Source organism: Drosophila tropicalis, unplaced genomic scaffold (assembly GCF_018151085.1).
Source record: "Drosophila tropicalis isolate 14030-0801.00 unplaced genomic scaffold, ASM1815108v1 contig_593, whole genome shotgun sequence".
Taxonomy (NCBI): Eukaryota; Metazoa; Arthropoda; class Insecta; order Diptera; family Drosophilidae; genus Drosophila; species Drosophila tropicalis.
The window spans coordinates 5,775,165-6,050,121 of NW_027173070.1; the positions used below are offsets into that span (position 1 = coordinate 5,775,165).

General features: G+C 38.3%; 13 protein-coding genes and 2 long non-coding RNA genes across 29 annotated transcripts; 5 read left to right on the forward strand and 10 right to left on the reverse strand.

Annotated features, from left to right (window-relative positions):
- Positions 1 to 1,371: 1,371 nt before the first annotated feature.
- On the forward strand, positions 1,372 to 2,071 carry LOC137576988 (uncharacterized). The gene is made up of 3 exons (XR_011032354.1): positions 1,372 to 1,579; positions 1,643 to 1,874; positions 1,933 to 2,071. It is a non-coding gene; the product is annotated as an uncharacterized lncRNA (long non-coding RNA).
- Positions 2,072 to 2,078: 7 nt separating this feature from the next.
- LOC137576987 (zinc finger HIT domain-containing protein 3) lies at positions 2,079 to 3,256 on the reverse strand. The gene is made up of 3 exons (XM_068290342.1): positions 2,871 to 3,256; positions 2,640 to 2,812; positions 2,079 to 2,577 (listed from the first exon to the last, which is right to left on the reverse strand). Exons 1-3 carry the CDS (start codon positions 2,972 to 2,974, stop codon positions 2,375 to 2,377), a joined length of 480 nt encoding a protein of 159 aa, XP_068146443.1. The 5' UTR covers positions 2,975 to 3,256; the 3' UTR covers positions 2,079 to 2,374.
- A 21,542-nt stretch (positions 3,257 to 24,798) lies between these two features.
- LOC137577991 (uncharacterized) lies at positions 24,799 to 25,941 on the forward strand. The gene is made up of 2 exons (XM_068291590.1): positions 24,799 to 25,294; positions 25,889 to 25,941. Exons 1-2 carry the CDS (start codon positions 24,799 to 24,801, stop codon positions 25,939 to 25,941), a joined length of 549 nt encoding a protein of 182 aa, XP_068147691.1.
- A 33,422-nt stretch (positions 25,942 to 59,363) lies between these two features.
- LOC137578255 (uncharacterized) lies at positions 59,364 to 111,430 on the forward strand. Of its 2 annotated transcripts, none has more exons than XR_011032568.1 (5): positions 59,364 to 59,397; positions 81,335 to 81,395; positions 94,566 to 94,612; positions 102,310 to 102,377; positions 111,058 to 111,430. It is a non-coding gene; the product is annotated as an uncharacterized lncRNA (long non-coding RNA). The 2 variants fall into 2 exon arrangements; XR_011032567.1 differs by lacking the exon at positions 59,364 to 59,397 and adding an exon at positions 61,857 to 62,992.
- Positions 74,875 to 75,685, reverse strand: LOC137577719 (uncharacterized). Its single transcript, XM_068291265.1, has 2 exons — positions 75,402 to 75,685; positions 74,875 to 75,341 (listed from the first exon to the last, which is right to left on the reverse strand). Exons 1-2 carry the CDS (start codon positions 75,463 to 75,465, stop codon positions 74,875 to 74,877), a joined length of 531 nt encoding a protein of 176 aa, XP_068147366.1. The 5' UTR covers positions 75,466 to 75,685.
- A 1,477-nt stretch (positions 111,431 to 112,907) lies between the features above and the next one.
- On the reverse strand, positions 112,908 to 138,718 carry fus (fusilli). 8 transcript variants are annotated; one of them, XM_068291928.1, is made up of 13 exons: positions 137,227 to 138,161; positions 131,748 to 132,102; positions 125,495 to 125,794; positions 123,594 to 123,870; positions 123,437 to 123,526; positions 123,319 to 123,373; positions 121,178 to 121,288; positions 120,734 to 121,004; positions 120,347 to 120,670; positions 120,134 to 120,280; positions 119,826 to 120,066; positions 114,301 to 114,569; positions 112,908 to 114,237 (listed from the first exon to the last, which is right to left on the reverse strand). In XM_068291928.1, the coding sequence occupies exons 2-13, from the start codon at positions 131,874 to 131,876 to the stop codon at positions 113,731 to 113,733; spliced, it is 2,721 nt and encodes a 906-aa protein (XP_068148029.1). In that variant the 5' UTR covers positions 131,877 to 132,102; positions 137,227 to 138,161; the 3' UTR covers positions 112,908 to 113,730. The 8 variants fall into 8 exon arrangements, with proteins under 8 accessions (XP_068148029.1, XP_068148028.1, XP_068148027.1 ...); XM_068291927.1 differs by having other exon boundaries at positions 120,134 to 120,670; XM_068291926.1 differs by lacking the exons at positions 112,908 to 114,237; positions 114,301 to 114,569 and having other exon boundaries at positions 115,992 to 120,066; positions 137,227 to 138,176.
- Positions 138,719 to 139,312: 594 nt separating this feature from the next.
- On the reverse strand, positions 139,313 to 141,068 carry Gmppa (GDP-mannose pyrophosphorylase A). Its single transcript, XM_068289923.1, has 4 exons — positions 140,740 to 141,068; positions 139,983 to 140,673; positions 139,661 to 139,925; positions 139,313 to 139,597 (listed from the first exon to the last, which is right to left on the reverse strand). The coding sequence occupies exons 1-4, from the start codon at positions 140,985 to 140,987 to the stop codon at positions 139,497 to 139,499; spliced, it is 1,305 nt and encodes a 434-aa protein (XP_068146024.1). The 5' UTR covers positions 140,988 to 141,068; the 3' UTR covers positions 139,313 to 139,496.
- Positions 141,069 to 141,406: 338 nt separating this feature from the next.
- Positions 141,407 to 144,977, forward strand: Impbeta11 (importin beta11). The gene is made up of 2 exons (XM_068290311.1): positions 141,407 to 143,692; positions 143,751 to 144,977. Exons 1-2 carry the CDS (start codon positions 141,554 to 141,556, stop codon positions 144,879 to 144,881), a joined length of 3,270 nt encoding a protein of 1,089 aa, XP_068146412.1. The 5' UTR covers positions 141,407 to 141,553; the 3' UTR covers positions 144,882 to 144,977.
- A 27-nt stretch (positions 144,978 to 145,004) lies between these two features.
- Positions 145,005 to 146,779, reverse strand: Cep89 (Centrosomal protein 89kDa). Its single transcript, XM_068290313.1, has 3 exons — positions 146,552 to 146,779; positions 145,982 to 146,494; positions 145,005 to 145,926 (listed from the first exon to the last, which is right to left on the reverse strand). The coding sequence occupies exons 1-3, from the start codon at positions 146,777 to 146,779 to the stop codon at positions 145,207 to 145,209; spliced, it is 1,461 nt and encodes a 486-aa protein (XP_068146414.1). The 3' UTR covers positions 145,005 to 145,206.
- Positions 146,780 to 156,547: 9,768 nt separating this feature from the next.
- On the reverse strand, positions 156,548 to 165,679 carry Rgk2 (Rad, Gem/Kir family member 2). Of its 5 annotated transcripts, XM_068289748.1 has the most exons (7): positions 165,354 to 165,679; positions 165,123 to 165,217; positions 159,958 to 160,147; positions 158,295 to 159,883; positions 157,851 to 158,141; positions 157,638 to 157,738; positions 156,548 to 157,348 (listed from the first exon to the last, which is right to left on the reverse strand). In XM_068289748.1, exons 3-7 carry the CDS (start codon positions 160,119 to 160,121, stop codon positions 157,190 to 157,192), a joined length of 2,304 nt encoding a protein of 767 aa, XP_068145849.1. In that variant the 5' UTR covers positions 160,122 to 160,147; positions 165,123 to 165,217; positions 165,354 to 165,679; the 3' UTR covers positions 156,548 to 157,189. The 5 variants fall into 5 exon arrangements, with proteins under 5 accessions (XP_068145849.1, XP_068145853.1, XP_068145851.1 ...); XM_068289752.1 differs by lacking the exon at positions 165,123 to 165,217 and having other exon boundaries at positions 159,958 to 160,144; XM_068289750.1 differs by lacking the exon at positions 165,123 to 165,217.
- A 2,191-nt stretch (positions 165,680 to 167,870) lies between these two features.
- On the reverse strand, positions 167,871 to 170,649 carry Pepck1 (Phosphoenolpyruvate carboxykinase 1). The gene is made up of 2 exons (XM_068288685.1): positions 170,254 to 170,649; positions 167,871 to 170,080 (listed from the first exon to the last, which is right to left on the reverse strand). The coding sequence occupies exons 1-2, from the start codon at positions 170,283 to 170,285 to the stop codon at positions 168,169 to 168,171; spliced, it is 1,944 nt and encodes a 647-aa protein (XP_068144786.1). The 5' UTR covers positions 170,286 to 170,649; the 3' UTR covers positions 167,871 to 168,168.
- A 2,474-nt stretch (positions 170,650 to 173,123) lies between these two features.
- On the reverse strand, positions 173,124 to 183,251 carry Pepck2 (Phosphoenolpyruvate carboxykinase 2). 2 transcript variants are annotated; one of them, XM_068290095.1, is made up of 2 exons: positions 182,777 to 183,251; positions 173,124 to 175,082 (listed from the first exon to the last, which is right to left on the reverse strand). In XM_068290095.1, exons 1-2 carry the CDS (start codon positions 182,809 to 182,811, stop codon positions 173,192 to 173,194), a joined length of 1,926 nt encoding a protein of 641 aa, XP_068146196.1. In that variant the 5' UTR covers positions 182,812 to 183,251; the 3' UTR covers positions 173,124 to 173,191. The 2 variants fall into 2 exon arrangements, with proteins under 2 accessions (XP_068146196.1, XP_068146197.1); XM_068290096.1 differs by lacking the exon at positions 182,777 to 183,251 and adding an exon at positions 175,169 to 175,269.
- A 2,904-nt stretch (positions 183,252 to 186,155) lies between these two features.
- On the reverse strand, positions 186,156 to 197,109 carry LOC137576990 (sodium-dependent neutral amino acid transporter B(0)AT3). Of its 2 annotated transcripts, XR_011032355.1 has the most exons (11): positions 196,789 to 197,109; positions 191,266 to 191,581; positions 190,170 to 190,402; positions 189,532 to 190,112; positions 189,057 to 189,201; positions 188,627 to 188,988; positions 188,402 to 188,564; positions 188,133 to 188,336; positions 187,769 to 187,837; positions 187,046 to 187,612; positions 186,460 to 186,671 (listed from the first exon to the last, which is right to left on the reverse strand). XR_011032355.1 is itself a non-coding variant. In XM_068290345.1 (9 exons), the coding sequence occupies exons 2-9, from the start codon at positions 191,534 to 191,536 to the stop codon at positions 186,441 to 186,443; spliced, it is 2,190 nt and encodes a 729-aa protein (XP_068146446.1). In that variant the 5' UTR covers positions 191,537 to 191,581; positions 196,789 to 197,109; the 3' UTR covers positions 186,156 to 186,440. The 2 variants fall into 2 exon arrangements, 1 of the variants encoding a protein (XP_068146446.1); XM_068290345.1 differs by lacking the exons at positions 187,046 to 187,612; positions 187,769 to 187,837 and having other exon boundaries at positions 186,156 to 186,671.
- Positions 197,110 to 197,959: 850 nt separating this feature from the next.
- LOC137576161 (E3 ubiquitin-protein ligase RNF25) lies at positions 197,960 to 200,156 on the forward strand. Its single transcript, XM_068289088.1, is given in 4 exon segments — positions 197,960 to 198,100; positions 198,197 to 198,265; positions 198,334 to 198,367; positions 198,369 to 200,156. Coding segments are annotated over 4 exon segments (1,152 nt in total). The 5' UTR covers positions 197,960 to 198,092; the 3' UTR covers positions 199,410 to 200,156.
- A 1,864-nt stretch (positions 200,157 to 202,020) lies between these two features.
- shot (dystonin-like protein short stop) lies at positions 202,021 to 267,333 on the reverse strand. The gene is given in 32 exon segments (XM_068291695.1): positions 202,021 to 203,438; positions 204,473 to 204,659; positions 204,889 to 205,162; positions 206,054 to 206,244; positions 207,854 to 207,971; positions 208,035 to 208,264; positions 208,327 to 208,444; positions 208,509 to 208,683; positions 208,868 to 208,939; positions 209,397 to 209,441; positions 209,799 to 209,858; positions 210,138 to 210,312; positions 210,376 to 212,561; positions 213,030 to 220,507; positions 220,567 to 220,713; positions 222,281 to 230,683; positions 230,685 to 232,584; positions 232,823 to 232,953; positions 238,166 to 238,387; positions 239,040 to 239,123; positions 240,093 to 240,228; positions 240,334 to 240,964; positions 241,267 to 242,185; positions 242,310 to 242,333; positions 242,398 to 242,766; positions 242,831 to 243,744; positions 243,816 to 244,095; positions 256,533 to 256,703; positions 256,821 to 256,910; positions 258,391 to 258,452; positions 262,909 to 263,605; positions 267,285 to 267,333. Coding segments are annotated over 31 exon segments (26,403 nt in total). The 5' UTR covers positions 263,378 to 263,605; positions 267,285 to 267,333; the 3' UTR covers positions 202,021 to 203,296.
- Positions 267,334 to 274,957: the final 7,624 nt, after the last annotated feature.

Genomic DNA, 274,957 nt, shown 5'->3' on the forward strand with positions numbered 1-274,957 from the left:
TATCACTAAAAAATCACATAAATCAAGTGAATCGGGAAAACAAGGGGGCAATGAAGTTAACGCAATAATGTTTAGGGGATTAGAGCTTCAAGAATCATTGAACACAACTGACTTAAGTAATACTTTAAAATATCCTAGTGTGGTTAGAAGATCTGAAGAATTTAGACCTAACATTACAATTGGTCTGCTTTATCCACGTGAATCGGAGACACGAGAAGTGCGCAGTTTGGACGGAATATGGCAAATGCTCAAAGGCGAACCCCTTAGTCCTTTTCGGGGCGTCTTGCAAAAATGGTATGTGCATTCCCTGAAGCAAACAAAATTAAAGCTTATGAGTATGCCTGTGCCTTCTTCCTACAACGACATCACCACGGATAAAGAATTAAGGGATCATGTGGGAACAGTTTGGTACGAGCGAAACTTTTTTGTGCCCACCACTTGGCAAAAAGATCGTCACGTTTGGCTACGTTTTGGAAGTGTTAACTATGTGGCTTTAGCATGGGTAAATGGTAGACAAGTTGTTTTCCATGAGTTCGGACAATTACCCTTCGAAGCGGATGTAACGAGATATCTGAAATTTGGAGAAGAGAATCGTTTGACTGTAATGTGTGATAATCGACTTTCTAAGAGCAGCATTCCACCGGGTCAAGTTATCACCGAAGAAATACCTGGTTCTGGCAAAGTCTTAACTCAGAAAAGTAGATTGGATTTCTTTAATTATGCTGGCATCCAGAGATCCGTTCATCTCTATACGACTCCCTTGACATATATTTACGATATAGATGTAAGTACATTTTTAATTGACAATGGAACCAAGGGACGAATAGAATTGTGTGCTTTGATTGCCGACAACGAGAATGAATCCATTCCAAAATCCTTAATTGATGTCAAACTATTCAATCGCGAAGACAGTGAGGTAAAAATAAGAAAGATTCCGAATGCAAAATGTTCTCAGAATCTTGTGGGTATGGTTCTAATAGTAGACGATGTGAATCCTTGGTGGCCGTATCTTATGCATCCAGAACCTGGCTATCTTTATAAATTGAAAGTGGAATTATACGATAACAAAAATAAGCTACTTGATACATATAGACTGCCCGTGGGCATACGTCAGATCAATTGGAATAGAACTAGTTTGATGATCAATGGCAAACCTATATATTTACGTGGTTTTAGCAAGCATGAGGAGTCGGAGGTGAGTTGTATATTCTCTCCAACTTCAACTCTTTCTGAGATGTAGTGTCTTACTCTTTTTAAAGATACGTGGCAAGGGATTGGACTATCCTTTGATGACACGAGAATTTGATCTCTTAAAATGGATTGGAGCCAATGCCTATCGCACTTCCCATTATCCCCATTCGGAGGAATCAATGCAATTTGCCGATGAGCAAGGCATTATGGTCATAGATGAATGCCCGGCTGCAGATATGTACAATTTTGGCAGTGACAAAGTCTTGGGAAATCATTTGTATGCCTTGAAGCAATTGACTCATAGAGATCGGAATCATCCCAGTGTTATTGCCTGGTCCATAGCAAATGAAGCGACATCAAATATTAAAGGAGCTTCTGACTACTATAGGTTAAATCATATTTGTTGAGTTAAAAAACTGTTTTTTAGATTTTTATCTTTTTTTTTTGTTAGAGAATTGATTGCCTATATTCGTACCATTGCTCCAGATCGTCCCATAACCGCAGCAACAGATTGCGATACGGATCAACCAAGGAAGTGCCAATTGGCCCAATATTTGGATATCATTGGCCTTAATCGCGATGCGGGTAAATCAATTAAAACTGTCGAAAAATTGCATAAGGTCTTTAGGAAACCGGTTCTAACACTCGAATATGGTGTAGATAGTTTGGAAGGTTTATATATGGTAAGACGGAAGTTTCTCTTCAACGCCAATTAAAAGTTACTTATGTTTAAACTTGCAGTTGCCATGGTCTATAGGATCAGAGGAGTATCATGGTGAAATATTTATTCAGCATTTCAAAGCTTTTGATCAATTGCGTCAAAAGGGATGGTTTATCGGAGAATTTGTTGATAGTTTTGCTGATTTCAAGAAGGATAGAGGTACAAATTCTTTTTGAAATTTTCACATATATTTAATTTACTTATTGTTTTTATATTTTTTGCTTATCTGCAGCCTTCAATAAGAAGGGCGTCTTTACAAGTAATCGTCAACCCAAAATGGTGTCTCATCTTTTGCGACAACGTTACTTTGCCCTGGGCAAGGAGTTGGACAATTCTACTATACCCAATGATATTTATCCTTATGTTACTGCTACGGTCAGCAAACATGATGCAAGTGAATTGTAGAAACAATTCCTATTCCTATTTCTTATCTTACATGGAAAATAAAGTCTAGATACCATTTCATGTACACAATTCAAATTCAGCTCGTTCTGCTTCGGTAATAGGTTCCAGGACACGTAAACAGGCATTGGCGAATTCCACAAAGAGCGGCTCCTGCATGGCAGCCGTCATGGTCAAGGGCACATTGTGGGCCACATCAATTTGTTTTAGCAAATTTCTCAAATGTGGATTGTACAGCAGCTCACGCAGGGGTTCACATTGCTCTGCAAGGTAAAAGTGGAATGAATTAGGATTGAATTATTAATGTTTTTTGAGATTGCCTCACCTAATTGCTGCAGTTTCTCCAGCGGCACAGTGTCATCGGTGGTAAATGGAGCATGTACAGTGGGCTCCTCCTCTTCATGTCTGGCTAACTGTGGCTGCTTTGCCTGGGCGGCTTTCACCAGCTCCTCGCATTTGGGTGAATCTTTGTGGGTTTTGTAACAACTCACAGAGCAACTGAAAGGAGGAAGATATCTATTAAGGATTGGACTTCATCCTATTGGTAAACACTTACTAGGGAGCTGAGCATTTGCTGCATTTGTATTTTTTGGTAGTTTCCGCACAATTAATGCACTCCATTGCAAACAACGTCAAACAATCAGCTGTCCAACAAAACATGCGGTAGGACCCTTAGGACTACCACTCCCACCCTTAGCACTATTACTCGCAGCCTTAGGACCGCTGGTTAATTTGGCGGTTAATTTAAACCTTTTTGTTTTTCGTTCATGTGGGTTTGAAATAAGCTATCAATTTGTTAGCCTGCTCATTGAGATTACGTTGAGAAAAAACAATAAAATTTATGGTAAAATGCAGACAAAACAATATGAAAATGCGCAAGAGATCACCGGGATTCATTTTGAATCTTTTATTTAGAAAAAACTCGAATGTCAACAAACAATTTTGGAAAAGCTAATGGAAACAGAAAATAGAAATGCCAGCAAGATCAAAGAGAACTAAATTGAAAGTTTTTTTTGTGTGTTTTTGTTTACTTTCTGGCCTGGCACGTCATCTTTCGTGTGGCGGGCAGTTGGACAAACAATTGGCTTATCATGTATGAGAATTGGTTGAACGGCTTGCTTGAGCGTTTGGCCAAAAATTAAGCGGGCTAAAATCGACAATGGTCTTAGCAACAGAAAGCAAATGAAATGACGGTCAGGTCAGGTTAGGTAGACAGGTGGGCAGATGGGCAGGTGGGCAGGCACCAGGCGTGTCCACAAATTGCAAACACATCCTGCACACGAAACGGACCTCCTATTCTACATACATATGAACTAAGTACAGTTGGACAAAAAAAAAATGAGAAAAAAACTGCTGGTGGAATGGTGTGAGGGTAACACAACGCCAAACATTGGTGGCAATAAATGACTTCAATGACTGACTGCCCTGCCCTCCCTCCTTCACTCTCTGCCCTCTCCTAGTGGGTATATTTCGGTGGTTCCCCTTACCCACCGAAAAACAGATTGAAAAAATGCACAAAAAAAGAGGATGCCGACCAAAAAAGAAAAAAAAAGAGAAAAGAAAAAGCAAGGTAACATGATGGTGGCGCCTCTGCCGCTTCCGCTTTTCGTGCAACACAAGCGCGATAATTGCCAGCGTTATCCGCTCGGCCTGCCAGTCAAATAGGCCCAGGAACCCAGGCACAGAAAACGTTGGGGTGCCTTCGTGTGACTCGCCTACTTTTTGATTTACAACATTCGTGCAACAACAATTTTCAGTGTATCGCAAAAAGAAATGGCCAAACAAATGCAAACAACAACTCCGGCAGAAGCAAAAGCAGAAGTACTGAGGGCCACACGCTACCGCCAGCGACCAGGATGAGGACAAGGACCAAGCTCCAAGCACCTGCAATTGCACACTATGGGAAAGGGTTTGCCAGGTGTCGTTCGTTAGGAGTTTTCAGCGTTTTCCTTTTCGCTTGTTTTCTTCTTTTTTTTTTTTTTTTTTGCCACCAGCGAAAAAGCCAAAAGCGATACAAATAGATAGCGGCACTTTACTTTTCGCTTCGTTTTTATCGTACCAGAAAAAAAAACGAAACCAGAGACTAAGAGAAGAAATGAAGGAGTAGTAGGAGGAGGAGGAGGAGGGCAGAAGGCGGGTCTCAATTCGGCAGATTGACAGATCATGCAAACATAATGGCAGCATATTGTGCATATAATAAATATTAAATTACATGCTACAAAAACTGGCATTTAATATGCTGCGAAAATCGAGGTAACAAAAAACTGATTTGCATGCCAAAAATATATCTGTCACCGATTTACACAAGGAATATGGATGTAGGTATGTACATGGAGGATGATGGGCGTGAAAGTGACTAAATTCCAAATGCAAAAATCAATCTAAAAAGACAGGCACAAAAAAAAAGGAAAAAAAAAAAAAAAACAAATTAGGAATACAATAAGAAAATTAGATGTGGCCCTACGTTGGGCGCCAGTTTTTTTTTCTTCATCTTTTTTTTTTTCTGGGTTGAGGAAAATAACTTTAACGAGCCAGCCGCACCACAAAATTTGTAACAGCTAGTGGATAAGGGTAGTCCATGAATCCAATGGCTTGTAATTTATAACGCAATCACGTGCCACATTCGTAGAGCTCATCCCTCCGGGTCGAAAAACTATTGTAGACGACTCCAAGCGAAAAAAGGCGCCAAAAATATGAATATATATGAATGAATAGAAACACACAGAGAGGGAACAAGAGTGAGAGAGAGAGAGCAACTAAATAATTTGGAAATGATTTACAATATTGCCAGGCCGTGGAGCTTGAGGTACATAAATCTAACGCCATGACGAAAAGATGCAGTGCAGTGCACAAAATTATAGTCTCGAGTGCCGAAAGAATGATGCACGACAGTCCATGTGAAGTGGCGAATGGTGGCCCTAGCCTCAAAGCCCAAACCAAAACTTGTCATCAGCATATACATATATACATATATATATATGTATGTATAGTATAAAACCCTGCGGCGCTAATTCGGTTATATATTGTCAGTCAGGCCTAATCTAGCGGCAAACTAAATGGTAGAAAAAGTGTGGCGATAATTGCAATGGCACTGCCATTTCAATTTGCTTCCTGCCAGCCGCCCAATGATAGATGACAATGACTTTATCCAACAGGATCTCTCAGTGTTTATGTGTGTGTTTGTCGAAACATTTTTACGCGCCTTGGCCAATTTGTCTTGCCAATGGCTTTGTTTGTTAGCAGCAGAAAACAACAAGAGAAAAAAAAGGATAAGACAAAAGCATTTGCCTTTAATGGTGGTGGTGGCTAAGTTATCTATTTTATTTTGTTTAGAGTATCTAAAACCAAAAGAAAAGGGTTCATCGTATGTGATAGACAATTGAGGACGTTTGGGCAACTGCATCAACTGAGAGTAGTAACAAATTATCTTCTCTATGGGCTACTTAATAGAAGTTATTTGGCCTTAAAAGAGGTAGAAGTCAAAACCAGGTAAACTTTGAATTTGTAAGCTGATTCGTTCCTATTTTATGGTTGTAGTTCATAGACAAAGTAACACTTAAAAATTACCTTAGGTAATTAAAGTAATTGGTTCTCTAATGTGCTTGTTATTTTTAGCCTATTAAAACGATCTAGAAACTGCTTTTCTAAAAGTCTGTAGGTCGAAAAACATAAATTCTGAAGAAGATTATTATGTTTACATTTATATTTACTTTGACGTGTATTGAGCTACTAGTCGAACCCTACCGGGAGGGTTTTGGGTTTTGGGAGGAAAAATATTCAATAAGGACACTTATTTGTTTAAGTTTAAACAGCTTTGAATTCCCTTGAAATTCTTTAAAAAAAGAATTTACCCTCTTTTGCTTCAAAAAGTTTCGTAGACTTGAGGCTCCAAAGGTCCTTTCGCTGCTTTAAACTGATTAAATTCTAAAAATTTCATGGGCTTAAATTGTTACACAACTGGCTAATATTTCAGATATCTTAGATATATATCTTACATGATATCATGGTACCGTAATTGGTTCAAAAAGTTCTAAAGTTCAAGTCCAAACTCATAAGAAGCGATTTGGATGTTTGCCTGAAGTCATCTTTACAGCATTACAAAGATCACAGAATTCATTGCCATTCCGACTTACCTGTTCAACACTTGCTATCGATTGAGTGCCAATTACATTGGCTTTGGCAATATATTTTCTAACTGCTGCAGGGTATCATAAAGTTGATGACTTGCTCTCTATCGTTCGCTTAATTAAAAAGCGCTGCATCTTGTTTTTTTTCAGGCAAAAGTCTGCATTTCTGCAGCACTGGCTACTCTGCCGGGTATTTATGACTTGGCACGCAGAGTAGCTGAGCATGATTTACAGTTTATTGAAAGGAAACAAAACACACTGAGCAAAAACCAATAAAAAAAAAAAATAGAAAAGAAGCACCAAAAAAAAAAAGAGACAAAGCAAAGCAAAGCAATCGCCAAGAATTAGCCGCAGAGCCTCATCAATCATCCGACATGGTGGCCCAACTGTACATACCTTTGCCATACGTAATCCTTTTGCATCGGCGAGTACTTACAACTCTTGACTGGCTCGACTCGATTGGATTGGCTCGACTGGCTTTATGGCCGCATTATGCTTAATAAAGCCTGTCGCTAGCTCTTTTCGCTCGTTTTATCTCCATAGATCCCTCGGTGAAACAGAGGCACAGACTGCAAGAGATGGCCGAGGCAGAGGGATGGGGTAGGATGGAGTAGGGGGTTTCAGATAGAGGAAGCGAGTTTTATCTGAGAGTCATAATGGCGACGCTTTTACAGCGTTGCGTGATTTATGTGATTACTTCAATGCGGCGGCGTTGCGCCAAAAAAAAATCAAACACACACACGCAGCGAAATGGTGTGAGAGAGAGAGAAAAAAAAAATAATAATAAAAAAATAAACGGCCCAAACCGAAAAATTATAACGAAGCCAATAATTGTGCTCCATAAAATCGTCGCAAGTCCATTGACTGCAAACATTTTGCGGTTTTTCAGTGGCATCAGACGACCCAAAAATTGTCGTCTGTCAACAGTTAAATAAATATGCATTAATATGTATGTGTGTGTGTGTGTATGTAAGCGTATGTGTGCGAGTGTGTCTATGTGTGTGTTTATTGTGCAGTCTAATTTCGCCATTAACACTTGGCAGACGTTGGCCGCATGCAATTTTAATGCTCATCTGTATGCCCAAGCGAAATGTGCCCCGAAATGTAGGCAACGGCAAACCGCTAATGAGCCGCAGTTGATTTTCAATTTATATATTTAAAAAGCTCACACAAAAACACAAACAATGCGTGCACAAACAAAAACAGTGAAACCACACATTAAGCGACACCAGCAAATGCCAAACAAACAGATTCTAGATACACTCTCTCTTCAGGAAAAAATTGACTTTCTTTCTTTATCTCATTGAATTTCTGAAAGATTTCTGATTCCTCTCTCAGAAATGACTGACAAAAAGATACAGTTTCTGCAAACAATACTTAAAATTTGCTCATTTGTGTGCAGTGAAGAACATTTAAGCCTGCGGCGATTTCAATTAATGTCCATCGCCTCAAGTAGACAGAGTTAGGATTATAAACTAACGACTCAACAAAAATTACTTCATTTGGATTACATCTTGCCAATAACTTGTATAGATTAGATCACATTTTGAAATGGTTTTCATTGCAAGATTTAAACACACTTACATTTGAAAGTACTTATATATTGTTTATAGTTTTCTTAACGATCATGATAGAGAATGGATAAAAGACTGGAAAAACAACTTAAGCGATATCAACAGAGTAACAACTTAGAACAAGAAAAAGAGAAAAGACAGAAATGAACTTAAAAAAGATAATCTAATAAAAGTAAGTACGAAAATTGTTTCTGTTAAAAAGTTATATTCTTCAAAGAGTGGATTTAGTGAGACATTTTTGAATCCATTCTAACAAATTCTACAAAGATTTATGAACTGGGATCTCCATTGCTGTTTGGCTAAAAAGAGTCCTAAAAATTTCAGTGCTACAAAGCGCCAAGAGTCAAAGTGCCTAGATATTAAAGTCAGTTAATTTATCTATCTTTTAAACTGCCAAAATATGGTTTTATGATTTTTATACAACCTTTTGTTTGGTAATCTTGAGCTGGCAAAGAAAATGTTTGTTTCTGTTTATAAATAAATTGATACTATTTGAAAAAGGAATTCTGAATAGATTGGTCTCCTAGAATTCTTCCTTAGTTTCAGTGGAGTAATCAACCTAATCGTTTGCCAAAAGCAGATCCTGTGACTAGTATTCGTTAAGACATCAAAAAACTAACATTTCCTGCTACATTTTCTGTTTCTTTATAATTTCAAGCCAAATTTCATGACTTTCTTGTAAGCTTCTTTCACTGTAAATATATTATTAAAAATAATAGCTTTATTATCTATATATAGAAGAATATATGTACATACATATATATTAAGTGCATATGGAAGTGAGTATATATTTTTATTTCTCTGCCGCAGTGGCACAAAATAATTTTCCCAATTGGGCATAAGTCCTGCGGCTTCCTCTCTTTTGAGTGCCCCCCCTTTTCTCTTACCCTCTGAATGTAAGTGTGTATGTGTTGGTTCGTAAGGGTGTATGTGAGTGTGCGTGCTTGTGTAAATTGAAACACTCGCAGATCCCATTTATGTCCTGTTGGCATTTATGCAGTCCACTCATTCATGAATGCATTTACATGGCCTAGGCAATGACTTGGTCCAGAAGTAGAGCCAAGCATTCGTAGAGAGATGGTGCTGCGGGTGGAAAGGACGAGCTGGGGAGGGGAGATGGGTGCGGGGGTTTTTTGGTGTGGGGCAATTTAACAGCATTTACTGTAACACGTGTAATTATTTCATGAGATTTATCTGCAGAGCCGAAGCAACAGAAAACAGCCCAACTCTTTGGGTAAATGCGACAAAAATTCCAATTCGTCGTTTGCCGTTGCTGGGGCAACCGCAGCGCAAACAAAAAAAAAAAAAAAGAAAATGTTGCACACGGAAGTGGCAGAGAGACGGCGAAGCGGAGGCATGCCACAAGTGACCGCAGGCCGTCGCAACAAATGCATAAACCAGAGCATCTTACGATAGCACACGGTCAGCACCGTTCGGTAGCTCGCTTGTTCTCTGCTGTTGTGATAAGCTGCCCATGTGGCATCCATTAAATGAGTGTGCAACGTCTAGGCACAGGTCCATGGGTTGTCTGTCAGTTGTCCCCACCCCCCTTACCGTCAGCATGCATCGGACTTTCGCGTCTACTCGTGCGTCAACTTACAAGGCACACGCAGCGCCATCTGTTGTGGTTTATTTGCGTTAAAATGATTGGATGCACGTCATATCTATAGGCGTACTCTCTCTGCGTTCTTTTATCCTGGGTCCTTGCCGGCTCGTAATTCTTTTGCGATAGGCACAAAGTTGATGTTGTTGCCTCTCGTTTGTCTGGTGTGTTGTCCCAGGTACTTTATGGCCTTGTCGTGGTTGAGCTGAGCTCTGCGCGTGCTTCACTTGCATATTTAATATGCAAAGCCATGGTGCCCGGATGGATGGATGGATAGATGGTTGGATAGCTGGATTGTTGGCTGAATGCAGCCGCCCCGAGATGGCACCAGCTGCAGTTGGCATTTGTGGTGGGCCACGGCCAGGACGAGTGTGTTATCAGCTTTTTTTCCCCCACTCTTTTTTTTTTTTTTGGTTTGGTTGGAAAAAAAGCAATAGGCTATATTGAAGAGTTTGCCTGAGCTGCACTGCTATAAAGTGTCGCAGTATTAGCAAAAAGAAACTGTTTTCCATTATTTGAGATGCACTTTTGGTTTTCTTGCAGTGTAATCCCGAAGTCCCTATGCCTATCATGGCCAAAGTTTCTTGGCGTCCCAAACGCGTTCGCATGCAAAATCTTCGCTGGTCTCTAAGCCGGACCAACAAGTTGGGCATCTGTAACTGTCACCTGGTCCACACACACACACAGGGAGAGGAAGAGGGAAGAAGATGGTGATAGAGAAGATACACCTGGCTTCATCTCGTCGCTATGCCCGGGAGGATTTTCAATTTTACTGCATCATAAATTAAATTACCTCTTTCGATGTGCGATGTGCGAGACCTGGTTTCCCTCTCCTCCCTAGCTACCATATTTTGTGCCCAGAAACAAGCTGGCTCCCATTTTATTACCGCAAAAGAAAACGCAACAAGAAAGTGGTCAGGTCTAAAGGGTTGAGAGGGAAGCTTTTGGCCTTTGACTTTGCCAAAAATGCCAAAGGTAGGTATGCGCAAAAATGCACAAAACAGTCAGTCCAAAAGGAGAGCAAGAAGAGCCAAGGCAGCAGCAGCAGCAGGGGGAGAAGAAACATTAAGTAAGAAGGGGAAATGCGGGGGAATGATAGGGGAGGTCAGTTAGGGGTTAAGACTGGGACAACCAATTCCCAAACTGCAGCAAAAATGTACAACAACAGCCACAGACAACGACGACACGACGAGCACTAAAAATGCAACATTACGTATACGCAGTGGTGCACCGCCAACAAAATACCCAAAAAAAAAAAAAAAAAGCAACAGAACCCCCAATGTAGAGACGTACAAGAGAATACATCTACCAAAAAACCATCATGAGCTAAATGGAGAATGGGATGGCCAACACCATCGCGCCAGCCCATGGATTCTAATGAAATCAGTAATAGTAATGTAAGGGGCAACAAAAAAAGAACATTTCCACGATGTCTCCCTCTCTCTCTCTCTCTCTCACTCGCTCACTCTATATCGCTCTTTGATGGCATACAAAACGAAAATTGAATACTCTCCAAAGTTTTAGAGGTGAAACAAGGAAGGATAATGTTGGTAACCTGGGCGCTGGCATTTGTATTTGTATTTGCATTATATAATCATTATGATGATCAGTTCCAAGAAAGGACACAGGGACATATTGAGGTCTTTGAAGTTGATTAGGGATACGGGTACAGGTATCACTTACCACAATATCAAAAACTTATAATTAAACTTTCTTATTTCCTTATAAGATAGTTGATTTAAATATATATAAGAAAGGAAACAGATCAAACAACTTTAAGAAAATGGGCATCATAAAGATGGGATAAGAAAAGTAAAGCTTTGAGGTATTGCAGCAACTTTTATACTTTACGCTCTTTGGTTCTTGAAATATTATTAAACACAACTTGCTCTTCTTTTTGACTCTGAGATAGCACTTTTGAATAGTTTGTAGATCCATTTTGTAGTATAGAGTATCAAACAATTTTGGCCGCACATTTTTGGCTAGCTCAAAAGTATCACGTATTCCCTTGGCCAAGTCCCGCTCCTGTTCTCGGCGATTTTGTTGTTTGTTTTGTTTTTCGATGCGTCCTTTTCAAATCTTTTACACAGGAGTCCATTAAATTTTTGTAGCTTTGATTTGAAGGGTGGTAACAAACAAACAAACAATCACACACACACACACAAACGGAACAAACCAACAACAAACGTTTGTTTCTCGCAAAAAAATAAAACAGACGAAAAAATAAAAAGTACGCAGCTAATTTATGTAATTTGGCTAAGAGGCAAACCCACAAAAATGGAAAATGGACCAACTGGCCAACCAACCAACAAACCAACCAAACAGTAGCAATTGGTCCAGAGTCCCAGTCCTGTCCATGAGGATATCCAATGATGCCGGAGGCATGCTGATGAATCAAGGAAGCGACATCGACATCGACTCTAGGCTTGGCTCCAAATGTGGCCATAATTAAAATTACCTCGTTTACCTGTCATGTGTGCTATAGTGTGTGTGTGTGTGTGTGTGTGTATGTGAGTGTGGTTGTGAGTTAGCTACTCCTTGCTCCACTTCAGAGTTTTTGGTTTTTGGCCTCTTTGTTGACGTATTTTTGGTTTATTACCTTGCATTGCGGATGTGCCCACACCTGTCCTGCATCTGGCTGCCAAATTGTAATGTGTGTTTTATGTGTCTCCCTTTCTCTCTTTGTGCAAAAGAGTGTGTGTGTGTGCTTGCCAGGAGATGTGTCCTTAATGTGCGTCCTAGTCCTAGGAGACGCTCCTCTTACTCTCTTCTTGGCTACAACAGAATGAAAAATGTTTGACCAGTTTTAGTTTGGTTATTTTTTCCGGTTTGTTTTTTTGGGGGAACATTTGGCTTTTTATTTTATTGCTGTCTATTTTGTCATTTTGGCCTTTTGTTTTGATAAAATATGATTGTGTTTTCTCTCTGCTGCAGTAAGATCGTTTCAAAAAAAAAAAAAAACACTTGAAAGCCAAACAGGTAAAGGCCATTTGTAGGGATTTTCTAGTCTTAGTTTGAAAAGCCAGTTGGTTGCTTAAATTATTACTTTGGGAGTAAATTTATGCATCAGTCTCTGCAATCAAAAAGATTTTTAAGTATTTTAAAAAAGACAACTTTTAGCTGTAGTTTAAGTAGAAATCTAAATCCCTCTAATAATAAAATGGGATAGAAGGTGACTTTAGTCGACCAAAATTACAAAAACTTATTGAATTTAAAGCTTGAAAGACTTCAAATAATTTCTCCTAGTTTACTAGACTTAAAAAATCTGCGGATCTACGGATCTTTGCTTTACTCAATCTTAGACCAAAAACTGCTACAATCAAGTCTTTCTTCAATCTATATATTTCTGCTCCATTTCTTATATAAAATTCAAAAAACATTTCATTTATCTTTGTTCTATTTTGTGTAGAATAGAATATTTCCTTCTATTTGATTTATAACATCTAAATGTTTTTGGAATTTGGTTTTTGGGCAACATTTTGAATAACATTTATGGAAACTGACAAAAAGTTTGAGGAAAAATATTTTGCTATGTATGCAATGTGCGTTTTAAAAAATTGTTTTACTAATATTTTGTAGTCATAAATTAAAATTGCAAAAGAAAAAGCAAAAAACTTATCAGTAAAGCCCAAAAAAGTAGGCAACAAAAAAAGGTGTCACAGAAGTATTTTGATAGCCTTCGTTTTACTTATTGCCGGGATTCCCACAGTTGAGTGTGTGTGCGTGTGTGAGTTAGTGTGTGTTTTCGAGTGGTTCATAACTCAAACCAAATCGCCTTGGCCATTGCCAGCACGTGTGCCGCTGCCGTTGCCGCTGCCATCTCCATTGCCTGTTTGCCGCGTTGAGCCTGCCAACAGCTCCACAGCTGTGGTTGCTGCTATAGCTACTGTCCTGGCCTGCTCTGTCCTGTCCTATTCTGGCCTGGCCTGGCCTGGCCTATTCTATCCCTTGTGCCCTGTGCCTCAACTGTGCCCAGTTCCTGCAGCCTAAAGCTGCTGCTCGTATTTGCAACAAAATGGAATGGAATATGGGTCAAAGTGCAGTTGAATGTCCTGAACATCCGCATTGCTGTAGTTTGACTTTTTCCACACACACACACACACACACACACACTTGTACATATAGAAAGTGTGTGAGACCTCGGCCTCAGCCTCGTATCCTCATCCTTATCCTCATTCTCATACCTCCCCCTTTTGCATCGTGTTGGATTTTTGCATGGGAATTGCATTCAGGAATATTTTACGTTTTACGTTACATTTTCTGTGTGTGTGTGTGTGAGGATTTTTGCGTTACTTATTCGCTGTCGTTGAGAGCGGGGTGGTGAAGGGGGGAGGTGAGTAAAGGTTTCATTTTTTTTTTGTAACTCTTTTGTTAGGGATTTGTGCGATTTTGGGCTTGCAAAAGTTGTGTAGCCTGTCAGGCATTGGAGTCTGAGCCGATCTGTCTGGATCGGGGCGGAATAGTTTATCCACATAGTTCTCAAAATGAAACAATTTCCATTCTCTATTTCTGTGTGTGTTTGAATTTGAAACTTGTACTTTAATTTCATTACATGTCTTTCTCTCTCTATGTTACTTGAGGGACTTGGGACAAATGCCAAAAAAAAAAAAAAAAAAAAAAAAAAAAAAGAATTGAAAAAATATAAAAGTTCCTTCTGCCTTTTCCTATCCAAATAGCCTTCAATTAGTATGTCTAACGACCGACACATGTGCCCAAGCAATCAGAGAGTGGACCCTTTCCTATGCCTGATGCAGTTTGGCCTTTGATCAAAAGTCCAACTACAAATTAGCTGTGTCGCCAATTTTCCACAAAACTTTCACGGATAATTTTAAAGATTTGTGTGCTGCAATCCATTAGAAATGAAGGATGTAGGCAATCTTTATCCTTGGCACAACTACTACTTGAAATGCGCAATAAATAAAACGCTAAATGAATATGTAGCTCTCAAAGTCTCTCAGTCTCTGGCTTATACACTCGGTTTTAGTTTTCTTTCCCTGTTTCGTCCTTTTTCGAGCAGGCCTTGCGCTTCCCTGAACAAACAAGCGCATAAATTTACTTTATTTTACCCTCTTTCGACTCTTATGTCTGTCCACCGTCCACCTCTCTTGCTCTCTCTCACTGCCTGTCGCCTGTAATTTTGCCTCTTATATAGAAAATCGTTTGTCATTCGCATAGGGGCAAATGAATTGATATGTACAGGAAGTAGCCCTGAATGAAATATGCATGAGCTGATTGACTGAAAGGCTAAAAGAGGCAGCATTTAATGGCTTCAGGAACTACAAATCTAAAATACTTACTTGCAAAATGTATTCAACTTACTTATCATTCATTACTCAATGCAACACCAAGCACCACGTTAGGCTTTTTGGGGTTCTAATACAAATTGATATGAATTCAATTTGTCATTTCGTCGAAATTTCACTATGATCTTGCAAATTGATTGTTTTGTAAGGAGCTTAGGAGATGACGATTTCTTACTGTACCATTGATTTCTCTTTTAAACTTTGTGGCCATCATTTGAGAAAATATTTAAACATTCAATTTTCTAATAGATCAATTCTGATAATCTTGTCTTTTAGGCATAAATCTTTATAAAAACACATCCTACATATCACAGATACTTAAAAAAGTAATCATCTTGCATTAAGAATGCTTTTAGTTGCCATTTCTCTACCTCTCTAAGTATGCAATCTATCCAATACTCAATTGTTTTTTCGAAGATACATTATAGATTACGAACTAATACTTCATAAAGCTTTGTTTGTTTCTTCAACCTGTGGTAATTTGCTTTTAAAGACTTTCAATATATTTTGAACCAGTAAGATGAGGACTTCAACCTTAATCCTTTTAAGTTTAAGTTAAAGGTCGTAGTAGTAGTCGTAGATCTTTTGCTTTCAGCTTTTTTATTGATTCTTTCAAAACTCGGATCGAGCATTATCACAGTTTAAAGTGTATCACCTAGAAGCTGGGCTGTTAAATCTATTAGATCATTCGAACGTCTCTGAAACTTATAAGAAAACTAGCCTAACTAATCAAAGTTAAAGAACTAGATAAAAGCAGTTCCAAAGTAATTTGTAAAGTTTTTAATAAGAACACAATCTGTTCAATAAGTCAAAAAAAATAACCACAAGAGCAAGTCAGATTGTTGCTGTCAATGCTAGGGTTAAAAAACAGTTTATATATGTATTATTTGGCTATTTAAATTATATACAACCAACAATCTATCGATTAGCTAAGTGCCTCTAACACAAACTGTGCTCAACTATTTCCGCTGGCGTCGAAAAACTATGCATCTGAGATGCATTTTATTGATGTGAAAGTATTTAAAGCATTTGAATTCTGCACTCGGTCGGCAGACGAGCGGCGAGAATGTTTGACAAATCTGACAAGAGCGACAAAGCGTCGCCTTAACTGGGGATGATTCCTCATTCCCACCTCCTTTTCCCATATTAGCCCTGGTCCCCCCCTTGCCCAACTTAGCTGCACTTCATTCACGCCTGGTAAATGGTAAAATGGCATGCTTTTAGCATATTTTACATGCCAATCTCTAGCGCCATCTCTCTCTCGACCTCTCACTCATCTATCTCTCTCTCTCTCTTAGTGTCTTTTTGGTGTCTTCCATTTTTGGTCTTGGACTGCAGTTGTAGAAGCTATGGCTGCATTTATGCAAGTCGTAAGTAAAACTTTTCGCACGCAAAACGCAACTCGTAAAGTAAACACACTCGAAAACTAAGTTCTCACTGCCGCGGCAGGGCAAATAACAGATGAAGACGGGGAAAGAAAACTGGAAAAAAGAACCAAGACGAAGCAAGGGCTTTGGGTCTTTTGCGCTGGCTTGCGCTCAATTTGCGCATTTTTTGCGCGCAATTACTCAGCGAGGCTTAAAGGCGAGGCCGAAGCGAAGACTGTTGTTCTCCCCTTCACCTCTCCCATTACAGTCTGTGCTGGCAGCGTACCAAAACGCTGAAGCATTGGCCCAAAGTTGGCTTCGATGTCGGCCTTCGGTTTCTCGCACTGGTTTGGCTTCCATGCGGCGTCTCCTCCTGCTCCGGCTGTTTCTGTTGGTTTTGATCTGACCTGTACCTAAGCTGACTAAAAAGGTGCAAAGTAACTGCCATAAGCCGCTTGCTGCTTACCCTTGGCCATATCATGCACTTCTTCTCTTTGCCATTCTACTCTTCCGCTTTTTTCTTGTCATTTTTTATGTCTGTTGACATTTGCCGTTGCTTAGACTTGAATTACGTCTTTGCCTTGGTGTCGCACACTGCGTATGCGTAATTTTTGCGAACCAAACTTTGCATTTTCATTAAGTGCATTTTAATTGCCTGCCAACGCTTAGCCCTTTGCCACACAGACTCACCGACAGACAGACAACCTTTTGTTTCCTTTTGTTTTATATTGGGGTTTTTCTTTTCCTTTTTCCTTTCTTTGTAATACACTTGCAAAAGGGATTTATTTATTTTGATCAAAAGCATTGAAGATAGAATTTTTTGTTACTACGAATTTGCTAATTGGAACTTTTTACGTATTTAATTGTTTGGTTTATGTTTTCCTTCTAAGGTTTGAGGAATTCTTAGTTAAAGATTCGAGAATAGGCTTGGTGGGGTTTCCGTTCCTACTAATTTGATGAAGTACTTAGCAAGTTTTTGGGGGATGTCTTGCTTGCTTTATAAAGTCATTCCAAACCCAAAGTTCTTAAGAAGTTAATCAAATGTTTTCAGAACTCTCGGCTCTACGGATTTACTTCAAGTAGTATTGTCATGAAGTAGTTTCTAGTGAATATGTCTATAATCATCTTGATGTCTGCAGTCTGATAAAGTATTTGTGTTAAAAATTTGTTTTTTCATGTGCTAAATATAAAATCTTTTATATTGGTAAAATGTCAAGAGCATAGCATCTGACGATTGTTTCGATCTTTGTTTTGATGGTAAGTGCCTGAAAAGTTTTGATAGCAGGACTCCTGCTCTGGCTGTTTGAGATATAACCACCTTTCTATTTATTTCCACTAAGAAGTTTGCAGGTTCTTTGTTCAAAGAGGTCCTTGCTACAAAGCATATAGTTGTAATTGGGAAAACTTAATTTAAGCTTTCAGATAGAGTAAACTTTGGCTTCTGCTTATAAAAATGCGAGTGTTTGGGTAAGTACCAAACATTTGTGTAGCAATCTCTGAATCTAGCATACATTTTCTTGGGTAACTCAACTCTTTTACACCATCTTTGCAAAAATTTCCATCTAATAACCACAAAGGATGATTCTTTTGACCAACGATTTTCTCCATTCTGACCATTAACAAGGGTATACAAATTTCTTTGCAACCAAAGTTAGTCCCCTTTGGGGTTTTTGTCCTTTTTGTTGAGTGCACTTCACACAGCTTGTCAAATCGACTTTTAATCTGCTGCATATGGCCAAGAATCAAGTGACCAACAGCAAAGGAGGCAAAGAAAAAACTGCTGAGCCACACAAAATTGTGTTTTTTTTTTTTTCTGGGGTGTGGGCACAAAGATTTATGCGATGGCCATTTGATGTTGTGTAGGTGTAGAATGGAAATCCTCCTACTTACTTTAGCCAATTAAAGTTGTTAAATTTTGGTTCAAGTAAAACATAAGATGGCAATCGTAAATCAATGCCCAAGCATGCAGCACCTGGGCATATATCCGTTTTCCTTTTAAATTATGTTATCATTGAGCAAAATGCAATTAAGCGCCGATAGCCTACGGTGTGTCAATCAACGGCAAATAAAGCCATGGCAGGGCAGGACCGTAGCCAAACCAAGCCAAGGCAAGCCAAGCCAAGGCATGGCAAGGCTCAATGTTTAAGCAGATAATAAAGCAGACAGAGACAGGTTGGTTGGTTGGTTGGTAGGCAGAAACAGGAGCCGGGAACCCAGGCACAACAGACTCACGCAGTCTGTAGCATGTGCGAAGAGGGGTTATCATTTTGCGGTAACCAACGACAAGCAGACACACACTCACACACACACATACATATTGGCAGGATACCCATCCTGCCTGACAAGCGGAGATGCCTGGAGTGCGCAAATTGACTTTTGCCATTCCTCAATGCAGTTTTCAGGATTTTGCCTCAGTTCAGAAGGATTTAACTGCCGTTGCAATTGCCACGAAGACCACGACACATTGGCGACAACTTGCAGAGGGGCTCGTTGGTGAAGAGAAGGGACTGAGGGAGAGGGGTGAGAGATAGTTGCCCCACGCACTCGAGTGTAACGTGATAATTTGTCTGACGTTACGTTGATGCCGCCGCCATTCTCTCTCGTACTCGAGATTGCCTTGCCATCATCATCATCATCATCATCATCATTGGAATCGGCATTGGAGGGAGACTTGTTTTGGTTTTCGGTTTTCCTTGGCATCCTTGCCATCCTTACGTCTCCATTCATGCCTCATGTCATTTGCCGTTACCATTGCCGTTGTCGCTGGCTGCCATTCAGCAATCTGTCACCTGAGTAACAATTATAGCTGCTGGCATTTTAAGTGTGTGATTGTAAAGGCATTGCAAAAAGGATCTTATATATAGGTATCTCTCTGACTCTGTCCTGTGCCCGTGAGTGTGTGTGTGTATCTCTGTGTGTATTCGTTAACTGCAGCACTTGACTTGTCTTGTATCTGGGTGTGTGCCCTGCATGGAAATCAATCAGCTTCCAGCTGAGTTCAAAAGTCACTCCATGCAACGAAAATTCAGTTTATTAAATGCATCCCAGAATCCCGAAGAAGAAGAGGAAGAAGAAGAAAAAAGAGAAACTGAAAGGAGATACGACGATTAAGTAAATCGGCATTTTCCGTTTATGTAAATCCCAAATTGCCAATTAATTGAAGAAAATTGACCAAAGAAAAGGCAAAGATAATCTAATTGATATTCATGAAAGAAATTATTATAAAGAAAAATAAATGTTAAATCGACGAAGGTGAGTGAGAAGGACATCAAAATAAACATAAGGACATCAAAACATATGACTGGCAAGATATAATAAGGAGTAAAATGGACCCATCCTTTCAAGGTAGCTACTTATAAATATGTTATCGAAATCCATAATCTATGTAAAATAATAGAAAGTCCAAGTTTTATCTTAAAGTGATGGATAACACAGGCCGACATGATTTTTGCTGACGTTAACTTGAGAGGTGTTCTTAACTAATTCGGGTACGCTGATTCTAACTGCATACTTGGTTTTTGTCCATCACGTCTAGATTTTGTGAAATCTGGCGATCTGGGGTTGAAAAATAGGCACCCAAAAGTATACTATAGAAAGTTTGAAACAAAAATTTTCAACTTTTTTTACGGATTTTAGAATATTTTGTGTAAGAAAATTAGTTCTTGTTTGCACATACAACTAATATACAATTTGTAAGACGCAGCAAATTCCCACAATTCTTTAAAATTTAAAAGCAGACAATTCTTGAAATCCCTATAGCATACTTTTTGGTTGAAATGTTACTCATAGAACTATATCCGGAGTGTAAGATATTATCCATTATAACAAAGAAATAACTCTTTGATATTTTGTAAATTCCTTTTTAATCAAGCCTAATATATTAATAGGATAAAATAATAATGTTTTTAGTACAATATTATGCTTATATCATGCAAAAATATATTGCAAATTAGGTCATTTTGAATAATTTGAACGCATTTTTTTCGAAATCCTGACGTGATGGAGAAAAACTAAGTACAGGGCCGTGATTAGCAGCCCCCAATTACTATAGGAGACCTATGGAACTTCAAACACTTTTTCATGACCTCAAAAATGTCGGCCTGTGTAATTGATTCATTAATATTGCAATATGCTTGACTTATATATACATTACCAGATCATTAATTTGCAACGATTTGAAATCCATTTAGTTGGTCGTTTATCATTCGCATAAGAAAGTAGAAACAGAAAGAAAAGTTAATGTAAATTAAAAACTAATTGTTTCTAAAGCTGCACTCATTCATTTTGTGTGACCAATGAGATAAAGAGGTGAATGAGGGGGTGGAGGGGTAGTGGGGTTTGTAAGTAGAATGTATCTGAACTGCAGTAACTTTTCTCTTGAGCACAAAACCATAAATTTTGGTCTAAAATGGTGTGACTGACTTGAGCTCATTTGTTAGTCTCTGACCAAAAGCTTCGCTCATGTGTGATAATTAGCTTCAAGCTGTGCCACGTCAGCAGAAATACAGCCCCCTTGCCCCACAGCATCTACTTGCCACCAAAAGTCCAGTTATTGTTGCTGTTAATAGTGAGAGGTTCTCATTATGCAGCCACAACAGCATCGACTTTAGCTATAGCATCATAGAGCCATTGGCACAATAACAATGCTCTGGCACCTCTCATCCCTGTACAAGCACTCCTTTTCGTCCTCCTCAGCCCTGCGCCCTCCTTTAGTCAAGCATCATGCATAGTTAATCGGCCAGGCATTGTAATTACTTAAGCATTAACCACGAAAGCAACACTTGAGCGGCAATGGCGCCATAACAATAACAATGGACCCAAGCCCAAACCCAAGCCATGTCGCCTGCTCACTTCCGGTTGAGGTTGGTCCTGGACCAGGACTTGATTGTTAGCTGACTGGCTGCCTGCCTGCCTGGTTGGCTCCTGGCTTAATTAGGTTTTTCGGGCAACGACCATAGCGTAGAATTTGTCGTCATTCTTGGTCAAATGAAGCAGCTCCAACTTCCTGTTTCATCCTACCTACTCACTCACTTCCCCTAACTCTGCCTCTCGCTCCCCTATAATTTATGATCAAAAACGCGTTTTTGGTTTCGGTTTTCAACCACTTCTCTCTGTCGTTCTTTGGTATTAAAACCAATTGATTTATGTCTTCTGTCTGTCTATTGGTTGTGCGTGTGATTTAATCGACTTATCGAGCCTATGAAATGCTCTAAATGCCATTGATATTGATTGTTAACAAGAATGCCACAAGAGAGAGAGTGTGAGGAGGCCTAAACATTTTATTAAGGCCACAAATAAAGTGATGGCAAGTTACTTTAATATGCGGTAGGTTAGCTTCAATTGATTTGTAGTTTAGATTAAGTTGTAAGCGAAGGCAGAGAGATAATTAAGCTTAGAGTTCAAATAAAGATAAAAGAATCCAGACAAGTCTAAAGAAAAAGGCATTAGATTCATGTTTCAGTAGAAGGGAGGGTTAAGGGAGTTTCAGTGTAGACATTTGGTAGGATTCGAGTTTCCGAAAATGCCATAAAAACTACTTTCACTTAAGGCACAATTAACATTTGCTTAAAGTACGGATTTCAAATGGTTTTGCTTTGGGCACTTTAATAGTCTCTTGCTAATCTATTTCAAGGATTTTAAAACAAAATTTAAATTTTAATTTGATTAATTTTATAGTTAGTTAGCATTACGAATACTTGAACAATTGAAAATTTCTACATTATATATTGCTTATGAAAGCCAAGAAGACGAATTTCTTTTACATTATCCTGGCACATTTTACAGATACGAAAATTTTCGTTCTACCTTTAATATTTGAAAATTTCTAATGTTTTCTTTTAAAATGTGTTGAAAAATGTATATAAAAAAACATCAATCCATCAACAATTACTCACAAATCCTTTGATTAATCCTGATTAAAGTGATATTAAAAAACTTCTCTAAGGAAAGCCAAACGTCATTCTAAAGAACATCCTGTTAGTCCCTCAACAATGTCTACAAAAATTTCCTAAAATAAAACAACTTTTTGTCTACTAACAATTAGTAAAAACCGATAACTTAGCAACCGATTATGTTCCTTAATACAATCAAAAGGAAATCCATTTGCAAGTGTAAAATTAAAGTTTTCTATAACTTTCTTTTGACAGTTTTCATTTTTTGCTTGAATTGGAATTTTCGCACCTATTATTTATTATTACTCATACGACACATTAGCTAGAGGCAAAAAAAAAAAAAAAAAAAAAAAAGGAAAAGGAAAATTTTATGGAAATTTATGATATGAACTTATCAATAGATCTTTCGTTTCCTTCTCTTATATTCTATGCATTTTGAGTTCTGGCCTTGTTGGCCGTTGATTGATTGGCGGTCTGCGTGAGCTTCATGCCAAACAAATTTTTAAGGAAACGATTTTTGCCGCAGACTTTCTGACGCTGTAAAGCGAGTTGCGTGTGTGTGTGTTGGCCCATTATATGATTATTTTTCATGCACATCGCATTTTTATGGGTGTTGGTTTGTAGTCGTGGTGGGGGTGTCGGTTTTTGCGGTGGCGTTTGCTTTGTGGACCAACGCATAAGCCACTTAAGTTTTTGTAGGACACGCGTCTTGGCCGCAATTTAGCGCCAAGACTTATGCTCCTTTTTGGTGATGTTGTTGGTGCTGGTGTTGTTCCTGTTATTGTTGTTGGGGCGTCATCGAAGCGCCAAGAGCGAAAACTTCGTTTTGCCTGCCAAACGCATTTGCAAGCAACAAAACCATTGCATACTTTAAGGAACTTTTGCCAAGGCAACACACAGCCCCATGACCACAAACATACATATATACATACATAAATTGCGCTGGGGGCTGTAAAGCGGCTTAAACGAATTGCTGCTGTTGCTGCTGACTCCCTCGCCGCCTTCGTCCAAGTCCCTTTCATTCAACGCTCCACGCGTTTTTCTCACAACAAAAAAGAATATAGACTCACAACAACAACAAAATGAAGAAGAACTTGGCCAGCAATTGCAACTTGCTACAATTTGCAGCAGTAGCAACACCAAGAGCTACTTCTTCTTCATCATCCTACGCAGTTGTGGAATGGGTAAAGTTTCTGTTGGTCTTAAGTTTTTGGCACAATTTATAAATTGTTTGCTTAGTTGCCTTAAAGTTTCTGGCTCATAGCACTGGACCGCACTGCGTTGCCAGTTGCCTACTTCAGCTATTCCTGCTCCTGCCGCTGCTTAGACATTATCTGGGCAAAGAAACTTTTCAGATACTCACCAAAATTAACTTCAAAAGGAATTTATTGGCTTTTCATATATATCCACAACATTAGTGGCCAATAATTTAACTAATTGCAGCAAACAGAAAGTCCAAGGCAGAAATTTTCTTTTGTGTCACTTTTAAATTAAATAAGCGAATTGTCTAATGTGATTATAGCTTAATTTTATGAAAGAAATGTTTAAATAATTGTTTGATTTCGTGAGTTTTAGATATTTATGAGACAGTTTTTGGTAAACGTTTTTCGTTGACTACTCCAATGTTGCAGTGTTGGCTAAGCGGCGCGAAGTGGTAGATCTACTCAGAGTTCTTAAACGTAATAGCAAATTATAAAGTAATCATTATTACTAAGTTGTCACAACCTTTTATCATCATACTCCTTATCATTATCTTAAGATGTCTTAAATTCAAGTGTTGAACAAGGCGAAGCTTCACGCAATTCTCACTTTTCGGTGTTGGGAAGTGCTATGGAATGTAACTTCGATTTTTGCCGAATTGTTAAAGTAGTTCGTTTCAATGAGTTTGTAAGACTTTCATAAATACTTAACATTCTTAACATTATTTCCTTCAATAAAACCGTTCAATATTTGGCTACTAATGTCCATTCAATTAAGAAACCATTTTGTAAATATGAAATAGCCAATTATGGAATGCAAATGTCTATACGAGAAATGTCCTAAATTTGCTTTAATGTCCCGTAGGGCAAGTACTTCTTTTAATATCAATTGAATTAATTGAAACTATCCATTATCTGAGCCAAATTACTTTTGGGAAAATTTCATACCCCTCACCCTAAGATGCCAGTATATAAGAAAGAAAATACCAATAATAGTTGGTTATTTTCTATTTAGCCATCAAAATGGAAAGCTGGCAGCTGTATATCTCAAATTTGCTCTTTCTAGTATTCGTACTTGGTAAATATTTGCATATCGAATTATAATGAAATGGTAAAATTTTTCTTTTTAGTGACTCAAGTGTATTCCAATTGCCATATAACCAAAGCGCAATTCAATGAAACTAAAGCTGTTATAACCATGAATGGAAAATATTTACGAACTTCACATATAAACACGAATGCAATTTTGGATATTTATCCTTTATCAGGTAGAAAAACTTCTGTTCGATGCATGGCTAGTGGTAATTTCACACCAGGATTTCCAAGTTTTGCCAGGAAATTAAATGCTGAAGCATTTTGTCCTATGATCAATGACGTTGTTGTTCGGCCCTTATTATTTCATTCCCATTGCCAAGGAGAAATGTATCAGGTTGGTTATAGGATCGATGGAACATTTTTAGAACTATATCGTTCTTGCTATGACAAAGTAAACTATATAACTCGCTATGCGGAGGCCTATATCTATCCTTCGGAAAATATCATCAATGCGGATCGTCCCAAATGTACATTTACCAAAGATGGTATCATGAGTGGTGGTGTGGAAAAAAGTATACATAAAATAAACGTAACCAACACATTCTCCTTACTGTACAAAGGTAAATATGATCATGAAATGCAAAACAACCAAATGGATCGAGGTCATTTAATAGCAGCCGATGATTTTCTCACTTATGATCAAAAAGTGGCTACATTCAAAATGGTCAATGTGATTCCACAATTTAATAGCATTCAAGCAACTGGAAATTGGGTTAAAATTGAGAAATTCGTACGGTCTTTGGCAGACCAACAGAACAATTTGCCATGCATTTATGTTCAAACCGGAAGCTATGGTGTCCTTAAACTGACTGATACCTCAGGTAATCTAGTTGAGGCAAATCTTTTTCAAAGAACAAAATTCCCAGTACCCGCTTGGATGTACAAAGTGGTTAAAATTATGCCGAATACGCCAATATTTGCCATCATAACGTCAAATAATCCGTTTGCAAGTCCAAAACCACCAAGGCCTGACATTTGCAAAAAGTTGGATTGTCCGCAGAACTTGGAATTGAATGACATTGCAGAAAAAGGCTATTACTATTGCTGTGATCCAAAATCATTTGATCCATATCCTGTTCAAGCAACTACTACTACAATTCAACCACCTACTTATAACGTTAATTGTGTTTAAAAATGCGATCATTGACAAAGATTCAAGATGTTCTCGAACTCAGCTTTATGTATCAATAAAATAAATTCATGTCTCTTGAAAACATTTTTTCATTTTTTGTTATTCATGAAATCCAATTAAGACCAATATACATAGCCATCAGATGTATGTACCTGTTTAAATATCTAAATTTTTTTAACGAAATTGATTTAAAAAAATAAGTCTAGAATAAGTTCCATAAGTTCAAAACAAAGTTTAAATACTTTCCCAATAATATGTTAATCAAATATTGTCTGATCTTAAGGAATTCCTACTCCAACCATAATGCTAAATCCCTCAAGAGCCATCAACAGATAAGCTTTAATCTATGCTTTACCATTTTCAAAGAGTTAAACAGAATTGCTCAAATTGTTCGATTTATCACTTTGTTCAAATGTTTTGGTTGTCTACAAAAAAAAAATTGAAACAATGTTTTGCTATGGCAAACGCTAAAACGATTATCGCGCCAATTCCATTTGATAGCCTTTGCGTCAAACTTCTCCACCTCGTGTTCCTAGCTCCAACTCCCACTCCTTTATCTGTCCCTGCTGCTGCTGCTGCTGCTCATTTTGTGTCTTCTTCCCACGCCCGCTGGCACCAATCACGGCTTGCCACCATCAATTAAGTGTCAACGTGGTAAGAAAAAACAAAAACAATCCCCAAAAATGGAGGAAAAATGTTGTAATAAAAGTTGACAATTCGTTTTTTTTTTTTCTGTTCGTTGTGCTGGTGCCATGCATCCAACCAGCCAAGAGCAGCAGCAGCAAACAATGCAAAAAACTTTTGTTACCGATTTTTATATTTGTGCACAAATTTTTAATTTGCTAGCCTCGCGACGTTAGCCCAGCATTTGGCATGGGGTTTGTTTATGGCATGCGGGAGGCAGTTGCCCATTGGTTTGAGGGGGAAAATTGGTGGGGGAAAGCGCTTTGGCCTAAACTATTGCCTGAAATTAAACAAAACTGCTGTCATCGTAGTCGTCGTTTGTTGTCATCGTCTCTTGGCCAACTTGTGCTGTGGCAAGTGAAAAGTAAACAATTGACGGGCATGACGTTGGGGCTTGGATGGGACCATGTCAACTTCGTGTGACTGACTGCGAACTGTCAACAAATTTTTGTGACAACCAAACCAACTTCCCTCTCCTCTCTTTTCCCTTTTTTGCCATTATCCTAAATACCCATTCTTTTACTCTTCCTCTCTGGAATGAATATTCTCAATTTCTTGGGCTGAATGCAAATTTAATGTTGCCTACTTTTGTGTGTTCTCTCTCTCTTTGTTTTTTTTTTCGACATCGTCTTTTTCTTCCTGTTTTGCATGTTGACTGCCATTCTGAGTTGGCCAAGTAGTTTCTGGCTTGATGAAGAGAAGCAGCCAAAGACGAAGCTCCTTTGGGTAAGTCAACGTTGTCATTACATAATGACAGTCATTAACTGTTTGTTGTTTTACCAGCAACAGGGGCGGGTCGGTGCAAACCAAGGCGCATTGGAAAAAAAGGGTACATCAAATTATATTTGTATTTGCCATAAAAGTGCCGAAGTTTCTATACCCTTGAAAGGTATAGGACACAAGGAACTGCAACACTCAACGAAAATTAGGAGAAGTTGTGTTTCTTCTTTTCTCTCTACCAAATATTTTGATATAATAATGTATTGAATCAACAGGCTTCTATCGAAAAAGGTTGATTCATATATATATTCTCAGTATCGACAGTGTAGAGGATAGCGAATCAATTGCCCAAGTTAATAATTATAACAAACTAAACTAAGATTGAAATTCTTTTCCACTGCGACATGTAGTTTTCTAGTTTTCTAAGGGAGTCTTATCTCAAGATACCAGCTTGAAATTAATTATAAATTAAACATACAGAATGTAGGAACAAATTTTGAAAAGTGTCCCGTTCCCAATGACAAAGAACAGGCAAAATGTACAGATAACTCACAATAAAGATAAAAAAAAGTGTTTCCATTTCTTTTAGTAAAATTTTCGATCAACCCATCAATAGTTGAGAAAGTAGCCTTAGCATCATTATAACTACAAAGTTTCATTATGTTCCACTGAGTCTTAAGGACAGAGTTTTTCTATACGTTCTCACAGTGTAATGCAAAAGCAAACTGCTAATTCATTTCATACTTTTTCGTTTGCTTTGTTCTATGCGAATTCAATTAAATTTTTGGTACATGAACTTACTTACTGTGCAGTCCTATAGACCCTTTTGATAACCGACCAGGGTATAATTAGCATAATCAATTTGCTCACTGGCATTTGCCTACTACATTTGCGTCTCGCTTGATAAATTGTTGCGGCAAGTCGCCAGAGAGAGGACAAGAGAGAGATGGAAGAGTGATAGAGGAAGTGGGAGGAAGAGGTAGCTTTTGGTGCCTTTTTGAGTTTCTTTTTTGGTTTTTTGGGTAATGGACAACATCAGTTGAAAGTTGTACTTGGTATCTTCGTTGCCTTCGTCTCTCTATACTCTCTCTCCTTCTCTTTCTCTTGTTTTTGGCATGTGCATCCTTAACGCCTCAGTGGTCCCATCCTGGGGCCCTACCAAAAAAGTCGAATGGCGTGGAATTGAGTAGAGTGTCGTTCTGGTTGTTGTAGTGTCCTGTACAGGACACAAAGTCGACCCACTTAACGCTGCAGATACGCCGCCAATTTCGCATGCAGCAAGGAGTTAGTTGTTCCATTTGCGTGGCGCATGTTGCACATAGTCTAAAGCAAATGGTGTCTTTAGAGAGGGGAGGCCGCAAAATGGCAAATGGAGGGCAACAAAGGGGGGCGTAGTAGTAGTAGTAGTTGGTTCGTGTTTACTTTGGCATTTTTTAGTGCATCTGCAGCACATAACTAAAGGCGGCAAAACAAAAGGCAAGTCAAGCAACAAGAGAAGAAAACGTGGCAGCCCATAAAACTAGCCAGGTCAGGCAAAAAAAGTCAAGCAAACAAAAAAAAATTTGTTAAACTGTCGCGGAGAAAGAGAAAAAGATAGATAGAAGATTTTTGTCAGTTTTGGAATTTAACAATTGATGGCAATAAAGGAGAAGAAATTGTCGTCACTTTAAATTGTTCACTTGCTAACCAGAGGAGAGTTAAACAGAGAACAAAACTGAACAGAACAAATTCATTTGCATAAATAACAAATATTACTCATACGCCGCATTGTGCGGCCTCAGCTGCTGCACATTAAAAACGACCAAAACGACGCACAGTGGCTCGTTTAAGAAATGTGTTAATGGCATTCCATTTGCTAACAATCAAAGTATCAAATTGTGAAACATTTCAAAATTTTGATGTTCTTATGATTTCTTTCTAGTTCAAAAGAACAAAGAATCATTTATTTTTGTAACAACTAAACAAAACAGCTAAGAAACATTATCTTTTCAGTCATATTCGTTAAAATTTTAAATGAAAATAAAATAGATTAAAAGTCAGTTCCTTTAGATAAAGGACATTTCACTTTTTGCTTATCCCAGTCGTTGTCAATAAAAGTCTCCATTAGGCTAGAGGTCAGCTAGAAGGCTAAAAAACTCTCATATTTCTTATGTTTAATTTATTTTTTTGACATTCTTATCTATTCATTTTAAAGCTTAAGCTCACATTCTGGCATCGTTTTTATTAATTTTAAAAACTTTAGCACAATTTTTGAATGATAAACACCATGAAATATTGATGAAACAATTAACAATATTAAATATTCAGACAATCCTTAATTTCTTAATGCCTTTTTCCCCCATCTAAGAGCTATCTTTTCTTGGACAATATTCAACTAATTATAATATAAATAAGAATAAGATGCATTCTTTGAAATATAGGAAATGAAGGGTGTAGGGTCAACTGGTTAGGCTCTAAGCATTCTATCCAAATATGAAAATCGGTTGTGCCCATCTTCTTAAATCTACATTCAAAATTTGTGACCCTAGTCTATTCTATTAGTCCGCGAAATCCTTAGGTTTATACAGGAGAAAGACATTTTGGTGAATTTAATGTATTCAGACACTTTATTTTTCTTCATTTTCATTAAGTTTCTTATAAAGTTAGAATGAATTTTATGTTAAAACTATTCCTTGAATGTTTCGTCAAGACTTAAGTCGATTAATGTGGTATTTTTGATACCAGTGATAAACAAACGACACACTGTGCGGCAAAAGTGGAAAATTATTTAAAATCGTATTGTATGTGTGCGTGTGTGTGGGGCGCCAGTAAGTATGCTATCGATATGCGTTGTGCTTTCTCCCGCTGCTGCTTGATTTTATTTTTTTGCGCCGTTTTTGGCGCAGGGTCTCGCAAAAATTCCAATCAACATTTTTATAAATCACATGCTCGACGGCAAATTTACAGCTGCGTTTTGCCCAGCCCAGCACAGTACAGCAGATCCCAGTCAGGCAGCCAGCCATTGCCAAAGAAATTTATGAACTTGCGGCCATGTTTTACCCATTGAACACTCTGACTTTAAAGATAAATTGGTCATCTTCTGCTTCTTCTCATGCAAACAGTAAATGAGTTTACCAGCCAAAACTGTTTACTAATTGCCCTCAGAGCCAGAGCTGGAGCCCAGAACTGGAGCCAATTGTCATGGCAGACACGTGAAAAATTGCCACTCATTACAAAAGAAAAATAAAACACGCGTGACAAACTTTTTAATAAATGAAACTTTTTGCCTCTAAAAACTGACCACAAACTGTTGTTAACCGCAAACATTTTCGTGTATGGGACGACAACAGTAACAGTAACAACAACAATAACAACAACAGCAACAATGGAAGCAATGGCCCATCCAATGGCAAATGCCAAATGGCCAAAAAGCTTAAACAAGCTGCCAATATTTTGTGTCTATTTCCGCGTTTAACCCTCACTCTCATTCCCATTACCAACACTTGACTTTACTTTACTTTCACCCATCTATCCCCCGCCCCACCAGTCAGCCGTCTCCTCGTCTATCGGTTTTGGCCATTGTCGTTACTTACACTTTATTGGGTTTTTTGTAATGTTTATACTTTTGTGTGTATGACTGTTTGTCTGTTTGGTTTGGTTCTTTTCCCCTTTTTTTTTTGAGTGTATTTATATGTCTTCACTTATTGTCAGATCTATTTATACTCTCTCTCAACCCCAAAATCGTTGCCAATGCTAACTGAGCTGAAATTTATATCCTTTTGATAGTTAATGTTTATTGAAGGAAACTTTATTCTCAAAAACAGTTCGAAATATTGAAAATTTTGAAGGACTTTTAGTCTGTATTGAGCGGAGTATGAAATTCTTTAAATTTTCGAAGTTTTCTCTTCAGTATTTTTAGTTTACAGTTGATTTAGTGGGTGTCAAATGCTAAAAGGATACTTTAGGATTATTCGCAAATAGTTTTCTGATAATTTTACTACTCACAACATTTTGATATCGATCAAAGAATAGGTTATAATCTAACAGGCAAATCTATATATCCCTGAATCGATAAAGCCATTTCAGAACTATTTGGATACGACTAAGACCACAACTAAACCATGATTTCCGTTTAGTTTCGGTAATTCCTTACTGAAGTTTATTTGAATATCAATTTTATTTGATTATAAAGGACTACACTCTAAGAAAAATTCAAATGTAAGTCTAATAGTTTACCAACCACAGATTGACTAATCATATTTTGAAAACTAATTAAAAACCAAAAGTTTCTATACTTTTAAAGAGTATTAAATGTTCGTCTAGCTGCAGCTAATCAACCATTACGTTTATGTTATTTATTTTCAAGCCTTTCTTTTTTATGGATTTTCTGGACACTCACACATACACACACGCACACACTTGGACACACACATTTATGGCTCTTTTCATGTTTATTGTCGCACATAAAGCAGCCAAAAAATATCAAAAAAGGATATGGGTGGGGGGTACAAAAAAGATGAAAGGACACTCATGTCAGGCTTGTTCAATTTTCTCTCAACTATTTTTACGGCCAGTTGGCAAATGTGTCCCGTTTTTTTTTCTTCGTTTTGTTTTTTTGAGCTTGGCAGCTTTAAATTCTATTAAATCAAGTGGGTATGCCCAGAGACCACCCAAAACCCATGCCATGCTCCTACCCCAAGCAACTAGGGGTAGCCAATGTCCCCTAAAACCCAAAAAAAAAAAAAAAACAAAAATCTTCCAATTCCTGACACAACGCAAAACGCTTACCACAACAAGAAATAAACTCACAGAAGGAAACACACACACAAAGGAAGGGAGGAAGAGGGGGGCAAAAGCCAACTACATTTACAACAAAACAAATGCAAACAATGATCTACCACCCCTCTAGTTGACCCTTGGCCCCTTCCGCCCTCCCTTCTGCCATTCTCTAGAGAGTTTTGTGCGCGCGTTGACAAAAAATCGCTTAAACGCAGGCCAAGGCACGTTTCCTAAACACAATTGCTGGTGGGTAAACTTCATTAGAATGCGGCCAGGCTACAACAAAAATTTTCACAAGTGACATACAAGTCTCCTAGAACGACCAAAGGAGCAAAAGGGAGAGAAACAGAGTCAACTTTCCAAGTCTCTAACAACAAAAATGAATAAACCAAAAAAAAAAGAAAACAAAAAAAGGAAAATTAATAACAAGCCGACCGAAAAAAAAAAAAAATGCTTCCAGGCACTTGTAGATGACCTTTTTTTTGTCGTTACCCATCCCATTCTTCGGTCCTCTTGGCCAATAACAAACCAAAAGAAATGCCATTTGTACTAAATGTTGGTCTTGTTGTTGCCCCTGTGGTTGTTGTTCTTGTTGGGTGTTGCTTTTGGCCTCTTGGTTGACCAACGCGAAATGCGCGCGAATTTTAATTAGTGGACCAATTTTTTTCTTCTCTTCTTACCAGCTGTGACCCCTTTTGGACTATGGGATAATTTGACAATAATTTGTTTAACTAAATGCACAAAATTTGTATATAAGCTAGAATTTCTGGATCTTTCCAGCACTGTTTATTTAAACTATGGAAAAAAGTTTCGTAGAAAAGTCGCAGAAAGTTTGAGCGTGATTCAAATGAGTTTTATTTTTGGTATTTTCCAACACTGTTCAGTTGATTGTAAGCTGCTTTTATCGCCTACTTTCAGAGCGGATATTCGAAAATCTCGTTTCAATTTATTTTTTGGAGCATTTTTAGAGAACAAAAAGTTGTTCAATAGATCATAAATATAATTTTTCGAATAATTATGGCCTGATTTCCCATTGTGCATGGTGACTTGGACTCCTGTGTGTATGTGACTGAGTGTTCCTGTGAATGTGTGTTTCGCAACAACAAGCAAACAATTAAAAGTTTTTAACCGTAATGCGGATATGTTTGTTAAATTGCCAACAAGAGCCAGTAGACAAAGAATAGGAGAGCAAAAAAAAAAAAAAAAAAACTAGGCAACAGCTTGGCCAACAAACAGAAACATGCTCAGAGAAAAGAAACAAAAGAAGAGTTAAAGCAAACAAGATGAATTTATAGCAGACTTTTAGGCGTCAGCAACCGTAATAAAGACACACAGACACATCAATAAATATGGAACCACAATTAACCATTGAACCACTCGAACCACAAATCAAAAGTTAATCACATTTCATTGGCCATTCATTGGTCTGCAAAACCACAAAAATTATGTGTCAAATTGTTTGAAAATTTTGTATATTTTGCTGCAGTTGCAGTTGCAATTGCCATTTAGCATTTCAATTGCAATTGCATCGATGCAGTTGCACACACACAAACACCCACACACACACCGATGCACCTTTAAATCTATATGCATTGGCTGTCAAATTTATTGTTCTTCAATGACTTTTGAGTGGGTGGACCGATGGACAAATGGGGTAAAAAGCTTATGCTGCATTTGCTTAGTGGCTTTTGCTAATTTCGTATTCTTCAAAGCCCCAAACTTCACTTAACAGTGGCACAAAAGCATTAATTAATCAAGTGCATATTAAAGTTTAGATAAAATTTGCAAAATTATGTTTCAATTTGTCTAAAATGTGGCCAGTCAATTGAAATTCTACTCAAGCCACAAGCAAGGACAAAATCATTTGTCACTAATCAGAACTAATATAGACATGATTTCTGATTTATGTGACTGATTATGATGACGAAGCAGGAAATCAATATTGAGAAGGACTCTTGATTCTGCGGTAGCTAATCAGAGAAAAAGAGGTACTCTTATATGACTAATGAGGCAATGTAGTTGAAGTTTATCTGCAAATGAGATATAAAACGAATCGAATAGAGTGTCACGGGATGACCTAAATAAAATTTAATAAGTTTTAAAATCAGGGTTCAGTTGGGGGGATATAGAGAATAACTAACTTAAACTAAATGCTCATAGCCTTACAAGATGCCTTCTGCTAATTACTCACTTTAAAAGTTAGATGCAGTCAAAAATCAATGAACAACTTGAAACTACTTCAGGAAGGATTAATAGTTTGATTACATCTGTGTAAGGTTTAATAAAGTCAGGGGCGGATTGGGAAAACACAGCTTGGGATAGTTGTAAACGGCCTGTGGACGAAGGGATTTAAGCTTTTTCATACCTTAATTTGCTGCCTTGCCATTACTATTTTCGAAGACAAAAATTGACTTTCCAATGAGCTTACATTAAAACGTCTTAAGCTAGAGAGTCGCAAGGAACGAAAGCTTCTAACATTTATGTGGACGACGACTCTAAAACCGAATTCAAAATGTAGTCGGAACCTGCAGTTTGCCAGTATTTAAGCCCTTATTTCATAGAACTTTTACCACTGTGCCATCAATTTCAATATGCCGACAATTGTTTTGAAGAAAACTTCAACAAACAGGCTAGGCTTAAAATCTCTCTAAGCATTCCCTTAACATTTGTACATGGCTAAATGCTAAACTTTGCTTATGAAAAGCACTTCAAAACTGAGCTAAACATTATGTCAAATAAACCCTCCGTGAAAGTAAGTCCCCCCCCGTTTACCTCTTTCAACACACACACACTCACAGACACTCTTGCTTAAATGAAAAGGATCTACCGAAAATTGCATTTCCCCCATTTCAAAACTCGAAAAACAAAAGACACAAAACTAAATGCAATTACACAACTGCTCTGGCTCTAGATTCTCGTCCTGGTCGTGCTTCAGCTACAACTGCTGTTGTCCTTTAGATTCCTCCCGCCCCACTTAGAAGGAAACCTCTAATGTAATCTAACTGCAGTTCGTTTCGTTACCCCCCGCCCTTAAGCGCCTTGCCCACGGGGGGCAGACAAGCTGCAACAAATAAACATATCAAAATTGCATATTGTTTTAATTGTTTTGTTACCAGGTTGATGCCAAAACTGAAGATTAACGCATTTACACTGCAAATCCAGGCTCTTGCCACACAGCATACATATGTATTTGTATGCGTGTGTATGTGTGTAGATTCCTGTAACGCCCACATACCTACTCCTATGCCCATGCCCTCCTTCTCTGGTCGGAACCCACTGTTAGCACAATTCTGGTTTATGTACGCATAAATTTTGTGTGGCACCCGTAAAGATGTCTGTCGTCTGTATGCAGAGAAGCACAAAGTACTGACTACTAGCTGACTCTGTGGTTTATGTTGCAAATTCATGGTGTATCTGTGTACCAACCCACCTGCCTAACTATACGCTAAGGGGCGTCACCTTTCGATAAACAATTATGCATATTAAGCGTATGTATTTATCCGATTAAAGCCAAACCAGGAAAATTTTCACCAAGGGCGTAAGAAGACATGCATTTAGTTTGGCCCATGGCAAATTTTGTTTATGCAAACACCTTCAAAATTGCTTAAACTGGTTTTAAATATGATTTTATGGTGTGCAATTACAAATTCTAGGAGTTTACAGATCTTCTTTTGAAATTAACGCTGTTTGGCAGCATAAGTGGTTTTCCAGCACTTTAAATTACCCAACCCAACATACACTACAGAAAACTGACTTACAGACAAGCGAATTTTGGAAAAAAAGAAATAAATTATTAACCTATTTGATTATTAATTTTGATTTGAAACGTTAAATATTAAGAAAAATAACTGCTTTTCAAAAAACAGTGTTAAAAATTTCACAGTGAGTCAAAAGCTGATTAAATAGATAAGGAGATTTCTGTTTTCAATTCCTAACCAAATCCAATACGTAAAAGAATGTTATCAGATAGAACAGTATGAGTAAATTATACTTGAATGACTAACGACGGCTACTCATTTCGATATTTTAGTCATGATTCCCAACACTACAGTTTGCAACGGTTTAATCTAACACCTTTTTGAAACATCTAGATGCTTAGCAAATAGCTTATAACAAAAAGCTTCAAAGTGATGTTTAGCCAAGTATACGTGTTTAGGTTAACATACCCTTCTTATCGACCTCATGTCGTTTTCCAACACTGTAACTTTATGTGTATAGAGAGATAATTTTTACTAAATTAAACATCAAGTTTAATTTAAACAGTAAATATTCTAAAATGTTGGTGTTGAGTGTTAATATCTCAAAAATAAATGTACCATATTGATGTAATGTTTCCTCTTTTGAAATAGTCTGGTGAGTTTTTAAAGAGATAAACATCACAATGGCCTTTGGCTGGCGCTGTCTTTGTTTCCTTTTTGTGGCTTTAAGTTTGTTAGGGCTGTAAAACATAAAGAAAACTCATAAAATGAACATAAAATAAAATCAAATAACAAAAGGTCAAAGTGAAGAACCTTTTTTTTCATTGTCTGTGTGGGTGTTGGTATGTGTATGTGTGTGTGCGAATTGGGTTATGAAGACTTTCTGGATGGAGTTGTTCAAATTGGCTAAAAGCAAAGTGTATAGAAAGTCAACTTGAAAATCGAAAAATTGTAAGGGCAACCAACAGCAGACAATTGTATATAAATATTTTCTTTTGGTCAGTTGATTTTTTTTTTTATGGGCCTCCCCTCCCCTTCTTTGTGCATTCTTTCTTTCTGACTGGGTGGCTGTAAGGGGGAAAGGAAGAGGAAAGGGGGCGGGTCATTTGGGGCACTCATGGCGCCGCTGCCAGGGCAATTGAAAATTTATTTTGTGTGCTCATTTTGCACCTAATTTTCTTTTCGTTTGGTTGTTTCTTTTGCTTTTGCGAAACAAGCCTTGAGGAAATGAGTCGAAAAAGGACAAAGCTATAAAGATGAAAAGTAAGAACTGGCCAAAAGTAAAAAGTAATTTTCCTCAAGCCACACAATGTGGAAAATGTTCTGTGTTGTATATTTATTTAAGATTTATTGTAATGTTCAACTGGCCTATGTCAAGACACCATCTCATGTGCCCTTCTCTCACCACGCCCTTTTTGGCTCATAGTTTTTTTGTTTGCCACACACGCATTTGGTATGCAGTTTGCGTTTCTGTGGCTGGCTGGCTGGCTGGCTGGCTAGCTTGACAGGACATGCTAGGACATGCCGGGCCAGGACACGAGCAGGGGACACGGATAGGATAGGACCTGCCCCGGCTTTCATACGCTCATTGCACACAGGACGGGGACAACAGCCACTTTTGGGCCCCGAAAAATATTGAAAGTAATGTTTACGTTTCCGGTTTCCGGTTTAAGTCCATGTCCAAGCCATTCAGCCAGAACGTTTGTATTTCATTTTAAATTTTTTTTTGTCTCTGCCTCCTATCTCGCTTCCTCTCCCTCTCCCGTTTCTGTGACTGTTGTGCCCCCCTTTTTTTGTTGATTGCAACAAAATGCAATTTGATTATGGTCCCAAAATAGAAGAAAATGTCGGTTGCATGCCATAGAAGACAGGATGGTTAAGGGAGTCAAAACTTTTGCCTTTGTCCATTTATCATCATCTTCCTTCATTAGCCCAAAAAGACTGTGCGATAAAAACTTATGACAACTCCTCCGTCCATCTGTCCCCAAAGTCCCTACGTTTATATGTCGGTTCTGGCAGGGCTTTTCCAGTAATTAGAAAAGTGCCTAGGAAAAAGCCTCTCGCTCACAAAAACAACTCATGTCTTGTTTTTCTTTTTGTTGTTGTTCTTTCAAATTACACATACGCCGCATATGCCAACAAAAGAGGGAAATATATATGTATATACATATGTATTTCTGCTTTGCTATATCTACCAAGTATGGTGGGCGTATACAGGTGGGCGTGGCGCCGTTAGCCAGTGGCGCATAACAAAATTGCGCATTTAGCGAAAATGCAAAAGTGCAAATACGAACATCCGTTTCCGTTGCATCACCCCAAAAAAACCAAAAAAAAAAAAAAGACAGAATTTAGAGAAGAGCACAAAAAAAGGGAGAAAAGTCCAAGAAGGGCAAGAGTAGGTGATAGAAGACAACAAGGGGAAGGGGAAATAACTATTTTGTCCATTTGTTGTTTTTTGTTTGGTGTTCTGCCTTCGGTTTCTGGCTCTGGCTCTAAGTGCCGTCGTTTTCCAACACTCACTAAGAACTGAGGAATACCCCTCTGATGCCTCTTATCTATCCCCTGAACCCCCCATCCCTCTTATCAATCCAGCTACCTCTTGTTCCTTTTGCTCGTTGATTTTTACGAGTCTGCCGCCCACTTTTCTTTTCTCTGTTTTTTTGGGTGACTGTTTTCTGTTTTTTTTTTTTTTTGGGGTTTCCTTTAGTTTTTTCTTTTTTTGCTTCGTTTTTGGTGTTGGACATGTGCCAAAAATTTGACATATGAACTGCAGCCGCCTCCAAACTGCCTACCCCATACACACACACACACACTCCCACCCCTTTTCCGTTGAATCCTTTGCCCGCACTGTGTGTGAGTGTGTGTGTGTGTGTGTGTGTTTGCTTACATCATGAGCGGGAGAGCCGCAAAAAGAAATCGCACTGCATTATTATCAACTTCAATTTTGTTGTCGACGTTCGTTGTTCGTTCATTCTGTTCGTTTGGTTTGGTTTGGCTGGTTCGTTTCGTTTCGAAGGGCCACCAAAAACCTGCGCTGCATACGTGATGTGCTACTGCAACAACAACAACCACAAAATTGAAATTACATGTTTTACTTATAAGTTGGTTGGTTGGTTTGAGACCAGGACAAAAAAAATGAGAAAGAAGATAGAGATGGAGAAGGTAGAGCAAGAGCAAAGGCAGTAAGGGTTATAGCCATGGTCCGTGGTCGGTGGTGGTGCTGCTGCAGAAGGTGGCTCATTAATTTGCCAAAAGCCAAAGGCAGATAAGCACAGGGACTGCTAGTGCTCCAGTTGCACTTTTGCCAACAACATGCAAAAGTGCCACTACCCCATCCCAATCTCTCGCTCTCTCACTGTCTCCTTTACTCTTTCTGTGTCTCTGTCAGTGCCATGCCTCACCGCAGATAAAATCCAATATGGCGCCAATTTTCTCACGTATGACATTTAATTAACACAACAATGTGTCCACTGGCAGCTTTAGGGGCCATGATATGGATACTACGGCTGAAACGAGAAGGAGTTGGAGTTGAAGAAGGCTAGCACGCACATCCTGTTTTCGCGCAAATTGTGTATGGCGGGGGCGGTGTCGTGTCCCTACAAGTATGCTATGGTAAATGTTGTCATTAAAAACGGTAAATTATGTGGAAAGTTTTTGGTGTAGCAAACTTTTTTTCTCTCCCGCCTTCTATCTCATTGTTTCTCTCGCTCCCTCTGTCTCCCCCCTCCCTGTTGTTGTGTTACGCATTCTTTTAGGGGTTGACTGAATGACAGAAAAATGGCTAAAAAAAGAATAAATGACAAGAAGATGAGGATTAACTAAAAAAAGGAAAGAACCATTTTTGATATAGGAAAGTACGAACCGGAAACTTGGCTTAACTAGTCAATTTCGGGTGCGCCAAAAGCTTCATAAATTCTGAATTGAGTACCGCTATTCAAAAACTTGGACTTAAGAAAATCTTTAAAAAAAAATTTGTTTAAAGATGGCTTTTTTGTGCAATTTACCAAGTTGAAAGTGAATTAAAATATGTAAAGTTCCTGTGAATGGTTTGAAACTTGCTTAGATTACACTGGTACAGAACAAACCAAAGAATTTGTTCTCCTTTTTGCTTAGATGGCTATCTTGTCAACAACGAAGAGTATCAGGATAAAGAAACATAATTAAATACGGACAACCAATGAATTGAACATTTAACTTAGTCCCATTAAGTTACACACAGTGTTAGCTATCCCCATATACAAAAATTCATACACATATGCCTTACCAACACTGTTTTAGGCGAACAATGAACGGGATTTACAATAGATTGAGGACACTTTAAATGAATATTGCAAAATCTGTAAGCCTCACGTGTTCAATTTCGATAATAATGCGATTACAAAGTGAAAGATTTCATTAAAATTAATTGCATTGTCTTTTATGGGTCCAGCTTAATGCGCTGTAATGTGGGTGTTGTTGCTGTATATCTTCCACTTGCAACACTGCAATTTGAGTGTAAGAAGTGATATTTATTGCTATCGAACCATTAATGGATCTTTTTAGGTAGCTGGCAGACACCATTTCAAAGACACCAATGCGGTTCATTAGCTATTTTTAGATCCGATTTCGCATTAAATCCAAGTAACGAAACAAAAGGTAATCAGTTGGCGTTGTCTCTCATCAAGCTTAGCTCAGGCGTGCGGGCAACAGACATGCTTAACTGTTCATTCAATGCCGACAAGTGCAGTTAGACATGCATGCAGACGAAGAGAGAGATTTGGCCAGAGAGCGAGTGAGAGAGCGATCGTACAAATACTAGAAAAGAGAGAGGAAAAATTCAAGTGCAAACGGCATATAAATCAAATAGCAAACAGAAAGCGTAGCTGCAGTAAGAGCTAGTAGTAAGCCAAATATTTACTTAACAGTTAGAGAGAGAGAGAGAGGAAAGCGAGCCAGGCATGAACGAGAGAAAAACTGCGTCAGTGTGTCAAGTTCGTTTGTGGTTAACTAAGAGAGAGTAAGAGAGAGACAGATCACCTATGATCATTGCCATTTATAGTCCAACATGTAATCAAGGTGATCTCTACTCTTTGGATTTACACTCTTTGCTCTCTTCTCATTCCAACTTGAGATTGTTTTTTGAAAAGGTAAATGAACTTCCGGTTCGAGTTTCTGTCCATATAAGCATGTATGTATCTGTTCCTCTCTTTAAGTCTAAAGACGAAAACCCACAAACGAAAAAAAAAAACAGAAATCGTAACGCAATCTCTATATTTGTACAATTGGTTTACCCACACACACATACATACCCGCGATACACACAGATATCTCTGAACAGTTGAAAACTTTAAGTACTTTTGTCTGTCTGCCATTTGATATGGGGGCGTGTATGGCAATGGGTAGCGGTTTGAGAGAGGGCAGCGGGTAGGACAGTTAAGTTTGCTCTCGCGCTTTTCTACGCAGCAGCAGCAGCAGCTGTTCAAGGTGATTGGGCTTGGGCAAAACGATGAGGGGGACTTGTTTGGTCGCGGAGAGGTGTACTCAACAGAGGGGAACTGTGAGAACTTGCTGAATATTAGCAAAGTATAGTTTGTTGTTGTTATTATTATTCTTATTGCTGTTTATTTTATATGCTTACTTTAGACATAGAAAAAAAAAAACCCCAAAGCTCATAAAATGCGAGCTTAGGCATTAAGTTTTTGGGGCCTGAAATAGAACAGTTTTTTTTTTTTGTTTTTGAACGGTTATGAATACATTTTAAGTAAATTTGTCAAGTTAGATATAGTTGATCTGGTTTTAGGGTACCCACACGTCGTGTAAGATGAACATCTATTAGGTTAAAAAGGACTATATGAATTTACCATCTAATCCTTGACGTGTGGGAAGTAACATATCTTTATATCAAAACAGAACTCGAGTTAGTACTAAAAAGGTTTTGGCTTTCATATTCTTTTTAACAATATCTTTAACTGTTTCAGATAACTCTGTTTAATTAATTAACAAATGGTTGTATTTTCTTAGCATGAAACGCTTTGTAACCCGTGGTGGCTCCTGCAGAGGATCATAATTCTGGCAAGTGTGAGCTATATTAATCTTTATTTGGCTATGCTTTAGCAATGGTTTTCTTTAACCATTGATAGATCTTCAAGGAAATAAATGAGGGTACGATAGCTATGAGCGATTTCGTATTTTTTGAATCACTTTTTGTTTTAGTAATATTTTAGATTAGTTTAATCTCAAATAGAAGCTAACTATTGGCAGCTTCGTTCTATGTACTAAAACCTTTTTGTATAATTCAGAAACTGAAAATGTATTTAGACAATATGTACATATGTACATACATGTTATCAAGTATCTATTTATTTTTAATCGGTAGCTTAGCTAAAAATCTAATGAAAAATTATAGTAAATAATCTTAAAATAACGAATTTAATAAAGTTTTTCAATAGATGTAATAGAATTACTTCAGTTCTTTTCATTTTAGGTGACTTTTTAACTTCTTTACTGTATAAGTTTGAAAATTCTTGGGTTTGAAATTACATGCCTTCAATTGGAATCCATCCAAGAATGCATTGTCAAAAGAACATGAGATTTACAACGCACATTTACAAGGCTAAATGTCTTGAAATGGAATTAAATTTCCAAGAAATATGAACAAATATGTACATGGAATTGAATTTGTATTCACAGAATTCCAAAGCAAGATCAGTTTTCAAATTCGATTTGAAGAAAGTGTTAAAGATATCATAAGTTATCTTTCAATCCAACTTTATTAGTACATAATTTAAAGAGTATTACAAAGTCACCAACTTCATATTGAAATAAAGTATTTATGTACCTACTGCTCTTATTATTATTTGTTATTGTTATTATATTGGCAAAAATGCTGCGCAAATTAAATTTTCGCTTCTCCACACATAACTACATACAATATACAATAATAATAAAAGCAGGGAAGCTCAAAAACTAAAGATAAAGTTGTAAACAAACATTACTCGTAGGTGCCATTACAGATGTATGTACATTGTACATTTATACAAATTCTGTATATTTTTGTACTTGTAGGTTTGCATCAGCAAATAACTATATGAGAGAAAGAGAATTTCAAAACAGGAAAATGTGGGAAAACATAATAATGTGTACATATTGCGCATAAATATGAAATAAGCAACTCAATTTAGTTAACATATTTGCCACTCTACCGAGTAAAAAAGCCATTGAATCAGCATATATGTATAACACAAATTAACTTTACATCGAGTTGCTTGAGCTCATATATGTATATCTTTAAATTTAAACGAATGATGAACTATAATTTTGATTTATCTATTATTTAAACGGAGTTTTTACGAGGCTATCTTATTGGCAACGCCTATTAGGTATGACAGAGAGAAGCATTAGTTATCATGTCTATTTCTATTCAGTCACATTTACTGTTAGCTATTTTAAACTACGTTTTTCCTAGATTAATAATAAATATAACTTACATTCATCAGTCCTCCGTAGATAAGTTGTCTGAATGGCTCAGTCATTAAGGCAATTGAACGACAAGGATGCGGGTTCGAATCCCAGGCTAGTACATGGATGTCGTTTTCGTCCAAGCCGAAGGCCTTAGTTGCCAGTGCTTGTAGAATATGGTTAGGTTGATAGTTGACAACTATATCCTATACTTATAATAACAACAACAACAACGATAACTCACATTCAATTCTTTATAGCCTTATGAAGTGGACAAGCTTAAAGAAACTTTTTCACACTTTCCAAAACTGTTCCAATTTAAAGGCATGATCAATATCAGACCTGTATAGTCGAAATCGTGAAAACATTCCTAAGAATCTTTCAAGAGACAAAACTTCTTTTTAACAGATTCGTCCAAATATTAACACATTTAGGTCATCAAAGTCGGTTTTTCAATTGTGCTTATTTCTTTGTTTTATTTGTGATTTCATTCCAAATTTATTCATCTATTAAAATGCATGAAAAATACTACATAAACTTTGTAATTAAATTAAATTATAATAACAGATAATCCATATATTATCAGGTAAAAGAAATTTTAGATACAGATGGCAATAAAACTTAATAAAATAAAACCTTAACCCTGTAAGGTATATTTTTTATACCATAAATAATGTTTTGAAATTAAGACTGTCCAGAAACAAAGGAAAGCAAACTTAAAAATGTGAAATTGTTTAAAGAATAGATAAATAAAGTATTTTTTTTTTTAAATTTTCAACTGACATGTGATAAGTTATAGTTTAAAACGCACCTGTTTGAAATTCATCAGACATTACCATTCAAATTCCTCATTTTTTGTAAAGCAAAGAAAAAAATTTAAGTAGAATTTGTGGGCGATTGTCTGACACTGTATGCTCGGTGGAGAAATAGCTAAGTAGCAACCCACATGCAATGCAACATGCATCACAAACAAGCGCAACGCTTTGAATATCAGCCAAAATACACAAACAAATGAAAGGCGGCCGTCACATGAGAGAGTGCTCCTGTCTCCCTAACGCCCCTCACTCCCTTCCTCCAGCCGTTGCAACGTCTTCCCAATGATGTGCGCTCAAGTCGCTGCCACATCGACTGCGACTGCGGCTGCTTCTTCTGCTGTCTGCTGCGTCTATCTTTGGGGCCCAGACTAATGGCAAAAGCATTAGCTTTATGCCCGCAACTATGTTGCGCTAATAACTTATACGTGCAACAACCTTGCCACTGCTATTGCCCGCCACCGCCGCCGTCTCCGTCGTCGTCGTCGTCGTTGTCGTTGCCATTGCCGTTGCAATGATGATCGCGTTGGCTTTGGGTCTCTGGCTTTGGCTATGGCTTGTTCTCTGGCTCAGACATATTGAGACCAATTAGTGGCTCTGAAATCCGTTTGCAGCAACAAACGGAACTGCAACGGGGGCCCGTGTTTAACTGTTACTCTGCCAAGCACACTATAGCAAAATCATGGAATGCTGCATGCACGCGACAAGCGCACAGGCACAACAGCAAACAACACCAGCTCCAACTCCATGAGAATGCCCAAGAAAGAGCCAGAGAGTTAGAGTTAGAGTCAGAGCCAAGACTAGACGAGTCAACGACGATGATCGCGGCCTACTTTCTCCACATTCCAATGCTGATGACGACGGCGACCACCACAACAACTACGCCGCTGACTTGGCCAAGTTGTGCAGCCAAAGCAGCAGCAGCAGCAGCCGGCAAACTAGACAAACCACAAAATGTAGCACTGAGGAAGTAAGTGAATGTGGCCAGTTACCCAAGACACTGAGAGAAACGTAGATTACTTTAAATCTGTGTTTAACTTATTTAAACGTTGTGAGAAAATATTGATAAAACCTATATAACTAAATTGTGGATTGATGTATATAGTTTCTGAATATGAAAAAGTGCTTGAGACTTTTGGCAAACTTTTTGAAAATTTCGATTAAGTCTAACGAAAATATATTCAAATCTATAATAAGTGTGACATACGTCTGTGTTAAACCACTTTTTCGAAAACAAACTTGGTCAAAACGTGCTCTGTAATGGCAAAGGAAGTCTTCAAGGTGATAAGCACCAATCTATTTAAGTGATAAACCAATCGAAAGGGCTTGTTGAGTGTATAGCGGTTGTCAAGTATCTCAAGTGAATGACCTGTCTGGTAGGAGCTAGACGCAATTGTGGGCAGACTTCCCAAACATTTTTATACTAACTATAGATTTGTGTGTATATAATAGGTAGATTTGGATCGGAAACACTGTGAACAATAGTACATTTTGAATCAATGTTTCAGGTCAAAAGGAAACATTGCTTTAAACGTATTCTTCTTAGTGTGTCCCCCCGAAAAATGACTTCTATTTCAACTTAATGACTATTTCTCTCGGTGTAGAGAGTTGCTTTATTTTTTTCGTTGCTGCATTTTAACCTAAAACTACCGCAAGTTCTTCTCAGCTGAGTCGAGTACAACTTATATAGATACATACATACATATATGTATGTATTTGTATTTAGAGGAACGCCAAGTGAGGCGTGCCACTTAGCACATTGAATACGCGGAGAAGAAGAAGAAGGCTAATTTTCGGCCAAGCTTGACGCAGATATGCCATGGCTTGGTTTATCAGCTGCTGCTGCCGCTGCTGCTACGGCTGGCCAATGGCTAGAGCTTTTTACCGTTTTCGTCTTTTTGGCCGAGATTGCATAACAGCAGGCAATGAAGACGATGACAGCGACACCAACACCAGCCAAGAGAGTTACCGACAGAGACAGCGCTGCCCAAGTCGACCGCACAAAGTCGCAGTCAGCTGTTTTGTATGAATGAATGCGCAGGCGTAGCCGTTGGGGCCAGCTTCATTCAAATGTCGCTCTCTTCTGCCCGACCTCCCCGACCCCTCTCACTCTTCTCACGCTTCTTTGCTTTAACTGAAAGTGTGGCAATCTAATTTCGCTCTACGATGATCGTTGTTGTTGTTGCTGTTCTCTGCACGCGCCGTTTCGCACTTTTAGTTCATTTACCTGAAGTTAAACCTAACTGCTTTTCACCTTTTCTTCTTCTTCATATTATTTTGGAGTGTCTTAAAATAGCCGCATGATTTATGTCTTTTCCACAACTTCTACTCCCTCCTTCATCACGTCTTTTACCCCTCATCAAGTAGTTGTGGTTGCGCGTGTCTTGCATGATACCAACAATACATAAGCCAAAAAATAAGAAAAAAAAACCGTTTTACTTTGATTGCCAAATTGAATTTCCTGTTGCAAAAAAAAAAAAGAAACTCTTCAAGACAAGACAAGTTGCCGGCATTGAAATACCCTGTACGAATTGAGAGATGTTCGGTTTTATTCACTTTTCATTCTCATAATTGGAGAATAAACAGTGTTGAGAATGGCATTATAATTCGTAATGCAATAAATGTGTTGACTGTGTTAGCTGAGGAACGTTTTGAACACCATAGTTGCCAACACTGCATCTGATAAGTCATCGTCGTTTCTGTATAGGAAAAAATTGAGTAAGCAATGATTACTAGTGTTGGTTAACCTTTAAAAGCTGTTTCATGGCTAAGACTTGTCCCTAAACAAGAATTTCATCTTGCAAATACAAAAACAATTCGTCTCAAAAAGTTAGTTCATTGTGTATGTAAATAAGTATGAAACCGTTTAGGCCTCTATTCAAACAACTTTGTCACTTTGTACTAATAACACTTAAAAGGCAATTTTCTAGTTTTTATGAAAAGGACTGTTAGTCATTGGATCACCTACTGTTAGTAAGTTGAATCTCAGTTGCTTGGTTCTTAAACAACTTCAACTTAAGAAGGGTCCCTGAATTCCAAACATTCTAACCACAAGATAATAGAAGCGAAGGCCCTGCTATGAAAAATTGAAAAGATGGAGAGAGTTTCTCATCCTGAAATCAGCGTAGCTCTTTTTTTGAAGCCAATGTCCTTTAGGAAGCTTTACATATTTAGAGATATATAAATTAATGCTGAAATGTAAATTAAATCATTATAAATCTTAGTAACTTTTGTCTTAGACCATGCTTTAATCAACCTCTATTATCCTAAAGGCTACAGGGTATAAGATAAAGGAAAATGAAATCAAATCAAATTTGATTTATTAATTGTTGTATTGTGTTGTCTGAGAACATATCTTTGGACGACTCTTGGGGGATCCATATGGATGCATTCGACATGTTGACTATTTTCTCGAGAAAATTAAATTATTTTCAAGTTGTTCAACGTATGAAATTCGCATTCATACCATTTCCTTAAGGAATTTTGCCTTGAAACTTGACTAGGACAGATTGCAGAATTTGGCAGGCAGCATTTGGCTAATTGTTATTGCATTTGTTTCAGTTACGGTTTTGGCTTTGGCTTCGGCTTCGGCTTTGGCTTTGGTTTGGGCCTGTTGAACTCAGCTTGTTTTCACAATTCCTTGAGGGCCGAAAATCAAAAGGGCAACAGCGGCAGCAGCAGCAGCAGCCGGTCTACAGTTGGTCTTGTCTTGGCCAATTTGTCTTATTGCCGTTTGTTGAAAATTTTATTTCGTTTGGTGTTAAAAATTTCAAGTGAATTTTGCATGCATAATGTGTTTTTGGTCTATGTTGTTTGGGCCTTTAAGCCACTTTAAAGACACAGCCTGAAGATGGGGGGGACCATAAATAAAACTAGTTAAATAAATTATTTGGCTAGAAAGTGGAGAATCCTTACAGAGTGTTTTTGGGATGGTTTTTTTTTTTTTTTTTTGGTCACTCTTGGTAATTAGCCTGACAGTCGACAGAAATTTATGGCAACTTTTCTTTCAACTTTAGAAAATCAGTTGCAAATTGAATTTGAACTAAAACTGCCAACGATATTTGTGGCAATTTGCTGGTGCTGCTGCTGCTGCTGCTGCTGCCACTGACCAAAGTCATTCATAATGCAAAATGTTGCAGCACCTCAAGTGGCGTCCAATTGACATGGCCATGTCTCCGGTTCCATACCGTTCCGTCTGTCCATTCATCCTCTTTCGCTTCTCGTTTTTCTTGTGCTCTGGATGGCTGGGTCAAAAATTCATTGAATTTCAAATGTGACTTTTCCTGACTTGCCCGTGCTTCGAGTTGGCCACTTCAATTTGCATTGATATCGTGGTGAGGCACCACTGCATTCAATCGCTCCACTACTTCCACCCCCTCCCTTCGTTTCTCAGGCCCCAAGTTACCTTTCTTTCTACCATTCCATTCATGATTCATTGATTGTGGTTTCATTTTTTTTTTTTTGGCTTTCGGCTGGCTTTTGGTAAATTTAACTCACTATTCAAGCACAAACAAGGACAATTAATTATTTTCCAAGCCTGCGGCTAAAAATTCAACACATCAAAGTTAATTGAAGGTAACTTTTTTTTCGTTTTCGTTTTTTGTTTACTTGTTTGTTTGTTTGTTTGTTGTTTTTGTTTGATTGTTTGTTCTTCCACTTTGAGTCTTGTTGACAGACTCAGCCTCAGTTTCGTCCTCAGCCTTAGAGCCCTTCTTCGTGCCGCCTCTTCAATTTCTGCTCTCCTTTTCTCTGTAGTGATAATTGTGTCACACACGTGAAGCACACATGAAAAATTGCAAAGTTATGTATACGCAGTGTAGGCCCAGACAGAAGTGAGATGAAGACAAATGATGCTGCGAGACAGAATGCTGCCATGCGGATACTTCTCTTCTCAATGCTTCCACACTTCTTCCCCTTCTATTTCTCAATGCACTTAGCACATTTTCAGTAAATTTCTAAAAAAAAAAAAAACAAAAAGTTTTCCCTAAAATATTCACACAAATTCGTTTGCCAGTTTTGATTTCACTAGTTAGAAATCCAAAAATCTTAATTGGCAGAGGTTCTGTGGAATTCAGGCTTAGTGAGACTCTTCTATCTAGTTATGGATTTTTGATTCAAGCATTTGAGGTAAGTTTATGGACTGCCTGATCACATAGATTCACAAGAATTCAGTTGACATGACAAAAGGAAGAATACACATTTGAGCCGCTTTAAGTTAAACCATTTCTAGCAGAGCTTTATCTAACTTTTACTAGATTGATGTAAGTAGGTTACATTTTTGAGTTTATCTGAAAATGATTTACAACTTAATTACTGTTTATGGGCTACTATACTTAACCAGAGAAAAGTTGAAAACAAATTTCAGGTGCAGTCTTCCTATTAATTAACCTTTTTTATTTGATATTTATTCCACCAAAAGAAATATTGAAGAGATATCAAATACAGATTTCCATAGTTTCATCATATCTTCATATAGACGCCCAATTTTAGAGCTAATTGGTTGTGAGGCTTTAAATTGCTTCCCTTATAGAATTATGAGTTCAATCATTTAGTCAATGAAATGTCTTGCAAGGCTTCAGAATATGATAAGGTTATAGCCTAGACAACAAAAGTAAATAGTCCAGATTTGAGCGCAAATAATAAACCTATCAGCTTATTCAAATATATTTAAAAGACAAGAATTTTAATCCTTAAGAAACTCTATTCGAAAAGTCAATATAAAGTTGTCTTCAATTTTAAATAGGTAAAAGTTGTCTACCTAAAATTTCTTCAAGTGTTTTACTCAACTGACTGACCTTATTCGTTTAGTCATTCTTGGGGCTTCCACCCTCCATGCCCTTTATAAGCTCTTGTACTTAGTGTCGCCTTAATCAAAAAGTCTGCGTATATCATCATATATTTGAATGTGTGAAATATGTGCTGCAAAAAGAAAAACAAAACTTAAAGCCAGTCCGTCTTTCGTGGTATCGCGAAAATTTTGAAATATTAGTGCATCATTTTTCATAGGTGGTAAAAAGTAGCTGAAAGTAACAGCAGACGCAGCAGACGAGCTCTAGTGGTTCAATAATTTAAGCTAGCAGCAGTCACTTGTTAACAATTAAAGTCAAGAGTTGTAACCTCCAGGCGAAGGAGCAATAGCAACAGCAACAGCAGCAACAGCGGCAGCAACAGAAGAACGTACAATAAATAAAATATGCAAAGCGAGAAAGGAAATAAGAAATAAGAAACTATGGAGCCGGCAGACTGCTTCTGCTTTTCTCCGCTTGTGTGTATTATGAGCGATGATGATGATGGCGCTGCTGTTGCCACAGCCACTGCCACTGGAAAAGTGCTGCAACTATGCCTTGTTCTTTCTTAGTTCTGGTGTTGCTTGTGTTGCCACCGTTGACAGCGCCAAAGTTGAATTGTTTATTTGACTTTTAGTTGTTTTCTTGCCTGCGATGCGATGCGCTGCGACTCCAGCTTCAAGTTTCTGCCCCTGGGTTCAAAGAGTTGTTGCGAGAGAGCGAAGGGAACTTTTGTCGTAGTTGCCTGCAAGTTTTTTGCGCCTTCCATTCCATCACAGGCTCAAGTAAACAAGAGTTAAGTACACAATATGCAAAAAATATAAAGGGCGGGAAGGAAAGGGGACAGCTACTTCTAGTCCCAGCCCTTTAGGACATAGCCGCAATGCCAATGCAAACTGTTGCTGCTGCGGGCCATAAATAAGGACAAACGAGACTGCCGAATTTTGATTAGGCAAAAGACGGCCAGGAAGGCGTGCTGGCAGGCAAGTAGAGCCCAAAAATGTATGAAATTTAACAAAAATTTTCAAGAAAACACTTAAAGTTTGCGAAACAAGCAAAAGGGATAGACTGACTGGGACAAATAAGGGATATATGTATGTAGTTAGCATATCAAGCTGCTGCCAAAGATGCAAATGAGTTCATGTCTATCACAAAACCCTATTCATATATTGCCTTTGCCTTTGCCGTTGCCCTTTGCGTTGAGTTGGGCTGCTTCCACACTAATTGATTTGCATATAAGGAACAAATTTTTTTTAATTACCAAAACCCACAACACACGTATGAGGAGTGTATGGGTGTGTGTGTGTGTGTATGTGAGTGGGTGACTGTGAATGGCACTTGAAACTTTAGACAGTGGCATATTTTCATTGCATAAATCTGGGCAACAAACACACACACACACACACAGAGAGACACACAACATGGCAACGATAGCAAACAAAATGGCGACCACTAAACGCGCGCTAAATGCGGTTTAGCTATGGAAACTGTATGAAATGTGGTCACCAGAGGGCAAAAGAGGTGTGGAGGATGTGGAAATGGAAAGAATATGAGAGGTTGGTTCCTGGGGCTTTCGGTTAGACAGGTGCTGCCACGTGTTTAGTTAGCTGCGCAGGTGGTCAATGTGGGTTAGCTTCAACTAAATGTGGCGATGGTGGAGTTAGCTCAGGCGGGGGGGCGGGCCAAGGCAAAAAAACATCCCGTGTTATATCCGTTTTTCTGTTTCTGCCTTCCTTGTTGTTTGGTTTTTTTTTAACGTTTTTGTTTTTGTGCTGGTTTTTTGGTCTCTCTCTCTCTCTCTCTCTCTCTTAGTTGAGTTTAGAGCATAAGGATTTTATTGGCAATCTCAAAATTTCATGTAACCAAAGAAAACAGAGTTGCCACATCAACTTTGAAGGGGCTGACCCACTTGAATATTAAAAGAAAGTGAATTATTGCTAATTGCGAAAAAGACTTGTCAAATAGACTTACTTTCAACTTTAGTCTTTTGTTTTTCAACAGTTGCCACATCTTTCCATAAATATTCTTTAATAACTGCACAGTAGGGTTGCCAGATCCATTTGCTAAGCTTCTGGTTCAAGGACTCAACTCAACAATGAATTTCATGTTTCGATTTGGGAAATAATAATTTACAAAATAGCCGAAATCGATCTGTATCTGACCTTGAATCTTAAATTCTTACTTTCCAACTCCTTTTCGTCTCAACGTTGGGTTTTTAAATTGTGTAGCCTTTTATTAAGTTTCTTAGAAAAGGACAAAATTTCTGTCTTCAGGAACTCTTTAGAGTATAAGTTATTTCGATTAAAGAGCCCCTAGTATTTTCCCGATCGGGTTTTTACAGTTTGTTTTGCTTTTTTGGTGTCTTTTTCTGCGTGGCCACGCAGCATATGAAAACACATGTAAAAGGACGGAAGTGTGTGCATTGGTTGTTGTTTTTATCACAGTGGGGATGGGGGTGTGGATGTGCATGTGTGTGGGAGTGGCTGTAGGGGGTAGTAGGCTACCACCCTTCAAGCCTCTCAAACCCACATCTGCGGCAAACCGTGCAAACAACGGTTTAAGATGATTAAGTGCTTTGGTAGCCGCAGTTGTGTGGGCAAAAGTAGAAGGCTCTCAGCCTTTTTAGCCACGTCGACTCGATGCGATGCGATGCTGTTGCAAAAGTTTCATTTTCTAAAACGTACACAGAAACTGCCTACACACAACTACACAAACACTCTTAAATACACACACATATGCAAAGGACGTCTGCGCCAAAAATGCTGCAACGAAAATTTTACATTTTTACGTTTTTTTTTCTACCTCCTCTTTTTGGTTTTTTGTTTTTGTTTGTTGAAATTTAATTTCCATATGTTTTGTGCTGTGGCAGCTGCTGCTGATGTTGCCGTTTTCTAAAGAACAACTACAACAATAACAATACTTTAGTTTAACCTCCCATTCCATTCATTGTCCCTCTTTTACCGATGACAAAATTTTTGCTGACTTTTCTCATTCTTGTTGCGCTGCTGATTTGTTTATATTTGCATTGAATCTCTTTCTCTGGTTCTCTTTTTCGCTCGAGAGTGTGTGTCAAGTTTTTGAGGTTTGCCTGTTAACCCATTTGAGATGTCCTGACATTGATGTACATACACCAAAACACACACACGTTCCAATAGAGAGAGAGAGAGAGAGAGAGAGAGAGAGGGAGATGTAGCTTTTACTCCCCCATATACTCGCTGTGTGCTGAAAAGATTAAGTATACGTCAAGTTGCACCCCGCTTTACGTTTTTCAATTAGCTTCCTCTGCCCTCCTGAAGGCCCCTCCTCTCTCTCCCTCTCTTTTGCTCTCTGCCAGCCCTAACCATCTCTGGGTTAGGGAAGTTTTGTGCGTGTTTTGTTAGATTCAAGTTGAAGTTGCGTTTGACAGGTGTTGTTGCTATTGCTGTTGGGCAACCACAAAGCGCTGTCATTAAGCGCTGCCTGCCTGTTAGAATCACCGAGTCAAGGAGTCGAGGAGTCGACGAGTCGAAGTCTCAGCCAAGTCAACACCCAGAGTAAGGGCCAACCATTCCATTCCATTCCATTTCATACCATTCACTCAGACAAACACACACACACAGTTCATTTAATTTGGCAGCTTAAAAGTTTTCACTCTGCCACCTTAAATGAATTGAACTTGCAAACCGACTAAAAAGTGAAGAGTTTGTGTTTGATTTAAACTTTTCTTTCATTTTACGTTTTTCGTATTAGAAGTAAAGGAAATGAAATCAATTAGTTGGCATCACAAAAGTCTTACAACTGAATTTATGGCAATTCTTAAGAGGATTTTCGGCAAACTAATCCACAAATTTAAAGTGCTAACTTTGACTTGAATATATTGAGAGGTAAAGGCAAAGGTGTTGGATGAATGGTTGAAGACTTGGCAAAGTTTTGGCAGTGTAAGATTAGTGTAATCTTCGCACATTTTAATTTACTTTAAATGGAACTAATTTTCTCATACAACTTTAGTCAATTAAAAGCTGCTTGGTTACTGTAGTTTTCAGTTATGAGGTGTAATTCTTTGAGCTCCAGTTGTTTATAACTTTCAAGGGCTAATAAGCCAGCCTTGTGAATTGGATTTAGTTATGTTATGGTTTGTCTACGCACTTCCTTAAACTATCCTGATAAATAATATATATGTAAGTCAATCTTCAGTTAGAAAGCCCTTTGATTGTATATAGATTTTATTTGCTCTTAAAAGTATGCAGTAGTTAAATTATTATCCTTTAGCTCAAATTAGCTGTAAGATATTGAAAAAGTTTTTTATGGTTAATAAAAAATGAAATTTGAGACTGCCTATCGCACACTTTAAGGAGCTAATTTACCCAAATTCTCAAATAAAACTTCATAAGGGAAATATTTCATTTCATTTTTACTACATTTTAGCTTTTTGTTTGCCATTAGAAACAGTTTTTAAACTATTGTGTTAGGTTCGCCCTTGAGAATCCCAATTGTTAGATAAAAGTTCATTTCAGGCAATTTAATATGCTTTAACACCAATTTATGTTAGGGACTAAAACATAGTTCTTCTAATTGCAACGTTTTGTATAAACTCAAGTGAATGCTGCAATAACCACTCGAAGCTTTTTGCATAGTCAATGGACTATCACACTCAATCACAGACCATTAGTAATATCCTCTAAATATGTTTGAATTTTAGATTTTTTGAGGGTCGGGCACTTCCACTCTTATGTGTCATTTTGACAGAACATTTCAACGTTGAGTTGATGCGAGTTGAGTCTCGGTCTCCCTACGACATCATCATCATAATCATCATCATTGACATAATCATCATCATCATTTTGCACTATGTTGTCCCAGAGAGACTGACAATGACTATGCAAATGCGGCTATTAATGCTATCCAGACCCCTCCCACCATCTCTCTTTCTCCCTCGAGTCCCCCTGCTGTTGGCCAAGTGCGTTTTGCATATCTAGCGCGCAATTAGCTTAATTTGTGCCCTTATGTCCCTTCCTGATTTCCCAAACCAAGGCCAATTCAAAACAGAGTTTCCATTTGATCAACGTTAATCCATTTCAATATGGCCAACAAAGATTTTTTCTTTGCGCGCTTTATATCTATGTATAAAATTTTCATATTTATTTAGATGCATTTGAATATTTTACACATTTATAGTAAAGGGTCTTTTTTTGTTGTTTTTTTTAATCTCGTTGTTGTTGTTGTTTGTGTCCTGTTTAATGTCGGAGCGGGCTTTTAGTTTTTAAACATCCTGATAGCCAGTAGAATGAGATATTGTCAAGGGATCTCTCGGCTGATTAGCATCTATTTTAATGTTTAATTAAAGCTCTGGTGGCTTTTAGTTTGCACATTAAATATTATAGATACATATTTTTGTATGCTGGTCAGACGTCGAGTTTTTATTTTTTTTTTTTTTTTTGTTGCTTCTCGTTTTTTTGTTGTTATTTTATTGCCATTTTATATGGCAAATGCAAATTTTCAATAATTTATTTTTCAGGGCAGAGCCTAATTGCTGCCAACTTCTTGTTAAAAACTGGTTGCCTAGTGGCAACACAATTTTTGGCAGCATCATTTCTGGTTTAATTACAAGCAATTTTTGCAAAAAAACAAAAAAAAAAAACACACACACACACAACAACAACAACAAATTGTGCGAATATTTCTACACACAAACAACAACAATACAATAAAAAGAATGTCCATAAAATAAGTAACAACAAAAAAATTTTGAACGTAAAATCCAAACATCAACAAAAAAAAATTTGCCTGTGGCTTAGACAGGGTTGATGGGTCCAGGATGGGCCAAGTTGGAATAGGCATCAGCAAAGGGGAAGCAAAGTTGGAAGTGGTTGTACCCCACCCACCCACATACACACACACACACAAAAGCCATCTAAAACCGGAACTCAATTTAGCGACAAAATGCCTAAAATGCAGTTTGATACAACGCCAATGTCAGGACACATTGAATTACAGTAAATAATAACTAAAAAAAGCTAAAAAAGGGGAAGTGAATGACTTTCATAAAGACTTATCAGAAATTTCACATACCAGGATATGCAAACAAAAGTCATAAACATGAAAGGCCAATAGTTTATTACTAAAATTGATAACTAACAATTCTGAAAAGGTTTTAAGATTAACTAAACTTACAAAAATGATTTTAACCCGATTTCCTAACAAGTTAAGTTTAGTTTTGAATTCCTTTAAAAAGGGTTTCTTAACTTTTCGCATTAGGCCTTAGAGGCCCTAACTTCTAGATTTTCACTAATACCTGGGTCTCCCTAATTGACCCATTATTAAATTAGCCTACTTGCGTCTTGATAGATGCTCCATAGTTTGTTAACCACTCGGTTACTCAAAAGGAATCTGTATTAAATATGATCTCGATCCTTATATTAAGAGGTTAAGCATTCCATTTTGCTTGAGATACGCAAACCATTATCATCATCTTATTTGGTAAACTCTTTTTCAAAATAAGTTGTCTCAAAGAAACCAATGATGAGACAAATTCCTTGAATTGATCCAAAAATTAAGTATCTTATCGCTTAGTAAGTCTCTTTAAAAGTAAGGTCTCTATGACAAATGCCATATCTAATGCCGGTAAATTAAGTTGGTGTCCTTTGAGAGTACCTGGAGAAAGCTCCGAATTTATAAGCCAAGGTCCAAGATTGCCTTACTTGGCCATGTAGTTGTTAGTCATTTTTCATTTTGTTAAATGTCTTCTTAAGTTAATAAATTATTACAAAGTTGAGGCAGATTATGTGTTCATCATATTTATCCCTAAAGTGAGAAAGAAAAATAAATTTATTAAATTAACATTTTTAAAACTGAACTTAAAACTAAACTTGTATGTACTTTTGATTAGTAGTTTTACCTTCTTAAAAGGGAGTCCGATCTTAAAGAGTCGCCTTTATATCAAGGCATATAGAATATCCATAAAGGTATAAATAAATCCAGAAGCATTTATACCATTTATAACTTATCCTATATTCTCCTTGGCTATTTAGTGTTGTTTGTTCATTTTAGCCACTGTGACCTGTATCAGTTAGATTCTACAATTTCATATTTGTTGGTCATATCGAAAAATTTTGCGAATTTTGCATATGAAAATTGTGTGCGGCGGTTAATAGGCGACATGCAAATGTGTGTGTGTGTGTGTCCATTGGGTGTGGGTATGAGAGATTATATATGTATATCTGCATCTATCTATATGTATATATTTATACAGATATTTACTTGTTTTGTGTTTAATGGTTTTGCCCTTCTATACATATTATTTTTGCGATTTTCTGAACAAATTTAATAATAATTTCATAGACAGCCAAAAAACCAAGAGGGTGAAGTGGTTGAGTGGTTGGCAAACTACAAATTGGTTTGTAATTTAATTGTGGACACAGGAAGTAACAACAACAACAACAACAGAAAAAGCGGGCAAAAATGTTGCGGGAAAAATCTTCTTTGAAAACGAAAAATTCTCAAATCAAATTAAAGGCCACTCAACTTAATCAGGCGTCAGCTTGAGCAGGCATCTAGCTAATTAAATATTTGCATGTACACACACACACACACACACGAAAATACACACGCAAAAACACACCCAATGACACACACACACACTCACAGAACGGGAGAGAGAGGCAAAGACTCATATACACCACTCGAAGAAGGAATCTCGAATTATCCTGCACTCAAGATTGTGCCTCTCCTCTGCCTAATAATCATAATGAAAAGCCAGATGCTGACTATAAAATCCTCCAAAAGAAGGCATAATGATGAGTAAAGCGTTGCGCCGTGAGTCAAGCCAAGGAAAGTGGAGGGTGGTTTGGGGGGGATACTCTTGAAGGACCTGCTCATAAACCAGGCAAAAAGAAAAAGAGATGCCACTTTATGGTCAGTTGGGATTGTTCCAGGCAAAGGCAGGACCCAGCGCAGAGAGCCAAAGGCAGCTGCTGGTTAAGCGCTAAACAAGATAAATCTAATAATGTGCCAAGGAGCAGGAGCAGGAGCAGGAGTAGTACTGCTGCTGACTGTCGTGTTTTTTCTTTTTCGGAAGGTCCATTCGTTTTTTTTCGTTATTTCAATTGCTAGCTATAAACTGCTGGGCGCCGTATACATAAGCGTCGTTAGATACTGTCAGCTGGCCGTCATTCTCTCTCTCTCTCTCCCTCTCTCAATCTCATCTCACTATGTAACTGACCTGCCCTAAAAACGACAAAAGGGATTCTCTCTTAAGTCCTGAATTTTTGAAACTCTCTTCGTATGGACGCTTGGTAAAACAACCCTAAAACGAAGTTGACTGCGAAACGGATGCACTGCAAAATGCCGGCTAAATTGAAGCTTTCCGTTTACTTCCGCTGTTGGCGTTGGCGTCGCTGTCGCAGCAAGTGTCCTCTGCCTTGACTGCCCATCCATCCACATAGTTGTGCCTATTGTTGTAATCGGAGTGTAATTGCAAACTCATTTCAACTTGGGCATAAATTTTTATTTCTAGTATTAATTAAATTATAAATAATTTTATTCTACAATAATTTTCGCCGTCTCAATATATGATGGGAATACATATACATATGTATGTATTTCTGCTAAGGGACAGAGACAGCAGGGCACGAGACATTAACTGAGAGCCGAAGGGCTCTGAGTTGCTGTTGGCGTCGCTGCTGCAGACTTGTTGATGAGCAAAATGCGACGACGACGACGACATCAAGTGCGCATCTAACGGCGAAATAAGAGAGTGAGAGAGAGAGAGAAAGAACGCAACGTAAAGTAACCAAAACGAAACGAGACGCGAGACGAAACGATGATGCGACGATGGCGCCTCGTTTATAAAGTTTACTATGCCAATGCACTCGTCTGTCTGGCACGCCTCTTAGCCAGTCGTCGCCGCCGCCAAACACCCGCCCAACCGCCTGTCCACCACAATATCGAAGCGACAGCACTAACTGCAGCAATTGCAGCGCCGACGCAGCTCTCTCGTTTGGACTCTCTCCCATTTGCTCTCTCTCTCTCTCACTAGCTCTTGCTCTTTTTCTTTGGGGGACTCTTTCTCTTTTGCTCTCATTGATTGGCGTTTTGGGGGGCCACCTTCACCTTCACCACTGAACCAGCTGTTCGGCTTTTACTGCAGTCTACTGCTGCTGCTGCTGCTGCTGCGCTGCTTCTGCTACTGCCACTGCTACTACTAGCTTTGGAGTTATGCCGCTGCCGTTGCTGTCCAATGCACACAGCAGTTCTCGTTGGGCAAGTCCCCATGAAGTTGGCATTCAGTTGAAACGGAACATCCGCCAGCTGCGGTTGCCCAGCGGCCAACCTTATAGGAAAACCAAAACTAGCCAACACCATCAACATCATCAATAGGAGCAGCAACAGCAGTAACAGTAGTTTCGGCATTTCCCAGTTATCCATCATTGGCAACATTCATCGTCATCCATAGACCAGTTGTCGCACAGACGTTCAACTGTAAGGAATGTTGCGCATACGCACTGTGTGTTTTCCCCCTCATTCTAACTAACTATTCTAAGTGACCAAGCACTCAAATCAATGTGATCACCAGCAACAGAAAACCAAAAATTATAAAAAATCGAAACAAATTTACAAATCACAAACACACAAAGAAAACAAAAAAGTGTCAAAATGCTGACTTTTCATATTTCTATATGCTAATCTCGTGTAACGTGAAACGGGCTAATCAATTCGCAGTAAAAACCCCTTACAAATGTATATACCAAAAAATATATATACTTATGTACCTATATACAAAACATTTTTTACGCCGCGTCGCAAAATATAAACATTTACATACATATATTGTATATTGAGAGAAGTCAAAAATATGGAAAAATGCCAACACATTGGAAATTCCTTAAGTTATGCAATAAAATTTGCTTCATAAAACGACAGGTGAGTGCCACAGTGAAAGAGAGACAAAGATAAGAGTGAATTTTATATTACATACTATATCAAAACTGCGTTAAAGATAACAATGGGAAAAGGGGTAAGGTGAGGGTGCGGTAGGCAAATAACTAGTTTTAAGATTTAAAATACATATCTCGAAATGAAGGCGTCAAAACTTTAATTAAAATGTTATTATTAAGATAAATTTCTTAGCCATTTATTAACTGAAAAGTGGTTAGAATAAATGTTAAGTATGTTTGACCCAAATTTTAAGCTCTTCATTTAAAATTAGCTTAAATTTTTGCAACTTCTAAGTATCAGTCCATAATGTCCATGCTAGAATAGTTCAACTTAGCAAACGCAGCATACAATTTGAAATTTTCAGCTTTGGGCAATTGACCCAACTACTTTGTGGGGTAAATCCAGGCCTGGACTTTAACATTAAAGTTCCGAAAACCTTTCACAAGTGATTTCTATGCCACAGAGTGCTTTAATCAGCATTAATACATTGTGCAAAATTTTCACCTAATCACCGCTCTCAATGAACAGAGAAAACAAGTCAACTCATCTCAACTCATCTATCTTTCATCTAGGGGTTTCTAGGTTTCTTTCTAGTCATTTACTTCACTCACTCAGTTCTCATTCTCTCGTATATTTTTATGCAAATTCTGGTCAATAACACATTGAGGCCTTTTTTCCCCCTTTTTTTTGGCAAATCATGGCTGACAGTTTTTCACTCCAACTGTTTTGGACCCCATGATAAATGCTGTTAAATGGTCAATGAATTGGCTCTTTTCTATTGAAAACGCTTTTTACACGTGAGTCGTATCTTATCATTTCGATGGTTTGGGGTTGCGAAGAGAATCGTTTCTCAGTTTCTTATCATCAATGACAACAATTTCATTTGGCGCGCATTTTCTAGTGACTAGTGATAAGTAAATTAGCCTATAATTGAGAGAGAAATACCATAAAAAAAACCCACAAAAAAAAAAAGAAACAGATAATATCTCAGATCAGCTCTACCTTGATAATGGTGGGAGGAGTAGAACTTCTAAGAGCTTTAGCCGACTCCAAAACTTCTTTCTTGCCAGAGGCGGTTCTCACATTTGTTATGGGCTCCAAAAAACGATAGCAAGAGAAAAGACAAAAAGGAGGGGGAGGGAGTAAGGTAGAATCATAATAAAGAAAAGTGGCCGCAAAAGTGCTTAACGAAAGGCAGGAAAAAAAAAAACGCAGAAAAATGGAAATAGATGAGTGCCAACTACATGCATAAGTTTGGTTAGAGGTGGACCGGGAAGAGGGAAAGGGGTACAGGTGGCAGAAAAGAACCGAAAAAGCATAATATATATAAGAAAGAAAGTTAGAGAGAGAAAGAAAAAGAATTTCTACTTATAACGAGTTTTTATTACAAACGCGCCAGGCCCAAAAAAAAAAAAAAAGTAAAAAACAGCCCAAAATGTAGTAAAAATAAGTAAAAAGTGGCCAACTGAATTCCATGTGAGGTGCGCACTAGCGCGGGTCGGGGAAGGAGCTGTTGTCGGTGAGGGGTAGGTAGAGAGGGGGAGCGAGAGAAGGGTTGCACATAAAAAGTAACAGCATTTTTGCCTAGACAACGAACCCAAAGAGGGAAGAGGGGACGGTGCTAGAGAGTGGGGTAAAAGATGAAGACCAAGACTGCGAAAGCATGAAGCAACATTATTCAAAAGAAAGCCAAGTTAAGGCATGCCGAGCACACACACAGACACACATACAGTGAAACATACATTTAGAGCGACAGATACCAGGCGGAATAATGCAGCAGTAAGAGCATCAGAGCGACGGAGAGAGGCAGACAGAGAGAAAAGAGTAAAGTAAGTGAGTAAATGGTAAGTGGGGGGGTGGAGGGAGTTGGGAGTTGGAAGTTACAACCACACAATGCCAGATCGTTGAATTGGGGGTTAGATGGGGGGTAGAGAGCCAAGGCATTAAACATCATCAGTGCCAGCAGAGCTCAGGCTGAGCAGAAGCAGAGCAGAGTTGCCTGTTGGCAGCGATGCCAGCAGAGGCAGCGACAGCATGCCGACATTCTTTCATTCGTACAACGACCTCGACTTTGATTTGCAGTTTTTAGCGAAGCGTAGAATTTCGTTGGCAGCATTCGAAATGAAGAGAAAACTTGTTTGTTTCCCCCCAACCCCACACACAGCAAAAAACAGCCATCGAAGAGACAAACGGCCTCTAGACGACCTACACGCCTGAGCAATAACCTGCCCAAGAGAAAAGGAGAGAGCAACGAAGAGACATAGAGAGAAAGAGAGAGAGCCAACATTGTGGAGCAGCGAGAGCGCCAGCCCCCCACTTTGACAAACGACGCCAGCGCTGCGCTGCTGCTGCTGCTGCCGACCATAGCCGAACCAATGTACTCCAGAAACACGAAGATTGCAATCGTTTATCTCTAGCTTTTGCTTTGGCAAACAAAAAAAAACTTCATTCATTCGTTCAACGCGTCTCGCCTGTGCCGGTTCTCGTCTCCAGAGCTCACTTCTTTCTAACTCAGTTATACTCACACACTCTCTCTACAAAACACACACACACACACGGAGACACAGACACAAACAACCACAATCTCTCACAGTGCAAAATGTTAAACAAAGACAAGACAACAAAAAAAATAAAAAAAATAAAATAAATTCAAAAAAAAAAAAACAGTAAAAGTGCAAAAAGCAACAACGCAAAAAAATGTGTACAAAAAATATACAAAGTGAACATTCAGTCGAAATAAAAGTAAAACCCAAAAGAAAAATTCAAGCGAGACACAACTTGTCAGTCAATTTCACACACACAGATACAAACAGTTACACAGATACAATTACAGTTACAAAGTGCCGGCCCAGACAACGCACCCAATCCATGGGGTGGAGAGGGAAAGGCGGCGATGGCGACGGCGGCGTCGAGTGAGTCTACAGTTATCAGAAATGCCAACGCCAGACAACGGACATAGAGGGGCACAGTCTGAGGAGGTGGACGTCTCCGTCTCTCCCTCTTTTTCTCTATCTCTGTCTGTGTATTTATATTTCATATATGCAATATATGGCAAAAAGCAAACCGGATGTTGTCTTGCACCAAGTCCGACTCAGATGAATCTCAGCCAAAGCAGCAGCAGCACCAGCAGCAGCACCAGCAGCAGCACCAGCAGCAGCACCAGCAGCAGCCATCTTTGACACATCTCAACTACTCATACAATGTATCTCCATCTTGCGAGATTCGCCATGTCTCAGTCTCTGCTTCTTCTTCTTCTTCTTTCGGCGCTAGACACGGCGACTCTGGCCTAACTCAGAAAGATAAAACAAAACGAAAAGAAGAGCCAATACTTCTCTCTATCTCCTACTTTTGCTCTGCGACTGGTTTCGTCAAAAAAAAAAAAAAAATGAATTTTTATGGCTTAAATTTAACAACAACAAGAAACAAATGCCAAAAAGAAAAAAACCATAAAAAAACAAGCGTAAAAATTTTCGAAATAATTGTGAATGGAATGAGAAAACGAGAGAGAGAGAGAGAGAGAGAGTGAGAGAAAGAGATCCGACAGAAATGAGCTCAAATAATGATCGAACAAGAATTCTTGGTAAGCATTAAGTAAAATTCTCCCGAATATATACCATATAGACAAAATTTAGATCAGTTAACAATTAGATCATAAGATTTTCTACACGACAAGTCCTTAATATTGAAATATTATATAATAAATTGATGCATACTAAAATATCTGGACAAAATATATTTCATATTTTCAAACATATCTCATGAAAATTAATTTTTGGATTTATCCTTATTTTGATCGAACAATTTTAAAGTATTTTCCAAACAAACATATTGGTAATAACTAAGACTAAATTAAACTGTATTTAAAATGACAATTTCGAAAATTGAAAATAAAGTCTAAATTTTTATTTGCTTATCAAATAAATGTCACATTTTATGACTCAATAAATTATATGACAATTGCTCAAGATTGCATGGATCTTCGAGTGTTAAAATCTAAACCATATTAATAACTTAATATGTTTATTTTATGGTTTGAGACTAAGACTTTAAATTATGAATGAAATATAATGTCGAAGTGGTTTTTAAACCCTAATTCCCAATTTAAATTATAAATTATTTCAAACAAGATTTTCATTTCTCTATGAAATCAGCCATGATATAAGCTTTTCTAGGGCCACTTTTAATTAACAAGTTAATGGAAAAAAATTATAAATATATTAACCTTAATCATTAGCTTTAAAAAGTGAATCAAATTCTTAATTTCAACCATTTATAATCTTATTATAAACAAGAAGTTAATGAAAGTTCTTGGGAAAAAAATGTGTTTCTATATAAAATCATCATATTTTCTTAAATGCACCATAAAAGAATGGTAATGGAAACAATTAACTCTAGTTTATTAACTCTAAATCTAACTCTAACTGGGTAAGTTGCATTTCGTTCTTTTAATTTTTCTCTATTTTTTAACGCAAATGTTAAACATTTTCACGACAACTAGTTGTAGTTGCATGTTCATAGACATATACATACATATATCTATATGTATTTATATAGGACCCGCATGTGTGAACTATTCCCTCCCACGAGGCCTAACTGAGAAATCCTAGTACGACCAGGTCCCAAAACCCCTCTCAACTACCCCCAAATGATGGTAAAGAGCGTGCTAATGAAACATTTAATTAAAGCATTAAAAGCGTCGAAAACTGACGTCGATGGGAGCAATAATTAAACTGTATGTAAAGCGTTATTCGGTGTTCGTTGTCAAGCACCTGAATGACACTAACGAGTTAGCGAAAAAAAAAAAAAACTGACGACCTAACCACCCCCAAACCCCATCTTTCTCTTCCTGGCCTTCGGAGTGGAAAAAAAACTCCCAACTGCTGCCATGGCTAATGCCGTCGACAATTGTAGTAAAAGTTTATCGCCCGCATTAAAAAACCATGGATTAAAATTCTACTTCAAATAAAAAGCCGAACCATACGAGTCCACGAAATGGAGAGTAAGGCTATAGAGGGGGAGTATAAAATTTCCCATTTCCTTCTTCTTTCTTTCTTTCTTTTTTTTTTTTTGCTCGCCCACATTTTCTTTCATTTCCTTCGTTCTTTTTGGCATTTTTTTTTGCGTTTTTTTTATTCGTTTTTCGTTTGTAATAAAGATAAGAGTTTTAGCTACCGCTACCTGCATTGCCTATGGCCTTATTACATCCCATACCACCCAGTGACACCCACTTACCCTACTACTCCCCCCTGCTAGAGCCTCTTTTCCAACAGTTTGCTAACAAATGTTGTCCACTAATTGCAGGCGCCAAAACATTTTCGGGTGTAAAAATTAAGCGATGTAAATTTTTCTTTCCATTCTTTTTTTTCCGGATTGCAGTTGCTAGAGTAGGCGTGGCATGAATAAAAAAAAACCTAGTCAGACAGTGTAAGAGAGAAAGGCATAGAGGAGAGAGAAAGAGAGAGAGAGACATGCAGACAATTTCATATAAAATGCATGAGCATGAAACCAATTCAATAGCCAAAAAAGGAGGAGAAGGGCCCAAAAAGAAGGTGGTTGTTAGGTTGGAGAGAGGGAAGGTGATGGTTGTTAACTGCCTGTCGAGTAACTGCCTTGTACTTGTCCTAGTTGTTCGGCAGGCAACTCTGAAGCAAAGATAAAACCAAATTACATACAAGGACAGAAAATGACAGCAGAGGGGGAGAGTGACAGAGAAAGAGTGTAAAGAGATGAGAAGGAGACTTTTGGATACAAGAATTTGAAACAGACAAAATTTGCAAAAAAAAAAAAAGGAAATTTAAAAAAGAGACACATAGAGAGACAACAAGGGAGAAGTAAGAGAAAGGTGGGGGAGATCACCGAATCAAGAATCAAATAGAAGCGACAAAGTTTTTGAATTAATTTATTGATACAACGATAAGGAAAGGAGACAGGAGAAGGAGGAGGTAACAGAAGTTCTAGGTTAGTGTGGGAGATAAACGTTTTATAGCAGGGCCATCATCAATGATGACCATCATCTTCATCTTCATCATCATCATCATCATCATCATCGTCGTCGTCGTCATGATGATGGAGGCAGAATAGGAGCGAGTGGGAGGGTCTGGGACAGTCTCGATTTAATCAAATGTATTGCACAAAAAGTTCGCCAAAGTTAAAAAGAAATGAAAAAAGCAAGAACATAAAATGATTTGTAATGTGATGAGATACAGATACACATAGCAAGATAATAGTCCATAGAGTGTATGTGTTGTCTGTGTGTGGCTGTGTGTGGTGGGTCAGTGTTGTGTGAGTCATTTTCGGTGCATAGTCTGGCTCATATTGCTCATACGCAACGTTGTCGTCAGCTGTCAAATAATACAGAAGAAACCCAAAAAACAAAATAAATGCTGTATTTACTTAGGCAAAGCGAACCATTTTTTTTTCTTTTTCTGCTGCCACTTCTTTCTTATTCTTGTCTTGGTTTTTGTTTTTTGTTCTTTTGTATTGTATCTGATTAAAAGCGTATAAAAATAAGCCGAAATAAAGAACAAAGACAAACAACTGTGGAAAGCTGCCGAGAAGTGAAAAAGTAAAGCGCAAGCATTGAAGCAAACGACTTTAAGTTACCCTGTAAGAAAATTAACTTAGTGAAAGTAATTTGAGGGCTAGTTTTTAATTGGTAACTGAAAATTTCAAACAACTTTTACAAAAAAGTTTGCTTTATGAAGCCTAATAACTATTTACCTTAAAATAATAAGATTGTGAAGCATATTTTGTCCACTTTGTTCTTTTTATTAGGCACTCGAGCGCCTCTAGCGTTCATTAGTTGCTTGAAGCTTGCATCTTTACCTTTTCGATGCGATCTAGGCCAAGTTTTATCGATAAATTATTAAATTTTGCAGAGAGACATAACTTCCAGTTTAGATAAAGTTTTGCTTATTTTGAGCGTTTCAAAAATCGATATAGGAAAAAATATATCCTTTGCCAAGCAATGTTTATATCTAGGCTTAGTTAAATTAGAGTATACCCTGTTTACCTTTTGGTTTATAGGGTGCCCCCTTCTGAAGAAAAAAACGAACAAAAAATATTCAACATGCGACGCACCTACACAAATATATATACATATAGATGAGCTTGAGGTTCTTCTTTCACCGTCCCCTCACTACCACCCTCTATTGCCCTCCTCCGGCACTCTCTTATTTTTTGACTAAACAAAATTATGCACATAAAAAGCATCTTTAACAACACCTAGCACCGCTCCCGGTACCGGGCTGGCATCTAACCACCTATACATACATATATGTATATAGACTTGCCCACCTACTACTCCCCCTCCCTGCCTTTCTCCTACACAACACCGTCTCCCATTCTTCTTGTGACTGTCATGATACTTGTTCAATAACCGATAACATTTCGCTTCGTTTGTTTCTCTGTTCTTCTTTTCCATTTAGTGTATATTTTTGTTGGTTTTTTTTTTATTTTGCTGACTTTGACTTTTGTATTTATATTCGTAGTTTGCTGATACGTTGCTTCAAAACAACAACAACAATACAAAAAAAAAGAGACACAACAACAACAATAACAACATGAAATAAATGCAAATTTTATTTCGCCATTTTTTTTGTGTATTTCATTCTTTACATTTTGCTTCTATTTGTTTAAAAAACAAGGAGGCAAAAACAGTAGAAAAATGCGCTGCTTTACTCGATTTATTTATTGTGCCATTCATGGTTTCATTTCTCCAACTACTTTCCCCCTGCACCTCTTCCCGCTCTCTCTATATATGTGTGTGCTTGTGTGTGTAATGGCTTCTACATATATTTATGGCTAACAAAGTCCTTCGTACCCGATGCCACGGCTGCAATTTATTGCCCTGACCAGAATTCGAATTCCGTTGCCTTTTGGGCTAATAAAATATTGAAATATACATATATATATATACATATAGTATATATAAAAATCGTAAAATATATATATTTGGAACAATTTGTATGATTTTTTACTTTCAGCTACCAATTTAGTTAGTTTTTTCCTTTTTTTTTTTTTTTGCAGTTTTTCAATAACAAAATCCATGCATAGATATGATGAGGTTTTTGTTTTTGTTTTTTCTTCTATTCCACAATTTATTATTTGTTGTTGCAAAAATATTTGACTAACGAGCGAGCATTTTGTATGAATGATTGAAAAATATGTGTACAAATATTTGATACTTTTAAATTGTTCATCAACTTTATTTAACATTTTTTCGAAAGTCAATTGCTTAGAAATAATTTGAGGGACTTTATTTACATTCCCTTTTTATTTAAAATGTTCTGTTTGGTAATTTATAATAAATTATAAGTTTTTCAATCGAATTGGCATAGGAATTTCTGTTGAAGTGACATTAAAAATATACTTATTTTGAAAATGTCAGATTGGTCAATATACACATATGTATCTTTGTATCAATCGCCTGAGGTCAGTTCTTAAAACTAATTTCGTATTCCACATCGCTAAATCCAATTGTAAAGCCATAAAAAGAAATATAAAGATAAATAACACAGAATGCGTAAAAATGTTTTTGTTGTTGTTGGTTATTTTCATGCGTGTTACGTCAACAGCTAATATTGAGTACAAACATATATGTATGTATGTACATATATAATATATACACAGATGTTTCGATTTTTTTTTCTCTTTTTGGTTTTTTTGCATATTGCGAATTGCCCAAAAATTGCCATAAACAAAAAAGAGCAACAAAGATGACTAGAAAAGAGAGAGAGACAGAGCGAGAGAGAGAGATAGTCAAAATATAAACAGAAATAAGAATTGTGAAGATAAACGCATGACAGGAACAATCAACAACCAGCCACCAGCAGCAGCAACATCAAGAGCAACAGCAACAATCAGCTACAGCAGCAACAGCTTGTCATCGTTGTCAACTCGCTGTGTGTAGGTGTGGGTGTGGGTGTATAGAAGGAGGAGGCGGTGTGTGTGAAGTTTTTTTTTTTTTTAATATGCAAGATTATGGAGCATAACGACAACACCTGTCGCTGATTGTTGTCAAGACTGATAAGAGCAAGCTGTTGCTGCTGTTGCTAGTTGCTCATGACTCTTGCTTCTGCCATTTAATGTGCTCACATAAATTTGAACCCTTAGAAAGGAGCATGAGGAGAGTAAAGCAAGTAGAAGGAGGAGGTCAAATCAAAAACGCGTTTTATGGTTTACTGGCCACTACTAGCAGAAGCGAAGAACAAAGGCGGCGTCATGACAAAGGATGAAGACACAGAAAGAGAAGAAATTTTCGGAAAATTTATTGCATTTACAAGCATATTACAAACGCTTCGTTTTTCAATGCTGAAGCTGCTGCTGGTGCTGCTGCTGCTGTTGCCTTGGCTCGCTCACGTTCTGATGCTGCTCACTCACAAAACTCACAATTCCCACTAGCCACATAAAAGCGCGTCATGTCCGCGCTCCCCACACAAGCTCCCGTCAACCCACTTTTCTGCCACAATTCGTGGCATGCCTTGTGGTCCCTGCCAAATTGATGTAGACTCTGTGGCGCCAGAGAGACCAAAAAAGTACCAGATGTGGAGATGGGGTAGCCAGTCAAGATTGATGGTCCGTTGAATTGCTGGAGTGCTCGATGGAGCTCGCTGGGGCCTGTGAGTTTCAGCTTCTGTCTCCACAATATGAATTACTCATAGCTCATTTTTGTTGCAATTTATTGTCATTGTTGGCTGGTTGCATTCTTTATGTGGCAATGGGTAACTTTTTCTCACAAGATTTTTCATGTCATCGTCGTGGACATGGCATATTTCACATTTTTAGTTAAAAATACCCAAAAGCAGGCTTTCCCAAAAAAAAAAAAGTAAAAAAGAATTTCGTGGAGAGAGAATGAAGGAGAAAAAGTAGTGAACGGCAATTACAACTAATGTGGCAACTGCGTGTCGTTGTTGCTGTTGATAAAGCTGACATCATTAGGTAGGCAACAAACACACACACTCGCATGCACACACAATCACATATGTGTGTTTGTGTGTGTGTATTGCCTTGTTCTTGTTCTACTTCCGTTTTGGACCAGGCTTAATTTCCTGCCAGCAACATGGCGTATGTGTAATCAAGTGAATTGCCAGCCATGTGTTTGTATCCCTCCCTTCCCCGTCCCCATAGAACAGTCCAAACTCCCCACTCCTCACGCTTTAATCACTGAAACTGCCATTTTTCATCAAAGTAATTACGAGACGCTGGGCAAAAACACGCAGGCCGAGCCTAACTCTCCCCCCCAAAGTCCGACTTAGCCCACTTAATCCACACCCAACAAACATCTCTCGTTTCCATTTACTTTATTTGTTGTTGTTTGGGGGTCAGTCTGGCAATTGAATCATTTGATATGCATTAAAATTTTATGCCTTATTTTTATTTTTGTTAGCCTTAAATTTACCCTTAAACGCACGAAGGGGGCAGGACGACTTTCCCCTATTTAGCATGATTGGGCATATAATTTTTCATTGCCTACTTTTCAGAGCGCGGCAGCAATTGAAATGAATTTTGAATTTATGCAATAATAGCAACAGCTGGGCTCAAAAAATAAAAAAAAATTTGGTAGATCTAAGAGAAAATTTCAGCTACAGCTTTTGTTTGTGTGTTTGGTGGGGGGAAAAATCCTTTTTACGCCCGCTGTGCAAAAATATTAACGAGCCAAAGTTCCGATTTTGTGTTGCCAAACATCAAAAGAGGAAAGCAACCAAACTGATTGCCAAAAACAAAAAAACAAAACAGCACCAACAACATCAACAGCCAGAGACTTTGGGAGAAGCATAGCAAGAAATCCTTGGCAAAAACTGTGCCAAGCTCCTTTCTCTCTCTCGCTCTCTTCCACTCATTCTCTCATAGGTAAAGGTGAGAGAATAGAGTGGGGTATAGGCAGACATAGAAGGGTTTTTGCAGTTTTTGGCAATCTATTTTACCTGCCTCTCAACCTTCTGAGTCTACAAATGCTGCTTCTGCTTTGTTTTCCTGCCAATTGGCGTAGGCTGCTGTTTCTGCTGCTTCAATTGTTGTTCCTGTTTGCAACGAACCAAACGAAAACCAAACCAAACCCAAGCAACCTGGGCTAACTGCCAAAAAATACAAGGATTTTTGAGGATCTCTGTCTCCCTCCCTCTCTCGCTTTCTGCCGAGTTGTCATAATTTTCAAGTGACCCAACAGCAAAAGCAGCCAGCCAAAAGCAGCATGTGGTCACAAACATGTAGAAAGAAAAGGATATTCAATGGGCCACGCCCACAATGAGGTTCCCTTATGATTTATAGTTCAAACTACAAGCATAAATAATTTTTTGTTATTATCAAACTTGCGCCTTCTACTCCACTTTCTTCATCTTTTTTTGAAAGTTACCTGGGCAATAAGTACACAAGAATTTTAATTCTCTATCATCATCTCCTGCTCAAATAACCGCCTGAAAGTTCAAAGTACATTTTATTTATGTATATTTCTTGGCCCGCAGCACTTAAATTAATTAATCTAACAAACCAGAAATTATTTTTGTTACGCCTCAAGTTAAAAGTAAATACACAAAGATGGATAATTACATTTGAATAGATTTCATTTTATTTTCATTATCATAATTAACAAGTCCTAGAATAAAAGACTAATAAGCTCTTACCAACATTTCGAATTGACCAAGTTGTTCTTAATCGCCCAAAGGTTGAGACTAAAGGATAATTTTTCCCGGTAGTAATGTAGCCATTTGATTTCTAGGTGTTATCGATTTGCTAGGAAAACGTGTCCATGGGAAACTTTAAGTTGTCCAGTGAAATAATTGGAAATTGCATTAATAAATTTATTTGACTATGACCACATTGACCAAGTTAGACATACATACAATTGTTTCCCATGAGGTTAAAAAGAAGCAATTATTCGAAAAAAGAGTTAGAGAGAGGGTTTCAGATTACATATTTTAAATGTATTTAACTAAGGTTTAATAAACAACTGATTAGACAACGACTTTTACGTTACTATCTAACTCTTTTATGGATAATAATGTTATCACTATCTTTTTTTTATTGTGTACCATTTTTTAGAGTGTGATAACTATGTATGTCTACGAAGGTCCTACACACATTTGCTTGCGTAATAAAAGCAGCATAATCATACATACATCCTTTTTGCTTACGTAACCTGTTTAAGTTAAGCAGCTGTTATGTGAGGGATTACGTCAAACGCTGTGACATCCTAAGAGTTCTATCAATCAAATTATAGTGAGACAGAGAGAGAGAGAGAGTGTTGAATACCCATAAAGCATACAAATATGCATCAGTAGAGAAAGCTTAAATAATCTTCATAGAACAAATTTTGTCTGATCTTAGGAAAGTTTAATAAAGAGCTTAATATTTGTGTCACATCTTAAACTAAGCAAGTGCTAAATCCTTTTATTTTTAGCAATTTGCAACTAGTTTTTCTTCTTTAAACGTTGTCTATGATATCTGCAAGGTTTCTATTACATTTGAAAAACTTTTAAGTTCATTTCATTTAAATCGAATATAATTTTTGACAGGATTTTTAGTTTTTGTATAGCAGCATCAAGCAGCGTCCCAACTTCCAGCTGTCACCTCTTTTGAAATGCAACCAACTGAGAAAGAAAACCAAACTCTCACACACATACAGTCACCCACAAATATATGTATATGGACAGCATTTTGCCACAAATTCTGTGGCAGACAATGTCTGACGACTGACTGTTTGTTTGCTTGCTTCTTAAGTTGTGTTGGTGTGTGTGTGAGTGTGGGTTGTGTGTGTGTGTCTGTTGTATGTTTTATGTTGTTGTTGTCCATGTTGAGCATGCGGTTTTTCTTATTGTTCTGCATTGCTTGTTCTCTACTCCAAGTTGTATGTGTGTAGGTCTGTATATGTGTTGTGCATTTGCAAGTTTTGCTAGTTTTTGGTGTCTGGGGGCAGGTCTCCCTTTAGCCCCCCTACATGACGTCCCTTAAAGTTTTTATAGACTCCTGGCAGTCCATTGTCTTGGCTGCTTTTTGGTTGGTTTCCTCTTTTCTTTTTTCTTCTCCTCTTCTTTTTATGTTTGGTTTAGTTTCTAAAGAAAACATTGCTTTTATTTTTAGACAAAAAGCAGTCAAAGAAACGTAAAGGGGGAGAAAGGAGAGGAAGGGAAAGGAAAGTGCGGTGCATTTTAGGTATTCTTCTCAGGTAGAAGTTGAGGTTTTAGTTTTTCCATTCATTGTGCATACGCGTGCAAATTTTATAATTTTAAGCATATTACGAAACTTAAATGCGCCATAATTTGTTTTTAGTTGTTTTTCGGTTTTAAGCGGATATGACAGTTTACATTTTGGAGAGTTGCATGCGGTTGACAGGTGGGCGGATGATGCCAGCCAGGTGGGTGAATGTCATTGTCCTGTAGGGTGGCTGTTGCTGCTACTGGCGGAAAGCTGTCACATTTTGTCACCTTTATGTCTCTCTGTTGCGTGGCTCTAGGGCTGATCTTGTCGCTTTTTGTTAACACTGATTATATCTTACTCGTTTCTCTTACTCTCTCTCCACCTTTTATCCTTTTTTGCTTTTTTTTTTTCATTTTTGACGTATATGACTTTGAATGCTTGTTGACAGGCTGCTGGCCTGCGGGGCCTTAGTTATACTTGGTCGTTGGTTTTATAGAATGCTTTAACTTTTTACTTTGTCTCATGCATCTAATGAGGTCATTGCTTGACAATTGCATTTAGCTGGCAAGAGAGAGATAGAGAGCGAGTGAGCTCGTGTGATTTGTTGCAACTCCACAGAGAGAAGGAGAGGGCGGAAAGCGTGCCTCCTTCTGTCCAACGCCTTCTTGTCATTTCTCATTCTCTCTGCCTGCTTTCATTTCCGTTTTCTCTGTCTCGCTTCATTGTGGTTGTCATTAGTCGCCACCCGTAGCCCTCTCTTCTTACTTCCACCATTTAGCTACATTTCATTTGATTTTAGTTCATTTTAACTGTCTTTTGTCTTTTGTTTTACGCTGCTTCGGCATCTTTTTTTCATTCCTTTCGTCTCTCTCACTCCCTCTCTCTGTTTTGTTGTCTTTCATTAATTTCGTCCAGGCGCCGCAGTTTCCAAGGGGGTTGCAAGGGGAGCTGAGCGGGGGAGGTGGTCGACTGCGGCGTTATTCTTCTTCTTCGACATAATTTATGCGACAAGGCGTGCAAGAGATAAATTTTCTGTCGTTTGCCATTTTTCGCTTGCGTTTTGTATTTTTGGTCTAAATAAATTAAATGGCAGGGGGTGGTGGTTGGGGGCAGCAGCTTCTTGAGGAGTGTGGTTGTTGAGGGGTTTTTGCCTGTTGATTAATGCTAGCTTTTAATTGCATAAGAGCACAACACAATGCACTTTTTCCTCCCTCAGCACTCACTTACTCTCTCTCACGACGCCACAAAGTATGCTATGGCAAAATTGTGCCATCGTACACTTGGCGTATACGTAATGTGAGACTAAAACCAAAGTCATGCTTTAACATGTGAGTGGCTGCATATGAAATGCGGTTCATTGCTGGTGTTGTTGCCTGTCTGTTGCACAGCCAACCACACTCCCCCCTTTCTCATACCGCCCACCTCCTTATCTTGCTGCGGCCTCCCTTATGACATGTAAAATAGCATTTTCGTGCGTTTGTTAATTAAAAGTGCAAGGAATAACACACAGTGAGATAAAAAGAGAGGGAGAATGAGAGAGAAGTCTACCAACTGTCGCCCCACTGCACCAATGCGTTTTTGAGGTAAGCCATAAATAATGAATGAAATTAACAGCAAACGTTGATGGCTGTCCCAAAGAGAAAGAGAGAATGAGGGAAGAATTCCTTCTGCATGTGTCACATGTAAATGTCAGTATAGCAGCAGCTGGCTTTAATGCTGAAATTCTTCTCTCTCTCAGTCTATCTCGCTATCTCTCTCATTTCTGAAAAGATATTGTTTATCTGATTTATTCTCAAAAAAGTTGCAGCTGAGTTGCAGATGAGATGCACATTGTATGTCACCGTCTTTAGTTATTTGTGTGTGCTGAAGAAAGAAGAGATTTATGTCTTGTCATAAATTTCATCAGACTATCGGTAAAGAAAAAATAGGGAAATAAGTAAGAGTGACAGAGAAAAACTTGGCACTTTAAACACAAATTGCGAATTTCAAGCTGAGATAAATTGATAGGAATTCGAGTTGAAAAGATTGCAAGCAAACAAATTGATATGCATCAAGGAACTTTTACTTCGTTTTAGTTGAAGGATTTTTGAGGTTTCTTTTGCACTTGAAATATTGAATAACTGATAGAAAATAAAACGTTTGTATTCCAAATTGATGTGGAATTTTTGCTGTTTCCTTTGGTTACTCAAATCTAATTTTCTATCTGCTGGTTTTGTCGCTTCATCAACATTTCTTTCAAAAAAAACAAGGTTTTTCTCCTTCTACTAAAGCGTTTAGAAATTTAATGTATTTTGTTGCCAAAGTTTATTGTTATTATTTAAGTCATTATCATGTTTCCTTCTGATCATCATATATTGCATTGGACTTCTCGATATCCACATATTCCGCACTTTCATTTTGGTTTTCTTCGATTTCTTCTCTTTTTACATTTTCGATAAGATTGTAAGCGCCTACCTGTATGGCAAAATCGGCAGCTATTTTTGCCTCTGTAGCCGCTGCAGGTCGACGTCCTCGTCGTTTGGGTCTCGCATTATGACTAAACACATGTTGAGCCGTTTCTGAATTGTATAGTGGCATAAGCTCACGATCATATCGTTCCTCAATTATACGTCTCACAGTTATGGGAATACGTTCACTTTTTAGCCAGGATTCATTCTCACGCTGTTGGCGAGTCTGTCGGGACAACTCACGATAGCTGCGATAGCGTCGACGACTGTAATACTCATTGCCTTCCAATTGTGTGGGCTCAACGGGTCGTTCGTACATGGGTAGGCTAGGATGTTTCTTTCGAACGGCTTTTCGGCAAAGTAAAAAGATATTAGTTGAAATATGTTTAGTTTAATTTTCTGTTTTACCTTCGTAGCGTTCATAAAAACTTGTACGATCTTTGTTATAACGACTGGAGAATAAGCTTCGCATGTTCTTAGGTATTTTTTTAATATTCAGTTTTCGTAAGAATAAGATGTTGACACAACTCAAATCAAACACCAATCGACTAACTGTCAAAGAAACGTTAAATTAACCAACACTGGTGCCATTAAATTTATGTTGGCTACTTTAAAGGCAATTGGCCACACCAATAACGACGATTGGTATTTAATTTATTTAAACTATTTTATACTTTTGATCAATGAATTCTTTTGATTTAGGAATGCTGGTAGCTTAGTTCAGGAAAATCATAGAGTAAATAAAATTTGTTTCTAACAGTTTGTCACATTATTTATTTTGATATATACTTGTATATACATACATAGATACATTTAGATAAATCAAATTGGCTTCTTTTGTTTGATTAAACTGTTTAAAGAGCCATAAAAATGGTAACAAATTGCTACGATAAGTTGATGATATTTCCGTTGCCAATCTTTTTCAAACTATAAAGTTATCAAAAGAAGTTTTCACTCACCCCCAACGCTCCTCTGCCTACACACACTTGGAGCCATTATTTATGTGTTGGGCAATTACTCAGTATGCTCCTTGAAAGGGTCTCCACCTCCCTTGCACACTCATTTCTCTTGCTCTTATTTTGGTTTTCTTGGCAAAATGCATAATTTGTTTTGTCGAAATACACGACGCATAGATAATACTTACAAGTGTCTGAAAACTTGGCAAGAGTTGGCCAGAAAATAAATAAATGCATTTATTTTGTCTCTCACACTCCCTGAGACTCTTGGCCAAGGCATTAAAACCACAGCAATTAACAATATAAGACTCCACACAGTTTTTGGAGGAGGTGGGGAGTCAGTCAAGAGTTGTTATTCTGCTTGGCACTTGCTTATCCTCGCATCGTTGCATTTTCATAATAAACCGACTGGGCTTTTCGGTATGTAGGAATGGAAATTCATTCTTCACATGGAGTAAACTAATGTGCGTTGCACTGGAAGAGGCAACCAAAAAGCCCCCAAACCCCAAACCGAAAACCAGAGAGGAGAAACCCCATTGAAGCTCAGTCAAGCTAAACCAAACCACATGAAACAGTTTTATATCCTTTTTTGGGTTGCTGTTTCTTCTTGTTCTTCATCTTCTTGTTGTGTTTTATACAGTTGAGTTAGCAAGGCAATTATTTATATATTTTTTGTGTTTTGTGGATTTTTCGGGAATGGCCACTGAATGGGAGGTTCGGCCACACCCCTTTTAATAGCCACCAACACCACATTAAAGTCACACATTAAAAAAAGGGCAACTAGCAAACCAGAAAAGGAAATGAAATGAAGGCGAAACGAAAAGGAATCAAAAATGTGCAGTTGACGCAAAAACGTGCCGAGTATATTCAAGCAGCCCAGGACACATTCATGCATTTTATGGTCATCCTACAAGTTCTCCCCCCCTCCCCACACACCTTTGTCGTCGTCTCTTCCTTCTGTGTGACTTTGGCCTGAAAGTAGTTTTCATTGTTTTCCCTGCCTTAGTTTTATGTGCAACGATGTCTGTTTTGTTGTGGCCACAAGCAACAAGGACTTCTAATTAGCACACTGTCAGCGGCGGTCAGGACAATGGTTGTTGGGTTGTGAGACGGAGACGACTGTTAGGAGGACAACGACAAATGTGCTTAAATGGCCGCCGCTGCCACTAAAAACTCAACTAAAACTGAAATTGCGCCGTCTCTCGTTCAAGCAAATAAAAAGGGACGCGAAACGGAAGCCGCAACTGGCAAATGGCGACATTACAAAACTACACTACACTCCTCTCTACTAGTACCTACTATATATATTTCTATATAGGTAGAATCCGCAAATACATATATAAATATATATATGCATATAAAGCGGCATTTCAACTCCTAAGCGCTTGATGTCCTCCTGTGCAGTGTCCTGTTTCGTGCCTGTTGTTGTCCTGCCCATTATTATACCTACAACATTTTCTTTCTTTCTTTGCGATTTTTTTCCAGTCGTTTTGGCTCTCTTGCGTTTTATATCCATTTTGATTGCTGGACGTTTCGTTCTACGGTTTCGTTTCGTTTGGTTCGGTTTTTTTTTCTTTTTGATACTGCTGCCCTCAAATGTATGCAACACATTTTGTATGCAATGGCCGCCACAGCCAAATCCGCTAAAGAAGAAGCATGTGTAAAAGAGGAGCGGTGGTTGGCGGTTGGTGGTGGGTCACTTCCGTGCTGCTACAGCGGGGCAGCGTAGTGGAGGCTACAGGAAATAGTGGCGTCAGGTCGCCAGAACGACCAAAAACCCAGGGCCAAAAAGTGAAATCCAAAGCGAGCAAAAGAGAGCTCTAGCTAGAGCTGGCCAATTGAATGTGTGACTCTGTCGCTGGCTCTGGTTTCAAGTGCTGCCACTCAACTAGCACTTATTGCATGCGACAAACGACAAACGAAACGAGGACTTTTCTCTATCCCTCTCTCGTGCTCCCTCTTCTTCTGGTCCGGATGCGGCCGCAACTTTTTCCTTTTTTTTTGTCGTCGTTTTTTCAATTTCAATTTTTCCACTGAAGTGCCTGAACTGTGAGTATGTGTATGTGGCTCAACACTTAAAGCAGTTAGCACGATGACCATCATTGGCATATCCATGTATGAATTCCAGCCTCCTCTTCTCCTCCTCTTCAACATTTCAGACCCTGGCATTCTCTCTTTAGTGCCATTTGCTGCACATGACGCCAGGATTGCAGAGAGACAAGGACAGAGTGGAAGAGAGAGGAGAAACCCCGTCACGTAATTGTTAAAAGGAACAGCAGCAACAGCAGCAGCCAAAAGCAGACGGTCCATATGTATGTTCGCCGTTACCCTACACATATTACGTATACGCAGCAGTCAGCATTGTCCTCAGGATTTTCACAGTAGTGCCTAAGCGGCCGTGAAGCCAGAAAACAAACACAAAAAAAGATGGAGGTACTGAAAAAGAGAGAAAGACAATAGCTGAAAAATTAAACAGGATACACGAAGTTATCTATACCCTGTTGAAAAACAGCTTAACAATTAAGTGAAATTGATACGGCCAAGCGTATTTGAAGGATTACTCAGTATCTTGAAGGAAACAGTTTATCATATGGATATAAAGTATCAATTTTAATTAATTTAATTTAACATAGATAATATGTCAATAAGATCTCTGATCTTCCGATACGAACAATTACTTCGTAGAACAAACGCAGAACAAACATTTCTTTAAATCACTGGATAAAAGGTACGTTTATCCCTTCTTGAAAAGTGTTTAAAGTTACACTATAGTAATCTCCTTCTTTATAAAGCTTCTTATTTCATATAGAAAAACAGTTAGCATTAAAGAGCATAGTATGGTGTAAAGACAGGAGAAGAAAAGTTAGAGTTTACCAATTTCTTTCATTTTATTAATGTAGAATATTTTTAACGAACTTTCTTCCCCTTGAAGATGCACCAAATGGCCATTTCTCTGTAGAACTATAGATAAGATCAAATGGGATAAGTTTATCCTACTGACTCAGAGTATTGTCCATGTGTTATTTGCATTAGTTTGTGGATGTCTTTTTTCTCCATTCCGAGTGGCTGAGTATACCCATTTGCTGGCCATTTACCTGAAGCTCACCTGGTCCTCTGCTGCTCTGTTCGTGTAGACTGCAGTTATTATGGCCGTAAGCATAACGGTTATCTCGGTTTTTTTTTTCGCTCTCTTTCCTGTCTCTTCCATTTGGGAAATTTCAGAAGTTCGAGGCGCGTTTTTTCGTTTTTCGTGCTCTCATAATTTAATATTTACAAAGTAGAGCAAGAGAAAACTGCAAAATAATAAAACGAAATTACCAGAGACACTTGGGGACTGAACAAGAGAGATGGCAGAGAGGTAGATGAAAAGGAGAGGTTGGCTGGAGAGGTGGTGGCGGGAGACTGCAGGAAATCTGTGCTCTGCATTAAAAAACGCTTAGGGCAGCAAGTTTGTCGCCTGGCAGGCGGCTGAACAGAACTCTCGGATTCGCTGTTCGGCTAGGACTGGACATTGTGTTCCCATTGACAGTTTTTTGGTGAAGGGAATGGACTCATGGTCCTCTCCTTCCCTTTTCGTGTGTGTGTGTGTCGTGCATTTTGAAATTTGTTTGTTTTTAATTAATTGCACGCGGCATTGCGATGGTCGCTAGACTTCACATGAGTCCTGGCCCTGCGTGCTGGACAGTGATTAAGCGACTGTTACTAGGCGGTGAAGGAGGTGGCGAGGGGAGACTGTGGGTAACTAGTTACTGCATAGGCATGCCATGTGGTGATTTTGTGCAGATAAACCAACAAACTGGGCGTGGTTCCCTGTAAAATGGGGTTGAATCTACATTTCGATTAAAACTGAAATCAAATCAAATTAAAGTTACACACAAAACCGACAAAAAAAAGCCAAAAAAAAGTACCCACAATAAGAGGGCGAAAATTTGCATACAATTTAAATTTCAATTTGCTGAACAAAGTTGGTTAAATTAGTTGAGGCAGACAACAAAGAGTTTTCCATTTTTTTTTGCACCCTTCTTGAAATAGAGGGAGCCAAAGGGGTAAGGTAGATGCCTTTTGCCTTCTGTTGTTTGTGCCTCTGTTTGACTTTTATCGAAGAATATTTTGTGCGTTGTGTTTTTTCTTTTCGTTTCTCTGCTCTTCTGTTGGTTTTTCTTCTCACTGACTCGTTTTACAAATTGTACAACATCCGCATATATGTGTGTGTGTGTGTGTGTTGGCTTTGGTCATAACGGAAAAGGAAACAACTGGCATTGGCAGTTGCCCCCATACGAGGACAACGTTAAGGATAATCGTGATGACAGCATATTTTGTGACCTTCCTCTGGCACGTCCCACTTTCTCACCCTCTGTCTTTCTCTCTTCTTTGGTTGAAAAGTTTTGCTGGGCTTCCGTTTTTTCTTCTTGTTGTTCTGCGGTGGGTTGTAAGGGCGAATGGGTTGGGGAGGTCATGTGTCACTTTCTTGTCTTTAAAATGGCATTAAAACTGGCCAACCAACAAAATAAATTTCGTAACTGAGACATCTCAGTCGTAGTTAACCCCTCTCGGCTTTGTAATACGAATCATTTCTCTCTTCTGCCCTTTAACCCTCTTACACTTTGATCTGAAATAATATATCAAATAAATCACAACATACACAACACAGACAGACAGACAAATACAGGGAGAGCAAATGCCATGGCAATGGGTATACAAGTGGGCGTGGCCTGTAAATGTATGTGTTTATAGAATATATGTTTGTATATTGTATATGTGGGCGATGAATTGGTGTGCTCCACTGGCTTTTCATTTAAAGTAAATGATTTAAAGAGTGTTTGTAATGTTAAATCAATACAAACGCAAACTTTTACAAAGTTTCAAACGGGTAAAAATTAAGTAAGAATGTGTTCTAGAAGTTTGAAACGCTTTCCATGAGGAATATCGTCTTTCCAAAATTATTATAACCTTCGAGATAATTACTCCCGAAAAATTTGTTCAAAAAGTTGTGTATAGAAGCGTCCTTTGGGAAGGGAAGTTTTTGGCAGTTTTTGTTTTTAAATATTTTTTAATGAGTTCTTAGCTCTCAATACTCTTTGGAATTCAAAAGTTAAAGTTAAGTTATAGAGACTGAAGTAAATTTATCTCTCAGTTAGCGAAAATAATTTTGCTTAAATTTAAGATCGAGTTTCTTAGGAATACAGCTGTTAACCTTCTACTTTATCTATCACATTTTATCTAATATGTATGGATTTAAAGTTGAAACTTTCTTACTTCCTCTTTTTTTTATGTTTTTGGCTTTGGGGATGACAAATGTGTTATTTATGCAAAGCAAATGGTTACAAAATATAATACAACTTGATTTTCATAATTTTTCTTCTTTTGTTTGGTTTTTCCTTACAGATACAACGAGATATTCTCAGACAAGAGGGTTTACCAAAAACTTGTGTGTGTGCCAAATGAGGTAAGTTTTGTGGGTTTTTTTTTTGTGAATTGAATTGAAGACAACTTTTTCTTGCAAATTTTCTCCTTTTTTTTTTGTTCTGAGACCAGCTTTAATTGAACTTTTGTGCTTATTTATGGGCAACCAGACACGCCTTGTCCTGACTGCCTACTCTGTGTGTATAAAGGAGGGAACGGGCTATAAATTGTTAAGTTTTATCAGCCGCACAGAAAGCGGGAGAGAGAGAGAGAGTTGAAACAGAAGCCATAGCAAAAACAACAATATGAATAATAATGCCATTGCAAAAGGCATCGAGTTGAGGCAAAAAGCCACAACACCAATACACAAACACACACACACAAACCTACATAAACTGGCTCACACATGCACGCACAATTGAAGCGGAAGTGCGCATTGTTTCCGCTTTTAATAAGAGCTTGTTGTGAGCCAGCTTTCTACCCTTTTTCCATCCACACATCTCTCTGCGGTGTAAGCCATAAATTGCATTAAATTGCATTTAAATGTGTCGGACAGTTTCGAACAAAAGGAGCAAGAAAACTCACTCACTCACTTACCAAGCTGGCATCGTTGTATTCCCTTATATGATTTTATGCTTATAAGCATGAAAATAGAGTCTATAAGAAAACTTTACCAAAGTTTTCCCACAGGAAATATAGTAAAGGCAAGGACTAGGACGATGAAAAAGCTGCAGCAGCAGCATTTTCTTGAGTCCTTTTTTTGTACTCTCAACAATTAAACATATTCGGAGCAAAAAAAGTTTTACTTTACCTACCATCGCCCTTCCCACAGGGCACCTGCTGCTGCTGTTGCTACTGCCAAACTCATTTGTTAGCCATTCTGTCCTCTGTGTTGGCCATTTGCAACTGACTATGATATATGGCACTTGGCTTATGTGTGTGTGTGTATGTGCCAATGTGTGTGTGAGGCACTTGATTAGCATTTTCCTCGAGCTTTCCTCTGTTAGTAATAGTAGAGTGCCAGAGCGTGCCTATTGATGTGTGCTAATTGCAAGGCTTTTTTTTTTTTTTGTTGCTCCTCCACTCATTCTCTTTCAGCCACTGTGTGCCCAACAAGGAAATCCGCTTCGAGTGGCAAGTGGTAGAGAGGAGTCGAGTTTCTTTGTCTTGAACTCAAGTGCCAACGACTACCAACTCGATTCGAGTACATATGTCTGCCTTAAGTTACTTTGGCGTTGCCTTTTAGGTTTGGGTTACTTCATTTCTTCTCCGGATCCGTGTCAACTTGTGTTTTAATTCATTTTCATTAGGTCATATTCTTATAACTTTTTATTAAGTTTAACTTTTATCTACAAAATTTCATTAGTTTTTTAACCAATTTGAGGTAAAATATAATTCTAGAAAGTATTTTTAATATAAAGGAAGTTCTTGAGGGCCTTCAAGAGACCTTTTTGAATCCCATGAACCGAGTATTAATTAGGATATTCGAGCAATGAGTTTTACCATTGCATACCGGCTAAAAATGGCCACTTAATACTTGGACATTTTGTAATATTTTACTGCAAACCGACAAAAAAATAATAATCCCTTCAGTTATGTTTTTTTTTCCTTTGTTTCATTTGAAAAGATTTTACATCCCTTTTTGCTTTGATTTGATCTTTGTTAAAGAACTTTAGTTTGAGCTTAACCCACTGGCAAACACTTAACAAAACGCTCAATCAATCATTCAATCAATCACAAACAAAAAAAAAGCAAAACGTAAAAAAAGGGAAAAAGCCCAAACAAATGACAAAAAGATAGACATAAAACCTGAAAAGCAAAATAAAATCAGCTTAGAAAAGCCCAATAGCCGCCGCTGCCGCCGCATGACAAAGAATTGATACAAAAAGAAGGACATATGCCAAAAAGAGGACAACAACAACAATAACAGCAGCAGCTGCAAAAAGAGAGGCTAACAAAAAAACGTTAACACACAAAAAAAAAAAAAAAAATGATGTCTGGCTTTGGCTTTTTGTTTGCCATAGATGTTAGAGAGAGCGACTGTGTGTATGTGTGGCTGACCCAAAGACCTGGACCTGTTCCGTTGTTAGCCAGGCCGGAAAAAACAAGGCAATGTAAGACCGAGAGAGAGAGAGAAAAGAAGGGAAGAGAGGACCAGATAGATGGATGGTTGTAGATGTAGGCAAGGCAACAAATCAGTGCACAAATCGCACAAACAAAGGAGTCCCATCCTGCCATTCACATATTCTTGTGCCTATGCCTAGTGCCTGCCACCTGCAACGATGTCAACAATAACATTTCAGGACACATCAAACAAAGCAAGAGGGACCTGTAGGGATACACATGTATCTATGTATGTGTATACGAACGTATAGTGTAGAGGCAGCTCGTTAGAGAAGATTTCGCATGTCTAATAAACCAATTTTTTTCCACAGAAAAAAAGCTGTAAAAGAAAGAGAATATAAAAATATATGCGTGGATACACAAACACACACACACACACAAACATATGCATAAATTTACAAAAAGATACAACTATGTTCATGCAGATATACCGTCAGTTACAAAAGTATTCATGCAGGCGGTCCATGTCATATTATGCTAATTCAAATGGCTTGTCGCAAGGTCCTGACTCTACTTTGCTTCTAGCAAGCATTTCCCTTATTTATGTTATAAAAACTAGTACCTAACCTTTAAAAGATCCCAGTCATTATGTTTGGGAACTCTCAGATGTTTGATCTTTGAACTTTGGGTAGTACAATACTCAAATGTTGCTAGTTTTATTAACTGGGACCTGAAACCTTTGAAAGTTGTAAGTCCCAATGTTTTTATAAGCCTTATAATTGTAAAGAACAACAATGATAATTGTGGTGAAGTTTTTCTTAGAAATAAATTCTGGAATTTCATGGTAACACATATGGCTCTTATGGTTACTACCATACTTACCTAGAAAATCTGAATCATTGAAAATAAATTTCATTGGATTGGCCGAAAATTAACCATATCAGAGAGACAAATGCCTTTATGACATAAAATGCCAAACTTACTTTATATATATGTATGTGTCTATCTTTAAAATGTAATCATTTAGTAGGATATTTTTGGTAGCGTACTTTCATGACTTACTGTACGGGCATAAGTATTCTCACAAGTTGGCAGATACTTTGCATATTATGTCTATATGCAAATGTGAATAAGAGGAAATGAAGATGACGTCCCATATCATCTCCCCTACCACTACCCATTCCATCATCTCTCTGCCCTTCTCTTGTCGTGGGGGCCATGTTGTACCTATATTAACATATCAATCATGGCAAACAGATACAGATACTTTTATATTGTGCAAACATTTGAGCAATTTCAACAACGATGTGTCCGTGTGTGATGTATGTGTATGCACATCATAAATCCTTTAAACTCTGGAACAATTGTCATAGAGTTTATTGAAAAGTTAATTGCCAGAGAGAATGCAATAAATTAATGCCAACTAACTGAACATTGTCAGCGATATCAACTTCCTATCAACCAATTGTAATTGATGCTTCCCTTCCTCTCTCTCTCTCTCTCTCTTTATCCATCTTCTTTTTGGTGTTTGTTTAATTGCGGCCATTTTGCTTTACTGTTTCCGCCTGATCCTGTCGTATATATAATTTATATATATATTTTATTGTTGTTTGTTACTGTTTTTTATGCTCTCTTTGGTTAACAAATTAGCATTGCTGATTTTTCGTCATCGAGCATTTAAATCATTTGCATGTCATATCATTATATTATTTGCATTTTTATTTGATTTTCATTTAAGCCCCTTTGCACACGCAATAAAATATTTATATCAAACTGCAAGTAAACAACATGCAGGCAATATGCAAATTATTATCGCCAATTTATTTTAATTGATTTAATTAGATAATATTACAATTGATTTTCATCAAAATGGCAACAGAACTGGCATTCCCTATAATAGATAATAGTAATAAGATGGAGAGATATTTCCATTTGAGAAATTTTTTGTTAATGTAATCTTTATACTCTTTTAACTAAATTTTGGACGTTTTAACATTCTTTTTAGACTGTAAGGGGATACAACTTCGCTCTGTTGTGATACATTTGTTGTTCTAGTTGAAAATTAAGATTAGACCTCAGTAAATGTGTTTAATGATTTAAATATAGTCAGTTTACATAAACGCTTCTGTGTTATTAACATTGTCTTCTAGAAATTATATCAAAGAACCTTCAATATGATTAGAAACAAAGAAAAACGATAAAGACAACATCAAAGACTGATAAAGAAGAGACAGCAAAAGAAGTTAAATCATAGTAAAGTTGCATTCGATAATTCTTTTTGTGAAAAAGTCTGTATTTAGATAGTTAAATAACGAGACAAATGATTAATTTTTACGTATTGTATCTAAAAAAACTGTATACTTTATTTATTTTTTTGGTAGTTTCGAGAAGAAAAAAGATGAAATTGCGTCATTTCAGGCTGAATTGCTGTTGCTTTTCTCTCTACTTGAAACAGATTTGCCAATAAACGAGTTTTGAGCGTGTTTCAACTTTTAACAAAAGCAAATAGCTATACTGGGGCGGAGGGGGCAACTGTGTTGGCAGTTTTGGGTGGGTTGGGGTGTGTGTGCCCCATTACCAATTAGATAAAATGGTTATATGCCGTAAGCCAGAGAGACTGAGCAACAGCAGCAGCTTCTTTGCCCATTCTCGCACAATTTAATGAATATGTAAGCGGCGCAGAATATGAAAGAGAAAAAAAAAAGGAAAGAAAACTTTCCAATTTCCTTCTTACATACCAGACGCCTGTCTCTCACACCTCTTCTTATTTTAGTCATGTCTATTTCTTTTTCTTTTAACTTTGTTATTTCGTTCTCTCCCTTCGGGCAAGTCAAGTGTAAATTCTTGCATAAAAAATAATTTGATTATTAACTTTTTTGCCATAGGAATTTAAATATTAATTGAAAATCTCACACAATTTATCCCTCGAGAAGGAGAGAGAAGAAATGTGAGTGTGTTTAATGGGGGAAGGGGGTTGTATAAATGCTCCAAGGGGAATCCTTTTGTGTCTGTTCTTTCTGACAAAATCAATTAGAGTTTATGTTATTCAAAGATTTATATGCATTGTCTCATAAATGTCATAAACAGAAGGATTGCACCTGCAAAAAGGTGGTTTTAAGACAATTAATCTTGACATTTGACTTTGAGAGAATGAGAGAATATAGTAGTGGAAGGGAGAGAGATGAGGTAAGGTGAGGTGATTCGAATTGGACAGGACATTTCAAATAAAATATTTCATTGAAAATTTACAATTCAAAAGCATGAAAATGAAAAGAAACCATATGTCAATTGCAGTCACAAACAGCAGCAACCAGACAATTCCATCCTGTGGGCAGCACACCGCTCTCCCTCTGTCGCTCTTATCCTTTTTAGTAGTGTCCTTACACACAATGACATGTCAAGTGCAAAATGCAAAAACACATTGCGAAATGAAACCGTCTGCCGTCCCTCTCTTTTGCTCTGCAAAAGTTGCTCTCCTTGCTGTCGTCCTTCTATGTCCTTTGTCGTGTGCCGGGCTGCACCTACAACTTCCGGCCTTTGTTGAAATAACCATAAAATCAAGATAAGTTATTGGATTTGCTGGGGCACAGGAAGCCGGCATAAGCACTTTTGCCTCCAACTGCTACTGCTCCTGCTACTGCTAGGTCTTTCGTCCTTGCTGCTGTGTCGTAGATTAATTGCTTTTTTTTGTATTTTTGGGTGAGGCACACAAAAAAAAATGGTTGAGCACATTTTTGTGTAATATAAATACTAGTTTTCTTCTTTTTCTCCGCCACCCTTGGCCTCGGCTCGACTGTGAACTTTTAGCCTGGAGGTGGTCCTGCCACACAATTCCCTCTTTCTACCTACCCACCGTTTGCCTCGCTTTCTCGGCTTTTTGTATAAATAGTGGCATTCACAATGGCTGAGCTTAGCACGTGGTGGTGGTAGTGACACACAACCTCAGCTGGAGACGACGACGACGCCGCCGACTGGAATGACTCCTCCACACAATCGCAGTTTCGCACTTGGCTCTTGAATCTCCAGTTCTCTAGTCCTGGGCCCTGGGCCGCTGGTCTCTGACTGTGGCTTGGCGCTACACTAATGCGATTAAGCCGCTTGTTGTGGCTGTCAACGCGTTGACTGGTTTCGCTCCCCTCCGACCCCATCCACCCGCCGACAACCCGACCCGGTTGGTCGACCGACCACTCCTCTAGAGTTTCTGCTTTTGTAATTCACTTAAGTGTGGCATTTGGCCTGCGGTAAACGTTTGCGCCCATTCTCATTGCTGTCCCCATTGTTGGTTACCCTCTCAGTCTCACTCTGTTACTTACCGAGATGATCTGCATTGGATTTACCTTTCTGACCGAAGACTTTGAGTCCTTTTTTGTCTGGTGTAATCATAAATTTCATTTCAGACTCAAGTGGCGTGCATTTATTCTTTGTTCTGGCCAGTCAAGTGGAGTTAACATTTCACCAAATCTCTCTCTCTCTCTCTCGGTGTCTTTGATGATGACTCGATTGCGTGCAGATGGTTATAGAGTAATCAAATAATCAAATAGTTGTAGTCAGATGCAAATAGGCACACAGTTTAATTTCCTAATGCGTTAAAGAGATGTCACACGGCCTTTTTATTGGCCACCCATGAGTGGTTTAGACCTTTCAATGCACTATGGGCAGAAAAGGAAAATATTTTTGCATAATCACAAACTTAAAGCTTGAAATTTTAAACGTGCTTACAGCTTTAACGTATCCACGTTTGTTATAAAATTTAGTACGATTTTATAATTACATCTTTTAGTAGGTACATTGTTATAAAAATATTAACTTTTGCTAAACATTTGTTGTGATTTTTCCATGGTGACTATGTTTAGGCACACACGCGTTCATACACGCACACACACACACTCACTTACAGCCTAGAGGGAAGCAGGAAGTCTTTATGGGCTCTTTCTCTCCTACCACATACACAGCAGTCATGAGAGGCAGGAGTCGGCTCATCATCAGGAAGTCGTCCCGGCAATCAGAGGACCCGGAGACCCTTTTTTGCGAAAATTGAAATGATGTAGATGGGGGGTGGATGGAAGGAGGGCCAATTTCGAGTTTATTAATTTGAGGGCCGTGCGTGTCGAGCTGTTGAGGTATTTACAATTGTTGTAAATATTTCCTTTATTATTTGTAATTATATTTATGGGAATGTCTGCCGGCCTCAGAGCCAGCCCAAGTATGTGCCATAGCTAGAGCAGGGGGGCGTTGTGTGTGTTTTGGGGTGTGTGTGTGTGTGCTTTAGCCTTATGACAATGTTGCGTGTTATTTTTGTTGTAGCGAGTTGTTGACTTGGCGACTTAAAGCGCATTAGCAGCACATTAAACTGATTTTTATTATTTTAACGTGGCAATTAGTTTTAGCTGGTGAATTGGCCTAAAAGTATGCAACAATTGTTGAAAATTCCAGAAACATTTCCTTGAAATGCCAAAATGACTCTCCCCTAGCTTCTGTCTTTTGCTCCTTCTGCTCCTTCAATGACTTTTCAAGTGAAATTTATGCAGAACACACATTTCCGGACTTGAATCTTCAGGCTTGACTTGACTTTACTTGACTTGCTGTCCTCCCTCCTTCTTCTTCTTCTATCTCTTTCTGTCTTGTTCTACTTGGCCAGGTAATTATGCATATTTAAGCAGTTTTGTCTACAGTTTTAGCAGTGCCTAAAAGGATGCTTTAAATTAATTATTTATGCAAGAAGGTAAGAAGTGGCTGAGAATGTGATCTCTCTTTCCCTCTTTAGATAAGAGCAGAAGACATATGCAAACATTAGGCACAAGGAATAAGGGGATGGTGGTTAGAGGCGGACTTCAACTGAATGACAGACATTCTTAATGCGTTTATGTGTACATACATTTTAAACGTGAGCCTACTGCCCCCTTACCTCCCCTTCCCCACACCCACCATGTACATGAGGGACTTGCAAAATTAATAGAGGTTGTTTCCTTTTTGGTTGCCATGGTATACATGGAACTACTACCTAAATTAATGCCAAACTATTAATGCTAACAGAGAAATGTCAGAAGCCAAGACCCATCATTTTCTTTTTGCATTTGTCAGCCACTTACGAGTTTCTCATTTCCTTTATTCACTTTTATTCCTTTTTTTTGGAGGGTTCCCCTGCTCTCTCATTCTCATGCTGCCATTTCAATACACAGCTTTGCTTTCAGCTTAATTGTTTTGCCAACTAAACATCAATGGGAAATGCCTTTTCATCATTTCATTTGGCATAAGTAGCTTTTGGGCCAACGCAAAAGAAAGAACCGGAATGAAGAAAAAGAGCAGTAAAACAAAATCTATAGCCTACTTTGAGGCTGTTTGCCCCAATGCCTTGGCAACTGATTGTGAGTTTGGCTAATTAAAATGTGTTTAAATGCCGCTAGCGTAAATGTTCCTTTGCTTTGCTCGTTTTCAAGGTTTATTTAGGACAAGTCAGCGCGAAAAATTAGCATAGTTTTTTCCTCAAAAGTTTTCTACTGTTTTTGCCAAAAAAATTTCCGTTAACTAAGGGCTGCGGAGTTTCCCTCAAAAAGTTTTGGCCTTTTTGAAGGCATTTTGAATTTATTGATTTGGGTCAGCCGCAAAGATAAACAGAAAATATTTAGTGCAAAAGGTTTAATTGAACTTTGAACTGTAAACTGAAACTGAAATCGTTAAGGCTCTTTTCCCCGCCACCGCTCTTGCAAAAAAAAATTTAAATGTTGAGGCAGGAAAACTTTTTCTTTGTTTGGGTTTTTTGTTTTGTCTTAGGCCTTCTTATTTTTATTTTTGATAAATGTCCAGCTGAGAGAGAGAGCTCCCAAAAACAAGCACATAAATCACACAAGAAATATAAAGGCTGGGGGCAGTGTGTAGTGGGAAATGTTGGTTAGAAGAAGTTAAAGTTACATATGGGAATGACAGGCTATGGGCTTCGGCTTGGGCTTTATCTTCCGAGCTTGATGCTTTTCGGCCAGGTTTTCTGTTGTTTATATATATATATATGTGTGTGTGTGTTATGTGTTTGATAATAAATTTGTGGCCTATGTAAATTTCATGAAAGCCAATCGATTTCATAGCCAGAAAGTAAAACGGCTAGCTGGTAGTCAGTACTGTTTGTCAGCCACACCCACCATCAGAGAGAGAGAGAGAGAGAAAGAGAAAGAGAGAGCGAGAGGAAGAGGCAAAAGGCAGACAGGCACATTTCCGCCTGAACTTTTGCCAACAACCACAACTGACCAAATTTATGCCAATATTTGCATTCAATGCCCGAAAAATAAACCGTAAAATGCAGCAGCAGCAGTAACAAGAAGGGATCCAGCAAAACCAATGAGTAGCAGTAGCAGAAGGATCCTAGAATCAGAACCACAGAATGCACAGTGGTTTAATTTAAGAAAAATGTTTAAGAAACCTTTATAAACACTGTTTTGAAAAACAATTGACAAGAAACTTGGATTTAAGCCGGCTGGAGCTGAATTCTCCATAGAAGGTATAAAATTGAGAAAATAGATTGGCAGATCTTCTGTCTGAAGATACAACAGATACTTCTGTAAGTATTAAAGAATATTCGTAACCAAAAATTGAATAATTTTTTGTCTACACTTAAACCACTGTGCAATGTTGCATTCGAGTAATGCAGAACAGTCGGTTGCCTGAAAATTTCATATTTATGGTTGTCAAAGGGTGGAGGGAAAAGTCGGACAAGAACGAGAGAGAGAGGGAGTTGTGTTTTTGTGTGTGTGTGTGTTTCTGTGTGTGCATTGACTGCAATAATTCAATTGCACACCTACGCAATCAGCAAAGGCTCTTCTCATCCCAGTCTCCCACATCGTCCTTTTCATCTCTGACAACCATTTAAAGCGCTTGGCTAAGCAGAGAACTTTAAGCCAACATTCTAACAGCATTTAGCATATTTTGTTAGCTGTTTTTTTTTTTTTTTGAGGGATAGAGACCAGAGCAGGAGTTGGGCATAATTGGATTTGTTTAGCTGTCAATATTATGTCAGAAATCAACATGAGAGTGTTTGACATATGAAAGAGAAGGCCAAAAAAAGAAATGATAGAAGAAAAAAGAAAAGAACCAAAAAGCAGAAAGAAAACAAAAAAAAAAGAAGGCGCGACAGACAGGCGAATAGATAGATAGATATTTAGATAGATAGATGGATGAATGAATAGATAGATAGATGGATAGATAGACATCCGACACTAAGTCAGGCAATGTTCCTGCCATTAACTTTCGCCCTTCGACAGTAAGCAGAATGTTCGACCAAAAAAAATGACACGAATGCCAAACGAAGAGAGAAGAAGGGCGTGGTCATATGCAAAAATAAAACTCAGGCCATTTAAATAGCAATCAAAAATAACAAATACTGAGACTGATAGGGGACTAGAAAAAGGAAAGGGAAATGGGGGAGGGACAGAAGTAATATGACACGTTCCAGCTGCATTTGACAGCTCTACTGGGGATTAGACCGCACAAAAGTAAACTCTTTCCCCCTACTGCCAGGATACTTCAACAATGACGACAATGACTCTTCCTCCAGTCAAATACATACATACATACATATCTATCTATCTATCTATCCATCTATCTATTTATGTATCCTGCTCTTAAATTTGTTGACTTGTTCATTTTGCTACAACAGGGCAGCATAATACTGTTATTAGTCCTTCATTCCACCACTCAACTATCTTTACTCAGATATCAATTACAGCTTCCGCTTACACATTGCTCATACGTCATGTTGTTGGAAAGAGAGAGGAAAAGAGCGAGAGAAAGAAAGAGACAGTTAGAGATTTGAGAGCACAATATTTAAGTTGCCAAAGAACACTTGAGCTGTAAACCAAAATTAAAACAAGTATGCCTAGAGACACAGACATTTAATCACAAATGTATATAAACGAGGTAGGTTTAATTAGTTTCACAAATAAAATAAATAAATATGGAATCTTTAAGTTACCGTACATAACACTTCGAGTGCCTTTCTTTCAGTATAGGAAAAGAAAACTATTTATTCATATTTAATAATATGTTAAATAATCAATTTTCCAGATGATAATATATGTTGTTTAAAGTAAAGATTTATTAAATTAATTATAAATTAAGTTTACTAATAGATTGTTGCATTTGCTTATTGTACAAATTAGAAATGGTTATTAAGTTTTATTAAACTCTTCAAATGCAGTAAAGGAAACTCAAACAATATTAGGGATTGTTCTCAAGTAGAAGGGAAAAAATAAACAAATTAAATTAAATGTAATAAGCGAAACTTCGTTCTTGCATCTCAAGTAGATTACAATTTTTTATAGGATTGTTAGAGAAAGTTTTTTTAACCCAACCTCGTCCCCAAAAAGGCTTAGATGATGTCTTCTGCTCATTAGATTTCAGCCCTAGGCCCATCAAACTATTCAGTTGATGACTTCAAAACTTCAATAAGTTTTAGTCCACTGTAAATTGTGGCCAAAAACTCGAAAAAGCCAAAGCGAGAAACGGAAAGGAGAGGAGAGTATGAGGACTGAAAAATTGTGTTAATAAAGTATTTGCTCACTCGACTGCAAGTAGCAAACAGAAAAACACATCGAGAGAGAGGGCCGTATGAGTTGACTTTTGTAATCAGCAGCAGGATGTAAAGGATGCAAACGATGCAAAAGGATATAAGGCTGCCGACTGACTAACTGAGTGACTGACTCACTGACTGACTGGCAGACACATTCGAGTTAAGTGCCTGACTTGGCACTGGCATAATTTACATATGCCAAACAGCACCAGCAACCAGATGATGAGGAGAAGATGGGGGAAAAGGTGGAAGGCAGATGAATTGCAGCTGCATGACAGGTTGGCAATGGCTGGTGCTTTTGTTGTTTGGTTTTTGGGGTGAATTTTATTTATATGAGTGATTAGCTCAGCTTTACCTTTTGCTGCAGCTCGTTCCTGTGTGTTTATTTATTAGTGCAAGGTGTTGTTTGCTTTTTTGTTCTTCATCTGCATCTACAACTCGTGTGGCTTAGTCCGCATTTTCATCGCCATCTCATTCTCTCTATTTGTGGCAGGCAAATAAGAAACGAAAGCTACCTTAGCAGACAACCAGCACGTGCCTTAGCTTACTCAAGAGATTGGGAGTGAAGAGAATGGCGATGGTGGTTGGAGGGGATCTCTGACATCAAAATCCCTCTGCCCCTTGTCAATATTGTGCAACTTTTGCCGCTTGAGATTTGCCTTTTTTCAAATGCCGCACACGTTCTGCAGCGCTCGTTCGCTGACTGGCTGGCTGGCTGGCTGGCTGGATTCTGCCTGGTAATTGAGTTGGAAAAATGTTGTTGACGCCGTCGCCGTGACTATGTGGCGCGGAGGGGGGCGAAATGCGATTGGATCGGGAATTTTTGGGAGTCATGTTGCGACAATTGCATCTGCATCTGCATCCACATCCGCATTGTCGCCTTCTGGTTACCATTTTGCATAATATTACATGAAATTCTTTGCAATTCCAACCATACGTATATATATATTTTTTTGTCGTCGTTCTGAACATGTGCGCAAACATTTAAATCAATTGTGCCAGAAGGATCCCCCTTAGGGATATGTAGAAACGGCTCTGATGCTGATGCTGAAGCCATTGCCAATTGTTATGTAAAATATGCAACAAAAATGCATTTATATTTATTTATTTACCCCCCAAAACCGAAGCTCTAAATAATGCTAAATCGAACCAGGGAAAACTATTTTTTTCCTTTGGCGTCTTTAAGTTCCTTATTTTTTTTTTTTTTGCTTTCACCATTTTTTTCGCCTTGGCATTTTCCGTTTTCGCCTTGTGCCTATTTTTCCTTAACCTCGTTCCCTTTGCGTGCCTCGTTGCAAAGAAAAAACTTCTTAGCAAAAGGTGCACATTTTCTCACACACTACGAACCGAACAAAACTGAACTGAACTGAAGGTCGAGCCAGCTGCCTCGAGGCAGCAGGCAACAGACAAAAAGCCACACAAAAAAAATATGCCCTCAACCCCCTAGAATAACCGAAACTCAACCCAAAAGTCATATGGTCGATGTTTGAAAAAAATAAAAATTATTATTATACCGAGAATTGGTTATGCAAATGCATTTTGGAATTATTAATATTTATGTTTATCTCCATCTCTCTCTCTCTTTTATTGCAGATGATGATGATGATTTCAAACCATAGTTTCCTATGGTTATATTTCAGGTAAACACATATATACCTCTTCATATATATACGAAAATTTCACATTTATTTCACAATTAGTTTTAATTAGCTAGGAAATTCGCACTAAAAACCAAAAAACCAAAACAAAACGAATTAAATATAAATAAAACTTTAGCACATTCAACGAGCTAATTACTGGAATTGCGTGTGCGTGGCCAGACACTTGAAACCTCCGTAGTCCGCTCCCATTCCCTCTCCGCAACTTCATCCTCTCTTCACCGCCAAACCAATCTCAGTTTGCCTCTCGTTTTCTTTTTATTTTGTATAGTAATTTCGGTTTTAATGTTTCATTTGTTTGCTTGGTTGTTCTAAAACATGTTTCTCACTAATTTGATGAGCCTGCAACGTGCCTTATCCTCAGTCCCCCGTCCACTTAGTCATTATATGGCAAAAGATTTAACTTTCGAATGAATTAAATTAAATGTCTATGGGCAAGTGTATTCTTAAGAGGAAGATATGGTTTAAGTAGCCCTAGTATTTTACTAGGAAATGCATTATGTATGAATGGATTAAACTCGACAAAGGAACTCCAAAGTTTCAAACGAAAATGGCTAATAGATAATGAATATCAAAAGAATTTCCAGATAAACAAAACAAAAAGTCTTGAATGATTTTGAACTCAAGTACTTCTCAACTTTAACATATTTTGTAGGCAAAAGTTAATTAATTGAATTAGAAAGAGAAAATCAATCAGAAAAACTGAGACATAAAGAACAGATGAGTTAGCCATAAATTGTAGCAAGTCGATGCTGAACAAGAATATATAAAATATGCATAAATGGTTATTGGCCTGCCCACTGTCTAGCCGATGGTGGTGGAAACCTTTCAAAAACTGCCTTATAAATTTCACTAAACTGCTTCTAGTTATTGCCTTGGCTTGTTAGGCATTTTTTTGTTTTCCTTTGATTTGCATTTACCGCCCGCATTTTCTTTGATTTTTCCATGTAATTTTAATGAAATTCACCTACACAAAATGCATATTTTATGGCCAGGCATTAGAATAAGTGCCTTTTAGGCCATAACTTGCAGGCCGGGAAGGGAGCACTTCTCCCCCAAGTCGTTGTTTTCCCCCAAGGTAAATGTGTTTCCCTTGCTCGGCCCTGCCTCCCTGCTACAACAATTCACCGTGGCAAAGAAATTTGATTTCTTTATTAAATTTCTATTAAAGTTTACTTAAAGTCAATTGTGGGAACGGCCATTTTGAAATTTAAAGTTGGTCTCCCTCCAACCCACTCTCTCACGAACTCTCTCTCTCTCTCGCTCTGTTAGTGAACCAACTCCAAACTTTTGTTGCAGCTAAAAGTTTTTGGTTTAACTTTGTTACTCTTCTTTCTAGCTTTTTCCCTGCTTCCTTCCCACTTTACTTTCTTTTTTTATGTGATATTAAGAACGCGTTTAACCCCTTGTTGCCGACAACAACGACCCGTTTTCCGTTTTTAACCTCCTGGCAAAAGTTTTCCACCAGTGGCACACACACACACACACACACACACACTCTCTAAATACACACACACGCTTCTTCTTCTACTTGTCGCATGCAAATAAACATTCAATATACAAGAGACAAACATGTTTCTCTGGGCAAAAGTTTTCTACTTCTCCTTTGTTTCTGTCGCTATCTATCTATCTCCCTCTCTCTCTTCCTCTATGTTTTACTGTCTTCTGCATTTTCAATTGGTTTTTATCACTGCATTTTGATTTTCTTCTTCAATGAGTTGCTCAATTGTTTGCGCTCGACAAGTAAGTTTACTTTTATTGCATTGTCGTGCGGTTGCTTGCAGCAAAGTCGCCGAAAAGTATGCTTTTAATTTTCTTACTTGCTGTTGTTATGTCCACAAAAACTTGGGCAATTTGTGTGTGTTTCTGCAATGCGAGTATGTTTCTGTGTGTGTGTACAAGTTGCACGAGAGTACGAAAAGCATTTCAAGTAGCTGATTAAGGCCAAAGAAATATGAGTCAGAGTCACTTAACTGCGGCAAAAGTGGTTCACCGCATTGCGAATTGCGAAAGCAAAGTGAAAATGTCTTTGTCACCTGCAAAAGATAATTTTGCTTCACTTTTTCATGCTCAACTTTTTGAAATTACTTCAAAAGCGTAAAAACTTTTGTAAAGTCATTCGAAAAGGTACAGATAAAGTAATAGATATTCACTAATTGCTGCGACTGTCAAAAATAAATGAGACTATATGCACTTACTTTTGAAGTGCTGCAGAAGCAAAACTACTTGGTGAGCTCTTAAAAACGGAGTCCAATTTGTTGTTTAAGTAAATTCCATTATCTAACTTTCGTTAGCTCTAATAACTTTCAATTCGTAGGAGATTTTCATTGCAGAGTTATTATTTAAGATATAGGAAAGCATTTAAGGATTACATAAGTCTTACCAATTGCTCATACTCTTTCTCTATTAACACTGTTAGTTAGAGTTCTATTACTGTTCATTTATTTGGCTTTAACCTTTATAATTACTTCAACGTATTAGACACAAATTGAGGTTTAAGCTTGTTATTCACCCTGATTTTCATTCATTTAAGTGTTGGTAAATAACCCAAATTAGGTATTAGGTAATTTTAGACCTGCTTGCTTTTCTCTAGTGTTAGTAAGTCTATTAATTAGATTTGTTAATTGGGTTAAAGTTAAGTCTTATTTCATTTAAAAAGAAAGAAAAACCATATACAAGCAAAATGTTTGCTAAATGTTCTTGTTCAACACACTCCCTTTACAAAAAAGGGGTGCGTCTTAAGGGAGAAGGTATAAATTATTTCATTTTGTTTTTTAAACATTTAAACACTTGTTGAAGTTGGATTTTACTTGTATTAATTGCCACACCCGAGACCCGAGTACCGAGACTTTGGCTCGTTAGTCGCCTACTCATGCGAATTACGCATATGTACACACTCAAATTTACACCCACACACACACACTGGCTATAAAAAAAATGTATAAAAACCCGACATACCGAGTGCATAAAAAACTGCACAACTTCAGAGAAGAGAAAAGGGATGATGAGGAGGGGGGAGGGGGAAGAGCTGCTACTGCGAGGCTGTGCCAAAATGTCAACAATAATTTTTAATTAAGATTTGTTTTCGTTTTTCATATTAGAGTAAGCCTGCTCTCACCCCTCTTACGCCTCCCTCCATCACGTTCATTTGCACACACTGTTGGCCTCTGCCAAGCGAGAGAGTTAATTTGAATTTTATAGCAGTCAAGTTGTGTAATTTAAGGCAAAAGGATATCCATTCCATTCCATTCCAGTTCATGCCCAGCTAGCGGAGGGCGTCAAGCAACACATGTTGCCAGCGTGTATGTATATGTGTGAGGGGCAGCTGCAGAAAGGCGTGGCCAAGGGCGTTGATGTGTGCATGCAGCAATTTTCCTTTTGCACACAGACAGGAAAAGGGAGAGAGAGAGCGAGAGTAAGCGCAGAAGGGGGGGAGACAACTTTTTCAATTTCTTCAACTGCATTTTGTGCGGCATTCAGCGAGCCATGAAGACGACGACGACGATGTTTGTGTTCTCTGCTACAAGTTAATCTGCCCAGAGATTCAACTTGCTATCTGTCTTCAATGTGTGGGTGAAAGTTGCAGCAAAAAGAGTGAGTGAGGAAGGACGTGTAGGTTCGCCTGGTGGCATGCATCTCTTCCTGCTCCATGCAGTTCATTTCCTTTTCCAGAGATTTGCAAAAAAGTTTCTTATACTTATTTATTTTTCCTTTTTTTTTTTGTAATGTTAATACCCTGCACTTGAAATGGGAGAATGGGAATATTAAAGTGAAAAAAGGAACTTTATAAGAATGACTATTTCTGTTATCCTATTAAAAATATTCAATGCTTTATAGGGCGAGATAGACATACATATGTGTGACTACTAACTGATTGACAAAAAACTTCTTAAGGTTTGATTACCTCATTGAATCAAAGTAAATAATTTCCCTACTGGGTTTAATTGTAAAAGAGAGATTAGAAGAAAGTTTAAATGATGTAATATACATACATATAACAACCATGTTATTGAAAGGGTATACACACCTCGAGGTTATCTTTTTTTGAAATAAATTTTTCTCTTTATTCTAGCCATTTCATTTATATATATGTATGTATACTTTGAGCCTGTAAAACTTCTAATTTCGTTACATTCTCAGCACAAATTACACATGTAATACATACATATGTAAAAAGTGAATACTAAAGGGGGGGTAACGAGAAGGAGGGTTACGAGTGTGTTGCAATTTATTAGCTGCAAATGGTCTTTGCGATTCTTTCTGCTTCAGGGTCGGTCTCAATTACAAGGCTCGAAATTTATCTTTGGCCTGCCAATAAGCCCAAGTTTATGCTCACAATTAAGCTAAGCTAAGCCAAAAGAATTTACTACAAGCAAACTTTAACTATTTCTGTCTCAACATATCTCTCTCTCTCTCTCTCGCTTTCTCTGCAAGTGTATGTATATTTGGGTGTGTGTGAAAATTGAATACTCTGCAAGGCGCATAAATTGCAATGGAAGGAGCCTGTGCACAACCAGATTACTTATTAAATTATGTACGAAGTAAAAAGTTTGCTTTTCAAGCAAAAATATGAAAATTCTTGGCAATCTTTTGGCTTTTCGCACTCTCTTTTTCTTCATCACTTCTCTCACTCTACCCCTCCTTTAGCAATTATTTCATTATATGTGTGTGTGTGTGTGTGACTACAAAAAACAAACTGTAGAAATTATGCACTCGAAAAGTTTGTGCAACATTCTCATTTCACTTTGCTTTGCTTTGCTTTCTACAATTTACTTTGAACGAGACGCTGAGAGCTGTGTGAGCTGTAAGCTGAGCGCCTTCATTGTTATTATGATAATTGCATAAAGTTCTGGCGCCGTTTGTTGGCGACAGCTCGTTCACACTCACTCCCTACTCCTAAATCAGTTTTATCTCCCTTTGAAAGATAACTTTTTTCTGTTTTGTAATGAGCCAGAACATTCCTCTTTGACATCTTTCTGTGCTCTGCTGATCTGGTCTTGGGTCGCATCATTAACCGTGAGATTCGTTGGCACAACAGGCAAATTAAAGAACCCTAAAGGCTATTTGCCCATTTTGGGACTCAAGTTAAACAAAATCAAAGTAAGAAGGCTAAACAAACCGCATGTATTTCCTTTTTTCTTTCCTTTTTTCTTGTTGCAAAAAAAGGTTCCCTTTTTTCTGTCGACAGTCCACAAAAGTAGGCAATAAAGATTTCATTTTGGGGTTTCTTTTCTGGTTACGAAAGCAGAATAAAAGATTGCTCTTTCAGGTTTCAGCAAAGGAAATGTTGCGTACCGATATTAACCTTACCAAAAATGTGTATATCTTGACGTCGAGATTTAATTTCAGTACACTCTAGTAAGCATGTGTGTGTAAAGAGTAGACTATAGATATAATTTATTTTCTGTTATATTTTCCTACACGAGCGAAACATAAGATTCCAATTAACATTAACTGTAGTGAAATATTGAAATATCAAAAAGAATAAAGGCTTACGAAGTCAATACTAATAGGTACTAACACAATAAATACAATTGATTCAAAGACAGTTGAAAGCATATATGCTCCATTAAGTATGCTATACTTTTTTTAATTTCTAGGCTAATGGGTTTCCTTATAACATTTTTAGTTGTTAATTAAAGCTAAATAACTTGATTTTATTAAAAATACTTTTCAATTTGTCTTAACAAGTTCTCTTAGTTGATGCTACACAAAAACTCATTGTTTCTTTAATTCAACAAATCAAAATCGGAACTTATAACATATTTTTGCGATATGTAGCGATAGCTTTATAAAAACTTTTCTGCTTTTCTCTTGTGAAGAATAAAAGTTTTATCTTAAAATCAAAGTTAACTTTCAGTTATTTGCTTTTTCTGCCTATTTGCTTGCTTTCATTCTGTTGAAGCATAAGTGAAGCATAAGAGGGGTGAATGAGCAGGCACTCTTTACTGGAGGAACTGCCTCCGGATGTGAGTGATTATAAATAATGAGGGAGCCTTTAGGTGGGCGTGTCTACCAAAGAAAATTTCAATGCTTCTTACGCATGGTTTAACTACGACAACAAAATCATCGTCATCATCGTCATTGATTAAATGTTGATTTCCAGCATTTTGGTATGCGCCAAGGCAAAAAGGAAACGGAAGCTGATTTATAGCCATCAAAAGCATGGGCGTGGCACCGCCACCAACCACTACCGCCCCTCTCGTCTTTGTCTTTGTATTCTCTTTCTCTCTTCTGTTCCCTAAAGGCGTTTGTCTGGGCTGTCATACTTACACGCCTGGATGCATGCAACACGCCATGATTTCGTGCTAATAACCAAACACTTGCTGCCCGCCCATCAAAACTGTCAACTTTGAGACTGGGATAGGGATTTGGTGTCAAGGCGGGGGTGGTGGCGGTGGGGATACCAGATCCTGCGGCCATTAAGCCATGGAACCGCATACGGAAATGCGTGACATTTGAGCCTCACAAAGTTTTTAGCCTAGAAAATGTGTTGCATACAGGTAGATAGGAGGTGGGCTTTCAGTCTAAAATCAGCTTAACAACAATAGAGGAAAATTTAATTTATTGACAGTTTATTATCCACAAATTGAAATTCAGAGACACGGCCAATGCAATTAGAATTTCAAATGAGACAGAGACAGAGTGAGGAAGATGGGGAGAATGCGAGAGGCAGAAAAGGAGAAGCAGTGTCAAGGCAACGCAAAATGTGTATGTAAACCAAATTCATTTGCACTTTGCAGTCCGAAAAACATTTATTGCATATTTAATGGCACACAGAGTCATACGCACACACACACACCCACACACATACACGCACATATGCAGACAATGTAATTTCAGGCTTTTCCTGCAATTGATTTGTTTGCAATTTAGATACGAAAAGCCCTTTTGCCCTTTGCTAGTTACATTTCGTGAGTCTAGTGGGAAATTAGTTCAATTGTTTTCGCTAGAGAAACGGAAAGAGAGAAGTGCGAGAAGAGGGAAAGGGCGTGAAAATGGGGCATAAGTCACTAACTGAGCTTTAAGTTAACATTGCGTAAATGCAAAAAGGAAAAACGAACAGAAAAACGAAACACAAATCAGAAGTCATTAATTTAAAACGAAACTCAAACAAAAAGAGACGTACTTGAAACTGCATTTTAAATTACAATTAAAAGTTACAACGAGCTCCTGTCCGAAGGACCATAAATAATAAATATTGTCCACGCATACAATTATACACACACATTGTGACCTCAGTCACTCCCCTCCTTTCTCCACACTGCACACTTCCCTCTTTAACACCCACATAAACTTTTTTCCTTGTATGTGAAAATTGGGCAGGTGCAAAAATCTAGAAACAATTAAATGATTTATGTATGCAGATGTGTGTGTCCGTGTGTGTGTGTGTGTGTGTATGTGTTCTGGCCATTTTTCATTCATTTTGCACATTGTGTTTAATGAAATATGCATAATCGAATCGAGTTTTAAGTGTTTCGAGAAAATTTAATTTACATGTCAATTGGTTACGCTTTTTGGCCCATTTGTGTATTTTTTTTTACTGCGCTTTCGCGCCTCTTTTGATTGATTTTAAATTAAAATTGATTTATTTATATGGTTTTAATTAAGTTGTACAATCCAGACAAAAAATCAACTAACGATTTCTGCTACTAATATTCGGTTGAATTTGATTTCAGGAACTAAAAAGAACCAGGCAAAGAAGACTTCTCACGCTCTCAAAGTGAAACTGGGCGGTGTTTCTTAGGTGAGTGATTTCAGGATAAGAAATTAGAAGGCAAAGGCAGAAGGAAGATAGCAAGCAGAAGTCGATGGTGGTGAAGGATTTGTAGGGGACGAGCAGGGAAGCAAACAAACAAACAGAAGGAAATCAGAAGGAACTGGAGGCATAAACATTAATTTCAATTTGCAGAGACACAAATTATTTATTTACTTGCCTGCAGGCAGATGTTGCCTCTGCCCTTCTACCGAAGCTCCGGGCCCCACCCAAAATCCCTCATCTTTCCTCGCTCCATCTTACTTGTTGTTCTCCATCTACTACTTGGACTTGCTTCGATTTATGGCAAATAAACAATAAATTAAATTACCACATTTGATTGCACATTGATATTCCCCATGTGGCATGCCCCATCCTGGATACCATACTGTCTCTGCCTCTTTAGTCCTGTCATACTTTGAATGCGTAAATGACTAAATGAATGGAAACCATTATGCATGCCTTCCCGACGCCGCCTGGTTGGGTCGGGGTAGGTACTACAGGGCGTATACGCATTTATTTTTGGAGAAATTTTAGTATGCTGGAACGCTTCTTCTTCGTTTTCTTTTTTGGCAATGTCAAGGAATTGCAATTCAATTTCAACTCAAGGCATTTGCCCAGAGATTTATGACCGAAAAACGCACACAAAACGTTCATTGAAAACACATTTCCTGCCACCACTTCAACAAGGAGAGGGCTTGTGGGAAGAGGGAGGAGGGGAATTGCAAATTCAATAAAGCATTATGTAATATGGCCAACAGAAGAATGCTTCTCCCTCACACACAGACACACACACACTTACACACACACTTGCACCCCATGTGAGTGCAATAATTTACAACATTTTAATCGAATTAGACGCAGACCAGAACAAGGGAAGAGGAAGAGATGGTCCTAAGGACTTTTGGGCCAAAAGTAAAATGCATTTTAAGTGTTGCAGTCGACGTTTCGAAGCGTTTGGCAAAGTTTTTGGCAATCGTAAGTGCCAACGGCAAAAAGACAAAAAAAAATAAAAAAATAAATGCATATAGAAATAATACACACACACACACTCACACACAGTAGAGATACAGAGAAAGAAATGAGAAATAGAGAGATAGAAGTTATATCAATGAGAGGGAGAAGAGGTAGAGAAAGGGCTAGGGCTCCTAGCTTGTATTTTTGAACATGTGCCAACAAATGTTTGCCATGGCCATTGCTTGTCGGCCTCGTGAACACAGAAAACAAAAAAGAATTAGAAAAAACTAACCAACTATCCAGCTCGACGAAGGTTGGGGAACGGGCAGAAAGGAGGCTTAGGTGGGAGCGGGGGTGGCAGGTGGTAGCAGAGCATAAAAAAAGAGAGGAGGACAGATGGAGGATTGTTTTAAGGCCTTGTTTTTGGCCATTGTGGACGAAAAAATGGATATAGTAACTATTTTTCCCACACATATAATAGGGAAAAAAAAGTCTGCTAGCCAATTTTTCTATACTCTGCAGCTCCCTTCTAATTTATACCTTGAAATTTGTAGTGTATAAAATTCGTTTACAAGAACGCAAGGCTAAAGCAAACCTTAAAGAAATTTGGAGTGGAAAAGATGATGCTTTTGTTATTAATTGAAACTTGATTTACTTGATTTCATAACTTACTTTTAACGTCTTTTTTTGCCCTCTTCTATTTAAAAGTTCTTTAAAGATGTATTAAAAAAACTTCTATATAACTTTAGATCTAAATTAGAAAGTTATGAGAAGTTAGACAAAACGTCTTTACTCATATTTTATATCCTTTTATTCAAAATTTATAAAAGTAATAATATTTTTCTGACCATTTCTCTAGAGAATTAAAAAGTTGTAAGACAAAAGATTAATGTTAATTCTGTATTAATGTTTCCACTGGCAGCTTCATATTGAAAAAAGAAAGGGTATGGTTGGGTTATCTGAGCCTAGCCAAGTTTGTAGCTTAACTATAGGACAGATTTTCAGCCCAATTTTCCAACCTAGTTGAAAAAATCTTTGACATTCCGTTTAACATTTTTGTTTTAGGGCCTTGAATTCTTTGAAAGCTGCAACAAAAGTTGCCAAATCTGAAAAAAGTTAACTGCGGCAAAATTTAATTGAGTTTCAAATAGTTTTCAGGCTAGATTAAACTGTTTAAATCAAAATCGTTTATTCATTTAACTCATGTAGTTTTATTAAGAAACTAAATTCAATAACTTGTACTTGAATCAATTTACTCTTGTATTTGATTTTACATGCCACATTCACTTGCCACTGACTTGGCCACATGCAACCAACTGCATAAGAAACAATAACCAAAAGAAACAACGACAAAAAAAAAAAAAAAAAAAAAATAAACAAACACAGGAATGCCAAAAATAAATTGTCATAAATTCCAGGCAATAAATTTCTATTTGTTTTACTTTAACCAGGACTTGCTTCTGCGTTTTCCCTCTCCTTCTCTTCTTCTCTCTTTAGCTCTCACTGTGGTGTGTCTTGCATATATTTTGTTGCCACAAATATGAAACACAGCGTGGAATGCCTGCGAAGCGTGGCAACAATAAAAATTTCTTATTTGCTTTATGTTGCAGGCCAAACAGAAGAAAGAAAAAAACGAACCGCAAGAAAAGTTTCCCCTTGTGTTCCACTCACATTTGTAATATTAAGTATACGCCATGCTGACATTGAGTAACATTTATGCGGCAGCTTCCTTTCGCTGAGCTAATTTGCTTAATTTGTTCTGTTTCATAGCCGCGTGCCGATCTTTTTTCATTGTCTTTTTGGTTTTGCTTTTGGGTGGAATTTTTCAATTTCATCATTCAGTTTGACTGTCTTGTCTCCCATCTCTGTCACTTAATGTCTTTCAGCTGCTAATAACTTTTGTCTTTTTGGCTAGAATAGGAAAAACGAAGACGAAATAAAATCAATAGAGCTCAACATGAGCCACATTACAAATGATTGGTTTGACATGAGGGGGGAGGGGGAGACTATGAGCCAAAATGTGGGGCGGAACACTGCCGTTTGCCTTGGCTTGTCACAAAATCCGCTAAGCGCCAACCGAGTGAGAGAGTGACATAGAGTGAGAGGAGGAATTTGAGCTCTACACACACGCTTATCGTGTGAGCTGTGTCAAGTAATGAGCCTGAAACTTGAGCCAGAAACTTGGCCATTCGAATCGAACATGAAATGTTTTAACCCATAATGGCCAAAATGGGAATAGTGGCCAACATATTTGAACACACAGAGGAAAGCAACTGAAGGCAGTTAAAGAACATACTAGACACTTGATTAGAAAATATCAATTATTATTTCGATTTTATAGCTTATTCAATTTGAAATTAGATTTAACTTTAAATTCAAGTAGAAAAGTTGCTAAATTTTAGCTGAAATCTTGGCTTCTTTTTTTCTTAGCCGCATGATTGATAAGAGATTGATTAGATTGACCTCATGCCGGCACAGACTCCGACTGAGACTGATAAAAATCTAGCTAAATCAAATTTTACTTTACTTCTTAGGCTAACATATCTTTAAGTTCCTTTTTTCTAGAATTTCTTCACTAAAGAGTCATATATAATAGAAATTCCTTCAATTCCACTGATTCATAGCCGACACCTAAGTTTAACAACCTAGAAAAGCATGCAAACTTACAGACCACAGTCGATTTACTTGGCTAAAACTCTGATGAGAAAATTATGTACTTTATGGATTTGAAAAAAACAGCTTTTCTTCTCTGCATTTACACACATTTTGACCAATTTTATTATTAGGTCATAAAAATAACTTGTCGCTTTTCACAACTGGACTTTGTTTTGATCTAACATTTTATTTGCCATTTACCATGGTTAATAATGTTGGCCAGAGACCGCCCTTTATTGTCGTTCGTGTTCGACCGCCAGAGACTTCATTAAGTATGGGATTATTCCAACAACCGACTACATATTTATGCCTCCTACTCAATCCAATTGCTTATGCACAGAGTATTGAAAGAAAATTTCATGTTAGGTGAGATTTCAAGGGACTAGTATTATAGTTGTAGGGTGGACTTATTGAATAGGTAACCATTTAGCTTTAGGAGAAGATAATGTATTAACTTATTAAATACTTTTTGATTAATAATATAAACGTTTAACTAAACTAATTTCAAATGCTTTAATTTGTAGTAAGTTTTGCAACTAATTTTGATGTAAATTGAATTATAATAACTTCAATAAATCCAGCAAAAATCTAATGAAAAATCCTTTTAAAAACTTTACGTCTCCATAAAGAGAGTCTTGGTATTACAGCTGAACTTTCGCCGAAAAAAAACAGAAAATTAAATTGAAAAACATTTTAGGTAAATTTTCCATTAGTTATTGTTCAGTTTGTTGTCAGGAATTGCAGCTGGAGCTAACTGCTAGTGGAGGAGGGTGGTAGGATCAGGGGTAATGGGATGTAGGGACCATTCACTTATTTATTTATTTTTTTATTACATTATTATGATGAGAGTAGTGAGCAAGTGAATGGAGGGAGCTGCTGGAAGGCAGGCAGCAAGCAGCCCTGAAAAGTATGCTATGTAAAAATTGCAATTTGCGTGTCTTCATTGTTGTTGCTTTTATTGCTGCCACTGACGCTGCTTGTTGCCAATGACATGCAAACGTTGCATTATGAATGTTATTATAAAATCTCGCTACTTCGTACACACACATACAGACACACAAACACACATACAAACAAATAAACAAAGAGAGAGATGGTGAGAGAGAGAGAGAGAGCAAATGGTCGGATTGGAGGATATGAGTGGATGCATTCTGTGTATGCATTTAAACGACTCTATTTACCACAAAATGGCTACCAAACAACAGCAGCACCAACAATAACAACAACAACAACAGCAAGCAAACAATGCACGATAATAATAATGACACAACAACAAACACAACAACAACAACAAACGCTCATCGTAACTTCTATAAAGCATTTTTTTTAGTGGGTGTATGTAGGACTCTCTCAGTAACTGCTTGTCTATGTGTGTGTATTTGTGTATTCTGTGCGTGTGAGAACGCGCGTGTGTTATGTGTGTGTGTGTGTGTGTAAGTGTGTGTGCACTTTACAGCTATTTAAAATTTAAATAATAGCGTAAAAACCGCACGAAATAATAATAAATCATATGGAAATATATATTTTTGCCAGCCCTTAGACTTTGTGTGTGTGTGTGTGTGTGTATAGAGGGGGGCAGGGGTGGCCTGTGTATATGTGAGTGTGTGCGTGCCGCACCCGAGTGTGGCCAGAGTTTTGCAAGCCTTGGCGCCGCGTGTTGATTTAATAGTCGTGGTCACAGAACATTATGGCATGTTCATGATTGCCCACCCAAAATACACACACACACACACACACACATGCTGGCACACACTCAAACATCTAGAGAACGTGCAGCTCCTTTTTTCTTCTCCACCCCCGGCCAATCCACTTTGCATTATATCGCACATTGTTCCGGCTTTGGTTTTTATGTAAATTTCTTTTTTGCTACTGCATATGGAGCAGCTGCTGCCCTTTTGTTGCTTTTCTTGTTGTTGTGATTATTTATTGTGTATTTAAACAGATTACGTATACGCCATGTGTACCTTTGTCAAAGATGAAAGCTGATGATGGGGTTTTGTTGGGTGTTTTTGTGTGTTCTGCTTTTATTGAAAACGCTTTTTTTATTTCGCTTGTCCTAGAGAAATGAAAACGTAGAGAAAACCATAAAAGAGGTGTGTGAGGTTAAGGTGGTAGAGTTAGTAGAATAATGTTAACCAATTTTGTAGCAATTTTAAAGGATTTATTTTATTATTTCTTCTTGGTTTCCATTTGAGTTTCTTTCTTTGGTTTTTTGGTCTTTTGCGTTGCCATAAAAATTCAAATTCTTTCACAAATCTCCACTTAATTGTTGTTGTAATGAAATTTTCAGGCAATTTAATTTATGCAAAACAAGAAGAGAACAAAAATAAAGAGAGAAAGAGAGAGACAGGCAGAGAGAGCAAAGAATATGCATGCCACGCAGACATTTTGCCATTTTTGGAGTTTTGTTTCGTTCTGCCCTTGTGCATAAATACAATAAAAGAGAAACAGCAGAAGGAACAAAAAACAAAAAACCAAAAAAAAAAAAATGAAGCAACTTGAATAAAATGCAATTGCAAACAAAGAGTGGAGTGGAGTGAAGCGCGACAGTCAGTTCAGCTAGCTAGCAAGCGAGCCACTTGGCGTATACGTAATATGTATTTTGGGCAAAACTACACACAGCAAACGAGAATGGGCTACGTGCCAGGCAGAACCTGAGGAGGGTTGGGGGGGGTTAGTAGGGGTAAATGGTATTAATGGCCAAAACCAGGGACCTGCTTCTTCTTACTTTTCTCCCTTATTTCTTGGCAAGCGTAACAGAAAAATTTGCTGCAATGCGACTTTTTCGATTTTTTCTTTTTGGTCTGTGTGTTGATGTGTTTGGTTCGTTTCGTTACACGTTGCACGTGCAACAACAACAACAGCAACAGCAACATTATGCCTTCAAGAAGTGATGGCATAGACAAATCACGCTCAACTTTTCAATACAAAAACTGAAACTGAAACTGTTGCTCTCCCTCATAAATATGTCGATGGGAGGGGGAAAAAAAACGGGGCCATAAAAACAACAAGGGCCATTTAACTTATGAGTGTGCAGAAGAAGCAGGACAAACTGACTGAGTGACTGAACAATCTTGAAGCCTAAAAACCAACACCTACATACATACATACATCAGCATCAGCTTCTCTAGTTTGTCTTTGGTTGGATGTACTCTGCCAATTGCCAGTGGGCAACAGCAACGTGGCTCTTCAGCTCTCATCAACACATCGTGTACGTGACTTTGCTAACAAAAATTAACAATTTCATTAGAGAACACACAGAGAGTGGAAACAGAAAAAAATTGAATGAAGAATGTATCAAGCGAAAAGATGACGTAGTGTGACACTAGGCAACAGCAACAGCAGCAGCAACGGCAGTAGAAGAATCAACAGAAGCAACTGAGTACAAAAAATTGCTGCCACTTATCAAACAGACGCCCACACACACACACAGACACACATATAGATACACTTCCTGTCTGTCCTTAACTGTTCTGTGTCCTGTTCTATGTCCTGTGCCTGTGAACTAACGAACCGCGTGTCCCCTTTGCGTCTTTTCTTTTACTCTCTCTTTTCCTTGCTCCTTGCAGTCATTTACAATACGTCTAAAAAAAGCGCTGCGTGCTGTACGTGCATCAAGTGTGCTTCAAATGCACTTCATTGCCTCAGAGACACACACACACATACACACCTAACACATACATGCATATATATAAAGTGCTTAGGCTTTGTGCTGAATGCAAAAGAAAATGGAAAAAAGAGAAACGACAAAAAAAACTGAGAAAAAAGAGGAAAAAACCGAAGCAGACATCAAAAAGCTCTGAATCAGTTGCCGCCACCTTTTAGCAGACACACACACTCACACATAATACACACACATGCTGCTGCTGCAGCTATGAGCCACTTATACACTCACAATCAATTGCCTAAAGTAGTTTGTAAAATAAGATAAAGTTGCAGTAAACTTGCCGTCTCTCTCTCTCTCTCTCCCTTTCTTTCTCAATGTCTCTAATGAAAACGTAAAAATCTTTGGCTCACTCGTGTTTTATTTGCCCAAAAGATTTCTGAGCAAACATGCACGAAGGAGACACAGAAGAGAAGCAAAATGGGGCTTGGGGGTAGAAGTCTTTTGCCTTATTTCGATTTATCTCTTTATCCCTTTTGCCATGCCCAGCCCAGACCAGTGAGACAGCCAGCCAACCAGTCAGTCAGCCACGTCGCACTGCAGTCTTTTTCTTCCCCCAGGAGGCAATTTTAAAGCAACACCCCACCCCACCCTACCCTAACACGCCCCGCTCATTTTTAAGAAAGGGCAGCCAAGTAAATCTGTCAAACAGCAAATACGAGTAAATAATAAAATCAACTTATTGCTGAGACTCTCTCTCTGTGTGTGTGTGTGTGTATGTGTACTTGTAATGTGCCGAAAATTGATTTTTGTTGACGAAAAGACAGCAAAAGAAAACAATTGAAATGGGGCTTAAGACAAGGGGCAGATAAATATTTGTAAGCCCTCAAAAATTTTGTACAGCGCAGGTGTTTTGTCTCTTTAAAGCATACTTTAGGGCGGCGCTAAAAAGAAAGTTTAATGGAGGAATTACAAGAAGAAGATCAAAATCAAACAAAAACCTGGGGAATGGGAAATGCGACAAGAAAAAGAATGAAGAAAAACTAGACGATTGAGACGTAACCACAAATTCCACCGGAAAAGCCCCGTTCATACTTCATCCTATGGCAACTATGGCGACAGTTGGCTAAGCCAGCAGAAAATAAAATATGCCGATGCCAAACAAAAAGAAAGATTTTTATTGACTTACTTTCGAGTGGCTGAACGACGGAAAAAGAAACTTGTTTTTTATGCATACAGAAAACTTTACCACTTTCTTTATTATTATTATAAAATAGTGCCATCCGTATATATATATCGCATGATCAAGTCAGATATAACAAATGAAATTTATGTATTTCCTGGCAAATGCAATGCGGCAGCGAGGAGATAAAAAAATGAATGCAAATGCATCACCTTTTCCTGTCCAATTTTTTCATCACTTTAACAGTTCTTTTTTAATTTTTTTGCTTGCAGGCCAACTTGTCAACGGTTTCTAATGTCCTTTTGATAATCGGGTTTCGGAGGAGCTGGGCGAATGTCCAGAGCAGCAGCCATTGATAAATTATCATGTGAGGATGCCGCTGGCAGGTGCAGCAAATGATGTTGACGGTGCATAAAAACAGGAGGAAAAAAACTAAGCCACTTGTTTAACCAACCCAACCACCCACAGAACAGATTTTTAATCTATTTTAAATGTGTAACGGGCAACAAAAAAAAAATGGAGAGGTCCCCATAATGGTAATGGTACGGTGCGACCGGATGACGGTTCACAACGACCGTGTCAATTTAACTGGTCGGTGGGACTTTCGTCCGTTTGTAACGCCATTTGTCAACGATTTATCATAATCTCTAGATTCTACGATTTTTTATAATATTGAAATAAATTAAGCACTTTGTCATGTTATTAAATGAAACCAATTGAACAAATAAATGCGATATTTTATATCATTTTAATTGTGTGTATATTAATTAATTGTCTTACTCAATACCTACATTTAACTCGAAGTTTTCAGAGGAGATCAACTTGATGTAAACATATCAACTCCCGGAAAAACATATTGACTACTTGTTACTTGTCGACATAAGAGAAGTAGGGAAATTGCGGCTTAACAAGTGCAACAGCGACAAGCCTGAACAGCTGATCTGCACATTTTGAAGTACCTTTTAATGTCCCACTTGATGTTAAACAATTACTATTGATAGCTTAAACATGTACAAAATAAATATGTTCAGAGGCTTTGTGTTATTTTTTGGGACTGATTTGAAAGTCATCTGACTTCAAAATTTGGTTACAATTCGGGGATAAGTATTTCCAACTTGCAGAAAGTTTCATCAAGAAAACAATTACAAATGTATGTATGTATATTCACACACATAGTTTTTGCCCCTCGTCTTTAATCGAAGCACTAGCAAAATAGTTACAAGCAAGACTACGAGAAGCAAAAGGATCTGGTCTATCGCGTTTTGCTGAAAGTTTGTGATGAGTGAGATTGAAAATGAACGGAGGCAGTTTATTTAATATGATGAATGTACTTAGTTGTTTCTGAAACTGTTTTTCTTCCCTTTATATAATTCTTTAAAGACTTCATTCGAGGACTAATCAAATAATATTATGGTGAATCCAAATATTGTGTGAATAAAGTATGGAATGAGATGAATATAAAACCAAATCGTGAACAAATCGTCTTTTTATATCTCTGATCATGATTTCTCTAATGAATCAAAAGAAAAGGATTGCCGGTAATCTGTACTCTCCATTTTTTGTTTTAAATATCAACCTACAGTTGTGAAATATTATCCTCTGAAATAAGCAATAGACTCTCCAACTTATTTTTTCACCTCTCATCAAATATGATCTTCTTGTAGAATGGTTCAAAATGTAAGCTAGGAAAAAAGAAAGTTGTTTCTCAGAATATTGCATACTTTATAGAATTAATATTCCTTTTTTACATTTACAGTAACACATTTAAGAAGCTACCAGAGGAGTTATTTAATCTCATCCAAGTCAGACGGTGCAAACGCGTTAAACGTCTAAAGGCTGTTACCGGATGGTAACCGAAATATTAAAGAAGAACTGACAGAGGCAAGCAAATATGAAAGGTTTATCTGATGGCAGAGGTTTATTGTACTATTGGAAATTGGAATTCAGTTTTAAACAGTCTCGACTACCTTTTGTACCGTGTTTTCTAAACTCTGAAATAGTTTTTGACTTTTGCCAACTCTTACACATTGCACATGGTTTGCGTCTCGACTAAGCAATTTCGCTCCTCTTGGGTTTTCATCTTGACTCAATTCAGCATTTATACATATATCAAACATTGCCATTTTTTGTTTTTGTTGAATACATTTAAATATTTATTTATTCGTAATTTTATTTTTTTGTTTAAACAATCAATAATATCTTTGAATTGGGGATATAACAAGTACAAACACACACATTTCCAAAATTAATGGATATATTGCAGTATGTGTGTGTGTGTGTGCGTGTGTAGGTGTAACGAATTTTCAGAGAATAACAAAAATATTTTCATAAATTGATGGCCTAGCCTAAAAACATAAAGAAAATAATGAAAATCGCTTGACTAAGTCGCAACAATTGAAAAGTTTTCGACAAATCGTTACACAAAAAAATTTGCATAATAACAATTAAATATAGTATATGTATGTATCTATGTATATGTCATGGTATTTATGTATGTATAAGTATAGAATTGTATAAATAATTTTACTATTGACTAGGGGTATATTTGTTGTTGTTTTTTTGTTTGTTTGTTTTTTTTTTTTTGCGTTTACTTTTGCTAATCAAATTTATATATTAATATTTTTTGGAATATTCAATAATAAATAGAAATAGTTTATTTTTCATAATTATCATATATAAATTGCACTGGGTGGACCTCTTGATTTTATTATTCATCTTCGGCTACTTTTAGACAGCGGCGAGATTCCTTTGAGGTCCTTGCGTTTGCAGTGTTTGACTTTTTAGCACGCTGTCAATCCAAAATGGTTTGTGTACCAACTAAGCAATCGGGTTCTAAACTAGACTACAGACAAGTTTCTTCGTTTGGCAAGACAAAAAGTTTGCGTGGGTGCATGAGAGTGTGTATAGAAGGCAGAAGCAGAGGGGAGAGAGAGAGAGAGAACATTTTAAAGAGAGTAAAGCTCCACACAGGAGTTGCTCACTAAGGATGTAGCTGTGTTTCCTTGGTTACCAGTTTTTAGCGTAGGCGTCGGACTGGCACACTGGTTTGTGTCTAAACTAATCAAACTTTGTGACTCCGAAGAAGATGAAGACGAACAAGAGGAAGATGATGTCGAGGAGGAGGACGATGAAGTTGATGACGAGGACGAAGCCGATGATGAGGAGGATTCCGCTGTGAGTGTTGGCGTTGCTGCTTGTATAGCCACGGCTGGAGTTACAGTGACAATTGTAGTTGGTTGCTGCATCGGCTGAATTGTCGCTGTCGTCTGATTCGAATAACTCACTATGGCCACCTGTTGCGGCTTACCACTCGCACTGGGCGTTGTCGTTGGAGAAATTTGCCTTGGCGGCGGTTGCGGCACAAAGGACATTGTTGCCGCTTTGCTTGTGGTGAGTATCAGGCCATTGCTCGGTGGCGATAGCGGCGAGGGGGGAAAGAAATCCAAAGGATACTATAAGTGAACAAAATGTCAGCTAATAATTGTATACAATATCAATCTCGTCCTCGCACTTACCAATGGCTGTGATGGTGAATGAGCTCCCGGCTGACTGTAATAGGTAGTGGGGGAGACCGGCGGACTGGGATATGGCCAGTAGACAAGTGGCGGAGGATAAAAAGCCTGCTGATGTGGATGATGATGATGAGCGGCATGGGCATGGTGCCCATGATGACCATGATGATGATGTGGCGGTGGCGGACGTGGTGTAGCCAATAGGGGTGAATGCGGCGTATGCGGAGACGGTGCAAAAGGATTACCAAAATGGGCGCCCAGCACAGTGGTACCTAAACAATAAAAGAGACAAGAAAACAAACTCCGATTAATTGTCAGTAAAATGGCTTCAAAACAATAAATTCGTGGCATGGGTCACAGGTCAGTGTTGTGAGTATGGCTTGATACTTGTTGGGAGAATAGAAAAATAGAGAGAAAGAGAGATCAAGAGAGTCTGGAATCGTATTAACTATAAACCTATATACATTAGTTTTCTGCGGAATGTTTATTGCTCTTGATTTGTGGTTAGTATTAAATTCATTAGTTAGTTAGAGGAGGAGTAAAACAGTTTTGTGCGGGGTTTGGTATTGGATTAGAAAGTATAATCGTATTCAAAAACACTCACCGGTTTGATTTTAGACATTTTGCATAATGGTAGGAAAGAGACATACATATATTTTTAATTTTTTTTGCAATTGTTTTTTTTTTACCACCTTACCCAGAGACCATGAAACAATTTTGGGCGCACAAACAAATTGGCTTTTTCACCGGTTTTTTTTCACCAAACACCAACCTTTTAGAAATAAAATCTGATTATGCAAAAAGGATTAAAAGATGTATTTATATTTTTAATAGGGAGTGAGAGACAGAGAGATAAACACAAAGAGCGAACGAGCGAGTAAGATAGGTAGAGAAAGACAAAGACAACTAATTGTTTATTGTTGTATCTTGTTGCTGTTGTTGTTGTTGTTGTTGCTAATGCTGTGCCAAGTGACTAGTTTAATTAAATTAATTTGTAGTTGTTGTTGTTGCTTCTTTCCAGCGGACAGGAGTTACATACAAAATGCATTATCTAGTACATATATACTTATTTATTTAAGAGCTATATAATGGACAATCCCCGACAACAGATAGAAACCAACAATTATCAGATTAATATATATAAATATATATACCCTTGCAGTGGTAATATAACTACAACTTCTTTAAACTCTGTGCTGAATGCTTACTCTATATGGGAATAATCCAACTTAAGTTGATACAAACATATTAACAACAAATCTAGGAAATCTGTTCATCACCTTTTACATCACTTACAATTGTCTAACACTTGCAGTAGACGATGATGTAAGGTGATGTACAAATTGTATATTTGATTTAGAACTTCGTTTTATAAATTCAATATCTTTTTAAGTAATTTTAAGTTATGAAAAAAGTCAATAATCAGGTTAGGAGGTGAGCTCATCATAAAATTTGAGAATATCCAAAAATACGGAATACTATGATGAATGGAAAACAGTTAGTTACAAAGTTATTCTTGTAGAAAGAATGTAATCTATCAAAATAAAAGTTTTTGAATATTTATGTATATACTAAAAACTAAATACTGTCACTGATAACAATAAAAACGGAGAAAATTTCATAGATCTCTAACTGCAAGGGTATACAATACTTCGGTGTTCCGAAGTTGCATTCCCAGATGTATGGTGTGTACGTTTTGTTTAGCCAATTTCCAATTTCTTTGTTTTTGTTTTCCGAACCAATTCGCAGCAGCCAGAGTGGGAAGATGAGCTGAAAAAATACATAAGTATCGTACGAAAAGCTGGAACCAAGCCCACAAATAAACCCCAAATGTTACACATAGTAAATATTAAATATAGTTAAAAGTAAATAAACCAAAGAGAGGGTCGAAAAAAAGGAAGGAGAAATAGGTAAAAAATATGAGAAAGAGATTTCTTTAAATTTCAGATGATTTGGCGATTAGTAATAAAAAAATGTAATATTTCAAAACTTCTTTTTTAAACAATTTCACAAAAATTTTTTAAGAATGAATCGGACAAAAGTATGATATTGATATATGTATAAAGAGAGAGAGAGAGAGAGAGAGAGAGAGAGGCGTAATTTTAATAGTGAGAGAGATAGAGAGGGCGAGCATAGTTTTAGCGTTATGTATAATTTTATTTAAGTATCAAAAAATGGTATATCAAAAATAATTTTTTTTGCTTTGTGCGTTTTTTTGTTGTTGTTGTTTTCTAAAAACTAATTAAGTAAATGGTTCTAAATTTTAATAATTCTTTAAAGTGGCTGCGCGTTTGATGAGAAATTTTTTGTTGAGTCCAAAACCCAATCTCGGGTGCTAAACCACACACATATTAACTCCATTTATATATAGTTTATAAAACTAAAGTTAAAAACAATTAAGCTAAAGTTATTATTATTGTTTTTTTTCCGTTAAGCTATGAAAATCTTTCCCATGTTCAATTTCAATTTGTTTTTGCCGAATCAAAGAGAGAGAGAGAGAGGCGAAAGAAGGCGAAATGCGAAACTCAAGTGTTAGACGCAAGAAAAAGAGATTCCCCCTCATCCCCGCCCCGCTTTTATGCCCCATTCAACAATACAAGTGGACAAATACGAGACTCACTGGACAGACAATTAACTAGTTAGGCTTAAACTGTTTTAACAAAAGCTAAAACCAATTACCAAAAATAAAGAAATGTTATTAATTTTTAACAGTCGATGGATGAGGGGGTTGGACGTAAGGAAGAAAGGATAGATAGGTGGCCAGGGAGTTGTATGTATTAATCAGAGTTATCCCTAAGTTTTTATTTTTAGACGACAAACACAAGATAAAGAGAGAGAGAGAGAGAGAGAACTAATATTGCATCAATTTCCCATAAAAATGTTGCGACTAACACCAGTTTTACGCACACTTAAAATACGATATATGTATATGTATATATGTAAATATAAATACGATATTCAAATTCAATATAAATGAGATTATGCAGAAAACGATTTCCTTTTTTTTTGGTGTTAAGGTAAAGTTTTGAACCGATTCTCGTTCTGCTCTCCACATACACAAAGAATTAAAGCACAAAAGAAAAGTAGAGAAAGAGAGACACAGGGAAAAGTTTTCTTAGTTATCGAAATTAATTAATTAATATATGAATAATAATGCAAAACCAAAAGAAGTCATTTTACAACTTGTTGTACGTTCTTCTTATGTAGCTAATGTTTCTAATTCCGTTAAAATAGAAATAGATTGTAAATAGATATAAAATGTCTTAAAGAACAGATATTGTTGTTTATGTTTTGCGTTTTTTGATTGTTTTGCCAATTATTTCAATTATTTATATAATTTTAAATATTCTGACATGAGCCAACACCTGACGCCATTGATGAAGAGAGTCAGCCGAATCCACAGACTTTTAAATGATCAAAATAAAATGTTTAGAGTAAAAATTGCACGTTGAAGGGGTAAAAAAACTGTTGACCGACCGTTTTGACTCGCTTTATCAATGACGTTAGCCTCTGTTGTTGCCAAGAAAATTAGCAGAAAGGATTATCCAATCTCTCCAATGTTCCACACACCCACACACACAAATACACACATTCACCGAAAAAAAAACACACACACACACATAGAAATTACATATACATATTTTACAATTTTGGTTAAGGCATTTTCCTCAGTTTATAGGGTTAGCTATTTGCTTAAGTGCATATGTATGTGTATGTGTGTGTGTGTGTGTGTGTGTGCGTGTGAGTATAGTAAGAATGTACGAATTCTGTTCATCATCTTTAACATCAGTCACTATTACCATACACTTGCAATAGGTGATAATGTAAATTGATGTACAAATTAATGAATTGCACTATGCGACGAAATTTTCAATGTTTTGAGGCACAAGACTAATAAAACTAAAGAAAGCTATGTACAAGAAATTTTTTAAAACATCTCATTGACCAGAAATTGACTCTTTTAAATCATTTTTATCATAGTTCAAGTATTTAAAATAGTTGTTATTGTTTTGTAAATACGTATTTTTTAGTTTGCAATTTAAATTTCTTGTATCTAGTTTTTCCAGATTGCTTAGACTTGTGTACTGTGACCAATTTAGTCGTTTATAAGCTTGTGTGTGTGTGTGTGTGTGTGGGTGTACTTGTGCGTGATATATACATACATACATATATGTATATATAAAATAAAGATAATGCTTAAACCTTAAGACATACATATATACTTAGTTTACTAAGAGTACTACCCAATTGTTTGTTTATCTAGGGCAAAAGTACATCCATCCCGATGATAATTATTCTTTTCAAAGAAGAATTCATCATAATCCATTTTCATAATTATTTGACAATATTAAGCACTAGAAATATATATGTCTGGTATGTGTGTGTGTGTGTGTGTGTGTTTGTGGTAAATGTATATGCATATGGTTTCTATGTAAAACTTTAAGCCCACTCACTGCAAAACGTTTTGAATGGAATGTGCTTGAAGTGCTTGGAGTTTGATTTTAGCGACTTATTTTTGTCGTTACTCTAGTCTATGTATATTGCCCTCCTCTTTATTTAAATGCCGGGATTGTAGTAGGAATAGACACTACTTTGTGGTCGGGTGAGAGCTCTCTTGGCTGCACTGGCAGCAGCTGCGGCTCCGGCAGCATGATCCTGCTGAAAGGCATTGTCATAGGATCGTTTCATGGACTGGGCCAAGGCAGCAGCTGCTCCTGACGAGGCAGCCGCACCGCCGACTCCCCCTGCCGCAACGGCAGCTGCTGAGGCGGCGGCACTGCCTGCTCCACCGGCTGCGAATGGATAGCCTTGACCAGCTGATGCCGCTGCTGCTGGCATGTATCCCGCCAGGGGAAAGGGCTGCAGATAGGAGGGTCGTTGCATCACCACGAATTGCGGTTGACCCGCCGCCGCGGCAGCTGCAGCAGTAGCATGTTGCATGGCATAGAGGGGATAAGGTTGCAACATTGCATTCGCATACAATTGTTGCTGTTGATGGTGCTGCTGTTGCTGCTGCTCGGCAACGGCAACAGCTGCCGCCTGTTGGCGAGCCAGCAGACTCTGCTGGGCAATAAATTGAGCCTGCTGCTGGGCCAGGAGAACGGGATTGGCCGAGGCCATGGCCTGAGAAGTGGGTGGTGGCAGTGATAGATGACTGAAGGGATAGCCAGGAGGGGCCTGGGACATGGCCTGAACTGCAGCATTCTGGAGCGAAGAGTGGGCAGCGGCGGCGGCTGCAGCAGCGGCAGACTGGGGTGGAATGAATGGGGCCAAGCTATTGGCCGAGGAGGCAGCCGTTAGAGGAGGCAGAACAGAAGCCACTGGAGACGTTTGCAGGGCGTGATGAACTTGAGCTTGAACCTGGGCCTGAGCCTGGGCTTGAGCCTGGGCCTGAGCTTGGGCCTGAGCGTGAACGTGCGCATGCGTATGTGAGTGTGAGTGTGAGTGTGAATGTGAAGTGTGTGAGTGGGAACTGGAGATGGCCGACTGGGCGCCGGCTGGTGGCGGCGGCGGCTGAGCTAACATACCCGGAGAGAGCAGCGACGGCTGCTTGTGGGCATGGCCGAGATGAGTGGGCGGTGGGGCACCCACTGGCGATGCCAGGCCACCATTCAACACCATATTCATGTCATCGCCGGAGCACTGGAAGACCTCAATGTAACGAAACTTCTTGCCAAAGACCATGAATTGATTATGTTTCCTCTGGGCACAGAGACGGGCCGAATCCTCGGAATCCATTTGAATAAAGGCCTCACCACTGGGTTGACCCTGTCCACACGAGAAAAGACATTAGTTAAAGAAAACGAGAGGAGGGGAATCTGTTTAACACACTTACCTGGGCATTGATTACCATATGGACACCCTGATAGATGATATGCTTGGCAAAGTCATCGAGAAAATGCAGAATGTGCTCCACCATGGCCTCATAGGGCAATCCCCGCAGACGAATGCAGTTCTTTGTGGTACCCGAGGTGATGAGATGCTGCGGAGGTGGAATGGGGCACAGTGGATTAGCATGGCCATGGCCAGCAATGGCTATGGCACCCACCTGCGGCAGCAATGGCAACTGCATCTGCGGCAATTGGGCTATCAACGGTGGCTGACTGTGACTATTGTTGGCCTCATAGGTCTTTGGATCCATTGAACGATTGAGTACCTGTTGCACTTCCGCCGTAGTCGAACGGAATAGCTCTATATAACGCTGACCAATCGACTCTCGATGCCTTCCCAATGCCTTGGGGGCATCTGCCTCCAAAGCGAACAAAACAAATGCATCTCCTGTAGCTCTTCCATCAGGTTTCTTGACAAATAATACACCTTCAGTGCCATCTAAAACATTGCAAGGTGAATCGCCCGTGGTAAAGAAGTCCAGCTAAATAGAAAGATAGAATTAGTTAAAGTCTTATCAAGGCATTAGTCTAGTTAGCCAACTTACAACTTGCTTGGCAGTGCAATCATAGGGTAAACCGCGCATCCTTATAATCACTTGGGCCCCCTTGGAAAGAAAGGCCTGAGCCTCATTGGAGGCACCGCCAGCTATGGCAAGGAAATCCTCACCAGAAGCACGATACACTTCAATGTAACGTGCTCCAATGTGATGCTTGTGGCGTTTTAATGCCATATCGCGATGCTCCTGAGAGACAAAACGAATCAATGCCTCACCGTTGCGCCTGCCCAGCGGTGATAAACACAAAGCAACGCCGCCCCTACAAGAGAGAGTGAGAGAGAGAGAAAGAGAGAAGAGTAGATGATAAAGTGGGTCATTCGCTTGTAATCTCAGATTGACCTGCCGCCTGAACTCAGAGAGTGAGAATCACAGAGAGAGCTCTCTAGTGTCTTATCAATGGGTTACTACGTTGTCTCCCTCGTTCATACTTACTTAGCTACGTTTAGGCCACAAAAGAATTTGGCTATATCCTGATCGCTGCTCTGCCAGGGTAAACCACGAGCTCGCACAATGCAGTTCCCGTCGATTTCGTCGTCAATTGAGCTAAAAGAAAAGTAAACCCAAATTAAAATTCCACACAAACAAAATAAAAGACATTGGACAGTGGATTAGTGAGGATGAAGTTACTTCAATTGGAATTAGGGTGGTGGTCGATTATGCAACACGTGACGACTGAGACGGTATCGGGAGTCAAGTCTTTGTTTCTCATTTTCTTGGCACAGAAAGGCGTCCAAGTCACGTTTCGCACAAAGTTCGTTTCAATCATTCTGCTGACTGTTGCCAATCATACACATACCAACACAAACAAATAAAACCCCTCTCACATAGATACTCCTCCGCGCCTCAGTACAAAACAACAAATAGAAACATGAATAATCACATTTGGCAAACGAAATGAGGGAGCAAAAAGTTTGGCAGCAAATTTTGCTTTTACCTTTTTTTTTAACACAACAAAAAGTACAAATTGCAATTAATTATTATATGCCTCGATCTGGTTGTTGGTTTCTCCAATGTGTATATATATAGGTATATGTACATACATATGTATATACAGACAGAGGTAAAGTAAAGTAAATTTTTCAAGGCAAGAAGGCAAAAGGCGATAACAAGAGCACACAGCCAATGCATTCATCCAGACGAATATGAAACCGTGCTACGATCCGTCGACGTTTCCACTGATCGTCTTACAAACTACTACAACAATAACACACAAATACAACAACTCAACGACCAACCGAACGACCGAACGCGAAAAGGGAAAAAGATGCGCTCAAACACTGAATTTGTTCTTATCGCCTTTCGATCCAAAAGTAAACTGACGACAAAACAGACGACTAAACACGAGCTCTGGGGGATTGAGATTCAGCGCGTTCCATTCCCACTTTTTTGTTATTATTGTAGTTTTTGTTTTTGGTATTCTACCATATATTTTTGAGTGAGCTCTTGATTTTCTTCTTATACATTTGGGGCACTCAAAAATAGTGCAGACCTTGTCAAGAATTGGAGCATACATATGGAGTACATGCAAGTGTGTGACAAATTGCGAATACTTTGAGTGGCTTTTGAAATCGAGTCGAAAAGCAGACTTTGAAATCATAACGAAATGACGTGATGAACAATAAACAGAACTGAAGTTTCTGGTAGCAACAAAAAGTAATAAAATCTAACATATGCTTCTTTTAGATCTACTAGAAATTTAAAGATTTGAAAGTCGGAAGTATTACTAAACTGAACATATTGAAAGATCTTTTGGAAATGCTACAATTATAAACTTTACGAACAATGAAAGGTCCTTTAAGTGCCTTTAGAAACTACACCTGGAAATCCCTTAATAATGAAGAAGTAAAAGCAGTTCAAAATTGATTGAACTCAGTTTATTTCGCTCTAGAAAACTAATCGACCTGTTGTGATTTTTCAAAAACGTTGTAACAATTGGATATCTTTTTTTTGTACATTATTTGAGTTTCATTGAACTCTATTGCTTTTCTGTCATAATGACTTGACATTATTAAAAGGAAACCCTATAATTCAATGAAGTTCTTTTAAAAAGATTTATCTCCTCATCTGTAAGTTTCTGTATATTTTCGGTCTCCATTTGACATTATGACTTTAATATATTGTGTTTTTGTTCTATAAACATTTTTTTAAACCTTGGTATAAATAATCTTAGACCTAATCAAAACCCATTAGAGACCTCCCTAGACACTTTGTGGATCTAATATAAACGACAACTTAAAACACAAACAAAAATGATCGATTTCTACTTTCAAAATCTACACATAGATCCGAAAATGACATTTGAAATGATATTATAGGTTATAGAATATCATAGGTTCTTGTTCTTAACGCTGCTTCGTCTTTAAAGAACAATAATCCGATATCTATCAATCTATTAGTCAAATTTTTAAAGACTTCAAACCGAAAGGTCACTTCATAAGCAAAGTAAAATAAGTATGCCAAGTCTAACCCTTTAGATTTTTCCTTCTTACTTTATAAAGAATTAAATCAACACTGCCAAGAAATTGACTTTTGGGAAATCAACTCTTCTATAGTGTCAGTTCTAGTAAACTTACCAAATTCCAGGTTCCAGTACTAAGTTAACCAATTCATTTGTGGCAAATACATGACCTAATAAAATATATAAACTAATTAAAGTAAATAAAATTGAAAACTGATTAGATTTGAACTTACCCGCCTGGAGCAATGTTTGAATCACAGTGATCATATCGCGAGATTCGCGGATATAAAAGTCATTATCCTCCACAGAGGTTGTATTGAGCTCTACGAGAATTATGGATTATAAATTAAATGAATGAATATATGTACATCCGATATAATCTTGACTTACCATTCAGCATTTCACCAATTGATTGCGGCATGGGCATTAGAGGTGATTGGAGCATCTTTTTAATATCCTTAACCGGGACAAGAGCTCTAGACAGATCACCCGATTTATAGCGCACGAATTCTTTGCGCAGATCACTGAATTTATTATAATATGATGGAAGTTCCACATCTTTGGCACAGGCCTCACGATGCAAACACTGACGCAATGGCAATTGGCCATCGGTGATTATCTTGATCTCAGTATCATGCAGTGACAGAGATCTCAAATAGGCATCAAACTGGAACAAAGAAGAGGGAAAAAAGCTGTCTTTAGAAGTGACTATAAAGATGGCAATTAGTCTCAAGAGAGAGGTAACGAGAGAAGTGGAGGGAGACCACAAAGGTTTGCCGGGTTAATGTTAATGCAACATTTTTGTAGGTTACGACTTCGACTTCGAGTATATAACAACGCCCCGAATGCTGTGATTTGTGTATATTTTAAACCCGTTTTAGTTGCCAGTAATTATTGTCAATTAAATGAGAGGGACAGAAACAGAGATAAAACGAGAGAAAGAGAGGGAGTGAGAGATATAGAATAATCAAAATGGATTTGCCACTGTTTTTTTTTCTTCTTTTTTTTTAGCCAAGTCATCATGATAAAAAACAGGCGGCTTAATGTCGCGCATTACAAGCTTAATGTCGTCAAAAGTAGGATGAGGAGGATAGAGGAGAAAGACCTTGTCCCATTCATTCTTAGATTTTTCTATTTACCCAACAAATTAGTATGCCAGACAGGTGGTAAAGTAGATGTGCTCGCCTCTCCTCACCTCTTAGGGATTACGTCACTTGAAAGCTGCTTTAAGTGATCTTAACGTGGACAAAGTCCTAAAGATGCACTTTACCAATATATATACATATGTATATATTATAATGGGTGTAATTACCCTCATGGCAATAATATTGCTCTCTCTTCCTCTATCTCTCTCTTCTTCTTTGTGTTTCTCTAGGAATGCATTATAATGTGGATTAATCGACACTTATCGCCAAAAAGCAAAATATATATATACTTCGAGGCAATTGAGTAAGGCGTGTCTATAAAGAATCGCCTGACTATTCAAATTTCCTAACTCTGGAGATTTCAGTATCTTTAAGAGCTAGAGGTATAAAGGAAGATCAATAATTAACGTTGCCCTATCAAAAAATCAGAAATTCAATAACTTTAAAGTAAAGAAAGATGTCAAGAAAGTAAGTTTTGAATATTTAATTACAGGGTACAAACAAGTCTACCTTATGACATTCCCCATTCATCATCTTTGTTTTATCTCGCCAGAAAAGTGTCAAATACATCACACTTATTACATGTGCTCTGTGAATGAAGAAATTTTCGGGATGAGGCTTGTCTCCAAATATGCTCAAGTAGCGTCGTCTTATCGGCTCAACCGAGCTACAGATAAGATTGAAAAAATGGTACGTTTTGGTTTTTGTTGGGAGAGGGGAGACCTTTAGGCGTTTGTGACACTATGGATTCTAGCTGAAAGGGTGCCCCCAGTTAAACGCAATTATGGATGACTGAGCATAATCTAAAAAGAGCCCAATTGTCATGACTGACAGAAAACTAAATAGAAGTACCTCCCGCGCCCCCACCAATAAAAGTCCTTATCAGAGTTATCATTGATCTCGGGAAATACGATGCGAAAAAGAGAGAGAACGAAAAAGAGTGAGACAGTCAAGGGTTGGGGTTCAATGGGGAGAACGAGCAATCTAAAAATAGTAGAGCGCATGTTGGCCCCTGTAATTCTCTGCCCCCACCTCAGTTCCTCTATTGCTCACACTCTCTAAGCAAGACTAATCTTATCGTTTATGGTTGGTGGTTATGGTGGTTGGTGGTTCCACCTGATTATAAGAGATTTGCATTTGACTCACCTCCTCGATGGCTTCCGTTAGGGGTTTGCCATTTGCTTGAGCCTCGGCTATGGGTAATATCAGTTCGCTACTATTTTCCAAAGCGGTGCTAATAATCGAATTACCATTTTGAGCTGTTCCACCATTCCCACTGCTTTGGCTGCTATCCCCCGTAATGGCCAGCAGGGGAGCAGGTGCATTATTTGTGGGTGAACAGGCCGGATTGGTGGTAGCATTCGAGTTATCCGATGAGCTGGATATAGTCCGATCTTTGATGAAATAACCCTCGGGTCGAACGAGTATTTGTTTGGTGCCAATTATCTGGAAATAGAAAAACAGAAAGAGATAGTGAGACTTTTGAAACTTGCGTCAACGGAAGCTATATATAGTATATACGAGTATAGGAACTACAGGTAGTTTTTGTGTTGAGGGCTATGCAAATGATGAACCCACCCCACCTTCCATTGCCTCATATCCCTCTCGAAGGGGTCTCTGAAGGGTAAAACTAAAGCGTTTCTCTGATTTGCTGATTTTTGTTTCTTTTTTTGTGGCATTTGATTTGCATAGCTTTTGAATATATACATATAGCTAGACAATACATACACCTCCACCCCCTTAACCTCTCCCTTCTTAGCCCACGAACTGTTCTTCATTCCTTTTTGTCGATGTATGTATGTATGTACGTAATGAAATATTTATGAGTTTTTGAGAGCCTTCAGTTTCATGTTAAATTCAACAAAGAAAAGAAAAAGAAAAACTACCCAATTGGTGTGGAGGGGCTGGGGAAGAAGTTCATAATTATGCGAAACAAAAGAAGAAAAGTTTTCCATCAACAAAAACAAAAAACCAGTAGAAAATGTAGCTCAATGGCAATCGACAACAATCGACAACCACACAAACAATCTTAATCTCTAGTCATGAATGAAATTAAGAATCGAATAGAACAGATCGGGTTTGAGACAGACAGAAACATCAAGTTCGAGATCTCGATCGAGTTCTATATAGAAAAGAGATTTGGAGCAAGCAGGTATACAAGCCGACAGAGCAGCATTCGAATGTTAATTAACTTTAATTGTTGCCATTCGAGTCATAACTATCCTATAATTAACATGCCAATTATTTGTCGTTGTCTTTATAGTAAGTTTTTTTTCGTTCAAGAAATTTATTTTTAACGAGTGAAACTCAATTTGCAACTGCAAAATGGAAATGTATGTGGTTTGTGGGCATTATTATTCTGATGGAAAGGAAAAAAGACTCTCAATAATGTAATAGAAAGTCATTCATGAGGACATTTTCCATTTAAAACATGTGATTTAGACTTAAGTGCTTCCCTTCTAAAGTCAAATTATGCAATGGATTAATTTTCAAAAGTTTTCGATTGTTGTTGCAGGAATGTGTAATATAATGTTTTACTTTAAAAGGGCTTAATAAAATTTAAAATTCAAATTTTGTCATTTTAGAATGTCGGGCATTTTTAAATTGCCATGACTAATCTCTGGGCTGGGGTATAAAATATTTCAACTACTTGATTGATTGATTTTTCAATCTTAATCTTATTGAAATTTGCTGAAATTTAGCAACTAACATTTACGCTCGAAAGTGCATGATTTCTTTCTTTGACTTAAAGCTGATTAAGTAAATTTCAAGGCTTTTTTAAACCTAGATTTCATAAGATTCAATGAAATCTGGGCAAACTTCCAATTGCTTTAATAAATCTGGGAAAGAATGTATTTGAAAGTTATCTTTTGGAAATAAAAATGTTTCCCTTAGTGTTTTTTATCTACAATTACCCATAAAGTGGCTTTAAATTACCTCACACCGATTCGCTTATCAAGAAAATGCATTCCAAAGTTATTTTGTGCCTTAAAAATACAATATATATATAGACTTGGGGATCTGAGGGGCATAAAACACGGGTAATTTCCTACTCTAAAAGCACTTAGTTATACCTTATTTATGTCTTTATGTTAAAAGTGCTTGATTTTCTACGGATGATTCCCCTGAGAGTGCTGGAATCTATAGAAAGAGCGACTTATAGACCGGAAGAGACTCCTAAATTGCTCTCTGAGGGCAAAAAAAAACTCAAAAGAACCTTGGTTTACCTCTAAAACTACTCGAATTAATCAAAAATTGGATCCCTTAAGGTGTTTTTAATTTGGTAAATGGTTTGGTTTTTGCAATTTCAAGTTTGCTGGGTTCTCTAGCTGAAAATTGGAAGCTTCATCTAAAAAATAGGATTGAGTTTCTAATTTTTTGATTGAAAAGAACTTGCTCGTGCATCTTTTGGGTCACCCTGTATTTATGTATGCCTAAGATACTTTATCATTTTGACAATTGAAGAGCTCTAATCAACATTTAACTCATTTTGGTTGACATTAGAAATACGTTATACATATAAACATGTTCATATTCAAAGACTCATACATATATGTACATGTATGATATGAATTGCGCTCCATTAGGCAGGTTAATTGCAACTCGGTGCCCAGAATCAGAAGTCATGTCAATGCCGCACGTCGCTCAAAAAAATAAAATAAAAATCCAATTATAATTTGCATATGACTTTTATTTTATATTTTGTGGGGACAATTCACATTCTCCGGGGCATGCCTAAATTATGAAAGTACCCACATATCAAAAAAAAAAAAAAAATAAATCGTAATACAGATTTATGTGACGAAACTTCACGTTATGGATGAGTGCCAGAATAATCATCATTGGTAAATGATGATTCTCTGCTCCATCTAAAAGCCCAATTCTAATTTGAAACATATTCAAGCCAATTTATGTTAGATTTCTCGTTTGCTGCGATCAACCACTTTCCATAGTTAACCGTTAGGTCCGGCTGCTATATATTTGAAGTAGGTATATTGTGTGTTTCGTTTGTGTTTTTTTGCACAAACATAAATTTTGCAGACCACAAAACAAAATATTCAAGGCATCTCTATCTATTTTTAAGTAAGACTATACTATATGCATATGGATTATATTGTTTAATTTTATACAGAAAGTTTCCAATGTCTGGACGACCAGACTGGACTGGTCTGGTCTTAATTAATACATATACACACATATCTATATATTTCTAAATATTAGTTACTTGCTAAAACATTCAAATTTATCATCATTTGGGAAAGCAGCAGCAAAAACTTTTTGACCTGACCTGAACTTAACTGAACCCCCTCCTTCCTTTCCCCCACGGCTCACAGCAGTCAAAGTCCAGCAATTTAATGACAATCTTCAGCGCGGGGACTCACCGAAAAAAGATTAGCATAAAAATTGGCCAACATAAATTGAGCAAATCGTGGTATCAACTTTGGGATACCCTGCATACCGTGGATTTTCAGCTGTTTCAGATGAACTTTTCAGCACAAAAACACTTTGCAATTCCTGTCGGATGCATTAGCATCAAGTCTTATTTCAATAAACATTGTTTCTATGCATAACTCACATTTTGTCAATCCGATTTTATGACCTTACAATACCCTTTCACCTCTTGTTTGTAAAGGGTATTGAGAAAAAATATTTAAATCGTTTTGCGTTTCGTTTTGCTTGAAAATAAAATTAATTATAGAAATATAATTTGCCTAAAGTGCCCTACTCTCGGACACCCCACGAACCCAAACTATTGAAGGTTTCTGGTGCTCAACGTAATCGGTTAGCCATTAAATGCCACTTAAATAAGTCGTAGACCGCGACCTGTGTCCCGCCGGCTTCTTTCCCTCCATCACCATCAAGTGTCCGAGTCTCGGATCATTTCTTGATGAGAGATGCATTCACGATAATGTTGCGTGTTTTGGCTGAGACAATGTCAACCCTCATTGTAGGCAGGCAAATATGAGGTAAATACATTTGTAAACATGTATACTATATCTATCTCTGTGGGATCTATTGGCAGATGATAGAAGGGAGATAGAGAAAGAGAGGAAGAGTTATTGCATTGGGTGTACCTCTAATAATGGCAAACAATTTTCTTCCTCAGGTCTACTAAGTATGAAAACAACTTGGCAATCAGACAACAGTCAGTTAGTAAGTCGTCGGTAAGTCACTTCGTCCGTCAGTCAGTCAGTCAGTCAATCAGTCAAGCTCTCTCGTGTCCAACATATATACAGGTCTAAGCCTAAGCCTCAGATTGAAAAACGACGTAACCATGGACTTTGTGTACAATTGTCAAGCATTTGGCAAATAAAATTGCGTATATTGATAATGATTGAACAAAAATTTTGTATTTTTTGTGTTTTGCCATTTTGCATGCAAACAGCAACAACTGAGGAAATTTTTGTGTTTTGTTTTTAGAAAAACTTGGATGTATATAGCCATAGCTAATAGCTATATTAAGATTGCTTAGTTCATAATTGGGAAGTACTTACATATATATCTATCTCTACCTAGACAAACGTTACTACTGCAAATATTGAAAAACTCTAGAATACAATAGAAAACTAAATAGTGTCTAGTCAATCATAAATTGTTTACCAATTTCATTTGGGGAATTTAAATTTAAATAGACAAATACCAAATTAGTTACCTACTTTCTAGTTGATGGATTTTCCTGACAAACAAATGTTTTCCAAACTTATAAATTTTTCCCTCACAAGTTGTACTTATTAACATATTTGATAACATGTCAAAGTTAAACTAGAAAACGAATTCAAATCGAGCAATCCAAAGTACTTTGGGCTGTACCCATTAAAATTGTATGAAATAAATCAAACATTTAATCAATTTTAACTGATTACTATCATACAGCTGATTACTATAAAGACTTTAAAAGAAAACTGACATTGTTTACCATTCTAAGGCTGTTTGATTCCCCACTTCACATTAGGTTTTGACAATTTCATAATATTCTTTGATATTTCACACAATCGACTATAACAACAATTTTATCTCAAAAATGCATTGAGTAGAAGAGACAAATTCTTGATCTAAGCATAGTTAAAGAAGACTAGATTAAATAATAATTGATGTTAAATACAAAAGGAAAAATCAAACAAGAAATAAGATAGTACAAATAAAGAAGGAAATCAATTTAAAGTTTAAAACTCAGTTTTTTTGTCTAGCTTTTCCTTAGTTAACGATTATTACTCGATTATATTATATATACACGTGAGTATTGATAAATCCATGATTATTAGTTAACAAGCATCTATTAAAGCTTAAGTCTATATAATTTGCAAGAAACGCCTTAAAAAACTTTGATGAATAAAATTCTAAAGAAAGTTGGTAAATCTTGAAGAGAAGTTATTGAAGTGTAGCGAAGGGAAGTCAGCAAAAATATCAGCTGAGACAGAGAAAAGTTTCAAAAAGTTTTAAAAGAAAAGTCATCTTCAGAAAGGAATTTTTTACCACAAAAACGGAAACGAAGTCCAATACTTTTGCAGAGAAAACGCCAATAAGAGGAAATTTCAACGGCATCTTCATTTTCCCTATTACCAAATTCTTATAGATAGTTAGTTGTATTATGTCAGATTGTTATGGAGTTCTCTTTGAAAGTCTGACTAGATTTCACATATGTCAAGCTTGAGTTAGTTAGATATCTAGTATTTTATTACATTTTCTTGGAAATTTAATGCTTTTGAGCTAAGTAAATACATTTTTATGTGCAAACTTCTCAAGATGAAACTTTACGCCTTATTTTTCGATTTTTTTGTTGTGGTTGTTGTGTTTTTGTGTGCTTGTTGAGAAGGGATTAGGTAATGGGCCAATGGGTTTCGCCCTAAGCCCATCTTCCTCTCGAATGTTTTTTTTTTTTTTCAAACAATTAGTGTCAATCGTTGGGTAAACTGAAAATATGCAAATATGCACATACATTATAAAAGGTTTAGGAATCGAGAAGGTGGAGCAAAACGAGGAGAAGAAGGAGGAGTAGATACCCCATAAACACAAAGACCTAAACCCTCTATGCATAAGCCGGACACAGACACAACCAAACAAAGCGCAAAAAAAAAATAACAAAAAACCCCCCAACGAATCCCAGAAGCCCTCCTCAGCTTTCGTTTTTCATTTTTGCTTTTGGCGAATCAAAAGTTGTGTCGAGTCTTTTGTAACATAATCAACGAAACGCTGGCACAACGAGTTGAAAGTGCATATATATACATATGTATATATAGTATGTTATCGCGGGCACAGCATTCATTAATTAAGAGCCGACAAAATGGTGGACAAGCTGCGAGGGGCGGTGCCTAGTCCAATGGAGAGTTAGATGGCGGAAACTTCCTACTACTAGCTAATTGATTATTGCAATTAAATTTCTTCTTTTTTGTGTACTCACCTGTCCCGTTGCCACATCCAGCAAAACATAGACGAGTAGTATAATTTCCTTTTCGTCTGAACCCAAACCGGGTCCGTTCTGACCACATGTGGCTACATATAGTGATACAATGCGCTCTGGAACCTGCATTCTGATGATTATGATGATGATGTAGATGATGTAATTTAGTTTAATAATTTATCGATCTTTGTTTAGATTTATCACTCTCTATCTAATTATTATTAAGCGGCTTCGGTTCGTTCCGTTCAGTTCCGTGATCCGTTCCGTAGTTCGTGTGTAGACGACGAGAGGGCACCTTTTTTTTTAGGCGGAGTTCAGAGCTGCATCTTACGGTCGCTCAGCCATTTGGTTATGCCTGCAAAGCAAAGTGGAGAAAAAAAACGTATGTTTAGCAAAAATGATTGCACAATATTGCGCACTTGAACCTTGGCAAAAACTAATTACTAGTGCATTTTGAAGAAATGTCAAAACAAAGCGAATTTCTGCCAAAGTCAAAGAGCTAAAGTCCAAAATGCAATTTCTATGGCAAAAACAATTCGCAGAAAATGTCAATGGAATTGCATTTATAATCAATCGTATGATTTAAATTGAAATTGGATTCTAAATTCTAAAATCAAAGTGCTTAACTTTGGTGGTTATTTAAAAAGTGAAACAAGTCTAAGCAATGGACGCAATGGATGAAAATTAAAGTGGAATTTTATGAGCATTTTTAATGTGAAAAGTTTTACTTTTAATGAAAACACAAAAAGCAACGAACCAACTGACTGACTAAATCACTGACTGACTGACTGACTGTATGAGTTCAAGCAAAATGTCTCTCAAAGGGTTAATCGGAGGTCCGCAGGCGTCTTCGTTGTTGTCGTTGTAGTTGAGCGCGTTTAATGATTGACTTTTTGTTGCTTTTGTAATTAAAATTTTAAAATAATGCATATACGTGCAAAAAGGCCACAGCCAAAAGCTAAGCAATACCATTTGTTTTTTAGTTTTTTTTTTTTTTTGTTTTTGTTCATTGTTGTTGTAATTAAGACAAACCAAAAAGCACTTTAAGCGAACACAAAACAGAAGAAACAAAAAAAAAACTCTGTGACAATTTTTCAAGAGGTTTCGCTGTTATGCTTTTTATGGGGGAAACTTTCTGGGGTGGGGTGAGGTGAGGGAGCTACGTGTGGGGGGGGACAGAGGAGACTTCTTCTTCTTTTTATTTTTCGTTAATAACTCATATTGTTTAAGTAAATTTATCATTTCTCTTAACTTGGACTGGGTCTCTACTGGCTCCGGCACTGACTCTCCTTTTTGGGTTTACGCTTGGTCAGAAAAGAGAAAAGTGTTGCGGCTTAAGCTTTAAGCATTGTTTTTCTTGGTTTTTCTTTTGTCTGGTGTGTGTTCAGATATATATACATACATATATATATGCTTTATGCATACATTGTTCATATGTATTGTAGTTTTTCTTCTTTTTTTATATATGTACTTTTTTGTTGGTATGACCATGCGGTAATGAGTGATTGCGGTGACGACAACGACAACAACGACTACTATGAGTACGCAGTCTTGTGCAATTTATGACGTTCGCTTTTTTACACTGAAAATCTGAACTCTTTTACTTTTTTTTTTTTTTTTTTGTGTTGCTTCTTATACCCTGTGTGCAATAATTAAAGGAGAGGGTATGTTAGGACCATTAAAAGTGGGGATTATGGCTCGTTTTTTCCACTTACTTGTGCTCATTTAACGATGGGCTCATTAAATTTCGTTTATGAAAATGGGTTTTAAGTGCATTCGCGGCTAGAGTTCCCGTGTAGGAATAAAAACTCGTGCCAGCGACTTAAATCTATTATATTTAAAGCTTCAGACAGTAAGAATCCTTACTCAAAACCAAGAAGGTAACTTTTTTTGAAGTTTAAACTAAGATGCAACATTTCTGTTTTTAAAAAGCAACAACTCATTTTCGAGTTCGATATTTTAAACACTTGGATCTAGAAAATGTTTACTGTAGTAAGAAACATAGCCTCATTGAAAGGGATTATGATTGCAGTTATTGGAGATATACCCTGATAAGGGTCCATTATCAATGCTTCAAACTTTATCCGCAGATTCCTTTCATCACCAAGATCTTTCTCTAAGGCTATTACTCTTATAAGGATTAACGCAAATGTTCCTTTTTTAACACTTTCATCTCAGCCTTAACTTCCATACTCATTTCGAATTCTCACAGTAAAGCCAAGCACATAACTTCTTTTGTTTCATTAAATTGTAGCCACTTGCAGGGTATCTCCTAGTCGATGACTTATTATGGCCTGTAGCTTTCTGTTTGCTCTTTTATTGGCATCATCAATATTTCACATACATATGTATGCATGTACATAAATGACTTCAAGTACATTTGATGTTCCCACGGCAACATGAGGAGAACCTTATAGTAGATCGTAAACACTTTTCCATTGACCTTTTTCAAAAGGGTTAAATGCCCGGAAATGAAGGTTTCATAGTTGTTTGTTTTTTTTTTTTTTTTTGGATTTTCGAGGAAATGGAAAACGTTAAGATGCTCAAAAGTCACATACGCACTGGTCTACTTACTCACACAGTCAGTCAGTCATTCATTTCCAGTTCCGCAAACACTTAAACTTGCTGATCTATCACAATAACAATAAAAAGATGTTTAACCATTTATTAATGGGCCAATTGTGGCTTGGCTTATCACTGAAAATTGTTTGGTTAACCAAATTTTCACCTAAATCCGAATGACATAAATCGTACAGTTCAGTTAGTTTTCAGTTTTCAGTTTTGATATTTGCGTTGCTTTTTTTTTTCATTAATGAATAACGGGTGTCTTCTGTCTGTGCCTCTTGAGCTTATTAACTTGGTTAGTTGGTTAGTTGAGGCGGCCCCCAGAATGGGTCGTAGAAATCGTCGTCATCATTAAGAAGAAGAAAGAAGTGGAAAGAAGAAGAAGAAAAACATAAAACGACCAATGCCCAAGAAGACAAAATCTTTAAGCAAAGTTGGGCCGTTACGGTTTTCGAAAGACAATATAGCTGGTGATTAAATATAAATTAGTGACAGCAACCAAACAACACCAATAACAACAACAGCAACAGCAACAACAATAACAAACAACACAAGAAACAACAACAGGCAATGCAATTAATAAATTGTTGCCTGTCGATTGGTAAACCAGAAAGTGAGTAAATTTTTACAGTATTTTTGTTTTTGGACTTGCTTATTAAATTATGAATTGCGCAAGGTTTTTTTTTTTGTTTTGTTGGTGCTATTTTATACTCTCTCTAAATGGAGTCTATTGCCAATATTGATTTCCTCTACATCTGTCCAAGGCGTTGACTTGAGTTTCTTGGCCTAAAATGTTTTGATATCTACAGATTTCGAAGTTCTCTTACAAATTGAGGGAAAGGAAGAGTTTAGTAGTGATTTGAGTTACTAAAAGCCAGATCTGATTAATGTATATAAAGAAACAGAGATATTTTTCGATATCCTTAAATTTAATTTCTATGCAGTAAATTTCAGGAATAATTTGGTTGTTTGACTCTAAGGAAAAATTTGTGTTAATTTGTTTTAAAGTAAATCAAAAACTTTTGCTTCTGAAAGGGTATTTAACTGTTTGACACACCTGATTTAAGCCAGGCCTTCTTTTTTGTTTTTTTCGGGTTTTTTTTAATACTTTTTTTGCGCATTGTTATTGGCGTGTGCCGTTAGCTCTCTTTTGTGGCGGCAACAGGAAACTTTTGATTGCGCAAATTGCTGACGAGAAATGCCAATTCCAATTGCCAAAGTTATCCATACCTGTTGCTGCAGAGCTCTCGCTGTTTTTCCCTCTCTCTCTCTGTATCTCACCATTTAACTCTATCTCCTTCTTGCGCATAGTAAGGCCGAGGCAACAAGTGCAACTTGCAGTTGTGATTCTTCTGTTTTGTGACGACCGCACACGGATCAGATCTCTGTCAACATTGAGATCGACCAAAGGCAACAACATGTAACATACAGAAAAAACCAGAAAAGAAACCAAAGACAACAATGTCATTAATGGCAGAAGCTTAGATACTCTTTTCCTGCTAATATCGCTAAATAAAAGTATTTTTTATTCATTTTTCGGATCATAATGATGCGACAAAAAATTGATGTAACATATTATTTTCCAGTGGGGTAAGTTTCAAGTTTTTCCGATTCATACAATTAGAGAATGTGATGTAAGAGCCCATCATCATCAAACCCCATTGTTTTAATCAATATATGTAATTAACAGAATATTCGAATCTTACAAATATCAACGCCTATATAATTAATTTTTCAATGTCAGTTTTTTTAAACTTGTACTTGATTTGGGTTTAGATTATTCAACAGTTTGATCAGCTTAAAAGTTCTGGACTGCCTTCTAAATTAATTGCACAACTTTCAACTGAAAGGGGATTGATGTCCTGTGAAATTCAGTGGTAATGGACAATCGGAATTCACTTTGAAAGTTTTCTAAATATGGCTTTATTTGAAATACTTTTACGCTATTAATGATGTGTTATAATGAAATTTTAGAAAATTTCTATCATTCTAATAGAAACCGCTGAAAGACAAAGAATTAACTGATCTTTTAGTCCTAGAAATCGCTCAAAAGTCACTTCGAAATCTTAAGTATTCGTTGGAAGATATGTACTAACATGAGATTTTTAACTTTTATATTAAAACACTAATAAATACAACAAAGTTATCTTAAAGTCCAAGCGAATGTCACTTTAATAAAGTAAGTATTTTATAGGTTTAAGAGAGAAAAATACAGCTTCTGGTAAATATTCCTTATAGAAGAAGTTATCTTATCTTATTATCCTAGTTCTGTTGATAACCGCAATCATTTTAAGTATCCTCTCGAATAATTTCAGAGAAAGCGCCGAATCAGCAAAGGACATTGTAAAGTAAACTTTTGGTGAGGAAGTTCCAAGTGTTTTTTTCTCTCAAAATGTAAAAATATGGGAATCTAAATAGATTTTTGGTCTTTTGATTAACTCTCTTTCTAATTGGCATTACGTGGGATATAACACGACAATTTAAGGACTAACCGCCGTAATCCTTCGTTTTGAAGTGCCACAAGTTCTCTAACATAGTTGGCATACTCCCATTTTGTCTGGGGAGTAAAGTTTTTTAGTGTATTTTACATTATAAACAAGTCTCTCTCTCTCAACAAGCGCAATCGCAGCTCCAAGTCGTCTGTCCAAGTTGTCCCCCCGTCCGTCCGTTTGTCCGTCTTAGTTGCCGTTGGTCCGCCAGCAGCGCTGTCTCTCTTTAGTTTCTGTTGTCTTCTGTCTTCTGTTGTTGTTGCTTCATCTTCTTCTTCTACTACTACTACAGCTACCACTTTGGTCGCTTGTCTACTAACTGTAAATATGTTTTCACTTTGTTTGCGCATCTGCTTTTAACGCTATTTTTCTTGCCCGATGATGTTCATTCACTTTGAGGGAAAAATATTTAATGATAAACTTACAACAACAACAGCAATGACGATGAGAACTCTTTAAGGGATATTCAAAGAATTAATATTCCTTTATAACAACAGGTTGATATCCCTGCCTTTCTCTCTCTCTCTCGCTCGATCTTGCTCTCCGTCTCTCTCACTCTCTTGGTCTCTCCTGTGTGTGTGTGTGTCTGTTTGTTCTTTTTGTTTAACACGTTTTACACATTGCACTTGTTGGCATTTTGTTTTCACAACTTTTTTTATTTTCTTTTTCTCTCCTTTTTTTGTCAATTTTATTCTTTTTTTTCGTTTTGGGTTTTTTGTTGATTTTATTGCACTTTCTTTTCTCTGATTTTCTGCGTTGTCTTAGTGTTTTTTGGGGCTCTTCGTGTTGGCTTTTTTCACGGTTCGGGCCAGTCCACACTAACTAGTACTTATAGTACATACACTTAGTTAGTTAGTCCCCGCGATCTTAAAATGCTAACGTCGACGCCGACGTCGGCGTCTACACGCAAACAACAAAAAAACAAGTCACTTTGTTTTATTTTTTTTTTATTTCTCTGTTTCTCCACCTTTTGCTCCTCTGCTGTTGCTTCTTCTTCTTCTACTACCACTAACCACTTTTGTGTTGTTGTCTTTTCTAGTTTTTGGACGAGGCGCAAAGGTGAGTGTGTATAAAGACTTGTGTGTATGTGAGAGAGTTGGCTATAAGTGTGTGTGTGTGTGTGTGTATGCTTTTTGTATTTTTCTAGTTTCTGCTTTGGGGACCGTCGCGTGCGCTTGTCTCCAGGTTAAAAAATCAACTGATCGTCGTTGTCGGCCCACAGGTAGCCAGGAAGGTAAGTGAGCTAAGCTTGGCCCATCGGTGAGCGCAGTCGCAGCTCAGGTGTGCAGAGAGAGAAAGAGAGAGGGAAAGAGATCGCGATTGCGAGAGAGAGAGCGTTTGCAGTGGCATGCCAAACAAGATTCCAGCACGCACAAATTGTATATGGGGAAAATTTAATTCTGTTTGCCAATAGGCAGATTTAATACAAAATGGTTGGCAACTCGGCTGATAGAAGTACATAGAAAGAGAGCGAGAGCGAACCATGTAATAAACAAACTTCCAAAATTACAGTGGCTTAGGCAAAAGCTTAGCTTGAGAGGATCCACATTGAATTTGGCCCCCTTTTGTAGTTTTCCCACGCTGACAACAGTTACGCTCAGTGAGCATGACTTGCTCACTCGCTCTTGCTCTCTCAAGTAGCACTCGCTCTCTCGCTTTAGAAGTTACCTGCATACTCACCCATTGAAACACACATGCACACTCACACACACCTGTGCAATGCTTCTTCTTCATATTCTGCCGACGTTGTTGCTCAACTACCAACAGAGAGAATATTGCCTACGTACCTACATACCTGTATGTTTTTGGTTCTATTTATTTTGGCTTAGCCATTTAGCTCCACACATAAAGCCATCATTAAAATGATAATTTTGTTTTATTTTTTTTTGCGCTAAACTCAATTACTAAACACTAAAATTAGTATATTTTTGATTTGGAAATTACTTTTAAATTGCCAATGCCCCTAATGCAACAACTAGCAACAGGCAGCAGGCAATACAAATGACAACTAACTGGCTCTGATATACGAAGAACGTTGGTCGAAACACCATTCAATGAGCAAGCCAGCGAGACAGAGAGAGAGAGAGTGAGAGAGTGAGAGAGTGAGTGCATGTGTGTGTGGGAGATTGAGAGCAGGCTGTCGTGAGTATGACTGTATGCGTGGGCAACTTACCTGACCATCAAGCAAGACTGTCATGCATGTATTAACCCTTAAAAGGGCCAATACAACAGATCCTCAATTTCAGAACGTCTTAATTTCGAAAAAGTTTACCCAATTACATCGACCGATAGTTCGATTAGTTCGAATTGTGAATGTATTTGTACATCTTTATATATTACTAATGTTATCCCGAATATTTAAAGTTTTATATATTTTAAAAATATATAATTAATAACAAGAATACAATAAAAGATTGCATGTATAATTGTCCTGCAAATACAAAAAAGTTCTTGAAGAACTAAATGTTCAAAAAACAGAAAAAAAGATTGAAAAAGATTTTTTAGTTCATGTTCTCAAATGGTTAAATAATTTTAATATTGCACAGATAAAAAACAAATGTACAAGATATAGTATTTAAATATGTATATGTAGGTATATAAAATGGCATACTGATAAAAGATGAAACACACAAAGCAATATATAGGCATGTCCTCGACTGTCGTTTGGTCCACTTTTGATTTTTGGTATTGATCATTACAAGATGATTTCATTTTTGAAGCTGCGGCTAAGTTCTTTGTGCGGCAGGACAATACTATTTAAAAGGATCTTCTCAGCTGGCACTTGGACAAAGCAACCTGATAAGTAAAATGAGAAACAACTTAAAATGCATCAAATGCAGACAGCTGTTAGTTACTTACCCAATATGGTTATAGACGGATTTAGTTTGCCTTCATTGTTGAAAAGTGGTGGATTTTCCATTTTGGCGAATGGTTTATTTGCATCCGGATCACTGGGCGTACCCTCAACTCTTGCCCAAGCACCGATAGTGGAGCCACGCCCAACTATAGAATGAAGTATCAAAGTGTGATCCTTTATCTGAGCTTGTTCGAGAACAATTGATTCGCGAATGCGAACACCAGGGCCAATAGTAACGCCAGGGCCGATGGCCACGTTGGGACCAAGCTTTAAGAAAAGAACAATTTAAACGAAAATCCTGATTTGAAAGTTTAATATACCCACCACAGCTGAATGATGGACTGAGGCACTGGGATGCACATAGACATCCGGATAGACTGTGCAGATTAGACTTCCATCGCCTTCGCCTCGTTTAGTACCAACGTTTGCAAGTCGTTCTGGATGGGTCTTCTTGTACAGACCCAAATAATGACGATTTGCATAAATCGCCGAGCCGGCTGTCTTCAATTGTGACCACCAATTGGGCACAGGCATGGCGAAAAGTTTATCCGTACCAGCGAGAGGTGTAAGTACTTCTTGTTCCCATTTGATGTGACCTTGATCCCTGCCATTGCCATTGCAGAAACCAACACAGTTATACTCCTGCCCACGCGCATGGAATATCTGGGCTAGTATAGTAAATATATCCATGGAGCATACATAAACGCCGCAATTGATAAATGTGGAGACATATGAACTCGGTTTCTCAACGTAGTGAGAGACGGCGCCACTTCCGCGATCGAAAACGAGACAGCCGTAGTGCAAGGACTGTTGACGTGTCGCCTCCGTACTCATAATGGTCACCAAAGCACTGGGCGGGCGCTGTGTGTGAAAATCATGGAGCTCCTGAAGCGGAAAATCGGCACACACATCGCCATTGAGCACGAAGAAGGCGCGCGGGTTGCCGGCCCGTATTTGATCACGAAAGTGGTACATGCCTCCAGCAGTCCCCAACGAAGTGAATTCTTGCAGGTATCTATACCGGAAAGATGAGACACGTCATTACTTTAACTTTAACCTTCCTGTTGGCTCTAATTCTCACCTGATATTGATGTTGCTGCTGCTATATAAGCTCTGCATATCGCTTACAAATCCCTCCATTTGCGTTTGTGGATAATATCCTATTATAAGGATTTCTCTCAATTCCTTCAATTGAACACATGCTTCAATGTGGTGGGCAATCAAAGGACGTCCAGCAAGAGGAAATAACGGCTTTGGAGTGTCCAGGGAGAGAGGACGAAATCGTGTCCCTTTCTGCGGTCCCCCAATAAGGATTACAGCCTTTAGCATGATGTCAAATGTGTGTCTTATCTACTTTTCGATTCAAAGAAATATTTGTGTTTACGTTGCCAATCAATCAGCTGATTGCTGCTATCATTGCACAATAGAGATGATACTTTTTGGTGCCCCATCGTGATATTACTGTCACTCTCAGAGCAATTCACAATATGTGAATATAAGTTAAAATCAAAACAAAATAAAAAAAACACTTTAACTGTTAAAACAGAAAACTCAATAAATTTGAATTTGATATATACATCGATTCAAAACACAAAAATATTAAAATTAACATATAAATAATTTTAAAAGATATAAGAATAGTTTTTTAAAAGCCTCTATAAATGCTGATCAGGACATATTTAGATAAATTGTAATGAATTATGTTACAACTCGTAATACATTCTCATAGTTTTAAAATTAATATTTATGAAATCACGACTTTGTGCTGGTCCCAGTTACAATCGATAAATTGTGGCTAATCGATATTGCAGCGTTGCCAAATCGCTGTGCTGTGCGAACGCGAAAGGAACGGCAGGAAGGGCTGGCTGCAGAGGCATTTAAATCAAAATTGAATTATGGCTACTGCCGAGCAACTGCATCTGGTTGCACAAACATTGCAGGCGGCCACAAATCCCAGTCACGAAATAGTCCAAAAGGCCGAAGCCCAGCTCAGAGAATGGGAGCAACAGCCGGGCTTTTTTCCAACAATAGCGCGTCTCAGTATGAAATTGCCTGCCGTCGCCGCCGGCCGTCCTCAAGGGGAGGGAGGCACCAATGCCCAGGATGAGAATGATGTTAAAGTGCGTTGGATGGCTGCAGTGTATCTAAAGAATGGAATAGAACGCTATTGGCGACCAAATTCCAGACAAGAGCTGCCTGCCGAACAAAAGCAGCAAATTCGAGAAGTTCTTCTGCAGAATTACAATTTAGAGGAAGTACCACAAGTTGGCCTGCAAGTGGCTGTCCTGCTGGGCAGACTGGCCCGCACTGATTATCCACGATTCTGGCCAGATTTGTTGCCCACCCTGATGAAGCAGCTGCAGACATGCAATGCGGCTGAAAATACAGATGCCGCACTGCAGCAAAGAATTCTTTTGGTGCTACACTATGTGTTGAAAGCATTGGCCTCACGCCGCCTGATGGCCGAGCAACGAGCCTTCGAGGAACTAGGCACTCAAATTTTTGGCTACTTGGCCTGGGACATTTGGGCGGTGCTCACCAATCGCTGCCTGCAGTTAATCAAAAGGATCTGCGCCAGCGGTAGCCAGGATGCCCAGCTTGAGGCGGAGGCTCTAAGCATTTTACAACGAGCCTACATTGTGATGAGATCACTGCGGAAACTCCTCGTGTATGGCTGTGCTAAGCAATACAAGAGCCCGGATCACATGCAGTTTGTGGAGCAACTTTTCGAACGACTGCGTGAGTGTCTCGAATTACGCTATCAACTTCGCCTGGGTCCAAATCGTGGATCTCCGCTTATAGCTGAATTGGAACGCTTCATTTTGAAGATGATGAAATCCCTCAACGAATTCATGGAAAGACGTGCCCTCTCCTTTGCCCGCTTTGTCTCGGTGGCTCTGGAATTTAGCTTCCATTATGTGTTTCACGAAGGCACTGGCCTTATCTTTGACACCGGCGACCGAATGAACTTTAGCAACTTTGCCATTCAGGCCATCAATATGCTCAAGGGCATTATGTTGAGTGGCAATGATAGCATTAGTGCGCCAGCTGCACCTGAAGCTGAAGGTGCCCAATCCTTGGAGGACGAGCTATTGGCAACCGCCGGACAGGCGCAATTGAAATTCTTCACCGAGGAACGGATTACGTATATGAGTGAGAAGATAGTGACTCACTATTTTCTGCTGACCCAGCAAGAGCTTGAAGAGTGGCAACAAGATCCCGAGGGGTATGATCAAGATGATGGCGGTGGCGATGCCTGGAAATATTCGCTACGTGCCAGTGTAGAGACACTATATGTAACCTGTTTCACCCAGTACTCGACCGTGATGATAGCAGAAGTCCTGAAGTATGTGAGACGAGCCCAAGAGCTCCAGCTGACCCCGGAATCGGATTTAAAATCCATTCTTTTGAAGGATGCCATCTACAATGCCTTGGGGCAGACCTCCTTTTATTTTTTTAATCGTCTGGATTTCGGTAACTGGCTGACCTCGCAATTGTTGTCGGAACTAAAAATTGAAGCTCCCAATTTCCGGATACTACGAAGACGAATTATTTGGCTAGTGGGCCACTGGGTCGGGGTCCAATTATCACGCGAACTGCGTCCACTGGCCTACGAGGCGTGTCTGCATTTGCTACGTCCCCAGGAAGATATGCCCACTCGCTTGGCATCGGCGAGAACTCTAAATCTTCTTATCGATGACTTTGAGTTTATGCCCGACACATTTCATCCATATTTCTCACCCCTCTTTGAGGCGCTCTTCCTGCTGTTGCACGAGGCGGGTGAATGCGATAGCAAAATTGTGGTCCTTGGCACCATGACCCTGTTGGTGGAGAAGATGAGCGAATATATCGAACCACAGGCTCTTCAATTTATATCCTATTTGCCTCTTCTGTGGCGGGAGAGCGAGAAATATGATTTATTGCGTTGTGCAATCATTGGGACCTTGGAGCAGCTGGTGCGGACTATACGCGATGTTCCTGAGCCCATGAAACCCTTCCTCTACAGCGTTATTGAGCTTAGCACAGATCTTCAGGTAAGTTAAGCTTGGGATTCATATTCAGTACGGTCACTAATTATTTTCAAATTAATAGCAACGCTCTTATGTGTATCTGATAGAGGATGGGATCATGCTTTGGCTGGCTGTGATTGGAAATTCCACCCAATTGACGCCCGAACTTTTAGTTCTCTGTGATCATCTGTTGCCCATTATTGAGATGTCATCAGAGAATTTACGCACTGTTCTTCAACTTATACATGCGTATATTCTACTCGATGCTCAGGTCTATCTGAGTCGCTATGGTGAAGGATTCGTGTCCTACTGTGTCCGTTCATTTGAGGATATACGCACAGAGGGCATTATCGCCATGTTAAGAATATTTGAGACATGCCTAAAAACGGATGCTACGATGGGGTTGCGTCTTGTGCGACCCGCTTTGCCATTTGTGTTCCAACAGGTTTATCTCAGGCAGGATTTTCCCATGATCATGGGCTGGTATCTGACCATTGTAGCTCGGACGCTACTCATTGACCAGACGGTATTTATGTCTGTGGTCCAGGAACTTCCGCAAGTTGATGCCCTGGCACGCATTTTAGATGTGTGGATTGAGTTCTTCCCCCTAGTGCCCGACACACATGCCGAGAAGAGGAAACTTTTTTGCCTGGCTTTTGCCTCGATCTTTGGTGACAATGAACTGCTGTTGACCCGGTTACCTCACATCTTACAGCTGGTGGACGAAACTTTACGTGAAGTAATGGACAAGCAATATTCTGTTGCCGAGGAGGGCGATGCCAAGACAACGCCACGCTATTACGACTCGTTGGTAATCCACGATGAACATCAATTAGACTTAGACGAATTTCAATATCAATTTGGCAGTGGCGAAGATTTCCATATAAAAAGCTATCACGGAAAGACCTACCACGACGATCGGCATCGACAGCTTGTTCTCAAGGATCCCGTTTATAAAATACCCCTTACCGAATACCTCAAATGGCAGCTTCAATCGCTACAATCTCAGTTGGGCGTTGCCCGCTACGAGCAGCTGATGCGAGAAGTTGCACAGCAGGTTCTAGAACGAATTACCATGTACATAGAGCAAACGGTTCCCAAGGCTTGCGTTGTTTGCGCCGGCGGCGGTGCAAGTGGTGCAGCTGGAGGAGGAGATACAGCAATAGCAAATGCAGCCATCGATGAGGCTGAACAGTTGGTGGAATCTGGCTGATACCGTATCGAGTCTAGTATTGCTGTGCTTAAAAAGCTTTCTATGCTAAGTTATTGATGTATTTTGTATTGAAATTATATATTTTTAATTGTTAAAGATCTCTCTTAGTGTCTTGGGGCAAATACTAACGATAACACTTAGGGGTCACCAAATCGTTTGCATTGTCTTTAACTGTAGAGAACACAAAATTTGTAAATTATTTTAAGTTTTTTGACTTGTAGAAATGTTTTGTAAATCCCTAAGTGGTGCCTTTATTAATGCATGGAGAATCACGCAGAATTCTGTGTAGGAGTAAGGTCAACCTTCTATTGTGCTAAGCAATTGACTAATCAACAGCTGGACGTCGTTCTAGTTTGCCACGTAACAAATTTCTAATGGTCTCGTCTTTTTGTTGCAGCTTTTGCCGCAATTTTTCCAACTCTTCCACATTACGCGCATGTAGGCCACGCAATTGGGACTCCTTATGCTTGACCAACACTTCTAGACGGCGGACAGCATCGTAAGTGTCTCGCATCTCGGCCTGGCCAGCTTCCAGTTTTTGAGCCCATTGCAAAGCCATGCGGAGACGCGCTTTCAGGCGATCTTTGGCATGTTTGGCCTTCTCTGTGCTGCGCATAAGCGAAGCGGCACGCAAATTACTTGTCTGCAATTGTTCCTCCAATGTTGAACGCTCTCGCAGATGCTCTTGCTTCAGTTGTTCCAATAGACTTTTGCATTGCTGTACTGCAGCTTCCTGAAGATCGGCAAGGGCAGGCGCTGCAGGTGGAGACGGCTGTGGCGGTGAAGTTGCTGTTGTGCTTTTCATGGCAGCCAATTCGGATTTGGTGCGAGCATAGGCAGCCTGCAAATGATCCATGTCCAAGAGCAAAGTCTGCATCCTTTGTTCATAGCAATGCATCACTTCGACTAGTTTCTCTTTGGCCAAATCGGTCTTGCGCATTTGTGCCTCGGCCTTGGAACGACAAACACCTAGTTGGGCTTGAAGACATACGCGCTCCTCTCGCCAGCTGCCAACCTCTCGACGTAGCTGCTCCTGTGATTGAAGCTGGAAAGGATTTTCTTTGTAAATAAGTTCAAAAAAGAAGGATTAACAGACTCACCAGCTTGGTATTTTCCTCTAGGGCACGCTTTAGTTCGCCAGTAAAATGCTCAAACTCTGTACTATACTGGGTGAGGAGAGCATCCTTATCCCGGATGGTCTCATCATAGGCCTGGAGTAAGGGGCCCAAAGTATGGGCAGGAAGCTCATAAGACTGTGGAAGTGTGGACACAATGTTAGTGCTTCCTTCTCCTCCTCCTTTATCCCCGACACCATGCCTACGTTGATCCTGATAGCTCTCGATTTGAACATTCAAACGAAAGACCAGAGTCTTAAGCATATCTACATCGTTAATTAGTGTTTTGTTCTGAGCATTTATGGTGGAAAGTTTTTGGCTTAACTGCTGACAACGTGGACAATTCGCGACTTCCTGTTCCGCTTGGGAGAGACGACGTTCCAATTGTGTGCTATCCTGGCGTAGTTTCTCATTCTCCTGAGCGAACTGGTCATTGTATTTATGGAGCGTCGAGAGACGTTGTAGCAATTGTTCCAATTGCTGTTCCTTGGCCTGCAGCTAAAATTGTAATCTCAAAATTTAGAATCCATTCCATAATTTGAATTCTAAACCTACCAGTCCATTAAGGGTGCGATCTCTCTTTTTGTTCTGTGTGCCCGTTCTATCCTGGCGATGTTCAATTTCCACACTTCTTGAGCGACGACTAAAATTACCCGCTAAGGTTTGTAAGACTTTTCGATTTCTGGGCTTTGGCTGTGTCGCGGAGTGTCCATGCATCTTCTCTGTTGTCTGTTCCTGGTCGGTTTGATCCAGATCCGTGATCATTACACTTCGTTGAGTCATTTTCTATGACTTTTCATTGACAATTTATATTATTTTCTTTGACAATTTTCTCGCTGGTAAACAAACTCAAACCAAGCCAAATCAAGCACCTGTCATCGTCCTTCCCTTGGCGCGATTGGTAACCATGACAGCGCCTAGACTCTATGTTTGACCCTGTTATCCTGTTTTTCGGGGTAGCAACCCCCGAAATACAAATTAACTAGGCCGACGCCCCTGAACGCTATCCTTTACTTGTTCTAAGAGAAATGCAAATTCAAAAAAGCTCTCTGCAAAAGCTTATTTTTGGTTTCTCTTAAATTTCGCTAACATTGAGTAGGGGTTTTGGGTGACTTTGCCATTTCTTGGGGGTCCTTGAGCGGCGCACATAAAACTAATGTCCAGACGGACAGGACTTCGTCTTCGACTTTAGCTTCAGCAGAGCCATTTCTCCTCGGGGGCCATTTCTCAATAAAAGCGGCAGGCGCCCAGGTGGGTTACCTACCTAGGTGGTTGGCTTAAATGAAGGGACAACGGGTGGCGTGTGGCCTGTCAAGTGTGTGTTCTTTTTTTTTTTTAAATTTCATGTGCATTTTATGGGACACAACTCGTTTGGCTGATTGCTAGCTTTTTGAATTTGCTTAAAGACTAAGTGTAAATGGGGGCGTCTGGTTTGTAGTTAGTTAGGAGGTAAAAATGGGCAACAAGTTTAGTTTTTGGCAGAGGTTTAGACATCAATCAAACCGCAGGAATCTGGCGCTGTCGTCGTCGTTAACAACAACGACAAGAGTTGGCATACCAAAAGAGAAAGAGGAGCAAAAAAAAAAAAAAAAAATGGAAAACCCCGCCGCTTCGCCTCATTATATCCGCTTCAGTTGCCGTCAATGCCATTATTATTATGATTATGATTGTGCGAAAATCTTGGTTAGTTTCGAGGTAAACGAAGAAGGGTGTTTGGAGGAATCTCATGATGATGATGATGGGAGGAGTTCTGGCGAAACAATGCCAATGCCATATGTGTGTATATCTCTCGGTGTGTGTGCGTGTGTATGGGTGTGCTTCTAACCATTAGCGAGTGGCAATGATGGGTTTAGAATGGCTTAAGAGCTTTAAGATTTCTGTAAGCAACTGCCAGAGCTCTTAACATTGGCTACAAATTTCTCGTTAATTCAAGTAAACTTTGAAATCTTTTTGCATAATTACCGTTATTTGACAAAATTCAAATATCAATATCACTTGGCAGAGAAAGTTTTGCCCGAAAACCATTAAACCTTAAGCTCCCAAAGAGCAAGAGCCTGGGCATAACTTTTTACCCAAAAGCCAAACCATAAAAATCAAAAATTTGAATATTGTTTTCGACGTTCAGAGAGAGGGAGTGAAAAAAAAAACAGCAAAGAGCAATTTTTGCGGAGTTCTTATGGTCAACATAATGGCCATAAAACATGGAAGAAAATCAAATTATAAATAGCATAAATAAATGTTTTTGTTATTTCGTTCAACTTAAAGAAAGCCACGCGAATTACTAAGAATCCAGGAGCAATGTTTTACATATGTACTTATTGTTATCGTAAGCAAATACACGTACTTGTTTTTAATTTAGTTTTGGCCAATTTGGACACGTGGCAAAACCCAGCATTGATTTATGGATATTACAAGAAGTACACTGAGAGTCATGGAACTGGCAATTGAACAAGGAAAAGTCTTTTTATTTATGCATTGACCATTTTTAGGGTAAAAAAAACATAACTTACTGAATAAAAAACACTTAAAGAAGAAAATCCTGTTTAATTGTACTTGGGATTCGAGAAAATCAAAACAGTATCAAAGTTCGAATATACAGTATCGGCTTATCGGTACAGTCGCTGGACGTGGGAGTTGGATGAAAAGGCTTTTGAGAGAAATATTATCCCTAAAAAACTGAAACTGCGAATTAGATCCGCCAATACATTGATATCAAAGTGCAAAATACTAACATTCATTGATCTTAAACCCTATTATTTCCAATCAGTATCTCATCGTCTTAGCTTTTCCTGGATTTCGAGAAACAGAAGTCAGCGCATCCAAGCCAGGTGAGGTTTATATTTGAATTTATTTCTATCTCTATTTATTTTGTGGAACTGTTCTCATTTTCTCGGTGTCAACAAAAAACTATCTTTACAAAATGTGCATTATAAAACATTTGAGTAATGAATTTAGCTTTTTAATGACATAATCCATTATATATTTGGCCTAGTTGTTTATTTTGTATAGAGCCGAAACTAAGACCGGCCAACAAGCGAACCCTTTTGGCAAAAGTAAAAATTCTTTTGTAGAAATTTGTTTTTTTTGTTTTTGTTTAACCTTGTTTAAGTCCTTTTTAACTTTAACTGATTAACATGTCTAAATAATTTAAAATTGTAACCTTTATACGGAGTTCATTGAGATGAAAAGATTTCTTTTACCAAAATGTTTGTGTCGCCCTGTCAATGTCATGTCCACTCAGACAGGACTTCTATGTATTTAAATGAGTTTCAGTAAAGAGAAAAAAAGTTAACTGTGCATAAATTGTGATAGTTTTTTTTTTAACGAAAGTAAAAATGTAAAATGTTTTGATACAAAATGTCAATGGAAGCTGGCCATCAGTTGATCCTCTTATACTGAGTGAACTAAACTGGCCGGCCATACTGCGCGTGGTGCGATTATTTAAATGCCAAAAATATGTTCATTATTCCATTATCAAGCCCATTGAATGCATAATACCGTCATTCATTTGTCTGTAGAGGAAAAAATGCCCGAGCTCCCTATCTCATTATGCAAAACTGAACTGTCCAACTGGTCGAATCCTCTCGAGGTTCACTGATTAAACACTGGGTGGGAAATTAAAGGAAGGTGGCGCAATCTGTTGGAAAATTAAATGCAAACACCCACACATATGCATATTTACTGTAGTGGCACATTCTCTCATTATGTCGTTTTACGCACTTGATTGAAAAGGGAAACAATGTGGACGAAATGCGACGCCAGAACGTTGACAACGACGCATCATAGTGAAAATATCCACGTGAAATTTTGCATTTGCATAATTGGAAAAGCAAACGACCGACCTGCCGACCTCAGAAACCCCCGCCAAAAAATAAACCTCTGTCCAGTCCAGTCACACCCAGGCAAACACTTTTGGCGGTAAGTGTAAACAGAAACGAATCGAAAATGAAAGGCAAACGAAACCAGAAGCCCACAGAGGGACAGAGATAGAGAGAGAGAGTGAAAGAGAAAAAGCTGCCTGCAGGACACTCGACCGCGATGGCGTTGGCTATGGCGACCTTCGTGACTGCAACAGTGTTGCATGCATTTTATGACATTGGGCTGAGCAGGGTGTTTGATAAGAATGATGGTTGGGCCCCGTTAACGGCTCATTTCACGCCCGGACTTACCTTTTGGAGGAGGGGCAACTGCAGCAAATGCACTTGAACCACCCATTTGACCACTTGAACTTTTTAACCGCACTTTCGCTGTCAGATCTTCCAAGGACGAAAGCACAGAGAATAGAGTAGACTAGAGCAGCTGAACAACAGAGCAAAGAGCCAGTAGAAGTAATCGCTTTAACTGGCGTCTGGTTTACCCAAGCTCCAGTCGTGCTCTGACTGCATTATGCTCTGTATAACAAAGTTTTTGCAATTCATTCAGACCTCCAGCCCAGACCACCAACCCCCATGAGTAAAACTAAAGCAAACCATAACGAAAGGAACCTCTCCTTCCCCTAAACTCTTGCAGCTCCAATTCCCTGTCTACCAAGGGTGTCTCTTTCCTTCGGCTCCTCCGGCTCTCACATACATACACTCTGACAGAATTTCAATTTCTTTGACACATTGCAAAATGCTCAACAAGTGAAACGACGTTGAAAGCCAAAAGAAAGATAAAGCTGCCGGTACTTCCCCTCGCAAACTCACACCCCCAAAATACTAAGACCCCTGCAGGAGCAATGTCAGGTAAAGTAAAAGAAAGTGAAAGACGGGGCTTTGACTTTGTCGAGGTCCAGGCTCAGGTCCTATGCTTGCTCCTCTCACAACATTTTCCCATTTGGCATCGTCTGTTTCCTTTTTTCTTTTACTTTTGGCCTGGTATGGCCTGGTCCGTGCGTTTGTTCGTTCGACGTATCCTCGCTCATTGGTTAGGTTTGCCTGCTGCCTGCTTGTCTGTTTACTTTGGGGCCAAAACTTTTGCCAAATTGCCATTTTGGCATTTAGGTATCGTCTGCCTTTTCCACCGCCACCACCGCCTTCTCGGTCGACCGATGGGTGGTCTCACCCACTCGCATTTTGCTTACATTTAGCAGATTATTTCGTCGAGGTCCTTTCACATTTAATTCGCTCTCCACCACGTCTTCTTCGTCGCCGTTGTCATCCTCGTCTTCTTCGTCGTCGTGAAGGTCGCGGCCACGCGTAGTCTCTTGTAGTCGCTAGGTTACAATCTAAATTCCGCTTGTAATTTACATACCCACACTCCATACCCCCTCCCCCCTTTCCAAAACTTGCCGCCTCTTTTTTATATTTTCTGTAACGTTTTTTTTTTCCTTCTCTCCGCTGGTTTTTTGACTTTTTCTGAGACCGCCGCTGCCGCCGTCTTCTTCTGGTTCCTGTCTGCCTATAAAGAGTAAACAATGTCCTGACAACTTCCTGCGAACAAACAGTTGTTGGAAAAGGAAAGGAAAGCCAAGCAAGCAAGCGACAACCTTTTCTCATTTCCTTTCTCATTCGGGTTTTTACACCGCTCGCTCACTTGTTGCTGCCAGCCAGCTTCTTAGTTACCTCTCTGGCGAAAAAGCAAAAAGCAATTTCATGCCACACGAGAGAATCGACAGGGAGAACGACAGGCAACAAGACCTGTCCCCGGGTCTGATTGCCTATAGCCTTTGCATACACTCACACATGAATGCTACCTTCATCCCGGCCATGTGTTTGATTTTGATAACACGCACTCAGTTTCCCCACTCTCTCCATCCCCCCCTTCCGTCTACCTAAACGGGCATCACCTGTGTTTGCCTGCATGGATTTCTCAGCATTTTAGATCTTCATTATGCTTATGGACCCCATGCTGGCCATGAAAATAGATGTGTAGATGAGAAAAAAAACAAACAAAACGTAAGAGTTGATTAAGCTTAACAATTGTGAGGCAATTCCAGCTTTTGGCCTAAAAGAGTTGATGTTACACAACGGAAAAGGACAAAATTTGAATGAAGAGAATAAATACTTTACTTGGATCTAGGGTGGATCTTCAACGTTGTCGGATTAGTAAGAACTTCCAAAGATAAATGTTGCTTCAAGTCAAGTCTCTTACAGTCGAGACATTTGGTAATAAAAAGTAATAATAATACATCTGAAATGATTCATATGAAGGTTTTGCTTGGCAACAAATGTGGTTCATAAACATGTGTTAATCCTTGTTTTTAATGTCTCTATTAAGCATTCAGAAATACTTTGAGTACATTAAGTTATATTTAGTTAGTTTAACTTAAACTTCATCTCATTTTCTCTTGATGCCTTTGCTTGCTAGTCACACAGTTTAAAACAATTTGTTTCTAGTTGATGTCCTTTTTCACCACTTTGTTTTGGGGGGTTTTGTGCTCTAGAGCATTTCCGCCTGCTCTCGATGTGTCACGCCTCTTTTTTTCCCCCATGTACAAATAATCATACTTCAAAGGCCATAAATCGTTATTTAAATTTCATTTTCCACATTGCTTAAAGTTTCATTTCGTAAATTCCATTTTCGTATAGATGAAGATGGAGAGAAGTGAAACGAAAACGAGGAAGGGAAGAGTGAAGAAGGCTTTTGGCTTTGTTTGCCAATTTCTGTTCGTTGGACGCGCCACGACTGGTGAAATATGCTTTAAAAAAAAATGCGGCTTATTTTGGTTATGAGTCCCGAGAGTGTGTGTGTGTGGGTATGAAGGTGTGTGTGTGTGTGTTTACTTTGGGCTTGAAACGCGAATATTTCTTGATATATGTATGTGTGTGTGTGTGTGTCTATGTACCTGTCGTTGGGTCGGTGTGACTTTGTTTGCTTTGCTTTTTCGGGCAGTTAGAAGATGCCTAAAGGCAAGTACTAGATACACACACACACACAGATACACACATGAACCCACTCACACACATTTACCTATACACAAACATATTTTGCTCTATAAAATTGTGTTTGTGAGTGCTTTGGCATCCTTTCCTTTTTACTGTTGTTGGGACTTAGCTCTTAAGACATTGCCTGCCATCAGAATGATGCGCAAGTAATCCATTTGAAAGAAGAAAAAAAAAAGGTAAAATGTAAGGTGAAGAAATGAATATATACACGGAAAATGCCATTAAAGACCATATGGTATAGATATATTGTGTGTGTGTGTGTGTGTAATCAAACTGATATTCGAGATGGATATGTATTACTCGAAAAAGGTTAATACACACAGCACAAATGCCAGTTAAGGCCAAATTACTCAAGTTCAAATGCAAATGCATAACTGATTTCTTTCAGTTTTTTTCCCCCTTTTTTCATTGCTTTAATAGGTGAACATTTGCATAAAAAAAACCTTCGGCTGCTCAGCCTTCTTCACCTTGCTGGGTGTATCTCATTAATGTCAGAGAATTCTCAGTGGGCACAAAAAACCACAACTCATCCTCTGCTTGATTCACCTGCCTTTAATTTCTCATTTCCTTTGGTTCACTTTTTTCTTTCGCTTTCCCCACTCTCACTTATTGCTGGCTGTGTGGCTCATATTAAGCTTGTTTGAGTTATCCCAGCATAATCCTTGTTAAGCTCTTAATCGATTTGCTTCATGCTCCTTTGGGTGTGTTGGTGCCTTCTCGTTCAACTCGATTACGAGATGACGATTGCCAAGGCGAAGACATGGGTCGCTTGCTTTTTCCTTACCACCTTAGAATGACGTTGTTGTCCGGCTATTTTCATAAATTATTTAAAGTGTGTCAATATTTGTTTTGGTTGTCAGGGAGTGCTCCATCTACTGCTCCTCCTTCTGATGATGATGATGATGAGTAACGTTGATTAAAGGCAGCACCATAGCCTCTGGGTTGGGTTTTTCTTCGTTTGGGTTTTCCTTTATTGAACTTGAAATTAGTTTGATTTTGCCACTCCCTGCCTCTCTCCTCCGCCCTGTTCTTGCCACTTGCCCTGGGTGTTTTGAAAGCAAAGCAAATTTAATTTAAAATGACAGCACCAAAAAACAACAACAGAAAGAGACGAGCAAAAAAATGAGAGAAAAACCAGGCGAATTAAGAAGAAAAGGAACAATTTTCATAATAAGTCGTATATGAGGACGGAAGGGCAAGGGGGCCAAGGGAAGTGGGTGTGGCAGTTTCTTGGTGCGTTAAGTATAATAAAATAAGCTCATTAAAATTATGAGCCTCAGCAGGTGGCAGCAACGGCAAAACAGCGAACAGCAAGGGCAAGCGGAGCGGGTCAGAGCATAAATTTCAGCCTAAGCGGCGTTGCTAAGTATTATCCTTGCCAGCCTTGCCATCCTTGCTGTCCATTCTCCCTCTCCTGTGTACTCTGTGAGCCTCCCATCAATCAGACAACGATTCGCTTGGTTTCTGTTCACTGTAAGTTAATTACTGAAGTTTTGCGCTTGATTGATTCGCTCACACGCATTGCAAAGCGGCAAAACGCAAAGAAGAAAAGAAAAAAAGACAACAAAAGTTCGAGAGAAAAAGTTACCAAAGTTTTTTTTTTTCTGCGTTCTTTTTTATTTTTTAAGAGTTGACAAATCATGGGCCACCACCAGAGATCAGAGTGTGGAGTGAAGATGATGTGATTCATCCAAAGTGTTTTCGAGCTAAAGGTTCTGAAGCGTGAAATCCTCAACGTCGTTGTCATTGCCCTCCTTAATACAACTCCAACTTCATTTGCCATCTTCGTCTCCACATTGCCTCGATACTTAGGCACTCGACTGTGATTGACAACAAGCACTTAACGCATTTGTGCCGCCTGCTACATCCACGTGTCCTTGTGGTCGGTTGCTCCCTTAATGAGGCACAAGTGCGCAACAGCTGATACCACCCACCCAAAAATTCAAAGACTCTTTATTGTTACCCAGTTACAGAAGATGCCCTTTGTCCTTTATTTCATATGTGTGTGTGTGTGTGTGCGTGTGTGTGTGGGCGTTACGAGAGAGATCGGAATGTATTAGGGATTAAGAAGGGGATGGGGACGGTTTAGACATAACAAACAACAAATTGGATTTTATCGCTATATATATATACATATATATATCTGTGTCTTTTATATAGTTTTTGTTTTACATATTTTTGCCATCTCATCGAAATGATAAGCACAAAGAAAATTTTAGTAAAGGAACAAAAATTTAAGTTCACAAAATTTTTGTAGCATACTTTGAGGCTGTGCAAAAAGAGGATAAACTTTTTTTTGCCAAAATGAAAATACACAAACACAGTGTGTGTGGGTGTGTGTTTGTATGTGTCTGGGTTTTATTTTAAAGTTTACATATTTGTTTGTATATATATATTTGTATTTATTATTAGTTGTTTTTCTTTTTGGTATTTTTAAGCCTTTGTTTATTATTTTTTTTTTTTTTTTTGCATACAGCGTGGTTTTAAAATTGCATTTTAGAAATACTATTTTCAATTTACCTTTCGTCGTTTTTTTTGTTTGTATTTTTACACAATAAATTCGGTGGGCATTTAGTTTTGCATTTGATTTAAATTAAATTTCATTTGATTTGCTTACGAAAATGTTGTTATGCGAGAGTGTTTTTAAGTGACCTCGACCTTGTGTCATACGCGGCGTATGCGCTATGCCTGAAAGTTGTTGAAAGTTGCCATTTTTTTACATTTTGTTTATTTGTTACTCTTTTTCTCAGTGTATGTGTGTGTGTTTAAGTGTGTGTTTTTTTATGGCAAATTAAAAAGTTGAGCCAAGCGAAACTTTTCCCCCTCTTATTTTCTGTTTGTTTATTTGTGTGTGTGTGTTTCGTTTGCTTTGCTGTGTGTGATTGTCTACCAAATGTTCAAATGATAAAGTGCACTCGAAAACACGATGAATACTGGTATATGCAGGGTACTCAGTAGGAGGTACATACATACATACATACATACATAGGGGTTAGGAGGTAGAAATGGTTGGAGTTGACGTCTGAGGTTGGCGGCGGGCTAGGCAGGGGGCAGAAAAAGCAAACATGAGTGCATTTGCTGTTAGTTAAGTGTTTTCAAAAACTCCTCCTGACCCCATTTTGAACCATTTTATATGTAAGCACTTTTCTAGCCTGGTTTCAAATTTCAATTTTCCCTTTCTACTCTTTGTCTCTTTTTCGCATTTTTCAATTTCCTCTCTTAAAATATAAGTTTGCATATGAAAATAGTTGTAGCTTAAGGTTAAGGGTTTTGTCTTAGTTAAGTTTAGCCCAGATATATACTCTCTATATATATATATATATATGTATAAGCGTATGAGTTCAGAAAAAGGACATATCTAGTTATTACATATATTTGTTTGTTTGTTAGGTAGATAGGTATACATTATAGATACATATGTATATAAATATATAACTTTGATTATGGCTTAGATATAACAAACAGTCAACATTTAACAGTCATTCCGATATGAGATTTTCGTCAATACTTGGAAGAGATTTTTCACATAGCAGAAAATAAATATATATTTATTTATATATAAGTTCTATACTTAACAATAGAATTTACTAAACATTTAATCAAGCATTTATGTTTATATATTGTTTTGCTGGTATTTCAATTGACAGCTTAATTTGTTAATATATATATATATATATTTTGGGGTTATTTCTTTTGGGGATTGGAATTGAGAACACATTTATAAATACATACATATAAATATATAAGTATATAATATTATTGTAGACTTCAATTGGTAAATATTTTATTTTGATATTTTCTTTGCCGTGCCTCTTTCGAGACACGCGTCTCTGGGTCACCCGCCCCTTTTTGCTGGGGCTTATCAATACCAAGAGGCCCTGGTCCGGCCTTCGTCTGGGGCCAGACACATTCCAGTTTGCTACTGCTGATAAGCTAATCAAAACATCCGCCATAAACAAACGAATTATCGTCGTCGTCGTCGTAGGCCTGACCACTGCCAATGACTTGTGGTCAAGATGGCAGAGACAACATTTTTCATGGACAAAACCACAAAAGGGAGCAGATGCTTCTAATAATGTATATGTCCTTTGCCCTCCCCACACAGTGTGGCTTCTCCATTTGGCTTTTCTTTAGCACATTTATAATAATAAATAAATCGTTCTTGTTAAAAAAGAAGACAATGACATTGACAAAGGTTTTTTTTATGCTTTGTGCTTTGCTAAAACTGAGCCTTTTCAGTTATAGATATCTTTATATATATAATTCTAGCAAAATAGTTTTATATAGCTCTGTGTTGGGTTTTTTTTTTCAAGTTTTGTTTTGTTTTTTAAAGCACGTGAAGATTCTCACAGCTTTTGGATTTGGAAATGTCACTGAGACATATTTTCTGTAGTATCTCCTTGGCCAGATGCAAAGATATGTGAGTGCGTGAGGTTTTCATCTTGGATGAGGTAGCTTTCTTCTCTCTTACTTCCTTGAGACGCATCTGTGTTTGTGGTAAAGCATAAAGTTAAAGTCACAATCAATTTAAGTTCGAAACCGCAATGCCTTTTAAATCACTCATAGCTCAATTTTCATTAATTACTGACTCGATACGGAAGCGAGACGGTAAACCCAAAACCCTAAACCCAACCCCGAACGAAAAACCATTTAGCTTATTTCCTAAACAATTTTCGCATGCATCAATGAATTGTGTGCGTGTATTTCTCACCTCAAGTTAACCTAAATAAACCGCAAAACCATTTTACACCCCTCACTAACTCACTCACACTCACCTGTTTCAATATGCCGACGAGAAGCTCATCGACATTGTGCTGTATGCCACTGGACGTCTCAATAAATTTGGCATCGCGTGAGGCGGCCAATGTTTTGCCCTCTGCCAAGAGAGAAAGAGACGCAAGGCAAATGAAATCAAGCCATCATAATTAAGAGCCACAAACAGGACGAAAAGGGGTTGGCGGTGGGAGGTATGGATTGGGTGTAGTTACCTTGTGATGTGATAAGCCGAGCACGAGCCAAATCCGCCTTATTACCCACCAATATGACAGCCTTGTCCTTGGTATAATTCTCTTGCCACAAATAATTGATGATTTCCTCAGCATTACGAAAGGAGCCCTTGTCCACAACAGAGAAAACCACAACACAGCCATGTGGTTCATAGGTGGATAATGAATTCTCTACACTCATCTCAACACTGGGATGGTCAATGAATACCATTTCCGATTCCTCATCATCCAGCAGGACACTAACGGTCTTCTCGCCAAACTCATCGTCTAAAACTCAGATGAAAATTAAACTCTAAAGACGCAAGTGTGTTAGCTGGGAAGCTAAAAAGGTTCCAGGTTCCAGCCAAGGGTTTATTCTACTCACTGCGTTCCACACAAAGGGGCACAAGAGAACTTCTTCGTCTCTCACATCAACAATCAACTTACCTAAACTTGCATCGTAGGTGTGCATATATTCCGAGGTCATGAACTGATTGACCAGGGCTGTCTTGCCCACTCCAGCATCGCCGAGCATCACCACACGATAGCGGGCCGGTGGCGGTGGCTCTTGATTTTCTGATTCATCCGGAGAAGCGGGAAGGGAATCAACATTCGCATAACCAGCTCCACAGCAACTGCCCTCGAAGGGAGAACGTTCACTGGCCCGACTATTCGTAGAGTTCACACTCGTATTGCTCCGAGAACGTCGTGAAATGATCGAATCTCCGCAATTGACCACATTGCCCTTGCTAATGGAAAAGTGACGCAGACGATAGAGATCATCGCTAGCCCGCGGATTGTATGGGCGTTCCGGTAAAGAGCAAACTCGAGGACGTATATGATCCGGCACTGGTAACTCCAAAAAATTTGAAGTCCTACGCTGACGTCCCCGGTTTGAGCTCTGAAAGGCCAAAGGTCCAATGTCGTCATTCGAAAAGATGGACGTGTTCGAACAGGCGCTTTTCATCGACTCGCGTGAACTGCGACGACTGGCCAAATAGGCTAGACCACCCTTGGAGCTGCCCCGCCGACGTGGCTTATACTCCACTGGCGCCTGATCTCGTTTGGGTTTCTGTGGCTTACAGCCACTCAACTCATGCTCAGCATCCTGGGTGAGATCACTGGTGGACTTGCGGTGATAGCGCAATGAGACCACACTATCCGAACAGGTGCGATCCAGTGTAGAGTGCGAGCTATGGAGGACTTGATAGCCTGGATTGGAAGTTATGTTAATGGCATGACGACGCTGACGATGCGACATCTGCGGTTGTCCACTTGCACTCGAGTTTCCCGGCTCCGGATCTGTGTAGCTAGTAAAGCTAGTGGTTGTCGTATGCTGAGTACCTGTCTCACCCGACTCCATGGACAGCTGAGTGCACTCTGTGACACAAGAATCACGTTTCAGGTTAAAGTAAGTAGCGCCTGAGCCGCCGGCAGCGACTGCATTAAGACATCTGGCATCCAATTTGGTGATCACAGGCAATTCCCATTCATCGCGTCGTCTTTTTCCCTGTCCACCCTGATTGCCCGCCACTGCACCCACACATGTTGTGGTCACCTGGGGAGGCAGTTGTTCTTGCACCGGTTTGTTTCTCAAAAGCTTCTTTGTCGAACCCTGACGACGCGGTGAACTTGGTGGCTCATAGTAGATGGCTCCATCGTCGGGTGAGATGGGCTCATAGTATTCAAATTTCTTGCCCAAGGCATTCTGATCCATTCCCGGACTTGGACTAATGGCATCGAAAACGAATTTGCATGGTGATTTGCATGGACTGCGTGCTGTGGCATGGCCACTTAACAACGATGATGAATCATCCATGGAGCCCGAGGTGGGTGTTTGATAATATGAACTTGGCGTAGAGCTGCTGCCATCGTCGCAACTATCATTGGCATAGGTGGTGGTAATTTGGGGACTTCTAGGAGTGCTGCCATAGCTGCTGCCATAGCCAGGACTACGTGGTCCTCCAGGGCCAACGGCAGCGCCACTACAACTTGTAGTCGGTGTGGCATATACCGAAGGCGGATGATAAGTGCTCCTAAAGAGGAATGAAATATGTTGAGAATAAGATGAAATTTTCTGTATCTCTTGTTGTGTGATGCAATCTCTCACCTTGGCGATTTGGGAGTAGCTCCCTTGTATGGCAATGGATTGCTAGATGCTCTAGCTGGAGTCTTGTGATGATGATGATGATGGGGATGTGGATGACCATAGCCACCACCGCCTCCGCCTCCTCCTACGGCTCCCTCATCCCAACTGCGTTGTTGTTGGGCCATTTTCAATGTTTGTGTTGCTGCTGCTTCTGAATGAAAGATGCCTGGGTCAACTCATGTGTAAATATCATGGTTATGGACCATTATTCATGTCCATCTCCATCATCACCGCCTCAACCACTCCCCGCATTGGACCATTCACTGCCCAACTTCCATCCTAAATGGCCACAAAGTCAACATAATTTATGGTTTTATCTTTATTTAATCAAAATAATGAAAAACCTACAAATGAAACCTCAAAAGATGGGCGGTTAGCCACGCCCCAAGGGAAATTCTAAGCGTATATAGGTATGTGGTGGTGAGCGTCTGTGTGTGTGTTTGTGTTTGTGTGTTGATGTGTAAGAGGAAGAGTGTTCTATTTGCCCTGGAAATTATTATTAAATGTGTGTTTCGGTCTCTCTATAAGCTAGCGGCATAAGTGGCTACATTCTCTACCCCTCCCAGTATCTCTCTCTCTCTCTCTCCACCATACTGTCAACGCTTTTGTTTAGCCATAAGCACTTTGTTACACACATTAACCTCCCTGCCACCTACTTACCTTCCTATTTCTCACATCGCCATTCTTTACTGCTTTATGCTTATGCAAAAGTTTCCCCTTGACGCTCGCTCTAACTCTCCGTGGGATTGTTTGCAGAAAAGTTAATATTAACACAAACTGGCGTTGCCACGCCTCCACTTGGCTGTGATGCAAGTTTCATGTTGATGATACAAACAACAGACTAGAGGGATTAGAAAAGTTGCTGAAACCAGATTTTCACCAAGTCTAAACAGAGACTAACTTTAAAGAGAAAATCCCTCTACACACATACATACCATACGTACATACATATAACGCTTGTGTAGAAAAAACGTTGCCTACTTATAAGGGCCCAAGTGATTGATGCGATTTTCAGTAAATTCCTAACATTCAATGTCATCTCAATCTATAAACTGTGATTGACAACAGTCGAATGACTCCCCATTGCCTTGCCATTGCCATGCCCTGCCCTACCCCTCATCTTTTAAAACACTCTAGTTTTATGATAGTTGTCCTTCTGCTTTCTCTCTCACTCTCTCTATGTGGAGTGTTTTTCTAAAGCACCATCAAAGCATCACTTACACGGAACAATTCTTGTTTTTCTCTTGGCTTTTTTGTTGTTGTTGTTTTTTTTTTATTTTTTGTCATGCCATTGTTCTTGTTGGTTTTCTTTGTGAATTCCCCAACATACACTCACACACATACACACAGTGGGAGACACGTGGATATGTGTGGGGTCCCACTGTCTGTTTAGTTCGAAATGAGACACTCAACTGTTTGTCGCCTCGTCGTTCGTATTGCTCACGTCTGACCTGCTGGCCATTATCTATATTGTATATACAAATAGCACCCACACACAGGCACACACACCCGCATACACGCACACACACTGAACTGGAGGGGGGAAGTGTCCATATTGTAAAGCAAATAATATGAAATGCGGACTGAGGCATATCTTGCATTCATACCTGTTGGTTGTTAATACCCTAGAAGCCTAAAAGTATGCACCATCCAATAAAGAGATTTGAAAAGGACACCAGTTTCAGGAGAAAATATTACAAACTAACCAAAAAAAGCAAATTATCCTAACTTTTAGAAATTTACTGAAAATTTTCTATCTAGGGCATCTTTCTGTCTACTCCAATTTCTTAACATTTTTTTTGTTTTGTAGCTATTTTGTTTCCCCTTATGTGTTTCACCGAGAAGCACGTAACATCCGTGGCCTGTTGCCACCGCAACCAATCAAACAGACCAACGAGCCAAAGTGAAAGAAGAACTTAGTTATCGACACAGAGTCCGGAACCAAAAACGCAAAAAAGAAAAATCATAAAAATTGTTTTTTTCCTCTCTGTCTCGCAGTGTCCGCCTCGTGGGTCCAGGCTCAGAAGCTCACCTTACTAACATGCTAGTTATACCTGGTTCCGTTTCCTTTTTTTTTTTTTTTTTTGGTTTCGTGCGAAAATCTGCGGAGAGGCAGCAAATCAATAGGCATTTCCCCTTGCCCTGCGGTGAGGTCTCATCCCTTCTGTCACTCAAACATTCAACTGGTCGCTCAGTTTGCATTGGCATTATATGGAATTGTCTATGCATGATGAACATAAAGAAGACGAATTGGTAGTCAAGGGAGCTTTGCCTCAGCTTATTGTTCTGTACGTGTGTGTGTGTGTGTATGTGCATTGAATTTCTGGCAACAAAATCACAATTCCAAGAAAAAAGGGACAAAGAATGGCAAGCTTAGTCTAAGTAATAATTGTTACAATTTTCGCAAAACTGAAATCTGACTCAAATTACTTCAGTATTGTCCAAGAAAAAGCAAAGTAATATATATCAACGAAGGCCATGGGCAAGTTCAACATCAATAAAAGTTGTTTTATCCTTAAAGTATTCAATTATATGCTATCAGTAGAATAGGAGATACCCTACACAGTTTAAAAGGATGTCATAGACTACTCTAAACAGGATTAAAAGAAACTTATATATTGATACTTTATTTGTCATACGTTTTCATAGATCAAAAGCTCAACCAAATAAATAAGAAGTGATTATATTGGTTTAGAATCATAAAAAATAAACTCTTAATATCCTAAAAACCTTTTCTCATTTCCTTTGGGCTTAAAATATATATGAACTTTGGGATTAATTAAATGATTAAAGGACCTTTTACTAAAAAAGTTCCCTCGTCACTTTCTCCTCCTATTCCATGTAACTATAAACAACCTTGGTTGCCACCTATATTGGTTCAATCTCTTTCATTTAGCTAATACGAATTGAAAAAGGGCCGGCCCCTTGGCCAGACGCTGGTGCCACATTCTATATGTATGTACGGTTTATATGTAGTTTACAGTATCATCTGACAAATACAAAAAATAGAGATTTATTTACTGCACCTGTCGCCTTTTCCTAGTGTCAAATGAAAGCGTGTTGTTGGACATGACAAAACAGAAATTCCTGGAAAGGGGCAAGGCTTAGACCTTAGCACAGACTGAGTCAGGGATTGTCTTTTTTTGCATGTAAAATATTAAACTAAAGTCATCACAATGCATAAAGCACAAATTTCACTCTGTTTTTATATATGGTAAAGCATTTGAGAGAGGAATTAGTTTGCTTTGCTTAACTGAAACAATGGAAACGTGTCAAATACAACACAAAAGTCTGTATTATTATAAAGGAAAATATTGATTTTAAAATTGAATTGACCAACCTAATGTTCTTTTTTGTAATTGTCTTTAAACCTAAATTGAGTAGAAATATAAATCTATATTATATTTTATAAAACAAATAACATATACTTAACTTCTGTTAAAGTTATATATTCGTGAAATAATTGTTGTGCTATCTGCCTAACTAATTTGCATTTGCTAACAACAATAAGGAATTATAATTATAGAGACTTCTTTGGACTTCACTGCCAATTTGTATGTATTTATATACTCTTTATATGTCGTCTCAGTCGTAAGTCAATTTATTAGGTTTAACTTAAACTTTTATCTCCCTATAAAAATATCTTTTAAGTATGAAATTCGTAAGCAGTTTTTCTCATAGCAAAACATTTATTGAGATTATTTAAAGTTAAATGAAAAAGAAAACCTCGAAAGAATTTTATGAAAATTCTTCACATTTTTTTGCAATTACTTTGGGATAAAAATAAAGAAAGCGAAATATGTACATATGTATTTGTTGACTTGTCAAAAATATTTGTAATCTAGAATGTCTTTTCCTGTTCTTTTTCAATTTAAGGAAAAATTGTATGTACCTTTTCTTTGTTTGTTGTCGCGAGAGTATAAAAACGATGAAGAATTTTCCAATCTTTTGGTCGGGATTTGAATTTGATTGTGTGTATGCATGTGTGCGTGTGTATGCCTCTGTGTGTGTGTGAGTGTGTGTGTGTGTGTGATTTGTTATGCATAAAATTTGGCTTTATGTTTGATTTAGCTTTTTGCATATTTGAAAGGATTCGGATGGCAACCGAAGAAAGGAGAGACGGGAAAAAAAGGACTTGCTCATGGGGGATTGTCTGGTATTTTGTTTGTCTGTGTGTGCTGCTACCTTTTTAATCAAGTTTATGGCTTCGGCCATCCGAAGTGAAACTGAAAATAAAGAAGTTAACGAAACAAAAGAAAAACAAGTTGAAATGTCTTTGACCTAAACTTACTTCCTACTTAAAGTTGTCTTGGTTCTCTTTATGTTTAGCTTCTTTTGGAGAATGAAAAATGACCCGGGTCATTAACTTTAATGCATGGAGGAATGAGAGCGGCAACCCTTTTTAGTAAACTTTGCTTAATTACATGGCCTGCACCCGTTAAATACACACTCACACATACATAGTCAAACCCACACATACTCACTGTCACGCACACATAAGCATAAATATTTACACAATCTCCTCCTTCTGCCCATCTCTTGCCCTGTGCTAGCCATCTCCCGCACAGTTGTAAAAATAACACACAAACAAGAAAAGTCCATAAAACACTTAAGATCAAACAATTTATATACTTGGCGAACAAATGATGAAGGGGCAAAAAGAAGACGAGGAAGAAGAAAAGAGACAGAAGCAAAAAAAAAACCATAGCCTATTTAGAAGGGCCACTTGGTAGGTCGAAAAAAAAGTAAAGAAAAACAAAAACCAAAATGAAATGGCTAACAGCAAATTACAAATCTTGGCAAAAGTCACGTCGCAACTTAGTCATTAGCCACTACTAGCTTTTGCCCCTGGCCCCCTCACCTTATGCCCCCCTCATTGATTTTATTGCAACACATAATTCTTGGTTGGCTAAGGCATTTTGCCATTTGTGCAAATCTCATGTTGATGGCATATTAAGTGACCTACCAACCCCACACACACATACTCACACACAGACACACACATACAGTCATGATGATGGTTGGGCCCCTTGGGCAATTTTGGTATTTTAAATGCTAGAGACCCCAATGTGCGTTATTTTGAAGAGAACGGGAACGGTGAAGGGGAAGGGGAACGGGAAACTTACGTGTAATTAGAGGCGTCTGGGCGCGCGAGGATTAGCAATTAAGCGAGTGTCCTGCAAGCGCAACAAGTGCCAAACGACAACATGCGTAATCCCAGCTACAAAGACACAGAGAGAGAGAGAAAGAGGGGGCGATAACGCATAAATCAACATGTCAAGCCCTAGCTTAGACTCTAAACACCCATACATATATGTATATAGACATTGACCAAGACTTAACTATTTAATCTTTACCATTTTTGCCGAAATTCGTTTTGTATTTGCTCAATGGCTGAACTGCAAAACTTTGCTAATTGTCTTAATTGCGTTTTCCGCTTTCACTCGATTTACTCTCTCTCTCTCTATCACTCTATCTTAATTTTGTTTTTGGTGTGTGTGTCCAAAATGTACCACGATGAGCAACAGTTTGCACAATTTAACACTATGTCGAATTGTCTGCACTTTCGTTTCCGCTTTAAAAAACGCCGCCGCACACCGCACACAGTTTGCTGCTGCTGCCACTTCAAGCCGCTTGAAGCCCCCACGAAGCTGCCGCAAACGCTGCTCGAGCTAAACTGTGGCTCCAATGGCCATTCGCTTGAGTTTTCCCCGAGTGGTGACCCGCCCCCAACCAACACATGAACAACACATAAACATCATCAACTCTCGTAAAGCTTTTTTTGAAAGTGAAAGCTTTTTTTGAATTTCAACTGGAAGGACTCGACTGGAAGGACTCGAGGACTGTTGTGAGTTAAGGCAAGCTGGGGCATGCAACAATGCGATTTCTTGTTGCTTCTTACAAAACCAAAAAAAAAAAAACAAAAAAAACACAGGATCCACCATTCGGACCTTAGGGAATTGACTTGATTTTCCAAAAAGCGCTTTATCCAAGATTTACTCAGACGTAATCTATATTACAGTTGGCTTATTGTTTGTGCATTTATAAAGTTAGATAATAAGAATATCTTTTTCTTTTTATGTGTCAATTGCATTGACTTAAATATGTTTTGCACCTGCAATTTACTTGAGTTTATTTAAAGAGAATTAACGAATGGCTTAAAATTACAATAATTTGCTATAGGTTTCGATTAATTATTAACAATTATTTTAAAATGCTCAAAGGATTCTTGATTTTTAAATGAATTTACCTCAGTAAAAGCAACAGCGATTGTCCTTATCAAATATTTATAATCTTTCCACTGAAGCTACTTATTTCTTTATGAGCAAAAAAGCCATGACACTTGGCATTAAATACATTATTTTGTTTCAATATTTGTTTCCAGAAAACAACTTGGCAAAACAATGAAACTTTGTCTATATTAGCTTTCAGCAAAAAAAAATGTACAAATTTTTAAAATTGCTAGGAATTTAGCTGTGGCTCAAGGCCCAGAAATAATTTGAGGCAACAAATTTATGATAAATTCTCAAGAAAACGAAAACTTTTGCATGAACATTACGTAAAAAGTTTCTAAATTTATGGACTATGATGAATAATCAAAAGTTTATATTGTTCACAGTTCTAAGACTCTTTATTGGCAATTTCATAAACGAAGAATATTAAAAAAAAGCAATGAAAATTTTTCGTTATTGTTTAGAATTTAAATTTTTTATTGAGAACTTTTAAAATTTTAAATTGTTTGTTTAAATTCATTTGATGTTTATATCTTAGGATTCGAAACAAATGACTACAAATTTCTATTAACTAATCTATAAATTAAATAGTCTAAAAATTTTTGTCTTATAAGACTAAGTCTAAGTCTGTATTAATTATTAGGCAGTCCCTTTTAAATGGAGGGACAACACTTAAGGGTTTTTTAGTCTGAATATCAGAGTTGAATTCAAAAAAGATTAATAACAAAATATTCCATCATAATTTGAGCAAAACATTAGTTTTCTATTTTATTTCAGTTTTTGCTCATTGTTGTTGAATGTTTTTGTTAAAGGCTCTTGAAATGCTTTTCCTTTAAAAACAATTTCATTGTGAAACTGACTGAAAAATTTAATTCAAAAAGACTTGGAAACACAGAAAAAGTAGCAAATTTGGGCTAAGATAGACAAAACATTAAATTGGAAAAAAATATATTCAAAAAAAAATAAGCAAATGTACCAGAAAACTCATAATGCTGCACTGGATGCTGAGAGGGTCCAATTCTCCACCACGACCTGGGCCTAAACCTGATAGCTGAACTAATAGGCCGACACAGCACGCGCTATAAAGACCGCCACGAAGCTCATTCGAATCCTTTAGCCAATGATTTGGCGGTCAACACCTCCTGGCGTAGGCTAAAGCGTCTGCATCCTTTGGACAGACGACCAACACCGATTGCTCGACTTAATTTATAAAGGTCAAATTCGTTGTAAAAGCTGTCTGAAGATGAGACAACACAAAAAAAATATTAACATAAAAAAAAATATTGTAAGACTTCAAATATTAGGTTTCAATTCATAATTAATCTCATTTCAAAGCCAAAACTCATTAGACATTTAGTGTTTTTTTAGTCATCTCTTAAGATTTCTCACCATTCATTTGATAAGAGGAATTTAAGTATTTTGTTGTACATTTTGGTTTTATAATTCTTTAAAAATAAAACATCTTAATTAGTGTCTAATAAGATTGTTTGTGAATACAAAAGTTGAAGAAACAAAATTTTCCACTCAAATCTATTTAGCACATCTTCTAAAATCAGAAATCTTATGAAAAGATCACGCCATTATAAAGTGATCAAGATTTTTAAGACCATAAAAACCCATTAAAAAGATTTCAACATTAAATTTCCTGTATATAAAATCATTTAGTTTTATTTTTTTTTTTTTTTTTTTTTTAGAGTTTTTTTTCTATAATTTCATCTTAAAACTAATCCTTATAACAGACTTATAAAATAAATAGTTTTGGGAAGTTTTTCAACCTAAATGCTATAGAAACGACTTTCAAAAGGGATTATCAGATTTGGATATAGGATTTGTTAGAGTGTTCCTGTATATATATATAATCGTATGGTTGGTGGAAACATGTTGATGGATAGGCGGGTAAAGATGTCCTATATAAATTCTCATCTTCTTCTGGTGTAATTTACAATTGGGCAATGCGACTGGTGAGCTGCTCCAATTCCTTGTAGATGCTGGCAGGCAAATCTTTGCCCACCTGCGACTCGAAATAGTTGCGAATCTCCTCCATTTCCTGTTGCCAGAAGTCTTTGGGCAGGGAGAACAGTTGCTCCACATCGATTTGTTCCTTCATGCCCTTCAAATTCAGGGATCCCTCAGAGGGAATGTAGCCAATTGCGGAATCCTTAAAGCAGGCTTCACCATTCACACGACGCAGAATCCATTCGAGAACGCGAGAGTTCTCGCCGTATCCGGGCCACATAAACTTGCCCTCATTGCTCTTGCGGAACCAGTTAACATGGAAGATCTTGGGCACTTGACCGCGTTTCTCCATGCTCAACCAGTGGGCCACATAGTCACCAAAGTTGTAGCCAAAGAATGGACGCATGGCGAAGGGATCATGCATGATGACCTTTCCCTTGTGCTCGGCAGCGGCTGTGGCTTCGCTCTTCATGGCAGCGCCAATGAAGACACCGTGAGTCCAGTCGCGAGCTTCATAGATTAGGGGAACGCCAGCTGGACGACGACCACCGAAGAGCATGGCAGATATGGGAACACCAGCTGGATCTTCCCAGGCTTCATCGATAATGGGGCACTGAGAGGCGGGAGTGCAGAAGCGTGAGTTGGGATGGGCAGCTGGCTTGCCAGACTCCTTGGACCATGGTTTGCCCAACCAATCGGTGATTTGAACATTGGGAGCCAGACTGCTCTCCATTCCTTCCCAGAAGACGCCACCATCAGAGGTGGAGGCCACATTTGTGAAGATGGTATTCTTGAACACGGTGTTCATGGCAATGGGATTTGTTTCCATGGATGTTCCCGGGGCGACGCCAAAGAAGCCATTCTCCGGATTGATGGCTCGCAGGACACCCTGTGAATCAAACTTCATCCAGGCAATGTCATCGCCGACACACTCCACTTTGTAGTCCGACAACGATGGGTTCAACATGGCCAAGTTGGTCTTGCCACAGGCCGAGGGGAAGGCAGCGGTGATGTATTTCTTGACACCCTTGGCATCGGTGATGCCCAGAATGAGCATGTGTTCGGCCAGCCAGCCTTCACGCTTGGCAATGGTGCTGCCAATTCGCAAGGCAAAGCATTTCTTGCCCAGAAGAGAGTTGCCACCATAGCCAGAGCCGTAGGAGACGATCAAGTTCTCAGCGGGTTTGTGCAAGATGATGGTTCGCTCAGGATCACAGGGCCAGGATTCCCGCTCCACTTGTCCATTGGCTGGAGTGCCAACCGAATGCAGAGCACGTACGAATTCCTCCTTCTTGGCCAATTGCTGGAGCACAGCGGCTCCCATGCGGGTCATAATGCGCATAGATGCCACCACATAGGCAGAATCGGTCAGCTCAATGCCGATCTTGGAGAGCGGAGAACCCACTGGGCCCATGCTGAAGGGCACCACAAACATGGTGCGCCCCTTCATGCAGCCGGGGAAACGTTGCTGAATTGCTGCCTCCATGTCCGATGGTGAAATCCAGTTGCCCAGAGTACCCTTGACTCCCTCTGTGGGCGTAGGAATGGTCTCCTCGCGCTCCTCAGTGCAGATGAAGGTGCGCGACTCCACGCGGGCCACATCAGCGGGATTGGTGCGAGCCAACCAGCAGTTCTCATACTTGGGCAGGGCAACAATGGTGCCAGACTCCAGCATGGACTTGATCAAGAGCTTGTTCTCCTGCTCGCTGCCATCGCAAATGTGCACCTGATCGGGCTGGCACAGAGCGATGCCCTCCTCCACGAAATTGCGGACTCCAGCAGTCAAGGCATTGACATCGCCATACGAGATGGGAATGCCACGAATATGGCTATAAAGGCCACAGTTATCCTGGCGCAGTTTATGCAATTGGGGCAAGCCGCAGACATTGCCAGAACTAAGAGAGAGCATAAGAGAAGAAAGAGAAAAAGTTGTAGAAAAGACGAAACTCTTGTGGAAAATTCTTGCAACGGAGCAACATTTGCATTGAATTTTTTTTTTTTTTTCTGGTTGGATTGAGGGGGGAATATGGGGCAAATGTGGCAGAGGAATGCAGTTTTTTTTACTTACATAATTTTGCTTTGTTCGATGAGCTCAGGCATTTTGCTTGTATTTTTTATATATTTCTTTCAAATGGTAAAAAAAGAAAACCTTTGGAATCAATTTATTGATTTTTTGTTTTATTATTATATTATTTATCAGTTATTTATCGTGTAAAAAAGTGTGTGTTTTTTTTTCTGCACGATTTTGATTTGGTTATCACAAATGAAATTATCACAATTTAATTTTTTGTTTTGTTATTTGGTGGGTTAAGTTTTGTTTTGTTTTGTGTGTTTTTTTTTTTTTTTTTTGTTTTATTATTCGACTTTTACTTTCATATGTTTTTCCAAAGTTTTTTGTCAAACATCAATTTGATTTTCAGACCACTGAAATGAAACTCTTCACTTGATCTTTCCATTTACTCTGACCACGAGTAACTGATGCCAACTGTCCGGGCAAGAGGCCTTTTATACGCTCCCATTGCGTAGTGTCTGAGGCGTCGCGTCGATAAGACTAGAATTCGTTATGGATTCGTATGATCTTCGGGTGGTGTGACGAGGCGAGATCGCTTGGGCTGGTACTTGTACGTGTGTCTGTATATACTGATCGCTTTTATGAGCGAGAGGGTCAAACACCAGCCACGCTGATTGGCCGCTGTATGGAGGCTCGCCAGTTGTTTTGGTTTTTCACCGATTCAGTGAACTGGGGCAACGGTCACAAGGAGGGGATCGGTGGGGGGCGCTATTTAGAGATTGAGTGGGGGAGGTAGAGTGGTTGGAGGTGGTGGAAGGGGGGACATCCACTTGGCAACAGGCTTCGTCGTCGTCGCCGTCTCCATTTCTCTGTATTTGTTTGTGTTTATTTTGTAGTATTTTCTAGGCTCTTTTCGATCGAAAGCAATCGCATTGATAAACAATTGCTGGGGGAATCGGCACCTGCATTTAGTTAGTATTTTTTTTTCTTTGTTAATTTTCATTTAAATGGTTTATGTTTTTATTAGTTAAGCCAAATGCTTAACTTATTTATTATTAAGGCCTTTTCACCAACTATAGTGGGAGAAACCAGTTTGGTTTTGTTTTGGGTGCGGTTAACCAACAGCTGTGCATATAGAAAGAAGAGTTTTTGTATAGGCAAAGATAAGTTTATTCAGTTTGAAGATTGAAGAGAGACTAGTCAATGGTTTAAGCAATGTAAAATCAAAGAAATTAACTTGACTTAGATACATTTTGATTAAGGAAGTAGCTCAATATATACACAAGTAATTTTATAGGTCTAAAAACTTAATAAACATAAATACTAATGGGTACTACTTGTAGTCTACTTAATGACAAGAGCAATTCTTGGTAGAGGGCACCTCCTTCTCGTAAAGGCACCTTTCTTTGATAGATGAAACCTCTCTTCTTAGAGAGTAACTCTTCTTGCTCTAGGAAATCTTTCTTTGATAAAGGGTACCTTCTCTCGATGGAGGGTACCTCCTAGTCGCTTATACATATTTTGTTAGCTGCGTGTGTCTTATTGAGAGCCTCCACACGCGCCTACACCTACACCTCAGCACATGAGGAATATTTCTCAGAGAGGGAGGGGGGATTAAATATGAAACGATGCCAAAAACAGAAACTTGTGACGGTTAAAGATATGTATATATTTATATATAGTATAATTTCTCTGATGATCACCCAGCCAGATGATGGAGGCCATGGTCAGTTGCCGCCATTCATGTGACATTTGCCGGTGTTTTGTTGTGTACATTGGACCACATCCAAGAATAGTATCCAAATGTTTATCATGTGTTTTGTTTTAGAAGGAGAAATGAAGGTTTCTCTAACTGACTGATCGTCTGACTAACTGACCGACTCACTGTAAAATCTTTTGGCCGTTACCATTCACTTGACCCAGACCTAAAAAAGGGATTGTCACCGGGCAGCCTTGAAGGACTGGACTGGACACTTGACTGGACTGGATCTACCCCCATACCCAATTCCAGCATTTAATTGAGTCTGCCTCGTGTATTGATCTTGGTTTTGGTTTTCGTTTGTGTTTGTTGTTGCCTTTTTGGTATATGCGAATATGTTTATTTATAAACTATGGACTTGTTTTTCTAGTTGAGCCTGATAATCTTCATCATCGTTGTTAATTGCTCAGACACAAACGAACTGAGAGTAGCTCCTGGGTTCGTTTCTCCTCCCCGTTCCCTATATATTCATACACCCCTGGCAATCTAATTAGCACAGCATCGACAGAAAAATTCGCGCGTTTTGATGAGTTGAGTTTTACTCAAGTCAATCTGACGTCAATAGATGGCAACGACAACTGTACAGCTGAGAAAACATAATCAAATTGGAATCAATATTAAGATTTACCAGGTTATCATCTTCGACAAGCCTCTGAGCTGACCCTATTCGATGTAAGGGTCTTCTAAATATAGAAGCGGAACTAAGTTAGGGTCATGAACTGAATTCTTTATTTGTAACTGTCCCTTGAAGGGGAAGGGCGTTTCATCTTTTAATAGTCTTAAAGTCCCAGCCTAGAAACTAGGTACATTTTCTATTTTCTTACTGTCCATCGAACTGCGAATCATGCCACGCATTCTTTTTTTGGCTCCCCTTCTATCAGTCCCTGGCAACTAAAAGAGGCTCGGCTGACTTCACCTCACATAGCGATCTGCTTTGCAGAACCTTGCCCGTTTTGTTTTTAGAATTTTATTTGCTTGTTTTTTGTGTGTGGCTGATAATTGGCGGATTTATACACTTGTTTACGAAGGCGACAGGCCTTCCTTCCACCGGGTCCCAATCCCATGGTATGTACAACCCAGTTCAGATAAGGCATTCTATGATCGCTGGTCCCGCCCCTCACACGCAAGAAATCAGAATACTTTGTTGTTCAATTGTTTTCTCTTTTTTTCTTTTTTATTTTATGCAATTAAATCTATGATTAGAAAATATAACCTATGGAACGCTCACACACTTCATCACATTTTGGCAACACGCGCCTTGAGTTCGCCAAGTTGTTGGGTCACCTGTTCAGGCAAATGTTGGCCAACCTGTTCGCTGAAATACTTCTCAATCTCAGAGGCCTCCTGTTGCCAGAATTCTTTGGGTAAATCGAAAAGTTCTTTGAGATCTACGGGAGTTTTTAGGCCAGAGATATTTAAAGCGTCTTTGCTGGGCAGGTGACCAATTGGCGAGTCCTCGAAGCACTTCTCATCATGAACACGCCGAAAGACCCAATCGAGGACACGGGAATTGTCACCGAAACCGGGCCAAAGGAATTTACCATCGCTGCCCTTGCGGAACCAGTTGACATGAAAGATTTTGGGAAGCTTTCGTCCCTCTTGCTCCATGGACAGCCAATGGGATAGATAATCGCCGAAATTGTAGCCAAAGAAGGGACGCATAGCGAAGGGATCATGCATAATGGTCTTGGCCTTGTGTTCGGCCGCTGCTGTGGCTTCGCTTCTCATGGCAGCGCCCATAAAGACGCCGTGGCTCCAGTTTCTTGCCTCGTAGACCAGGGGAACACCGGTAGGACGACGACCACCAAAGAGGATGGCTGAGATCGGAACTCCCGCACTATCCTCCCAGGCATCATCAATAATTGGACACTGTGAGGCGGGAGTACAAAAGCGGGAATTGGGATGGGCAGCTGGTTTACCGGACTCCTTGGACCAGAGTTTGCCTAGCCAATCGGTTACCGTGACATTCGATAGGTGAGAATCCTCCATGCCCTCCCAGTAGACTCCACCATCTGAGGTGGTGGCCACATTCGTAAAGACTGTATTCTTGAAGACCATATCCATGGCTATGGGATTCGTTGCCCTTGACGTGCCTGGGGCAACACCAAAGAAGCCATTCTCTGGATTAATGGCACGCAGAACACCCTTCGAATCGAACTTCATCCAGGCAATGTCATCGCCGACACACTCCACCTTATAGCCGGGCAGAGTTGGGGTCATCATGGCCAAATTGGTCTTGCCGCATGCCGAGGGGAAGGCAGCAGCCACATAGATTTTTTTGCCCTGTGGATTTGTTATTCCCATGATGAGCATATGCTCGGCCAACCAACCCTCCCGCTTGGCAATGGTGCTACCAATTCTAAGAGCAAAGCACTTCTTGCCCAGCAGTGAATTGCCACCATAGCCCGAGCCGTAGGAGACGATCTCATTCTCTGCGGGCTTGTGCAAAATAATCGTCCTCTCAGGATCACAGGGCCAAGAGGGATGTGCCTGGACACCAGATTTGGGAGTGCCCACTGAATGCAAACACTTGACGAATTTGCCATCGCCCTTCTGAAGTTCATCGACGACAGGAACTCCAGCACGTGTCATAATCTTCATAGACTCCACCACATAAGCCGAATCAGTGATCTCTATGCCAATTTTGGAGAGTGGGGAACCCACTGGACCCATGCTGAATGGAATGACATACATGGTGCGTCCATTCATGCTGCCAGGAAACCTCTCCCCGATGGCCGCCTGCATATCAGCCTCGGAAATCCAGTTACCAAGTGTGCCCGGAGTAGCCTTTGGGGTAACTGGCACCGTTTCCTCCTTACGATCCGTGCAAATGAACGTCTTTGACTCGACGCGAGCCACATCGGCGGGATTGGTGCGTGCCAGCCAACAATTATCATACTTTGGCAGTGGAAGAATTGTTCCCTGTTTCAGCATTAGGGCTTGGAGCAGTTTACTCTCCTCCTGGGAACCATCACAGATATGTATACGCTCTGGTTGACATAGATTGACGCACTTTTCCACATATTCCCGGACAGCCGGAGTCAGAGCCTTTACATTGCCATACTGCACAGAAAGTGAGCGACGGCAAATCAATCGGAAATTCTGTACAGTTACACCGCCAGCCAGGCTAAAAGAAGAAGACCAAGAAAAAGGTTTGGATTTTTTAATTACTTTTGAATGATCGCAAGAGAGAGAGTCTACTACCTAGCCTACCATCCGCTAACTACCTGCCATAGAGAGTCCTAAAAATCTTAAAATTTGAAAACCCAAAACCCAAAAATATACTCATTTTTGTATGAAAACCAAAACTAAATGTGTCAAACACAACTGTACCTACAATTTGACATTCTAAGAGTATGCACAGCTATACGCACAGCTGCTGTAAGACAAAAAGAAAAAAAACTGGCTAATCAGCTGTTTGCTGATCGCCAACGTCCGCCGTCGTCGTCGACGTCTGGTTGTGCAGGTTTTTATGCTGTTCTGTATTTGTTTAAGAAACTTGATTTACAGCGCCAGCAACGACATGAAATTCGCGTTTTTTTTTTTTTTTTTTTTGGAGAGGGGATTCCAAACAGAGTTGAGTTGGGGATACCGCGAGAAGGGGGGCAGACCTTCAATTGTGAGACGCAGACGCGTCACTTTCATTAGAAGTGGTTCCAGGCCATGGTAAATGCTCTGTGTTGGTGTCTCTTTTACTCTCTGAATGATGCAATGTTTCATCAGCCATCGGCAAGATCGTTTGCTTGCTCTGCCTCGCGAGAGCGATACATAGTATCTCTATTTCTCTGTTTTGGTGTGGGTCGTGTCGCTTCGTGGTAGACAGATACAAAAATAAAACAATCAAATTATTTACTCTCAATGTAAACATCATTTCCGTTTGCCCAAAAACAAACTCTTATCTACTTATAACAAACTGCTCTCCATCGTTTCAATGTGTCAGGTCAAAGTCCAAAAAACCATCAATTTAGACGCTTCCATTCTCTCTCTCTATCTCTGTTGCTGGCAGGGCTAATGTTGGGGGTGCCCCAGCCAGTCAAAATATTGTGACGTCACTAATACTCAGCAGCAAATGTTGTGTCTACTGCGTAGTTGGAACTGCCCTGGTTCATATTAGCATAAACGAATCGCTTTGGTCTATGTATCTGTCTGTCTGCATGAGTCTAGCGTGTGATCCGACTCATAAAAAAGTCAACCCACTCTATGATGAAGCCAGACAGCAACAGATATACGAACTACATATGGAAATTTTAAGATTCTTAGTTAACCTGGATTCGACTAGGATGTTCTTCTTTACCCACACGAAGATCTGCAAATCATTAAAGGACTATAAAATGTTATTCCTTGAACATTAAGACAAATATGTTGCATGTGGATTTTCTCATTTGCTGGTCCTTTACTTGAGTCCTTAATATATTTAAGGCCATTATTTCATAAAAATTCTTTATAAAGAAGTTCGACTGTATCATCTGTCCAATTTTTCGATAATTTGTCCTCGGCTTTGGCTTGCTAACTTGCTAATTAGAAAAAAATGAACTTTTAATCTTTGCATTTAACTTGCTTTCTCTGCTATGTGGTGAACACAAAACCGAAGTCGTCCCCAAAGTTTTGTCTGGACTTTATCGTCTGTGAATTTTTGTCGGCCTTTTAATTTAGTTTATGAGTTCTTTTTGAATAGCCTTGTTTATACTACCAACATTTATTGACCCAAAAGCGATAAGCTTCAACTAGGACTATGAACAACTATTTTTATTTAAATATTAGCCAGTCAGATTCGGTTTGATTATCTCTGTATTATGTGGTGTTTCAATGGCTAATTATACCAAGTGTACCTAATACAAATACTTATGTATATATATACATATATATAGACGTATGCATTTGATTACTGCCACGCGCCTCTGTTGAGAGGAACTACTAGTGAAATGCTGCGCAGATTCGCCCAGCCCCATGTCTATTTTGGGTGATAACGAACTTTTGGAAAAGAAAAGAAAATAAAATTAAGACAGAGAAGGAAAGAGTAAGAGCAGTATATATACATTCGGGGAATCGATTTGCCTCTGGCAGGGAAATACCAATTTGTTGTCATTCGTAATGAATTGGCCCTCTTTCGAAATGGCAAACTGCATTTCCTTTAACAAAACTCTTACACTTTCACAGAGATGAGATCAACCACAAATATACCCAGTAAAAATGATCCAAATTTGAGTATTATTTAAAACGTTTGACAATGGTAAACAAAAAATATTGCGAAATTCATTTAAACAAAGGAAATACCCATTATAAGTGCTGATTGAATGTTTTTCATTGTGATTTTTTAATGATAGCTTATTCACGTATTCAACCAAAGCACTTCACGTGAAACTGGTTGATTGTGTAATACTCAAAATGCTTTGCTTACAGGTTTCACATTCATGAGAATAAGAATAGGTATTACATAAGGGAGATCCTATTACTCTCAGAATGATCCTATTACTTAATCAGAAATTAAATAATATTGTTTTGATATTTCTTATAAAGAATGTGTGGCCTTAAAATTTGATGGATAACTTCCAAAACAAACAAGATTTGTTACAAATCGTGGAAGTCTAAAGAATTTTTAGAATTCTGATGTTAAAACTAGTTGCGAATTATAACTAAATGAAGGTAAAAGTGGAAGGCGCAGCTAACGAGCAAATTAGTTGATGGAAAAGCAACTTTTAAACAATTATTTGTTTAATTTTTACAAGTAAATTTTTATGGTATTAGTTTTTAATGAAATTTGATCGATTTTTCAGGAAGTAAATGCAAATCTCTTATATTCTGCTAATTTACTATGATGTTTGGCCAAAGAGAAGCGAAGACAGCTAAAATGCTGAAAAGTTGCCTTCAGAATATCATAAAATTTAAGAGGTTTACTCAGAGGATCATTAAGATGGCTAGCAGAAAGCTATGTTAAGAGAAGCTTCCCATCACCGACGACAGGTGACAAAATGGTAAAGAAAAACCACAATAATTTTGACTACAAAAGTTATGGTTAATATTTTATGCATACTATATAAACACACTTATCAAATATAGCCCATTTATTCATTGTAAATTCCAAAGAAAAACAATGAAAATTGACGTTTTTTCCCTGTCCTGTTTTATAGTAAGCATGACGACAAGAATATTGACCGCCTTTACCTTTGATGGGTGGCTCTCTTGCCTTTATTCACTCTCTGTATTTTATTTTGGTTGTGTCTTGTATTTATTTTTATTTCTCATAAAAACAAACAAAAACGAAACTAAGAATTTTCATGCGTTTGCAAAAATAGCGTAGAGAGAATACGCAGAATTTTAGCGAGCGCGTGTTTTTTTCTTTACTATATGGAAAATTTATGACTCGACGTACTATATATACATATGTACCTATAGCTACATTCATACATATCTGTTTTATATTTATGTTTTTTTCCAATCCCCCCCAAAGAGAGGGGAACTGCCACATGGCAACCATAATTGGTGGATTTTTAAGGATGATGCAAAATGATGAGAGTATTTGCAAATCTCTTAACGAGTCGCTGTACTTTTCCTAAGTTTCTTAAGTGAAACTGGTTCCCTTAAAAAGTTCATTAGCCTTGGCCCTACAAACCCAAACCCAATGAAATAATTTGAGGGAAAAGACGACAACAAAGAACACTCAAATAAAGGCTAAGGGCAGACATAATCTTTAGGTCTCCCCCCGGAATCGTCGTCTGCGTCTGTCTATCCCCCGTTGTTTGCTCATTTTGTGGTTGCCTTCTTATCAGCTGGCCATCAAAACAAAAACTGAAACACTCGCAACTCAATGGAAAGCGAATACGAATTTGAATCGGTTTTAACCAGTTAACTACTTTTCATGTTGATTTCTTTATTACTAGCGCGTGGCCCAACAAGACCTAAAATCTGGCAAAAAAAAAAAAAAAAAAAAAACACTTCACTCCATCAGCTCCAGTTTCTTCGTTTCGTTTGTTATTATTTTTATTATTGTGCATTATTTATTTTAGTTTCTGTTTACAGTCAGTTTTGTACGACGTTGGCGATGACGTCTTGATTGCCGGGGATTTGCCGTTGTCTCTCCTCAATTTTCTGTTAGTCATTCAACTCGGGACAGCGAGAAATCAGCCCAGAGAACTCGGGACTAGCCACTTGCATGCGCCACTTAAGTGAACTGATGGAAATTTCTATTACCCTACGACTAAAGTTTAATCTACAGATCAGGAGACTTCAAGTAAACAAGCTACGTGTATTTTAGAATATATTTAAATACGATCTAATTTACATTGTTTTCATTGTAATATCTTGAGCTACTTATTTTCAATTCAATTCATTAGCACAAGTCTTTTATGCCTAATATTTTAGTTTTTATGACGTACAGAAATGCGTCAACAATTCTTTTGAAAAAAAAAAACAACAAATTTCGATTCAAATTAAACTGAAAACAGGGAAGTCAATTTGGCAAAATTCGGAAATGCTTTAAATTTGTTTATTACTATTAAAATATTAATACATTTCAGTTTCTTACCCTATACTAAAAACTAGCCAAGAACTTTAATGATTTGGAATCTATTTGTAAAGTATAGACATGTATGGAATATACTATAGAGTATATTAGTACATGATCTTATTAAGATCTCTTAATTTTAAAATCATTTAAAACTAAAATTAAACATTTATTATTTTCAGATAATTATAGAGAAGTATTTTAACCCTTTTTAAAGAACCTTTAACTTGCTTAAGTAAGATGTGGGATTAGGTAACACTTTGGGTAGGCCTATATTCCCTTTACTTTTAGTGTTTTTAAATATAAATTAAAGGGTATATTTGGGCATACATTTGCTATAGAAAGCAATCTTAATGACAATTGAATGGCCTATACGTAAACTGATACCGAATTGAAGAGTGAGATAAAGGAATTCAGTATCTATATATAGAGAACAGAAGTTCTGTCATATTGATATAACTCTACCGAACCGATCTGTTTCCTTTTTCTTTCAGGGATTTTCTTTCTTTTTGTCTCAATATTGTTTTAATAATATTTGTCTTTGATCTTTTGATCTTTGTTCATGATTTCTACCGAGAAGTTTCCTTGTCCTAGGCATAATCTTTGTCTATCAAACTGCGCAGAAACAGTAAGTACAGGCAGCCCCCTCCCACTACACCCTTGCACCTAGTTGAAACTAGAATTTATTAGTTATAATATGTCTGGCTGGCTAAATGGTTTTCATAATGCAATTAAGAGTGCCGCTACCGCATATCAAAGTCCATGACTGGAAAAAAAAAACCAACTGAACCAACCTAACACCTAATATACTTATATGTTTGCCAATTGATAAGCAAATGCCACACTTTTTGTTGTGTTTTTAGTCGGACAGAGAGATAACAATAGTACCGTTATGTGTATAAGGTAATGGACAATTTGTTGCTTCAGCAAATAAATATTGAATCAGATGTTCATATAAATAAATTTATTTTCTTATTTTTTCTTTTTTACACATAAAGTAAACGTCATTAAAAGACAGAGAAAGAGAGAATGATTCAGGGGGGGAAAAACTAAATATCTTATCTAGTCCAAAAATTTTCTAGGAATTGTCTGGTAAACAAACAATTAACTGATAAGCTCCAAAACATTGTGGATCATTAGAGTGAACAGAAGAACTTAAAAATGAAATATATATTATATATCTGTTCTGATTGATTTGCGCTTAAAAAGTCATTAGAAAGAAGGTAGAGAAGAAAAAGAGGCGCGTGGCCTGTGAACAATGTCATTGGCATGTCAATGATGATGATGGTGATGATTATTGTTATTGTTATTCTGAATAAATATAGTAAATTTATTTATTATTGTGAATTTCAGCTTTGTGTTTTTTGTTATTTTGCCACTTGGAGGGGCTCGGCAACTTGTCGCGAACTCTTCTCACAGACAGTGAGAATAACAATATTGTTATTATTAATAGACCTGTCGAAAGGTTATCAATGGGAATTATCAATGACCATGTCAGGCGTTGCAAATAAACAAAAGTATCTCACGGATACGTCAGTTCATTCGCCTGCCTCGCCTCTCTTTCTCTGTGCGTGTGCATTGTGTTGACTATTTTGAAATTTACTTTGCCGGTTTGTATTTTGGCCAAAAAACACGCCACCATCAGATGGATGGAGAGAGAGAGAGAGAGAGAATATCAAAACAGAAACCAAACAAGTAAATCAGATACAAAAAGATTTCTTCCAAAATGTCGCTGCTGTTGCTAAGCGGCCTCAAAATGAAAACAAAAACAAAAGGCAATGCTTACCTCACAGACTCAGATACACCCACACACACAGACAGAGCAAGCCAGTCGAACAAGTGTCCAAACGATCGAAGAAAAACGAGTCAAAACAAAACTACAAAAATAATAACAAACTGTGGGTAAAAGGGGGCCGAGAGACCACATGGAAGAGGAGCAGGCCAGTTGCTGATAAAAAAGGCAAACAAAGAAGCTTTTTAGAAATAATTTGTTAAATGAAAAACTTCTAGCATACTTAGCAAGGGCAAAAATGTTGTCAAGTGTGCCCCCAAAAGTAGGCTATAGAAAACTTGAAAGAGCTTTAAGAACAATGCTAACGATGATGATGATGTTGTTGATGACGTTGATGATGGGTTTCATTGATAAAAACAAACACTGGACAAAGGGCAGCCACTGAGAAGTGGTGGCGGCAATGGCTGAGTGCGAATCAAGTAAATTGTTTATAAACAAACTACTGTGCGAGAGAGAGAGAGAGAGAGAAAAAGTAAACGTGGAAGAGTCCCATTCTCTCATTCTGTTGCAGTGAGTACATTGATCTTAGCGGCAAGTAAAATGACATTAACATTGCTTGACTCTTGCTTCGCCTTGAAGATGCTGATAATAAAAATCCAAAAAGCATGGAAATTTCCTCGCCACTTGAGAGTTTTACTGAAAGAGACCCACCCCCAAACACTTCTCTTTGTAGTTTTTCCTACTTTGAGGTAGGTTCTATTACAAACTAAAGAGGTTCAGCCACGACTATGCCTTGAATGAGATACCCTTGTAAATAAAAACAAAATTTCTAATAGCAAATCTATTTGCAATGTTAAAAACGTTTAATCGTATGTATATACATACAACCGTATGTTTTATTATATACATAGTCTTTATCAGCTTTGACAGCTCGTTGTCGATATCTCTTTGATAGTCAGACCTTTCCAGTACAAACTGGAGCTTATTTGCGATATACCCCCATTAAATTCTATTTAATAGAGAATATTTTAGAAAGAAGAAGTAATAAAAAGAAGAGTAGGTAATTCTACAGACGTTTTTTAGAGAGTAAGTGATGAAAAATGATATATTCTATATATTACATTCGATATCGATATCGTATCTTGGAAAGATTTTACCTACAATAAGCCGGAATAACTTAGTTTCTAAAGCCGAAAAACTGGATTTTTGAATCCGGCTGCTGCCAAAAATATCTTTCATATCTGTCCATGTTTAATCTAATACAATATATATCTATATAATTCATTAGGAAAACGTACAAGACAATCAAACATTAATTAGAAAGGATGAAATATAAACGAAATCTCAATGTTAAAAAATCTCCCCAAGGAGAAAAATATACAAAAGTTACTGGGAATATAAACATACAAATATGAAGTTAGTTTTTAAATTTCTTATAACTTTGTGACTACTTGAAAAATAATCCTTTGAAAATAACTTCTATCTATGGTTGAAACTACTTTTATCTAGCCACTTTTAGTTAGGGTATTTCTAAAGAAAAAACCACTTGTAAATGAACTCGGCCAAACAATGTCAGACCACAACTCACCCGCATCGCAGCAGCTGAACACCTTTGAGCATCATTCTGGTTCGTATTTCTCTGCCTTTGGCTCTGCTGACGCTTCACTTTTTCACTTTTCGTCGTGGCGCACTTGGCAAATTTTCTTCTCGTCTTTTGGTTGTTGGCTTTTTTTGTTGGGTTTTTAATGAATTTATATTCGTCGTTGTCGCAAGGGAGACTACTAATGAAATTGCACTTTTAATTTCAATTTGTATATGTTTAAAACCAACTAATTGAATTGAATGATGGGGCGGCGGTTACTTGAAGGCCTTTTTCTGAGAGGGGCACTTGTTGCGCTTCAGCTCAGCTGGAACTCGAGTTGCGGAGTAGGAGGAGGTGGAAGGTGGCTGAGATCTAGATGATGGTAACGACTATGGAGGCGGAGGAAGCACTTGTTGCTGCTTGGACACCACAAACCAAACTGAAACTCTTGCGCTTAAGTAACCATATTATTATACATTCATTTTCAGTCTTTACTTTGTGCAGCTCATTCGATTCTCGCCTATATGTATGTGGAGGGGCAACATATGTTTTGTGTTTTGATTTCGTTTTCGGTTATATATATTTTTTTTTTGGCTCTGATAAGATAAGGAGGCCTTGCCTCCTCCTCCGCCTTCGTGCTTTGCTGCTACGTGACGCCCACAGCATAACCGAAATTGCTCTAAATGAAACCGAAATAAACAAACTCGGAAAATGCACTTTTCATTCGCTTTCGTACTGTGGGTGGGGCAGTGGTTCAAACATTCTGCTTAGTGGGACATTCTCTTGGATTTCTTATCAATATTCGATCAATATCGATTATGCATTATCGTTGTTTAATGTTTCTTGTTTATAGAACCAATGCCATTTACAATACCCTTTTCCTCTGTTTCCAATAAAAAACATTACCGCTTACTACCAATTTACTTTCTAATCATAATTGCCCCACAAATGACAAGGTCATTTAAAAGAGAAAACTTGTTGCACTTAAAACTAGCCTGGCAGGGGACCTGCCCCCAAGCAGAGGCGTTCCTTAAACCTTCCCAAAAGTGAAAAAAAGAACTTATCAAATGTGTTTAAAAGTAGATTATCTTGTACATGTTTAGTCAATTTCTGAACTACGTTCCCGCCTGCTAATCATGCTTGCCAAAAACACAACAAAATTATTAAATCCGATAAGCCTCGGTCCAAGGTGCCTGATTCCTGATCATCGGTCTATCTGGAATCCCATAAATTTCACTCAGTCGTCTTGCAGTTGCGTCTGGTGACACTTAAACGTGCCATCTGCGGCACAGTGGTTTAACCATTGATGATAATTAGGTCAATTGAAGTTTAATGCTAAAAGATTTACTTTTTGTATGGACCGCAAACTAATCCTAATTCTAGAGCTTTAGAAAATGGTTTTAGTTTTCTACATAATAAGCTGAATATCCTTATAACTTCGTATGAAATATAATACAAATTGAATGATTATTTTATGGGTATTGATGTTGCTTGAGCCATTAATATTTTCCATTCGGAAGCCAATGAATGGCACAGTGGAACCAAAACGAATAGTACTCATGTAGTTTCTGTGGGTTTTCTGTTCGTAATGCTAAAACGATCCATCAAAATAGAAGTTAAAAATAAAAACACATTTTCGTTTTTGCTCTTCTTCAACTTAACGCACTAATGTTTTTCTTTAAATATCTTTATTAATAATAATTACCTGCATACATACATACATATATATTATAATAATGTTTTTCTTCATCCATTTCATGCTCAATATAAGTTTTATAATTTTCTCTTTACTTTTATTCAAAGATTTTGTTTTGTTGTTCTAATACAATGAAATTTACACAAGTCCATTTTGCATTTAGCACTACGACAATAATTGATATACAATATTTATAGATCGTATGTGGTATATGTATGTGTATATATATAGTAGTATATATTTATATAGATGTAGGCATGGCATAAACTATATACTTTGGTTTTCCTGTTTATTTTCTTTATTTGTTTTAGTTTTTTTTTTTTTTTTTGGTTTTCGGTACTATTTGTATTTGGTTTCGGTTTCAATTGCGAGGATATGACTTGATGGCGGGGTGAAGGAAGGATTAGAAGTGGGAACTTACTTTACAGTTTACATACTAACGGCTAGTTCTCTTTTATATTTTTATTTTTTAAATTTCTTTTTTATACAAAAACAACTGTCAATCATCAGACCTTGTGTCTTCCAAAAGGTACTTCGATCCAACAAGCAAGTTATATATCTATTTATATATATATACTGTATATATTTCTGATGTGTACAAAAGTCAAATGTTATACCAAAATAAACAAAATAAATGATATGAAATTATATAAAATCGATAAACTGCTCTACAAATCTCTCTAAAACTCGGACGTGTGACCCATATACAATATATAAAACATACATATATGTATATCTGTCTGTCTGTCTGTATATCTGTCTGTCTGTTTGTCTTCTTATTGTCTTCATAATTTTTTCTGTTTGCCGTTTGCTTTTACATAAAAAATTTGCAAGTTTTTGATTTCAATTTCCAATTGATTTGAATGCTGCTTAGAAGAAAGATAGAAATGTATCTATCTATATCTGTGAGTAGGAAAAGGAAACCGAATAATCTCTGTTTGGAATTTGTTGTGGATTTTTTGAGTGTGAATGATCGATTTTGAGTGCTACTTAAGAACTAGTTAAATATATATATTTTATAGATTTTTTTTTACGGTTTTCTTTTTTGTTTTAATGAAGAACTTTACAACCACTAAAACTATTCACAGCAGTTTATTTTCTTCTTCTGGTTTTGTTTTTTTTTTCTTTTTCTTTTTTTGAATGATTTTGAAATAATAAGAGAATAATGTGAAAAGTGGCTGCAAAAAGGATTTCGAAATTAAAATGTGGGTGAGTTTAATTTACTTTTGTTGTTCTTGCTTAAGTCTACATTTTGAGGATATTATTTAAGAATATCACACATTCCTTGTTTTGCATTAACTTTTATTTTTTGTTGGAAATTTTTCGTAAGTTTTTTTGTTGTTTTTTATAGATTGAAACCGAACAGAAAACATTGAGAACGAAACAAATTTGAGTTAAACTCTTTGATAGAAAATGCTTTTTTGTTGTAATTAGGTTAGGTTTTTCTTTGTCTCAAGTGCTAGATCAACTAATACATATATTATATAATTAGATATAGATTTCTATATATATATAGTTGTAAACAAAAAAGAAAAGCATTTTGCAATTTAAAATAAATCTTTGTTGGCCAGAGGCAGGATCAACCAGACCTACATAATACAATTATAGTATCTTAGAGGCAAAAGTGGTGGCAAAGTGGGGGAAATTGGAAAGTTGAGGGAAGGGGTAACTTTTAATAATTTCTTTCAGTTTTGTGTGTTTTGTATTTTGGATAAAGCTTTAAGCGCAATTTCAACTAAATGCTAGTATTAAACAAACAAAAAAATAGTCAAATTTTTTAGCAACCCGTTTTTTAGTTAGCTTTTCTCTTTCTTTTCTTCTTTCTGCACATTGTACTTATGTTTTGTGTGTGTGTGTGTGTTTAGTTTAACAGATTTAGGGCTTAGTCTAATGTTAAAATACTTAGTTTAGTTCAATATATATATTTATAAATGGTTTTCCAAACGAAAAAATTCACTTGCATTCATTTTGTTTTTACACATCGTAGGCATCCTTTTTGCTGTAGTTTTGCTTTCTGTTTGTTGGCACATTTAGCACATTTGATGTTAGTTTTGTTTTTGCTGTCGTTGGACGCATCATCATCATACGCATGGTCATGGGTTTGTCTTCCTCATCGTCGTCGGAGAAGTCACTCTGTGTCTTGACATGACCACCCAATGCAGGGCCACTGAAATCGTTCTCATCATCCTCATCATCATCATCATCCTAGATTATAGAAAATGCAAACAGTTGAGTTATGTGTTAAAACAGAGAGAGAGAGAGAGAGAGAGAAGATAACTTAAATAAAGAAAAATTATCTAGAGTTTATAAATCTTAATTCCAAACAAAAACCCAAAGAAATCATTCATACTTAAGTATCTATAAATCATAATAAACCACAGTGCGTATACGTAACACACTGCCACACTTATATACAAGCTTTCAAAAGCTTTCACGCACACGCACACAGAAAATAAAAGCAAACGTAAGCCATAACGTCAAACGTAAATGGTGTATAGAAATAACGTAAGCTGTTTACAGTTACAAAACGTTACAAAAATTCAAATTCAAAAGATATTTTCAATTTGGTTTTAGTTTACCTGTTTCATTAATAGTTCGTTTTAGCCACATTTTTGCTGCCAATTTCTATTTTTTTGGACTACTTAGTATATACAAACGTATTGAATATTTTGCCCTTTACGTAAAATTGAGCCTTCTTTTCTGCATTTAAACTAAGTTTTTGCTTTTGTTTCATAAATAATTGTTTTGTTCTTGTAAACACTTAGAAGGCGAGCTTGCGATTGTTGTTTTTTGTTTTTCATTTGTTGTTGTTTGTTTTGCTGTGCGTTGTTAATTCGTAAATATTTTGTTTTTTTTTTTGCTTTTAATTGATGGGATGAGCAATTTGGTTATTAGTTATTAAGAGAGTTTAATTTTTTTTTTGGGAATATATAGCTTTATGATCGTGTTTTAGTTTCTTCTATATTCGGCAGACGGCATTTGTGAATTTTTCTTTTTTTTTCTTGTGTTGTTCTTGTCCTTACTTCAGTGTTTAAGAGCTACGTTTTTGTCTCTTTTGTTTTCGATTAATTTAATTTAAAACTTGTTAATTTGTTTTCTTGTCGATAAGGTGATTTTTGTTTTGGTTTCATATATTAATTCTAATTCTAAAACATTAAATTCAAACACAACAGATTAAAATAAAAAAGTAACATAGGAAGAGAGAGAGAGAGAAATAGAGGGAGAGAGATATTAGAGTATTGAGTGTGTGATTAATGCCAAGTGAGTTGATTGTCTAGTGAATGGACAAGGACACAACTTACTTCAAAGTCTCCAATTGTGAAGCGTGTCGCCGCTAATGAATCTTGCGGTGGCATATCCGGACTCATATTCTATTATATATTCAACGACAATGATTGTGATTTTTTTGTTGTATTTTGTTTGAAGCATATAGGATCAAAAAAACCAAGCGTAAAGTAGTGTGAGAAATGTTACGGATGTATTATTTTGGAGGGGGGAATTATGTGAGAGAAAGACACAATTAGTTACACGTATTAGTTTTGAAAGAAGTTAACTTAATAATTGCTTAGCCTGAGATAAAGATAGAGAGATATAGACATATGTTCAACACAACGAGGAAAATAAAAAGAGAAAGCCAAGAAAATTAAATATAGAACTAGGACTTACATCATCATCATTGTCAATCATTTCCTTGGTAGAAGCTGTGGTCTCATTACGTCTTATTGAACCCTGATGTATATCCAAATCCACTTTGAGGCACTGGAAGCTACGCATGAGGAACACAATTGGCATGGGTAAAACACCGGCCAATATCATGGACAAGGCAATAGCCATGACCCAAGTGGGATAATCCTTCTGGACAACCATACCCTAAAGACAAAGCAAAAGCATATTAGTTTTAGTGAGAGATAGAGAGTTCTCTTGGGATCACTCACCAATTCAGCACTCCAGGCTCCATAAGTGGGATTCCTTATGACCATAAAGATAACCGATGAGGCCAGAATACAAACCATTATGACTGGACCTATATAACGCCAAGTCAATTGCCAATAAAGGCCAGGTCTATAGCCAGTCATCTGATAGATATCCTCAGTGAAACTAAAGGCAAGAAACGGCAGATTATTAGAATGAATCTAATAAAGGGAGAAAAGAAATAATACCGCTCGTGTCCATAGATAAAGATAACTGCTATCATCTCCATTAGAGCCACCACCACCAAGCCTATGGTGCCGGCAAATGAATCAAACATCTTTAGCCAATACTCTCCGGCACCTGTGCAGAAGATGAAACCGACAATGAAGCAGAATAGACATACCACTCCGGTGACATGTTGTTTCTTAACCCGCTTGATGATATCAATGTCGAAGAGAGTGCACAACATGCCCTCCAAGATGCCAATCTGTGAACCCAGGCCCAATGACAATAACATGGTGAAGAAGAGAACAGCCCAAAATGGTGCACCAGGTAGCTCAACAATTGCCTGGGTAAAGACTATAAAAGCCAGGCCAGTGCCTTCAGCAGCCTACAAATGGGAAATACGAAAGTGAGTACACCCAAAAATAACAAGATAATTCTATATGTCATACTCACATTATCCAGTTCCTTTGAGAGAGTGCATTCACTTAGTTGCAAAGAAGTTTTCATGGTATCATTCAATGTACTCATAAATGCCTCATACTCATCCTGAGTGGCATTTTTGAACAATAGCTGATGCTTGGCCAGGATATCCGTATTTCTGATGGCGAAAGAGAAAGATTTCGAGACCGGTTCAAGTCAGTTGAAACCAAAATCAGATTCCCGGACAAAACAGACAGACAGAGAGCCAGCTCAAGTGCACTTTGTCAATAAACATTGCGAGTGGAGAACAAACGATTAATTGATACAAATTGACAGACACGGCCGCGATTCGCATATCGATTTGCGTATATCAATAGAAACAAGCCAAAAGCCATCTAACGATGGTCCGGTTATAACCGATGCTAACCCCCACTCCCATTTAAACAGTCACTCACTCAACCATTGAGCCAATCCCCTGACCATTCTGTGAATGGATAGATGGACTCACCCTGCTATACAGCGATCCACATTGACGGTGGCCTTGAAGCCCAGTATGGCAAAGATGACGACACTAGCATAGATAGCGGTGACCGCATTGCACACGGACACCAAAAGAACATCCCGGACGCAATTATTCTTGGGCGTATTGTAGCTGCCAAAGGCAATTAGTGAGCCAAAGGCCAGGCCAAATGAATAGAATACCTGAGTGGCTGCATCTAGCCAAACCGTCGGCTCCAATAGTTTCTCCACTTTCGGTGTATACATGTGCATTAGCCCAGCTCCGGCTCCCCGTAGCGTTATGCCGCGTATAAAGAAGATGGTCAACACAATGTAGGGGAAAAGTGAGGTGAAGTACACCACTTTGCCGGAACTCTGTATGCCCTTCATCACAATGAAGAAAACCACAGTCCATGAGAGCAACAAACAGAGGACAATCCACCATTTCAGACCGCCAGAATCGTCCATAGATTCGGCTGCATCCAAAGTGGTGCGGTACCAGAAATACGTAGTCTCCGAAGAACGGGCGCACTCTTCCAGTTCAAAGCCAGCCGTGCCATTGTCCGGACAAGTGGACCAGGGCAAAGGATACTAATTGAAATCAATTGTTTATTGTTAGTGCTTGCCATTTTCGATGTTTCGACTTACCCGAAAACTATTGAAGAGATAGAAAAACACCCACGTGATGATCACATTGTAGTAGAGTGCCACGAATAGCGTCACAATGCACGACGAGATGCCAATGCCGCCCAACCATGGATGTATTGTATTCCATACGCCTAATGCACCCAAACGCATGCGCTGACCAATCCCAAGTTCGATGAGAAACAGTGGTATGCCCTCCAGTATTAGCATAATCATGAATGGTATCAGAAAAGCACCTGTGAAAAGTGACGTAAAATCAATTTGCATTAGCCAAATACCCTAACATTAATGAAGAGTACTTAAGGTTTTTTAGAAAGGTTTCTCATTACATAAGGAAGATCTAGGACTATGAAATGACTGAACTTTGCCCCTGGTATATATTATTTGCCACAAGTAATTCCCTGAATATTCCATATTTATATGTTTCAAAATGCTAGTTTTTAAACTGCTTCTTGCATACTTTTGGGAGCAAATTTAGGTCATTTCCCTCCTCTATATGTATATATATATTTTAATTCGATTTCCTATATCCTAAGTTGAATATTGCTTAGTAATGATGATAGAAGTCTGAGAAAGATATATCGATTTGTACTTGATCCCAAATCTTCTTTTGAAGTGTTTATATTTTCAATTTCTATATTTCTATTCTATTTCTTTTGGCAAACTTATCCACTTAGCTGATCTACCTTAAATTTGTGTAACTGTAATTTGTAATTGAATTAAAATACCTAGGTGGGGCCCCCCCTCGATATGCACACTCTCCCCTATATAAAAGTGCGTGTTTCGGCACGAGGTGTACGTCAGACCCGGGCACAACACAAGGTCTGCAATTAAGCCCTTCCGGCAGTAAACAATGTGCACCTCCCCGCCGCCTCTTGCGCACTCTACCACATTATGGGTACTGCAATTAGTGCACATTAAATCTCATAATGTTATTGTCAATGTGAGCACACTTGATTAGCCTTACTTTACTGATATTGGATATAAGCAATGGGTGGAATGTCAAAATGCAAACTGCAACAATTTGCATTGTCGACAGGTAAGGTAAAAGGTAATATGAAGCAGGTTCAACAACATGAGCTGTGGATTAAATACTCACCGCCACCGTTCTGTTGACAGAGATAGGGAAAACGCCAGATATTGCCCAGACCCACCGAATAGCCAATAATGCTGAGAAAGAATTGCATTTTGCCGCTCCAGGCAGCACGTTCGGGCTCAGCGCCTGGTATGTCCACCGATTGCACAGAATTGCGTTGCGGGGCGGTCAGGACAATGGTCACCCCATGGGTGCCATCGCCGCGGGCGCGTGTGTTCAGTGGAGCCATTTCGTGGCCGTTTCGTGGGGCATCGATGATTTTAGTGGCAGCCATCAACGTGTGGAGGACGGCAGTCCAGAGCACAGGTTTCTGTTACTTCTGCAATTGGAAGATATATGTACATATATAATGGAGTTGATTATGCTTTTGTTTGATCAATATTCTCTGTAAAGTTGTGCCAATGTCCTTGAGGCACTCGAAATGGGTGGGTAACTCAATTTGTGGCCTAATTGATGTGCCATTAGCTTACGAGCAGTAAGCGTTCTCTCGAGAGTCACTTTTTGGTTAGAATAATTTTATTAGAGAAAGCATAATTCACATCATCCCACTCACAATGAGAGAAGAGCACTCTTTGTCTGTCTCTCTCACTCTCTGTGGCCATGTTCCTTAACCTTGTTGCTTAGTTTAGTCGAAACATTGTTTTTGTTGACTACTGCAGGAAGGTCACACACACCAAGCGTGCTTATTTACTTGGAGGCTCGTCTCGACCTGCTGCTGCTATTGCTGACGTAGTAAGCTTCCAACCAGAGGACAAAAGCATTAGAGAAAGAGAGAGAGAGAGAGTGAGAGAGGGAGAGAGACCCGCAGAGAGAGATGACATACTGCGTGTGGGTGTGTTGTGGGACCAGCAGCTGTGTGGCAAGAAGCAGCAGCAACTCACCACGATAAAGAGAGAGCTTTTTGGGTGTCCTGCTACTTCATTGATGTCTTATGGATGGTTTTGGGCAAATGTCAACCATCCCCCATCCCATCCCTCAACATTTGCCTATTGTGCCTAACCGTGCGTTCTTCTTCCCAATCTATATTGCGTATACGTATGACGTCTTTTCATGGCACCCATCACCCTCTCAACTGCAGCCCTTCCGTGGGCGAATATTGTAAACAATTTATAGCTAAAAAGAAAAAAAGAAAGAAAAACTGCAGCTGTCCCAATAAGAAATTTTCCTCAAGCATTCACACAAACTTTTACACACGATGACTAAAAACTACCAAGTGGAAACCGCATATTATTTTAATGCACCACCACATGCTTAGACGGACAGAGACAGAAAGATATCTAGAGAGGGAGTGGGGGATAATAAAAGGACTTGGTTGGATTCAACAAACACACGCACTGCCCCTTTTCTTCTATCCCCTTATGCCCAGCCACTACTTGAGTCAAGTTTTCCGCAATATTTTCGCGCTGTTGATTACACAATCCAATTGACGTTACGTAAAAACCTGTGCTCTGAAGTCCTCTGATTGCCACTTTTCTTTGCGTCGCAGTTATGTGGCTCCCCCTGCCACTCTTTGGGGCCGGCATTTCTATAAAAAGAAAACAAGCAAAGTGGACATGGGTCATGGGATATGGAGAAGCGACCCTGACACGACCGTCATTAAATGGACTCTCTCTCTCTGTCTCTCCCTCGCTTGCATTTAAACACCATGCTTAAATCATTTCTATAGGAAATTACTCAATGATAGACCAGATTAATGAGACTAATCAAAGTGCTTCGATTGCATCTAAATGGAGAAATTGTGTTTTCTGTTGCCAACAAGAGGAAGAACTAGGAAAAACAGAGTAAGCGAGAAGCGAGAGAGAGAGTATGAGGTAAACATTAAGTAAGATTCCCTTGCAGGATGCTTATATAATCCCAGACAAAAGACAACAATCGCCAAAAACAAAACAAATTTTGTTCCTTTTATAAAAAAAAATTTTAAATGAATGGAAATTTACCCAAAAAACAAAAAACACACAACAGGACGCTACCTAAGGCAAACACACACACACACACAGAAACACTCTCACACACTTGATGTTGTGTGTGTGTGTATATATATAGAAAAGCTTTAGCTTTCAAAAGGACAAAAGCGAAATTGCGTCGTGCCAAAAATGATATTCAAAAAAACAAAGTTCATCCCCTTTAACCCACATGGTAAGGTAGCAGGGGTTAAGGGGTTAAGACTCTGTTCTTTTTGGTTTTTCCCTTTAAAGCTTATTTCTGGCCATAAAAAAAAGGAATAGAAAACAAACAACGTTAACACAAAAGTTAGACAAGTTCGAGAGGGACTAAGAACTAGGATGAATATTTTCTTTTTAAGTGGGCGTCAAATCGATAAGCCAAAAGGGAGAGGGGGGTAACTCTACCTTTAGCAGGTGCAACTGTTATTCTATTACTCTGGTTCACATTCTGCATAAATCATGCAATCATTTGCCAACCAATAAAATTTCACTTTACTAGCTCGCTGTCTCTCTCTCTCTCGCTCTCCTTTTCTCTGCCTGTTTATGCAATCGATTTTGCACAATTTTATTGAATTTTGTGGAAGAGAACATTTTTGAAAATGCCATATTTTTACATACATATATTCTATTTATAACATGACTTGAGTTGTGTGTGTGAGTGTGTGCGTGTGTATGTGTGTGGGCCTTATTGTAATTGTAATTGATTTGACCATCAACATTTGGCGCCGAAAAACTATATGCAATTTGGCAATGCAACCAACCAAGCAAACAAGCAAGTTCATCCCACCCCAACACACGCTTCCTTCTGCATGACCTTGACGAAATGGCGGTGAATGTTGGAGGAGGAGGATGTGGACGAGGAGGTGGAGGAGTAGAATGTTTGCGACTCGAGTCAGCTGAATTGGATTGGACTGGCTGGAGCCGACTACTGGTTACTTCTCGCATTACACACACACACACACACATCCGTTCAATCCCTTAATTTTGATTTGTTTACGCATGCTTAACATTGATATATATATTTATATATTTTCTTTTTGTCTTCTAGTTGGCAGCAAAGTTTGCTTTATTTGCCATAATCTAATGTAAATAAACTCAACGAACTTCATTAGATACAATGGAAAAGTTTTGTCTATAAAGGAAACAAGTTGGAAATTTTATAGTTTAATGCAGCTGTTTCAATTATTTGTAGCATTGTTTATCAATACGACTTAAGCGGAATCAATGCTGAAATCAAATCCATCAACAAAAGTAGTTTAAACTGCTTTAGTTTAGGAAAAGTTTCCAAAGGTAGATCTTCTTCTACAGAAAAATAAATCGGTTTTTTCCAACTCTTATGAGGAAAAAGAAAAACGTAAAATTAAACAAAAAGCGAACCTATACATGGAACAAGTCATTGTCATATTACTTTGATTAAAAGTAGAACATTAAGGAAAATTAGAAATCAGTTAAATATTGTTATTATATTAAATAAATTTATGTTATTCATCCTATTGTTTCCTTTTTTCAGATGTTAATCTTCTATATACTTTTAACTGCCAAAGGACCCTAGAGAACTTAAATTTAAAACAGATTTCCAATTTTTATAGATAAATATCTAATCATTATCATCTTGAAAAAATAAACGGATTTCATCGAGTTCCTTAAATTATTCATTTCGATTCAAATCGTAATGGAGTGTAATTGAGTCTGCAGAAAAAAAGTATTCGAAGTAGAAATAATTAACACATATCCGCTAGGATAAATTTATCAAGCCTAATCGAGACTTGTAAATAAATAATATACGTTTTTAATAATTATTTTTCACTTTACATATTTTTCTTTAAAGCTTGAATACCTAATTGTAAGTATAAAAAGTCTAGTCATTATTCATTACTGTAATTTTCACCTAATATATTATTTACACATTGTCGTAATATAATGAACAAAACTAATGAATTTGAAATTTATCTACTTGGAATTTATAAAAATATATTAAATTAAATATATTTGTTGGTTGTTTTGGTGATTGAAGTCAAAACTTTATTGTTTGAACATATTCGTTTTCCAACAGAAGCAAAAATATTGACAAATAGAGTACAATTTACAGCATCTTTAATAGCTACATGAATAATTGAAGTGAATTAGTAAAACAACAGAAAGGAAATATTTTAAAAGTTGTATATACATCACTTTTTATAGATTTTTTTGTTCCCCAAATGAACAATAAGCTAATATTATAAAGGGTATTCATGTCATGAAGGTGGAGATGTTTGAGATCGTGCAGGTTTTTCGAACCTTTTGGTGACTTATTTCTATTGTTTTAGTTTTAAAGAATTTGTTTAGAACCTTTGATTAAAGAATTTTGTTGGAATATCTGTAGCATATGGAAAATATTTCGTATTATAGTTTGATTTTAAAAATGAGTTAAATTTTTTAGGGAAAACAATTTTTGTAAATTACGATTTGTAGTATAGAAACAGTTTGCAGAATACAAGAAATGACACATTTGCCAAATTGCAAGAAAAACAGTTTATTTATATTCTTCCAATTATAGAATTGGCCATTTAGTTTCTGTTCTAGACTTGTATAAAATGTGAATCGTTAACCAGATATGATATAAAATAAAAATAACGAATAAGTATCTTATTTAGATTCTAATTGGATCCTTGATAATGTGGAAAAGCACTTGCCTTGCACTTGAGTCAACCAAAGAGAAAAGAGAAAACCCAAAAAATCACAAAACCTTTTATATACAAGGTATATGCAAAAACTTTCGCTCTCACTCTAACCCATAGGGGCATAGGTGAGTGAGAGGAAAGGGACGATTGCAATCAGACGAGAGCAAAGTTCAATTTTTGCCATTTTTTGGCACAGCATCAACTGTTGGCCTGTTGAGGATGTGAGAGATGATGTGGATGGTTGGATGGTGAGGATATATTTCGGAGGCGGAAGCTTTTAACATTTTTTTTTTTTTTTTCTCTTGCTTTCTTTTCGCGCTGGTGACCCAAACAACCCCCAGCCAATGCCATTGCCAGCCTCAATGCAATTTCACGGGAGGATGGTATACGGGGGAGATGCTTACAATGACGTTGACGAAGCTTTTTCATGTTTTTTTGAAAAATGTGTTTATGTTTTTGGTTTTTGTGTGTGTTTTTTTTTTTTCGGAAAAATACCAATTAATCACTTGATCTGTAAATTCTTTGCCAAAATTCTATTTGCCTGGCACATTAAAACACGTGCTCTATAATGGGTTTTTTGTTCGCTGCTGCGGTTTTGTTCGTGCATAAGCTGAATAAATTTGCAAATTGACTGATTTACATTCGCATTTCGATGCAAAATGCACAAAAATGCAGATTTACAGCTGTCTTTAAGGGCACGGGCGCTCTATTGAGTGACTCCCTAACACACAAATTGCACGTGCAGGGCACAAAATTATTTCCAAGTGATAGTCAAGTCGAGAGAACACACACAGAGATGGAGACAGAGAGAGTGAGAGAGAGTGTGCGTGAGTGAGAGGTGATGATGGCAAAGGAGCATAAGGATATGCGCAGGACACGTCAGACAGTGGCAAAAAAGGAAGAAGAATAACGAGCCAACGTACCAAACTTTAACTTGACTTAGCTTCGGTTTGGCTGGCTGCTGCCGTTTTTAAGGGCGGATTTTTTCACAAGGACAAAGACACAGCACACAGAACGCGCCGTTTTTCTTTTAGATTTGCACGATTTTCACACTTGCGGAAAATCTTCTCTGCTTCGTTTGAGAAATGGAATTTAATGCACTTTTGTTTAATACTTTATTAGAATTTACACTGACACACAAGACACACACACAGAGAACAATTTCGTTCGACGAAAATTTTTTAAATTTATTTTCTTGCGTTTTTCACACGAAGCTTTGCTCAATTTTCACGACCGTTGATTTGTGCTTTCCGTTATAAACTGAATTGCTTGGCGCCGAGATAGCCGATTCCGAAGCTCTTCAAGCTGTGACAATGTGGTGAATACCGCGAACGAGGAGAGTTGAATCCACCAATCCCTGTGGGTTCTGTAGGGCGTAAGCTGTAGGCGGAGAGGGGTGGAGGAGCAGCAGCAGCAGGACACGCGGCCTGCATGGAAATTTTTCACTCTACAAATATGCGAATGGTGGAATGAAGTGGTGAAGGGAAGTCTAGTTAACCACCCCCATTATTCCACCCATTCCCGTTTTTAGCATCAGTTATATGTAGCTTCACTTTCATTGATCCCTATGTGTGTGTGCGTGAAAGGAGGCCAAAAGCTGTAGGAAGCACGTGGTTTTAGGGGTTGAAAGCTGTCCACCAAAAAATGCCGCCTTTGTTAAGGGTAAATGGAGAAAAAGAGAGAGAGCGAGTAAGAGAGAGAACCAACATTTCAAGAGAAATGCAGAACTATCCAAGTAATATCTACAACCATCGAGTCTTAAGCAGCTTATTCTTAACAAATCTGGTTTGACATCTAATAAAAAAAACTGAAAAATAGTTCAATAGAATACTAACACACCTTAATTCTACATTTTATTGTTTTGTTTAACACATTTCCATTGTAATTGAGTTTAATCGTCTTTTAATTGGTTTGAGCAAATTCAAAAATCGCATTAAAGGCAAAAGAACTTTCGAATTCGCGCGACTTGATTACAGCGCTGCCAACTCTTCAGAATTATCGATGACTTTTGAAAAAGTGGATATCGAGTTCCGTGGCGAGTAGGGCTGCAAAACAATCGATATTAACTGCATTCGATAGTTTTCCCATCGATGGTTTTGCAGCCCTAGTGGTGAGTTTGTAAACAAAAAAATATTGGCCGTTGTTTTTGTTGTTCTTGAAAATAAATCGATTTTTTAAATTAAAAACTTGGAGAAATACTCGAAATCTAAGGACTTTAAGCAGCGAAATGGATGCGTAAGTGAAATGCAAGGTTCAGGCCGTGTTTTTGATTGCGGGAAATTCTGGAAATGCATTGCATATTTTGTTTCCTTCTTTCCCCCTTTTTTGCAGTTTGCAAGACGAGGTGGAGTCCCTGGAAGCTATCCTGATGGACGATGTATCGGTGAAGCGCTCCGCTAGGTTAAAAAAATGAAGTTTGCGGTGTTAAGTGACAACTTTTTGATTATATTTTTCTTGTTGGTTTATAGCGGCTCGGTGGACATGATTGAGACTACAGTTCTGCCCCCTGACCGGGGAGGAGGAGGATCAGCAGTATATATGTGTCACACTGCAGGTGCTACCGCCAACCGGCTATCCGGATGTGAGCCCTGCCTTTAAATTGCTGCGCCCTCGAGGATTAGACGATGCTCGCCTTGAGGCCATACGGAGTGCTTGCAATGCCAAAATAAAGGAGTCTCTTGGTTTTCCCGTCGTCTTTGATCTCATCGAGGTGGTGCGTGAACATTTGACCGGCAGCAATTTGCCTAGTGGCCAGTGTGTCATCTGTTTGTATGGATTCAGTGACGGCGATGAATTCACCCGGACGGAGTGCTTTCATTATTTACACAGCTATTGTCTGGCCAGGCATTTGCATGCCCTGCGTCGCAACTACCAGGAGGAGTTTGATAAATTACCTGCCTGGCTTCAAAAGACAGCCGACCCTTTTCAAGCCCTATGTCCCGTCTGTCGGGAGCTAATCAGTGACGAATCGGATAGCCTTAAGTGCGCCATGCCGCCGTCAGAGTTGGAGAATGCTCCGGATTTCCGGGTAACTCAAGAATTGCGCGAAATGCAACAACGCATGTCGCAATTATATCTCCAGCAAAAGAGTCGCGGAGCCATCATAGATGTGGAGGCAGAGGGAGCAGCAGTCATATCCATAGAAACTGAAGAGGATATACGCCGCCGAGGCGAAGCAGAAGCTGCCAAAAAACTTGCCGTTCCCGCTGTAAAGGAGGAACTTGCTTCTAAGCCCACTGGCAGCAGCAGTTGCTTTGCTCCCGTTGTCCAGGAGACGCAACGCATAACGCCAGAGCCAACTAATAACAATTATCAGCACCATAATCGTCGGCATTATCGAGGTGGACGACGTCATCATAACCACCATCATCATCATGGACATGGACATCATGGTGGGAATCGTGGTGAGCGTGGTGATGGGGCACAGAGTTCCACAAGCGGAACTGGAGGTGGAGCCAATCCTTCAGGTGGTGGAAATCCAACCGGAACTGGAACGGGCAAACAGGCAAAGGCTCAGGCAGCTGGCTCTGGCCATGCCAGGTGACAATGGCTTCCAGATATAACTCTATTAATCCAGACTAGAATAGCCATAACGTTGCCATGCTGCTAATACACAATGAAGCATTTTCTATTCCCCTCCCAGCAAATAGATGAGAATGAGGAGATCCCATCCTTCCCTCACCACCCCTCCTCCACACATTTTTTAAGTTCTTAAAGGCGCACTCGTTTCTGTGAATTTTTTACTATTATTCCTTTTTTAAATTATGTTTAGCTAATTTTTTCTATTGTAATTTAAGTTGTACAATTTAACTATAACGATATTTGTAATGGTTTACAAAAGACTTGGGCGGCATTATGCCGACAAATTAACGATATTACGAATTAGTAGAGAAAGCGAAAGAGAGCGAGAAGTGGAATTAGTAGAAGGCCAAGATAAAGTTTAGTAAGAAGTATTTAGCAGCACCAACTGGCAGCGCTGGCGTTGACGAGCACACACACAAAAACAAACACAAACAAAGATCGACTAGAATGTTGATAACGATGATATTAATATTCCAAAATACGCATAATTTTCAATCAATTAAATATTTCTCTCTGTGTGTGACAGTCTCTATATATACATACATAGCACAAGTTGGAAAAACGATTTCTAGTCACTCAATTGAAATGTAAACTGGATAACAGACTCACACATACACAACCGATATCGATGGAATTAAAGGATTTAGCATTAGCAATTACTGTCACTCACAATATCCAAAACAAATATACATATATATATATCTAGCAATTCAACTGAATGTTTTGTGTAGCAATACCGAAAAAGAGAAAATTACGATATTCGATCGCAGTCATGATATTTCAAGCGAATCCAATTTCAATGTGTCAAAAACAACAAAAAAATTAACAAATTAATTATGATTGTACAATTAAATCAATAAAACGAATTTCAAAATCAAAAATATAATTTTCAACTTAACTAAGGATGAAAGAAAAAATGGAACGGAATCAAAGATTTTAAAGTTCAAAGAAATAAATATTTTGTAGCATACTTACAGGATGCCACCTGATTAACCCAATAGTTCTAACTGGATGTGCTTTGGCTAAAGCGATATGTATCTCTCCAAAAATTATTATACCCTCTTTAGATAAGGACATTTTTTTGGTATAAAATATGTTTCTACTTATAGTGCGACTGCTTTGTATTTCTTTCATCTTATTTTAAAGGGAATCTTAGTTGAATATACCCTTTAACCACTAGGTACATAATGATTCAAAAACAAATATCTCTTTTATCGTCATTTGCAATGATTTAATACCTATTTAAATACAGTAATTAAACCACTGAACATTATAAGCATCAACTGTTTACTTCTGTTCGGATAATGTCATTAGTCGCCTGCCAATCCATAGAGCTATCAGAATGAGGTCGCATTATAAATTGACATTTTGGTTCATCGTATCTTTCACTATATTCACAAATATCAATTCTAAATTTGAGTTTACAAATATTAAATGTGAAAGTCTTGATAAGGCATTTTGTGATTTTGAATCTTGTTTTTTTAAATCGGTGAACCGAAGTTACAAATACTTTACAGTCAAAGTCAATTTGTACGAGCTTCCTGTTACCAATTTTTCGGTAGTAACCAATAATAATTATCCTATAACCTTAAGCCCGTAAAAGTCACTTCAATTTCAGGTCAACTTGGCACTTATGAAACGTTTAAATGGGTATAAGCCATTTCTGTACAATTTTACTACCGATGGATGCAAATATCTTGGAAATATCAACTCAAGAAATCCAGTATCAAAATATTTCTTTGGATTTATTTCACAGTACGCAAATGTGAATCACAAGTGTCCATTTAATGTATGTTAATTGGGTTTGCTTTTTTTTTTAGTTTCTTTATTACATTACTAGATGATATTATATTTTCAGCACGACATTATAGTAGAGAAGGTTCCTATTAATTCAATTGACTATCGAGCAACAATATTGTTACCATTTCCTGAAGGTGAATATTTGGTCGATACAACTTGGTTTGCTTATGGTGTTCCACGGGCCTATTTTAAACTATATGGAACTCTTTCATAATTATTAGTTAAATAAGTATAAAAATATTAATATGATTATGGGAATGGGAATATGATGAAATATATTTGGTTTACTGATATTATGTCAACATTTTGTCTTCTAAATTACCTCTTAAATAGTCTGTTATCAAAAACAAATCGACTGTCAAAAATGTGAATATAAATGCGTCTATTGAGAATTAATGTTAAAATTATCAAATTTGTCAATTGGTTATGATATACATCAGTAAAGATGTCTAAGGCTAATAACTAAACATTTCGGGAAACGATATATGTATCTATTGTTCATTCTGTGACTTCTGAAAATAGATACAAACAAGAAAAATAAATTCTGGGTTTCTTTATTTGAGATAGAATCCTAGAAGGTAATTTACAAAGGTGTCAATAAGTTTTTGGGCAGAAAAAATGATCTCATCCTTTGGCAAACAACTTCTCTAATCAACGACTATAATCGACTGTGTTAAGAGCAGAGTTTTTGTAATTCCATTTTTAAAAGTCCTAGTCCGGTTGTGATCTTTCGTTTTCCAACAGCAGAATCAATTTCATTAAAATTAAACTCGTTTCGTTTTGTTATTAAATTTTTTGTCGAAAAAGGTTTTATTTTTCTTTGAAATTGTTTTAATTTAATTGAATTATATATGTAAAAAAAACGTTTTGTTTTTAATGCATTTGTTTTCATTCGTTTCATACAACAAAATAATTTAGTATTAGTATTTTACAATATTTATATAAAGGGCATTTTCTTTCGATCATCATCTCGGTTTCTCTATTGTATAATAAATTTTCCATTGCAATTGCAAATACATAAATATATATTAAACAAATTATGCATTACAAAATCTGTGTATTGGGATTTGGGGTTTGGGTAAGGGATGGGCGGGGTTGATTTGTCGCTTAACAATTAAGGTATTAATTAAACTTATAGTAATGACTTTTAGTAAATAATTAAATATTTTCTTTATGCGGCTTACACTTTCACTTTACTATTAGTTAAATAACAGAACAAAATCAAATTTTTTTCTCTTAAATGGGATTTTTTTTCCTTTTTGTTATGTTTTTGTGTTTTTGTTTTTTTTTTTTTTTTTTTTTGGTACGCAGAAATTCTGCCATAGTTATAGCTTCCCCAGAGATCAAGTGGTTTAACAAACTGGCGATTTTGTTAAATCACTTAATGAACCAAGGAATATCTATAGACTGACAGGATAACTAACGTTCTTTAATTCGAATGTGTTTTTTTTTTTCTTCTTTCTTTCTTTCCCTATATATGTTTTTTTTATTTTTATTTTTATATAATTTTCTTGTTGCCTTAAAGCACTTGGAGTGTATTTTGCATTAATTTAGGTTTCAATTTGTTTATAAGTATATACAAATGATAAATTTTGGAAAATATATATACATACATACATATATGTATATATGTATATATATGTGTGTGTGTATAATAACTAGTAGAAATAAAGGTAGTTGTTTTGTAGTAGGCATTACAAATTAGTAGTAGCAAAAGAGTTATTAGTATTTAGTAGTACTCGTAAGTAGGTTGGTTGGTTGCTTGCTTGCTTTCATTCAAATTTTCTGTTCAGCTTTTAGTTTGTCTTTTCTTTTTTTTTTTGTTTTATCAAAATATATATAGTGATTATATATTGTTGGGCACTTTCTTTGTATATAGAAAACTGGGTGCTGTTTCTTTCTGTCTCTCTCTCTATGTTTCTTTACATTCGTTGTCAATGTATAGATTTTTGGGAAAGTGAAATTTCAGTGCTGTGGTTAGTTATGATTTTTTGATAATTGGCAACATTCTGTGTGTGTTTGTGTGTGTGTGTGTGTGTGGGCCTCCATTTATAGACGGAAGGGTTCACGCTTCTCTGTGGGCGTAGTGCCACGCGATGTGCGTCTCATGGTCGAGCTAAATGTGGGCTCGGCTGAGCTTTTGCGCGGTGTCTGCATTCCCGAAGGTGTTGAACTTCCGCTAATGTTTCGCCTAAATAAGAATATATAGTTTACATTAGTTATATATTAACAATTAATTCATTTAACAATTAACAAATGTGAAAAAAGTAATAAACAAAAACTTAATGCTGCTTCAAATTTAACAAATTTCTGGTCACAATAACATGCAAAATTTTTCAACAAATTTTTGGCCATGCTTTGCATTGATCATAACATAAAATAAACATAACTCTTGACAACAATTTAAAAAAATAAGGTTTAAATATTTACTTGCTATTGTTTTTTTTTTTTTTTTTTTGTTTTATTTTATATGGTAATTGTTGATTGATCGAGTTTGGTGTTATCTATCTAATTAAACTGGCTAAGCTGGTTCACATTACCCCAAGCTGTTTGGATTCGCAGTCGAGCTGGTGGGCGATGTTGACTTGGAATCAAATGAGGAGTTTATCTTAACCGGAATCCGTGATGGTTTTTGGCTTTAGTTTTTTTGGTTGATAAATAGTTTTTAGGATGGTTTGAGGGGGGAGATTACAACAAATAGTTAGCATTTTAATTAACCATAACCATAATGTCTGCTTAAATATAAATTATCCTGACTTACATTTCTAATAGTTTAAAATTAAAAATAATAAATATGTTTAGTGTTTTTTGTTGCGCATGATATGCAATTATTACCTAACAGGTTTGAAGCCGAAGCCGGTTAGTGCTGGTATACTGGATGATCTACTCATGCCTCCGTTGCTGTATTCAGGCATTACAGGCATTTTTTTTTTTTTTTGTTTTTGGTTTGTTTTAATGTATGTTTTGTTTATATTGGTTTTAGTTGCAATCAAGCAAATGTCAAAAATTTCGATATCGTATGCCAATTGGGTATGAGGTTTTTTTGGTTTGATTTTGTGTGTGAGTTGATTTGTTGGTTATTAATGGCGAAACCGAAAAATAATGTCATAAAAAATAAATAAAAAGAATAAATTAGAATTTTGTTTTTGGTGTTTGTTTTTGTTTTAAATCTTCTGTCTTCTTTAAAAGCTCTAATGTGGAGGATTGGAAACTTATAGTGCCTACCTGGTGGGTGCTGGACTAGCCGAACCGGAGGCAGTTTTGCGGGTTATGGTGCTAGTGCCGCCATTTAAGCGACTGCCCGGCGTGGTTGATGTTGTCACTGAGAGACGCGCTGGACGCGGTGTTGTACCACTCGTTGTGCTGGTTGTCGAGGGTTTACGTTGCGGAATGCGTGAGGGTGTGTGATCGTCTGTAGAAGGAAATGGAAACACTTTAGTTATGTCTCTTAAAAAAACACAAGCAAATTTGTGCCATAAAGTATGCAATATGCTGAACGACAACAACTATATAAGTTTTGGTATGCCCTGTTCCATATTTGGATACATAAAATGCAAAATTGTTGACTCCCCATTGCATACTTTAGGGGACAAAAGTTCCACCCATTTCACAGCTTATGTTGAAAATGTCACCTATCTTACCTGTACTATCCAGTGACAGAGTTGAACCATGTCGCGATGGTGGCTTCGAACCTTGTCTGCTAAGCGGGCGTGAGTTTGGCTTAGAGCCGGCACGTGAGCCTCCTGGCGTGAGACCTGTGCGCGTGCTCGTATAGGTGACCTTGCGCGGTGTATAACGACCCGAGGGACCACCATGGCTGCCCTCATTATCGCTTAGAGAGTCGGGTGTGCTAGCTGATAGCGATGAGCGGGATGGTCTCGACATGGGTATGGAGCGTACAGAACGCTCGCGTACCTAAACGATGGGAAAGGGGAGACAATATTAGATTAGAATTTATTGATTGTTCGTTTTGTTTTGCAGTTATAGAGAAGACCCTCCCATATTTCCATCCTTTTAAGGCTTCTGTTCCTGGTTGTGTAGCCAATCTCTAGCGACGAGAACTTACCCAGTGTGTTGTTGGATGACAATGCAGCACATGTGGACTTAATGGCACTGAGCGGCTGGTATTGCAACGTACAAATACCGTACCGCCGGCACCCATGTGTATGGGAAAGGCGCATGGAACTTGATCTTGTGCACGGATTTTCTCAAAGATTGGCATTAATTCGGCCAAATGCTCATCAGCTGTGTATTAAATGGAATTTTTACGAATATTCGAATACGTTTGTTTAGAGCCAAGTAGAAAAATTTGATTTTATTGGCCCAAACGGTATATGATCATTTAAAGGCTGTGATGGATCAACAACCACAACAACCTAACCTCAAAATCGACCAAAAATTTGATGGGGGGAAGTGTACTGTACTTTCAACTAAAAACTGTACTTTTTTTTTGGTTCGTTGGTTTTTTTGTTTTTTAGCATAAAACTCAAAAGAGATGGGCAAAATTATAAGAACGAAATTTATACAAAGTTTTACAGAAATAGTTCTCATGCAAGAAAAAAAAAAACAAAACTAAAAAGGTCTGTGGCAGCGGCGTCGGCGCAGCAGCGAGCGTAGTTCTCATGGTCAACAGCAACACACACACACATACACACAATGTACACACATACAACGTGCCCAAAACGAATTCAAAACTATGAGCACTTACCTTGTGCCCATTTTTTTTGTTTGGATGGGGGAAATAGTGGGGATTTGGATGGGATGGAGAGGATTTCATTTCCCTTTAGCTTTGGTTTTGTGATTTACCTTTATGATGGGACCCTGTCCACTCATATATGGCGGCAAGTTGCCGCTGCCGCCATTTTGGCCAGAATTGGGTGAGGATGCCGCTGTAGCTGCGGATGAGCCACGCTTGGACGTAAATGCGGCCATGCTCTGTGATACGCCATCGGCCAATATGAATTGCTCGCGTAGCTCAATGTTAGTGCGTCCCTTGGCTGCTCTCCCCAGATTATATAGCGCGCGCACACATAGATATATCATTTGATGCGTGTGTATGGTTTGATTGATTTGCGAACATATATATATATAAACAACAACAATAACAAAACGAAAATTTTGTTACCGCAAAATATTTGTTTTTGTTTCACACAAAGTTTATGGTTTTTAGTAGTTGGTGTTTTTTTTTTTTTTTTTTTTTTTTTTTTGGGCGCAGGCATTTTTTTTGTTTGTGCGTTGGGCGTGGGCGTGGACGGCGCAAGCGAAGATTATATATATATATATATTGATTCATTTGTCGGGATCAATGGTTTTGGTATTGTAATAACAAAGAAGGTAATAGAAAAAAAAAAGAAAGGGGGGAAAACATAAAATTTGATTAGTTAAAACGAAAAAAAACAAAAAAAATTTCAATCAACAAATATTGTTAAAATTTCAACTAAAGGAAAACAATAACCGTTAAACACTGTTACCAAGCAATCGAGAACAGTTTCAAACTGTTCCCAAACGGCGCAGTACAGTCCACAACTGTTGACTAACAGCTCGAGTACAGTTACGGCAACAGTAAACGGTTAAACATTAAGGTTAGAATGAATATAAAGGACAAAACAATAAGACATGATAAAGCAACATGCAACACTAACAATGTAAGCAGAAAGAGGAAGGGCAGGAACAAAATAAATAAGTTAAACTAGTTAATAAATAACTACAGAATGTGGATATATGTGTGTGTTTATGTATACAGATAGATATGTAGATATAGTAAACCCATTAAAAGAAACAAAGCAACAAAAATGAGGATGAGGTAGGTAACGTAAAAAGGATTTATGCATATTATGTCAGTCAATTAAAGGCCCCAGACTAAGTTATGGAGGCTTTTCGATTGAGGTTGTTTTGGTATTACGTTTCTTGGTTGATTTCGTTTTGGTTATTGTGTATGAGGCGGCGACCTTTGGACGCCCTTTCGCAGGATGGCAAAAAGAACAACAAAACTAAAAAGCTCGCTTGGTTTTATTTTTTAAGTTTTTAGAAATTATTTAAGCAACTTCTGAACCAAAAAATTGATTAATTGTTGATGTATGTAGGTTAAACTGTTGGTTTTTATTTCAGTTTTTTTTTTTTTTTTAGGCACAGTATTTGGTAGGTTTGATTTTATCTTTTGGTTTTGGTTGTTGGTTAAATGACCATATCCGTTTGGTATTAATATTATTTTTTAGCAGTTGGAAAAAAAATATGATGTAATTAGTTGTTAAATCACAACTGTACCTATATGATGTATGTAAATGAGATGTAATTTTTTTGTTTTTGTTTTTTAATGATGCATCAAATCTTGGACAAAATGCATGAATTGAGTTGAGTTGAGTTCAGTTGAGGGTGTGGACTACAACAAGATTACATGACTTTTACTGGATGATAATGATAATGATGATGCTTCACGAATTGGAATATAAAAGTCTAAATGACTTTTCGGGAAATATTATATATATATATTATATATGTGTGTGAGATGTGAGATTTATTTTTTAAGGTACGCAACACAACTAAAGATATATTGTGGCATTAAGAGAAATCTATTTTTAAGTGGGGACTGTTTGGATTTAAACTTACCGCGACAAGGATCATTCTTCTGCAGGAATTCATCGAGGGCAACCCAACCGCCACCCACACGCACCATAACAGTGCTGCGCAGGATACGAACCAGGCGTAGTTTTTGTGAATCGCCAAACTAAACAACGAAAAAGGGACACTTTTAGTTTAGATCAAACGATTAATGGCAAGTTAAACTCACTCTGTATTTGCCCTCGCCCACTTGGAATACACGGAACTTTTGTCGACATGTGCAAAGCATAACCAAACGCTTGACTTCATCGTGTATCTTGTCATTATCGGTAGCTGGCTTACGCTCTTGCCAATCTGGACGCAAAGCGGCAATGAATTCCTGCCAATCGATAAGACCTTCACCATTGCGATCAAAAAGATCGGCCACAGCTTTCATTTCCAAGCCAGAAGTATCGAATTCTAATCAAAGAGAAAGCTTAAACTTAATCAAGGAACTTTTACTTTCGCAGTTGAGGATTTACTTGTATTGAGTATGCCATCGATGAAAACATCGCGTGGTATCATGCCATTGTTATCCTTGTCCATTTTACGGAACAGATCAGTTAGACGAGATTTCTTGTGGTTCATGTACTTAAGGAACTGTGAATAAAGTTAACAATTAGCATGCAAGTTGGAAATGAAAAGTATTTGTATTTTTTCTTACCCTCTTGCGCCAATCATCCCAGCTAAAGTTGCGGGCACGCTCTACATCCTTCAAATACATAAGATGCTCATGCAAAAGTCGTTGACGTTCCCATGACAGCATCCATACATCACGCCACTTGTTCCACAGAAGTTTGGCACGTGGCGAACGGAATTCAGGATCAGGTCCAGTTGAGCTAAGATTCGAAAAAAATACATTTTAATTTGATTTCAGGAAATGGATTAAACAATAGAAAACACATTCAACAATAAGTGAAATGGAAACTCTAGAGCATGCTCAGCTTATTCTGATGATAGTAATGATAATGATAATTCTTGATTGTAGCAGGCGGCATCTCTCTTGGCTGGTTGATAGCTTACCTTGGCGAGAATCGTGGGCCATAGTGCGGCAGGCGATCTCTGTCGGGTGTATCACGTGTGGGCGTGACACGACTACGTTACGTGTTTTTTAAAAAAAGCAGCAAGATGCAGGATAGTTTTTTGTTTTTGTTTTGTTTTGAGATATTTTTTATGAGCAACATTTTACAGATAGCGCAGACAAGATGAAAGTAGAAAAGACAATAAACAAAATGATCAAGTAAACGGCACAAAAATAATAAATATATACATAATAAAATAAAAAAAAAAAACAATTCACAATAACATGAAAAAAAAACAAGAACAATAAAGAACATTTTCATTTTTGAAGTTGATAAAATAGTAAGATTGTAGACGCAGCATTTCCGAAAATAGTCCAAAAAATATTTGGTTTTGAGAAACAAAAAGAAATTTTTGGTTGTTTTTCATAAATTTTCAAGATATTTACATAAATTTTCATGCGTAAACTAACTATTTTTGGAATCAAATATGTATCTAAGGTTTAAAGATTCAAGTAAGGACGACAACTCACCTGCCCTTGCGTGCATTGAGTCCTTGATCACGAGAACCCTTGAAGCTGTTGGAAAAAAATACAGAAAATTAGTTAAAATTCAAATCTGAGTTAAGAACAGTTTTAGCAGATTTTTAGCAGTGGTGAATAAGCAAGATGGTGCCTTCGGTGGGAATGAGTGCATGGATAAGATGTTTGTCGATGATTATGTTTATGATTTTTTCGGGAATGGTGCATATCGTTAGCTTCTAAAAGGTTTTGTTTATTGGTTTTTTTTTTTTAGAGCTACATTGGAGAGGATTTCGTGAATCGTGTTTTGATGGTAAGTAAGCACAATCACCACTTCTTAGTTAAAAGTGGATGTAGCGAGTTACGAGTAACGAGTAGGAGCAAGAGTAGCGAGTAAAAAGTTGCTGGTCAAACCTTTGACGTCTCAATGTGCCATCGGGCGACTGTTCACGCAGATCGTGACTGGAGCCACGACTAGTTTATATACATTTATGTATATGTATATATAGATCGGGATAGGCAGAGAAATTTGTGTAGGTGTGTGCAATACAGTTGGCGGGGGGAAATATTGTTTGTTTTGATTTTGGATAATTGTAGCAATAATACACAACAAAAAAATCGAAAAGAAATTCGGTGGATACAAAAAGAAATAAATAAACGAAAAAAAGGCAGAAAATAAATATACAAAAATATATATATACAGAAAGTTGGCTAATTAGCCTTTTGTTTGGAGGTCGGTGGGAGAATACTCACACTGGCGTCTTGCCGCTACGTGATGGTTTGCGAGCACCTGGCGGTAATTGCCGTGGCTTGCAAGCACGATCCACTTCATTCTGGCGACGTGCCGTATTCTCCATGAACTCTTTGTGATCTTCAATGAGTTTCTCCACTGGTGGAATCTCATCCGGCAGTTGTTCGTGCTTGAGATCTGTAAGGAAATTATAATTTTTAGTTAAGGGTTAAAAAAGAGAGAGATTCCTTTATAACTTACTCAACAGAGTACCCTCTAGACCGCTCAGCCAGGCTAACAGCTCCTCAATGGTGTCATCAAGATCCTTGAGGGATTGCAAATGCTGCTCCAGCTTGGATTCGCGATTGATGGCCCATTGGCGTACCTCCTCCCAGCGTTGCTGGATAATGGAAAGCCAGTTCTTGATAATGGGAATGGCATCGGGATAAGCCTTGTTGATAATCTCTTCGGCATAGACGAATGTCTCGGTCTTTTCGCGTTCACGTACACGCAAATCCTTCATGAATTCCATGTGAATGTCCATCATTTCACGCGATACCTTCTCATCGTCGGGGGCATTCTTGGCGTAGCGCAATTTATGCTCGGCATGATCCAACCAATCGAAAAGAGCCTGGACACTAGCATTCAACTTCTCAGCATCAACTAGAGCCACTTGGAGGCGATCTCCACGCTTGGCGACAGCATTCTTGACTTCCTCCCAAATGGATTGCAACTCATCGAGTTGACGACCCACTTCGGGATTATTTCCAGATCGCTCTAGGTCACGTCCGGTCTTGAGGACTCCTTGCATTTGGCCAGCACGCTTCTGCAGATCTTGTTCGATATGCTTATGATGCTCGCACAGACCTTGCACTGTCTCCAGATCACCATGGACAGGTCCATTCTCATTCAGACGACCCTTGGCCTTCTTTAGCCAGTCGAAAAGCTCACCCAAGGCATCACTAAACTGTCCGGAAAGCAACAAGGCCTCCTCCAGTTTGCGTTGACGTTCAATACTCTTGGACCAGACACGTGTCCATTGCTCTTTGAGTTCCAGCAGCATCTTGTCCAGCACAGGGCGATCACCCTTCGGAGCCCGCTCCATGAGGTTCTTGCCAGTGCGCATGGTGCCATCGTAGACGCTCTGCTTGGCTCCCAATTGACGGTGAGTCTCCTTTAGTTTGCCAATATACTTCTTGATCTTTTGCGGTTCCTTCGATGCAGTGGCCTCTTCAATGATTTGATCCAGCACCTGTTCGGTCTCCTGCAGATACTGCATCATACCACTCCAAGCATCATTGAATTCACGAGCCTCTTTGTAGCCATGATCCAGAGCCCTAGTGCGCTCTGCCGCCTTGCTGACAACACGTTCCCAGCGATGCTGCACCGAGACGAGCAGATTCTTAATCAGAATCACATCTTGTTTCTGGCTAAAGTATTTCAGATGTGTGCCCTTCTTGTCTAGCAACAGCATGGCTTCGCGGTGTGTGCTAACATCCTTTTGCAACACCTTGTGCTCTTCCATCTGGGCCTGGATTGTCTCCAGAACACGTGATACTGGTTCGGCATTCGAAAGCTGCTTCTCAGCTTGTGTCAACCATTCGACAAAGGCTTGCAAAGTTTCATGGAATTCAGTGGCTTCTTTCAGGGCAATCTCTAACTTGATCTTTTTGTCCGACGCTCTGGATACAACGGCATCCCAGCGTTGCTTCAATGTCCGCAGAGTATGCTGCAGATTGCTGGACGAAACTTTCATTTGGTTTTGACGCTTAATGTACTCCTGCCCCTGGGCTTGAATAGTCTCGACCTTTGGTCTATTTTCCTCGAGCTCGTTGTATACTTCCATGAAGCGTTCCAGTTGTTCGGTGGCAGTCTCTGGTAGACCTCCCACTGGTTTACTGGCTCCAATCACAGCATCAACATCGCCCAACCAACCGAGAATATCCTGGACTTCGGCAATATAGCCCTGAGCTTCGCGTAAAGCTTCTTCCAGTTCATGTTGACGATCGCTGGCCTTCTGGAGCAACTGTTTCCATTCGTTGTTGAGCTTGCGCAACTTCTCCTGTGTCGTGGAAGCCTCCAACGAACCCTTCTCCGTTTCAATCAACTGCCGACCGGCATCGTTGAGTGTATCAACCGAGTTCTGATGAGCTTGAATGTCATTGGCCAGAACCTTCAATTTGGCTAGCTCAACCTCGAGTAGTTGTGGATCTCCGGGAATGGGTTTCAGTTGATCCAAGGTGCCATCTGTCTTGTTGATCCAAACGAGCAGCTCGTTCAAAGCATGTTGGAATTGGCCCAAATGAAGCAGGGCATGTTCCAATTGCTTCTGACGATCTACCATGCCACGAAGCAAGGACTCCCAACGGCGATTGACCACCGAAAGAGGTTCCCTGATCGATGCCGCTTGTTCGGGTGAAGTACGTTCCGTTAATTCCACAGCTTGTCTGTAAGATCCATCAAAAATCATATTAGAAAATAATATAGACAAGTGGGAAAATGTGTAAAAACACAATCAAATCACAAAAGCAAGCGTAAGGAAGAAATTGATTTTCTTTTTTGTTTTCATGCAGTAAATTTTTTTTTTTTGCAAAATTGGTGGCGATTATTCGGCGATCGTTTTGAGTGACGGATTGATAATAGGTGAAAAGCATGCGCTCAATTCAGATCAAGGCACTTAAAGTAAGTAGATATATATATAAATATAGAGACAATAACAACAACGATTGAACAGTTTCAACAATTTAATTTTTTGTTTGTTTTCGGAACTATTTCTTGCCTTTCTAGACCTCTGCCAATTCACACGAGTCGATGTTGAATACCGCAAATACGCGGTAACGATAATGAAATACATTAGTTCAGTTAAGAATTCCAATTGAAATCCAAAATGGAAGGGGGTAACGGGGTTTACTCACCTGTTTAATGCTTCTACTTCAACCATATGCGGATCGACTTCATCCTTGAAAGATTTGAGTTGCTCAATCTGTCGCTTCACGGCATCAATGTCTGAGCCAACGGGTCCCAAATGGGCAAACTTATCCTCTGCCTTAGTCAAGAACTTGAGCAGATTTTGCAATGTCTCATGGAATTCCATGGCCTTCTCCATGGCATCGATGAGATTCTCTTCACGCTTGGCATACAATGCGGTGATGTTATCCCAGGCATTGTCCAGATCTTCAATGTGTTTCTTCACCTCTGGCTTATCGGGTTCGCCGCACATATTCATCAAATTGCTGCCATGGCGACGCACTTGCTCAACTTCAGGCTTTGTCTGATCGATCTCATGACGGATTTCTTGCAGGGCAACCTGTTGTTTCTTGATGTCTTGTGGTTGAGCTGCTGGCGGCTCTTGGCATGAGAGTGTCTCTTCCAGATCCTTTAGTGTCTTCATTACGCTATTCAATTGCTTCCAGAACGGTTCGGCCACGCGCAGAATATCTTCCAATGAACCACCGCGTTTCTTGGTGGCCTTCTGTACGTCATTCCACAGATTGTTAAGCTTCTCCAGCTTAGCCTTGATATCACGTACTGCGGGATCTGATTTATTACCAGCCTTGGCAATGACATCATTGGCCGCGCGCTGCACAGCACTGAATGCATCCTGTCGCTTATCCAGATCATCCATCAAGGCGTCGTTGTCCTCGATTTGTTCGCGAATCTTCTGGGGCAGAGCGGAAAGTGGATCCAATTGATTCACCTGATCGACTGTATTAGCCAAAGCCCGCAACATGCCTTCCAGCTTGTCAGAGAACTGACTAGACTCCTGAAGAGCACTCTCCAAGGCTTGTTGACGTTCACGCAACTCCAAGCGGAGTGCAGCATAGCGAGCATTATCCGTATCGAGAATCTCATTAATCTTTGCACTATCCTCCTCAGCCACTAAAGCACCCAAAGCCTCTCCGGTCTTGTTGAGCTTGTCCAGGAGTGGCTTATGCTCGGCAATGGATTGCAGTAGACGTTCATTCTTATCCTGTTGCAGAGTAATTTGATCGGGACGCAGAGCAGGCATACTCAAACGGGAAATCTGTTGCTCCATGTCATCTAGCCAGGTTGTCAATCCTTGATGCGAATCGGCAAAGTGTTCGGAAAGAGGTAGAGCCTGTTCCAAAACGCCCAAACGTTCGCTGCACAATTGAGCCACGGTATCGACAATTTCCTTGAGATCATCCAACTTCTCACGCAACGTGGCCGTATTCTCACTCTGTGGCGACTCACGTAGAACCTTCTTGGAAGCAGCGGTTACATCGCGCACTCGGCCCTTCTGGCTGGAGATGTCGTCGTTGATCGAACGATGCTCCTGCAATTGTGCACGCACCAGTTTGGGATCGATAGCAGGAAGATCCGCTTCACGCAAGGTTGTATCCATTTCACGGAACCATTCAAGCAACTCATCAATATCTCCAGTTACTTCCTTGGCACGCTGGTTGCTCAAATGAAGACGTTCGGCCTTGCGTTGAATCTGCTCGACAATGGCATCGAAACGACGATTATCACGTGTCACAATGCTCTCGATGGTTGCAGCACCTTCTCCAGGCGACAATTGGCATAGCTGTGGTCCAATAAGGTTGATGGTATCCAAAACGGGACGAATTTCAGCAAGTTCACCCTCCAAACGAAGCACATCTGCTTGACGGGGCTCACTTGGGGCCAATGCAGTTTCGGCACTTTGCATCCATTCGACCAGACGGTTGTGGGCCTCATGGAATTGTTGGACAAGAGGTTGCGCTTTGTGGAGGCTATTGATCAGCTCAATTCCGCGATTAGTTAGATCTCCATAACGACGTTGTAGTGAATCCAACTTATCCTTCAATTGAATGGCCTCATCGTTGGAAATGTGCTTCATCAGTTCGGCACCAGATTCCACGGTTGATTCTACATTTGCGGCATGATCCGCGACATCTTGATTCAACTCCAACAGATCGTCCAATTGTTCGAGCAATTTTTCAGTGTATACTGGAACGGATTTAAAGCGTTTCATTTCATTCTCTATGCTCTCCATCCAGGCAACCAGGTCTTGATAGCTAAGAACCAAGTGACGCAGACCCTGACGGGACTCGGAGAGTAGGGCTCCAATGTTATCGCTGGCATCTACCAGATTGGTGTAACGTTCGGTGACACCGCGTACTTTTTCTCCCAGATTGACAGCCTCTTCGTCGCTGACCAAATGCATTAGCTGAGCAGCAACATCGGCCAAGTCCGTAAAGTCGGGCTTCTTACCCAAAATTTCATCGTGTAGGTTGTCGTGTTCGCGTATACGCTGCTGGATCTTTTCCTCATCTGTTGGAATCAATTCCATGGCCTTCACCGAGCGCTCGGCATTGTCTAGCCACAACTCCAATGGACTAATCTTGTCATGGAAACGCTTAGCCACTTCCATAGCTTCCTCCAGATCCTGTTCACGCTGTTCAGCGCCATCAGTCAAAGCATCGAAACGCTTCATTAAATCGTTAAGCTGTTTCTCAATCGAAGCACGTTCAGCTGGTTCGCAATGATTGGCCACCTCTTTGCCGAGATTGGCCAGTGATCCCATGGAATTCTGACGGTCAAGCAACATTTTCTTAAGGAATTTCTGCTCTTGCAATTGAGCTTTCACGACCTTGTAATCAGAACTTGGTGGTTTTTGATTGGCAACCATTTCCTCAGTGTCACTAAGCCATTTAGATAGACCTGCAAGGGCCTCTTGGAATTTGCCCGATTGGAGGAGGGCCACATCCAGGCGGCGATCGCGTTCGTTCATGCGTTCCTTAAGATCATTCCAGCGGTCATTTAACTTCTCTAAATCCTTTTCAATGACGTTGGTTGACACACCTGTTGCGGCCGATCTCACTAGATCACGTCCGGCAACATTTACCTTGTCAACATTGACGGCCAAAGGTTCAACCTTGCGCTCTCTAAAGTTACGGAAGTCCTCTTGTTGGCGGCGTATTTGATCCAATTCTGAACCAACTGGTTTTAGACGCTTAAACTCATCGCTGACATCTTGAATGTCGTCCAAAGTCTGCGATTGAATGTCATAGAACTCACGCAGGTCCTTCAAAGTGTTCTGCAAACTTTCCTCATGATCTCGCACTCTATTATCTAGACGTCCGAGGGTCTTTCGCAGAGTAGAAATCTGTTCACGTGTCTGTGTGGTATCGGCAGCAAATCCTGCATCAACTAAGACATCGGCAGCACGCTCTGCATCTTCTAGACGACCGACCAGGCGATCCAATTTATTTTGCAGCTTGCCATTATCATCCAATTGCTGTTGCACAATCTTAATTTCCCGTCCAGGTGGAGATAGCTTCTCAATTTCCGTCTCTAGATCGTTAAGGTCGATGCCAAGACTCTTCATTTGTTCGTTAAATTGCGAAACGGCTGTGGCAGCTGATTGCAGTTCACCGCAACGATCATCAAGGCGTCCTTGCAACTCAGACATGCGATCAGCTAGACCATCAACTTCGTTGGTCAAATGATCTGCATCCCCGCCAGCTGCACGAGCTTCAGCACTAATGTCCTTGGCCAAAGCCTTGAGCGATTGCAGCGGCTTACTCAAATTGGTAAGCTCCTCGCGAATGGCCTTGACACGTTCCAGCAATTTGGGATCCTTGGCAGCTCCACCCAAAGCATCGTGGGCGGCTAAACGATCCTCACAACGGCCAAGAGAATGATCCAGATTGCGCAGCTCATCATTGAAATCTCCCAGACGACGCGAGCAGTTCTCAATCTCATGGGCACGGGCAATTAGATCGTTATTGAGTCGTTCCCAACGATCGCGTATATCCTGGAGTTCGGCCTTTATGGGTTCCTTGTCAATATCACAGCTAGTCAAGAATGTTTCACCCAGACCCTTGGTGTTCTCAAATTCACCAGAGTGTTTCCACACTTCACTGCGGAAAGTCTGCAAATCACGTAGACGTGTCTCTAGTTTCGATTTTGATAAAACACCGGGAGTAAGGTCGGCCAATTTATCTTCGGCCGTTCGCAACCAGGCGAGGAAAGTCTCAGAGGTTTGCGAGTATTTCTTACAGTGTTCCATGCACGTTTGCAGACGAGTGTGTCTATCGACAGCTTCACGACGCAGTTTTTCCCATTGTTGCTGAATGCGATCAAGATCACGCTTAACTCCACGATCTTGTTGGCGATCAGACAAATCCTTGCCTTTGTTAATAAGCATAATTATTTCATGCTCGCGGGCCATTACTTCACGGTAGATGGGTTCGTGTGTATCGATTTGATGTTGTAGCGTGGGTTTATGTGCGGAGACGAGTAGACGATCGGTCAAGTTGGATAACTCGCCCGAGAGCCAACCCAAAGTCTTGGAGCAATTCTCGGCGAAGTGGCGACCATCACGCAATGAGGCTTCTGTCTCTGCCTTCTTGGTATCGAGTTTCTTTTGCAGAGCAAGATATTGTTTCTCCAGGGCAGCCACACGTGAGTTCACATCGGCACGCGATGCTGGATCACCCAAAATATTGCACAGAGTAGCCGCTGATTGTTCGACATCGGCAAGCAGGGGACGTTGACCTTCCAATTGGCGCTCCAAGTTTTCGATCTTGCGCAAATTCTCTTGATGATCGCCATTCAAGGGTAAAGTATCCAGATTATCGCTTATGTTTTGCAAAGCTTCGCGTAGACGATTGACAGCCGCATCAAACTCCTTGGAGCTGTCGGCAGCGCCACCCAAACTATTGGCACGTTCATCTAGTTTGCCAACCAGATCTTCCCACTTGCTAAGCACATCCTTTAGCTTCGTTTCCACAGCCTGGGCATCGGGTGTGCCGGCCAAATGGTCGACAACATCATGTCCCAATTCCTGGAAATGCTTAAGCTGGGGTTGCTGGGTGCGGAACTCTTCGCGCAACACTTGCACTTGCTGAACTTGACTTTGAACCATGCGGGGATCCGATGAAATTGGACCAAGAACCGTAAGCATACGCTCCTTGCTGTCCAGCCAGCTCTTCAAGTTGCCATGGGTATCGAGGAAATCGCGTAGCTTCTCAGAGAAGGCAATGCGGTTCTTGCAAATGTCATTGAGATTCTTCCATTTCTCTTGGATGTTTTCGTTCTCCAAGCGCAATTGTTCGGCTCCGGGAACATCAGACTTGCGGCGCAAAATTTCCTTTATTTGAGCCTTGGTCGTATCGAGCAAGCTCTGCTTTTCATACATATCCTCGAGAATCTTACGGGCCTGCTTGATGCAACGTTCAGCTTCATCCTTGTTCGAGACAGATTCCTTGGGCACCTGGCGCTGAATGCGATCCAGGAATTGGGCCAAACCTTTAAGATTTTCATATTGTTTACGCAGCTCTTCACCCAGGTTATCCATTTCATTTTGACGATCGTTGAGGCGGACACCAATTAAACCATAACGATTATTGATTTCACTCAACTGCTGCTGCACCGGAGACAACTCAGACAACTGGAAGCCATCTTGAGAGGATCTGCGGCTACCAAATCCACTGGAACCAGTCGATAGTGGCGACAGAATGCCTCCCTTGGTGGGGCTAGGGCTTCTGGTGTCTCCGGACATACGTCTCAGCGGGCTGGTTCTCTTAATAGGGCTGTAGGTGGAACGCTTACGTGCGGGGCTTTCTGGCCTGATCAAGGCATCGTATTGAGACCCAATATCGTTGATCTTATCAATGGTTGGGGCATAATCACGGTAATCCTTGCAGATGGGTTTAAGTTCATCATGTTGCTGGCGGATCTTGTCCAAATCAATAGCAACAGGAGCCAGACCATTGACACGTGCCTCTGTACTGGCCAACCACGACAGGACCTGATCTTTAAGTCCTTCGTAGGCCAATTGCTGTTCGGCTTTTTGTTTCGAAAGTTTGGCGCGCTCATCGATGCTGATGTTAATGTTGCGCCATTGAGATTCCAATGCCTTGATGCGATCGCGTAGAGCTCCCGTATCGGTGACGTCGCGCAAACTAATCAGATCCTTGCCATTACGTACGCAGTCCTCGAATAGAGGAGCCAAATGATCCTTTTCTCGGGACAGATCCTGCATGCGACGAGCCAACTCCTCGGTAGAAAGCAAACTGGTCTCACGGCTATCCAAAGCCTCTTGCAAGCTGGCCATGCGCTGCTCTACGGTGCTAATGTCATCGAGATATTTGCTCAGGCGGTTGTACACATCGTCCAGGAATTCACCACGTTTGGTTACCTTCTCGTAGAGTTTTTCAAACTTGCCAGTAACATCGTTAAGATTGGATTCTACCTTCTTGGCAATGCGAGCATTAGAGGCACTAGCCAACAAGTGTTTAGCTGAGATTTGCATGCTATCGATGCTGGCTTGATGCGATTGCAGATCGGCCAATAGCACCTTGTGCTCACGTATCTGCTCCTGAAGGCGTTCTTTAATGAGTGATGCTGGACGCAGATTTAACTTGTATTTGTCTTCGGCCTGGTTGACCCAGCTCACTAGACTATCGAGGGCATCTTGTACGCCCTGGGATTCGACCAAGGTCTTATCCAGTGTCTTGCAGTGTTCACCCAAAGTGTCTAGCAACTTCTGATAGTTGTTCTTCAAGTCAGCAATAGGCAATTCCAATTGGTTAATTTCCATTGGACTGAGTTGTCCGCCGAGACTGCGAAGAAGATTATCCAAAGCTTGTTGGGCATTGTCGACCAAACGACCGCTAGACAAGATCTCATTATGCAGAGCCTTGGCTTCGTTCATCTGATCTTGCACAGCCTTGGGGTCGCCGGCAATGGGTTCGGAGATGACCCGTGATACACGAGGTTGAACACTTCTCAGCCAGTCGTTTGCCTTATCCAGAGCATCTTGGTATTCACGTTGGCGTCCACCTAATCCGGACACACGATCCTGCAGAGCATTGACGCGGTTCAGCAGATCCTTGTATTGAGCAGAAACCAGCGAAACTTCCTGTCGTATGGGACTCTCTGCACTTGAAAGAGGCTCTACATGAGGCAAACGCTCGGGCAACGACGTGCGGAAATCATTAAGGACCGCCAAGAATTCTTTGCTTTCGTCCACAAACTTCTGGGCTGCCATGGTAATGAAGCGTAGATCTGCCTGATGTCCAATTACATCGCTGACAAATTCCCGAATAGAGTCCGCTTGCGATGGCAGACGTGTCAGATCCGACAATGAGCGCTCCTTGTCCTCCAAGGTGCGGCGGGCCAATTGCAGCCAGTCGGAGAAGACATCCAATTCACTACGCAGTTTCGTTAGCTCATCTCGGCCAGCCTCTAGACGACGCAATAAACGCACAGTGCGATCATTTACACGATCCACACGAGAGCGCAGCTCGCGTCCTGAGTTCTCCAGAGTTGTTACCTCGGGTGCTGACAAGACATCGCCTCCTGTAAGCACAATTTGACGAATTTGCTCAAGACAAGTGGCCACTGGACGTTGTTGGGATTCGATTTCATCCTTGATTTGCTGTAGATGATACATAAATTAATAAAGTAATCTAATCACTCATTTAAAGATCGTCAAACCTTGAGAGCATTGATTTGGTTGCGCAGCTCATCGATTTTCTCGCGAGGACCGCCAACACTTGAGATTTTCTGTTCGACAGTTGTGACCCATTTAAGCAGATCGTTCACATTCTCTTCGCACATGTTGAACTTTTCGAATACTGCTTGCTATTATAGGAAAACAAATTCTTGGATTAGTGAGATATTAAATAGATTGTTTATGGAAAATCTTAGCTCAATACAATCTGCTAAAGACTTTTCATTTCATAATGCACTATAATAAGGAAGAATATATATTGTATATAGAATTGATATATTTGTATATATAGAGTGTAAGAAGGTAGGTAGAAGTATATATTTGGGTTGCTAAAAAGCATAGTGTGTTTTTTTTTTTTTTTTGGGGGCAAAGGGCAAAGCATTTTCATTAAGCAAGCATTAAACAAAAAAATCCAAATATAAGACGCACAAACACCAAAAAATAAATTAAATTAAAAATAACGACTAAATACATAAGGAACAAGCACTACTATTTTTTGGTTGAGACTAAAAACTACTTTTAGTATGAGGCACTAACTACGTTTTTAATGAAGTTGTTTTTGTTTTGGTTTAGGTTTATTTGGGTTTCTGTTTGAGAGTTTTGTTTATTGTTTTTTTTTTTTTTTTTGTTAGTTTTTTGGGTTGCTTTTGTTCAAATTAAAACTGCAAACGAAATAATATATGTATATAAAATATATATGCTGAAAATAGGTAGAAAATTTGGTATTTAAAGAAAATGTATAAAAAAAATAATAAAACTAATAATTTCGAAAATATATAATAATAATTTATATATAGCTATGGATGGTATATATACAACCTTAATCCAAAATAAAAAGAAATTGAGAAAGAAGAAGAAATCTAAGGGACTATAGGCTAGAAATAGAAATGCTAAACGGAGTTTTGGTCAGTTAGAGATGTGATAGATGAAAAGACCTAAGTGTATATACTGCCTAGGATATATTGTGGTGATGGAAAGGACATGTTTATATATGCAATGGGAGAGAGAGAGGGAGAGATGGAAATGTATGGGGTTATAGACAAATCGTATATGTATATGCTGCGTATGATTGCCGACGTCATTCATGTTGAGGTGGAGTATGAAACGCAATTTTCTTTTCTTTTTTTTTTTTTTTTGTCTTTTTTTGTCGCCTGATGAGTTACAGATTTGATTTTATGTATATCTATTTTCAAGATAGTTTTGTGATCGTGATTTGTTTGTTTTGTGATCTGTTGTGGATGATGTACTTGCTGACAACATTTGATTTGTGGCTGGCGCTGTCGCTCTCAAATGCATTCAATGTAAAACTTAAAGCGATTTCAGCGAAATATTGTATATAGCGATATATAGAACATAAAACTGAATGCCATGCGCTGCAATAATAATAATAATAATAAAAATATATATGATTGGCAAATTAAACAGAAAAAAAACAGAGAGTGAAAGAGAGATAGAGAGAGAGACTGTGTTAGTAGTCTGATGAAAATAGATAAAGATTCATTGAGAAAAAGTGGTACAGCGCGCTGATCAAAATATCGAAATCATATATTGTATATACCAAAACATGCCACGAACAAAAAGCTTTCAAATTTAGTGTAAGATTTTTTCATTTTTCATTTTGAATTTTCTTGCATTTTCGAGTTCCATAGAAACTGTTACTTGGAATTGGAAAAGGATTGTGGAATTCGATAAACTTACCCTTTGTTCGGCTGGTAAAAGTAAACCCTTCTCGGCTGCCTTGACCAGATCGATGTTATTCTTGGGCTCTTGGGCATCAATGAGGCGACCCTCGGTGGCATCGATCAGACCGTTGGCAATGGCCGATGCCAGTGGATGAATGACCCCTGTACTGGGATCACGCACTACTGTGGATGAAGGATCTACAAGGCCAGCGCTAATGGCTTCGGCTAGCGTATACTTCTTGCGTTTAATGATGTCAGGATGCATTTGGAAGGGATCGACTAAACAGCCATTGGTTGGATTGTATAGGTTAAAGGTGATGGCTTCTAGCAAACCAAATGAACGTTTGGGAGTACAAATTAGACCACTTTCATAGGCCTCTTGCAGTGTGCATAGCTTGGATGTTTGTGTATTCAATACATTGGCCTTATTGGCATCCATTAGACCCTTGCGGAATGCCTCGGGCAGGCGCACAAGCTTAGCCTTGGCCAGATCTTTGACCAATGCCGAATCGGGATCAATTACACCCGCACCGGCGGCATCCTTGAGCGTGTATATCTTGGGCGTTTCGATGACAGTCAGGGAGTCGTTTGCACTATCGTTGTCGCTGGTCGCTGCAACGGATGCAGTGCTCACAGTTGTTGGTGGCACATAGGTCAACATGCCGGTTTGCAAGTCAAGACTCTTGGACTCGGCTGCCTGATCAAAGCTGATCGGTTCGCGTACATAAATTAACAATGTTGGATCGAATGCAAAGTACAGAGCTTTAGGATCGACAAGTGTACGCTTCGAGGTATCAACGAGACCGCGTTCCTGAGCCACCGAGTAGGGCAGGAATTTGAAGCTATCAAAGTCGCGAACAATAGCGGTTTTCGGATCGATTATATTGTAACGTATGGCTTCATCCAACGACATTTCACGCGGTTTGCTAATAACAACACTCACGGGTGTTTGTCCCAATAGTTCTACGCTATCCTGACGACGCACAACCTCGCCACGATCAGTTAGAGGACGTACAACAGTTACTAGAATACCGCGGGATAGAGCCACATCATAGTTGTAGGCAGATTTGGATTTGGGATCAAAAACGCGACCCTTAGACACATCGATGTCACCGTTCTCAATTGCTTCGGTCAATGGCAACTCTTTGCCAGTTAGCTGATTCTTAAATACCGTTGTGGCTGGATCTATGAAACCCGAATGTATAGCCTCGATCAGATCTAAATACTCCCCGGTTGTAGGATCACAGAACTTGCCTGTCTCTGGACGATACAATTGCTGACGCAGCACTAGCTCCAGGCTAAGTAGACGGCGATTGGAAACTATTAAACCACGTGATCTCGCTGTTTGTAAATCTATTTGTTCTTTGCCCAAATTGTAGCAACCCTTCGAATCATCAATCAAATGCTCCTTAATTGCGTTGGCTAATCGTAAATACTTTCCAGTCTCATGATGCTTTACCAAACTAGACGACAAACTGACCACATCTTCGACACAAGCCTCGTTTAGATTTAACTTACGATTAGTTACCGGATGGAGAACTTTACGCGTGGCCACGTCGTAGAAGCCCATGGCCAGTAGCTCGTATAGACCAAATCCTGCATTCTCAATGTCCACAATCAATCCTAGACTCAAAGCCTCGCCAAGAGGCACAAAACTGCTGCTCTCTGGTTCCCTAAAAACACCTTCTCTCCTGTTGATAATGCCATTGCGACAGGTTTCGCTGAGTGTGTACATTTGTTCAGTCTGTTCATCAAAGTAGCAAGGCAAATGGGGATTGATTACAAAGCTTCGCATGCTCTCCAATAGGGTGATTTTGCGACCTGTTTTTGGATCGCTCAGCTTGCCGGTCTTATCGTCAAATAGACCCTGATGTATAGCTCTTTGAATACTGATTGGAGCATTCACATCCATTAGGATACCAATGTCGAAAGCATGTTTGAGTGTCATGGTTTGATTGTTGTATAACAATTTCGAATTCTGCGCATCAATGATGCCTTCATCCTTGGCATGAGTAAGATTTAGTTGCTTATACAATCCTGTCTTAAAGTCCCTGATCTGAACACTATGTTCATCCAACAAATTTGTATTAAGGGCCTCAGCGAAATTGAGCTTTTCGCCTGACTTGGGATCAACGAAATGTCCATCAATTTCATCGTACACATTCTTGACAACAGCCTCAATGAGACGCAGGGGTTTCTTGGCCTCGACTAAGACACCTCTATCGAAGGCCTCCTTAAAGTCAATTGGTTTGTCATCGGCATCTCGTACCGTACCCTGTTGGCTATCCACAATACCCGTTTCGGTGGCAATACCAAATGGAATAACCTGTCCCGATACATTGACGACCGTCGAATCGGGATCGAGTATACCCCTACGAATGGCACGTTCAGTTGTGAGTTTTTCGCGTGTAATTGTGTTACTAAACTGACCTGTTTTTGGATCATATAATCCTCTATATACGGCATCGGGCAGACTACGTTTGCGCTTGGGTGGAATGAGTATGCGATTTTCAAGAGCTTCAGGCAGTGATAGCTTTGTCGACGCATAAGGATTTATAACAAATCCACCAATCGGATCAAGATAACCTTTGGCAATGGCCTCTGTTAGGGAAATAATTGATTCCGTTTTGGGATCAAGCAAAACCAATTCATCGGGATTAATAAGTTTTTGAGCAATGGCCGATTTTAAGTCAAGTTGCTTGCCATCGATTGTGAATTTGGCTGTGGCGGGATCGTAAAGACCGCGCAACAAACAATCGACTAGGGACCATGGCTTTTTGGTGCTTATTAGATACCCCTTGACGAAGGCTTCATCGAGCGTAATGTTGGGAGAACTAAGTGTGCCACGCACCGTATCTAGCAGACCCACCTTGGCTGCCTCCTTGCCAGGAAGAATTTTATTATGATCTACATCCTTGACCAGGGTCGAGTCAAGCTCGACGAAACCCATTTCAATGGCTTGTTGAAGGAGAATATCCTCACCAGTGACAGGATTAAGAACTTTACCCGTTTGTGGTTCATAATATTCGCGTTGCAATACCTCGGGTAGACTCCAGGTAACACTATCGGTCTTTACCAGATGCTGCTGGACACCCACATCAAAGGATACAAGGGTATTGTTCTTATTGTCTTTTATCTGTCCCGTGGCGGGCAGAACTAAATCATCTTCAATGGCGCAATCAAGCTTCACTTCCTTTTTGGTGACTGTATCGACAATTAGGGAAATTTTCGGATCGACAAGACCAATTTCAATAGACTTTTGTACATCAACCTGGTTCTGACTTTCGGAATCAAAGAGTTTTCCAGTTTCTGGATCGTAAAGACCCTTGCGAACGGCAGCTTCCAGTGAGATAGGTTTACGTGCTCCGGGCACCAAGAAGCCCAACTGGAAGGCCAACTCCATGGGTATCTCTTTGAGTGTTTGTATATCTATAACTGTGCCTGCTTGCATATCAACTACCCCCAACTCAATTGCCATACGCAGAGGGATAACTTCACCGCTAACTGGGTCGCGCACCGATATCGACTGAATGTCCAGCTTGCCACTATTGATAGCCTCAACAATGGAACAAACTCGACCATCATCAAGTACAACCTGACCGGTTTGTGAGTCAATTACAACGTTCTCAATAGCAGCAGGACGCTGCACCTCTGGATTGGCCCGTATGATCCATTGACGATCAATACACTCAAAGAATGGTATTTTCTTGCCTGTCTTGGGATCGACCATATGGCCTGTATGTCTGTCAAGAAGTGGACGTTCGAGAGCTGCCGTTAATGTCTCATATTTTCCTGTGCTAAAGTTCTTAACCAAAATCGTTTCCGGATTGAAAATGTTCATGTCAAAAACAAGGGTTTGGAAAGAGATTTTCTGTCCAGTTGATGGATCAATAAAGTACTGATGATCAACATCGTAAATATTGAGTTCGCTAAGCTTTTCGGGTGTCAATTCAGTATCTGCATCTACCACATAGGTAACTTGTTGCAATATGATTAGCTTATCATCAATAATTTGAACTTCATCTAGCGGACTGAGCTGCTCATCCCTAAGTAAAGTGGACACGGTATCGGCCTGTTGTTCACCATCCACAATAATTTGACATTCATCAGGACTTATCAATTTCTGTGAGATAGCATCTCCAATGGGCAGTGTCTTTGGCACTTCACGTTTGCCAATTGTCTCCTGAATGATGGATGGCTCTTCCACAGTATCGCGTGCCTCATCATCAGTTGGTGTTGTCTCTGTGGTACTCGACGAGGTTGTTGTTGTGGTTGTAGTGGTAACCTTAGTTATTATTGTTGCAGTGCTTAAGCCATCATCGTGTGGAACTAGTTCTTCTGATGTCTCAGTGACAACTACCTGACCTGGTTTCGTTACCTTATCAGTGCTTAGAGCATCAACCAGAGCCTTGCCAGCTAAAATTGGAGCACCCACCACGGCCAGGGCACCAAGTTTTGCGGCATCTTTTACATTTTGAAGAATATTGCTGCCGCCGCTTTCTTGTGTCGGCTGTTGCTCTCGTTCTTTCGCAATAAAATCGACCACACTTTGATGCTTTTCAGTCACTACTTTTGGTCCTCCGATCTGTTCTAGATCTCCTGGTTGTTGGGGTTTTTCTTCGGTAACAGTTGTCTTTGTTGTTATAGTTTCTGTAATCTTTGTTGTTTCAATGGGTTCTTCTTTAAACTTTTCTGGTTGTTCCACTTTCTTAACTGTTTCGGTGACTGTAACATTTACTTCGGGACCTTCTTCATCGCCTGTTTTTGTTGTTGTTGTGGTTGTAGTTATCGTTGTCTTTGTGGTTGTCAATTCTGTAATTGTAGGCTCCTCGACGGTCACAACTCTTTCCTCAGTGACTATTGCATTGACTTCAGGAGTTTCAACTGTTTCGGTTTTTTCAATAATTTTACTTGGTTCTTCTTTTTGGAAAATTGGTTCCACAGGTTTCTTAACTTCTACTTTGGTTATTTCTGGTTCTTGTGGAGTTGTTTCCACGGACTTAATATCCTCCACTTTTTGTGGCGCTGTTTCTTTACTGACAATTTTTTCAATGACTTCATCTTTCGTGGGTTCATCTGGGGTAGCTGTTGTCACTGTGGTCGTGATGGTTGTTGTTACCGTCTCTGAGCTTGACACTGGTACTTCTCTGATCTCAGTCGTTGTTTTGGTTACAGTGGTCTCTTCGAAAGGTGCTAGTGGTGCGGTGTAGGGTGGTTCAAATTCAACAACTTCTTCCTTAAGCGATGTCCTAGGTTTAGGTTCTGGTTTTATGGTTAACTCTGGAGAGGCTTGCTTCTCTGTTTTCTGTGGTGCAGGTTCGGGAGTTGGCTCTTTTTGCAAAGGTAGTTTTGAGGTAGGTTCCTTTTGGGTATCTAAAATCGGTTCCACTTGCTTTTCCGTTACGGTTGTAAAGGTCTCTGTTACTTGAGTTATTTCTGCCTGAGGCGGGACATTGACTTCCTGAGGTTTTACAATTGGATCTTCCACGGGCTTACTTTCAACAGTTGTTGTCGATGTAATGATTTCTGGTTCAGGTTCTCCTTGTACTTCCTGTGTGGTCTTTGAGGTAGTGATGGTTGTGACGGTAGTTGTGCTTGTCAGTGTGCTTGTTGCTAGCTCAATGGACGGCTGTGGCTGTTCCTTTACAGGGTTTTCTTGGGGCACTTGGTGCTGCTGTTCATTGGCTATGAAATTGGCAGTTGTTGAACTAATAAAATTTTCAGTTTCCTGTAGCAAGTCATCAACCTCATTTGTTGGCACTTGTTGGGGTTTTAGCTTACTATCTTGAGGTTTTTCTGGTTGCTTAGTCTCTGGCTTTTCTGAGCTAGTTGTTTTGGCGGACTTGATGAGGCTCTTTACGCCGCTGACGAGGGCACCACCAGCTAACACTGGAGCTGCAATGACACCCAGGGCACCCATTTTAGCAGCATCCTTTACATTCTGCAAGGTCTTGGACGGTTCTTTAGTGGGTTTTACCTCATCAATAACTTGGCTTTGCAACGGTGTCGTTTCCTTGGTGGATTGTGTAGTGCTGACTACTTGCAGCTCTTGCTTGTGTGTATCGGAGCTGACCACAACTGTTTGCGTACGTTCTTCGACAATCACCGTCTGATCACTGGTTGTTGGCAGGGTCGATGTAATAGCTGTTGCCACCTGTTCGGGACTATCTCCAGCTGCCGTATTCGTTTCGCGTGTTGTGGACTCTTCACGCAGAATACCCAACTCCTTAGCCTCTTCCAAACTGCATACTTCACCTGTATTTACATTCTGCACTTCATTATTGGAAATTAGCACATATCCTTGCATCAATTCAATTGTCTTGGTAGTCACAGTGTGCACCGCTCGGACTGTTTCCATAATCTCTGTCTTTGGAATTGGTTTCTGTGTCACAACAAATTGGGAAAGTTGCTTTACCACCAGTACACCGGTCTCAAAGGCGACACGCAGAGGTAAACGTTCGCCCGTTGTAGGATGGGTAAATGTCTGGGCAGCCACATCAATGAGTCCTTTCTCCATGGCCGGAACCACTTCAATGGCATCTGGTTTCGGTGCATAGGGTATTGACATAATAAAGTTTTCCTCAATCGCTTGTTTAATGGGCAACTGCTTTTTAGTGGTTGGGTGAAGAACCACACGTTTTGTTGGTTCCACCAGACTCTTTTCCACCGCAACTGGGAATATCATGCCAACAGGTGGAATTTCCACTTTAGACTTTTGTTGATCATAACTGGAATCAAAAAGTTTGGCTTCAATGGCTTCTGTTAGATTAAGAGTCTTGTCTTTGTATTTGAATGTGGAATCATCTGCATTAATAATACCCTTCTCAATGGCCTCTTCGATGGTACATTTGCTAGGCTTCTGCAGCTTAGATTGAGGATCCAAGACCTCGCAAATAATAGCCTCATGAATACTCAGAGGATAACCACTTTCTGGGTGCACAATAGTTTGGGACTGAGGATCAATAAGTCCTTGTGAGCCTAATTTGGGTACCGATAAACTCTTTGCCAATGGCATAAGTATGTGATTAGTCTGTTCAGGATCAATGATCTTGTGTTCCACTGCTTGACGCAAATTAAGGACCATATTGCTTTGAGGATCGATAACTTTGCCTCGACGACCATCAATTAAACCAGTATTTAATGCTTCGCATATGTTAACCACCTCGCCTTGGGCATTTGTAAAGTTGGTAGTATCTTCTAAGATATGGCAAGTCTCTTCATCAATTATGCCCTTGCGCAAAGCATCCTTTGGCTTAAGAATGATCTTACGCATTCTTTGCAGTACCACAACTTTCTCTTCTACAACTGATTTGTTGTCGTCAAATGAACGACCTCGTTGTAGTTGATCCCGTGACACAATACCTCGTTCATAGGCCACTTCAACAGGAATCTGTTCACCAGTGCGTGGATCTGTTACAAAGCGCACAGTACGCAAAGCACCTTCGGCTGCTACAAGTGGAGCACCGACAACGGTTAGTAGGCCTAGTTTAGTGGCAGTAATCAAATCCACTGGTTGATTTTCAGCATTCAAAATTGTGCCTGTACGCGGATCATAGATGGAGCGTGCTATGGCTTCTGTTACGGAAATTGTTTGCTTTGTGGTGGGATCAATAATCTTGATTAATTGCTCATCGATCAAGCCGTGACGTGCCGCATCGAAAATATTTTCAGTTTCCCCACTTTGAGTAAAGATCACCAATGCTGTGGACGGATCGTAAATGGCTCCAGGAGCAATTTGCAGTGGCTCTGGTGAGGCCAATTCACGTTGACAGGTTACAACTTCTAGGAATTTAGGAGGAGAATCTTTAAGGGGTGTAGACACTTCCAAGACATCGGGCATATTATTTACTCGAGTGATGCGTAAAATAGTTTTCTGACTAGCTCCCCTTGTGGCGGGCACTGTTTCTAGGACAACTTTGCCATCAGCTATGGCCCGTCGCATACCTAAAACCTGTTGTCGATTATTTGTATAATTGCCATAGCTATCCAAAATATCACGCTCAAAGGCAGATTTTACAGATATCTTGTCACCAGTGTTTGGCTCAATGACAGCTACGGAAAGATTGTTGATAATCTGCTTGTCTATACACTCTTCAAAGCTAACCAAACGATCTGTGCCCTGAACATGGAATACGCCAGTATCGGGATTGAAGAGTCCCTGTTCAATGGCATCTTTGAGACGCCAGCCTCCAGGTGGAAGCTCCATAATTTGACGTTCTGTAACATTTTGCTCGATGTAACTACTCTTCTCCATGTTTATAAAGTCGGAGACGACACGTTGTGGCTTGACTAGCTCTGTAGTGATAGGAATTTCCACTGACTTCTCCACATACTTTGTGTGCTGAGTGTTCAATTTAATGGGTTCTGCTTCAGGTATTATCTGTTTGGTTACTATAGTTATGGTGGACTTTGTCTTTTTTTCGATTTGTGGGCTCAGGGACTGTCTGATTGCTGTCAGGGACAAGTAGGCCGTAGTTGAGAGCCTGTTGGACAGAGTACACATTGCCCGTCTTGGGATCCTTGAATAATTGTCGTTCTTCATCAATGAAACCCTGACGTACTGCCTCCGTGAAAGTTAACAGCACACTATCTCCCGGCTCTTGAGAGCCTGCTCGTATTGTTACATAACGATTGATTGTCCTTGTTACTGTCTCTGTAGTCAGGGTAATATTGAGGAGGCTGCTAAGCAGCAAAGCACCTTCAGTGGTTATAAACTTGCGCTCAATGGCGGTGTCTAGAGGCACTGTTTCACCAGTCTTTGGGTCAAGAAGGTATCCAGTCTTGGGGTCAATCAGATTATGATAGACCAAATCAAAGACACTGAGTTCCTTACCGCTTGCATTGTGAACACCAATGCCACGATTGAACATCTCGTAGACCTCTTGTCTTACCAAATCTTCACCCACAGCCACTTCTAAGGGCACTAAACTGTCCCTACCTGTCTCTAAGGCAAAGCCCGTGCTCTTGCGACGCAAAAGGTCACGTGAGAGGGCCACGTTAAAGCTAACAAAATCATTACTACGCAAATCCTTAAACCCATCAATATCAAAGATCGAACGCTGAGCTACCGAGCTGATTAGACCCCGTTCCACGGCCTCGGGAATGCTAATGAGTTCTGCAGTCATAAAATCGCGATATTTGCATTCGGCCGGCAAGACAATGCCATCGGCAATAGCCTCTTGCAGTGTTATTAACTCACCCTTACGTTTTGTAATGCACTTCAATTGATTACCATCTAGAACGCCCGCTTCGATGGCCTGCATAATGCTTAACTTTTCGCGGCGCATGGGACTTGTGATCTGAGATTGCTTGTCGAGCAAATTCAAATCGCAAATATCCTTCAGCGTATACGGTTTCACAATTAGCTGACGATTACGTGCCTCGGCGAAGCTGAGTTTCTCCTTTGTCACTTCATTGACATAACGTCCGGTTTTCGCATTCAACACGCCCGATTGCAAGGCTTCTTGCAGAGTAATTTTTACGTCACGTTTCGCGTCAACCACTTCGCGTACACTCGCGTCTATCAATTGATTTGCTATTGCCGAGTCCAAGCGAAACTTATCACCGGAATTGCGATCCGCTATCCAGCCAGCACCATCGACCAGGCCATGTGCTATGGCATCACTGAGGCATAGTGCATTCGATTTGATTGTCACCGATTCGTGCCGTATTAGATAGCCACGCTCGTAGGCCTCTGCTAGGCTAATAGTCTGGCCTGACTTGACACGATAAAGACCCGTCCTTGTGTCCACACTCCCCGCAGAAATGGCGTCGGCAATATTACGTGGGTTCTCAGGCGATCCGATCGCCTCATCCAATGTTTTCTGCTCTACTGTGACAGTGTTGTTTACCTTAATGCGCTTCTCGGCTGTGTCATAGCCGGTTTCCGCTTCGCTAATCTCGCGCTGGATCACCTCCAATAGCGATAGCTCTCTTCCGCTAGCATCTCGTCCAGCTCCAGGCTGTAAGAGTTGTCTAGCCAACTGGGCATCAATTAGTCCCTGTTCGGCTGCCTGTTCTAGAGTTATGCGACGATCACCCACTAGCATTTCACCAGTGCGAACATCCAAAATGCGTAACTGAATCGCTTCGCCTATTGTCAGAATACGTCCTGAGCGTGGGTCACGAATTCCTGCTATATCCAGCACAGAATTGGGTCCACCCAACTGTTGGGATCGCTTGAGAGTACGTATCTCATTGAATTGGATCTGTGACTGATGTGTTGGTAATGCTGAATTATCCTGTTGACTAGCAGCATCCAAATTATCGCTACTATAAATGCTCTTACTTGAGCTTTTCGTTGTCTTCGTTGAGCTAAATCTGAAAAAGATAAATATTTTTAGTAAGCAAATCTGTTGAAGACATTTGTCCCTTAAGGTATGCAATCGGCAGTCCGAAATGATCCTCATCCAAAACACGTTCATAACTAATGTTATGACGCCCGCTTCGTAATGGACATTCCAAAAGTTTATATACATATGTATGTATGTACATAATTTTTATGGCATACCTATTGCATACTTTAGGGGTTTAATTTCCAGTTTATAGCTCTACTCACTGTGTGGTGCTGTAGGTAGTAGTATAGAGGTCCTCTTGACGTGCAGCATTGCCATCGCCAGTTGGCACGCTGCCCGCACTAAAGTCAACCCTAAAGGTCTTGAGCGGTTTCTGTAGACTTTCAGCATATTGCTAAACCCCAAAAATACAGGTAAAAGTTATTATTAAAAACGAAAATCAACATAAAAAAAGGTTTGCTAAAATTTTAAAGTCTTTGTGATTTGATGGAGAGGGGCTTTGCGAGTTAAAAAAAAGGGAGAGAAAAAGAGAGAGTGAAGCTTTACCTGAAACTCGAACGCAAAATCGTAGTCACTTTCCTCTGCCACTTGGACAGTTGTTGTTTGGGTTTTGGTTTTGGTCGTCTTGCGACTCGTTTTAGTATGCTGAGGCATGGCTAAGGCTTTGGTTTGATTCAATTGGTCAGAATCATAGTCAGCATTGGTAGTAGTAGTAGTAGTAGGCACTTGTTTTGGGAATTGGTTTGGGGCTTCTTGAATACACTGCGCGAGATTTAATTGTAACAACAATTAGAGATTTACGATATATAGACAACGTTCCCTACGTTTCTTTTGACAGATTTGTCGCGTCACTTTGAAGTCGAACAGAGAAAAAAAAACTTTGGAATGTTTATGGCATGCGTTAATGTGTTTTGTTTTGATACAACCACAAGATAAGAAAGCGATAAAGACTGAGGCAAAAAAAAAAACCGGTATATGATAGCTATATGTCTATCCGGAAAATTAACCTTTTGACTAATTATAAACAACTGCTGTGCTAGGTCATCAAGGGATTGCCTCTTTGTCTGCCAAATATTGAAGCACTAGGCTTACTTTTATAAGTTTCCTTAAATTTGGGACTCTGACTTATCTTAAAAGCACACATACACAAACATACACCACATACAATTGCTATTATCAACCCATACCAAAAGGCACATAAATCACATCGACACACACAGAACGCACCGTATACCGGGCACACACACACCATACATACGAAACAGAAAGCCTCAATGGAAATAGAAATGACGCTATATATAGGGAGCAGGGCGCTTAGTTCATGGAAAGGCAAATAACAAAATACAAAAATATAAAGAAGCATGTGCTCAATTCTTTCGGCAAATAACTCAACTCTCTAAAGTGCATGAACCTTAATAGTGTTTACACATACAAAAGATCTTCTTAAGAAAAATAAAAACGGGTGATTACCCGAGAAAAGGGCACCACCACTATCTCAAGTAATTAAGGTCTTTATCTCAACAACAAGAGAAAAGCATTGATATTGACTGACATATGGCAAATGTTTCTGATTGAATTGACGTCACAAGTGAAGTGACTTCACTATCATTTCGTTTTCAGTTCTCTGAAGATCAAAACGAAGGCAAAACGATCCATGATGATTTAGCAACTGTTATTCAAGGTCAGCGGGTAAAAGCCATATCAAATACTACAAATAAATTATAATTAACAAAAAAGAAAAAATAACACACAAACACCGACACAAATACAGAGAGCGAGTAAATACGAGAACGAATAATGATGTCATCAGAAATTATAATATTGCATGAAACAAGTTTGTTGAATATAAAAATAAAAAAAAACAAAAACAAAATGAAGCCTTTTGAAAAAAAATTAAAAATTATATATGATTTTTTAATGATGGAATTAAGATTTAGTTTACATTGGCCTTAATCATTTTCAAGCTGATAAGTGAAATATGACTAATACGACACGTTGTGCCGGCTAAAAATCTAATAAAGAGAGAAAAAACATACGAAAAGGAGAAAGCTTTCTCGGAGAGAGAGAGAGTGAGAGCTTATGCTGCATGCAGGCTGCTGCAGAAAGTGCTGCAATATGGACCTCGCCTATGTGACTATGCTATAAAAATAGAGTCAAAGGAGACAAAGACCTCAAAAAAGCAACCGAAAAAAAAGACAAGCAAAACGCTCGCTTTCATTTCTAATTTATTGAACGGGCAACACAACAAACACATATGCCGCAGGAAATGCCGCTAAGACATCTATTATAGATATATATAGAAAGAATTTCTTTTCTTTTTTTTTTTTTTGTTATTTTTTGGATACCCGTTTAATCGATAAAACAACATACTTAGAGAGAACTAGAGAGAAATGCAGAAAATCCAAAATGAAACACTATCGGGCAAATATAATTGATTAGACCTGGAGGAATAAATTCCAACCAAAAAATAAAACTATGTTTATTTATACATCTCGAAGTAAGTATTCAATGATGGATTGCAACCTCATCATACACATGGCACATAGATTAGATTAGCTTCAGTAGTCCCTGACACCTAGAGCGACGACCAGCTGATTGAAAGTGCTGATACGACGAAATACATATATTTTTTTGTCTATAGGTCAGACTCGCTTTGTTTGAGGTAAACAAAAATAAACGAAATAGTTTCTTTTTTTTATGATTTTTGATGCAATTTTTAATGAGCAGCAACAGCGGCATCCAAAGTACGCTTGAGTCATATCTTGTGCAACAAAAACATAAAGCGTAAAATTCATATATATATTTTTTTAGTTTTTATTTTTCTCTTTTCATTAACACCAGACAGTCAAAAAAAAAAAAACTGTGAAGAATTCAACATTCATTCTTGCGACATGTTCAAGGCTATATCAATAATGGATTTCTTTTATTTTTGTTTCACACTTCGAAAAAAAAAAAAAAGAAAAGCATGGCATGGTATGCCAGTTTAGTTCTATGTTCGAAGTGACTTCACTTGCGGGGGCGATTGTCAGAAGAGTGTGGAAGAGAGGGGCACAGGGGCAAGGAATGAAATTTAAATTTCTATTAACAAAATAAGAGCAGTAGAAGCAGGGCAATGGCTATAGAAGCTACGCGATTCGCATTCAATTAAAGTCTACACTTTCTACTATATAAACGATATGTCACGGTACGTATGTGACATCATGTATACGCCGTGTCATCCGAATAATTATGCGGTTTTTAGTTTTTGTCTTTTTTTTTCGTTAGTTAGTCGGTGATTTTAAAATAATTCAATTAGCTCATCATTACACTTTTGTTTTATATATATATATACAAATATATATTTTTTTATATTTATTTAGGTTGCCACCGACAGAACCTATACGAACAATCTATTGCGGTTTGTCGTGCGTTTTTTTTTTGTACTACGTTAAAACGACTTTCCGGTACGGTACGGTACAATCACACGTACGGACACACACACACACAGCACTAGACGAATTTTTGCGTCGTTATACAACCACGTCGCAATCGGAACTGAACGGTTTTGATGGCATGTGCTTCGCTTGCATGCCACCTCGAGAGCGAGCTTTTGCCCCCACTCTAACAGAGAGACAGAGAGAGAGAGAGACATACGAAGAGAACTCCATTGCTCTAGAGAGATGGAAATGCCGGCTACCTCTCAGCTGTTGCGCCAAAATAAATGATAAACAATACGTTTTTTTGTTGTTTTTGTTTCCACCATGGGACATGAAGCCCAAAATATACGAACTATGTTGACTTCAAATTAAAGTTGAAAACAATAGGCGGAAGCAAATAGATCCAAGAAAAAAAAAAAAAAGGCAAAAATTTATTATTTCTTTAGGTTTTCTTTTTTTTTTTTTTTAACTGTTTGTTCTATTTGAGATTCGATGAGAAACCAGTTTTTCTTTTTTATTTTCGGTAACCTTCTAAATGGTTAGGCAATATACTTATGTATATATATATATGCTCATTCACTCTACTTAATGCCGCCAAAGCTTAGATCTCGTCGCCCGCCCATGTTATGCATATCAAGTTTAGACCAACAACAACAATATAAAAAAAATAACGAATAATGAAGGCAAAGTTGGTAATGGAGTCGCGGCACAGCTAACAAATGATGTCACTTCGTTAGGCTGGCCCCAGAGCCCCGAGGCGAAGGCAACACCTTCAAAAAACAGAAATTTGTTATAGTTCAATTGGATGCTTTGAAGCGCCAGTCTAAGAGTTCCAAATTGGATCAAAGTAAGCAGTTTTCTTAGAATTTAATTGATAAAGGCAAAGTAAGACAGAGAAAACTGTATAAGGCAAACTTTTTACTTAACTGATCATTTTCTTGATAACTGCAAATTTCAAATTCCTTCTAGGGAGCACAACATGACGTATACTTGATATTTCAATCAACTTTTTTAAAAGTCATGTATCCTAACTAACAAGTAAATAGTTGAATCAAAGTTAATTTTTCTTTTCTTTTAAAAATTTTATTGATAATTTAAAGCATCAATTATTATCCATGAATTGACTACTTTATTAGGCGCACCACATGACGTATGATTGATATTCTAATAAAACTTGTTAGTCTTCTTTTTTTGTCGTTTTTTTTTTACAATATAAAGTTGTAATAAAGTAAGCAATAATCTCGCATTCTTTTAACTCAATCTAATTTACTTTTTATCTACGACTTGAGAGTTGATTGAACTTTTATTTTGTTTATTTTTGGTATTATTTACTTTTGCCCTTCTATATCAACATATAATTGTTTAAACAACTATTTGAAAAACGAGTTGTTTATTCTTGGTCAAAATGAATTTTTAATTGAGAAAAACCGAAAACAAGAAAACCAGTTAAAGTCGGCAAAACAAATTCTCTTTTCGTCGTTGACAGATGAAAATAATTATTATGGCCAATGATGACGTTCCAAGCATTAATCTCTATTGGAATCTTGGCGAATTGCTGCTCATTAATATGTATAGAAAAAAAACAAAAATTTTAAGGCGTCATTCTTAATTCGACAAGCGTCTTCCAATTTGCCTAATTGGCCGGGCCAATGTGACAGAGAGTTGAATTCTGACATAATAATGGTTTCGATTTCAAGTTTTTATTTTTGGCTGCCTTTTGTTTTTTAGCAATATTTATTTTTGCCAACATTACGATGACAAAAGCTGCCGTTGAAATCATTTTCGAAATTCATCAAGTTGTGATTTATCACATTTATCACAATTGACTGAACTGTGATGTCATTATTGTTGTGTTCATGAAGGTTAATCTAATAATATTTTGCATCTTGTGTCACTTTAGTGAAATGAAAGCATAGAATAAATAAATAAATAAACAAACAGATAGAGAGACAGACAGAAAGAAAGAAAGAGAGGGAAAAAATAACTAGTTATTTGATGAACTTGAACCTCACACTTTTTGCACACAATTACTCTAAAAATAGAGTCTAACGTCAGTTTTTTATTTTGTATTTTGACTCGCAAAGCCGCAACCCTCTAAAATCGATGAAGGATAGAAATTAGATGTGGGGGGGGGATAAGGAGGTAAAAAGAGGGAAATGTTGTGGGAGAATGTGTGGGGAGTTTACTCACCAGACCATCGCTGCCATTTACTTCAATTGCAGTTTTTAGCCTCTGTGACAGTTGTTCCAGCAATCTGTCATATTTCGTATTTAAATTGTCCAAACGATGACTATAATACTGTGTGGCACCCGGATCACTATCCGCCGGCCGTAGATCACGACGTGGCGGTGAGAACGATGGACGTACCTCGAGTAGCCAATCCACAAAGCGTAGGCATTTACTGTCGTAGATCTGTGTTACATCCCATCCAATCCATCGATCGATCGATCCATCCATTGTTGGTTTGAATTTGTTGTCGTTTGGTTGGTTGGTTGGTTAATTTCGGTTAAATGTTAGTAATTTGATGTGTTAAACAAATTGATTTTAGATTTGGTTTTGTTGTTGTTGTTTGTTGGGGTTTGGTTGTTTTCTTTTTAGGTATATTTAGTGCTTTTTATTTTATTGATTAATCAATAAGAAATTACTTTTTTGGTCTAAAAATTGGTTTTTAATTGTTTGTTTGTTGGTTTTGTGGGTTTTTGTTTTGTTTGTTTGTTTTGTGTGTGTTTTATTGGTCAATATATATAATAAGTTTTCCCAAGATGTTTTTTGTTGTTATTGACGCACCATTTACACCACATTATACTCACATAGAGTACGAAAGTAAATTGTTGTTTTTTTAAAAAGCATTAAATATATTCTATTAAGTGGAAATTGGGTTTTTGTGTTTGTTTGGAATAGAGTGAAAGAGTTCTACAATTTTATCGAAAATTCAACATTCATACGATAGAGAGAAGGAAAGAGTTCCGCAGTCATTCAAGGATAACCGTCCACCCCCCAATCATTTTTAAAGGGGTGGGGCAGAAATCCTTTACACATTCACAATAGAAATTTTGCTTTTTACCTTAGCTTCGCGTATGAGACGTCCTCCAGCCACGTTGACATTTTCGATTTTCGGTTTTCGTTCGATTGCAGCTCCAAGTAGTTTCTAAGGATTTTTTTCGATGTTTTTTTTTTGTCGTTTCGTTGCGTTTTGTTTTTTTTTTTTTTTTTTTGCGAAAGTAGTACAAAATATTTGTGTTTTGATTTGTTTGTTTTGTTGTGTGTGAAATATTTGTTTTCAATATGGTGAAAAGTACAAAAAATTAGACAAAAATACATATACAATTAGTTTTGTTCAGAACTACGAATATTACATTAAAGCTAAAGATAAGGTGATATGTATATATAGATAATGGATATTTTGGTTGGTGCAAAAAACTACAAATACATATATTTTTGCAAAAGCTACTGACATTAAAAAATTTACAGTGATTGAGATTTTGTTGTACATATATGAGAAACGAGAATAAATTATGTGTAGGTGGACAGCCACTGAGATCGGTTTTTAAGGTATATACTTATGTATATGTACATATGTGTGTAGGTGGGGCATGTCAAAAAAGTTGTTTCTTTTTTCGGTTTGGGATTAGACAAAACAAGAACTACTGTAAAGAGATACGGCGGACAAGGGACTCAAGTTGTTTTGAGGGGACAAGTTAACAAATGAGAGAGAGGCAAAAAAAAAAAACACAAAAAGACACACATAAAATAATCATGTCCAACACCAGGTATATAAACCCATATAAAATAATAATATAATCAACTTTGGTAAACTACTTTTTGGACGTGTGTTTTGTTTGGTGGGGGGTGTGGGGCAACAAGAACTACTACAATATTTAACTATTTCACTACGCTTTTAAGAATATATACTTTTTTGTATTGCATTGAAGAGGGAATTGTTGTGTGGGAAAAATGGAGAAGAATTCTCTGTGTACTGTACAAGGGTTTTGTTTCATTTGGCTGACAAATTTGTAAGTTCTAAGACTATTTTATATATATTTGTAGGAATGATAATTGAATAATTACGTAAAGGAATTCGAAAAGGGGTTTTGGTTTTATATTTTGTTCTACTCACGTCTAATTCGTAAGCTGAAGTCGCTGTGGGCATGGCAGACAAACGTTCTGTGGTGCCATCCACCCATGATTCCTCGACTTGCACGCTCGACTGGAGATTCTTCATTAGCCCAATGGCTGTCTCGCATGATCGCATTCTGCAAAAGGTTGGTGTGAGTATTAAATTAAATTGAACTATAAACATGGAGAGAGCGGCCACCAGCAGCAGGTGGCTAACAGGTGAGGTGGCGGTTGTGACTTACCTTTCACCCAGCTGATTGCAGACCGCACTCCAACGTGTGTTTAGGCGCTCAACATTCGAATGCAGACGCTTCAGATCACCCAAAACTTTAGTGGGCACACCCATGCGTCCCAATTGATCGGCTGCATCATTCATCTTGTCCATTTGTGGCTGTTGCTGAGTGATTATATCCTGCATATGTGTTAGTTGTTTAAACACCTGTTGCAATCCCTCGGCAGTGGAGGGTAAGTCCTGATGTTTGGACAATTCATTTTCCAATTCGGAAATCACATGCTCATTATCGTCAAGGCCAGCAAGTGAAGCTTCCAAGAGCTTGAGACGATCCTTGTGCAGACCGCTCTGGGTATTGAGCTCCTTCCACAATTCCAACAAATTATCCAGGGATTTCTTCAGCACAGGCGTCTTTAGAGCAATGGTGCGGAAAGTTTCTTGCAGATGCTTCAATTCTGGTTCTAGCAAATGCAATCTACGCTCATAATCCGAATGAATTTCAAGCACATGCTCCAATGAGTCCAAATCACGTGGCAAGGGAGCCAAAATAATCTGATCCAATTCACGTGCCATATCTTCCAGTTTGCTCTTAATGGCTATGCATTCCTCCGTAAAGATGCGACTGGCCTGTTTGCTTTCCTCTGTAAACAAATGATGGAATGATTAGTTTTGATTGGATTTGAGATTCTTGAATTAGTCTAACCCCGGGTTTTGGAAGTCGCAAATAATTTCTTCATATTCGTGTTTGTTTGTTTACACTTTCAGTTTCAATTGAAGACTAAAACAAGCTTAGGCTTCCTGATTGCCATTACCCCGAAAAAAAAAAATAAAAACTTAAACCTTCATTTTTAATTTAATTAAAGTCTTTTGACAATTAAGAAACTTTTCCGACAGCTGGCCAACGGTCGCCAATTGATTAAATTCTATGCCCACCCACACTCACCTTCGGCTCGTGCACGCTTCTCGAACTCATCGAACAAACGGTTGACCTCGTCCATTTCGCGACGCAATCGTCGCAATTGTGGATCATTGGGATCGCCCTCGCTGAGCAATTTGTCAGCATCGTCGTTCAGAGCACGTCTTATGGCCGTACGCTGTTCGGGTCCCATGGCCAGGAATTGATCGAAATCCCATCCCTTGACAACACGAATTGTGGCAAAGATCATATTCTGACGCAAACGCAAGTGTTTCTTCTGCCACAAGGCCACGGAGCGATCAAAAAGACGCTTAAGACGTTCAGCTGCTTCGATAGCCTCCTGATCGGGTGGTGGCAAGAGCAGGCATGCACCGGGTATAGAACCCTCTTGTCCCTTTGAGGTACGCACACGCCATTTAACGCGTCCCGAGTTGTCCAGAAGGGTCACGGTTTCTCCCTTTTCAATTTGCAGTTGACCCTGCTGTTTGTAGGCGCAGATGGCCTGCACAGGACCTTGACGATTGACTGGTTGTCGTCGCTTATTCAACGGCACAATGGTCTGGGCAGTGCGCTGAAGTGTGGAAACTGTCTCGCCGAAGGCATTCAGTTCCTCACGCAAATCCTGCATGCCACGCAACAGAGACTCGCCCTGATCGAGACCAAAATCGGACTGCGAGAATTTGCTATTGAGTATTTCATCTCGCTTGGCCAGCCATTGTTCGGCGTCCTTGATTTCGGCAAAGAATTGATGATATTCTGTGGCATGCTTCAGATGCACCTCCAGACAGAGAGTCAATTGCAAAAGCCATGCCCATTGCTGCTGCAAAGCCGTCAAATGGGCTTCAATGCATTTGGCTGCAGGATGCTGCTGATTGAGTAAGGCCTCTCCGCGATCCAAGATGGTGGCAAAGTGCATTTCACGCTTTTCCAGTTCGGACATTAGGTTCTGTTAGAAATGGACAAGTAAGATAAGTTATTGGCATATAAATTATCGACAAATCATTAAAGTGCACTTGGTTGGTTTTTTTTTTTTGTACAATTTTGTTTTAATATTCGAATTCCAATCTTACCTCGTCGCCATTACCAAATGCACGCTTGTAATTATAAATTTTAGGAAACTTAACACTTAAAAATTAATGAAAGATCAGAGATACTCACCTCATAGTATCTGTGCACTGAGGGCAAATCGAGTTGTTTGTCCGCCCAGTCACGTGTAATTTCCACCTGTTCCTTCTCATTCAACCACTGTAATTCGGCCGATGCTTGGGTCAAGAAATGCTGCAATGAATCCAAATCGGAGAGACGCTTTGTCGAGGTGCTTAGCAACTCGGCATAGACCTTTTGCAATTGATTGAGACGCTGCTGATACAAATTCAATTCATCGCCAGAGAATTTCGTTTGTTGACGCTCATCATTGAGTATTTTGGAATGGAACTGATCAATAATCTTGTGCTCATGCTGTTGACGATCCAGTTCATCCTTGACCGATGGCAAATCACTGCCATAGTCAGCGGCTAGCAATTGTTTCTGTAAAAAATTACAAAACAAATTAGTTAATAATCTATCTAGGAAGAGATTCTGGAATGCTTACCAATTTATTTTGACACCATTCGATGTGCTCTTGCAGATCACGGAAATGGGGATTCGTGTCGATCTGACGGGATTCGACAACCATGCGCGTTTGACGCGTCACTGTTGTCTCATGGACGGGGTATTTTAAACCGGACAGTTTCTGTACCAGATTTGTATGGAAATTGGTGCGCAATTGAGCCCAGCGTTGGTGCAATTTGTTGACCTTCTTGTGTAGTTCACTAGCATGAGGATATCGTCCCTCGTTGAGCACATGGCAATCTTGATTCATGTCCTGTATGGGCTCCTCCAAATGACGTATTTCTGTTTCCAGAGCTTCGACAATGCTCTTGGCATCCATGGGATGTAATCGCTCAATGCGACGACCCTCCTCACTGATGCGTTTCTCCAGTTCGTCGAGTTTATGGTCCACATGTTTGATTTCTCGTTGCACTTTATCGGCCAAACGCTGCAGACGCTCCAATCTTTCAATCTCTTGCTGCAATATAACCTCACGATCTTGGAGGGCTGTATTCATGCGATACCAAGCCTTCTCGATGGCATCCGGCCTTAGGTCAGCTTCCACATCGACCTCACCCACGGTTTCAAAGTAACGCTCCAACTCTTTGTAGATCTGTATGAGCTTGGATTTTTCACGCTTGCGTGCGCTTACTTCCTCGCTGCGGAAACGCTGCAGATCACTCAATAGACGCTTCATCTCGATGAGAGTGGGCGGGAAAGAGCGCTCCTGCAAATAGGCGGTCTTCTCGCGGCACCAATAGATAAACTGTTGGGCCAAATCGCGATACTCATGGACGCGACGTTGTGACTCCATATCGAACAGAGGATGAATAGATGGTGGCTCTGGGAATACATCGTACAGCGACGAGATATATGTAATCAGAGACTTCTCATCGGGCTCATTGGTATCCACATCTGAAAAGGGGACAAACAATTCGATTACTTGTTGAAAAAAACAATATAATGATATAAAAAAGGATACTCACCCTCTGGATCCAAGAGACGTGTTACACCATACTCCTTTTCCACAATGTGGAACGCTGTCTCGAGGCGTTCGCGTGGTCGATCGTTCCTTGCCTTTCGCCAGTCAAGCAAGTCCGGTCGATTGCGATGCACCAAAGCCGAGAAGGCCAAGCCATCGCGCCACGATGATGTAAAATCATTGACACGCACACCCGGATACCGAGCAGTCGAGCGGCGGGCCCAGCGCAGCAAAGCCTCGCGAGCGGATACATTGTCTTCTTTGCCAATTACAATATCGGAGATCTAGAAAAAAACAGACGTTAAGTTAAAGATTTATAAACAAAATATATATAAAGAGTAGGTATTTCTATAAATGGTGAAAAACTGGGCAAAAATTCCTATGGTTACCCCAACCCCTGACATTTCCATGGTTACCTCTTTGCGCTGCATAGACGATGATTCAATGGCGGGCAAACCTCGCCGATATTCCAATTCAGAGCTACGTATCATTTTAGCAGGTGGCAATAGATCCTCAGCCGGCAATTGATTCTCCTCGGCACGACTGAGGGTTGTCACCTTGCGCACAATGTGCGTGGTGACTCGTCGATGGCCATTTGGAGCCCGTTGCGATGTCTTTGTGCTCTCTACACTCGAACCCAAGACTTCGGTGGAGATGCGTTTATTACGTGTCACCTGCTGATACGAAGAGCTCCCAACACTGCTGGCGGGCACCAACGCTCTGCCACCGTCCGAAGGTCGCCTGGCTCCACTTTCATCTTGGAAAGTTACAGTGCGCTCAAAATTCGTTCGCTCGTGGGGCACATTGCCCAGGGGATGGACCACACCAGCAGGATAATCAGTTATCACAGCCTCCACATGCCGTTCTCGTTTCGTTTCATGACGATAACGTAGATTGGAGTCATCGATCTGTGTGGTTATCGCCGGGCCTCGAGACATATGGATCACTTCGCTTCCGCTGCTAAGCACATCGCCTGCTCCTCCCACTCCTCCCGCACCATTTCGTGTTTGTCGCACCAATTGCTGAGTGCGTTTCAATGTCGATTGGGAGGAGCTCGAGTGTTGCATATTATCAAAATTCGTTTCGTTTTGCACTTTTATTCGTTTTATTTTGTTGTTTCTGTTTTCGTTTAGTCTCTTTTATCTATTTCATTCGTTGTTTATAATGGATTTTCGCAATATTTCGTTTGACTTGGATTTTCGTTTTTATTTTCTGCTATTTTGGTGCGTGATTTAAAAAAAAAAAAAACTAAGTTTAATTGTTCGTGCCCGCAGACAATTGAGTAAGTGAGCGCAATTTTTGTTGTTATTGCTGGCCCCGGCTTCGCAATTTGCGTTTAATTAAGCCAAAAGCTTAAAAAGCCGGCACCGGATGTCTTCTTGTTGTATATTCTATGCCAAGCCCGACCAACCAGTCAGCCATTGGCAATGCCCTAGACATTGGCATAGACCCCCGCTGTGGATAAAGTAAATTGGAGTACTGACTGAAGTTGGAGAAGGCGTTGGTAAGGGCAGGCAGCCACAGAGGCGCACACACTCAGAGAAGCGAATTATTTATTGTCTTGTTCATGTACACATAATTATCCCATCTGTCTGTCCGTCTGTCAGTCTGTCGGTCGCTCTCTATACCGTCTTGTATATGTTTGTAACTAAAAGTTCATGTTGTGGGGTGTTGCTGATTCATGGGCAGAAGCAACACCGTACACTGAGATTCCATGAGAGGTAAACACGCAAGCCTCATTTGCATGAGGAGGGGAACATTTTGGCATAGGAACGACGCAAAAAAAAAAGGCAAAGTACAATCGGTACATACATTTGTACATATGTTTACCGTTACTCAATGCAGGAAATGAGAACCAACAAATTTCTATAGTGGACGCCACAATTATAGCAAACAAAACAAAAAATACAACGCGTTTCTTTAAGCTTATCGACAGAAAATGAAAAATAATGATAAGCAAGGCCGCTCAGATAACACAATTTCTTTGTATTGTAGAAACAATTAAAAAGTAATTTATGTGGTCAAAAAAAAATGAAGCAAGTAAGTCGACTCGTCGACTTGGGTATACCATACACCAGGCGAAACAAATATTTCAAATTTCGAAAACCAAATGTATGTCTATTAAATTGTTTTTACATGTATCATAGTATGTGCTATCTCGCTCACTCTACGAACATACGAGCACTCTAGCGCCGCCACTAGCCAACGGCCAATTCTGGCCTTGTGGACTGCTTTGTAAAATACGTTCATACGCATATTTTGCATGTTTCTAGTCCGATTTCAATAAAATTCGGTAGTTTTGTAGAAATAGATAAGAATAATTAGTCTGCCGAATTTGAATGCGATAGTCAAAAATCTACAGGAGAAAATCGGTTTTTTCTTAAATATGGAGGCGGAAGTGGGCGTGGCAAAATATGAAAATAGATGTACCCTGCGCACATACTAAGCCAGTGTACATACTAAATTTGGTGACTTTAGCTTTGTTAGTTTTTGAGAAAATCAGTTTTGTTTAATTTGCGGGGGCGGAAGTGGGCGTGGCAAAATTTTTAAATAGCCAATATCTGCGCGTCTATCAAGCTAATCTGCATACCAAATTTGATGTCTCTAGCTGTTATACTTTTTAAGAAAAACAGTTTTATGTGATTCCTGGGGGCGTAAGGGGGCGTGGCAAAAAGTTTGAACAATCAGTTTTTGCGCGCTAACTAAACGGGTATACAAAATAAATTTGATGTCTCTAGCTGTTATACTTTTTAAGAAAAATAGTTTTATGTGATTCCTGGGGGCGTAAGGGGGCGTGGCCGAAATTCCAATTAACTCTGTACGCGTGCATAATACACGAGTATACATACCAAATTTGGTGGCTCTAGCTCTTATAGTCTCCGAGATCTGCGTGTTCATACGGACGGACGGACGGACGGACGGACGGACGGACGGACGGACGGACGGACGGACGGACGGACGGACGGACGGACAGACGGACATGGCTAGATCGACTCGGCTGTTCATCCTGATCAAGAATATATATACTTTATAGGGTCGGAGAAGCTTCCTTCTGCCTGTTACATACATTTTGGCGACTTTAATATACCATTTCACCCTATGGGTGTATGGTATAAAAACCAAAAACAAAAGAAATAAAAGAAGAAACTAACTACTTCAACAATTCCATTTTTAACTATGTTCTAATAATGAATTGTACTTTGCAAAGTTTTGATTAATTTGGTTAAAAATCTCATTCAGGAAGAGGAAATTTGCCATAAATATGACGATTGCTTCTAAAATAGAAATCTTTGGATAAAAACTATAAATTTCAAATTAGTTTTATTTTAAATGACACTAAGACTCACTATTACTAATAAACACTGCACTTAATAACATTTTAATCGCTTTTTATAACTTATTTAATGCATGTTGAGCATTTTGTTTCTCACTTCCATTCTTTGTGCAATCTATGAATGGATTTTCCTATCATAAAATAACGCCATTAATTCACTATTTCCACGAACTAAACAATCTTTATCACATACACATATATATGTAGGTGTGTGTGTGTCTGTGTGTACCTATATTTATTATTGAACTGTGAAATCTATATGGCTCAAGATCAGTAATAATACTCGTTAATGGTGGCATAACCAAAACATTCGCCCACTGGAAATAGCTGAAATTGGAGGTCTCTACGCCTGCGCGCCGCCGCGTTCAACAGCGTGACATGACCGACGCCTCACACACTCACATAATGTGTGTGTGTGTGTATCTATTTAACTAAAAATGCTAATTGCAACAAAAAACTAAACGATCTACGTTGTTTTTATGTGATTATGCCAAAAATAACAACACAAAAAATGAAAAAAAAAAATACCTTAGCTACCTGCCTCGTTGCCAGTTTAGAGTGTTTTCTTGTCTCACTAAGTGTGGAGGCGTCACTAAGAGGCGTTAATGTCTTGACATTTTCAATGACTTTGTAGCTCACAGATGCTGATGTTGCTGTTGCTTCTGCTTCTTTCCAACCATCTGGTTGTTGCCTATTTGGGGGATATTTTGGCTACCGTTTAATAGCAACAGCAACAAACATTTACTGACAATTTGCATTGGTCAAATATAAAGCCTTTGAACATCTGCACTTTCCGAGAAAGATTTGTTAAATAGAGAGGGGGACCATATATAAATTAAAATTAATAAAGAAGACGACTCTCTGACAGCAACAATAATAAACCACTTGAGGAGAGTTGGCGTTAAAAATTGCTAAATAAAATACGAGAACAACGAGACAAGCCACCAACAACAACACACCAACAGCAAACAAAAAAGCAAAGTTATTTCTAGTGCGCTGAACTGGAACTGAGCGATGACAAAGGCGGGGGAGAGTGGCCAGTGCACAGTGTTAAAGGGAGAGAAGGGGAAATCATGAGATGACTGCACGTCATTATTTTACAGCTACTTTATTTTTTCAGTAACGAAACGAAGCAAAATACTCGAGGAGACCCACTTTACTAAACGAAAACGATGATAATAAACTCGTCATAAAAATCTAATTAAAAGAGAATTGAAATTGAAATCGAAATCGTATCGAAACGAAATTGAATTCAATTGCAATACACAGATTGAAATCAATTAAAAAATTGGCGGCATTTAACAAACTGACTGACAGCGCAGCACAGCGCAAATGGGCAAACAGAGATCAATTTGTTTTTAGATGTTTGTTTGTGATCTAGCGATTTTTGATTTTTAATTTATGATTTTTCACTTGCACTAAATTCTCCGCACTGCAATACACACATAAGACCGCGCGCGGATGTTACGAAACGGATGGTAGGAAGGGGAAACGCGTCGTCGGTAGTGGAGCCAGCTCCTCGGGAGTTGAAAGTTCGTTTGTTCTTCCTCCTCTGGCTATATTTTTTTGTTTAAATGAATGTGATCTGTTCGTATATATGTGTTTGTTTGTGTATGTGTGTGTGTATATGTGTGTTTATGGCGGCGTCTCGACAACAACTAAAAGCGATCGGGCCAAGTTAAAATGCTTAAAGTATGGCTCTGACTGTGGCCAGGTGTCGTCGACGTCGACGTCGCAGTCACTGTTAGGCGCGCGAGAATAGAAAAAGGCAGAAAGAAGGCAAAGCGCCGCACGCATGGTGAAACAAAGTGGAATTGGCACACAAGCGTTGGCGTCGACAGAGGAGAGCAACAGCAGCAGCAGCGTCAAGCCTGACTTTTGCCCATGTGCTGACAGCTGGTACGTGTTGGCGTCGCTGAGTCGCTGCTCACGGCGACGTCTCTGCTATGCCCGTTATGGCTAGCTGGCTTCACCTGTGCATGCATGTGTGTGTGTGTGTGTGTTTGTTTGTTTGTTTGCGTGTGTGTATTCCACCTGATTCTTGCTACGGCGGCCCAACTCTTTGATGACGTATTTGCAACGAGGCAATACCATGGCAACGCCAACATCAACAGCGACGCCTACGCAGGAGAACAACAACAGCAACAAAAATTACACAACTTCTGCCAACTGTTGCCCCCTCCCCCTTCCAACCAGCCGACATTCTCTTCAGCTAAGTTCAATTCTTCTTCTTATTCTTCTTGTGGATAGACTACGTCATCCTCGTTAAAAGTACCAAAACCAAACCAAGACAAGACAAGCGAAGAAATAATAATAACAATAAGAATTTTTAAGAAGCAGGGGTCAAAAGGAACACACAAAAAATAAAGAAAAATAACCAACAACAAGTTTTGATTAAATTGTTGGCAAAATAAAAGAAACAAAAGACTGTCACATAAAACATTGAGTCAAAAGCAATTCAGAAATCCTCAAAAATAATCTAAATTCTACCATAACCAATTCCAATTTCAAATACATCAGATATAGAAAACGAATTGGAAACGAAATGTGCACAAAATGAAACCGAAATGAAAAAAAGATGTTCCGAAACATTAAACTTTAAATGTTCCTTTTTCATTTTTCGAAATACCGATACATAAAACAGTTTAACTCTTTGGATTTTTCCATCTGAGAGATGTTCAACAATTTAAATTTTAATATTTTCATATTAATATAGTTCTGTGTATTCCAAATTTCAAATCGAACTACCTTTTAGAAAATTAAAGCCTTTTCTTTGAAAGTATATTAAAAGTTTTTCAATGCCTTATTAAGACAGCTAAATATTTTATTATTTTTTCAGAATGTATGAAAATTTTTTTTTTTTGGGTCCCGTCTTCTCTTCAGTCTAAGTTTTTCTTTGCGATTCGCTGACTTTTGGTATTTTGGGTCTTTGGGTGAATTTTGTAAGTAATTTGCAATCTCATAACACATCACGACCGACCATCCAACCAACAAGTCATTAAACACACACAGAGTGACCCAAAAGAAGCAAAAATAACAAAAAAAAAAAAAAAAGGAAGAGGAAGAAAAAGAGAAACCCCAGAAAAGTAATGACCAACCCAAAAATGTCTAAGAAAATGCCAACAATGATTAGAAATAGTCGTAGTAGTAGATGTTGTAGTTGTTGGGAGGCAAAAAAAAAAATAAAGACAGCAGTGACAACAAGACAAAAAGCGATTCTCAACCAGTTCTCAATTATATTATACAACAATAAGCAACATCATCATCCAAAAATAGTAAGTATATATGAGAAAGTCAAATTACTTTTTATGCCAATTGATCGGTATTCTCTGCAGTTGAGTGGGTGCTGATATCTCTATAAATGTAACACTCTAAACGGAAATAGTTAGCTGGACACTCGACATGGGGTTAATTAGCATGCCACTAGAAGCGTATGCCCTATATGGACTAAAAGGTAGTAAGTGCATATAAGCTACAGCTGTTCCGGCACAGACGTGACGCGAGTGAACCACACTGACTGACAGTTAGTACAAGTAGTATATGTACTTGTAATTTGTATGAATTTTAGTATAGGTAATAAATACAGACAAGTTGTTGTCTCACCCACACATAAAACTCACTCACTCGCTCAAACTGCTGCAATGAATAGATTGTAGACACTCTCAGAGGGAACCCACACCCAAGTAAGGGCCTTCCTAATAACAGAATTGCAAATCTAATTAGCCAATGCATAATAGTAGAGGGGTGGCAAAGTCGAGAAGGGGTCGTCGTCTGTAGGGAAGTGAATATGCTCATTAATACGAATATGATGCAAGCCGTGTAAACAAAACGTCTGAGTGAGTGTGTACATTATGTTTGCACTTAAATATTTGTAATTTGAGTCAAGAATTTTGTGGCATATACACTACAAAATGTAACCAGTAGCTCGTAATGTAATGGAAGAAGCTAATACCGGAAGTTACCTCACAAGCAACGAAGATTCTATACCCTATTCAAAAAGGTAATTAGGAAATATGCTCTAACTAATCTCTTGTTTTTAAAGTAATTACATTTTGATGAACTGGATTCTGCAAATGTTGTAGAATAGAATTTTGTTTGAATTTTATATTTAGTAAAGTTTTTCAACATCGGCAGCTTTGTTATATAATAACATTAATTAGCATATTGAATTTGCTCTTCAAACCGATTCCAGCTTGTTTAAACTAAAACTCAAGTAGAGATTGATAGCTTTCAAATATTGATTGATTGATTAATTAATTTACTTTACTCGGATATTCAAAATTAATAGATTTTTTATTTTAGAATTTTATTATTATCGACAGACAGATAGAAACTTTGTATTTGTAAACTGACTTCCCTATTTAATTTCTATTTATATTATATCTACTAAATAGAAGAAGAATGAAAGTTGCCAATAGTTTCTATTTTCAGCTGTGTGGCAAGTATAACAGACTAAAATACAATTGAATTCAAAACTAATATAATGCACATTCAAAAATATATATATTCTAGATCAATTGTGACATAAGTGTGGGTCTGTCAAGGCATACCAAATAGGTATGGACCAGCATTCCTTTCGCTGTGTGGGCTCGTCGTCATCGTTGTCATTCTCAATCGCAATGTTTATTTAGCTGCACACTTCAAAAAATTATATATGTATGTATATATATATTCGTATATCTGACTATTTTAGTATATTTAATGGATTCTATTTACTTTCATTCACATTAATTATATGTCATTTGAAACACGTTTACACTTGTAAACGCTTTTCGAGTGCACATATGATCCAAAGTAAATTTTTCAGTGTTTGTGTGTGTTTTGTTTGTCTTAACTTATATAGACAGCTTTGGCATTTGCATATGTATGTGACAGTAAGTGTTAGCCAAAGTGTGTGTGGTTGTGTGTGTGTGTATGATGGAATGTTTTGCGTGGCTGGCTAACTTGTTTCCATATTTGTGCAAAGCTGCTATCGATTTTCAATTTATTAATGAAACAAAACAGCAACAACAGCTATAACAACAACAAGAACAACAGGCTACAACAGATTAGAAGATCGAAATATTATGACCATTTGCTATAGATAGATACATTAGACATTTGATCCCCCCACACATAAAAACGAAAATTCAGTCATCAATGTCATAAATTTAGACAAATAAGTGCATTTGGTTTGGTTTAAGTTGGCATGCCTTGGCGGCAGCAAGTTCGTTGCTTACGTTGAAGTCTTTCGTTTTTTTTTTTATCGAGTACGTGATTCGGTTGGTCAGAAGAACAGAAAAAAGAACAAGTATCGCTGATGTCATGGGTAGGGCAATAACAAACAAAACAGTTAACAAAACAAAAATAAAAAACCATATTTGTTTTTTTTGTTTATTATAAGTCACTTTGACTCACCCACCCCCCTCTAGACCACCCTTATACTACCACAGCCACTGCTTTGCCATTGACTTTATTGTAACACACATACCGAAACGTATTATAATAAATCAAAAGTCACTTTGACTTAAGGTTCGACATTCGAATGATGACGTGAGAATTGTCTTTTGCTCGGTTCCATTGTGCTTTCTTTCGAAGCGGTTCTACCTGGTTATGCCATTTTGACCAAATATAAATGCCAACCACACACACCACACACACTCAGACAAACACACTACTCTTTGAGTTCTCTTCTGAAAAAATGGCAAATTGTTCGGAAAATTATCCGATCGGATCAGTTAGTTCATAATGAAAACGTTTGTTTGTCCCGTAATTCGTCATAGATTTCACAGAGATTTTGCTTGCTAGTTTTGCATAGCCTCGAGTATTAAGCAATTTATTATTTAAACGATACAAAAAAAAAGCAACAAAATTAAGCTGCTTAGGGAAGTGTTTGGAGGTCAAGTGAGGATGAGAGTAAGTGAGAAAGAGAGAAGAGGAGAGCAAGGTAAGGTGACGTTACTTATTATAAATGGTTAATTACGATCAATTTGATAATCAAATTACTTAAACAACATTTTAGTTGCAATATCTCTTGTCAATCTTGAATGTATTTTGTTTTAAATGTGCCAAAAGTGTACTAAAAGACTAATAAAACAGCTATAAATGCGTACTTAAAGTCTACTAAAGGTGTATTAACACTCTATTTCAATGTACTTTAAGTTAAATAACACTTGATTTTTGACTATATGCAGTTGTACTATAAATGTAAAGGTTTACTTTGGTTTATTCTCTACTATAAGTGTTTTAACGCCTACTAAAGCTGTTCTAAATATGTGCTAAAAGTGAAATAAACTCTGAAAATAGATAAAATGCATCTCCCACCTGTTTTATTTAAATGAAAAACTTTTATGTAGATCTATATTAGTTAAAACTGAACAAAAAATGTGTCATTTAAATATGAGCTAAGCAACCATATGGCCCTTCTGCTATTTAAGTGTCGATAGATATTTCGAGAAATATTTGTATTAATGCTGATCTAAGGAATGTCAGAGAAATCACTTAATGGCAATATCTCCCACAGTCTGTATTATACAATTACAGTCATCAATAATAAATTCGTCTAGCTATCAGCAGATGTTAATTTTTGTAAATATATCATTATTTGTACAATTGTTTTTTCCTTTACTCTTTTCTTTGCTTAGAAAACACACCCTGATATGATTTTAACTTAAAAAGTTATTAACGTTCCTTTTGGGTGATTATGTCAGTGAGTGCTCTCATTATATAGTCATCCGATATGCATATATTTTGGCATCATCATTTAATACAAAAGAAAGAAACTGCATACCAAGCGAACTGTGAAAGTTATATGTTACACTTGAGCGATCTTTATAAGATTTGGCAATATCCTACGGAAACATATATTTTGTGCTCTAAACTCTTAACAAGACATATCTTTTATCTTTATAATGACAATAGTTGTAATACTGAATAACTTTTCTGATGAAAATATTAATTTCTCGCATGAATTTTTCTATTTTAAATGATTCCATCTGCGGTGTATGAATATATTATTTATTGACTGTATCGTATCGTTTGGTATTCCCTATATAATTGTTTCATAGATCAAATCGATTTGCTTGCACAATTTATAACTTAATTATAAGGCTAGATAGTAGCCAGAGGCAGCTACTGATGTCGAGATGCTGTTGCTGCTGCTTTTGGCAAATTGCTAATAATTTATTTCCCCTGCTGCTGAGATAATCAGATTGTTATTGTTAATATGCATTTTTTGTTCAAATTTCCCCCCACCACTTTGACCTACAAAAAAAAAAAAAAAATTGCAGCTTGGGAATTATGTCATAATCTGTTCTGAGGTTGAGTTATATAAAAAACAAAATAACGAAAACATTTAATTTGAAATGCCAATTGAGAAAAATATCCTTTTAAGTCAGCTCGGCAGTCAACAAAAATTTGCATTTTGTATTGTCGATCAGATCGGAATGACATCATTTTGTTTCTTCAAACACCCGCAACAATTGCAATATATTTATATATGTATACGGAGAGATCTGTGTACATATATATGCATAAATCCTTGATCAGACAATTGCGCGTTGCCAAGACAAGAAATAATAATAAATAACATGCGATTGAGTTTCACAGTTTGCAGCATTGTCAAGTGATTTACAATTCGTTCGCCTCAATTGAATTGAGCGCCATCCAGCCAGATAGTCAGTCTCTCATGGTCGTGTCGTCGAATCGCAGTCGTCGTCGGCGTCGTGGACTGGCAGCATCATTGAGCATTTATGTGAGCCATCGATCAAGTTGCAACGGCATGCGCCGGCGCAAATTACGAAATAACCACCAAGTGCAGTACCACCGAGTTGTTGTTGTTGTCGATGATCATGATGTGGCGGTAGTAAGGAGGCGATTGACACACATAGACATACCGAGGAGACCAATCTGGGCGGAAACGACGACACTGGCCGGCTAAATGACCAACTGACTAGCTGGATGACTAAGCTCACATTGTTGAATGATAAGTGGGGAGTTTTTGTTACTTTTGTTGTTATGTGTAGTCACACAATGACTATACGAGTATTTCCAATGAAATCAAATAAATTGAACATTTTTTTTAAGCGAATCCAATTCAAGAAGAAATTTTTATGACATAATCGAGACGAGTAAAAATAAATTTTCTCTTTATATCATAATGTCATCAAAAGTTTCCTGAACTTTAAGATCATAGACAGGATCGAGGATCGTTTTTTTTACAACAATCCAAATTCTAAGTTTTTGAAAAAGAATTTGAATGGGAAATATGAAGAAGAAGCTATCCCCTGCAAGATATTTCTCATACTTCGATACTTTTATGGTCGATATTAAAAAAAAAGAACTAATTTTCTAAGCTCCGATACTTTTCATATCGATTTAAAGATATTGGTACTTTGTTGTCGATAAGTAATATATTAAGATATCAGAGCAAAAATCAATGCTTTTTTATTTTTTTGCCAATAAAGAACAATTATTCGGCTTTAGATTTTTAAATCGAAATCATGACTTGCAGAACGAAGAATATTCAAGTGAAAAACCCTAGGGACAACGCCATATGGCGGGAATATTGTTGAATGAGCTGCCTGGGGATAAATCCCCCTAACATCATTCATTCCATTTAACCATTAATTGACTTTCATTACTTCCCCAAGCCCCAGCTGGTGATCTCAATGCACATTTTTAGATCCATTGTGGAGGGAGAATGCTTGTCATTTGAGGCTACTTTCATTTTAGTTATTGAATTGTCCGTTCGTCTGGATCGCGAAGGCGATTGCAAAGTAGAAACAGGCCTTTCCAGTAGCTTTTATACATATTGTGTGTGCACACACCATTGTGGTGTAGGTGGGCACCAACTGGTTCATTCGAGATGGCGGAGCTCAGCGGCCTTGCTCAGCAGTTGACGAACTGTAACAGCCAACAACGAACCGACCGACCGACCGACCAACTGATCAATATGTGTGTCAGGCATTGCGACGAGATGGCGATGGCGATGACAGACGGTTGGAGCAATGCGGGGCGACGGGGCCACAATGAAGAGAAGGCAAGCTGGTTACCTTAAAAGGTAGCTGGTGCTGCTGCTGCTGCCGCTGAGACCCGTTCGCCAAAATCAGACAAGAAACAGAGCAAACAAGATGCTGGTAGTTATAGCGTGTCAATACTGTAACTCGGTATGTATGCTTGTGTGGGCCGCCGTTGCTGCCGCTCAATGAATTGAACTCACTCGCGCCCAAATGAAAACGAAAACACATAGTTTTTGTAACAAGCTCTCCAAAATGAAAAATGGGCGGCCATTTTATTCACGAGGGTCATCCGTGGGCGATAACTTAAAAATGACTTTGAAACACACGCCCACAGTTTTGCTCCAGTTTTTCACCAAATGACAAATAGTAAAATAAAAGAAGTACTCACCTGGAAATGCAATATTATGGTCCAGATCAAACCCAATGTTAATTTGGGATTTCCATCAACAATATCCTCGGCGCGTATATTAACCAATTTGATCTTTTTATAGCGCAGAAAATCCAATGCCATTTGTGCATTTTGAAGCATATGGAAACGCATTTTACCTTTCTCACGTGGCTAAACAGAAATAGAGACAAAGACAATCAGTTAAAAAGAGAGAGAAGGAGAGAGAGAGTGTGACAAAACTATCAATTGGCAATTGTTGTTCAATTTTATATTGAAAATGCCACTTACCAGGTGTTCGCCAGATAGCACCTCCAAGAGTGAAAGTAAATTGTGACCATCGCGCAAATCTTCAAATAAATCCACCACACGACGATTGGCCTAAACATTTTTGGGGGAGAAGGAGTAAGAAAAAACGTAAATGAATAAGACGAATGTCTGGCTAAGACCCAAAGTAAAAGGTAAGCTGCATAACGAAAGTGAAGATGAGTGAGGCCAACAGCATACAATACATGCACATCGAAATAAAAAAAGTCATTACATTGGTGTAAGTGAGTTGTAAGTATGTTGTTGGGCAAGTAGTTGACACAACTTCGAAAAAAAACAAAACCAAAAACAAAGAAAATCCTTTCAACAAACATGCTTTAAAATGAAAATTAATAGAAAAAACTTGTACTAAGCAGCAACTGTTCAAAAAAAAGTTTTATTGCTTTGCAAATTTAACAAAAAATATCTAAGAAATAATATTTATGACAAAATTGAAGGCTATGGAAATTGCTGTTCATAAATTAAACTTACAGACTGTGAACAACAGGGAATGCCATTTGTGGTTACACAAACATGTAACATTGTATAAGTCTGCAGAAGAGTTACAAGAATTGTATTTAACAAACTTTGATTAGTTCAACTCCTAACTTTGACTTTGGCAAAAGTGTTTATATCTTTGCAAAAAGGTGCAATTTAGTTTTCAGGTGCATCTAAATGATAATATATGCAATCGCAATCAGTTCGAACTAACTTTGCAAATCAATTAAGCTAAAATCCTGAAACCTAAAACGAGTTTCTCAACAACGTTTAAACATTTAGTTTAATGTATATAAGAATAATTAGTTGTAATAAACCTTCTAGTGACTAATTAAGTTATGTTGTGCTTACTCGTTAATCTGTATCATCAATTTTCTAACTAACTTGTTTGCTAATTGGGTTCTAAAGTACAAACTAGCTAGTTCTAGGCTACAAAATCAAGTAGCTAATAAGTGTTTAAAATCTTTTCTTTACATTTTATTATTCAATAGATATTCTGTTTTTTGGATAAGTCTATAAATTTAGACTTTAATTACAAAAGCTATAAAGCAAGTTGATAATGAAAAGGAGTTTGCTTGTTTTTTTAAGTATTTAGCTTTAATTTCTGTAAATTCTGAACTTCTTTTCTTTACTTTTTCATATTGAATGAGGAAACTCTTATTGTTAATATTAAATCTATTTCACTATCTTGAATATAAATTAGCTTTAAACTAAGTAAATTCAAACTAAACACTTCAAACCTTATAAATAAATCGCTACTTTTTTGCAAAGATATAACTGGAGTGCCTTTCTTTGGAAAACAAAAAGAAATCAATGTGTATTAGGTTATACCTTGGCATACTTCCAATGCTGCTTACATATAATAGAGGAGAAGAACAAGACACAAAAGAAACAAATTTGAGTTTTTGATTTTAGGTTGAGGGGAAGACATTTAATTTCTCATATATGGTTATGATTTCAGATGAATAAAATTCACTGATTATTTGCATAATCGCTTTATTTTCCTTTCTTTTACTTTATATAGTAGGCAATATGTATATGAGGGAAGTGTACTCACCTTTTTAAGATGTTTGTTAACCCATTTTGTGAAAGTCTTCTTTTGAATGGCATCGCGTTCGTCTAAATGATTTGGTTTTTTGTGAGAAAGAAGTTAGAAGAGGAAAATGTTAATATATTTTTCATTTGATTATGATAATTAGTAACAATAATTATGCTTTCAGGTTTATGCCACAAAAACAGAGTAAAAGATGGGGATATGGGCTGGAAGAGAGGGGGGAGAAAGACCTTGATAAATTGTTTCAACTTGAAAAAAAAAACAAATTCTCTCTTATTAAACGCCCACTGTAAATGTGTCAATGGCAATCAAAAATCAAAAAAAAAATGTTGCGGGCGTTGAATATGATCGGGGAAAAATATATTACCGTATACAGAAATATTAATTGGTAATTTAAATAGATTTAAACAATAGCAATGACAAATAGAAACAAAAGAGTCGTGTAGACAGACGGACGGACGTACGAAGAGAAAACTGGTTATTGTCAGGCAATTGACTTTGGTCAAAGGTTTTTTTTTTCAATTCGATAAAGTCAATTTATAACGAGAGACAGGGACAGCGACAGTGATGTGATGATGATAAGTGCGTTTTGATTTCCAACACTGACATGAGTGTATAAGCCATTTGCTAGTGAGGAACCCGTATCAGTAGATAATGGCTAATGGCTTTTCTACATATTCTTGTTTTTGTGGCATAAAACCCTTCAAAAGTTTAGTTTGATTTTTGTTAAACATTGAGCATAAGTTGTTAAACATTTGACGGCAATTAGTGCGAAACAAAAGCTGATAAACTGCAAAACTAACAAAACAATCAAATCATGCAAAAGCCCAGATAATACAGAGAGTGTAGCCAGGTTAAACCCCACAAGTGAATGACGACTTTAACAGACTCTTAATCTTATCAAGCGATATATAAACCATTTTTCATAGTAAATCAATAAACTTTAACGCCATTGACTGATATATATGTTTACTCGTAGACCTCCTCTATATAAACATGTCTGTGTATATTTATTTATGTATACATAAAAGTTCTTGGTCAGCATAATAATAATAATGCAATATAAACTGTATACAAACTGGATTGCTTTCAATTCCATGACAAAAATAAAGCAACAGTATGTCAAATCGAAGTTTTAATACCCTTATCAATTTTATAAAGAGAGTTTATAATTTGATGATGGCAAATTGGAAAAATAAAATGTCTCTAAGACAAAAACTTGAAAACTATTCTTAGTGAAAAAGAATCCTTGAATAGAATCACTTCAAAAATTAATGATCCCAGATTTCTCAATTTTACGTACAAATTGTTTGATTTCTTAAAGATTTGTCTAAATTTTTTACATTCTTAAAATGTATTAAGTCCAGTATTTTGGCTCAAAGTTTAAATGAAAATTAAAACGGCCCATTTTGGTAAGGGTATCCAAAAGGCAGGGGCGAGACAAGTTAGAAGTTAAAAAGCAAAACAAAAAACGCAAGTTAAAATAAGCAGATAAAGAAGACACTAAGAGACATGGAGAAAAAGAGAGAGGAGAGAATAGAGTAGAATCAGAGTAGAGAGAAGAGTATGTAGTAGCAACCTGTTTTGAGTTAATAACTGCATTGATATAACTTACTCTTCAATCTTTATCTCTCTTTCTGTCTCTCTCTCAATCTCTCGGTTTGTGTGTCTGTCCATATTTTCTCTCTATACTCCATATACACGTCATTTTTCTCTCTCTCTCTCTCTCTCTCTCTGTCAAGTTGAACTTAGAGCAAGATTCTGACTCATCTTTAAGCAATTTCCATTCATTCATGAAGTTTGCAGATTTTTCCTTTGCTTTATGCAAAAAAAACCAAAAATTTTCTTATTTTCCCAAAATAAAAGAAGGGCTTATCTAAGAGACATATGCACACAGAGGCAATTAAAGGTGTGCGGGCTACATACAACACAACTTCTGGCATTTTAATTGTATGTGTTAACACTATCTCGTTTCGTGTGTGTATGGGTGTTCGACATGAGCGCGTGATGATGTCACGTTCTAAGTTGAAATCGTTTCGAGGCGATTAAATGTTCATCGTTAAGTTATTGCTGTTTGCTTGTTGGTGGCGTTGGTGGTAAAGTTACCGACCAGCCAAACGACCTACCAAACGATCGCCTCTTATTTGATTTTTGTTAATGTTTATTTTTTGCATTTCGATTAGCACTCTTCATCGAAAAATATAGCACAAAAACAAGATTCTCTTGAAGGACGTTCAATCACCAGCGAAACACCAACAAACACTCCACACACACACAAACATTAAAACTAAATGTATATACATAGTAGTAATTTAGATAACAACAACGTACTCGACGTATTCTTTAAGTTAGGCAAGTCTCTAAATTTAGAATTCTTTAAGCCAGTTCTTAGCCTCTTGCACTCGTTTAGCAATGCAAAGAATTTTTTATTAATATTATAACATGGTGACAAATTTGTGTCAATTCGTTTGCATAAAACTCACATTACAAAACACACACACAAAAAAAAACATATCAAATATCAAAAACTCTATATTATTTATTAATAGCATAAACTGTAAACTTGTTTTCACCCCATACTTTAGGCAAATGAGTTCAAACGAAATTCGAGGAATTTAGCTTACTAATTTGTTGTTCTTCTGTCTGCTAATTGCCAACTCAACTCAAGTCGACTCAGCTTAAGTCAAACTGGCGACCAGTTTCAACATGTTGTTTAAATATTTAACTTGGACATTCCCCACTGAAGTGGTGATAGATATTATATGTATACACATACTTATCGATTGGAATTCACATTGGTAAGTAACCCTTCCTCAAGGTCAGGTTCAAAGAACCTCAGCAAAAAAATTTACGAAACCGAAAAGGGTGTGAAACTTATCCAAAAGGTCAGGGTCAATCTACAAGAAAAACTTCAAGCACCAGAAAGGTGTGTAAAACATCAATACATGTGTTTACTCAACCACAGAACAGTTGGTCAAGATAGTCAATAAATGTTCTGATTAGTTCTTGAAAACAGTTTTGGTAATCAAATACATACTTATATATGTATGTTTTCTTATATTTAATAACCTATATTAAAACGATTATCAAGCGTTTTAATTAAAAGTGCTATATGTAAGTCTGAAGTGTCTGAAGCCAAAGTTAAACTATAAACCAAATTTTCTTTGCATTGGTTTGAGTTTTGTTGAATTTGAAAAGATTTTTACTTCTGCGCAATTAGAAGCTCATTATGCAGATCTTTTAATAAGATATTCATATTTAACTTTTTTATTCAAAATTTATGAATTTTTAACAATTTACATCTTAGATCTTGAGCACTTGAGATCATAAAAATCTTGGAACTGACAAGTTTTCCAACATAAAACTAATAATATAATTGATCTTCTGTTCTTAAAATATATACATTTTTGTTAGAATGAATTGAATTAGACTGAGATAAAAGTAATAGTTTCTTTTATCTCAGTCTTATTCATTAACAAAAGATCAATTTTATTATACGATAAGTTGAGTCTACTAACAAACTAAATCATCCTATTATAGATACTAAAATTCAGAGATACTAAAATTCCTGTATTCCTCTTACTGCCATGTGAAGCTAACTACAAGTAAACTCTAAGGATCGCCTCTCCGCTCAATATGTATGCAAGTTTCTGATCTACTTCTATGTCCTAACTATTATGACTCTCTCTTCGCTACATTCTGCCATAAGGTCACATTCTACGAATCCTTTCTAGTACCGAATAAACACCAAAGTTCATACACTTCCTTTAATTCAATACACTCCAATTCTTCCACTCTACTCACAGGGTATTGCTCCGTGTAATCATTTTACAGTCATCTATAAATTAATCAAATCGCTTGTAAAATATATCACAAAATCATATCATATAACAAAATCAAAACAAGCAACCAATAAAGACTTCTTAGGAACACTATTGACAGTTTATATTGCACATTATTAGGATTTCAAATTCAAAATAAAATATATAATAATAATAATAACAATTGGCAGACTAAACTTTATGTTTTTCTGTGTATTTGGTAATCAAATATTTTTGTGCATTGTGTCACAATTAATTTCAAGAGACTTTAATTGAAATAATTTCATATTAAATTGGAACAAATAGAGTTTCGTGTCGTGTTTTTTTGTTTTGTTATTTGACCTTGACCCCTATGTCGAAATTAAATGAAATATGTTGAACCTGGCTAAGAGTCAGTCTTCCGTAATTTTGTTATAAACTGGTTCTCAGTGTTGTCAGTTAAAATTATAATTAGAGAGAATTATAATCAACACATGTATGTATATATAGAAAACATTTTTTGGATATGCAAATTTGATTTCCGCTCAAGCAATTAATACAAAAAACGAAGAGAAATCTTGTTGTGTTAATCTCTGGGAACTGGAACTGAAACGGCGAAACTGCAAAACTGGTAAAACTTCATGCCTAACTATCAGACTATTTGCCGACTTACGCATTATATCCCAATCTTCAATAAAATGATCCCAAATGGACATGGTACCTTTAAATTGAGTCAATGCATCCTCATAGCCGCCCTGCGGCTGAGGTTGCGTTGATGACGAATGTTTGGCCTTCTTGGGGGCCGATGTCTCGTATAGAGGCGATGCCGAAGTTGAGTGCCTGTGATTGTTGCTGTGATGTTGATTGGTGTTGGTGGCATAAAGATCTCCACGATCGCGTTGCTCACGCTGGGCCTGATGGTATTCCAGTGAGCCATGGCCATGCCCATTGCTGGCACCAGGAGAAACAGAGATTCGTGCCGGAGATTGGCTACTACTGGTGGCTGCATGATGATAACTCTGATGATGCGAATGTTGTTGTTGATGATGATGATGATGCGTTTGCCTCGAACTGCTGCGCTTCATCGAGTTGGTGCTGTGATGATGCTGCTGCTGCTGCAGCTGCTGTTCATGCTGCACCTCATTGGGATCAAAGCCAAGGCGATCTTTATAATAGGAATGCGATGTCATCTTGTGGGTGGCACATTAGTGGAAGTAGCAACGAAAAACACGCACTTTCCCCTCTCTCAGGTATTGGGATTTTTCTTACTTTTCTTTTCTTTCTTTTTTTGCGATTTGATATTTTTAGCACGTTTTGTTGTTTGTTTTGTTTGTTGTTATATTGTTGAAATGGCACTTTTTCTTTCTTGTTTTGTTTTGACAATTGGTTGGATTTTAATATCTATCTGCTGCTTGAATCTGCAAATTCAATTAGTTAAGACTTAGAGAGTCATCCTCCTCATGATCACTCACTGCAATGAGGAATGAATGAGTCAGCACGTACTTGAACATGAACTCATCTGATCATTGCCCGAATGCACAATTCACACTCATACAATTAGTTACAAATAAAACACTTTAAACTAAAATTAAGTAAAAGTTTTTCAACAAATTGAGGAAGTGTAATGTCTCTCTCTCTCTGCCAGAAAGTGTGTGTGTGTGTATGGTAACATTTTGCCGGCATTTTGTTCCAATTGGCTGCGGGCCAAATACAAACAACTAAAAATCTCTATCTAGAAGAAACACGACTAAGTCCAAGAGTACATATTGCATCGAGGCTCTTGAACTGTGTAGACTCTTCTATATATAAGTCTGTTGTCTCGCATAACTCTTCAATTGTTAAGGGTGCCCAGTTTTTTTTTTTTTTTTTGCACGAATTGAAAATGATCAAGATAAATTGACAAAAAGACAAACATATAAAAAAAGGTGACAGCTGCAGGCATCCGACGACTTGGAAGCTTCAAGTAAAAGCGAGCAAATTTCTTGTTTGTCACACATCTTCAATTACTTTCATTTCATCTTTTTTTGCTACCTGCCTGATTGCTTTGAATGTGACTGCAAAAATAGTAAAAAAGTTGCTGATTAAATAGCTCTACAACTCAAATTCTCAAGGTTCCCAGTTTTGTGACTTTCATCGTAGTTTAATATGTGACCAAAACATATTTGAACTGGAAAAACTCTCCGAAAACGTCTGAACTTAAATTTGTTTTAAATAGATCACTAAAATACGAATAGAAGTAAAAACAAAGCTAGAAAGTCTTCAACTCTAAAAATGTTATTTAAAGTCTTCATAGGATATATATATGCATTTTTGATTAAGATATATGTTTTTTAAACAATTTTCAAAAGTCTACACAACTCTACAAAAGAAATATTTTGTTCAAAACAGTTATATTTGTCATTTTGAGCTTTAGGAAAGTCTCATAAGATTAAATAAAGCTTTTTGAACACTATTTAAAAGTCTTCACTTTTCCACACAACTCTAATATTTCGAAAACTTCTATTTACCTCTTTCATTAAATTTTTTATTTATTTTCTCTAGCCTAAGAAACATGTTTTACACAAAAGGCCACTCTAAAAAGTCTCCAAATTCGCTAATTAACGGTAATTAAACACTCTCAAGTACTTAAACATGGTAAATACAATGATTTACAGTAATTTTACAAAGTCTCCAAGAGTCTATACAAACTGCTAATATGATTTTCCCATAGACTTCCTAATGAATGAAAAGCTCAATTTGCATTAACTCTACAAAAAATGTCCACGTGTCTCTAATGCCCTAATCAAACTTTGCATTCTCTTTGTGTATTTTTGGCTTTTTGCTTTTGTTGAAATTTCCAATATCTACATTTGCCTTACATGAGGTCAGCCTTAGTTTCATATGACATTTTCTTTATATAAATAAATATGAAGTACGCAAATAATAAGTAGCTCCGAGACAAGCTGTCGCTTTGATTAGATATGAATACAAATAAATAAATTTCTGATATATGCGTAAGTCGTGTACATATATAAAACAAAATAGAAAAGGGAGTGATTGCAAAAACGAATCACTGGCAAATGATAAACTAATGAGTTTGAAATGCACATCGTCCAACACGCCTAATAAACACACCTACACACACACACACACACACATACATTGATAAGTTGCCTCTCTCCAATTTCATTTTTTATTTCACTAAATTTGTTTATGACTTTTCTGGGCCTTTGTTTTTTATTATGACTTTCAAATTGCAATTTTCTCACATGAAGGGAAAACTTTTACTTAATTTCAGTTTTGCTCGATATCTAGGATATACATATATGTATATATATTTCAATAGTTTCAATTGAATATTTTTATATAGACATTTTTTGGATTTGTATTTTTTGGATAGTTTATTGAAGATTTCACTTTATTTTCATATTATATTTTATATGGATTTTCACTCATTTTTACTGGAGCTTTGGTTTATGTTTTTGTCTTGGCATTTTTTATCCACCCATTCAACATGCAAAAATTTCACACAATAAATTTATCTACAAATTTTTCATTTTTTTTTTCTTTTTGCTCATTTCTCAACACTCCCAAGAAAAAGAAGAAGCAGACGAGGAAAATGATAATGAAGAAAGGTGAACAAAAAAAAAAAAAAAAAAAGAAAAATCAACCACAAATACGACAAAACTGAGCAACTAACTATGCCAAGAATGTGGCTAAGAAAATGTGAAAACTACAGGTAGATAGAGAGGAGCCCAAGAGAGTCAGTCAAAAAAGAGAGTGGGAGAGACAGAGAGAAAAAAGAGAAGTAGCATTAGGAAGAAAGAGAGTTGATAGTTATCATTATGCTGGTTCTATTGGTGGTAACCCCCGACCAGGTCTAAAGGCTCTGGGTAATGCGTTTGGCATGACTAATTTGTCTGGCAATTCGACTGAAAAACTCAAATGAAATACTAAACATTATTCTGGCAGTGCGTGTTGCAGCACGCAGTAGAGTTCAAAAGAATCAAATTCCGACAGTACATTTTGTGTAAAGAAACGACTTTGAGATACCTAAAATAAATGTTGTCGAAAGATCGATGCGAAATTTGTGTAATCCTTTAGGGGGTAGGTACTTTCAAGGGATCTGTCTAGGTCTTTTGTGTTGAATAATGACTTTTTCTTTTAGGCAGCAGTTGGCATTGTAGTGCCAGACATCTAACGATCATGAATGTAGACATGTTGCAGAGTCCTGGAACCCTTGTTTTTCCGATCTTGAGGGAATTTCTTTGAATTTATATCTTTATTTAGTGGATAAACTAACTCAAAAATGCTTTCTTGAGATGAATTTTTAAGTGATCTTTATATACCCTTTCACCTCAAGCATATAGAGGGTATATGAAAGGAGCAAGCGCTACAAGCTCACCCAAAACAACAAAAAAACGAAACTGGTTATTGAATGAAAACTCAGCCAACAAGAATCCGCAAAAAAATAACAAAAAGAAATTCAACACAAACAAACGCATAAGTAGCAAAAAAGAAGTTGAAATTTCTTGGGCTTTTGGAAGATATATTTTTTGGGTTCCCTTTTTTTCTGCTGTTGTTTGTTTCTTCATCTTCATGGGAAATATTTGAAAAATGCAAAGACAGGAGGAGTCACATAAACACACACACACACACACAAATACAGCTGCTTTGCACACATTTATTTAGGACGATAAGGGGGCCAGTCCATTGCCTTTGCGATATCCAGCTATCGAGCTCGATCGGCGCGAATGTTCCAACGAACCGTCCAATATTTATTTTTATATTAGTTTCATAAAATGTTTTGTATTATTTTTGTTTTCCGGTTTTCGCACTAAATAAAGATAAACCACACACACACGCATATTCAAACACACACACACACAACTGTCATTTCTTTATATAAGAAGTTTGTTTCAACAATATTTCATTCTTTCTTCTTTCGTTTTTTTTTTGATAATTATTAGAATTAGAATTATTACGCGTTTTTTTTTTCCTTTCCACACACAACACCAAACACAGTGGAAAACTATATGAGTGTGTGGGTCTATGTAGTCTATGTGAGTGTGTGCTGTTGTTGTTAACACACATATAAAAATTGTTTAGTAGTATTACAATTATCAAGCGCAGAGATGGAGACACGCCAAACCGCTCGGTACCGTTGTTCAAATTGGACTGAATGAAGAGAGTGTAAATAAGTTGCTCCAAGCCCGATTGAGTGAGGAAAAGTGTGTGTGCCAGTGTGTGTGAATAAGTGGGTGAATGAGTGAGTGTGAGCGAGTGGAAGTGCCGCACTAGCAGGTGTAGTACTGTTGGCGTGGCAGTAGCATAAGAACCCCCCAAAGAGACAGAGAGAAAGAGAGGGAGAGGCAGAGAACCTGCTCACTTGATCACTCTCTCTCTATCTCTCTCTGTCTATCTCTCTTCTTTTGAGTGAAGTGCGTCTTTTGAATGAATGACCAAATAAATTGTTATAATTTCTTATAAAGAAATTCTTCATATTTGGTGGCGTTTGTGGTTTCTGCGGGTAGATCGCTCACCACTAATGATCGGGCCCAAATTTGGCAGCGGCTTAATGAACAGGCCAAGAACTGGGAACAAGAAAACGGCAAATAGAATAGAATAGCCCCAAAAAGAAATTTTGTGGTTGAAAGAACTTTTGTATGTGACTCTTGTGTGTCTTTTGGTCTAAATCTCTTCTTCATCATCTTTTACATGTAAACATAAGCAGCTAATGTGTAAAAATAGTCGAAAAAGAATCCATAAAAATGTTAAAAGAGCAACAAAAAAAACAACAATGCAGCCAAAAAATTCACTCAAGAGTATGAGAGAGAGAAAGAGAGAGAGGTCGATCAGCTGAGCTGTTTACCTTGCCCAAAAGACACTCACAAAAAGAGAGAGAGAGGGAGAGGGAGCTTTAAGATGCAGTTTTTTTTTTTTTTTTTTTTTGGGGTGGGTGCATTTGCATTTACCGTTGAGCAATCATCTCGTTATGAAAATGGAAAGTTAAATTCAATTTGAAGTCCATCTGGTTGTATTTATTTACATGTGTGCGTGTGTGTATCTGTGTCTGTGTGACAGTGAGTAAATGTATTTTTAGTAGCTTAATAATACCACAATAACTAGCTAGATAACAGCTGTTCCTTCTGGTTTACTCATTATGACATATTTACATACAATGATCATCAACTCAGAGTATAAAAAAAAACCCGCACTCCAAACGAACTTCAACTGCACCGCTTGCGGTTGAGATACCCTTGAAAATTTTAGATAATATCTCCGGCCCACATATTATTGAGAGGGATTTGGTTATAGCTAAGAAGGAAATGACATTTATTCAAAGCCGATGATTCCATTAAGATTTCTGTTGTTTAGGCCGTTATTTTTTGGTTTGAATCCTAAATAATCATGTGTATTTGTGTAGGATTTTATCCTTTTTCCAATTATTTTCCAAATTTTTTATTCAAACAACCAAAAATCGTTAATCTTTAGTGTCCAATTATAGCCCAAACACTCTCATTAAGCAAGGGTATGAGAATGAGTCAAATAAGTCTGACTCATTGAAGAGTCAAAATTCATTATTACCGCATTTTGGCGTAGGTTTTCGTATTTTATTTTTGGTCTTCTAAGCCAGTTTGTTTGGCGTATTCTCGATATTTGATGTCGTTTTGGCGTTTAGTCACGCCTTCCGTTTCATTCATTCAATGCATGTCTTCTCGCTCGAGTGGACGATTGAGTGTAGTGATACCTAATCCACTTTTGTTACTCAAAGCAGGCGCCTTCCTTTTCTCAAGTGGCCAATCGATATGGCATATATACATATTGCATATGGTAATTGCATTCAAGTGGGAGTTACGCAAAATTTTCTTTCACTTAATTCAACATCAATTTTTTTCCCTATTTCCCTTCTTTAGCTTTTAATTAGTAATTGACAGAGATTTTCTGTTGTTGCTGGTTGTTATTGGCTGAATATTGCCAGTGCCAGGCAAATTTAATTGCCAACTGATTGCTTATGGCATTTTGAATTGCCTTTTGGCACGCCAATGCTAACTGTTTCGGAATGAATGAGGGGAGGGGATGGGTGCTACGCGAATCAGCTATCTGGGTGCCAGGTAGGTGGCAAATTATAGGAAGTGCTGTGCGCCTACTGTCCATGGCCAATCTCAATAAAGTTTGTTTCGTCATGAAAGTTTTGTCCGCGTCGATTAAACGTTTGCCCATGGAGAAAAAGTTCTAATGATTCCTAATGAGTGTCACTTGTTGTTGTTCAGTCATTTTATTCATACGCACACACTTGCACAAAAGGGGCATTTGTTTATGTGTTTTTAGATGCATTTGCGCATAATTTCTAGGAGTCTAAGCACTTAAGACGCTTTATTTTTGAAAATGTGTGAATATTCAATTATCATTGGGAATTAAGAAATGTTTTCTACTTTATGAGTACTCAATTATAGTCATTATTTAACATTCTTTAAGCCTTTTACTCGACTAATTTCGAAAATCAGTTGCTTGAGGATGATGAGATATGATTCTTCTGGTCTATATTAAAGTATTCATGTATCTATTCATTAACTATTTTTTATTCAAATGTATTAAAGTCTAACTGCACATCTTAAGCTGAATAACTCATAGGTTATTGTCTTTGGTTTTAGGGTTTTTAATATACTTCATTGTAAAGTGATTAACTCCATTTATTCAATCAAATTAGTTTGTAGTTGTAATTCAGAAGATGGGTTTTCTTTATATTCATAAATGTTACTTATTATTCATTCACTAAAAAGTGTACTTTTCTGTTTTATTCATAGAGGAAACCTAAAAAAACACACTCATCAAATTATTCTATACAAATTTTAACTTTTCAAGTGAATATAACTCTTATTGTTAGTCATTCAATAATAATGAACTGTAGTGCCTTCTATCTTCTGTTCACATCAATTTCCTGTGCGGACATTCCATTGAATTTCGTTTTCACTCACTTGCAGCACCTAAAACAAGGTTGACTTACTCAACATTTTAAACGAACCCATGCTAAGCTAGTAAGTCATTTCATTTCGTTTCGTTGGCAGCAGCAGCTGTTGTTGTTGGCTGTTGTGTCTATTACCAACAAACATTCATTCATTCATTCATTCAGTCAGTCAGTCGGCGGCGACGACCCACGCTTACGCCCAAACCTCTTAGAATTCCGCTTGTCACAATCCCGCCAACATCCGTCTCACAAAAACAGTAACTCAGAGACACAGAGACACAGGTCGGCTGGTCTGCCAGTCTGTTGTCTTCGACTCAGACTCAATCTCAGACAGTTTTCCGCGACGCGACGCAATGCAATTAAAGGAGAAGAGGCGGACGATCGGGGCGGTACTTAAAGTAAATACTGTTGAATATACTACGTCATGTGCTTAAAATTGGAGATGGAGACATTACCTCGACATTTTGCATGATTACGAAACGAAATATCCCCATATATATGTCAAAGCGGGGAATCGATGATGATAATATTAATGATAATGACGACGATGACGACGACGATGTTAATGTGGAAGGTCTCCATCGACCACCCATCTAAGAGTATTCGTTTCGTTTACTCACACTCACTACTATATTAGAGTGTAGAAAATATTACTTTTTGTTTTAACAAATGTAGGCAAACAAAGTTGGCAAACAATGGAATACTCGTGTTATGTTCGTAGTTCCACTTCGGGAGGAGTAAGTGACCCAGTCAGCCAGTTAGTATGTGCCCATCTTCCCCAATGAAAACTGGTTTGGTTTTTTTTTGTTTCGTTGCGGTTGTGGGCGTGTGTTAAGGTTTTGTTGGTTTTGCCTGTAATGTCATTTAAATGATTGCAAAAGGCCAACTTGTTTTTCTCCCCCTGCCATTTGCCGTTTTCAGGTGTGACGTCATTTGGCTAATTCTCGAAATATTTGCACTCCCACACACTCCATACAATCCATATAAATGTCAATAAATATTTTGTTTTAACTGATTGTGAGATCATTGCAATTTTTTCTTGTTTGTTTTTGTGCAGAAATTCGAGAGAACGACGCCTTGAGATATCCTCCCACCAAATAAAATGAATGGTTGTTGTTCATATTGCCCAACCATCTGCGCCGATGCTTGGGAAGTCTGTGTCTCAATTCTTAAAGTATCTTGACCTCGTAGTGCTTCGAGTGTTTCGAGCTTGATCGTCGTCGTCGTCGTCGTCACTGGCAATTAGTAGCGTAATTAAATATTTGTGTACAAAATAATTTGTATATATGTAAGTATATAAATTTCGTATTTATATTTGATTGTCAAGTGTTTTTTGTCTCAGTGACGGTTTTTTTTTTTTTTTTTTTGTTTTTTGGCGGTGACTTTGATCCATCTGCCGGGTTATTTTTGGAGAGAATTTCGCTTTAGGAGTTGACAAATTGACACAGACAAACACATTTGTATATGCCCAGAGCCATAGAAACAGAAACAAAAATGCTTATCTCAATGACTCAGAGAACTACGAGAAAAAAAATGTAAGTAAGGGGTGGAATGGGATGGAACTGAAGAGCAATTGTCTGGGAAAGGTACCATATGCTAGTATATATATACATACATATATGGCATGGATGTTACGAGATAGCCTTGAGGGGAACACAGAAACTCAACATTGAACCAACAATTGATAATGAAATAGATATTTTCTACAATTGTGTGAATGTGATTCATCAAATATACATGCATAAATGTCTCACAGGTGATTTATGTTGAAATATGATCCAAAGTTGCTTGATTTAAAGCAAGTTATTCATAAAATGTATCACATTTTATTATTTCTTTTAATTATCTATGAATACTCTAATATTAATTAGTGCTAATATGAATGCTCAATGATATTTATATTCAAACCTTGCTTGAAACGACTCTTAATCTTATTCACAACTAGATTGAATAAGCTATTATCTAGCATTTTGTCGATTTACTGCAACTATTCATAGCCATAACTTTGAATGATTTGCATGAGTATTATTAACAAAGCTATTAAATTACATATTATTGATTTTAAAGTTTTGTTTTACTCCCACAGGCTTTCGACTTTGAATTTTAGTTAGAATATGAATAACTACAAGTTATTGAAACTGAAAACCAATATAAAAAGCAATTTATTCGTAATATGAATAACTAAAGAATATATGTATATTATTCATCGTTGCACATGAACTGTATTCATGATCCTATAAATAAAACTAGCCAAAAATCCATTACAAACATGACATATTTGAGCAGTATTCATAGCTATGATATGAATACAATCATCATAACTCATATTTTTTGTAATTCACTTGAAAAGTTTGCTAGTTCTGAACGTAAATCATATTCGTCAGGTTAACTAATCATGAACCCTCAATTCAATCATGTTACAAATGGCACATAAAGAACTCAGAACAACATTATTATCGTCAATCGAACGTCGATTGTTGTTGTTGTTGTCGTCGTCATCAACAGTTTTAGTCGTTAAATTCTAATTAAATTCCAAAACACTTAAAAATGTCATAATTTTAAAACGAATAATTACTTAAGCAACACACAAAGCTAGTTATCGATTGAACACAGAGCGAATGAGCGAACCGCAGAGAACGAGCAAACGAATGAGACGAGAAAATGCAAATTGAATTGAAAACTAATTAGAGATATCAACACACACACACACACACACATTCACACTTAGCTATATTCATAGATACAGATACGCCCCAAAGATATGGAGACACGCATACATAATGACAATTAAAAAATATATATATGTACGTATATATAGAAGCCAAAGTAGAATCGTTAAAATAGAAGCATGTAGAGATACGTGCGATCGCCTTATAGAACAGAAACAGAAGCAGAAGCTTCGAAGTTCAATGACAAACAAAAGAACAGTTATCAGTTTTCAATTAACAACAACATTGTGTAGGCATCTATCGAAAGTTGTTGGTATCAATTCGACAACAAAATGCCAAAAATAAGATACAAAACTCTCCTACCAGAAAAAAACAAACAAAACCCAAAAGTTTCTAAAAGAGAAAAAACTAAACGAAACGCAATTATTCTTTCAAGTTTCGGTGGCAACTCTGTCCAATTCATAACGTGTACTTCCGGTTAGAGATTGCTGTTAGCCAGTTTTGCTAATTAGACATTTGAATAAGCAATAATTGAGATCTGCTTCGAATGAGTAACGAATGATGGAAATTGTTAGATTTATTGAATGAAATGCAAGTTGAGCGTTTGACATAAAAGGGATTGGCTTGATCAGAGCAGAACACTGAACATAAGGGAGATTGCGGCACGTAGATATGTCGTTCGTGTGGGTAAGAACTAGGCACATCGATAACGATAACGATAACAAGCGACACCACATAATGTAATAACAAACTGAGTGAGTGAGTGGGAACGAATGAATGAATGGTAGATGATATAAGACAAATGTCTAAAAATAAAAGCTTATGTCGTGTCAAAAACTTTGAAATCGAAATCAATTCAATGTTACCAAATATATAAATACAAAAATCAAATATTAAAGATCGATACTATAAGCCAAAAACCAAATATGAAGGAATTGGCTCATACCAAAATTGGTATTGGGATACCAGAAATTTAGAGCGCAGGCGTAAACTCAACCAATGGCTGAGTGACTGAAGCCAGCCAGCGAGTGAGAGATCTTTAAAAATAACCATAAAATATGGTAAATATAAACACTCTTTAAAAATGATTGTTTAATCAAATTATTAACACATCTTTCAACTGATTTCACAGAAGGAGAGAAGAGAGTCAGATAGGGGTAAAGGTAGCTCTTTGGCTCACTTTGTGTGGCCAAAACAAAGATTTTTTTTTTTTTTTTTTGCTTGATGTGGGGGCGTTGTGTTGTTCATTAACTTTGGCTTGGCCTAATATCTTTATGTGGGTAACTTTTCCGTTACATAGAGTCTAGTTGTGTGCCTGTGTGTGGGCTAACTGGCTCAGGGCTAATTAAAACTCTAACTATCCAAACAACTGATTGTTTTCTTGTTGTACATAATTTCGCATGCGAATCAAGTTTTGTTTTCGTTCAGTTTTTTTTATTGCGTGGGTTACCACCCGCCCGCCCATGGCTTTAATCCAGGCATCAATCTCAATCTAGATATATACATACTATATATTTGTATATACATATACGTATTCGTATGTATGTATGTATATATTTAGCAGTTTTCAGTTTCATTTGGGCGTTGCTTGTTGTGCTCATTGAAACGCCAACAAATCATTTTCAATTGAATGTGTAATTATTTTCAATTGAGGTCTGAAAAGAAATGTGGAATAAGTGTAGCAAAGTAAAGTGACAATCAGGTGTGGCAGGTGTGACAAAAAACAAGTTCAAGTCGTTTACAACAAAACTGTCAACACTTCCTTTACACATTGGGGGCATCGATTGGATAATGCTTTTAATAGACATGGATAAAAGGCCTCGTTTCGATCTCTTTATATTAAGTACCAAAAGTTATAAATGTCTTTTGAATTAACAATTACCCTGTTTATTCTTTAAAGTAGTTATGTACCATAAAGATCTAATAAACCTTTTCTAAAACTAGTCCTAATCAAACATCAATAATAGAATCACAAAGAGAGAAAAGTCGGTATCATTAATGGTCAAATTTCATGGTACAAATTCAAGCTACAAACCGTTGATAAATTCTCTTAAAGTAATGCAATATGTGGCTTAGTAACTTGCAGTAAATCCAACGATTTAATACTTAAAGGCCCGTTTTCAAGATGAACTTGTTTTGTTGCGGTAGCAATT

Bases quoted from the DNA above. Each gene is read 5' to 3' on its own strand.
- LOC137576987 (XM_068290342.1), bottom strand. From the start codon at position 2,974: ATGTTTTGTTGGACAGCTGATTGTTTGACGTTGTTTGCAATGGAGTGC. The intron at 2,813-2,870 runs GTAAGTGTTTAC...TCCTCCTTTCAG, and splicing joins AGCAAATGCTCAGCTCCCTA to TTGCTCTGTGAGTTGTTACA. The intron at 2,578-2,639 runs GTGAGGCAATCT...TTTACCTTGCAG, and splicing joins GGAGAAACTGCAGCAATTAG to AGCAATGTGAACCCCTGCGT.
- LOC137577991 (XM_068291590.1), top strand. From the start codon at position 24,799: ATGTATCAGGTTGGTTATAGGATCGATGGAACATTTTTAGAACTATAT. The intron at 25,295-25,888 runs GTAATCTAGTTG...TCTGATCTTAAG, and splicing joins TAAACTGACTGATACCTCAG to GAATTCCTACTCCAACCATA.
- LOC137577719 (XM_068291265.1), bottom strand. From the start codon at position 75,465: ATGCGAAGCTTATTCTCCAGTCGTTATAACAAAGATCGTACAAGTTTT. The intron at 75,342-75,401 runs GTAAAACAGAAA...TTTGCCGAAAAG, and splicing joins TTTTTATGAACGCTACGAAG to CCGTTCGAAAGAAACATCCT.
- fus (XM_068291923.1), bottom strand. From the start codon at position 131,876: ATGCAGGTTCCAGAGCGCATTGTATCACTATATGTAGCCACATGTGGT. The intron at 123,871-125,494 runs GTGAGTCAAATG...TCTTTGTTCCAG, and splicing joins TAACGGAAGCCATCGAGGAG to TTTGATGCCTATTTGAGATC. The intron at 123,527-123,593 runs GTAAGTCAAGAT...TAATTCTCGTAG, and splicing joins AATTGGTGAAATGCTGAATG to AGCTCAATACAACCTCTGTG.
- Gmppa (XM_068289923.1), bottom strand. From the start codon at position 140,987: ATGCTAAAGGCTGTAATCCTTATTGGGGGACCGCAGAAAGGGACACGA. The intron at 140,674-140,739 runs GTGAGAATTAGA...TTTCCGGTATAG, and splicing joins AGCAGCAACATCAATATCAG to ATACCTGCAAGAATTCACTT. The intron at 139,598-139,660 runs GTAAGTAACTAA...TTTACTTATCAG, and splicing joins TCCGTCTATAACCATATTGG to GTTGCTTTGTCCAAGTGCCA.
- Impbeta11 (XM_068290311.1), top strand. From the start codon at position 141,554: ATGGCTACTGCCGAGCAACTGCATCTGGTTGCACAAACATTGCAGGCG. The intron at 143,693-143,750 runs GTAAGTTAAGCT...TCAAATTAATAG, and splicing joins AGCTTAGCACAGATCTTCAG to CAACGCTCTTATGTGTATCT.
- Cep89 (XM_068290313.1), bottom strand. From the start codon at position 146,779: ATGACTCAACGAAGTGTAATGATCACGGATCTGGATCAAACCGACCAG. The intron at 146,495-146,551 runs GTAGGTTTAGAA...TTACAATTTTAG, and splicing joins ATCGCACCCTTAATGGACTG to CTGCAGGCCAAGGAACAGCA. The intron at 145,927-145,981 runs GTGAGTCTGTTA...AATCCTTTCCAG, and splicing joins TAGAGGAAAATACCAAGCTG to CTTCAATCACAGGAGCAGCT.
- Rgk2 (XM_068289752.1), bottom strand. From the start codon at position 160,121: ATGGCCCAACAACAACGCAGTTGGGATGAGGGAGCCGTAGGAGGAGGC. The intron at 159,884-159,957 runs GTGAGAGATTGC...ATTCCTCTTTAG, and splicing joins GCTACTCCCAAATCGCCAAG to GAGCACTTATCATCCGCCTT. The intron at 158,142-158,294 runs GTAAGTTGATTG...TTTTCATCTGAG, and splicing joins CACCTACGATGCAAGTTTAG to TTTTAGACGATGAGTTTGGC.
- Pepck1 (XM_068288685.1), bottom strand. From the start codon at position 170,285: ATGCCTGAGCTCATCGAACAAAGCAAAATTAT. The intron at 170,081-170,253 runs GTAAGTAAAAAA...GCTCTCTCTTAG, and splicing joins ATCGAACAAAGCAAAATTAT to TTCTGGCAATGTCTGCGGCT.
- Pepck2 (XM_068290095.1), bottom strand. From the start codon at position 182,811: ATGATGCTCAAAGGTGTTCAGCTGCTGCGATGCGG. The intron at 175,083-182,776 runs GTGAGTTGTGGT...TTCTTCTTTTAG, and splicing joins GTTCAGCTGCTGCGATGCGG to CCTGGCTGGCGGTGTAACTG.
- LOC137576990 (XM_068290345.1), bottom strand. From the start codon at position 191,536: ATGGCTGCCACTAAAATCATCGATGCCCCACGAAACGGCCACGAAATG. The intron at 188,989-189,056 runs GTGAGTATGACA...TCCCATTTGTAG, and splicing joins TCTCAAAGGAACTGGATAAT to GCTGCTGAAGGCACTGGCCT. The intron at 188,337-188,401 runs GTGAGTGATCCC...CTTTGTCTTTAG, and splicing joins GAGCCTGGAGTGCTGAATTG to GGTATGGTTGTCCAGAAGGA.